Raw genomic sequence first — 288,358 nt, 5'->3', positions numbered from 1 at the left:
CTAGTTTGACCTCCTCCCTTAGCTTCTTTTTGGTTTCTTCTAATGGGAACGGCAGAACCCCTCGTATTATTTTTAGTTTTCTTTTCCATTAGATCTACCCTAGGTTTTAGGGTAGTTTCAACTGGGGAACGGCGACCTAGGCCTTCACACATTTATGTGAGGGCAGCTATCCCCAAAGGGAATATCAGGAAAATCTGTAGGTAAAGAACATCTCCCCATCTGCTGATTTTTCAGGAATTTCCACTTTCCGGGGATGGCTCCTGCCCATAATTCTGTTCTTTAAGGAGTGATTCACCTATGGGTATGCCCCTAATGTTAAGTAATAAACCTATTCTCCAATTGTTCACCAAATATATTTGTGTACAACTTCCATCAGCCTTACCCATGATATACAGTGGGTAGGACTGATGGGGGTTGTGGTCAGAAACCTCTCACTAGCCACATGTTGCAGACAATATTTCCCTGTTTTGGTATGCAAATGGCAGCATACAGTTGTAGAGGAGGAGCTAAAAGCCTCTACAGGAAGTCCCGCCGCTAAATTACCTATATGTTGGGAACCGGAAATAGTGATAAGCAAGACATCTGTAATGATGCCTATAACAGGAGCAGCCTTTGAAGCTAATTATCCACTGAGGAAACCATATTTTATGTATCCACTGAGAAATGACAGCCTCTTGGGAAAGATTCCACAAGAGCACATGAAAATAGACCCTATAGAACCTGATGACGAAGTAAGAATTTATTAAATGTTCATATATGGGATGATGATCACACGTGTAAAAAGCACGGAAGAAAAAGACAACCATTTTATAATTGTACAGATGCAGTAACGTAAGTAGACAAAGTAATCATAAACTGGTTATGTAGTGAATAGATTGCAGTAATGTGCCAAGGTATATATTTGCATAGGAATCTGGAAGTTCCACATCGTATTGGGTCAAACTGGACCATGTGAATAGAAGGGCTGGAGAAAGTGTGGCATAGCAAAATAAGTCTGGCTCCACATGGAAGAAGAATGAAGGAGGCCTGCCTGGCCCAGTGTCAAGGAATGAGGCAGGCAAGAAACAAGTTTATTATAATGAAAAGATACAATGGACGAGAAGACGAGAGCCAAGCTCCTATTAAGGTGTGGCGGTAAGACATTGAGTGCCAAGTTTTATTCATTTAACATGATTAATTACAACAAGGAAGCTCAAAGCATGGTCCCCAGTCACATGGTCAGATGGAAATAGACTTTGGGCAGGAGTCATCGAGACCAGAAGATAAAGTCATGCCCACACTCCCTTTTAATTCCCAGGAGCAGTGATACTTTGCAAGGTCGAGTTCAAAGACTATTCTTATGGCAGACAGCTTTAGTAATTATGGATGATGGGCTAATTGGGTGGAGAGGCCTGAACAGGCCGAAACCACCAGCACCTGGGGTACCAGCTTGTATGCTGCTAACGAGTCAAATAGTCCAGAATGGTACCGGTGTGCCAACCAGTTATAAAGGACCACGCAACAAAGAGCCCTATAGTTTAGAAGTCCAATGAGACGACATCTATTTTATGACGCTCATAATGACTTGCCACATAGTGTGATGTCAATGATGATGAGTTTTTACTATATAAGTGTATTTTGTATGTTTTGCGCTGAGATCTTGCTGTCAGACATCTGATGATGTCTGTTGTACTCCCTGTTTTAGATAATTGCCTATAATTGTCTTTTGCCAACTTCCTGAGTCAGTTTTATTATTGATGTTTCAGTAATTTCTCCATCCCCATCCACCCTGTAGAGTGTTACACATCATAAAGGGCCTAATGGATCACGTGGTAGCAGAAATGGGATGGTTATAAAGGCCCATCGATAAGTAGGTCTTTGGGGTAGTCGGAATATAAGACACCCTCCGCCATCCAGCCGGAGGAACGCATGGTTTCCTGTGGAGAACAGCCAATATAGTCATAGTCAACTTGCAAGTAAAGAAGACGCAGGTGGACAGCTCCCTCTTTCACAAACTCCCTCCTGGTTTCCACAGGCACTGAGTGGAACGTAGTTGACGGTGGCCGATTGGAGGAGGGGGCGTTCCCGAGAATCCAGAGCCGAAAGGCAAATGGTGAGTGGATTAAGGAAACTGGCAGTGTTGTGGTACCACATAAATAAGTAACAGAGGGTTGGTGGATATAAAGACAAGGAGCGTCTATAGGGGTTTTTGACAAGGAGGAGAAATCCAGAGTCCTAAATTCAAGGAATTAAAGGAGTTGTCTGAAAACCCAAGGGGGTAAAATAGGCTGCGCACAGATAGATCTGTGAGCGAAGACAATTCAAACTCCCATCTGAGTATTTTAGGGGCTAAGAGAGAAAGGAGTATATATTATGGTGTGCATGTAAAAGAGTTGACTCGTTTGTTTGTCTGTTTTTATATTTTTTGTCTTTAAAAGTGTCGAAAAGTGACAAAGATAGGCTGTGTTATATAGAGAAAAAAGGTCATTATTTATCATAGGTTATTGTCGGTACTGGCCTGAGGGCAGATTGAGATGATTGAGAAGTAGAGGTTTTGAGCAGCGATTGTTGGTTATTTTCCTGAAACGTATTCTGTGTAAAATCAATGGTTACATATAGACAGTCAAGTGAGACTTGTCACAATGGGAGAGGTTTCACCACTGATGTACATGGGCAAGACACTACCGAAACATATGCCCAAGATCAAACAGTACAGTGCAGAATGGGTAAAAGGCACAGCAGATAAAATATTTATGCTGTGGCCCCAAAGTGGATCATTAGCAAAGTCAGTGTTACAACACATGACCACATACTTGCACACAGCGTACACAGGAAAGAGATTGGAGAGGTTGGCTATTTTAGAGCTTTGGAAAATGTACCAGGAGGAGCAGGAAGATGTGCTCCCTGAGGAAGGGATTCTTAACCAGAGAAGGGAGGAAGGTGTTCAGCATTTTGCTCCCCTTTCTCCACCAGAAGTAATTGACGATAGTACAGAAGACACAGAACAGTATCCATTAAAGGAACTAAAAGCGGCGACTGGTTATAGCAACTCGATATATGAACTGCCTACTTATGATAGTGACGATAGTTAAGAAGACACTAAAAAAAAAGGAAGAGATTTTAAGGTCTTACAGGGCAAGGATGAGAAAGGTGACAATAAAATATATCTTTAGATATAGAACAAGACATTAAAAGATGGAAAGGAGGAAAAGACAAAGCTGACAAAATTACGCTTGTACAAAATGAATGGATAAGTGGACAGATATTATTAAAGCTTGATGGGAAAAGCTTTGAGGAGGTTAGGCAAGGGGAAGACCAAGACGAGCAAGATGAGAAATACAGTGAACGAGAAAGGAGATTAAAGGAAGATGAGAATAAGAGAAAGAATAGACAAAGACGAGAGCAGATGTATCAGGAGGAACAAGAAAGAAAGAAAGAAAGAAAGAAAGAAAGAAAGAAAGAAAGAAAGAAAGAAAGAAAGAAAGAAAGAAAGAAAGAAAGAAAGAAAGAAAGAGCAGAGGAACAAATAAAGTATGACAACAGGTAGAGAACACTAGAAGAACAAGATAGACTAGAAAAGAAGAGAGAAGAGGAAGACGCTCAGAAATTACAAGATAAAAGAATGCAAAGACAGAAAGAAGAGGAAGTGTATAGAGCTTACACAGAGGACTACACTAGGATATAAACCTCTGGCATATTATAGTGGGATTTTAGATCCAGTCATGAGAGAACACTTTCCTTTGCGAACAATCGCTGGGGCAGCCACGTCGACTATTGAGAAGTCTATGTGCATAGTGATGGGATGTTCCATGACATTATATGTTAAGCATGCTTTGTTTGCCATTTTGGAAAAACCTCAGGGTACGTTGACATCCCAGAGAGCATCTGCATACGAAGTTGTTAGATCTAATCTTGAGTTGCAGAATAGTGAACCCTGACAAATTTGTAGCTGAAACCATTGCAGAGGATGAACAGGTGCATGACTGCGCAAAGTATGAAGTCATATGAGGATAGAAAACACGCTGTCTGGAGGAGAGATTCTCTTCATTGATGGGTCATTGAAAATTGATCAAATGAATGGAGAAAGATTGACTGGGTCAGCTGTGGCAAGGCATAGAAAGAACACAGAATTTGAAATTATGGCAAGCATAAGGCTGCCATTTCATTTTTCGGCACAAGCTGCAGAATTGGTGGCGCTTATTATCGCTCTTCAGAAATATGAAGGCGAGAAAGTGACGGTGTACACTGACTCCACCTATGTGACTTCAACCGTGTGGACGGCACTCCTGTGCAACACGGACCATTATTGGACAGACCTATTAAGGCACTACAGCTCCATGCAGCCACAGCAATAGTTAAATGTGCAACACATACTAATAGATCTGATTTTATCTCACGCGGAAATGAAGCCACAGATGAAGAAGCCAAAAGGGTTGCAACTACTTTAGACATCTCGAGTTTCAATACTCCTTATATAAGAAAGGGGGAAATTATGGCGATGATGATGCAGGAAGGTTTTAATCATTTGCTGAAAACACAAAATGGAAATTCAAGGCAATACACCACAGGAAGAGCAAGAATTGTGGAAGCGGATGGGGTGTTCCTTATCCCCCTCTGAAGCATTGTGGCGACAGGACAGCACTGGGAAGCCAGTAATACATGTAGCCTCATTAAGGGTGGCATTAGAACAGCTAAACTACCCTGCGAATGTAACTAGGGAAAGCCTTGCAGCAGCTATTGTGGAGGACTGGTTCATACCGAACCTGTTTGAACACGTTGCATTTTATGTAGTGAATTGCATCATGTGTCAAAATGTTACTGCTGGTCACACATTGCAAACAATCAGGGGAGTGATCCCTCGACCGAATGGTCCTTTTCAGCATTTACATATCAATTAAGTTGATAGGCTGCAATTTTGTAGTAGATACAGGTATATGATATTGGTGGTGTGTCCCTTTTCGAGATGGATTGAAGCAGGTCCACGAAACACACCCTGATGCCACTTGTGCTGCAAAGTCTTTAGTGCGAGAAGTATTTCCCAGATGGGGAGTATGTGAGGTGCTGAGATCAGACAATGGCCCACATTTTGTAAATTAATTCTTTCATCAGATTAGCTTGTTATTGAACATAAAACACAAGATTTCTTCTGCTTATCACCAGCAAGTGAACGGGTTATGTGAGAGACTCAACAGTCTTTTCAATGGATCACTAAACTGAAATTGTCACTAAAAAGGGATGGCTCTATTGCCTGCACTTAGCATTATATGCATTAAGGAATCAGCCCGGGTCGGACCACCACCTCACACCCCATGAACTAGTAGCAGGGAGGTGAATGAGAATGCCTCTGACTCCTCCATCGAGGATTAGGAGTGATGCCCAGAAGACAGCTGAAATGTTAGGAAATTAGTTACTTGCTTAAATGACATGTATGACCACGAGTATCTCTGTCATTTCAGATCAGTTCAAGCACAAGGGTTGTCGGTCTCAGGACACCGATGAAGACCATTCAGCAACCGAACCAAAAGAACTTCTACAGGTACCAAGAACCTTTTAGGGAGACACCTTACTCATCTGTAATTTCACTAGGAAGTGGCATGAGCCCCGTTTCAGTTACCCCTACATTGTAGAAGACATTACTCCCTCAGCAGTAAAGGTCCAGTAATGACGTGCATGGATTCACCTCGGCAAAGTCAAGCCATATGCTGGTGAGACCAGAACACCCCCACCTCATTCGGAAGCAAGGCAACATAAAGTAGTTCAGCACATGCAGACTTGATCGATGACAAGGAAAAAGGACGCTGAAACTACTGGTTGAATTACTGCAAATGTGCATTTGGACTGTGGCTCCCATCGGACACTCCTTATAGATATTATAGCAGGAAGTGCGAAAGCAAACCTGTTCTTGAGCCACAGGAATCTTTTGGAAAAATGAACTTTAGAACATTGGGGACACATCATGATTATGCCTAAACGACAACATTTGGTTAACAATTGGAAGAAGGAGCAGTATCCCGACTCTTTTCTTACTGAATTTCCCTTTGGACACCCAAATGGTCCTATCTGATGTCGACAATCACCAGCTCTTGCTTACTGTTTTTATTTTTATTCTTCGGGCATATCCTGCACTTGTGGGTAGAAGTACTGACATTCTGGTTTTCTTGTACGATCCTAAGGATGGTCCAATTATAAGGAGATTGCTCTCAGAGATTATTGAACAGATCCTGCAACTACCTGAGCATTTAACACATTTGCCTATTTAAAAAGGTTTTTTTCTTCCTTACAAAATAGTACACAGGCATAATGTGGAACCCTGAAAATGATGCAGTGGAGGGAAATGAGCAAGCTCAACGACGTATGGGAAATCATCACTGGTGGGGTATAATGTATTTGTGTTTGATATATGCCTGCACAGTATCTATTATTGTTTTTCTATTCCTATTGATGCATGCTGCTTACCTTGCTGGTCCAAAGAAGGCAACAACCCCTCTGATTCATCCCACACCAGTGACCCTTACAGACATAACAGTTGCACGAAGGCCAAGGCCTTATGTGATTAACCCTACACCTGTGACACATGTAAGGTCACCTATTTCACCTACAAATATTCCTATGATTCTCCCTGAAAGAAGATCAATTTTTGGTATATTACATAATCATTATGTACAGACTCACTTGGCCAGAAAGAAGCCTGAGAGAAGTGCAAGAGGGGATGATTATGAGTTAAATAATTATCTAGACAGTACAGCACACTTGGGGAACAACATGTGGTACCAGCACATGAGAGAAGTGGGAGAAAATAACTGCTGAGGAGAGCTGCTATGTTTGTGCTCTCCTACCCTATGCATTGGGAATTCTAAAATATTCACAGCTATATAAATAGATATCCAAACTGCTCATTGCCTGACACACTTTCCACTCTGCCATCCGCAAGGTCAATTCCAGGGCCGAGCGGCATACTTGGTATGCGTGACAGAATGTCAGCACCAGAAGAAGACGATTATGTTCAAGAATTGAAGACAAGAGCAAGATCACACACCAGATATCATGTGATAAGATACGAACATCCTGGAATGAAAGGAGCAGGAATTAGATGGGAGATAAACAGAAAGCTCAATTGCCAATGAAAGACTGATGAAGAAATACAAATATGCAAGGAGAGAGGTCAAATGCAGTTTTGGGGAACAGTACTTTTACCAGATGGCTGGGAAGAAGGCATAGTCGTATGCAAAGCAGTGGCAGTAACAGGACATCACAAACCAGTTATTGAGCTTGTGGAGAAGGGATGCAAACATCTATGGCCAAAGCTTGCCAAGCTGCTGACATGGGTTGAAGATACAGGAGGCCCAGTACAGATAGTGCCTATGGCAAGTGCAGAAATATGCTTTAGGAACAGTGGCACAAGAAAAGTTGGAGAAAACCAACAATGTGGTTGAATCTTTGATGTACTAGGAATGAAAGATGGGACATTAGTGATAATGTACCCCTATCGGGCCTGTGGACCCAGAGCTTATGTGAAGTTGCTAAGATACTGGGGAGGATTGCGCTCCATAGTGATTATTCATGTTCCAGCATTAGTGATTCCTAAAAGTGACTTGAACATTGGAGAATTTCCAAAGGCTGATGCTCATCTAAGAAAGAAAAGATCACTTGAGACTTTCAAGAGAACAAAAAGGGAAAACTATTTCTCAGCTAAATCGATAGAAGCTTTTGATGCTTTACCATATGAACACTAATTGTTCAACCAGACTTCAGCAATATTCACGACAATCTTTATGCCCAGGATCCAGTTAATGACGAATTCCAAATGGTTACAGATAACCAGATGGGAGCTCCTGCAGACGATCAACATGACCATAAAGGGATTCAATGCTATGAAAGAAGAGCGGAGAGCCATAAGACTGATGACACTCCAGAATAGATATTTATTTAATATTATAAAATACAACAAGGAAGCTCAAAGCTTGGTCTCCAGTCACATGGTCAGATGGAAATAGACTTTGGGCAGGAGTCATCGAGACCAGAAGATAATGTCAGGCCCACACTCACTTTTTATTCCCAGGAACAGTGATACTTTGCAAGGTCGAGTTCAAGGACTATTCTTATGGCAGACAGCTTGAGTGATGATGGATGATGGACTAATTGGATGGGGAGGCATGACGAGGCCGAAACCACCAGCACCAGGGGTACCAGATTGCATGCCGCTAAAAAGTGGAATATTCCAGAATGGTACCAGTGTGCCAACCAATTATAAAGGGCCAAGTACCAAAGAACACCATAGTTTAGAAGTCCAATGAGACGCTGTGTATTTTATGATGCTCACAATGACTTGCAATGACTTGCACTAGTGGTGGGAAGAATTGCCCACCTGACAGTAGAGACCCAATCACAACACCAACCCTCATAGAAAGTATATCTAGAGGCCTCCCATGACCCAATCACAGACTCACATAAGTTTGCTTAGTTTGCCACCTAGTGTGACATCAATGATGATGAGTTTTTAGTATATAAGTGTATTTTTTATGTTTTGCAATGAGATCTTGCTGTCAGACATCCGACAATGTCTGTTGTACTCCCTGTTTTAGATAATTTCTATTAAAACAGACCATGTCTTTTGCCAACTTCCTGAGTCGGTTTTATTATGGATGTTTGAGTAGTTCCTCCATCCCCATCCACCATGTAGAGTGTTACCTCGTCTTAAAGGGCCTAAGAGTTCACAGTCGTAATATTGGGTGACTGATGTGAAGTAATGTTTAGGAATTACAATTAATGTGACCTTTTAGATTTCCTGACTGCCCCTGAGCTGCAAACATTCAGTTCATCTCTGTCCTTCTTCTGTAACTGCACCAACCTATTTTTAAAACAACTCCCATCAGCCCTTCCCAGATTTTTCCTTGGAGAGGGACAATGGTAGTTATGTGTATGCCAGTATACACTGGTAATGTACTGTGTCCTTGATGTTTAGTAATGTTTAGTTATATTAATTGACATGACCTTTTTTCATTTCCATCAACTCACAAACTAAACCCCTGTTCTTTAACTGCCTTACCTATGATATGAAATGAGGATGGCTGATGGGAGCCATAGACAAGACATTTGCTTCCCTAACCTTTCCTCCAAATGTGTCAAGAACAAATCAGGAGCTGGTAGTTTCTTTACAAGCAATGTTTTATTTTGTAAATGTCAATGAAAGATTCCCAGAAAGGGCGTTTGATTGGGAAATTAATGGTCCAAAACTCTCTTCTTTCAGACTGTCTTTCTTTTCAAATGTTATAAAGTCAAACTGTAAGAAAGGTTCTTACTCTACTATATCTAGAAGTACTCAGCTGGACCATAAGCTCGTACTCAGCTAGACCATAAAGCTCAGATAAAGTGACTAATTGAATGAAGTCCTCTTTGGTGATGAAAACTCAAGGCCACAATATAATGCATCTGTAGCAGAGCCCCCAGATAATCTCCTGATCACCCAGAATATGTGTCAGCTGCTTCTGAAGCCTAGTGAGGCAATGCTTGCATGGAAGTGGAAGATGCTGTGGCAGAAACCATACCCGGACTCTCAGGGTCACAACCTGAACAACCCAGACAATCAGTGCCCTGATTTCGAATGAGGCTTTGTGAGCCACAGCTCAGGGGGGGGTGGAATGTAAAAATGCTGGAGCATGTTTCCCTTCCACTCTGGATGGTGTTTGGTACATCTCCCCTTTTGCCTCTGGAGAGAGGTGCTGAATGTTGCATTTAAAGCAATGGAGTGGGTCTCTTCTAGATAGTTGTGGTATGGTGATGTGGGTTTACCTGCCACCTGGCTGGGTCTTGGTCAGTCCTGGAAAGGTTCCAGAAGGACATCCTGATATAACACACTCATTTGGGCTAGAAGGATAGCTCAGGGGCAACATGCTTGCCATGAGAACAAGATGATACCATATAACAGCGGTTCAACCTTTCAAGTTTTGCACGATAAAGAGAAGATAGTAGAGGCACCCGGGGCTGTGTTCAATGGTTCTGTGGCATTTACGAGAGTACAGATGCCCGAGACACTACAACCCCCAGCATCCCTAGTGCTGTATTGCATCATGGTGTGGGCCACAGTGGTGACACAGCCACCAGGAAGTAGAAATGGAGAGCTGACTGCTGGTCCCCAATTCACAACCAGTGTATCATGCATTGTTTGTGCTACTCCATTACTTGGCCTCATTCTGACCTGTCTTGCTCCTGCTGTTGCTTCCTATCTTCTGTTTGCCTCCGCTCACCCCCCTACATTTGCTTGTTCCCTCTGGGCTGATCACCTCAACATCTTGGCTCATTGGATCGCCCTGAATAGCATTTTAAACCTGATCTCTGTGGTAACAATGTTTGGCCTTCAATTTCGATGTGGCATAGGATTTGGATTTCAGTTTTGGTTTTTAGGTGTGGACCAGCACATTCAGACCTTGCGCAGGCTTGATTTTGGATTGCAGATGTTGCTTTAGATATGGTGCTGTTCCTATGGAAGTGAGTTGTCCCCTTTGCAGTTTGATGCCTTTAGTTTAGCTATAGTGTTAAGCACTACATCTTGGGTGACTGGTGAGAAGTGGAAGGCTGGTATGTTGCATACTACAGGGCTGGAGTTAGATTCCGCCAAGGTGTGTTTCTCTGCTAGTGTTTTCCTTTTGGTGGTGATTTTGTTTTGTAGTAGTTGTATATTAGCTGCGAGAGCGTCTTGAATGGTGTTACACCATTCTTTACTAGATTGAACAGGGTTAATGACTGGCATAGGGTTTTCTAACTCTTTGAGAATTTTGAATAGTTCTCTAGAATCTGAGGATGCATTGCTGATCCTGGTATTGAGCGTGTTTGCTTTATGTGCAATGATGGCTGCTTTATAGATTTTATTTGCATGGTTAAAGGCGTCTGTTGTTTCAAGGGAAGGAGATTTCTTAAATCGGTGTTCACAAGAGCGTTTAATTCGTCTACATGTTACTAGTTCCTCGTTAAACCAGAATGAGGTTTTTTTGTCTGATCGTCCAGATTTAGTGATACAGGGTGCTAAGGATTCTATTGTTTTTGTGAGGCAGTTACAGTATGAGTCTGGGAGGGTGCATGGATTATCGCTTGTGATAATTTTGTCTATGAGCGTAGACTTTAGAATTGGATTAAGGTTTTCAGATGATAGATTACAAATATTTTTAGTTTTGTAGGAGTCCAATTTGGTGGGTTTGAGTGGATCAGGTTCAATGCATGAAATAGAGCAGTTAATGCTGTGGTGATCTGTCCACGGTAATGTGGTGATCGTTTCTATGGATACAGGGGTATTGAGGGTTAATACCCAGTCCAACATCCTACCTTTGTTATGGGTAGGTACATTCACCAGTTGCGTGAATGCCATGTCTTTAAGAGCGGTGTGTAAGGCTTCTGCTTTGTGATCTAGGCTATCATTGACACCGAGGTTCAAATCGCCAAGGATGATAAATTTTGTTTTTGGCTTGATCAATGGGGTTAGTAGTAGAGGTATGTCTACTTCTGGTTGAGAGTTGTTATTCGGTGCTCTGTATATAGCTACTAAATTGATAGTAGTTTTATGGTTAGTAGCAAGTTTAGTGAGTAGGATTTTGTATCCTTCTAGATTATCTATGGGGCAGGCTCTTAATTTGAGGTGGGTTTTAAAGATGATGGCTACTCCCCCCCCCTACTGATTTCGTTCTATCCATTCTAAGGATAGTATCATTTGGTGGGATGGCAATGGTAAGAGTAGGTCTGGAGGCTTGGTAGAGCCAAGTTTCTGTCACTATGAGCATGTCAAGTCCCTGATCGATTATATAGCCATGTATTTCTGGGGCATGGGCAGCTATGGATCGTGCATTGATGAGCGCTGATTTCAGTTTAGGAATGGATTGGGTCTGTGGTACATGTATCATAATATTGGGGATGCCTACTTTATTTGGGGTGCTCTGAAGCTTACTGGTATTACAGATAGGCTTTTTTAGATAAGTAGGTAGGTGCTCTATTATGGTGGTGGTGGAAGTAGTCTTGATTTTGGTGTGAGCAGCAGAGGTTGGGCAGTTGAAGGTTTGCGAGCTAAGTCGTTGCTTTCTGCTATTGAGTTGTGCTGGAATCAGTTTGCAATGTTTATTGTTTGGGTGTTCTATCCTTTGATGAGGAGGGAGAATGTGCGTCCGTGCTCTAAGTCAGTGGAATCTCAGTGTACCTGACCTTGGGTAGGAGCTCCTTATGAACCTATTGTTTGTGGTATTGGTATATGGGGTGGGAGTGAGACTAGATGTTTGTTTACTATTCCATGCTATGGGAAGATGATTGTAGTCCTTGTGGGAGAGGAAGGGGCTTGTCTTCGGCAGGAATGGGGTGGGACAGGGGATGTGGTGATGTCTAGGGCACGCTGGTCTGCTGAGACCATTTGCATGGACCAAGAAGTGAGATCCTGAGCAAGCTAAGCCGATGGGTACAATGCAAAATGGAAACATGGTGAGTATTAGCCAGGTTGTCATTACTGCTTATATGTGGTGGGCAGGCGGTTTAACAGTTGTGATTTGCTAATGCATTTGTTCTAGGTAGTTCGTTCTGTATCAAGTTAGTTCACATCTGTTATACGAAGTGATGTAGGTTGCTTAGCTGCATATATAACTACCTAAAGATATGTTTATACAGTTTCTACCTGGGGTTCTAGGAGCATAGCATGATCAAACCTTTGCTAGGCGATATTTAGCAATTATAAAGAGTACATTAGGTTTTAGAACCAATACATGGATGTCAGGATACAAAGTGATAACTATGAGGACATTGAGAATATGACAATGCAAGTATGGTATATGTGAGATAAAGTAGAGCTGGGTAATCTAATGAGAATCATCAAAACAAGCAATGTAAGTTTTTACGGTTGCTACTAATACAGACAAGTGAATGCAACCAACGGGACAGCTATATGACGTTCACTAGAGCTTCTGATGGTGAGTACAGGCTATCTATCTGAGGGCACAACGTGAGAATTGGACCATAATAATAATAGAGGAGGGTATGTGCAGATGGAGAGAAGGGGAAGTTGCGAGGTCAATATGCGTGAAGTTTCCACTTACAGACTTGCACAGTCACTCACTGCGATAAGCTGGATAATACCACGGGATGTCACGGCATCGGGTGGGATCGAGTGTTTAAGCGCTTGGTTATATGTGGAAACAGGGGAAGGGGGTAGGGTACAAACAGACACTCGAGAATGGTTAGGAGAGCGGCTAAACATCTGATATGGACACCGCCGTTCGCACTCAGAACATTACAGTGTTGCGCATTTGAAGAGCAGCTGGTTTATCGAGTACTAGGCAACTAAGTCATACTCAGCATATGCACAATGGGGCTAATTAATATACAAGGCATATTACAATACACAGGCACAGAGAGAGGGCGAGTACGCAACAATGTTGAGAAGAAAGTGGCGAGTATGTGCACAATTATAAATTACCGTTTCTAATGGTCGCGAGCCTAATTCGGAAGTTCGTGATAGCGACTATAGATAGAAGTCATTTGCGGTGGTAGCGATCTATAGTTTACCATGTAGATACTGTGAACAGGAGGGAGAGTCGGCGTTGAATGCTGGCAGAACGGTTGGGCAGAGTTCCCGGCTTGTGCTTTGACGACTCTAGACAGGCTCCAGACAGGAGGCTGCCTTGTTGTGTGGCCTTAGTGGGTGTGCCGGCTTTCACTTGCCGGCGATGGGATTGGTGTAAAGTAGATTTAAGTAACCAATCACAGCTGGCTCAGCCTGCAAGGGGCAGGGGAGGCAACATCGAAATTACGGTCTAATTGGCTCCTTTTCCATTGGTTTCCTAATTGGGTCATCATCTGTCCACTCGTTCACAGCAGGTTTGCTTATTTTAGGAAACTCAGGGTGTAGGTTCCAAAGCAGTAAATCCCTATGGAAGAGGTATGGGTTATCTGTGAGCCGCCGTATTTTATCCCATGCAAGTGCCGTGGTGGACAGTGGGCTGGCCAACCCAGGATCATTCCATAGTGAGGGTAGCACCAAGGAGCAGACGTCCCAGACCTTGGCGGCATGTTTCTTGATCTTTACATGTGGGAGTCGTGAGCCCTCAGTAAACCAGTGGACTGCATATTGAGCCTATTCCGCTAGCGAGTACTTCTCGAAGTCTGGGGCGGTGAGCCCTCCCCGATTGTATGGTCTTGTGCGCATGGCCCACTTAAGTCTTACCGCCCCAGCATGACAGAGGGACCCATTTACAGGGACCTTCAGTGCCTCGAACAGTGCTGTCCCGGCCCATATCCAGACATTCAGAAACCGGTACAGTAATTGCAGCAATACAATAATCTTAAGGAGTGACACACGTCCAGCAAGCGTTATAGGCAGTTTTGCCCAGGTATGCAGTTTTACAGAGAGTTGTTGCAGGTAGGACCCGAAGTTTTGGTCATACAGCGAGGTTTGGTGCCTCATAATTGTGTCCCTAAGATACTTAATCTCAGTTGGAGACCAAGCAAACCCCATAAGGCCGTGTGGGGCAGAAGTGGCATCTGTTAAAGGAAATAATTTGGACTTGGCACAATTGACTTGGAGTCCAGATAGGAGCCCAAAGCGGAGGACAACTCACATGATGGGAGAGATTCTCATCAGGATCTCTGACATACAGAAATGCAACATCTGCATACAGCAATATGATTTCGGGAGAGCCCGATAGCCTGACACCCCTATGCGCATGCTTTTGGCGCATCATGTCGGCCAGAGGCTCCATAACTACCACAAAGATTAGTGCGGAAAGTGGGAAGCCCTGATTTTAAATGGGGACGAGAACAGGCTGTTGGTGCAAACTCTGACCGCTGGCAGTGTATAAAGAAGCTGTATCCACGAGATGAATCGGGGGCTGAAATTGCACTTTTCGAGTACAGTTCAGAGGAACCACCAGGACACTGAATCAAAGGCCTTCTGAGCGTCCAGTGTCGCCGCTACCACTCCCCCCTGGATCCACTCGGGCTAGGGTGTTAAATAGATGCCTCATGTGGGAGGCGGTAGATCGGCTGGGCACGAATCCAGACTGGTCTGGGTGTACAAGATATGGCATATGGGGGCCGAGTCGGAGGGGCAATACCTTCGCAAATATTTTAACATCACTATTGATGAGTGAAAGTAAGTGGGCCGTATGAGCCACAGTGTGTAGCAGGTTTACTGGGATTGAGGAGCACAGTTATCACAGCCTCTCTGAGTGTGGGGGGTAACTCCCTTCTCGCACAGCATTCATCCCATAGAGCAGACAAGTAGGGCATCAGGAGGGACCTATAGCATTTATAAAAGTCCATGTGATACCATCTGGATCATGAGCCTTACCAGCTGGCACAGCCTCGATGGCTAGCGAGATCTCCCTGACACTCATCGGGCCATTAAGAGCACATCTAGCCCCGCCAGAGAGTACAGAGAGCGGAAGGCCATATAGGAATGCGTCTATGTCTGCGCCGGGTGCCACATCATTATTGGCATAATGTACTGCATAAAAGGATCACAACATCTCATTTACATCAGGGACAGTGTGGACCAGTTCCCCAGCAGCGTCTTCGATGAGTGGGATGTGGCCATCACCCTCCCCCGCTGCATGACTCTGGCTAGCATTCTGCCATTGTGCTCCCCTTCACCATGTTGCCTTGCTATTCCTGGGCTATCCAGGAACTTCTGTTCCCTGTCAGCGTGGCATCTGAATCTGTCCAGTGCATCTTTTATGTCACCTAGAGTGGTGGCAGCTGGGTTCGCCACATATTGTGTTTCAAGTAACTTGAGGGCAGCTTCGCTGTCTCGGATTCTTCGGGGGATGACATTAATAATCACTGATTTTTGACCAGGGCAATGCCACAGATATAGGCATTAAAGGCATCCCAATGAATAGTATGGGAATCTACAGTGCCCACGTTTATTTTGAAATAGACATCAACACAATCCCCAAGCTCGTCCTTGAATACCGGATCTAGTAACGCATGAGGCTTAAGCGTCCAGAGGCGTCGAGTGACATGCACCCCCCAAGCCAGAGTCAGGGTGACCGGGGAGTGGTCCGAGTATGTCCTAGGCATTATATCTGCTCCCACTGTCCAGTTAATTAGTGTCCCAGATACCAGCCATCAGGCAATCCTGGAGTGCGAATCATGCACTGTTGAATAAAAGGAAAACCTGCATGTCTGTGGATGCAGCAGTCTCCAGGCATCTTTGACCCCTAGCCTAGTTTGTCCCTCAAGAATGGCCCCGGCAGCCCAGGATAACTGCCAGGATCTGCTCCCGGATCTGTCCAGGCTGAGGTCGGCAATGGTGTTAAAGTCCCCGCCCCACAGGATGGGAACAAGCGGATCCGTTGCCAGTAGGTCTATTATTTGAGAGTAAAAGTTGGGGTCACCAACGTTGGGGCCATGTATGTTCATCATTACAACCTATAGAACAAGTAGTGTACTGTGTACCAGAACATAGTTCCCAAGGGCATCAACGTGAGTGACCTTTTGCACATACTGTAGTGATTTGTGAATAAGGATCATGACACAGCGGCTTTGAGTGGAATAATGTGTGTAAAAGGGATGTTTACCCCAACTTTTGCACCACCCAGAGTGTTCAACCCTGAGTTTAGCTGGAAACAGCATAGCGTACTTAACCCCAAGGACGCGGAGCCTTCTCTTTACTGCCAAGACGTACTTCTGTTCCTGCTGCAGGGTTATGGAAAAATCAGGATAAAGATGGATTCTGTTAGAACCAAGCAGTAACTCCCCTTTAGCCTTGGCAGCCTGCAGTAGTGTGTTCCTGTTGCGTTAATTCAGGTCTCGGGCAATTATAAGGCGAGGAGCAGCTCCTGGTTTAGGCATTATGGTTAGTGAGCAGTGATCGCGTTCTATAGCAAACTGGGGTGACAGTTTGAGACAATCTAGTATGGAGAGAAGAGTACATTCAACAATGTCTTCCATGGGGCCCACTACGTTGTCCTCAGGAACACCGATTATGCGCAAGTTATTGCACCAGGACTCCAAATCTCATTTTTTCTTGTTGATGGCCTGCACCTGCATGCTGAATGAAGTTACATCAGCTCTGAGCACGATGATATCGTCCTCTGCCAACCCGATTCTGATCTCAGCCTCAGTGGTACATGTGTCGTTTTTTTCCAAGTGGGCCTTTATAGCACTAATTGCACCACTCATGTCATTGAGTTTTGTGTTGAGGATAGTGAACCCCTCCCGCATGAAGTCCATCATTTGCTGCATCTCAGTGAGTTCCCGGCAGCAGATGTGGAGGGACCCGCCCTGGCCTCCTCCACCTCCCCCTGTCCCTTGGAGGCACCCTTCGTATACATGTTGATGGAGCTTTGTTTTTCCCCCCGCCTTTGGTCATGGCTGCACCATGTGCAGAGATGACAGGTAAGTAGGCAAGGTGATTTCAGCGAGAGGCAGGGGAAAACAACAGATGTGGCGGGTGCTGTGGTCTGGATCAAAACCTCCAGTCGGGGTTTAGTCAGGATATATTGTAGTGTCTCGGCCCTAAATGGTGGTCATGACAATAGCGCAGGGGGACACCAAGAATCGGGCCCAGAACGTTTTGGTAGCGCTGTTGTGAGTGGGTGTCTTTGCTCCGCGGGCGGCAAAGTCCCAGCCAAGGTGGGGTATCCGCCTCAACTAGTCAGCCACCGCGAGCATTTAGCTCTGGAGGAGCGGCCAGGAGACGCAGTGAAAACAGCACCAGACGTCTAATGGTGCCTGGAGCGGGTGGCCACTCAGCGTGGAAGGCAGAGGAAAAGTAGATTAGGTCACCAGGATAGGTTTCAGGCAGACAAGGAGAGAGGGTGCCACCAGTGCGCGCGACTCAATGCATTGATGCCCACAGAGCGAGGCTGCCCCCCCTGCATAGCTCTGGGACCACGGGCGTAATCGGGGCCATGGGATTGAGGGCACACAGGCACCTGTAGAAGTTGGCAGGAGCAGACAGACCACAGCGGCTCACGCCTGTGCCACCTGCACAGACACTCGTGCAAGCAGGTGCTTCAGCCAGCCGGGTGCTCTGGCATAGGCGGGGAGAACAATGCAGTTGTAACACTGGGCAGCAGATGAAGCGCAGGCCAGTAGCATTGTGTGGGTGCCGATAGAACCCAAAGTCAGCCAGGGAGATGATATTACCCTCTGATCAATAACACTCAGATTTTGCTTCGATATATGCACAGGAAGGGTGTGAAATGCTGAGCGAAGGTCCCGAGCTGCTGGGCCACCAAATCAACTGGTCATCTTGCTTCACACGCAACAGCGCCTCCCCACCCCCCACATAAAATAATTTAAATCTCTGTGAACTCTGACAAAAACATTATTTTGGGGATACATTGACATATCCCATATGTTTTACCAAAGAGGTGTAATGTAAGGGTAACTCTGAAACAAAAGATGAGGCTTCTTTTAATGTTAAATATATATTGGAACACTGTTACTCGGAACAACATTATGCGGTGGCTATCTTGGCCCTGTACCCACATAGCTGAGCTAAAATATGTCCCACTGCCAAACTTGTTAGAAATGGACTCGAGAAATTAAGTATATAACATTGAAAAAAACGTTTATTCGAAAAAATGCATTTCTCGACTTCAGTACCTCAGGGTGATGTATTATATACATTTGAAAACGCGTATGCCTTCATTCCAGGCTTCTCTCTAAAAGTATTTTTTTTTTTTTTATTATTTTTTTTATTTGAACTTTACTCGGTAAAAACCAAGTTTTGTCAAAAATCGACAGTAGTATGTGGTGCAAATGTCCCTTGATAGCAATGGAAATGCGGTGTTGCTGCTTTGCATCCCCCACCTAGCCAGGACACATTGAGCAGGGCTCCTCCACTGGTCACAAGCCTGCTACTGTGGCAGGCCATCTTTGAGGACTTGCTGTCTAATTTGGTCGAACACCAGGTCGATGAGTTTAGCTAAGGCTTGCGACCACTTGTTGTTTTCACCGGAGATCAGTCTATTCCACAGATCGTCTGTTTGGAATATCCATAGATTGTCGTCAAGCGCAGGGAGGTACAGATTTCTAGATTCCTTCGTGTTCACGCATTCCATCACCAAATGTTTCAGTGTTTCCGTGGAATCGTTCTTTTTACATAGTCTACAATGTTTATCCCCTCCGCCTCCTCTAATGGTTATGATCTCTCTGGTGGGCAGCAGGTTGAGCCTTGCTCTCATAATCACCATTCTCAGTCCTTTTTCGGGGAACTTGGCGCAGTACTGTAATGGTTTTTTTGCCTTGTTGAAAGTAGGCGGAAGGTGGTTTAGCAGTTTGCTCCCGGTAGCATTTTCTATGGTCGTGATCCAATCCAGGTCTTCTATTTTCTTTTTAATTCTGTCGGGGTTTTCTTTTAGCTCTTTATCTGAGCATTCAATTTTTGCCAGATCGTCCCTTCTCCTTTAGGCCCAGTTTTTCAAAGCCGTGCACTTCCCAGTTTCGATTTCCTCACGTATGGATGCCACAATGGGTAGCGCATCGGCCATGATGATGTTTCTATATAGGCGCATCGCACTTTGGTCAACCATGGAAGCCAAGGAAAGCAGCCCTAGTTCTCTCCTGATCGCCGGCATGGAGGTGGATTTTGGGAGCCCTAGTACTGCTTTCCACACATGTCCTTCCAGCTTGGCCCACGTATTCCGTGGGAGGTGTAACGAGGTCTCTGCTCCGTAGATTAACGTCAGCACCACCTTGGCTTTATAGAAAGTTATCGCCGGGAGCAGGGAGAATTTACCATATTTGCGGTCAATCGCTCTTGTTTGGGCTGTGAGATGTTTGACTTTCTCCCATAGTTGGCTTTGTAAGCTCTTTTCCGTTTTTGAGCTGTCCAAGTTGATCCCCAGGTATTTGAAAGACTTTACAATTTCAAGTTTGGTTTTTTCAAGGTATATGTTTAACGTGGCTGTTCCTTTGTTGATCACTTTCTCCATTACCATGATTTTGGTCTTTGTCTTATTAATCGCCAAAGTGGTTTTTCTCGATATACTTTTCGAGGTTATGTAATTTTCTTTGCAATCCCACTTTGGTCTGGTCGATGAGAATAACGTCATCTGCGTACATTAGGCGAGGGATCTCCATTTTCCCTATCTTCGGGGGAAACGCACAAATTTTCGCTTGAGCTTCTTGATAGTCTCCTAAGAAAGCTATGAACAAAGCAGGGGCGAGTGGACATCCCTGTTTGACACCTCGTCTCACCAGAATTTCCCCTGAGAGGGCGCCTTGATGGTTCAGTTTTACTCGCATTTTTGTGTCTGTATTTAATGCCATCATGGGTTCCAAGATGTTTGCTGGACACTTCCAACCTTGAAGCTTTGACCATAGAGTGGGCCTATCGACCATGTCAAAGGCCTTTGAGAGATCGACAAAAGCCAAGTAGACCTTCGGTGCTCCTTCTTTAATTCTGGCTTTGAGAATATTTAACACCATTAGATTGATGGTAGTTGAACCCTTTTTTTGAAATCCTGATTGGAGTGGGTCCTTAGCCGGACTTTTGTTCTCCCAGTCTCGAAAGTGGTCCAAGAGGCGGGAGGCATATAATTTGCCCAGGATATCCAACAACGCTATTGGCCTATAGCTTGCTGGTTCTTGCCTTGGGCCCTTCTTGTAAATTGGAACGATCACAGCCCTTAGCCAAGATTCTGGGAACATCTTTGTTCTGGCACATTGGGAAAATATTTTACTGATCCAATCGGCCCATTCCACAGGAGATGATTTAAGGTCTGCGTTGGTTAACCCATCCGGTCCAGGAGCTCTCGATGTTTTCAGCTTCCGTATTGCGATTTCAATATCTTCAGTATTGGACAGGTCTACCCATGGTATTTCATGGTCAGATGTCATTTCTTCCATGCTACCTGGGAGTCCCTCAAATTCGGCCGTGAAATAATGGACCCACCTTTCTTCAGCTACCGCATTTGCAGTGATAGTCCTTTGGTCCGCATTCTTATCCTTTATAAGGGTCCAAAATTCACTAGCTTTTTTTGCGGACAGTTTAGACATCATCTCCTCTGCGTCTCTTTGGTATTGCCTGGCTCTCTGCTGTCTGAGCCAATTTTTATATTTTTGTTGTTCTAGACCCCAGCTCTTCCAATCTTCTATTGTATTGGATTTCTTTGCTATTCTTAGCAATCTGCGGACCACTTTTCTTTTAATCACCAGATCCTTATCATACTGGCGGGCCGTGAAGATTCTTTCATTTTTCTTCCTTGAACCCTTGACTTGGTAGGGCAATAACAGGGGCAAGTAATTTGGTCGTTGATTGGTGTCCCACTTGGGATCGCAGCCCCATTTCAGATCCCAAGCTCGTTTAATTTTTTCAATGTCTTGTTCCTTCAAACGAAGTCTGGTTTGTTGTGGATTGACCTCGGTCGCCCAGTCGTAGATGTTTGGTTGTTTCTTAGACGTCTGCCATGAGCATTTCAATAGGTTGTGATCACTATTGGCAGTTTGTTAGACCATAAAACTTGTCAAATCCCTGATGAGACCGTTGGACACAAAAATGTGATCTAAGGTTGCTTTAGAATCATTACGTTCCCACGTTGGAAGATTCGTTTGATTGGGGAACAGTGTGGCCACGTTTTGGATGCTTCTCGAGCTCAAGATGTTATTCCAGGCCTTTCCTCTCTTTACGGTAGGGTCGACTAATCCCCGGGAATCAGTGGGGCATTTGATGTTTGCCATGGGTTCAATGCATTTGGCATTGAAATCCCCGCAGATAATCAGTTAAATTTTCTCAAATTCTTCATAAAGCTGGTCAATCAGAGCACTCATGTTGTCACAGAAGACTTTCGTGGATGTGCGCTGAGGATTCCAATAACAATTAACAATAGCCACCATTTTTTGCAGAGTATTTACAGACTTTGGATTTTTTTCCTCCTGTGTGGTTAGGATTACGAGTGTTTCATATGACTGTTTCCACAGCGTTGGTTCCGTTAGGCCTGAGCCTGATTTTATCGCTATGAGCAAACCAGATGATGGTCTTCCCATCGGGCCTTTTACTGCCGGTGCGATCACCAAGGAAAACCCATCTAGGGCTGGTTGTTTCATCAGCCAGGTTTCCTGCAGGCATAAGATGTCAAACTGGCTTAGGCCAACGTCTCCTGGTGTCGTGAGATGCATATGGCCTCTCGTATTCCAGGATCCGAGAGTGATAGTATCCTTGCAGGGGTGTTCGCTTATTCTCTCCTTGCAGTTGTCATCGGTGCAAACCGCCCCCGGTCGTTGCTATTTAGCCTGGTTTTTCTTCCAGGTCATCGTTAGCCATTTCCATGGTCCCATTGGTTGGTTCTTGATGTTATCCCTTTTTTCTTTGGGACTATCCCAGACCATCCTCCTGTGATGTCGTTGCTCTTGATCGGATTTGCCAGGCGGGCCCCTTAGTCTCTGATCTTCTCTGTATCTTCTTGAAGAATACCACGTCTGCTCCTGCTTGTTTTTTGTGCTATGATATAGTGGTAACTTTGAATCATCCCTCTCCCCTACTTCAGTTCCACGCTTTTCACCCTTCTCTTGGTACTCTTGTCTGTGGTGCTCTTGTCTCTGTTGTGGGTTGGTGTATCGATTATCTCGGTATAGTTCTTCCGTTCTTGATCTAAAATGTTAATGTGTTTTATGCCTCTCCACCTTTCCCTCATCCAGGTCTTGAGTGCCCTTCCTGCTCTTTAGTTCCGTCAGGCGGAGACCCATTTGATCCAGTTCTTGATATACCGAGTCATTAATATCTTTAATGGCCGCTTCTTTCAGATGGAGAATCGCTTTCGCCCTCTTCTCCCTATGATAGGGTTCCACCAGCACCAGATCTTTCGTTGAGATATTTTTCAAGATTTTTACTTTCTTTGTAATTTGTAGAACAGTCGGTCTGTTTAGGATGATAAAGTTTTTATCTGATGCCATTTGTTCAAGTTTAAATATTCTGATCTCATTTCGACCTTTTCTTCTCTTTTCAGGATCGTCTTTAGCTAGGCGCTCTTTTCGTGGACTGTTCCGCCAATCTTTTATTCCCTTAGTTGCTGGGGATGTGGGTGGTGTAGTTCTTTTTTTCTTATCCCCACTTTGGGAATTGTCCTCCTTTACTCTTTGCTCTGTTCTACTTTTGGAACTGAGTTCTTCCGATCTGATTTGTCCCTCATTCTCTTTGTTAATTGATGGGGTCGAGGTTTCTTTTCCTCCTAAGGCTTCTTTTTTTTTTTTTTTCAGGCAGTCCATCAGTTGGCTCGAAAATCTCAACGACCTCGTTTTCCGAATAGGTGGATGTATTCATTAGATCCGAGCATTCTAAGAATTCCTCCACTGTTTTCGGTGATTTGGGCTGGTTGACTTCTTTTAATTTGTATTGCATCCTCTTCATCTACCGCCCTCAGGGCTGGATCGGCTGTCTGCTTCGTGGGCTTCTTCAAGTTAATTCTTGTTTCCGTTTGGATCCTTACTGGTGTTTTAAGCTTCTGTGGCATCAGCCGCTGGCTCTCTTCCCGTTTCCCTTGATTTAAGACAAGCAGAATGTTCTCTTTTCTCTGAGGGCGAGACCCCTCCTCACTCCCTTGAGCCACCCTTGAAGGTGGTTTTGCTTGCACTTCGTTGTTCCACTTTTCCATCTCCTCGATTTTCTTTTCCAGTACTTCGATTTTTTTTTCCCACAGTGTCTTGTAAATGGGTTGAAACTGCGGTGTCCCTGGTCCTGTGAGTCCTGGTATTGCTTGTCCGAGCTGTAGGGCCATGGTCCCAATTTTTTTTTCAACGGCGTCTGATTTTGTTGCCCAGTGGTTATGTTGTTTGAGCATTTTTTCACTGGTTTCTCGGAAAAAGGTTTCCATATGGGCCAATTTCTCCATCGTATTAGATAGGATTGCCGAATTGTCTTGTACATTCCCCTTGATTGTCTCGTATAATTTACAGAATGGCGCTAATACGACGGTCATCGCTGACATGATAGCGATCATGTCTGGTTTCTTGTTGGATGATTCGTTCTGTAATGACACTGCAATCTCACTAAGTCTTCTCTGTTTCGGGGGAGTAGGCATTTTCTCCGATCATCTCGCTTGGGCTACTGAATCAAAGGTGGCCCCTTCTCCTGATAATCCTTGGTCTCTGTCAGTGATTCTCCCCGTTCTGGGGGAACCACCACGCCTCCCAGCCGTATCTTTGTTCGATTTAGGGAGCGCCTCTTTCATTCTTGGCATAGCATTTTGTTGGCCAATGCTTAGGTGGGGCTTCGTCCACGCCCAAAGCTCCTCTTTGTTCTTATTGGTCTGTGAAGTTTGATCCGTGATCCTGTCAGTCTCTATCTCTATTCGACTCTCTTCTTCTTTGTCATCGTCCTCGATCACTATCTCCTCTCTTGATGTTGTGCCTGCGTCGCAGAGGCTTTCCATTTGTATGTTCTCGGGGTTACTCATGAACTGACCCTGTGGGTCCATTTGTCTGCCCTCGGGAACCTCAGACTCTTTGGTTTTTTCTGCTTCCTTGGGTAAATTGTTTGTTAGATTGTTGGTCATTTCATTCCGGGACCTGTTTGGAGACCCTGTTTTTTTTATTAATCCAATCGATGGCTCTGTACACTTCTGTTTTTGGGCGGGCTGAGGTTCGGTTACTAGTTCCAGCATCTCCGCGTCTGATATTTGAGTGTCGACGCTCTGTTTTCTTTTATGTTGCTGGGTAAAGAAGGATTTGAGCGAGCGGAACATCAAGTGGTTGGGAAGCCCTTTAGGAATAGGGGCTCCTCTATTGGGACCTTTTGTTGGATTTTGTGCCACCGGTCCCGTGTGTTTTCTAGATCTCATGGATGCTCTCTTCTTTGCTCCTTGGGATCTCACAATAGATGGAATAGTGGTTTTGTTTCTCTTCTTCTTTGAGACCCCCGCTCCCGCCTTCAATTGTTCTCCGTCCGTTTCTTTATTGGAGTCATCCAGTTCTCTCTCCGTTTGGTCGTCACTATCTGTGGCATCTACTTCTAGCTCTGACTCACTCTCCGGGTTCGATCCTTTCCCTTTGTCTCCGGGGACTTTTGTCAGGCTAGACATCTTTGGCCTGGTCTTTTCCTCATCTAGGTGGCTGGTCTCTGCCTCCCCGTTGGTTTCGTGGAGCATCACCTCAATTTGAAGTGGGTTTGATGTCTGGTCATATTTGTCCCTTTCGGTAATGCTCTTAGTGGCCACTTTGTCTTTTTCCCTCCTGGGATTTGACTTGGCTCCAAATGTCGAGCTGTGTGGTGAAAGTTCCCTTTGTTCACTTATTACCGTAATTTCTTTTAGTTTTAGTATTTCCGCTGTCTCTTTTCCTTCCCATAACCCTCCGGTTGATATGACGCAATTGGGAGCTGCGCTCCTCCGGGCTTCTGGGTTTATGCCTGGTCTCTTAGGAGACTGCTGTATCCTCGCGTTCATTGTTCGTTCTTTTTCCGGGTTTGTATTCCGCGTCGCTTCTTTCGCCTCTTTCCCCTCACACAAACGCAGGCTAGTGTCGGGCGCTCCAGAGCCCCTCCCCGATTCTCGTCGCCAAGCCCAACCATTCCCTTCGTCCATTGGGTCAGCGCTAATCGAACCTGATCCTTGGCGGCTCATGGTCGGTTTGCGCGGACCTGGAGGAGGTCCACCTATCCGCTGGTCCAAAGTCACCTGGACCCGGCCTTCCTCTCGTTGCTCCTCCCCTGGGTGCTCCGGGTCCAAGGGCCTGGGCTCGGCCCGTTCCTGCCCATCCAACATCACCCCCGTTTCCAGCGGGTCCGCTGAGCTGCCTGTGCCGTCCAGTGTGCCGCGAGGCTCGGGTAGGTTGTCTTCATTCTTGTCAGAAATGTCGGCGATATTTTCGCCCAAACCGTATGGGGTCCGTTTGAATGTTTTGACGTTTGGAGTTGTTGCTAGAGGCTCCAAAGTTGACAGGGTCGTGGGCAGTCTGTATGCCGAGTCTGACTTGCTCCTCCTTCTGCCCGGGCTCGTATCTTTCCCACGCCCAGACTTCGCTGTCTTCGCCGGGCATCGATCTTTTAGGGTAGGTTTGACAGCCCTCGGGTCCTGGATACCAACGGGGGGACGTACCTCGGGTTCCATTCGGGAGCGGCTCCGTGTCTGCAGCGGACTGCTGCAGACTGGCTCACACCTCAGCCTCACAAATCCGCTTCACCGCTCCGCGGTGTCAGGTAGAGGAAATAGCACCTTCCGGACAAAACGATGTGGTCAGACTCATTTAATAATTGAAGTCAGTGAAAATCTATGCGTAAATGCGAACGACCTGCTACTGCTCCGGCAAAAGCATTTGATATATTAAATCATAAAGGGCCTCGCAGGCGACTGTTCCCAGCTATTGGAAAGATACATCAAGTGTGCATATTGACACATGTTAAGGTGTGATTGATCAAAAATAGATGGAGAGGTTTAATGTAGAAAAGGAAGACCTGTGTGAAAGTCGACGATGAGATACATATTTTATACGCAATGTTTAAGAGGCAGAAGAAGTATTTATCTATGGTCTCAATGTAATACCAGTTTATATATGTTCACACAGTGTTGAATTATCCACCATCAGTCTGTTCAAAGTGGTTGGTTTCGTTGAACATTCAATTACGCACGTTTCTTCAATATCTGCTCAAAATCATGCCTAACTGACCCTTTACTTATCTTTGCTCGTGATTTTCTTTTTAAATACTAATTATCACAATAAAATAAATGTGATACTGTAGTACATTTGTAATACATATACACAAGGTTCTTAATATAAGCAAGTTGTGACATCACATGTTTCTTAGTAAGCCAGTAAATAACTCTTAAAGTAGCAGGATTCATATCTGAAGTTCAGATCATATGAAGGTTCCAGAACTGCTGCAATTTTCTTCGCTTTTATTAATCTCATCCACCCCAGAGCACACTGCCATACCGAGGGATCAAAAGACAAGTCAATACCCAAAGAATACAGTTTAAACTGGTTTATTTTACAAAGTTAATGTGACAGTGGGCATATTAGATTATTTCTAAGGATGTGGGCTAGACAATAAAATGTACATGGAGCAATTACAGCCTACCTAAGTGCCGTAGTCCATAACTACATTCCTCTGTCTCCTTTGGTTCAGCGCTCTGGCAGTCAAATGAAAGTCACCCACAGTATTTGTGGTGCAAGCACCCCAACGCGTCTTTCTTCATTTGGCTGAATGTTTCTTTTTTCATGATTGTCAGGATGTCGTCTTCCCTGGGGGTAAGCTCCACCACTTAGGGCTGCGTGGAGCCCTTGCATCATGGGTCAAAGCGCCACTCTAGTAGGCTGTGAGTCAGTGGATAACAAGGCACAGGCCCTAGTGAAATGCATCTAAACCAATGCAAACTGTATGTTTCCATGTATCGCAAACTATTTTGTAAAACTTTGGTTTACATGTTGATTTACAAACGTGCAAACCATGAAGTTCTGCAAGCTCATTTGGGCTTCAAGTTCCAGAATTTTATAAAAATTACGTTTACCTGGTTTACAAAATAGAAGAGATTTGCAGACTTGTTTCAGTAGTGAGGAGAGAGAATTAGTGGGGTGAAGGAGGGAGTAGTAGTGTGGAGGAGGGAGCAATAACATGGAGGAAGGAGAAATCACATCAAACGGTGGAGGCATGACCTAAGCAGAGTGAGAACATGGAAGGGACATAAGATTGGTGGGAGGAGGGAGCTGGAGTAAAGAAGCAGTACCAGACACACCTCCTTCTTGGTCACTGTCTAAAATGAGAGGTGGCACAGTACATGGGATAGACACTAGGTTCCTCCAAGCACCACTTAAACAAATGACAGCAGGGAATGAGGAAGAGGGGCAGCAACCAGCACAACCTCATTACTGTACATGTTCCATGGATACCAGGTGACATGCAAAACTTGGCAAAGGAATTCACAAATATTTGGGGAGAACGACAGCGATTCATAGAAAAGATGCTCACAGTGCTACAAACGTACATGGGCAGATATGAATCAGTTTATGAGGGGGGTGATGGCACCTGAAGTGAGACAGTTGCTTACTGAACATAGGATCATTATCCCGATGTTCAAGCTTGAGAAAGAATAATGACGAACATGCCTGAAATTTTCACACAAAATAATGATTGAGCCAAGATGTGAAACTGCAAACAAAATAAGGGAGAATCACCAGGAGACCACTTAGACCGACTAAAAGTAGTATTCACCCAGCATTCAATTATTACAAAGCTAGATGATGATGCACAGGAGGCTTTAGCAAACTCCTTTGTAACTGGTCTCCTGCCCAATGTGTGAGCACAGTTAAAGAATGTGTGCATCGGGTAGCAGGCTAAACACCTAGTGGAGCTCGCAGTGGTTGCAAATCACTGTGTAGTGTGCAAGGAGCAAAAGAAAAAGACCTTTGAGAGTAAGGTAATGACCCTCCAAATGCAGAATATGAAGGGAAAGGTGCCGGGACAGTGCAAACTCACTTCTGCATCAAGAGTGGGGCGGACCATGGAATAGGGGAAGAGGAGGTCCATACCCCTGGGCAAATGGGACCCAGGAGACAGGCAGAAAGATACTTGGGTCAACAAGACCCACGGAGGGGCCCAAAGGAACAATAAATACAGTGGGCCCAGCACGATCAGTGGAAACAATTAGGAACCCCAGGGAATACAGAGACTATCAACAAACATGTTAGTATAGTAATTACTGTAAATTGATAGATAGGGCATGGGAAGAATGAGTGCCCATATATACCAGACATAAATTAATTTCAAGGTAACCATGGGCACAATAAGACCCAAATCCCACCTATAGACACGTCTGCCCTCTTTCAAGATGCAAACCAGAGAGCCCGAACCCTTTCCCAGATCTAAACATCCCACCCTTTGCCCCATGACCTCCCATCATCCCTCAGAGTGACACAGATACCTTCCAACTAAAGCAAGACAGTGAGTTCCTGATGGTTCCTCTAATGATATGATATGATATGATATGTTATCCCATTAGCTTGCACCGTCTGTGCAATGTAGTGTGGAAGGAATATTGGTACCTTGCCTACTGTATACAGAGTCCAGTAAGTCAGCTTTAGGTATGGACATTTTCCCAGATGTGCCTATGTCCACTGATACTGTGAAAGCAGTCGGGATCTCCAATACCCCAGTCATTCTCTCAGTTACCGAGCCCTTTACAATCACACTCAGACCTATCACTAATACCTTCATCACCAGTCGATCTGCTATGCAGAGACCTGTGCAAACTCAGATGCACTATATACTGCACTCTGATGGGGTATTCGTAAATGTTCCCCATGCACAGAAGATTTCCTTATGACTCTCCACATAGACCAAGAGGATGTGCTGCCAAGTGAGGGAGAATGGTCAGATTATTTGAAGGCATTACTGATTTCCATGGCTGTTTCATAGTGGTCATCCCAAGATAATGAGGTTCATTACATTCACATGACTGAAACCCATGAGATTAAAGGTAGACCCTTTTAAGAAACCCTCATTCATCCCCCAGTGCACATTAAAACCTGAGGCAGAGCAAGGAATCACGCTGTCATCAAATTCCTCCTGAACAAGGGTATACATGTCCAAACAAATAATCCCTGCAACACGTTGATATTGTCTGTCAAAAGGCCTGGGAAGATAACTTATACTTCTGTCCAAGAACTGACAACTGTAACTGCTGCGGTAGTTCCTTAATGCAGGGTCTTGCCAATCCCAGGAACAATATTGTCACGTATCCCTCCCGAGGCAAGCCATTTTACAAAAGTAGGCTGTGCTCAAAATTCTTCTCTGTCCTCCACATAAAGATAGCCAGTATGTATTGGCATTCTCAGATAGAGGAATTCAGTATATTTGGACCAGATTGCCCTAGTGGTGCACAGAGTCCCCTACCATTTTCTCTCAACAACTGAAGCAAGACAGAGACAATGTAACATGTACTGTCAAATTGGTTTTAGTCCACTATATTGATGACTTATTGATCGCTTCACCCTATCATGAAGCATGTAAGTAGGACAAGGCAGTCTTGCTGACAGGCCTTTCAGAGAAAGGACATAAGGCTTTGAAGCAAAAATTACAATTATGCAGGCAGAGAGTTCATTATTTTGCGGCATGACACTACTAAATGTTTCTGGTTAATAGCCCCTCCTAAAAATAAGCAGTGCACACAATACCAAAACCCCAAACTATCACACACATGAGAGCATTTATGGGAAAAGTCGGGTATTGCCGTCAATGGACCCTAGTATAAGCCGCAATTGTCAAACTCCTAAAACAGTACACATGAGTTAGCACCACAGAGCCCATACAAACTGTAGAAACCTTTACCAAGATAAAGAACAGTCTAGCCAGTGCACCTGCATTAGGATATCCCAGTTTTAAGGAAGTGTTTACCCTATACTGTCATGAGAGAATGGCATTTGCACTAACAGTGGAACAATGTGCTAGGGCCTCTTCTGGAGGATGCAGTACCACACCAAGTTGTCTCCAGCAAATATGATATCCTTCTTTTGAACTCCTACAAATCTACCCTAACCAGGTGCTAAGTACTGAATCCAGCATCTTTACCTCTCACCCCCAAACCCCCAGGATACAATACTGAAATACATGATTGTGTAACTATTTAGCTGTTACAGATTTTTTATTGACAGAACTAACTGATTTACCTGATGTACGCCTCCTTGAGGCAACTCTGGTTGACCTTGTTCATGGGTCATGTTACTGAGACCAGAATAGGAACATTAAGACAGGCTAGGGGTCGTGAGTAACCAGTGCGCTAGTTGATACCAGAATTAGCTAAAGTATGATGGCCTGCTGCTCTGGTAGCCTTCCACTGATGTCCCCTAACAAACACCAGCACAGGTATACATGAGATGGAGAACGGAAGGTAAAATCAGTGCACAGATCCCAAAGTTCTTGTTGAAAAGTCCATAAAACAAAGTGCAGATTTGGCTTCAAGTCCAATTTATTGGTAACTAAGCAGCCGAAACGTGTTTTGACCTATCTGGTCATTCTCAAGGCTGTCAATTGATCCACAAATAATATATTCATACATTAAGGTAACAGACAATAAACAATAATTGCAAGCAAGGTGAAACAAATAACAAAATAAAATAACATACCAGTGTTTCAATGTATGGTTGTAGCCAATGGAAAAACAAAATAGTGATCCAAGATGAAACAAAAAGAAATAAAAATTAGGATAAGCTAATATACCATGTGAAAAACAGTATTGCACTTCAATAAATAATATGCATGTGGGAAGTTGCAACATACAGTGATTCCAAGGACGTAATGAGCAAAGTGGTATGTCAAGCAACACAGTTGCTGCCTAAAGTAATGATAAAGTCACCCTTTAAGAAGAAATCTCTACTGATAGTAGAATAGCAATGCATGAGTACCATGTGGAGGCAAAAATGCCTATTAAATGAGTAAGGCAAAAATAACTTACCCTCCAATGGGTATGTATCTTTCTGCTAGTACGAATTATCTAAAAATAAAATGACTCCATATGTAAAGACTGGTAAATATAACAATTCAATCTATAACAACCAAATGGCCCCAAAATTAAGCTGTACCTGGTGCAGGTAGCTCCAAGGTGATACTGGGGTCAAATCCCCATCTCCAAGTAGAGTCTGGGCGAATCAACACTGGCGCCGTGCGGCAAGCTCAGTGTGAAATGGCAGAAATCAAGCGAAATTGCGGCTGAACGCGTGACGTCATGCGCACGGTTTGCGGGTGACGTTACGCGCGCACGCAACCGCACTGACATCATTCGGCGTCATCAAGTACGGCCCGGATCTTTCTTCTACCACATAAGCATGTGTAGTACTGAATTAAGTGAGGGGCACTCATATTCACGTTGTGCAAACCACATCAATGATGGTATATTGTATGTGTCAAAGTAATGTGGATGATTAAACCTTAAAAGTGAAAAAGCACTCGTAATAGACAGAGTGTTGTAACATTGTCTTTTAGTACACGCATTGTGTAAATATCTTTACCCATATGAACTGGGCTCATATTGGTGGCTTATCATGTTGTAATGTTGCTAATTATAATCAAAATGGTTGGTATCCTTATAATTAGATCAAGAGTGAATGGCATATTCTACAAGGTTGAAGTGCAAGTTCCCACCGCACATTATAAGTTGCTAAGTTAATAGTCAAACCGCAGTAACACAAATAAATTTGCAGTGAGGTGAGAAGGGGTTGCTAAGGCATTTCTTTGAACCTCAAAATGATAGCTCATTTACAATAAGTAGCTAGTGTTGGATGCTAATGCTAAACATTGTAAAAATCTACATAGTATGCAAAGAAGGAATTGTAATAATAGTTGTTCACATTATCAAACTTCACTGTACTCGGTACTGGTATCCAAAAATACAGATATGTATCTAAGAGTAACAAAATTGAAAAGCAAAATATAAATAAATGAATTACAAAAAATGATGATAGTCAAAGAATACAGCATCTGTTGCCAGGGCAAACAAACAAAATATACAAAGGGCTAGCCTCAATACAATAACATCAGATAAATCTTCATAAAAAGACATGCATTTCATGGTCTGAATTCAATCCAACTGTAGTGCATCTAAAATGACAAATGAGTTTACATTCAAGTCTCCTTAATTTCAAGCAAAGATCGCCACCACGTTTACGAGTGGATGCCCTTGCCAGACCAAAAAACCGTATATCTGATTTATTGGCTAACAGATGTTCTGTTTGCCAATGCAAAGCTAATGGCAAGTTAGCACCAGTTTTATTAAGGCTAGACAGATGTTCCCTTATATGGATTCTCAATTGCCTAATAGTACTTCCTATACAAAGCTTATCACAGACACATATAATTGCATAGACCACACATTTGGTTTTACAATTGATGAAATCTCTAATTTCAGTTCGAATACCATAACACCATAACGATCTATAAAAATCTGGCAACTCTGATGTGCATATTGACACTGATTACAATTTCCACATTTGAAAAAACCTTTTTTGTTCTGCAACCATGTTGTTTGTCTTTCAATATCAGGTGGATCAAGAAAGGAAGGACTGAGTCCCACTGATGTCCCCTAACAAACACCAGTACAGGTAAACATGAGATACAGAACGGAAGGTAAAATCAGTGCGCAGATCCCAAAGTTCGTATTGAAAAGTCCATAAAACAAAGTGCAGATTTGGCTTCAAGTCCAATTTATTGGTAACTAAGCAGCCGACACATATTTCAACCTATCAGGTCGCTCTCAAAGCTGCGAATTGATCCACAAATAATGTATTCATACATTAAGGTAACAGACCATAAACAATAATTCCAAGCAAGGTGAAACAAATAACAAAATAAAATAACATACCAGTGTTTCAATGTATGGTTGTAGCCAATGGAAAAACAAAATAGTTATCCAAGATGAAAAAAAAGAAATAAAAATGAGGATAAGCTAATATAGCATGTGAAAAACAGTATTGCAATTAAATAAATAATATGCATGTGGGAAGTTGCAACATACCGTGATTCCAATGACATAATGAGCAAAGTGGTATGTCAAGCAACACAGTTGCTGCCTTAAGTAATGATAAAGTCACCCTTTAAGAATAAATCTCTACTGATAGTAGAATAGCAATGCATGAGTATCATGTGGAGGCAAAAATGCCTATTAAATGAGTAAGGCAAAAATAACGTACCCTCCAATGGGTATGTATCTTTGTGCTCGTACGAATTATCTAAAAATAAAATGACTCCATATGTAAAGACTGGTAAATATAACAATTCGATCTATAACAACCAAATGGCCCCAAAATTAAGCTGTACCTGGTGCAGGTAGCTCCAAGGTGATACTGGGGTCAAATCCCCATCTCCAAGTAGAGTTTGAGGGAATGAACACTTGCGCCGTGCGGCAAGCTCAGTGTGAAATGGCAGAAACCAAGCGAAATTGTGGCTGTGCGCGTGACGTCATGCGCACGTTTTGCGGGTGATGTCACGCACGCACGCAACCGCACTGACGTCATTCGGCGTCATCTAGTACGGCCCGATCTTTCTTCTAGCACATAAGCATGTGTAGTACTGAATTAAGTGAGGGGCACTCATATTCACGTTGTGCAAACCACATCAGTGATGGTATATTGTATGTGCCAAACTAATGTGAATTATTAAACCTTAAAAGTGAAAAAGCACTCATAATAGACAGTGTTGTAACATTGTCATTTAGTATGCGCATTGTGTAAATATCTTTACCCATATGAACTGGGCTCATATTGGTGGCTTATCATGTTGTAATGTTGCTAATTATAATCAAAATGGTTGGTATCCTTATAATTAGATCAAGAGTGAATGGCATGTTCTACAAGGTTGAAGTGCAAGTTCCCACCGCACATTATAAGTTGCTAAGTAAATAGTCAAACCGCAATAACACAAATACATTTGCAGTGAGGTGAGCAGGGGTTGCTAAGGCATTTCTTTGAACCTCAAAATGATAGCTCATTTACAATAAGTAGCTAGTGTTGGATGCTAATGCTAAACATTGTAAAAATCTACATAGTATGCAAAGAAGGAATTGTAATAATAGTTGTTCACATTATCAAACTTCACTATACTCGGTAATAGTATCCAAAAATACAGATATGTATCTAAGAGTAACAAAATTCAAAAGAAAAATATTAATAAATGAATTACAAAAAATGATGATAGTCAAAGAATACAGCATCTGTTGGCAAGGCAAACAAACAAAATATACAAAGGGCTAGCCTCAATACAATAACATCCGATAAATCTTTATAAAAAGACATAGCACCAATTTTATTATGGCTAGACAGATGTTCCCTTATACAGATTCTCAATTGCCTAATAGCACTTCCTATATAAAGCTTATCACAGACACATATAATTGCATAGACCACAAATTTGGTTTTACAATTGATGAAATCTCTAATTTCAGTTTGAATACCATTACGATCTATAAAAATCTGGCAACTCTGATGTGCATATTGACACTGATTACAATTTCCACATTTGAAAAAACCTTTTTTGTTCTGCAACCATGTTGTTTGTCTTTCAATATCAGGTGGATCAAGAAAGGAAGGACTGAGACTTTTTCGCTTGGTTTCTGCCATTTCACACTGAGCTTGCCGCACAGCGCCAGTGTTAATTCGCTCAAACTCTACCTGGAGATGGGGATTTGACCCCAGTATCACCTTGGAGCTACCTGCACCAGGTACAGCTTAATTTTGGGGCCATTTGGTTGTTATAGATCGAATTGTTATATTTACCAGTCTTTACATATGGAGTCATTTTATTTTTAGATAATTCGTACTGGCACAAAGATACATACCCATTGGAGGGTAAGTTATTTTTCCCTTACTCATTTAATTGGCATTTTTGCCTCCACATGATACTCATGCATTGCTATTCTACTATCAGTAGAGATTTCTTCTTAAAGGGTGACTTTATCATTACTTTAGGCAGCAACTGTGTGGCTTGACATTCCACTTCGCTCATTATGTCATTGGAATCACAGTATGTTGCAACTTCCCACATTCATATTATTTATTTAAGTGCAATACTGTTTTTCACATGCTATATTAGCTTATCCTAATTTTTATTTCTTTTTTTTTCATCATGGATCACTATTTTGTTTTTCCATTGCCAACAACCATACATTGAAACACTGGTATGTTATTTTATTTTGTTATTTGTTTCACCTTGCTTGGAATTATTGTTTATGGTCTGTTACCTTAATGTATGAATATATTTTTTGTGGATCAATTCACAGCCTTGAGAACGACCTGATAGGTGAAACACATGTCGGCTGCTTAGTTACCAATAAATTGGACTTGAAGCCAAATCTGCACTTTGTTTTATGGACTTTTCAATAAGAACTTTGGGATCTGCGCACTGATTTTACCTTCCGTTCTGTATCTCAGAATGGGAACATGGTTGCAGAGTATGTAGTGTGTGTGCCTGGGTAGGTGTTGGAAAGTGGGACAATACCTCAGGTCATTTATGCGCAGGTTGCAGAGTGGATAGCACTCACAAGGGTGTGCGATCTAGCAGCCCAGTAATCTTTTAACATCTATACCAAATCCCAATATGCCTTTGCTCTAGTCCCTGACTTTAGTCACCTCTGGAAGCAGAGCTGATTCCTCACATTCACAAAATCCCCCAATAAAGATAGTCAATATGTGGATGCTCTCCTAGATGCCATCATGTTACCTGAAAGGATAGCTATCATCAAGTGTGCTGCTCATCTGTCCTTAGATGATAAAATCAATTCTGGCAATGATTTTGCTGACAGCAAAGCTAGCTGCTGTATTAGATTTAGAAATTCAACATATTATCAAGTACTATGTCATGCTTGTGCTGTTTACCTTTTCCTCTGGTAACAGTTCTCTAGAATCCTTCTGCCTCTGCCGTCATCAGGATTACACTAAGAGGCATCCCACAAAGACTCCAGGATGAGTGAACACTTGGGATCATCCTAGAACCCCTCCCAGTATCATGTTCTGACTTCCCCCGATTAATGTAGCACTTGGACAGTGTAAAACATTGACAGGGGAGCCAATAAGTTGCTATACATTGTTAAATGAAGGTGGCAAAGACTGGCTGGCACTTCCAACAAACATCTGGATGGTAAACAAGGCTGGCAGCAGAATCCAATGGGACAGCAGGCAGCAGGCTGGCAGAATCAGAACAAAGCAGATGACTGGCAGGAGGGCAGGCAACAAGCAGGTAACAAGCAGAAGGGGGCTAGGGGAAGGGCAGGGAGAAGAAGGATAACAGAAAGGGAAGGCAGGAAAAGACCAAGCAATGGACAAGGAGGAAGCAGGACCAGGGAGAGAAACAAGGAGAGACCAAGGCTAAGAACAAAGATGCTAGGCAGAATGTTGGAACCACAGGAGGCACAACATTCAGAGCATTGAGATGCACCCAAATCGATTAACAGCCAGGTTTGGTGGTTTCAAGCATGCCGTGGAGAGGACGTGCAACCACAAAAAGTGTCTGGCCAATGTTGTGCGCACATTATCAGGGGGTAGGCCAAACCCTGACATGCTCATACAAACACAGTGGCTGCTGCTCATCTGGTAGCACTGCTGTCGGCATCCTGCTGCTGAGTCAGTGTGGTCCTGTGTGTCCCCAACATCCTTCAGTGAGGCGCCAGAGAGGATACAGGTGCACCCAGCAGCAGGTAAGCAGACCATGACACATATTCTCCCTGATAAAACTAGTCCTGACCCATCTCCATATAAGACCCTAGAAGATGTGATTTACATGCAAGAAAGTTCCCCTCCAGTGAGAAAGGTAACTGGATAAGAAAGGGTTGTTGGTTACATGAGGAATCTCTGTGGTGAGATGACCAAGGTTGATTAGTGGCACCAAAGATATAATATGCACACCCTGTCAGACTCTATCATGGCTTAGCTCTTGTGGGAATCGAAGGGAGGATTATCTCGCTGAGTAAGCCACTCTCTGCAACCAGGAGATTATGATGTTATGAAGATACATAAGTCGGCTGAGGTCCCACTTGTAAAGGACCTTTGCAGGTTCTATTGGTATCAAACTCAGCTGTTAAATTGCAGCTGACATCGCTCCATGTGACCCACTACAAGTGGGCTGCAGCACCTGTGCATTGAAAAAAAAGTAGAGATATCTGTTTCCTGTATGCTTGGTTCCTAATTCTCTCTGCTGGTTTTCAATGTTTCTTATGCCTCTTCTTCTGATTTAATGCAGACCCATAACCTCTCTAACATATCCACCACCTCAGAAAGAGAGACATGGACAAGGTACCAGGGAAGGTACATAATTCACTGGTGGGGGGACCTGTGGGTTTATTGGAAGGTGGGAGCATGAGGTGGATCAGTTACTAGGATTTCTCCCAAAACTTGCTAATCATCCCTATGGTATCCTACCCTATCCCTTTTAGTCCCTCCCAATTGGCTCTCCAATAGGGATTAGCTCTGTGCCTTAAAAAAATATTCACAGTCCTCAAAACGAGCCCCCACTCCCAGAGTGTTGTTAAAGAATGAGACCAATGTTACTAAACCACCGCGAGCTCCTGAAATATACAGTGCATGTTCCATATTTCAAATCAAACATGCTGTTGTAACTCTGTTTTACACTCTAGGCTGGGAAGGAAAGAAATCCTGGAAAATGTCTACTAGTACCGATACTTGATGAACACAACAGTGGTAGTAAGAGAAAGGGCGAAAAGCTGAAATGAGATCAGGGACACTGACATAGTGCCCCTGCCGAGAGATTGCTATCATGTGGTTGTGCCGGTAGAGTGCAGTATCAAAGATCAGAGTGTTGTGTTATGATGATGATGTATAATAATTCCATGGAACTATACTGTTATTTACAAACTACTTTGAACCGCAGAAATAGTACTAAAGTGTTAAGGGTGTGTTTGAATACAACTCATGCTTCATGCCAATATAATTCAAACTTAGATAATAGAACATGCACTTTTATACAGTATTTTGTCTCACCTACTTTTGAGGTTACTGAGTTCATGAAGAACACGCAGACCCATGAAGTGCGTGTCAGTTGAGGCTTTCGCCGCCGCTGTCTGTTCCCCCGTCCCCCTTTGGCTGACTAACACCCTGATACAGCCATTTCCATGCTCCACTCTGCTATCTCTGAAACTCTAGACGTTCTTGCCCCTGTCCTGAGGATCCGCCTGAAGCCCAAAGCCAAGTGCAACTCCTGGTACGATTCAGACCTCATCACCCTTAAACACAAGTGCAGGGTGGCTGAGAGGAAATGGCGTGCTTCATGTACATCCTCTGACAAACTGGCCTGCCACCTGCTCCAAAGGCAATACCAGCTCTCTGTCCGCACCAAAAAGAGAGCTCACATCCAAGCCTGCATGTCTGTGGCACCTAACAACTCGGCTGAAATCTTTAAAATCTGCAAGGAACTGGTCAATCCTGCTGCGGTCTCTACCTCTCCTGTCCCTTCCCAGGCCCTCTGGACGGCACTAGCTTCTCATTTCCTCTCTAAAACTCAGGACATCTTGTCCATGTTCTCCTCCTCTCCCTTTATTCTCTGCTCTTCCTTTGGCCCTTCCTCGGCCACCTCTCCTCCCACGTTGTCTGCCTTTCCCCTTTTCTCAACAGACAAGGTTTCTAGACAAGTCAGATCTATGAAAGTCTCGTCAAAACAGGTCATACCTGTTCCTCCAAAACCATTAAGGACCACATTGACTGCCTGGCTCCTACTCTGGTTAACTTCTGCAACCACTCCTTCACCACTGGAGTCTTCCCTTCTCCCCAGAAGCACTGCCTCGTGCACCCTCTTCTCATGAAACCCTCTGCCGACCCTTACTGCCCGGCTAACTATCACCCACTCTCCATCACTCCTTTCCTGGGCAAACTCTTGGAAAAGCTGGCCATCTCCCAGCTTAATCTTCACATTGAATCTGTTGGTTGTCTCCATGATCATCAGTCTGGCTTAAGAGCTGCCAGAAGCACGGGAACTGCTCTCCTAAACATCCGTGAAGACCTGCTCTCCAACCTTGATTCCAACACCTCATCTGTCCTCATCCTACTTCATCTCTCTTTTGCCTTCGACACAGTCAACCATGCCATCCTGCTCAACTGTCTCTGTGATAACCTGGCTATCACCAGTCAGGCCCTGGCATGGCTGACTTCTTTCCTCGCTGATCGACCCTCCCAGGTTCAACTTGGGTCCTTCCTCTCCTCTATCTCTATCGCTACCTGTGGTGTTCCCCAGGGGTCTAATCTCTCTCGCTGGCTGTTCAACCAATACCTGGCTCTTCTTGCGCACTGCATTGCCACACTCTGCCCCAACTTCCAGTGCTATGCGGATGACACCCAGCTCATCTTCAGGCTACCCTCTGCCACTTCTTTCCCCTTTCACATCTCTGACTGTCTGTCCGCCATCCAGGAGTAGTGTGCCGCCAATGATCTCTGCCTTAATGCCATATAAGACTGAGATTCTCCTCATCGGCACACCTGCTCCCTCCTTTCGTGTCACTCTCTCGCTGGCTTTCTTGGTCCTCCTCCTGCTCCTACCTGTGAGGCTAAAAACCTCATACCTGTGAGGCTTAAAACCTCAGGGTCATCTTTGACTCCACACTCTCCTTCTCTCCTCACATCTCTGACATCTCTAAGAAGTCACACTACCAGCTGCACCTCCTCAGAGGTATTCTTCCCTTCCTCTCCTTCCACCAGAAGCTCACTGTCTCAAGAGATCTGGTTCTCTCTAGGCTGGACTACTGCAACATCCTCTTTCTAATTCTACCTGCCTCTACTCTCCGCCCTCTGAAACTTATCCAAAACAGGACTGCGAGACTTGTCCTTGGCATCAAGCCCAGCGATCGTATCTCTTCAGGACTGAAATCCCTGCACTGGCTCCCAGTGGCTGTGAGGATTACGTTTAAAAGCATTGTCCACAAAGCTTTCTGTGGTATGGGGCCTCATTACCTTCAACTCTCTCTTCCTAAATATCTTCCTTCTCATGTCCTTCGTCCAAACGCCTCCAACTCCCTCAGGGTCAGTCGTTTCTCCAAGCAACGAGTTGGTGGTCGATTTCTTTCCTCTGCTAGGGTCTCCCTCTGGAACAGCCTCCCTGCCTCCCTGAAACTCAAGGAGAATCATCTCCGGTTCCGAAGACACCTCAAAACCTTTCTCTTTGCTTCTGCTTTTTCTCCTTCTCTCCCATGCTGACTTCCTGGTTGAATCTGACACTGCACTGGTTACCTGGCCCCCTTCTGATCTATGGACCAGGTCCCCTCCCTGCCAGTTGCACACCTGCACTGCCTTCCTGGAAACCCCCACACTTTGGGACTGTTTCTGTATCCCGACAAGTCCCACTACCAGCACTTGACACCTGATGTCTGCACTTACTCTTGCACTTGCCACCTGCTGACTGTACTTTTACTTATTGTTATTTATTTATCCCATGTACTGCATTGTCCCCCTTCCCTGCACTTTCCCACTCCCCCCTCTCACGCACTTGTGCGATCTGAATGACACTTGGCCTAGAAGGATCGTTGTCTGTCTTCTCTCTGTTCCATCTCCCTTGCCTTGTCGCACCATGAAACACTTGTGTATAGGAGCGTTACAAATGCCATATTATATCATATCAGATGCATAGTCGGTCCCTCCTGTATAATATAGTAAGTAAGATGGATAGATCAGTGTATGTTATTCTGACCACCATATTGCCAGACTTCATTTTTACCATCACTGGTCTCCATTCTGGGTCATGACTCAGTTTCCCAACTGTTCAGATGGGGCTGCTATCACCCTTCCGCAGCAGACTGAGGAGTTGAGGACGAAAGACAAGTCAAGTGGCTGATCTCACTTGGGATAGGCCTTATACAGCCCTTGCAGCTTGGGGTGTATGTAAGGGGCAAAAGTTAGATGGTGGATTTGGCCACTTAGAACACACACTTAATACAAGCAATTGGGGCATGTCTCACCAACACTAACATTGGGAAGCTGCCCACAATGGGCACTCTCAGCAAGCTAATGAGAGATTCCGTAATAAAGCTGTACATGGAATAATGTCATTTGTGATGTCATCAGTGTGCGTAGGGGCTGCGCAATGGGGCCACATAGTTATGGTGGTGTAGCGTCCAATACCTGATGAATTTCAGTGGTTTTGTTGCCTTGAATCAGCACTTTAACATCACTTCAAGTAAGGTTTTTCACTGAATTTCAAGGGTTTTGTTATGTTATACTTCCCACCACCTGCATTTCTGTCTTTTTTCCTGATAACATAACTGATGTCATATCATTTGTTATCAATGTCTGTTCTTCAGCTACACAACATCTGGCTTATCAAGGATTTCATCTTTTATCACATCCACTAGATAATAATGGATTACTAATGTTGTACTGGGATGGGGAAGAGGGGTGTAATGGTTATGCTAGTAATTACTATTGGGGTTCTCTGAGGAGGAAGAGTGAAGTGTGTGTAGTGGGAGACTGGGACAAGGAAGAGTGAGGTGGAGTAGTGGGAGTCTGTGATGAGGAAGAGCAAGGTGGTTTTAGTAGAGGACCGTGACGAGGGACAGTGAAGTTGGGTAGTTGGGGACTGCGACGAGGAAGAGTGACATGGAGGTAGGGGGGAACTGTGATGAGGAAGAGGGATGTGAGGGTAAAAGTAGAATTAATAATTAGTTACAGGGAAGAGGGATGTAGGGCTAATGCTAGTGATTACCTTTGGACTGTAATGATGAACAGTAAGGTGTGTATAATGGAAGAAAGTGACGAGGAAGAGTGAGGTGGGTGGCATAGTGAGGACATATGATAGGGAGGAGGGTGGTGGAATAAGTAGTGGACCGTACTGAGGAAGAGTGAGGTGGGTAGTGAGGGAATCTGATGAGGAAGAGGGAGGTGGGGGTATTGGGGGACTGTGATGAGGAAGAGTGGGGTGGGGTTGTGGGGTAATGTGGCAAGGAAGAGGGAGGAGGGGCGATGGGGAAATGTGATGAGGAATAATGTGGTGAGGTTAGTGGGGACTGTGAAGAGGAAGAGTGAGGTGGATATAGTGGGAGGCTGACAAGGAAAAGTGATGTGGGGGTCATGGGGGATTGTGAAAATGAACAATGCAGTCTGCTTAATAGTGGACTATGGGGTGGGAGAGGGAGATGGGGTAGTCCGGGACTGTGATGAGGAAGAGTGAAGTGGGGTAGTGGGGGACCGTGATGAGGAAGAGGATGGTAGTATAGTGGGAGACTGTCAAGGAAGAGTGAGGTGAGGGTAGTGGGGGACTGTGCCTAGGAAGAGCGAGCTGGGGATAGTGGGAGACTGAAGAGAAAAAGTGAGGTGGGGTGGGGGGACTGTTAAGAGGCAGAGTGTGGTTGGTTTAGCATGGGAATGTGAGGAGTAAGAGTGATGTGATGGTAGCAGGTACTATGACGAGGATGAGTGAGGTGGGGTAGTGCTTGACTGTGACAAGCAAGAATGAGATGGGTATAGTGGGGAAATGTGACCAGGAAGAGTGAGGTGGGCTAGTGGGGGACTGTGACGAGCGAGAGTGAGGCTGGGTTAGTGGGGGAATGTGGTGAGGAAGAGGGAGGTTGGGTAGTTGGGGACTGTGACGAGGAAGAGAGATGTGTGGGTAAAGGTAAGATTACCATTGGGTACTGGGACGTGGAAGAGTGAAGTGGGGGGTACAGATAAGATTACATTTCAGTACTGGGGCAACAAAGAGGGATGCTGGAGATCAGGTAGGATTACAAATTATATACTGTGAAGAGGAAGAGGGGACTGGTGGTATAGGTAAGATCACTATTGTGAAGGGCCATAAATGTGAGGCAGACAACTTTGTAAAGAGTTTTCAGAATTCACCATTATATTTAAAAGAAAAAAGGTTAGATACATGCTTCACTATCCCTATCCTGGTGAGGATTTCCCTGTCTAAAGTAAACTAAAGGATACACTATAACAAAGGACTTCTGTCCCTCACACTTATACATTCAATACATCAATAAAGAAATGCATGGGGGGCGTGGCCAGCATAGGAACGCGAAGGACGTGAGTCCCTAGTGCTCCTCAAGCCGCCGACTTAATCATGGTTAATAATCCTCTTTCGACGGTGCATATCCATTGACAGCCTCATCCACGGCTGGGGGAACCCATGCAAGACCTCCTTGGCAAATTGCAGCCTTTGTATCAGCCCACGGCTGAAGCTATCCGGTGACATCTTTGCCATTGATCGAGGGCGGGGAAGCTCTCAAAAGATGGCCGCCGGACCCGCCGAAGCGAGTGGGTGGGACCGGTAGGAACCACGGTGTTGCAGGAGTATTGTGGATGCCCCGCATTAGCATTATTGAGGTGCAGGAGCCCTGACAGCTATTTCCGAGCCCCGGAGATGGAGAGGGACCCCGCACCGCGCTGGGTCCCAGGGCGCCAAAGTGGAAGGGACGGGAGAGATCTGCACTACGATCCTGGTTGCAGTGCAGCCCGGCCCGCCGCCACCCCGGAGGATCTGTCTTCCATGAACTGGGCTCATGCTGGAGAAGACCGCTGAGTAAGGCCCCCCTGGCTGGAACTGGTGGAAGGTGTGTGACAGCAGCGTGGGCTGGACCTGCACCTCAGAGCCCCTGCGCGCTGGATCTGGACGCATAGTCAGAGGAACTCTGGCCATCGCGGCTGCGGCACCCTGGTTCCCCCCCGGCCCGATGCGGTTCGGCCATGGGACTGATCCGGGAAGTGGGGCGGATGACACGGCCCCCCGCTGCACAAACAGGTGGATAGGAGACTTATTCCCGGGCACCAGGGGAGGCCATGGCCACTGTCTCTGTGGACTGGGGGTGACAGACAGAGGGGAGATACACTCCAGACACCCCGCATAGCACCAGGGAGCATCAAATAGATATTTAATTGCTGCCCACAGTGAAACGGCCGGTGATCACTCCAGTACGACCAGGGGAGTGCGAGGAACTCACGGCGGAGGCCGATATCCACACCTTCGGTCTCCCGAGACCCCCAGCTGATAAGGAGCACAAGCTTGGGGAAACACCACTATCCCATTGACTCCTTAATACTTGAACCTGCTCTTCCGGAGGATACTCATTTGTCGCTGTTCACTACAATCTGCAAACAGCTCTAACGGCCTGATCTACACCTGGAGCTCCCCCTCTCTTTTGCTCTACTCCCCGGTCAGATACAGGCGGACCTTCCGTAAGTGAGAGCATTTTTCTCGCGGCACTTGGACGCACCTGTGCTGACGCTGTGTTGGAAGATCCGGCTCTGAGCTCCAGTCTGAGGCCCAAGCTGATGAACTCCTGATTTTTCAGAGAAAACAGCTAGGGACACACAGTGCACACCAACTACAACATGCTGTGGATACTCGCCGGACCCTCCCGGGTGGCTTTCGGAGGGGAGGGGGAAGTATAGACACTCAAGGGCTTCACCTTAAAACAAAATCAGCAGATTGGGCCACCATCAGGGTGGGAACACCCCCATACCTCCTGCCCAAGATTTAGCCACAAGAGCAACGGAATTAACAACTTCTTCTACATCCATCCACAGCGACTCGAGTCACATTTATAACAACATGGGCAAAGACAAGACCAAGAAATCGTCCACACAGAGCACTATGGACCAATATGAGACAATCTCCTCCATCGTGACTCCAGCAGTGGAAGAGCAGGCGGCCTCGACTTCCTCAGATGACTCACTGATGCTAAAGGACGTAATGGCAGCTATTGCTAACTTCCGCTCCTCGATGGAGAAAAAAATTGATGGTATCTCGGCAGAGGTTCCTTCCTCCAGCATGACCTCAAGAAACTGTCTGCACGCACCGGAGAGGTGCAGCATTGTGTATCTGGGGTGGAGGATGACCTTGGTGGGGTGCGCCATCAGTTGTCGCAAGCATTGACCCGCCTGAAAACATTAGAAGCGCGTGCGGACGAGGGTGCGAGCAGATCACGCAGAAACAATATTTGCATACTGGGCCTTCCAGAAAGTACAGAAGGACCCAGTATGGAACTCTTTTTGGACCAATGGCTGGCGGAGCTCTTCACACCCAAATCCTTCTCAAAATTCTTCACAATAGAACGGGCCCATCGAATGCCAGCAGGCAGACCAATTCCTGATGCATCCCCGAGAACAGTCATTGCTAAATTATTAAACTATCGCGACAGAGATGCTATACTACAAATGGCCCGGACACTTACATATAATGGTAACAAAATTGCTTTCTTCCCAGACTATACCCGGGAGGTCCAAAAGGCTAGACAGTCATTTGAACATTTGAAGAGGAGACTCCATTCCATGAATGTAAAATATGGACTGCTTTTTCGGGCTCAGCTGAGGATACAGCATAACGGCATGTGTGAGTTAAATTGCTCACATAGATTACACAGGTAAGCTGCGTTTGTTCGCTACAGGAACTACGCTGATTCCTACTGTATTTCCATATTAGGGACACTGATGCACACATATTCTATCATTTGTTGCAGATAGCGGAAACAGGATAATTCTACCGTTACAGTAGAATTTACTTATTGACCAGTTGGTCAAGATATTAAGGTACCCTTCCAGACTTTCACCATAATGACCTTTATTTTACATTCATTTATATCTTATTTGTTGCACGCAATGACATCAGTGATAGAATGTTTTGTTTTTGTTTTCTTCTCTTTCCTTCAACTTGACATTACTTTGAATTGAAAATGGGGTATGTACATGATGCGGACCTATTCTTATATCTCTTTAATTGCATTTGTTGCTAACGCACATCGCCTTGATTTGCTTCTATTGAATGACATATATTATTATTATGGTACTTTATTTACTTGAAACTTTATGTATTTACAAATAAAGCTCAGCCATGACGAAGGATCTATAGGTTTCGAAATGCATTGGCATATGAGCCTAAAATATGCAGTGAACAAATTGATGCTGTGGCTTGGTTGGTATTGTTTAAGGTGACAAGATTATGCAACAGCAAAATAGGAATAAAAAGATGAGAGATAAAAATATTCTTTTCCTTTGTACTTTCTGATGTGTCGCGTCTCACGGAATTGTGGTTTAAAAAGCCACTCAAAACCACTTGAATTGGTAAACAGTATGAAGATTACTCAGAAACGAGACGGCGCCAAATTAGTAGTTGAAAAACCAGTTGTTGGTTTTATTTAAACGATTGCCCTTTCCTTGGCAAAGGAAACAACAGTGCGCGATTGAACGCATTTACTATAGAACGAAGGGATTGAACCCATCAACTGTTTGAAACTCACCTGAATCTCCCTAATAGGGAACAGGAATCTATTAAGTGACAACAATGCCCTGATTTGAGAAAGGCTGGTTCTTAAGCCGAAACACGTGTCATAAGCAAGGGCAATCATTTAAATAAAACCAACAACTGGTTTTTCAACTACTAATTTGGCGCAGTCTCGTTTCTGAGTAATGTTCATACTAAAATATGCAGTGGCCTGTTTTATCCTCCTCTTCTATTAAGATTAAAACACCATTTTTTTGTTTACTATCTATGACTTGCTGCTTATTTGGAAGGACAATATCAGTTCCAACAGAGTAAATACAATTCTTTAAATGATTATACTCTTATACAGTTTAACGGTAATCCCTCTTGGGGTACAGTAAGTAAGCGACTGTCTAACTGAGTATTCTCCACTCAGTTTTTTTCGTGTGACAGTTTTTGATCCAGGTGTCTCTGGACTTTTTACCGTCTGCTCCTATTAAATCGGACTACAAAGCTTACCACTGCCCATTGACTACAATTTAAATTGGACCGTGAATATAGTGGTGCCCACCATGTTCCCTTTTGTTAAATTCTCAAAGTCATACATTTCTATTAAACAGAAATGGGTTGGGAAACCGCTGCTCTCTAACCCTATCCCAAAGAAGAATTTCCCTACCTAGAAAACTAAAACTAAGGATCAGTCTATGTCAAGTAGTTAGTAATTTAAGAGCCGCCCTTGTGTCCAAAATATTCTAATCTGACCCTTAGAGTAGAAACAAAGCAACAAACGGTGCAAGTGAATGTCTTTGACATGATGTTCTCAAAAAGTGTTCCTAATCAAAATTATACGGATACATCCAACAAAAAGTGTTTTCCAAGGAGAACCCCTTGTATCCGGAAGGTGGTTCCCTTCCTTTGGATTTTTATGTAGGATGGCAAAAGAGTTTATTTTCAACAACAATTCCTTTGTGTCACAAAAGTGTCTCTTTATCCAACAGTTCCTTTGTGTCATTCTCTTGGATTCCCAAAGTTCTTGTTCAAACAATACATTCCATATGAGTCTTTCTATAGCTGCTCTGTAACTTTGGCTGATTCACTGGTGTACTCCTCTGCCAGGAATCCTCTTATGGGCTTTTCAGATCTCTCGGTATACTCCCCTGACAGGTATCTTTAGAGTCTTTATATAACAAAGCGCCTGGTGTATCTGCCTACCAGGACTTATTTTGTGTACTTCTCATAACCCTTGGTTATGCTTTCCTGCCAGGTATCTTACCACAATGCTACATTCTGTATACAACTTTGGCAGATTGTCTGGTGCACTCCTCTGTCAGGAATCCTCTTATAGGCCTTTCACATTTCCTGGTATACTACCCTGCCAGGTATCTTGCTACAATTTTAGAGACTTTCTACAACTTTGGCGGATTGCTTGGCATTCTCCCCTGCCAGGAATCCTTCTATGGGGGTTTTCAGATCCCCTGGTATAGTCTCCTGCCAGGTATCCCCCCTCCAAATGTCAGCTGACTGGTGACCTATTCTTGCCGGGACTTCTTATTGGTTTCATTGTTTTCATTGTTATTCCTCAGTAACATTTACTTTGATGTGTTTTATACATTTGATTATGGTAACAGTTGCTTCAGCTTTCCCTCAACTTGACATCTCATGCATATGTATTTACTTGGGGTGTCTTGCTGTACTATGTCTTGTCGGTATTCAAATATTCTTCTTATTGCGTATTGAATTGGTATTGTTTTTTGTCTGCCTTTAACCTGTTTTTGAGCATTGTCCATATAAGCAATCTCATACAGTTCATTCACTTGGTTGCATGTGGGTTGGTATGCCCTGTGTCCACAACGACTTCTTGCAGACTCACTGGTAGTTCACAGCATCTCCAACTCTTGGCGTGCCTCTGGATGAAGCTTTCTCCCTGGGTCAGGTTCTTACAGAATGTTGACGTTGCCCCAGAGATTCCTGAAGCTCTATATTCACTTGCCGGCTTTCATCTGTGGCCCGGACTGGAGAACGCTGTCTCTCGGCACGGCCGTACATCCAGGAGCTCTGCTGTGGCTCCCAGGGCCTCCACGGTCCTTCCGGTGTGCATGTTGCACTTCTCCTTCCTTCACGCCATGCTGGTATGTGTGGCTTGCATTCACGAGCTGCCACATGGATTTTCACATCTTCTTTCATTCTGCCTTCTCCTGCACGGTTTTCTCCCGGACTGCCTGTCTTATTATTGCAGATGCCATTTTTAAATGCCCAGCGCAGTTTAGGTCCAACAAAACAACTAGCCTGCATGTTAGGCTACAAGCTTCTCTTAGTTTTAATAAACTTCTTCCTCCTCCTCTTCATCTCAGTACCTGAGGATTTATGGGAGTATAAATTCATGGATGTTATTGGATTTCTTGAATGATGTTATTCAAAGGTTTCATCTAAAGAAACATCAGCAACAGGAGATGGTATGTGTGTTGTAAATGTTTGAATCATAAATGGAATTTTGTCTAGGATTTCTGCACTCTTAGTCCCAAGGTGGCTAGAGGCAGCTCATTCTATCCCAAGGCTGATAATAAACGCCACACATTCCATGCGACTTCATGCACTCACTCATGCACTCAGACGTTCCCACACAGACACAGAGGGATGGAACAGGACACCGCAGTTGAGGTATATTTAAAGCATTTCGATTGGCTGTCTCACGCTGAACATTCCCTTTCATGTGCTTATTGTTGAGATAGGCTTCTCATCTTCAGGCCCTACATGTTATTTAGCTTGTATCCGCGGTTTTTATATGTTCATGGCTCCCTCTGTCATGCACAGTAAATTTTGCGGCCGGGTGTCAGCACATATGACGCGCACACATAATGTGAGCATAAAGCGACCCATAATGATGCAACACGTCCGTAGTGATCATTTTGTGTGTTCACTGGATGGGAGGTTGCAGGACATAACATTAGTATTTAATGCGATGAATCCAGGCCCATAATGGAACGAAGCTTGAGCCTTTGTAAATAAATTGAACTGCATGTCAAGAATGGTCATGTCATTATTATTTTAAAGAGCATTTAAAACAAAACTGAATGTTGCATTGCCTGAATCAGACAACTGCCGTTGAACTAATTAGCAGAACATGATAGATTTCCATAATAGAAATATACAATATACTGCTTGAAAAAATGCTATGCACACATTAGCCTGCTGCTGTTCATTTAATCTCTGTGACAAAATGAGGCTTCGGGCCTTTTTCTGGCATCCTACAGTAAATCAGTGAATCTAATTACCTATCTTGTTGCTTTTCACTTGGGTATTTATTTGCATGGCACACACTCGAGCTGTGCCGCCTCTGCCAAAGCTGGCTAATACGCTTGTAGATCGGATGTATTATCTGTTCAAATGTAATCTTTCAGACATCAATTTGCGGCTGTAGAAATGGCAGGCAAATGTTGTTGTGTGCAAGGTGCTTCTGTGACCTGATGGCTGCAAATTAGAACAATTGTGTTAGGTCATTCCTCCCCAGTAAATGATTAGGGTTTTGACAGGAAAATGAAATGTGCAGTGCACTACTCGACAATAAAGATGAACAGGCTACTTCCATCATCCTTACACAATCCGGCCTGGCAGCTCAGAGAGTTAAGCAATCTCTAGGTAGGTCCAAGTGTAACTTAAGGTCAAAAGTGCTGAGAGGCTGATGTAGACTCCCCCACTAGCAAGTGACATCTTTATGGGAGGGCAAACGGGGCTCGTGCCCCGGGCCCCCATCCTGGGATACTTTGACGGGGGGCCGCCACCACTTCACGTATAGAATGTCATGATAAACCAATGTTTTAAGAGTTGCACTTTTTCGTAAAATGTTGCAGTGTTGGTAGCACAAAGCCATGGCAACACATGGTACACGCAGTTTTAAAGCACTTTTTCCAAGGAAAGGCAGTTATTGTACATCCATATGTACCAGGGACCACAGACTGTCATAAGCAGACGCCCTCCTGGGCCTCAGTTACACGGGTGCATGTGTAATTGCCATCAGCTTTGAAAAGGGGCTTTAAAAAAACCTCACAAAACCTGACGGCATCGCACTGTTACTAAAATAAAAGCAACTTTAAAGCAACATCTGGTTATCATGACACGCTTTGTATAAACTATGGGCCTCATTACACGGACGGCGGTGGACCAAGGTGCTATTAGCACCTTGGTCCATGCCGGTAAAATACCGGCACCGCCTTGTGGAAAGGGGAATTACCGCCCTATTCCAAGGTTGGTGGGGCGGTAATTCCCCCTTCCCCCATTGCCCTTCCCCATTCCCATTTTTGCCCCATAGGGCATAATGGGAATGGGGAAGGTGCTAATTACGGCACCGCAAATTGCGGTACCGTAATTAGCTCTCTGGTCCCTTTGCGGGTTGGTTTTTAACACCTGCAAAAAGCAGGCGTTAAATTCTCCAACCCGCAAAGGGACCCCGTAGTAAGGCGGTAAGGGTTTACCGGTACCGGTAAAATACCGGTAAACCCTTACCGCCTACCGTGTAATGCGGCTCTATGACTCACAAGGCATGTTTACATATTCTGGTCGAAACCTGCCACCCTAAGCCACTGAAACCTTTCCACTACCAATCCTGTAGCTATCGGTCATCGCCAGTAAAGTAACTGTGCTGAAAATGTTGGGGGGGACATGACAATTTAAGGAAAGGGGTGGCGTGGAGGAAGGGCGGATGCTGTCTCTGAGGGATCATTTCAGCCAAATTGTTAAAATAAAATTGGTTGAATGGTAGATTTGACCAAATTCGGTCACCCCCCTTAGTTTGAAACCGAAGATACTGAACATGAAGAGCAGTTATTGCAGGGGTGGCCCCCTCAGCACATGTTCGCTATTTATGCCTTTGGCGGTTGCGAGGGTGTACCCCGCTTCCTCCGCATTGATGGCACAGAACCCAACAAAAAAAAAGAAGGGATGCTGCAGCGTTAAATCTGACAAGGCCGAAACATGTCTGGGGTTGCTTGGTTTTCTGTGCAGAGGGGACCTGGCCTGGCAGTTCGGGCTGGGCTGCTTCCTTCGGTGGCGGCAGCTGCTGACTGATTTGCACATGGCTGGTCCCCTTTTGCAATGGCGCAGACGGGCTAAAAAACGGTGGTGTGGAAGGTTGCCCAGAGCAATTGCCAGTGGTTTTGATTCATTTGAAACCTTCCACCCATCACTTTTGTGGGCAGCGTTAAATCTGACCAGCGTTAAAGGGATGGGTCTGATGCTGCAGGTTACAGGTGAAGCAGCGGATGGAGAAAAGGTAAGTGGGGGTTTATGGGTGTACTGGCTGTTTGAGGGGATACGGGTTTGTTGTTTTGGACCAAAGTAAAAACGTATTTGCAGCGAAAATGACCACGGAGGGATAATACTAAACTACTACACCTCAAGAGTCCTTTGCTCACGCTCTGTTATAACTTTCACAAGACTGGTGGCGTATCTTTAAAATTCAATTAGGCCCCCACACATCTTCAGCCGGCCTTCCATGCACCCAGTGACACAACTTAACATTCACAAACTTAATTCCACTAGAACATACAAAAAATGCGTTATTTTTCATTCATTCAGACACAAAAGTCAACACACATATGCTTGCACACGCTCTTACACACAGATGCACCCAGCACCTCCACTGACATACACTATGTGCACACAAAATGTATATGTACATTTACAATAACACATGGAAACAGTGGTGCAACGTCCGTTGAGCACACCAGACATTATCACCCTGTGATACCTGAAATGTTGGGGTACGTTGACTTGACCTAGCTGAACTATAAAGCCATGGTGGAAAGGACCAGATTCACTGGAATGTCAGCAATTTGCCTGATTTTTCCTTTCATTCAAAGGCAAAAACCATTGATTAATGCAGTGCAGTAGGTGACCAAGTATAATTGGTATAGATTTTTAAATGCCATATATCTCCACACTTGGGTTCTGCAAAGCACCTTATATGTCTACTTGCTGATAGAATTATTGTCTTCATGATTCTGACTGATTAAAATGAAGGTATGTTTTCCTGTGTTCAAATGGCTCCAAGCAGTGGAGTACCGAGTGGGAGAGTCGGAAGCGGGTGGTCAAGCTGCCCCCGTAGCTCTTTTAAGAGCCAGACCAGGACATTTGTCATGGAGACACCTAACCCATTCGGCACCTCAAAGAGGGTGCCCAACGGCAAAAGTGTCCCGCTGACAGGACAATGTGTGCTGAGCAATTCCTGCTCAGCACGCTCATTTTCCTGGCAGCAGGACACCTTACCCGTTCTGAATGGTAGAGGTGTCCCACTGCCAGGACAATGTCCCAAGGAGCTCCGGGCAGCAGAGGGTCCTCAAGTTACTCCGTATCAACAGAGTATTACAATGTGAGCCATTGGGCACTGACAGGAGGGAGCGGGGTACTATTAGCAGGGACTTTTGTCCCTTTAGAAATGGGAATGGGAGGGAGTGATCAGAAGTGGGAAGGGTGCATAATGTTGCATGCTTTATGAAATAATGACTGTGGGCCTCATTACACGGTAGGCGGTGGACCAAGGTGCTAATAGCACCTTGGTCCATGCCGGTAAAATACCAGCACCGCCTTGGTGGAAAGGGGAATTACCGCCCCATTCCAAGGTTGGTGGGGCGGTAATTCCCCCTTCCACTATTGCCCTTCCCCATTCCCATTTTTGCCCCATAGGGCTCTATGGGAATGGGGAAGGCGCTAATTACGGTACCGCAAATTGCGGTACCGTAATTAGCTCCACTGGTCCCTTTGCGGGTTGGTTTTTAACGCCTGCAAAAAGCAGGCGTTAAATTCCCCAACCCGCAAAGGGACCTCGTAGTAAGGCGGTAAGGATTTACTGGTACCAGTAAAATACCGGTACCGGTAAACCCTTACCGCCTACCGTGTAATGAGGCCCTATGGCTTTAAAACACAAGGAGGATGTGTTAGGCTCACATTAATCTGCATGATGCTATTGTGACTTTGCATGCAGAATGGGAAGAATGAAACTAAAGCCATACTCCCATTGTTCAGCATATTTCTATGACAATGGTATGGTTAGTTTACTATGAAAGGCAAGTTTATTATGTAATGTGGTTTGCTTCCAAGGCTTTGCTATACATAATTGTATGTTATATGTATTATATAAATAATAGGCACATGAAATGTAAAGCAAAACCTTAATAAATGTCTATATCAGCTAAGCCTGGAAAGATGGGCACAGTTGCTTAAATTGTCCACATCCCAGTTTCACCATTTAACTAAGTGTGTCATCCTGAGCAAATTATTTAATCATATTGTACCTTATCTGCATCTCTGTAAATGATTCTGATTCACTTCAAAGCTTATGTTAATGTATCATGCTATTATAATCGAAAGGCCTAATGACTGAGTTGCTCCACATATAACAATAGTGCAAATTAGGTATTTTGCACCACAAAGTTATTTGTCACTTGGCTTATTTATGGCAACTTATTCTAAAGTCACTTCCACAGTTCGTCCAAGTATCAAAGACTGATGATGTACCTCGCAATGTCCTTTTCTGTGAAGTCACTTCTGTTGGTGCAATCCATATGCTAATTGGGAAGTTTGCATGTATTTTGCCTCAGAGGGCTTGGACAGAGCTCCCCAACAAACATACACAGACACAATGAAATATATATATATATTTTTAAACATACCTCTGCTCTGCTTTCAAATGCCGCCCGGGCGACATCTCACGTTACACCGTCCTGACCTCTTCGCACTCACGCGCCTCCAGACAGACACCAGGAAGCTGAATGAGCTTCCTAGTTCCTGTCTGTGTGTCACGCGAACACGAAGCTGGAAAGCGAAGCTCTGTGCCGCTGGCCCCCGGAAGTGCTGCTGCTAGCATGACAGCACAGGCCCAGGCCCTGCAACACCCAGTTCAGCACCCTGGTTGCTGACTTTGAGTCAGGCCAGCCAGGTTGAGCGACTGAGCCACGTAGGGCATCCCAGCCCTGAATGTGTTGCAGCGCGGCTGCCAGGCATCTTTGCATTGTGTAATGAGACAGCGCAAGCCTTTCTGAGCACCCCAGCTGGGCTTGCGCTGTCTAATTACATAATTGATGATTGCGGCCCCCCTGCCCTCCCTCCAAAAGATGGGGGGGAAAAAAAGGCATGCCACAGAAGTTGGGGGGGACAAAACCCCCTGTCCCCCTATAATTGTGCCCATCATCTCCACAGCATCGAAGCTTGATTTGATCATTGCATCAAATTGTAATTGAGTTATTTATAATGCACTTAATACCCAGTGGTTGCTTAATACCCAGAGGTTTCTAAGCGCGGACTCAGGGATTGAACTTGTGTTGCTCTGCGTCGTCCTGCTTCCAAGACTAGCGCATTGCCCCTGAGCTATCCTCCCGAGACCATGAAATTCTGCCTTGTTTCAGGATGGCCTATGCCCGGGCTTCCTTTCAGGGCGGCCAAATGAGATGCACACTCTGACTGTTGACATATATGCATATTGCATACGCTGATAGCATATTGTGAAATCTGTGGGCAGCAACAGGTTTTGGCTACAGATGGGCAACTCCTTGACGAGGACTGGAGAGGAACGGGTGGGGGATGATTGTGACCTCATGTGAATGGGGGAAGGCCCAGACTAATTAAAAAGATGAGATCCAACACAGGATGGAAATGGGCATAGCACACTGTGGGTCACCTTATTAATGTCTTGAGGAAGACACCTGTCAAATGAGGCATGAGGCTCAGGGCTGGGGTGTGGACAGTCCACTCAGAGCTCTGATAGACTGGAGCTGAACAGGAGCCTTGCTCGTGGGAGATAATGAGATAAGGTGTCAGCAGACTGTCCACACTGGTAATCATCGTGGGGTGGTAAACTCATCCAGAGAGTCCCTCACATGAGGTGGGCAGGCAGGTCGTTAGTTTGTTCTACATGTGCATGAATGAATGGCACTGAAGAATGTATTTTATTAGCAACTAGATAATCCATTTACAGTTTAGATGACTATCTGTTGAATTTGACTCAAGGTATGTAATCCCTTCATTGTTCAGATTGGGAGGGGAGCATGGATTTCGGGGGTGGTGGCAACATGGATTTCGAGGGGGGTAGGAGCAGGACATGGGTTTTGAAGGGGGCCCAAAGACTGCCTAAGCCTCCGGCCCCAGAAACTGTTAAGATGGCCCTGCCACTAGCGTGGTTGGCAACATGAATAGCATTAAATTGACCCTGTCATTTGCTAGCACGCGTTATGTACATCGCTACAAAACGGCCTGTCATGTTTGAGAAGTCTGCTGAGAGCCACACATATTTTGAGATTTAGTCGTCACCCAAAGACGTATACGAATTCTAACATGACCGACTTGTATTTGAGTTCAGCCAGTACAGTTTGAAGGAGACCTATCGTGGTTTGCACTGCTGCAGGTGCGTGTTCTTTGTGTGATGTCCAGGCGTGGACTGGCCCATTGGGCAAACGAGAATTGCTGAAATGCTTATCCACCTGACTAGTGTGGCCCACTATTGTGGGACAAGGCGGGCCAGCTTGATGAGTTATTTTACCGTGCAGATGGTAGTATCAGCAATATTATTGGGAAATGAAATGCGCTGTTTGCCACACATTTTATGTGCCTCCGTGTACTAATCAGTTGGTAGCAAAGGTATTGTAAAGTAATTTGACATTGTGGGACACTTTTTTGTTACTGTCGATCTGTTTTTGTCCCAGTCCGACCATGGTGGTGTCTTCCGTTTTATACTATGGTAGTATGTATTTTGTGTGTCATTTTGAGTGGTTTGTGTTTGTGTCCCTCTTGCTACGTGTTGGGGTCACTTGAAGCTTTAGCTATCTTTCCTTTGAGCAGGTCACACTTGGTATTCGTTGGTATGGGGAGATACAGCATTTGCATCCGGGGAAGGGCACACAGCCAATTAGGTGGCTGGAACAGCAGGTGAGAACACACTTTGTACTGCACGCTGTTTTCAGCCACCCGAGGCCCTTCCACGGGTGGCACCATCTTTATTGTGGGGAGGCAACAGTTGGCTTTTCCATTAATGCATAATGCAGTAAAGCCACTGTAGGAAAAGATGTAAATGCTGGCTAAGTGTGTACCAGTATACCCACATAAGAGCACATTCATGGTGGCTTTGTCCATAATACTCAATGCCAGTGTAAATACATGCAATGATGGGTAAGCCATTATACGCTATTATCTCCATCTAAGGACACACTCATTTTCTCCTGTCCCATAATAAATAATATTGCCCATGCAATAACACATGTCTAGGCTTTCTGCACTGATATATGCAAGTATTCCCAGGACATACTCGTGTTCACTTTCTCAATAACACTAGTGTAAGAAAACGTGTGCACAGTGGCTGCACACATATATGCCAGTACCCCACATAAGAAAACACTCATGTAAGTTTTGTCCATAATGCAATAATAAGGTCAATGTAATAAAACATGTCCCAGATTGAAGTACTAGTGTATGCCAGTAGTCCCAGGACCCACTCAATCTTATGCCACACTACTAAGAAGACATATTACTGCTGTTTGTGCCAATATCTGTCAGTTATCACACATAAGAACAACACTCTCATGTCAGCTCATTCTCATTAGAGGGGTTCCCACACTCCTTTGTAACTTTGTAAAAACTTGGGGTTTCACCCTAATGAACCCAGTGTAATTCAGGCGAGGATCCCTTGCTTACTGTGTTTTAGAGAGGCTCAGCTTCTCCTCACTGATGAGGCCCGACTGGGCTGAAACATGTGTCTGGGGTTGCTGATGTCTCTTGTTCAGAGGAGTTTTGCCTAGCATTTTGGTGCTGGACTACCCTTGTGGGTGGGACAAAGACTGGTATGCAAATGGATATTCATCCTCTGTGAAGTATGCAGTAAGCTAACACGTGGTTGTCGACCCGTATGAGTGAAAGAAATTCCATAAAACATGCTATCTGGCCCATGTTTGTTCTCAGCAGTTGGGGCCCCAACACTCCTTTGTAACTTTGTAAAACTTGTGGTTTCACCCTAAGTAACCCAGGGTAATACAGACGTGGACCCCTTGCTCACTGAGTATTAGAGAGGCTCAGCTTCACCTCACTGACGTTGCCCGACTAGGCTGATACACATGTATGGGGTTGCTGATGGTACTCCTGTTCAGAGGAGATTTGCCTAGCATTTCCATGGGGGACTGCCCTTGTGAGTGGGACAAAGACTGACATACAACTGGATACAACTGGATATTCCTCCTCTGTGAAGGGTGCAGTGAGCTAAAATGTGGTTTTAGATCCCCCTGCATGGAAGAAATTCCATAGATCCGATTATTTGACCTATGTTCGCTCTAAGTAGAGGGGCTACCACACTCCTTTGTAACATGATAGAGGAAGTGAAAAAGGTGGAGGAAAACCAAAGGTTGGAAAGGAGACCAAGTGGAATAAAGGAAGAGTGGGTGATCCCTTAGGAAAATAGATGGTAAAAGTTAGCCTAGAAGCGTCCAGAGGTGATTGTGTTCAACCTTAGTCTTAGAGAGGGGAAATGAGGAGTGCAATATGAATGAGCACACAGTGAGGTGTCCTGGAGGTGAGAGGAAAGAAGAATATAGGGCAGAGGCAAGGAGCTAACTCATGAACACAATTGTAGTGAGCGGTTAAATGGTAGAGGAAGGCTCGATTCTAGATATTGGGAATTAGAAACAGGCCCCCAGTCAGTAGAAAAACAAAGAAAAGTGGGCAGGCCCTTCATGGAGATGTTTGGGCTTCACCTGGCATCACTCCATCCGACCTCTTTTCGCTGCACAGGCCTAAAAATGCAGGCACATTCAGGTTTGGTGGCACATGAGGAAGAGACTGCAGAGAACAAACCAACGAGGATAAAAATACGCTAACAGCATCCAAAGAAACAAGAACCAAGAAAGAACCCCAGATTTTAAAGTACTGAAAAACCATGAGGATGTAACCCTGTATTGAAAGACATTGGGCCTCATTACAACAGTGGCAGCCACGGTATGAACAGTGCCACTAAGGCACTGGCACCGTTCATACCGGGCCACCACATTATGAGTTCTGCTTGCGGGTGCCGCTCTGCACGCCTGGTCAGACCAGGCATGCAGAGCGGCACCCATGAGCAGAACAGGATGGTAGCAACGGTGCCATTATGAACGGTACCGCTGCTACCATCCTCCCCATTCCCATTGAACCCTATGGGGGCTCAAATGAAAATGGGGACGTACCGGCTCTGGGAGCTGCGAAAGGGAATTACCGGGCCCACCGAGGTCGGAATGGCCTGGTAAGTCCACTTTTGCAGGACCCGGAGCCGGACCCGATTTCGGGGGTAACCATGCCCTTATTAAGGGCATTGCTATCTCCAAACTCGTAATGAGGCCCATTGTTTCAACATAATAATGTTCTGCATCCATAGTCTTTTTACCATAGTGAAAACACCAGTGTTTAGTTTTTCCTTTCTTTATTTTGCCCAAGCATTGTATTGATATGCAAGAAATACACTTTGTCAACCCAGAACCTTTGGTGTCCATCACACACTGATTACGCTCAGCTTTGTGATAGTATCCCACTATAACTATGCCCTGCTGTGATATTGCCCCATGGGCCTCACTTAAATTCTGCTTCCAGGTATCCCTATATGTATTTTACCCTGAAGATTTTATTTGGTACTCACTGCCTGCTCCCATATGTCTTACCCCGTCACTGTACAGTGTGACTATGCACCATGAACTGCTTGCTGTCCACTGATAGGAGCACCAGCCATTCCAGGCTGCCATAGGACTTCCTCTCATACACAGATCTTTGACACACCCACAATGGATGGAAGTTCCAAAGGTCCAATGATGTCTCCACTTACCTTTCCCCACATGAACATGCTCATATGCTATGCATCATCACACAGTGTGAATACCAACTATGCCACTCACGCATGGCAATGGAGCACTCCTCCCAAAAGGCATCAAACATCAGATTGCTGAAACTCTCCAAACAACTTATATATCACAGTCCCAATGAATGCATCCCCTGCGGAGACATATATCTCAGATGATCTCAACACAAAGCACCTAGAAAAAGACCCACACACAGCACCCAGGAACTTCAGAACCATCCACTTCAATGCAACGGCAAAGTATCACACATGTTCTTCTTTCACAACTAACCTCAAACTTATTATCTGTGTAAATTATCTCCTGGATTCACTGAAGCAAATAGTTCGCACTCAGGCAGCAGCAGCAGCTGTGCAACAGTATATCAGCACAGCCCTCACGGGTAGTGGCACCTCGGTTCCCTGCATCATGTATTTCTGATCATGGAGACATCGCAGTTCAACATTATTTAGTTTAGTTTAGTTTAGTTTATTGTTTGATAATGCGCACAAAACCCAGGGGTAGCCAGGCGCAGCAGTTATAAGAATACTTAAGCTTAGGTTACATACATAGGATAAAATGCAGCACATGGGTTATTGATGAGTTTGCAAAAAAAAACAGGTATACATACATAGGATACATACGGAAAGTACAGTGCGTATATTATTGATAGATTTACAAAGACTGGTATACAGAGAGTGCAGACTATGACTGCACGGTCCAAGCAGTGCGGGTCCCTTACATGAGATGGTCTGATGTTGGGTATCAGAGGTATCAGGTAGTTAAGTATGATAAACAATCCAGGCCTAGAGCAGTTGTAGGTCATCATTGGTCCAGAGCCAAATTTTCTCGTTACGTCTAAATCTGGTGTAGGGTAGGTTAGCTCTCAGTGCTGTGGGGAGTGCATTCCAGGCCTGGGCAGCTCTGACAGGGAAGCTTGTCCCACTGGCTTTGGATAGTCTGAATCTGGGCGTTTCAAGAAGGAGGTGGTTAGAGGCTCTAGTGTGGTGAGTGGGGGATTTTCTAATCAGTCTAGCAGAGATGTAGGGGGGCGCAGTATTGTTCAGGCCTTTATGGGTGAGGGATAGCGTCTTGACAAGAACTCTGTCACTAATTTTTAACCAGTGATGGTCTTTCCTGATGTTAGAAATGTGTGCTCTGCGGGGTATGTCCAGCACTGCTCTAAGAGCATTGTTCTGCAATATTTGCATTTTGTTTATGACAGTTTTGCTGGCGCCTGCATAGAGGGCATTACAATAGTCCAGTTTAGACATTACTAAGGCATTTGCTACTGTAATGCAGATAGTTTTGGAAAGGTAGGGTCTACAGGCCCTGATTAATTTGCAGGTGTAAGCTGTAGAGGACGCTAGGGAAATGACTTGTTTTTTGAAGATAATGTGGAGTCGAGGTAGAAACCTAATGTTTTTACATCGGCTGCCACTTTAATTATGTTGCCGTCTATGTTGAAGGCACAGTAATCTGGGATGAGTTTTTTGAGGTTGGAGTCGGAGCCGAGGATCAGTAGTGTGGCTCTTGCGTTCCTCGCTAACAAGGGTATTCCTCTGAAAGGACTCCTCTGATTCTATAGAGATGGAAACAGCATTAAACCACCCGTTTTCTGAGTTGATCTGCTTCAATGTATTCTTCTTAAAAAATAAGTTATTTGTTTCTATGCCAATGGTTTTGTCATGATGCCTACCCCCGCGCATCCGGATCGAGTCCATCAGCCCTGGGAGCAGGCATCCAGATACTCATTAAAACCCAAACAGCCCCGGCTGGGGGCTCTTTGGATTCAGTCCTGGTGCCTTAGGCAGCATGTTCATCATAGAAATCAGTCCTGGCGCCATAGGTGCCAGGCTCATAGACTTTACTTACCTTATGCAGACCATGCTGCAAATGAGTCCAAGCCAATGTGAGGCCTGGATGGGACTATTTTATTACAGGGACTATTTTTCACTCGGGTGTGGGTGTGGGGAACTTCTTACCTGGGACTACTTTGCAGGCTATTTAAACCACGCCCGAACAGCAGCCCATGCTTCGCGTTATTCTGCATCCAGCAGCGTGACGCTCACCGTCTCTGCAAGTCAGCATCCAGTCTTCTGCCACTCCCGCCTCGAATCCGGAGCTCCTAGACAAAAGGAAAAGAAAGGAGAAGAGGTTAGATCACGGACATTATTTGATTCCTTGCCTGATTCCAGACCCAGCACATCTCCGAGCCTGGAAAGGACATTATTTCAGCACGCGTCGCTTCGCCAGCAGCAACGCCGCGTTATACTCACCAGTCCACCGAATCTTTCGACTCGGCGCTGCCTCCATCATTTTCTTCGTCGAAATCCAGCACCTGGGGGGAAAACAAAAGGAATAACAAGGTGAGCCGAGAAAACCGACAAAGACAATCTCTTTGCCACCATAGGCTTACCTGCTTTACCACCGGAGGTATTATTCTTTAATTCGCCACATCTTCCTATGCCGCACCTATAAAGGGAGAGAAAACAGCAAGTTAAACTCATGCAACTTTCACTGGACAGTGTTTGGTAATACAGACTCTTACCTGAACGCCATCAGCTGCCTCCAGGCAATATTCTTTTGGACCCAGCTGAAACCTAACGAGGGAATGGAACAAGAGTGAACATCGGACATATTGAACTCTTTGAACTTTATAGACACTGGAGTCAATATTCCTCTGGAACTCCTCCAGTACCTTCAACCCAGTGAAGTAACTGGTATCAACACGCCCCTGCATGCCATGCAGGATGGAGAGCTCATCATTTAAAAACATAAGGTGAGGTTACCAAAAGGGGATATCGGAGGTGATTAGTGGGGAGAACGAGAACTGTTGGGGGGCCATCACTAAAGTCCACGGGTGGCTAAATCCCTTTCTCCACTTGCAGGAGAATACTTCTACGAGTCCAGCAGACAAGATTAGGCGGGCCAGTCCAGACTGTCATCTCTTCACTACGCATCAAGTTGGTGGAGACCGCAGCTGTCCGGGTCCGATCGACGCCCCTGTGGGAACCAGGTGAGCATAACAGAATGCAAAGCCTATCTACAAATCCCCACCTGGGCGTAATGGAGACCTCAGAAACCGACCGACTAGTCCAATTGTTAGGAGAACTTAGGGCAGAAGTGCACTCCGCGCGCCAAGAAACTAATGCCCTCAGGAGAGAACTGATTGTGTCAAAGGAGCGCACTGATGATCTTGCCAGACAACTGCTGCAAAACCAAGCCGGGCAAACACCACTACCTGGACTTGGGGGGAATTCAACCCACGTTTCATCGAGCAGCCCTGTGCAAGTAGTTCTAGCTGGGAGCATTCCTTTAGCTCCACCCGAACGCTTTGCTGGGGACCCGAAAAGGTTCGCCGTGTTCATGAACCAATGCCGCTTGCGCTTTTTATGCAGACCAGGAGCTTTTCCAAACGACCAAACCAAAGTAGCCTTTGTACTGTCATACCTTAGTGGCAGCGCAGCGGATTGGTCAATTCCATTAGTCAACCAGGATGACCCTCTTCTTCGGGATTTTCAGGGTTTTCAATTGAGCATGGAAAGATTATTCGCCAGACATTCACAGGGACAGGCCCTGGATAACAAACTTCTATCCCTACGACAAGGAAACCAGGACCTGCTAACTTATATTGCAACCTTCAATAGGTTGGTGGTGGAAACTGGATGGCCAGAGGTAAAGCGAATTACATTATTTCATCGAGGACTTCGGGGTGAACTCAAAGATGTTTTGGCCCATGTTGTGAACCCACCTCAGGATTGCGCAGAATATATAGACTTAGCGGTCCAGCTAGACCACCGACTTCAGAATAGAAAAGCTGATCGAGCTAAGTTCGAGAATCGGGTATTGGTTAAACCCAATGTTACTCCCAAAGGAACAAATGCATCAGAACCAATGCAGATCGGGGAGGTTAAGGGACCCTTAACTCAAAAAGAAAGAGAAAGGAGACGACAGATGCAGTTGTGTCTATACTGTGGGGCCTCAGGACATTTTCTACGGGATTGCGCTATAAAACTATCCAAGAAAGTAGTCGGAGTTGCTGATAGAAATCAAACAGAACCTGATTTGGGAAACGACCACGCCCGACAAGCGTAGAGGTCCGCTTGCCGAGCTTAAAGAAGGACACTCAGACCTCGCACCAAATCATACCAATGGTCCTTATTGATCCAAGGCAGCCATCACGTATGTACGCAGTTAGGGCATACATTGAAAGCGGGGCCGTAGGAAACTATGTGGACCACGAATTGGCTTCTGGGATGAATCTGCCTCTCTGCAAAAAGACCACTTCGGATGTTATCACCACAGTCGATGGAACTGAAATTGCCTCTGGGCCTGTAACTCATTCCACCACAAAGATGACACTGTTGGGTCAAGATGCGCATCGAGAGACTATTGTGTTTGACTTAATCAAAACCCCGCAGTTCCAAATAATACTGGGGATACCTTGGTTGGAAACACATAATCCTTGTATTGATTTGCGAGAGAAGAGAGTAACCTTCCCGGAGTGTGCACACACCTGTTATCGGAAAAAACCTTGAACAAAAGCCTGGCCACAGTCGCTATTCCAGTCATGCAGTTACCTAAGAAATATCAAGAATTCCAGGATGTTTTCCAAAAAGAACAGGCAAACACCTTACCACCTCATAGATCATACGATTGTCAAATTGACCTCATACCCGGTGCTCAACCTCCATGCAGTAGAATCTACGCCCTTAAGGAACCCGAAAACTGTCACCTACGACAATACTTGGACCAATACCTTACTAATGGCTTCATTCATCCATCTAAGTCCTCTGCATCTTCAGCTTTATTCTTCATGCCCAAAAAGGAAGGTGACCTCAGAACGTGCATAGACTACCTCGCATTAAACCAGATCACGGTGAAGAACCGATATCCATTGCCTCTGATCCCAGAACTACTAGACCAAGTAAAGAATGCTTGCATCTACACTAAATTAGATCTCCGAGGGGCATATAATCTGGTACGTGTAAAGAAGGGCGACGAATGGAAGACCGCTTTTCGCACCAAGTACGGATTATTCGAATATCAGGTGATGCCCTTCCAGTTGTGCAATGCACCAGCAGCCTTCCAGTATTTTATGAACAATGTCCTTTGTGAACTCATTGACGTCTGTGTTGTCGTATACATAGACGATATTCTAGTGTACTCCTCCTCAGAATCAGACCATGTTACGCACGTTCGTGCAGTCCTTGAGAAACTACGCCAGTATAAGTTATATGCAAAATTGGAAAAATGTGTTTTTCATGCTACAGAAGTTGAATTCCTTGGATTTATCCTGACTCCAAAAGGAGTCCGAATGGACTCTCAAAAGGTGGATGCAATTCTCAAGTGGCCATCACCCAGTTCAGTTAAAGCATGCTTGGGTTTGCTAATTTCTACCGCAGATTTATTCCTGACTTCTCATATGTTGTACACCCCATCACAGCACTTTTGCGAAAAAACAAATGCTTCTTGTGGACCGAAGAGGCTGAAAAAGCCTTCCAAGAACTGAAATGAAATTCACATCGGCACCTGTTTTAAAGCATCCACGCCCCGAGCTCCCATACATAGTTGAAACCGATGCATCCAGTTTAGCCATGGGGGCTGTCCTGTCCCAGAAGGATCCAGAAACCGGTCAACTTCATCCAGTAGCATTTTGGTCCAGAAAATTCTCGTCCCCCGAATTAAACTATGCGGTTTCCGATAAAGAGTTGTTAGCCATCAAATCCGCCTTCAAGGCTTGGCGGCATTATCTTCTCGGTATCAGGCATACCATTACTGTAATCACCGATCACAGGAACTTGCAGTATTTAAAAACAGCCAAGGCCCAATCATCGCGTCAACTTCGATGGGCCTTATTCCTTGCCGAATTCATTTTCGTGATCACTTGTTGACCAGGTTGTAAGAATGGTAAGGCAGACGCTTTGTCACGAATCAGGATGGGAGAAGCTTATTCGAACCCGGAAACGGTGCCTATAATTCCTGAACAAAGAATTGTTGGGATAACTACTCTACAGACCTTAGAAGATATTCATTTAAAGATCCAACAACTTTTCGATTCAGCAGCCCTGCAGGACTGGGTTAAAAAGGGCCAAGATTATTCAGTTGTCAATGACCTACCTTACTATCAAGGGCGTCTATTTCTACCACACAAGGAACTACAAGAACAAGTCATCTCCAATTACCATGAAGCTCTGATGGAAGGGCACCCAGGTATTGCAAAAACTGAAGCTAAAATTAAAAGACAATTCTGGTGGCCCAATAAAAGTTAAAAGAAGAAACCTGCTGGTCTTTTACAACCTTTAGATATTCCACCCACACCATGGCACACTTTCAGGGTAATTCATAGAATTTCGCAGAAAAGTGTCGCAAGCGGCTGGCGCAGAGTGTCCGCGTGCGATTGTCTGCGCCAGGCACGTGCGCTATAACCGATTTCCGCGCACAGCGTATTCATGGATTTTAGGCTCCCAAACCAGCTGTGGCGCAGAGTATCGCAGCGACCCTGCAGCAGCGCCAGTAACGCCCCCAAGAACGCCCTCGCGCAAGGAAAAGCCATCAAAATCGCTAAATCATCGCAAAGGGCTGCGCTAACCCTGGACCAGTTTACAGGGCTGCCAAACAAGGAACGCAAAGCGGGTAACGTGCATATCAGGGGTACGCGTGAAGTTATACACGCGATTAGCCAGGGTGCCAGGGTACGTGTATTTCAGGGGTGCGCGGGAAGTTCCACACGCGAATAGCCTGGGCGCGTGTATTTCAGGGGTGCGCGGGAAGTTTTACACGCAATTTCAGCAGGGTACGTGTATTTCAGGGGTGCGCGGGAAGTTCCACACGCGAATAGCCTGGGCGTGTGTATTTCAGGGGTGCGCGGGAAGTTTTACACGCGATTTCAGCAGGGTACGTGTATTTCAGGGGTGCGCGGGAAGTTCCACACGCGATTAGGCTGGGTGGGTCCTCACAGGTGTTCCCTGTACACCCTCGACGGCCCCTGCAGGCAGCCCGCAAAACAGGGGACTACCCTGCACACCTGCTCATGTCCCCCTGCACCCCCACCCCCCAGCAGTGCAGGGGCAGCCTCCACCAGGCCCCCAGCCATGTCTCCCACCACCCCCACCCCCCAGCATCCAGGGGCACCCTCCACCAGGCCCCCACTCATGTCTCCCACCACCCCCACCCCCCAGCAGTGCAGGGGCACCCTCCACCAGGCCCACACCCATGTCTCCCACCACCCCCACCCCCCAGCAGTGCAGGGGCAGCCTCCACCAGGCCCCCACCCATGTCTCCCACCACCCCCACCCCCCAGCAGTGCAGGGGCACCCTCCACCAGGCCCCCATCCATGTCTCACACCACCCCCACCCCCCAGCAGTGCAGGGGCACCCTCCACCAGGCCCCCACTCATGTCTCCCACCACCCCAACCCTCCAGCAGTGCAGGGGCACCCTCCACCAGGCCCCCACCCATGTCTCCCACCACCCCCACCCCCCAGCAGTGCAGGGGCAGCCTCCACCAGGCCCCCACCCATGTCTCCCACCACCCCCACCCCCCAGCATCCAGGGGCACCCTCCACCAGGCCCCCACTCATGTCTCCCACCACCCCCATCCCCCAGCAGTGCAGGGGCACCCTCCACCAGGCCCCCACCCATGTCTCCCACCACCCCCACCCCCCAGCAGTGCAGGGGCAGCCTCCACCAGGCCCCCACCCATGTCTCCCACCACCCCCACCCCCACCCCCCAGCACTGTGGGGCACCTGCCAGCAGGCCCCCACCCATGTCCAACTCATGTCCCCCACCACCCCCACCCCCCAGCACTGTGGGGCACCTGCCAGCAGGCCCCCACCCATGTCCAACTCATGTCCCCACCACCCCCACCCCCCAGCACTGTGGGGCACCAGCCAGCAGGCCCCCACCCATGTCCAACTCATGTCCCCCACCACCCCCACCCCCCAGCACTGTGGGGCACCTGCCAGCAGGCCCCCACCCATGTCCAACTCATGTCCCCCACCACCCCCACCCCCCAGCACTGTGGGGCACCTGCCAGCAGGCCCCCACCCATGTCCAACTCATGTCCCCCACCACCCCCACCCCCCAGCACTGTGGGGCACCTGCCAGCTGGCCCCCACCCATGTCCAACTCATGTCCCCACCACCCCCACCCCCCAGCACTGTGGGGCACCTGCCAGCAGGCCCCCACCCATGTCCAACTCATGTCCCCCACCACCCCCACTCCCCAGCACTGTGGGGAACCTGCCAGCAGGCCCTCGCCCATGTCCCATCCATGCCCCCCTGCACCTGGGTCCCAACAATCCACAATCATGTCCGTAATGGCCATCCTCCCCTGCCAAAAGGCCCAACCAACTATCACATCCACCCACATATCAAAGGCAATTACATGTTACACACCCAATGTAAATAATGCAAATGAACACGTCTGTCACACACAATGGCTGCAAGTGAATGTTAAAACACCCAACATGACATGCATGAAAGCAATGAGATGATACAACACATTGAAGGATGAAAATAAAAATGTATTGAAAATCAACTTGAATGGAAATGAAATTAGAAAAACCACAAAGCAAAACAACAAAAAGAAGATGAATGTCCATGAAAAAAATCCAAGAAATCAAAAAATCCATAGAATAACTATTTACAAGACAATCCCGGGTCCATGAGCCCAACCAAATGAAACCTAACTATGTCAACTAACTAAAAACTGAACTATATACAAAAAAGTGGCGCATTGTCCAATCGCAACCAAATAAAAAAAAATAAAATTTAAAGGAAACCTACCACTAACTATATAACTATATACAATGGCAGCGGGCAAGTCCTGCGGCTCACTCTGTGATGTTGCGGGCCAGGGCATCATCGAACTCCATGTCTATGTCCTGGAGGCGGGACTCTGTCCTGGCCCCGAGGTCTCGCAGGGATAACCCCATGTTCACCTCAATCTCCCTGCGAGCTTCCTCGAGGCACTCAGCCCGCCTCAACGCCCGACGCATGGAGAACTCCGCCCTGACCATGGTGAGCCGCTCCTCTTCCGCCCGCTGCCGCTCCGCACCTATCCGCTGGACCAACTGCTCCCACACGGAAGACACTACCATCCCAGGGTTCTCCTGCCCTCCGGCCGATGCCTGCCCCTCTGATCTTGATGGCCCCGAGCCATGATGCCTCCCACGTTGAGCCTGCTGCTGCCTCCGACGCCACTGCCTCTGCCAGCACGACGGCATCCAGGATGATGGAAACCACCGACGCCGTCGTGCACGTGCCCTGCCCGATGATGCCGTCACATCCTCCATCTGCTGGGGTCCAGTTGCTGTGTTGTCCACCCCTGCTGGACCTCTGACTCCCGACTGTGGCAGGGATGGGATCCCCACCGAGCTGGCTGCATTGGTCAGGGCAGGTCCACAGGGGGCCCTGGTGGCATCTGGGTCGGAAGACGGCAAGGAGAACGACTGGCGTATAGTCTCCACAGAGGAGGAGAGGGCCGCCAGATTGGCCGACACATGCAGGAAACCCCCGAACATGGCCGATCCCAATTGGGCCACGTCAGCACGGTGCTCTTCGTGATGACGTGCGTGCTCCTCCTGGGAAGCACGCACGGCATCACGAATCACAGCCGTGCGCATCGCGACCCCAATCAGGACCTTCTCCACACGGCCAGGGGTCCCCTCGTCCGCAGGTGGAGGGGAGTCAGATGACATGGACATCCCCTCTACCTGCGGACGGGCCTGGGACGGGGCATCCCTGCTGGTGCAAGGTGGTGCATCCACAGGTTCAGGGACAGCGACATGCACAGGCCCCTCCACGGTGACCTGTGCTGCCTCCTGCCCCTGCCCCTGGACTGCACCACTTGCACCAGCAGGGATGCCCCCACCAGGCCCCATGTGCGCCTCACTGGCGGCCTCCTCCTCCTCTGTGGAAACCACCAACCTGGATGGCTCCTCGCCGTCTACCGCCGTAGCAGGCCCCTGTGGGGGCTCACCCACCCCTTCCGCTGCAGCCGTGGGGGCCTCCCCGCCGCCTTGCTCCACAGCGCCGTCTCCGCCCTCTCCTTCACTAGCCGCTGCGTAGAGGGAGACATAGAACACAAGCATCAGGGTACTGTACAATGGTCCCCTAGACAGGAAGCAACAGCAGATGAGTGCCACTGTCAAAGTACGCTTCCATCATGTCACACCACAACACATGTGTCAGTCCAGGCAAAACACACACAGTGACAGTCATGGTGCGTGCCATGGACATTTCAATGCATGTCCAATGGACTCTCGAATCATACAATGTAATGGGACTCCCATGCATCATGGGTCATGCCTATCACATGCACACACTTCTCCTCAGTCAAATCCATCTGGCCCCGTACACCCCAATCACAGTGCATACAAGGATGACTAGGCTGCATCAGTGAATCTGTACATTGTCACAGACATGTGTCATGCATCCATGGCACTCACAAGTCACAGACACGCAGGTCAGGCACACAGACATGGATACCACATATGTATCTGGCATCAGCACCCATCCCTCGCCCCCACCCATGTCCAGGAACAGGGACTGCCATGCTCTCATGTGTGCAATCTGCACAGGGCTCCCCATGTCACATTCAAACACATGCAACAACCGTGCGGTTCACACATTACAGGTCGCACATGCATTCCCATGATGTCCCTGTACACATACATGCGTACATGGCCTATGTCCCACATGCAGGCAAGTATCAGACAACCAGCACACTGCAACATGCCCTGTCTCACACAGCAATGCTTGGCCACTTACCGCTCAACTCTAGACGGGTCTCCCTCTCAAGGACCTGGGCGTGGAGCGCTGGGTGTGCGCGTTCCAGGACCCTCAACTGGATGGAACTCATGCGGCCCCGGCCCCCCTCCACGAGGCGCCGGGCCTTCATGAGGGTCCTGGACCTCAAGTCTTCCCAGCGCTTCTTGACCTTCTGGATGGTGCGGGTTGCCACCCCCTCCGCATTGATGGCAACCACACAGTCGGCCCAGATCCTCTCCCGTCCTTCCTTGTTGGCGCGGGACGATCCGAAGAGGGCATCATACTGCCCCAGGACTTGCTCCACCAGGACACCAACTTCGGTGGCAGTGAAGCTGGTGCCCCTCTGCCCCTCTGGCTGAGGGTTGCCACTGGTGCCAGATGTTGATGTGCCCGACATGGCAACCCCAGGGGCAGGAGTGGGTGGGCAACTGGGTCCTGGGGCTGGGCTGTGGAGCGATGTTATCCGAGTCGGGAGTCTTCTGTTCCAGCAGGGGTGGACACAGCAACTGGACACCTGCAGATGGCTGATGTGCAGGCACCAAATGGCAGGGCACGGTGGCAGCAGGCATGCAGGCAGGCAGGCAGCAGCAGATGGCACGTGGGAGGCTGCTCGGGGCACTGGGGGGCAGTAATTCGGCCTTCTGGGCAGGAGCATGGTCTTCCGTGTGTTTTCGCGTGGCCAGCTTGATACGGAGTGATTTGGCACGTGAAAATCCTGCACGTCAGCGTGAAAATCGAGGAAAGGCCCTTAGCGTGTAATCGCGTCAGCACGCGTACGCGATTTCATTGGACCAAAGGCCCTTATAGCGTAAGCGCGTCTGTGACGTTTTGCGCACGGGCGTTGCCCGTACGCCATTTCATTGGACCAAAGGCCCTTACAGCGTAAGCGAGTCCGTGACGTTTTGCACACGGGCGTTGCCCTGGCAGGGCTTGGTGATCCCGCGTGCCTTTATGTTCTGTACGTGCTTTTCGTGCGGTGCGTGTGTTTTCCATCCGTTGGGGTTCACATGCTATTACTTCACAGCGGGTGTTGGCTACGCGTCCTTCTACATGCAAGGCAGACGGTGAGTGGTACACGCGCCCAGGCTATTTGCGTGTGGAACTTCCCGCGCACCCCTGAAATACACGTAGCATGCTGGGAGATATGAGTGGGGGCCTGGTGGAGGGTGCCCCTGGATGCTGGGGGGTGGGGGTGGTGGGAGACATGAGTGGGGGCCTGGTGGAGGGTGCCCCTGCACTGCTGAGGGGTGGGGGTGGTGGGAGACATGGGTGGGGGCCTGGTGGAGGCTGCCCCTGGATGCTGGGGGGTGGGGTGGTGGGAGACATGAGTGGGGGCCTGGTGGAGGCTACCCCTGAGATACACGTAGCCCGCTCCCCGAGGCCCGATCGCGTGAAAAACTTCACGCGAACCCCTGTGATACACGTAGCCCGCTCCCCCAGGCCCGATCGTGTGAAAAACTTCACGCGAACCCCTGAAATACACGTAGCCCGCTCCCCCAGGCCCGATCGCGTGAAAAACTTCACGCGAACCCCTGTAATACACGTAGCCCGCTCCCCCAGGCCCGATCGCGTGAGAAACTTCACACGAACCCCTGTAATACACGAAGCCCGCTCCCCCAGGCCCGATCGCGTGAAAAACTTCACGCGAACCCCTGTAATACACGTATCCCGCTCCCCCAGGCCCGATCGCGTGAAAAACTTCATGCGAACCCCTGTAATACATGTACCCTGCTGAAATCGCGTGTGAGACTTCCCGCGCACCCCGGTATACACGCACACGTATTTTTTGTCAGCGGGTGTCCGTGTTTGTGGGTACCCCTTTGCACGTCATTTGTCCTGGAGGGCCACAGTATAGGACATTCATCATGGCAGTATATAGGTGCTATTTGTTGGCGCACCTTTTGGCGCACATTTCTTACAGCCGCAGAGACGCTACCGCCTGCTTTCTTGTGGCGGTCGTGTTTGTGCTTGTGCACTGGTTTGAGCGTGCGCTTTTTTGCCCTATTCTATTCCATGAATTCGTGTTGTAGGCGAGCGTGTGGGCGTTCCGCGCACTTGTGCCCTGTACTTCCCCCGTGACGCTCACGTTTTTGCAAGTTGTTCCCCATTCCGAGTGTTACGCCCGTGATCCGCCTAATTTTGTTGCGTGCGCCACGCACCCCTGAAATACACGCGCCCAGGATATTCGCGTGTGGAACTTCCCATGCACCCCTGAAATACACGCGCCCAGGATATTCGCGTGTGGAACTTCCCACGCACCCCTGAAATACACGTGCCCAGGCTATTCACGTGTGGAAATTCCCACGCACCCCTGAAATACAAGCGCCCAGGATATTCGCGTGTGGAACTTCCCGCGCACCCCTGAAATACACGTACCCTGGCTAATCGCATGAGATACACGTAGCCCGCTCCCCCAGGCCCGATTGCGTGAAAAACTTCACGCGAACCCCTGAGATACACGTAGCCCGCTCCCCGAGGCCCGATCGCGTGAAAAACTTCACGCGAACCCCTGTGATACACGTAGCCCGCTCCCCCAGGCCCGATCATGTGAAAAACTTCACGCGAACCCCTGAAATACACGTAGCCCGCTCCCCCAGGCCCGATCGCGTGAAAAACTTCACGCGAACCCCTGTAATACACGTAGCCCGCTCCCCCAGGCCCGATCGCGTGAGAAACTTCACACGAACCCCTGTAATACACGTAGCCCGCTCCCCCAGGCCCGATCGCGTGAAAAACTTCACGCGAACCCCTGTAATACACGTAGCCCGCTCCCCCAGGCCCGATCGCGTGAAAAACTTCACGCGAACCCCTGTAATACATGTACCCTGCTGAAATCGCGTGTGAGACTTCCTGCGCACCCCGGTATACACGCACACATATTTTTTGTCAGCGGGTGTCCGTGTTTGTGGGTACCCCTTTGCACGTCATTTGTCCTGGAGGGCCACAGTATAGGACATTCATCATGGCAGTATATAGGTGCTATTTGTTGGCGCACCTTTTGGCGCACATTTCTTACAGCCGCAGAGACGCTACCGCCTGCTTTCTTGTGGCGGTCGTGTTTGTGCCTGTGCGCTGGTTTGAGCGTGTGCTTTTTTGCCCTATTCTATTCCATGAATACGTGTTGTAGGCGAGCGTGTGGGCGTTCTGCGCACTTGTGCCCTGTACTTCCCCCGTGACGCTCACGTTTTTGCAAGTTGTTCCCCATTCCGAGTGTTACGCCCGTGATCCGCCTACTTTTGTTGCGTGCGCCGCGCTATGTGCGAATTTCGCTGTGGCCTGTGCGATTTTCGCTGTGACCTGGCGCACGCTGTTAGATGGCCTGTGCGCCAACGTGCGCGGTGCACTTTTTTATCGCACATCCGCTGGTTTTCTCGCGCACGGACTTCCATGAATCGACGTGCGCTGCTTTTCGTGCGATTTTCGCACTTGCACTGCGATTTTCGCTATTCCACTGCGATTCGCACGTTTTTGCCCACTTGCGCCGCGCTAATTATTCCATGAATCGGCCTGTTTGTCTTTAGACTTTATTACAGATCTACCGCCATGTAATGGATTCAACACCATTCTAGTTATTGTGGATCTTTTTTCCAAGATGGCCCACTTCATTCCTTTAAAAGGATTACCTTCTGCTTCAATCTTGGCCAAGGAATTTCTCGAAAATATTGTTCGAATACATGGTTTTCCTTCCGTACTGATCTCTGACCGAGGTAGTCAGTTCATTTCGAAATTTTGGCAGAAGTGTTGTCAATTGGCACAAATCGACTTAAGATTATCAACCAGTCACCATCCCCAAACCGATGGTCAGACGGAGAGAACCAACCAGACTCTTGAACAATACCTATGTTGTATGCTCCACCAAACTGAAAGTAATTGGAAGGACATTTTATGGATTTCTGAATACGCATACAATAACTCTGTACATTCAGGAACCGGACAAAGCCCCTTTTATACCATATATGGACATCATCCTCGAACCTCAGAACTCGATTCGCCCCAGCATTTAGAAATGCCGGCAGTAACTCATCTGCATTCTACTATTACACAAGCCTTTAAAGAGGCAACAAAACATTTGAAACAAGCAAAAAGAGAAATACAAGAAAAATGCTGATCAACATAGAAGTGAGACCCCACCATATCGAATCGGAGACCAAGTTTGGCTGGCTACAAGACATATACCTCTGAAAGGAACTCAGACTTTTAATCCTAGATATTTGAGACCTTACACCATTAAGGCCATTATCAACCCGGTGGCCGCTAAATTAGAATTACCCTCTAATATGCGGATTCATCCTGTCTTTCATGTTTCACTTCTAAAACCAGTTCAACCCGGGACACGATTAACCAAACCACCTGACCCCATCCTAATAGATGGAGAACCTGAATTCATGGTAAAAAACATCCTGGACTCTAAAATGGTTAAATCAAGACTTTTTTATTTAATCGACTGGAAGGGTTATGGACCACAAGAAAGGTCATGGGAACCTAGTGAACACATTCATGCTCCTCGATTGGTGAAAAAATTCCATCGGTACTTCCCAGACAAGCCAGGGCCAAGGGGAAGAACACCTTTACGAGGGGCCTTGGGGGGGAATGCGGTCATGATGCCTATCCCCGGGCATCCGGATCGAGTCCATCAGCCCCGGGAGCAGGCATCTAGATACTCATTAAAACCCCAACAGCCCCGGCTGTTTGGATTCAGTCCTGGCGCCTTAGGCAGCAGCCTCATCATAGAAATCAGTCCTGGTGCCATAGGCACTAGGCTCATAGACTTTACTTACCTTATGCAGACCATGCTGCAAATGAGTCCAAGCCAACGTGAGGTCTGAATGGGACTATTTTATTACAGGGACTATTTTTCACTCGGGTGTGGTTCTGGGGAACTTCTTACCTGGGACTACTTTGCAGGCTATTTAAACCACGCCCGAACAGCAGCCCATGCTTTGCGTTATTCTGCATCCAGCAGCGTGATGCTCACTGTGTCTGCAAGTCAGCATCCAGTCTTCTGCCACTCCCGCCTCGAATCCGAAGCTCCTAGACAAAAGGAAAAGAAAGGAGAAGAAATTAGATAATGGACATTATTTGATTCCTTACCTGATTCCAGACCCAGCACATCTCCGAGCCTGGACAGGACATTATTTCAGCACGCGTCGTTTCGCCAGCAGCAGCGCCGCGTTACACTCACCAGTCCACCGCATCTTTCGACTCGGCACTGCCTCCATCATTTTCTTCGTCGAAATCCAGCACCTGGGGGGAAAACAAAAGGAATAACAAGGTGAGCCGAAAAAACCGACAAAGACAATCTCTTTGCCACCATAGGCTTACCTGCTTTACCACCGGAGGTATTATTCTTTAATTCGCCGCATCTTCCTATGCCGCACCTATAAAGGGAGAGATAACAGCAAGTTAAACTCATGCAACTTTCACCGGACAGTGTTTGGTAATACAGACTCTTACCTGAACGCCATCAGCTGCCTCCAGGCAATATTCTTTTGGACCCAGCTGCAACCTAACGAGAGAATGGAACAAGAGTGAACATCGGAAATATTGAACTCTTTGAACTTTATAGACTCTGGAGTCAATTTTCCTCCGGAACTCCTCCAGTACCTTCAACCCAATGAAGTAACTGGTATCTACGCGCCCCTGCATGCCATGCAGGATGGAGACCTCATCATTTAAGAACGTAAGGTGAGGTTACCAAAAGGGGATATTGGAGGTGATTAGTGGGGAGAACGAGAACTGTTGGGGGGACATCACTAAAGTCCACGGGTGGCTAAATCCCTTTCTTCACTTGCAGGAGTATACTTCTACGAGTCCAGCAGACAGGATTAGGCGGGCCAGTCCAGACTGTCATCTCTTCACTACGCATCACGTTGGTGGAGACCACAGGTGTCCGGGTCCAATCGACGCCCCTGTGGGAAAAAGGTGAGCGTAACAGGTTTTAGGTATGGCTAAAACTTCACCTGGCTCCCTAACAGCCTTCTCTCAATGTAAATAGGAATATTCCATGGGTTTTGTAGTTGATACTCCTTGTGAGTGTCTCCAGCATCATTCAAGAGGGGACATAGGCTGGACCAGGGACTCCTAGGCCCATTGACCACCCTATTGTCAGTCCCCAAAGTCAGACACAGGACTTCATTACAAAACTCAGTTGTGCAGGTTTGGCATGGGGTCTTGGGATTCATAATTCCCTCGGTGTGCATGGGCCTGTAGTGTCTTCTGGAACACAGCTTATAAAACAGTGTCTACCTTCTTGGAGTTCTCAACTCCCCATGCCCCCTTAGGTCTCTGGAATAGGGACTCGCTGTCGAGAACATTACTCTATCTCTCACTTGAAGGGGGTCTGTAATGATGCAGCTTGTCACTGTCCTCTATCTTGTTATGGGGACCAGGGGTGGATGCCAAGGGAATCATCCCCCTACCACTCCTGTCGGCCCTTCCCTTGAGGTTCCCAGGATCAGACAGGGCCATCGAAATGTGAAAATCGTGGCCACCCTGAAAGAAATAACGAATACCAACCATGCTCGAGTATTGGGAAAGATGCACAGCACATCATCCCTCTGGTTAAATGATCCTTGTGAGAGCCCTATCTCGGGTGTATGTTTATCTCTCACAATCAATCTGTCATCAGCAACTAGACACCATGTAAATGCAAACACTGCACTTTACACATGATATAAAGCATAATATGTAATATACTTTTGTTACTTCAAAAAGTTGGCCACTTACTTTGTTGATGTACGTGTGTTTGTGTTTAGTTGATAGCCCAGTCTCCAACCCAAGAGTGCAGGAGGGGTTTCCAGAAACATGGGGGTATAAGAACTGATGCTAGAATACAGACGAAGAGGGTCATTGCACGTTTGCGGGTCTTGTAATGAAGTGCCAGTAATAATATTTACCGCCACTTTTACTAGATGGTAGGGATGGAGGTGTTACCTCCAGCTAAGAGCTAGAGGTAAATCCAACCCCTACTGGCAAAAAGCTGCAAGTGTAACGGTATTACTGTTTGCTGGTATCCTGGTTATTCCTCATGACTGGCCATCACAGATGGAGAGATCATCATGCACTATTGCCTCAACAGGGAGACGATTCCTGAAATACTCACCCTAAACAAGACTCACACCCATGCACTTCTGTGTCACTTGCACATTTTCAGGGAGGTTTGGGAGCACACAGGCAACATCCATGTCATATTTTCCTACCCACACACATTCCCGGGCATGATCCTTATACCCACATCATGTCACATTCACCACACCTTCAGCCATCGCAGTGTGCTCCAATTACAAGCTTTGCCTTGTGGGCTTATACACAAAATGGATATGATGGAATCACAGGACCCAGAACGCATAGGGAAGAACGTCGAAATCCATTTAAGGCTTCAAATCAACCACACCATTGGCAGACACTCAGGTGAATAAGAGTATACTCACCATAATTCTGTATTGCTATTGTTGTCTGCTATATTAAAATATTGAGTCTCAAAACGGTTACTAATATTATCCCTATAGAAAAATGACCTGAACCAAATTAGCACAGGTGTGTAGAAGCATGTTAGTAATGAAGCCAGGTGTTTCAAGTATTGGGCAGGTGGTAAATTATAGAGGAGGGTTCTTATTGGGGGACCCAACCCATGTACCTGATCAGGATAAACAATACATAGACAATTTGAAAGCACACTAGTTGTAGTGCTGCCAATGTTAAGTTAGCCATATTTACATTTACCAATATAAAACCAATGTATATTGTTGTTATAATGGCCTTATCATATAATGCAACTGAGGTCGTACCATTTAAGTTCTTCTGTTGGTGACTCTGGATAAGGATATCCATATATACCATAGCTCATGAAGCCAGTATGGAACCCTTGGACACCAAAAGACATGGCCTACAATGAGGAAAACATGTGCAACTTGGTCTCCATCGAAAGGCATTTGGCCTATTCAAGGCAAGGTTCTGGTTGTGAAGGAGGATGGCCCCTAGTGAGAGGGGCTTTGTACTGTGACAGCATCATAAAGGCCTAGCGTGTTATGTAGTCTTAATATGTGGATAAAGGAAAATATGGGGAGGAGTAATCCGAGATATCTGAATACCTGATTTGCCACTCACTTCATATAGCCAGAGCGCTTATTATATAACTTTTAAATCCTAGCGATCATTGTTCAGGGAAATCACTATCTATTGGCTTCTGGTAATGCTTGTCCTAAAGCACTCTCCAAAGGGACATGTGCTGTAGGATTGCTGAGGCAGCACTTTCAGAGGCTCTCTGGGTAACTAGGTGAAGGACACCAAGGCGCCATCTTCGAATCAGACCACCCGGTACCAGTCAGAACAATAGAACCTTGATCCTCACGGGAATCACATCAGGGTGCGGTGGCCCTACGCACCTCACTTGAGGTGGTGAATGCTGATATTGTCAGGTCAGGGCACCGACCTACAAGCAGGAGACCACATGACAACTGATGACAACTGATGACGAGAAGGAAATAGAAGATGATTCTGGAAATTTACAAGGAATGGCAATGTTGTGTTTTGGGGGCGGGAATGGTTGCACAGAAGTGACATATATTCCAAGGGGCATAACCATGAGGGAATGAAAGGGGTAGATGAATTAGAGGCAGGGTGGGTTGGTCTGAGTGGTGGGCTTGAAGAGATACTGTCTGTTTATTGTCTTGCAAGTCTGTAATAAATGAAACTCCAATTTGTCCATTCCCAGTGAGACTCCTTAGTCATTTTTTTGGTTTTTACTTCGATAGATGGTGTCTATGACTCAGACCTGTCATGCAATGGTGCGAGCAACATGATCCCGAAGGCCTCCTCCCAGACACCCCCATGAGGACTCAAGAGAAGAAGGTAGGAGACCTATGTCTAAAAATTCCCAAAGGGGGTTACTGGAGGAGGATGCCAGGGCTGGTGAGACTGTATGCAGGGCCAGGCAGGGAACCAAGTGTCCCCTGTTTGGGACTAGGGTATGGACAACTCAGTGTGGTTTGTTTTATGGGATACCCCAAATGGGATGGAGAAGAATTTTTGGATGAATATATACTGGTTGTAGTATTTAGCTGTTTTGTAACTGTGATCCTTTAAGTGTTGCCTTTTGTTTATCCAGAAATTAATTGGAATAATAACAGGGGTAAGGACAGGGCCATTGGGAATGATACTCGATAGAGTATGAGGCCTAGAATGCAAACAACGTGTGTATACTGGCTAGAGTAATAATCTCGGGGTAGGTTGAATTCCAAAAATAAATGGGGAGAGATAAGTGATTTTATGGGGAGAGTCCTTATCCTTGTCAGTACCACTCCATGGTGTCCCTACCCTCTCAGGACCACGAAGGAATAGAGTCAATAGGGGCGCATGGGTAACGGGGCAAGTGGTGTGAGTGAAGGAGAGTTAAATAAGGAAAGAAAAACTGGCACATAGCAACAGAAACAGGCAGAGGTACCCCCAAAGGGGTCTCCCACCCACTATGGCCCTTATTCACAGAGCGTTTTCCAATGGGGTTTTGCCATTATAAAATGCTTCTGTGACTTAGGTCCTCTATGTTTAGGCAGTTTAGTAGTTTTTATCGTGTGACTTTTATAGTCATGGCATTACATGACTCAGACTGAATTCCCGATCGAAGGGACATTTAATTTGGACAAACTAGCAGTCCTTCGGAGGGCTTTGGAAGGAGAAGGTACAAAGATATCCACTCTGCAGTGGGAGCATTTGCCACATGGTTGGAAGAAGCACAGCTAAGAGGAATTGTGAGAAGATTAGAGGGAGATCAACAATCGACTGAGGGGATAAATATAATTTCTAAGAGGGTAGAGGGGGACGGATGGAGTCTGTATGTGCCCCCAGCTAATTCAAGAGGAGGAGGCGAAAAAGATAAGGGAGGGGAGATTGAGAAGATCAGGATAGTGAGACATCAGAAGACACACTTGAACTGTTCACTAGTATGAGGACAACCACAGAAGCACGGCATGAGGAGGCACACCAAGAGGCACCATTGGCAGCGATGTCACCTGGTGCTCTGCCCCAAAGGCACCAGGTGTGCAGAGGCCCACTAAGGCCCACGCATCCATGGGGCCACCTCCCTCATATGCCCACTCTGTGATGAGGGGAAGTAAAGTGTACTAAAGAGATCCACAGCATTTCCATGCTCCCCTCACACAGGTGCCATCTGGTCATGAGGATGGAGAACAATATCAGGCTCCTGTCATGGTCCATGTCCCTAGGGCACATGGGGACATTAGGACATTTGCAAAAGAGTTCCCTAATATCAGTAGGAGCACCAATGATTTGTGGAAGAACTGCAGACAGGCATGCTATGTTACAACCCATTGTAGGCTGATATGAACCAACGTATGAGAATAGTGATTCCAACAGATGTGATACAGTGATGAGTAGAGCTGATGATGTAGCCAGTCGCAGATCCAGGAACAGCAGATGCCCTGAAGTAGGCAAGGGAGAGCAAAGTGTGAATCTCCTGCCGATTACTTAGACAGATTGAAGGTGGAATTCACTCAGCGCTCCTGCATTACAAACCAGAGGAGACAGCACATGAAGCCATAGGAGACTAATTTGTTTTTGGCCTCTTACCAAAGGTTCAGGTGCACCTTAAGCACGTGTGCATAGGCTGGCATACCAAGCCGTTAGCTGAGTTGGTGGTGGTAGCAAATCATTGCGTCACTTGCCAGGAATAGATGAAGGAAATGTTCTAAAACAAACTCATGACCTTACAGATGCAGAGCCTTCTGTGATATGTGCAGGGACAGCGTCAAGGAATCAAACAACACCCTGGGAATCAGAGGCCAACAGAGAGGCAGGGCAGTGGTGAAAGCCAAGGGGGCCAGCAGGTATATTAAAACCAACAAGGAGAGTATATGAGACAGCCACAGCAATAACAACAATGGGGGCAGTTTTATCAACAACCGAAGGCTGTGAGAGCCATGGTGCCAAATCCTGTAACCTGTAATTATTGTAATCAGGGGGACCACTGGTAGAACAAGTGTCCATGTAGGCCACACAGACCATATCCACAAGGCAACCTGATCCCCAATAATGCCCAGATACAACAGCAGTGAGGACAGGTTCCAATGCAGGCAGCCCCTCTAGGGACTATGCCTTCATTTCTGAATTCAAATTTTATTAACCCTTTCATCCCAGCAGACACAAGCGGCCCAAGGGACGATTCAAATGGGTCATGACAACCAGAGGGGGAATGGGCTCTAGAAGCTCTTGTGATTCCAGTCGATCAGGAAAGTCTGTATGTCCAATGCCAGGTGCAAGGGACACCAGTGCCATGTCTGGTGGATATCGGGGAAAATAAATGAGCTCTGTGAATTAATATCTTTCCACATGTTCCAATATCCAGAGAGACAGGGAAGGCAGTAGGAATATCTGGCACTACTATTACCCATCAGGTGACTTAGTCACTTAAAGGTATGCTTGGCCCCATTAAGGAGCAGCATGTGTCTCGGCTATGTCCCACATCAACTGTACATTTGTTGGGGAGAGATTTGTTGTGTAAGATGAGGTGCACTATCTATTGCACCCCAGATTGGGTGTTTTGAGAGTACCCTCTGATAATGATCTAGCAGTAATGTCAACCTTAAGGGAAGAACAAGAAGGGAAAGATGGAGAGAAAGACAAGTAATGACCAGAAGACTTAAACAAACAAATTGATTCTGTAACAGATTGTTTGTGGGCCACTCATGATAATGAGGTGGAATATATATACACACTGCAGACCCTGTACGGACAAAGGTAGACCCTTTGAAGAGGTTGCCCTGCTTGCCGAAATATCCTCTGAAGCCAGAGACAGGTATCAACTGAGTCATTGAATGATTGCAGAGCCATGGGATTATAATCTTGACCAGTAGCCCATGTAATACTCTGATTTCTCCAGTGAAATATCAAGGAAAAGTGGTTTATCGTTTTGTTCTGGCTTAAGGGCTGTCAATGCCGTGATGATACCTTCTTGACCCATAGTGCCAAACCCAGCCACCATATTAACCTCTATTCTGCCAGAAGCCACACACTTCACAGTTGTCGATCTGTACTCAGCTTCTTTCTCAGTCCCTATACACACAGACTGTCATTATCTCTTTGCATTTTCTAATCAGGGCCAAATATGCATGGATCAATTTGCTGAAAAGGTATACAGAGTTTCAAACCCTCATCTCACTTTCAAAACAGCTAAAGAAAGATCCTCATGATATCAAGTTGCAAAGCTAATCAGTACTGGCCCAATATGTTGATGATCTGTTGCTTGCTCCAACTTCATATAAGGCTTGTAAGGAAGTCACCAAGGTACTGTTTAAAGCATTGGCAGAGAAAGGGCACAAGGCTTTGAAAAAGAAGCTACAGTTATGTGCCCACAGGGTATATTCTTTGTGCCTGATATTATGGATTGATATTGTCTGATACCTGCTCCATGGAAAGAGACAGTTTACAAGATCCCCAAGCCCCAGACAGTGATACAAATGCAAGCTTTCCTGGGGACAATTGGTTACTGCTGGCATTGGATCACAGGATATGCAGAAATACTTAAACCACTTCAGGTATACACACGGTTGAATACTGTAGAATGATTGCAATTGACGTCAGAGGCAGAAAAAGCTTTCACTAAGGTTAAGCAACAATTGGCTAAAGCACCTTCTTTAGGACTGCCAGATTATAAGAAAGGATTCACTTTGTGACTGTCCTTATCCAGAAACACAGGAGTCATCATCGGCCCATAGCTTATTATCGTAAGGAATTGAATCCATTTGCAGCCGGAATGCCACCCTTTTTTAGGGTTGGTGGAGGCTGCTGAATCGGCAGTGTAACAGAGTGAGAATATCGTACTGGGGTCGCTCTGGGAGGTGGCTATTCCACCTGCCGTAGTATCACTATAAGTGAAGACACAGCACATGTCTATATCAAAAGCTAATAAATTGCAGATGCTTTTATAGAACTTGTCAAACATCACTCTGACTAAATATTCTGTTTTGAATCTGGCATCCCTGTTGCCTACCCCACAGGAGGGGGAGCCACATGACTCGACCCCCTCATGATTGTGTGCCAGTAATGGTCTCTCTGGTAATGCCCTTATCATTAAGTCGGTCGTAAACAATTGTTATTGTAAAGAAGTTGCCAGCATTAACCTGTCTTGGATGCAACAGCTTGCAGAATGTGAGAATTTCCCTAGGACCCCTGCCCCCTCCGGTCCCGTAAAACTACAGAGCCATGGTGGGCAAGACTCCTGGGAAAACCCTCTGTCGAAAGAAAAACCCTGCTGGTCAGGAAATCTTCGGTCGGGTACTGAGTCTGTGTCAGCTCTGGGTGACCTGGGTTGGAACGTCTGCTTCTGCTCAGGATGATAAGGTGTGCAGTGCCCATTGCTTCGGAAAACATAGGCCCAAGGTGAACTGCCGAAATCTCAGCCGCTCTGCAGGAGGATAGAAGAAGAGGTGAGCAATTGCGATCGTGTATGTAAAGTGTGTGGTATGAAGAGTAGAAACGTACCGGGAGGCTCAGAGGCTCTGATTTTAGCCGTGCACGGTATGCAGAGGGGCGGGGCTTGTCGGTCAGGCAGAAGAATTCAGCAGTGTAAGAAAAATTTGGGAAAGAGGGAAGAACAAAGATTGCAGGAAGGAACTTCCAACTACAGTGAAAACAGGAACTGAGTCGACTGGAAATGTTGGTTACTATGTGCCTTAAAGGCAGAAGCACGAAGCTGAACAGGAGAAGCAGAATTGTATGAATGAGAACCAGGGAGGAATATATGTTGATGGTGGTACAAGTGATCTTCCACCTACCAGAGCAGGCGAAACCTGGAATGAAGGTAAGAAAGTGGGAGCGAGAAAGAACAAAGGTTGTGGTTCCATTCGACTCTGTGTAAGCAGAATAGAAGAAACAATGTTAGGAAATGCGCGGGCATAGACGTGAATATTTCAAAGCTAGAGTACGAACTCATGGAGCGGGTAGCTAAGAAAGTAGCAACGTGCCGAGTCCTTGCTGACGCTGCTCATATCCTCTGCTGGGCTCTGGCATAGGCGGAGACAGGAAGGAGATGGAAGAGGGACCAAGAGCTAGCATGTTGTATGGAACTTTAGGTGCCATCTTGGAAATGGTCTGAATGATCAGGCTAACATGCTTCCATATCTTCCATATTGACCAATGTTAAGTGAAAGGTGTGACAGCCCTGCACAGATCTCTGACATGCCACTGACTGAGTCAGACCTTGAATAGTTTGAGGATGGGTCGTGGTTTAGAAATCAAAGTGGGCAGGTGGTTGCAGGGTATGCAGTATGTGCCCCCAGGGAGGTGGCAGAGAGTGCCCAAAACTACCCCAAGTGAATGAAATGGGGGCCCTCACGAGGGTTTGCCATTTGGCAGCTCAGCACTCAGTTAATATTTACACAGATTTTCAATACACATTTTGCATAGCCCACAACCTTGTTCATCTCTGAAAACAGTGAGGCTTCTTTACACCAATCAAAAACAGTCAATATGTATTAGCACTTTGGATGCTATAATGTTGCCTGAATGGATCGTGATTGTCAAATGAGCAGCACATCAGGCATTGGATGACCCCATTGGCTGTGGAAATGATTTGCTGGATTTCTGGGATTTTATTTTTTATTATTTTAAAAGGCAGGAGTGTGTGCCTTTTTTTCCCACTCTTCCATGCATTTTGTGTGTGTTTTACTGTTGTGTTCTTTGGTTATGGAGTTTTTAAAGAAACTCCAGTGGCATCATCGTTTCCTACGTGCCACACAGCACCTTCAGTGCAGTGGCACAGGGGTGTCCCTCAGACTCCCCAAGGTTTAAATACCTTCCCTGAGACTGACTACTGTCTCCCAGGGTATGTAAAGTTAAATTGACTTCACTAGTCTCTTTAAATTTACTGACCCAGCACACCCTATCTTACTATAGAGTGCTGGAGGGGTTGCTTAGCTTCCCCTGAGTCAAAACACTCATGTAACAGTAAAATGTTACCTTTTCCTAGTTTAAATGGCTGGTGGCTGTGGTTTAGATCAACTACTGTGATTTTTTGTGACTGCCAACAACGGCAGCTCAAAATCAGGGGTTGCCATTTTTTCAATATGGCGCCCCAGTCCTATCTGTAAAAATAGGCTCCGGTCATATTATTTCACCATTTCTTTAAGGAAAAGTCCTTCTTGTGTGTAACTCTGCACTCTAAACCAGGTTTGGTCCCTTTGTTTGTGCCATTTGGCGGGCTTCTGTGCTGAAGCCCTCATCTGGTGCCAGAGTGTCTGGGGTGGACAGGATGTGAGAGAGGTGCCCAAAACTCCCTGTGCTTAGTCTCCTAGGAGACTGAATGCACTCTGATGTGATTGGCTTGCTGACTGTCCGGCAAGGACAGCCACCATGCTGGGTGAGTGACAGCCAGGCTGAATGAATAGGGGCGGGGGGCTATTTAAAAGCAGGTCTCTGGGACTTGGAAAGCAGAGTCCACAACTGGAACGAAAGAACCGAAGAGGAGAGGATTGAAGAGGACTGCTGCAACTCCTGGATGATCGGTGAAGCCCTGCTGAAGGTCCGAATTGCCTGTGAGGGGTTGCAGCCTGGCTAGAGAACTGTGTCTCCAGGGAGCGTTAGCGAGGCAGCGTGTATCCTGCCAGCGGTGTTCAGCGAAATGCTTGTTCCCCTTAGGACGTGGGCCGGTTCCAAGGTTGTCTGAGGGGCAGGTGGTGAGACCCTGACCTCAACCCAAACCCATTTGACCTGCTCGCCAGCAATGTACTACTGTTGGTGAGTCTCATGAGAAAGAGAGAAACTCAGTAGCGTGCGGGTGGCTGGAGCAGGAGCAGGAGCATTGTTGAAAGAAGAGCCCGGTGAGCAAAAGCAGAATGAAAGCAAGCGAAAGCTGGAAAGCGGTGAAAGAAAGCAAAGGGAAGCAAGAGAAAGGTAAAAGCAAATTGAAGAAAGCGAAACTTGGAAAGCGATGAAAGAAAGCAACCCGGAATGACAGAAAAGGTTTGCTAGTGTCACGGGAGTAATGTAAGACAGCAAAGTGCGCTGGTGGCACAGAAACAGCCAAGAGTGGGAATGAGAGAGACCCAAAAGTAAGGAGAGGGGTGCAAGCGAGCCAAACCTGAGAGAAACATCAAAGAGATAGTGAGAAGGGAAACAGACAGTCAAGAGAGTGTGCAAGCAACCCGGAACTGAGAAAGAGGGTGCAAGCGACCCCAAAGAAATTCAGAGAGTCCAAGAAGCACATTAAAGTGCAAATAAAGGTGCAAGAGAGCACAGTGAAGTGTGCAAGGGTCGTAGAAAGGTAGAAAGAAGGTGCAAGTGTGCCTGACAGAAAAAGAACGTGTGCAGGAAGCACAGTAAAGTGGAAAAGGGCAGAGTGAAAGAGGGACAGAAGAAAAAAAGGGTGCCAGAGAATAAGGAGTGGGGTTAGAGGTCAGAGTCATCACGCTTGGGAGGAGCAAAGAGCCTGGCGTTCTCGAAAATCTCTGATACTACCCCCAAGAAAGAACTGTACATGTAACAGTGCATGCTGACAAGAGGAACGTTTTGTTTGTTTGTTGAACTTCGTAAAGAGGGGCCTAGGCTTGGGGAAGCAAACCCTAAGAGGCCCACTAAAGACATTGTTGAACTTTGTAAAGAAGGGCCTAGGTTTAGGGAAGGAAATCCTAAGAGGCCCACTAAAGATATTGTTGAACTTGGTGAAGAGAGGCCTAGACTTGGGGCAAGGGAACCCTGAGAGGCCCAACAGGAACTGTGTCTTTTTTTGTTTGAAAATGGAAGGATCAAAGCTTGGCAAAGGGAACCGCAAGAAACCCAGAAACATTATGAACTCTATTGACTTTGGGCAGAGCCCTGCATGGAAGGTACCAAGGGTAACCCTTTTGAGGTGAACTATTTTGAACTGGCAGGACTACACCTATTGGTAAGACTACCTGAAACCAGCTGTGGTTTACATTTCTATTCTTTTTTTGAGTCACCATTTTTCCTTTAAGAAAATCCCCTATCACATTTGGTGTAAGAGTGAGGGCAAGCATAGGCTTAGACACAGATTAATTTTGGTTTTGGAATTACAGACATAGGCATCCCTTAGATGAATCAGTTGAGGGAATAATCTCCTTAGAGTTAAGGCCAGGTAGGCATTAAACCAGCCCTGCACATTTTGATAATTAAGGGTTTCAAACTGTTGTGTTTGAGTCTGTGTCTCTCTTGATACCATGCCTGTCTCACATTTTGCTTTCAAAGACCAGCATATGCTTCCCACTACACTCTCCTGCTACAATACTCAGTCTCTGTTATAGTTCTTTCACACAAGCCACAATAGGCTTCCCAGTACACTCTCCTGCCAGCATTTTTTCACCTCTTTTGACCAATACCTCTTGCACCCTTTGCCAGGTTTATAACTGAATGATTTTAGAAATGCCTACTTGACAATGTTTAGTACAACCATCAATTTCTTTCAACAATAGCTTGCTTCTTTGATAATGCTCACTTGACTCTTGCCTCTTTAACAGTTCCTGGTCCCCTGTCCTCAGACATTTAACTGCTACAAATGTTCTTAGCTTCTGCTGTGCATTTGACACGCTTGGGGTCCCCCAGCCTTCTGGGCAGACTCACTGGTTTCCAGTTGTGTGTCTGTCGACTTCTCTATGGTGCTGGAAAACCTCCTTTGATTCTAGCTGCCTTGCGCCACCTTTCTGTGGCCTCAGTCTCCTTTATAAAGGACTTCGCTTCAGCCCAGTGCCTTCCCTGTAGCAACGGTAAAAACTGGCCTTGCAGCCCTGCATCTGAGAACACCCAGGGAGTTCTGTCTGCTCTCAGCGTCTCTACAGCATTCCACAAAGCTGGTTCCACTTCTCCCGGCTTGCTCACGAGGTTCAGCCCGGCTTCTCTCTGGTTCCCGCTCCTCTGCTGTTGAAGCCTCTCCAGGTCTCCACTTCTCGTCCTGTGTCCTATGTCCTGTGGTGTTTTCACAGGGAAATAGAAGTCCCTCTCTTGCCATCGTGTTCTTGATTTAAAGTTCCCGCCATCAATTAAGATGTCAGAAAGACTAGACTGCTTATTGTCAAACCAAGAGTCTTTCTTCAGTGTTTGATGCCTCTTCCTCGTCTGAGTACCAAAGTGATGTTTGTGTGTATAGGAGTCATTAAAGAGAGGATGTATGGCTGTATTGTGTCTCTTCCTCATCCCAGTACTTGACTGATGTCTACTGGGAAATTAGGTCTACTGGGAACGATAGGGAAGGGGCTGATAGTAACCTACAAAGGTGTGGGTATTATTAGGCTCATTGGAAAAGGGAAATGCAGGATACCATGTCTCACCAAGGGTGCCTCATCCCGACTCCTAAAGTCTCTTTCACCCAGGTGATCCTCCTTTGCATATTCACCGCCAAGGCCAGTATCCAATAGTGACTGCCTTTCCCTTGCCACCTGGGAGGAGGACATATTGGTGAAAGAAGTGAGGAGCCCTTAGATTACTCACAACATGGGAATGCCCTGTCCATGGACAATTGGATTAAGAAGAGTTGCTGGTTGCATGAGGATTCTATGTGGTGAGATGAGCAGAGACAGTTAGTGGCTCCAAAAATAATAGTGTCCCACGATGTCAGGATGTATCATAGGCAGGCACATGTAGGAAGAGATGGGATGGCTATGCTAGTGGAACGTGTGTGGTCTGCACAGAAATGTACCACTATGGCCCAGAAATACTGTCAAAAGTGTGTTATCTGCTTACAGAATAATGTGGGGAAAAGTGTGCCAATAAGACGCGGGGCACACCAACCTATGGCCCATTTGTTGGGTTGCAAATCAGTTTTCTACAATTGCCAAAGTATAATCAGTGGCAGTATCTACTGGATGTATTTTCTGGGTGGGTGGAAGCAGTTGCAAAAATATGAATCTGTGAGTTTGTACCAAGGTGTGGGATACCTGTGTGTATTAACAGTGATCAAGGCACACATTTTGTTAATAAAATCATCAAAACACTGTTGTCCACATTGAAAATCCAGCATAATTTGCATTGCCCACACCATCCCCATTTGGCATGGGCAGTAGAGACACAAAATGGGGTCCTGAGGAAGTAATTAGCCAAATTATGCCAGGAACCTGGGTTAAAATGACCAGAAGCCCTTTCTTTGGTTTTGTTTAGTATGAGCAGTACAATGAACAGGAAAACTGGGCCTAGCCCTTATGAGGCCCTCTATGGATGATCCCTGAGATTTCCTGTATCCACACCATTGAAAAGTGTACCTAATAAGTTACAGCTGTCGGATGACTGTTTACTGGAATATGTGAAGACATTAAGGTCTTCTGTCCATCTAGTTCAAAATCAGTTTCAAGCTGTTCTGCCATGGGAACCAGACACTCCAGGTCATTTGTTGCAGGCCGACAACAGTGTCCTGTTAATGGTCCCTAAAAGAAAAACAGCCTTAGCCCCCAGGTCGAAAGGATCATATCATATCTGATGATGTTAACCTATAACTCAGCAGTAAATGATCAGGGGCACCCGGCATGGGTGCATGTGAGTCACTGCAAGTGGGTGGTAGTGCCTGCAGTGTAGTTTATGTCCCTTTTCTGGTTTGTCTATTTGTGCTGGCATACACTAATGTAGTTATAGGAGAACATGACTCTGTTGCACAAACTATTTTAGCTATCAACTTGACTAACATTGTGAAGTTGGCTGGTGTCAGGGGCTGGCCAGGGTATAAGAAGCAGTATAAGAAGCGGCATAAGAAGCGGTGGATAGTACACTGGCAAGGTGGACTTGTGATCTCAATGGAGCCTGGGAATGTGGGGTGAATATTTGGTTGTTTGGTTGGGGCTTAAACCAGGGCCAGCAAAGTGTCCACTGCAGGTAGTTCCATATCCCTTTTAGGCCACAGTGATGTCCGAAACCTAGAGATAGAGATTTGAATGCCACTACTAACATGCCTACTACCACTGAAAAGGTGATTGTTTTGTACAAAAAGCAATCACATATTTTTGATCTGATATTTTAATGTTGTTCTGTCCTTTGCATCTAGAGAAGGAACACAATGCTTTTCAAACTCATTTATTGGTATTATTGGTATAAGCAATGGACGGGGACCACAGTGGTGACTGCCTGTGGAGGACCTAGTGGTAATGAGGTATCAAACCTGGAAATATGCCCGTGGTTGTGCACCGGTGGTGGTAGGAGGGTATTGCGAATTAGAGGACCTTAGTGCTATAGTAGGTAGAGGAAGGGAACAAACTGTACCTTTAAACAATTGTAGATGGAAGGAATGTTAACAGCTTTTGAAAGGAGGAATGCAATCAGAGGAAATATTTCGACAACAAGATCAAGTGTAAGAGGGGTAGAAGGGGGACAGGATCAAAACAAAAACCCCACAAAAATAGGAGTACAAGCCAGATCACAGACGCCCGTACCCCAAGGCAAGACCTAGTTATCAACCTAACTAAGACCGACCTTTCACCACATCTAGGAAAACCACTACACAAAGGATTGAAATTTTGCCCCATCAACAACTATGACTATTTCTCAACCACAGTAGACCTATTTCATTTCTGCAGACAACTTAAACTAAACATATTATTTGCCCAAACAGACATGAAGAAACGTCCAACCACAAGCCATGTACCTTCAGACCTAACAGTGGAACATGTTGAACAAACTGTCCAATTACTCACCATACTGGACCCAAATGAATGATATACATTGGAATCATTTGCATTTGCACTAGATATTAGTATGGGTCTTTCGGTTGAAACCATTATTAAACCTAAATCAGCATTTCAACCCATACTTGCACCAGATAATGCAATAGACACCTTCTTCAATGTCACACAGCAGGATCTAAGGAAGATCCATTTGAAGGGCACCAAACCACCAACACATCACAATCTAAGACAACTGGAAACCAAAGCATTGAAGGAACTTCAGAACAACCCACACATTATTGTCAAAATCGCGGACAAGCGGGGCAATATAGTATTGCTCAAAATGGAAGATTACATAAGGATAGCCATGGTACACCTTGAGGACAACGAAATGTTATGAGAAATTCCCCACAAATCCCCTGCCAAAATTGCATGAAGATTGGAAACGAATGAGTCAGAGCTGGTGAGATTCCAGCATCATTAGAGATGAAGAATATCATTATATGAATATATCTTTTCCAATCACCTCCACAGTGTACTTTTTACCAAAAATACACAAGCCCTCCACCAATCTATCATCTACTCGACCGATTACCAATAGCATAGGATCACTCACAGAACACATTTTAAAATACATTAATCACCTTTAGCAACCTCATTATCTTCACATGTCTGCGATACCAAACACATCATTCAAGAATTAGAAAATCTACATTGGGAACCGGAATTCAGGCTTGTCACTATGGACGTGTCTTCACTATACACAAGCATACTTCACAAAAAAAGTTTACACACAGAGTACTTTCTCAAAATCAGATTTATCTCCGACAATGACCAGAATAACATGATACTAGAAATGCTGCAATTTACCCTCAACAATAATATTTTCACCTTCAACAAACAGCTGTTTAGACAAATTCAAGGGACCGCCATGGGTGCCAAGTTCACCCATCATATGCCAACTTACACATGGGGCACTATGAGCTTGAACATGGCGGCACCCATCATTCACGGACAACAACAACATCATTTTTTGGGCAAGATATATTGATGATATCATCCTAATCTGGAATGAAAATCAGCAACAATTAGACACCTACTTCAACTCGTACAACTCACAATGCAAAGTAGCCAAACCTCAATCAACTTTTTGGACATCAACCTATACATACAGTACAATATGATTCTCACCACTCTGTATGTAAAACCAACAGCAGTCAACAGCACTTTGTGCGTGTCAAGTAACCACCCAAAACACGTAATCAACAACATCCTGTTTGGCAAAATTCTTAGAATAGAATAAAACAAACATGCTCTACACAAGGTGATTTTGAGAAACATGTAAAAGTCATGATGAACAACTTTTCACAAAGAGGATACAACAAATCTTTTATCAACAAAAGCCATCAAAAAACCTTTGGAAGAACTAGAGAACAATTAATTCAAGAAAAAAGACATCAGCTCACCACAACAAATAAAAACAAGACCAGATTCATTTCCACCTACAGTACAAACAATCATGTTATCAAAACAATCTTATCCAAGAATTGGAACATTTTACATATTGATCAAGATCTACAAACAGTATTGAATGAACACACGATTATAACCTTACACGAATCAAAAAGCCTTAGAGACAAACTAAGTCCATCCCACTTTCAAGACAAACCGGCTAAACCTACCAATTGAGACACAATGTGGCTACAGACACCTCCTAAAGGAAATTTTAAATGTGGCCAATGCCAATTATGCAAATACTCAGAAAAAGCTAAGAAAAACATCCAATTTCCCAATGGCAAAACGACAGACATTCAACAACTCATCAACTGTAACAGCACCTATGTAGTTTATGCAATTATCTGTGTGTGTAAACGCTTATACATTGGAAGCACAATTAGGCAACTTAAGACAAAAATCGGAGAACACATCAGAGCCATCAAAAATGAAGATATAAGATTACCACTTGCAATGCATTTTCTTTCAAACCATATCCAAAACGACCTTGCAGCACTTAGATTTTTTGGCATTGAAAAAAACAGAACTCCACCAAGAGGAGGCAATATGGACAAAATATTAAGGAAACATGAAGCGAAATGGATTCGTGATATGGACACATGCCATACAGGTTTAAATTCTGACCAGGAACTCTATAATGTTTTAATGATACAGAAACAGAAGACAGACTCTGGGCATTTTCAAGGAATTACATTGTCATGTTTTGGAGTTGGAAAAGGTTGAACGGTAGTGACACGCATTGCAATGGGCCCAACCATAAGGGAATAAAAGGGGTAAGTGAATTGGAGGTGGGTCTGGTTTTTTTTTGGGTGATAGGCTTGAGGAGATACTGTCCATGTATTGGCTTGCAAATATATAATAAATTGAACTATGAATTGTCCATTCTCAATGAAACTCTTTAGCCTTCTTTGTTCGTGTTTACTTCAATATGGTGCCAACAAAGAACAGGGGGTAACCTCACATGCAACACACGAAAATATATGGAAGATTGTACTTGCTTATCGCATGCTGCAAAACATGTGCATCCAAAGGCGTCTTTCTAATCTCCAAACTGAGACATACCACTCTGTAATGTTGAGGTGGAGGAAAATGGAAATGGACACCAGGTACCACCATGAAGCAGAAATGCTGAAGCATGCAATAGGTTATTAAATGTGAAGAACTTATAGAAAACATCTTTTATATGCATTTGTACCCATATTACAGACCTTTATCTCATCAAGAAATAGTTATGACACTACAAATACCATGATTAGTTTGTTTTCATTGAAATTACTATTTATTAACACCTCAATGTTCTTGTCCTCCAACAACCAATGCCCTCCCACTTTCTCAGGACCCATATTGAGCCACACGCCATCACCAACACCTATGCTCACCCACCTCCCATTTCTCCCCTAGCCATCCATATCTACTCACCTCCACCTCCACAACAACCACCTGTCTTCTCCCTAACAACCATGAACACCCACCTCCCTAACGCCCATGAACAACCTCTTCCCCCTGCTCAACACCCAGAAACACCCATCTCAATCATCCCTCATCCTAATGTAGCCAAACTGTCCATTATCCATTGTGTCAACCCATAAGAAGGCCTTTGACTACTATGTGCCATGTTAAGGGTTTTTAATTTAAAATAAAAAAGAAAATGCCTATCTAGCTCTACTGCTATGAGCGAAATCCCCTCCCTAATGAAACTAAAAGTAACAGTGCTCATCAATGTCTAGAAATAAATAGTCCTGAATCCGAATCCTAAAAGCTAACTGGCTTTACCACCAAGAAGAAAAACAACTAAAAGAAGGAGACTGGAGAAATGGCCTCTGTCTTTGACTTCTGCCTAATTCAATCCCTAGGATCTCTTTTCCTCATGTACAAAGTTCATCAATATCCCAAAACATAGTTCAAAGTTCGGCAGTGTCCATGTTCCAAAACACAATTCAAAAATTGGCAATGTCAATGTACCAAAACACAGTTCACAACCTCTCTGTAGGTTCTGTTGTCAAAGGTTAATATCTTTCGTACAATTTCCTCTTCCTCAGGAAAGTTAGGGTTATTCTCATACAATTTCCTCCAGGTTCCCTTTCTCTATAGTTATTAAATTGTATGGTTCTCATTCTCTTCAAAGTCCCCATGTCCTCTGACAGGTTTACTTTCTTTCTGTCTCGATGGGGCCTCAGCCCATTTGGGTTTGCTTGGTTCTCACAACTGTGCTGGATCTCCCAGCTTCAAATGTTAGTCTGTGTTCCTCAGGACTCCCCAAAGTCCTCTGGTCATCTACTAGCATTGTTGCAATATGATTTCAATAGGGCATCTGCCACTTGGGTTTATCAGGCTCCCGTAACCTTGCCTGTGTCCTCAACCTTGACAGTCTCTTAGTTTCTGGGGGCTATCCAAAGACCTATGGCCCTCTGATAGGTTTGCTTTCTATCTGTTCAGGTTAACCTCATCGGCCTCCCCAGCCTTCATTATCAATCTTCGTACCTCTCAATTGCGTTCTCTCACCTGGAGCGTTTGCTTCCCTTCTGTTGCTCATTTTAGCTTCAAAGGCACACTCGTGCTGAGCTCGGGAATCCAAGCTCCTCTCAGCAGTCTGGTCTCAGAATTGGTTACCATTTCCCACTTTCTTTCGTGGCCCACTCCAGGTAATTCAAATTAAGGCTGCCAGACTTATCATTGGCCTAAAGAACCAGGGACCATATTATTGATCCTTGGTCTTCAACCTTTACTTGGCACCTGTAGTGCACCTAATGTCGACATTGTTATCTAACTTTAAGTCTTACATGGATAACAAGCTTCAAGCTGTGTGCTGCATCCGATTCTGTCCTATCTTGCTTATTGCCGACTGTGTATGTGCAAATTAGAAATATTGGGCATCCAAACATGTGTACCTTAATGCCAGTAAGGCTGAAATCATTTTTATTAGACCCCTGTTACTGTTTTCTATATTTCACTTCGGCTGTCCTCATTGGGTCTTGTGCCTTTTGAGAAAAAAAAAAAAAACCTTGGGTTCTCTTTCACTCCACCCTCTCCGTAAGTCCTCATATTATGGACGTGTTGAATAAGTTACACTACCAGCTGTAGCCACTAAGAGGTATTGTTGCATTTGTCACTTTGCCCCAGAACCTCACTGTCGCAAGAGCTATAGTTTTGTCTAGGCTGGACAAGTGTAACAACCTTATTGTAACTCTCACTGCCTCTACACTTCGACCTCTGCAACTTATCCAGACAGCACTGCAAGACTTGTGCTTGGCCTTAACTGAAGGGATGATATACATCACGTCCTGAAATGTTTACACTGGCGGCAATTGGTAGCTGCAAGGATCATTTTCAAGACCATTTGTACTGTTTACAAAGCTTTTGGGGGCTCGGGAACACACTACTTGGAAGTTTATCTTCTTAAGCATTTTTGTTGTTCAGCTGTTTACTCCTGCACCTCCAACTCTTTTAGGGTTAGGCACTTCTGTAGGTAGTGTGGGATGGTAGATTTCTCTACTTGGGTGGTGAATTGCTCTGGAACAGATTCCTTGCCTCTCTGAAACTAGAGCAGTAACACCTCAGGGTCTGAAAGTAATTGAAGACTTTCCTTTATTCTTCTACTTTCTCTGTGTCTCTCCCCTGCTGAAGTTTTTGTTCTGCTGCACTAACTGGTTATCTGGCCACCCGGTAAACCTTTTGGGACTAGGTTGCCTTATCACCAGTAGCTCCATGCACTGTGTCTGCGCCCACCACACACTTTGGACTGTATCTGCAAACACATGGTGTTTGGGCACGCTGGAAAGTTCATACTATGCTAAGTGGTTGCAGATTGCAATAGACGAAGCGTGTATGTGCCACAGCATTAGACAAAATTGAAGTAACGGGCAAAGAAATTTGTATTGCCAATGTGCATTATGAACATGTGACTGTGGTCTTTTCACATTTACATCCTACTGCACAGGACAATGAGGGGCACGTGCATGAATGCAGCAATGTATGATTGCAGGAATATATCTATACAGAAGCTAGTAAGATTGTACTGCACTATTTGTGTTTTTACACTTTTACGTGATGACTGCAGTTGTGTTTTTGTCACTCTTATCCCTTGAAATTCCAGAAATTAGGCTGGACAATGTGTGTGGCTCTGCTCGTTGTTTTAAGGATGAAATTGAAGATTATTGTATTATCGACAAGGTTGTCCAGCCCGTGGAAACACACTACCTCATTTCTTTCTGACAAACTACATTTCTTCACGATACATTCGATGTTGCCACTACAACTGTGTGCTAGGGAAATACTTTTTATAGCTCAGAGCACGGGGCACATTACTATTGACATATAGGGAAATACGTGCCTGTGTGCACTGCGCATAAATTCATTTTTGAAAGAAAATATAAATGTATTGTAAACAGGTGCGTTGGTACCAGTAAAATGGAAGTAAACATTGTGATATGTTGTTCACTTGAAATACTTGGTTGTTTTTGTACTGCACTGTTTGAATTTTGAAAGTGTGCCAAATAGCATCACTGTGGTATAGTTGAATCTAAGTGTGCCTAATAGCATCACTGTGCCAAAGTTTGAACTTAGAAAGTGTGCCTAATAGCGTACCTGTGGTATAGTTGAATTTAGAAAGTGTGCCTTATTAGCTTCACTGTGCCAAAGACTGAATTTAGAAAGTGTGCCTAATAGCGTCACTGTGCCAAAAGTTCGAACTTAGAAAGTGTGCCTAATAGCGTAACTGTGGTATAGTTGAATTTAGAGAGTGTACCTGATTAGCGTCACTGTGCCAAGTTTGAACTTAGAAAGTGTTCCTAATAACGTCACTGTGCTGGGGTTGAATCTAAAAAGTGTGCCTAATACCGTCACTGTGGTATAGTTGAATTTAGAAAGTGTGCCTAATAGCGTCACTGTAGTATAGTTGAATTTAGAAAGTGTGCCTAATATCATCACTGTGCTAAAGTTTAGTAGATGGAGTGGACATATCTCTGTATATCTCTGTATCTCCTATCTATTCTATGGATATGCTTTGTACCTGTATCCCCATGTTATCTGTATCACATGTTTACCCTATCCATTCTGTCGCTTTATATACGTATGCCGCTATGTACGCCCCTGTCCTGCTCTCGTGCTCGGTCGCAAGCACTTTACTGATAATCACCATATCACACTACTACGCTTACTCTCTGGTATACACCATCATTCAACTAGAACACAGCTATGCTATGACACATTCAGCTTAGCTGTTCTCATACTAACATGACCCGACAAACACCACCTAATCATCATAATAAAACACAGCTAGCTGAGCACATACCGGCTAGCTTAGGCGTCTCCTCAGGCCTAACGCAGCCATAACTCAGTCTGGGTGTCCACCCTCCAGACTGAAGATATGCAATTGATTTCCTCAGCACTACACCTACTGCTAAGAAGTGGCTATCATGCAACAACCACACCAGCTGCACTCATATCCGGTGCGCCCACGCACCATACAACTCACTCTCTCTCTACTGACTTAAACTGCTGTTCCCGAGGACGTTCAATGTACCAGTGCTTTGAGATCATACCAATGATACATAAGGTGCTATATAAATGCCAAGTAACATAACATAACAGTAATAGTGTTAATTGTTGTGGCATGTGTTTCCAGAAACCAAACTCAGCACGCTGTGAATGCTTCATGAAGAGTGGCATTGTTATGTGTCCTTCAAAACAGTGGACTAAGAATTTGTGGGAGTAAATGTGTCGACAATCCGCAAAGAAAGTATAAGATTCACTGTATTAACAGCAGACATCGGAAAGTACAGTTTCTATTTCAGAAAACTGTGTTGTGAACCGGTTGTCCTCTACAACAACAGAAAAATGGATTTGCAAAACGCAATGGAAGCAATATTTTAAGTGAAAGCTATTGAAGTGTGGAAAGTGTGCTGTCTGCCATATGATAAACGCTGTGATGGATGAATGTTAAATATGCTGCAAAGAGTAGACGTTGCACATGTTATGTGAAACTTTAATTTGTAGCCACATTAAGAATGCATTTGTATATTTAATTGTAAAGTGCTTACTGAAATATGTTTTTCTGTTATCCATTTTACATAGTCATATACTCCCACTCTGTACGTGTCATAGGTTCAGTCTACTGGCCGACAGCTTCTTCGACAGTGTTTGGACATTAATTATCAACAGCGGATATGTTATAACAATTTTGTGGGATGATCGCGAGACAACAATTTGTCCTTTTGCGGTTGCAGCAACAAGAAGCAACATGTAATTTCTCCTGCGTCATGGAGTGCCATGTGCACATATTATTTGTCGCTTATGGAAAATAATTTTTGGTGGAGAATGCAAAGACTTGCATTGATGAATAAATGATCGGATTTGGCAGTAGAAGGTTACATTTAACCGTTTCAGTGAAAATGTGAATTTAGCGACGTTCGGTAGCTATGAACTGTGTTCAAAAAAGTTAACAAAGGTTTTGTGGACATCATTGTGTCAAAATGGAAAGTATTTCTTATGGTCCCCACTATTGCTGTTTTCTTCAAAATAAAATGTTTCTATAATTTCTGTAAAGAAATGTAACTCACTGACTGGAATCATCAAGGAGCCGAATAGAAGTGCAGCTGGTTACAGGTCGGGTCAGCTTGATTGAAGAGCGTGGGTTATTCCTTAACCCAGGCCGCCTCACCTAAGGGAGCTCTTTCTCTGGATACACCTCTTTGCTGATAGCAGAATTAACCAGGCAGAGAAGCGGATCGAGTGAAAGAGCGGGAGAACACACCGCTATTAGCCCAATCTGAAAAGGAAATAGACAGTGATTAATGAGAGTCAATTTATCAGTAATGGTTCACCAAGAGCCTCTCTAATTACCCTGATCGGAAGGACTCAGGATTCAATACCGGAGGACCACCTGGTCTGGAGTGGAGACCTTGAAAGAACAAGATCTAATCAATATATGAAGGCTGTGGCTGCTCCTCCTCCCCTCTCAGAAGGAATAGATATTAATAGTCCTTACAGCATAGAATTCAACACTGACTGGATAGGAGGATCAGGAGGGAGGTTCAAGAGCAAACAAAAGTGTAAAACAAATAATAGGGAAAGTTAGTAGGGAAGGCTCACCCGATTGGCACGAGAGTCGCTCTGGTGTTGGGATGGTGCACCATGATGAAACAGCAGGGGGTCCAGGAAGCGCACTTTGATGCGGTTCGTAACGAGAAGCAGTCGTAAGCAGAAACGGGTTGTTCCACAGCAAAGGCAGGTGAGAACAAGGCAACAGTCAGAGGCAATCCAGGAAACAGGCAGATATCGGAACAGAGAAAGGCAGAAATAAGCACAAAACCGTAAGAAGTGGCAATCCGGGAAGAAGACAGAGGTTGGTAACAACAGGATCAGTCAGAATCAACGATGAGCAAAAGGAGTTCCGTGAAGAGTAATGTTGGTCAGGAATGGAAGAGCAAGGGTCAGGAAGTAAGCTTGTCGGAAAGAGCAAAGTCAATCGGAAGCAGCGTTCATACGTCAAAGGCTACTTTTTATACATACGCTGGGCACATTGGGGGGGGTGACATTCCAGACCCAACTGCTGACACCACCACATGACCTCTCTGGGAAATGCAGCGTGGAGGCCTACAGCAATGCCTCCCAATGGACACAGAGGCTGAAGCTTGCTTCCAGGGCCCACCAATGCCAAAAAAAATGGGCAGCCGAATTAAAGAGGTAAGCGCAAAGGGAACCCTATATGAAGTCAGCTGAGGCGGAGGGGGACGAGGAGCAGGAACGTAATATTAACCAACCCCAAAAGCAGTAGCACCCCATAGAGGCATGAAAGGCATGTAAGAGAACCGGGACATGTACGTTGGCCAAAGGTTCCCAGGACCGTAGCCCTTCCAATCAACCAGGTAATACGGCACCCCTTTCTGATATTGCAAGTACAAAATCACTTCCACTTCATACTCCTTAGTACCGTCCACCAAAACAGGGGTCGGACAAGGAGACAGGCGCATGCCAGGCAGGCAAGATTGGAGCACTGAAACATGAAAGACCGGGTGCACCCGCCATGAGAAGGGAAGGGACAACTGGACGGCCACGGGGTTGATGAAAGAGGTGATGATATAGGGTACCCCATAGCATGGAAGGAGAGATTTTTTTACCCGGATTCTTGAGATTATGTGTAGACAGCCACATGCGCAGTCCAATCTGATAGTCAGGCTCAGGCAAATGGTGTGAGTCCGTGAAGTGCTTGGCCTTTTCTTGAGCTTGAAGTAGGTGACCCCGGATGCTTTTGTGCAAGGCAGACCGATCGCGGACACAGGCCAATGCGGCAGGATCGTCTGTGGGCAGTGCAGGGTCCAGAGGTAGCGAGCGCAAGTGAAAGACATAGAGAGTAAAGAACGGAGAAACCCCTGTGGCTGAGTGCATCAAGTCATTGTATGCAAATTCAGCTGATTTCAGAACAGACAGCCATGATTTCTGATACTGGAGGCATAGACACCACAGATATTGTTCTAATGTGGCATTCAACCACTCAGTCTGCCCATCAGTCTGTGGGTGGTGAGCGGTAGAATACTGGTCTTCAATGGAAAAAGAAGTACTCAGTGTCTGCCAGAAATTAGAGGTAAATTGGGTACCTCTGTCGGTGATTATTACCGAAGGCAGGCCATGAAATCGATAGATATGTTTCAAGAACAGTCTGGCCAGATCCAGGGCCGAAGGTAGGCGGTGCAAGGGATGAATAATGCCTGTTTAGTAAAATAGTCAATCACCACCAATATGGTGTCAAAACTATTGATGCAAGGTAGCTCCACTATAAAATCCATGGACAACATGTCTGAGGGTTTATGCTTGTTTGTTTATTTATTTATATTGCGCGCTGGACCCAGACGTATCAGGGCGCACAGGTTACAAGAAGACTCAAGGCTTAGGTTACAAAAGGCATAAATACAAATAGCAGCACAGAACAAAATCAACAGAGTTACCGACAATTAGAGGTACAATTACGTAATAACACAAATGTGAGTGTCATCTAGAGCAGCATGCTGTGCAGGTAGTTAGATAGTAGTACTCAGGAATCTGGTACAATACAGAAAGTGTGGCAGAAATACAGAAATTTTGTTCTGTGCTGCTATTTGTATTTATGCCTTGTGTAACCTAAGCCTTGAGTCTTCTTGTAACCTGTGCGCCCTGGTACGTCTGGGTCCGGCGCGCAATATAAATAAATAAACAAACAAACAAGCATAAACCCTCGGACATGTTGTCCATGGATTTTATAGTGGAGCTACCTTGCATCAATGGTTTTGACACCATATTGGTGGTGATTGACTATTTTACTAAACAGGCCTTATTCATCCCTTGGTTATGTTCCAGGTATTTCTGAATTGGTAGGTAGGCGACCTCGTCTATTATTTTGAGGAGAAATGGCACTGTGGTAATAGGCCAGTAGTTGGTAGGAATGGATGGGTCTAGAGCCTTTTTTTTCAAAAGTGGGAGTACCCATGACTCTTTAAGGTTGCTTGGAATGTAACCCGAGGTGAAGGAGGCATTGATGAGCTTTGATATGAAGGGTGCCAGATCCCTCACTGCATCCTTAATGAGTTGGGCAGGGCATTGGTCACCCTGACAATTCGATGGTTTAAGTGACAATATAACTTTTTCAGTCTCAAGAATGGAAATTTTAGAAAAGCTAAAGCGGGTTAAGTGGTTCTGAAGGGGTGCTGGTGTGGAATTAGGAAGAGTCAAGAAGGATAGAGAGGTTTTTTTTTGCAATTTTATCCTGAAGGGTGGTGACTTTATTAGCTAGAGCATGCTGAATATTAGTGCACCAAGTTGTGTCTTTTGTGCTGATACTGATGATGTATGGGCAGGGTTTGTTACAAACCCACTGGTCTAGCGTGTGCAGATTTACTCTGAGCGCAAAATGCGCAGGATGAGATATGATCAATAACATCCCTAGACATCGTAGACCACCAAGACCAACGGCGCACAAGCTCCAATGTCTTCGATTGGCCTGGATGCTCAGCGATCAGTGAATCGTGTGACCAAAGTAAGGCACATGTCTCGCTTCCCTGGGTGGTATGTACCCTGATTATAAGGAAGACCTTGGATAGTAATAATAATTTAGCATTTATATAGCGCTACGAACCATCAAGCATCTGAGAGCTGCTTATAATTACCCACCATGTGTAGTGCTTATTTATCGACCTCAGAAGGATGAAAGGCTGAGTTTGGCACTGCCGAGATTCAAACCTGCTTCAGCAGGCTCTGCACAGATGTCAAAGCCAGCGCTCTACTCGCTGTGCTATCAGACCGACATCTAGTTTTATACTGGACACCTCCTCGGGGTTATTGGAAACCCATGCCTGAATCAGATGCCTACGAGGAGGTTGTGTAGTGCAACCACAAGCAAAAGCCGTCTTCCCTTTGTCCCCGTCCTTAATGCGCATTAGATTGTAAGCATCCCTCAAATTGAGTTCAGTATAGGTGGCACATGAACCCAACTGCTCAAGGAGAACCAAGATGAGAGGAAGAGGGTACTGATTCCAGATCGTGATCCTCTGCTTGAAACCAATAGCTATGTACTTTATGACTGTGATGCCCTGATCACTGAGATGGACAGGGTATTCGACACCCGGTATAAAACACAGGCCACAGACCTGGAATTGTTAAGCCTGTGACAGGGCAACAACACCGCTTCTGGGGTACTTAGCAAAATGTAACCAATTGGCAGCAGAAACAAATTGGCCAGAGATTTGCCCATGTGGCGGCAGTGACTCCCATGTAAGAGAGGACAAATGTGGCTTTGGTTGTGGAGGTAGGGAACGAGGACGGGCGACAAAGGAAGTACAACTTGCACTGGTTAATGATTGTCCGGAGGTTTTTTGATCCCCTAAAAAGCACTGTGGGGGGGCCAAGGGGAATTGGGTATACCTGAATGAGCACTGGGGTGGGTTCCTTCTTGGATAGAGGTTAACTCGAACCCAAAGCCAAAGCACCAGTGAGCCCTTCAGTTCTAGACTGGGTCAAGTCCTGCAGGGCGTCGATCCGTTGCCGTAAGGCATCATGGGTTTCAGACATATCGTAACGAAGGTCCGTAATCAACTGCATAAGGGTAGCAAGAGTGTCTGTTTCCATGGCTTCCGATTCTGTCACTCACCGACTGGAATCATCAAGGAGCCGAATGGAAGTACAGCTGAGTACAGTTCTGTTCATCTTGATTGAAGAGCCTGGGTTATTACTTACCACAGGCCTACTCACCTGAGGGAGCTTGGTCTCTGGATACACCTCTCTGCTGATATCAGAATCAACCAGACAGAGAAGCGGATCAAGCAAACTAGCGGGAGAACATACTGCTATTAGCGCAATCTGAAAATGAAATAGACAGTTATTAATGAGAGTAAATTTCTCAGTAATGGTTCCCCAACAGCCTCTATAATTACTCTCATCAGAAGGACTCTGGATTCAATACAGGAGGACCACCTGGTCTGGAGCGGAGACCTTGAAAGAACAAGATCTAATCAATATATGAAGGCTCTGGCTGCTCCCGCTCCCCTCTCAGAAGGAAGAGATATTAATAGTCCTTACCACGTAGAATTCAACACTGACTGGATAGGAGGATGCGGAGGGAGGTTCAAGAACAAAAACAAAAGTGTAAAACAAATAATAAAGAAAGTTAGTATGGAAGGCTCAACCAATCAGCACAAGGGTCGCTGTAGTGTCGGGATGATGCGCCACAGAAGAAACAGCAGGGCAACCAGGAAGTATACGTTGATGCGGTTCATAACGAGAAGCAGTCTTTAAGCAGAAAAGGGTCGATACACAGCAAAAGCATGTGAGTACAAGGTAGCAGATAGAGGCAGTCCAGGAAACAGGCAGATGTCGGAACACAGTGAGACAGAAATAAGCACAAAACAGTAAGAAGTGGCAATCCGTGAAGCAGATAGAGGTTGGTAACAACAGGATCAATCAGAATCAACGATGAGCAAAAGGAGCTCTGTGAAGAGTAACGTTGGTCAGGAATGGAAGAGCAAGGGTCAGGAAGTAAGCTTGTTGGAAAGAGCAAAGTCAATTGGAAGCAGCTTCCATACTGAAAAGGCTACTTTTTATACGTACGCTGGGCACGTTGGGGGTGTGACCTTCCAGACCCAACTGCTGACACCACCACATGACCGCTCCAGGCAACACGGCATGGATGCCTATAGCAATGCCTCCCAATGGATGTGGCGGCCAAAGCTCATCTCCAGGGCAACCGCCTACGCCAAAAGAATGGAGCAGCTGAATTAAAGCAGTAAGTAGCATTGGGAACCCCAGATGAAGTCCGCAGAGGCCGTGGAAGGGGATGAGGAGTGGGAACATAACAAAAAAAGTCTAAAAAAGCTTTGCATTTGTTGTGGATGTTTGTGTTTAAGTTCCTTGTTCTGCATAACATAACCTATATCGTTGGTGATGATGGTGTACATTTGGCTACACTGCCCACTAACGTAATTGAAATAGGTCAAGCTCATTCTGAACGTATAGTGATGTTAGCGTTAGGGGTATGCAAATGTGATCAGTGCCCTGCGGTACTTTGAAGTTTGGCTGATAGAATCTTATTGAGTTTATCTACTTTATCGAACATGCAAAGTAGATGGATTCCATAAGATTACTTTTTTTGTTCTATTTTTGAACTTTGAGTGGTGGTTTCTAAAGGAACCTTTTTTTGTTGTTTTTTTTTTTTATGTGCAGGAAAGGTCACAATGTAAAGTGGGGCAGAAAATGAGGTTATAAGCACCGAGCAGTAATATGGAGGGTAAGGTGGACAGGCAAAGATGTTGCACTTACTTACAACTAAGTTAGGAGGCTGTGGTTTTCATGCTCTTTGATTACAGCTTCAAAAGCACTTTGAAATTTCTCCCCCCTGCAGAGTGGTGTGTTGCAGTATACACAGAGGACTCTCTTCTTCAAAAGATATGGATGAACAGCTTCTTTTATTGCTTGCAAGGTAGGTGGTGGGATTTTGTGCCGAATAAAATTAGCTTGTGTGGTTTTGGTACTGGTTGTGCGATATGAGGTCGAGGAAGATAGCCTAGTGTTTGCTAAGAGAGGAGCAGCCTTTCTGAGAGCATTGCAGTGGTTTTATTTGGTGTGGCAGCACATGTATGTGGTCCTGTAGGAGTACTGTCCAGGTAAACCGACTCAGGGTATTTCACTTTCATAGTTTTAGCCTTTGGTACATTCCCAACAGTGGTAAAGAACTGCCGCACCCATTATTCTCTCTTGGTGCTAGAGTGCTTCTTCCTCTACCTCCTTTTCTTGGTCCTCTTCATTATCTTATATCTTTAAAACCTTTTGTTGGCGATTACATAACATTCCTTTACAACAGGTAGCCAGCTATAAGTACTTGGGCACTCTCATAGTGGATACTTTACCAAGTCTTGACCCTGACACAGAGATCCATGGCAAACTACAGTCTTTAATAGCGCAAGCAAAGATCCTTATGGGCAAATTTGGCAAATTTATGTGTAAGCACATTCTCACCTTCTTCCTTCAGAAGGTGTTGCCAATTTTGACATATGGGTCTGAGGCTCGCAATCCTAAACCCGTGGAGTGGTGGGATAGAATAGAATCTCTGTTTTGGAAACAAGTTTTGCATTTAGCAGCTTGCACACCTCTACCTTTGATTCGATTTGAGTTGGGTTCACTCTCAATGTTTTCCTTTGTAATTTGGAAATATTGTGCCTTTTTCGGTAAATGTCTCTTGTCTTTAGAACAATCAGATATTTTGGGAAAGGTGGCCTTTCACCTTATAAAACAAAATCAGGCTTTTTCGAAACAATGGTGTGCCTTCACTATGAATGCACTGTCTGATGCTTCAGTTGACTAAGAGTTACTTTTAAACAATGAAGCTTGTGCAAAAATGAAAGTCCTGCAATATGATTGGATTATGACTCAAAACAAATGCCTCAACTATAAGGACTTTGATCGAGCATTGTTTGGACACAAGCGATGTAGAATAATGTCTGATTATTTGGCCAAATTTCCATGTTCAAGGGCTCGCCAGAAGTTTCTCTGTTTTCAGTTGAACCTTTGTCCGACCCTAGATGTTCAGGCTCGCAGAAAACAAATTAGGCAAATAGAAAATGTGTGTCGATTTTGTAAGAATGTTGACAAAAAAGAAACGTTGGAACATTGTTTAGTTCATTGTCCAAATCTAGCCACTATTCGGAAAAAATGCTCTGGAAGTTTTTTTGAAGACCAAAATGCACATATCCAAAAGAATTTGTGGTATTGCATTTTCTCATCCACTACCCTAAGAACCAAAATAGCAACTGTACGCTTTTTGGATGAAATATTTTCTGATCATATTCATAATCATTCCAATTGAGCCAAATTATCTTCAAATTTTACTAGTGGCTAATGCATAAACTGTATCTTCTTTTTTCTCATTTATGACACTGTGATACTTGTTGATATTTGAAAGGTTGATTTTATTAACCATATAAATTAATTAAAAAAAAAAAGATTATCTTTGGAAGTGCTGCACTTTTTTTGTTGTGTTCATCCTGCAGCTGGTAGTGGTGTGGTGGCTCTTAGGGAGGAGGGATGGCAGTAGATGATGCCATTTTCAAGGTAAATAGCAGTTTTGCTAATATTCTTCCAAGTATGTCAGTGATGTGATCAATGACATTTGTGATGCCATCTTTGATGTCCTGGGTGTTAGTCTTGGGAGTGCAAGGAGGTGCTGCGAGTTATGGTTGCTTAGCTTACCATAACTGGCAAATTTCTGAGGTTTTTCAGTTTTACTTGTAATTATAACATCCCTTTAACAGAGGTTTTCACTGAATTTCATTCGTTTTTATTAGTAGAACTTAACCATAACGTCCCCTTAACAAAGTTTTTTCACTGAATTGCATAGGTTTTTTTTGTTAGTGCAACTTAATCATAACGTCCCTTTAACAATGTTTTCTCACTGCAGATATGTATATACAAACAGGGGGTAATTTACTTATTGCTAATTTTAAAGAGAAATAAAATAAATAATTGCGGTGTTGTGAAATGATGAAAATGTCTTGTGTTATAATAGTATGTTGTTGTTGTTTTTGTCAATCCTCTGCAAATATTTCGGGGGAAATATGTTGTGTACAAAGTACTGAACATCTTTTTTTTCTAGTTGCTAAATAGCTTACTTCACTTCCAGCCTGGAGGCAAGCAGGGAGTCCAGGGGAGACCACAGAGACCTTAGAACGAAGGGCAAAAGGGGGTGCCGTGCCAACCCAAAGACAGAAGGCGAGGCTGGAGTGCCCTCTCCCTCGTGAAGGAAATTGAACCGGACAGGCTCCAACCGAACAAAAAATATGAAAAAAAAGAAAAGGGTCTTCGGATGAAAACCCCATTCTGCCCTGCTCTTCCCCGTGAGAGAATCTTGCAAGAACAGTGGGCGGCATGTGGAGTGTTATCAAAGGCCCCAATCCAATGGAACTGAAAGGCCCACTGAAAAAAATGACCTGCCAGCATTTATAATAAAACCTTCACACTGAAAATAGGATTATGAAGACAGACTATGGGGTTTCTGCAAGTAACACACGGAAGTGCCATATGAGAAAGGCCTACCTGTCATTACAAAAGGAAGAGCAGCATTTTAATTGAAAGTGGCTGAAGAAATGCAAAGGCCCCTTTCACGTGGCAAGCAGGATTTTCAAATACTGACACCAAAATAACTTTGAATAGGTGTTTGCAGTTTAAAGCAGGACAGGAGAAAAATGTACAGTTGCTAATATAAATATGTCAGGGAAAAGACATGGTGTGCGTTGACAAAAAGTTATGTATATTATGCTTCATATGCAAAATACTGGCAATCATTTGAAAAGAAAAACCCACTTTGTTTCCAGGAAACTTTCTGTAGGCCCGAGACAAACCATTTGGCTGGTTGTGGGGAACATTTCACAAAGGACTCCCTAACTGAAAGCCTGGCTTGCATCCCAGCTATTCACAACTGCAATAAAGTGGCGCCACTACGGGTGTTGAAAGCAAACTTCCAGACTGGGAGTCTCTGAAAGTTAATTTCTGTGCAGAGCAGATGACCTAGCCGGTGCATGACCAGAATGTAGGGGGAGGTGTGAAAGCAGGGGCCGCAATCAAGGCTGAACTCTGAAAAGAGGAATACAGGAAAATAGAATCTTTCTAGATCAAAATGGGGTTCTCCTTCTGATAAGAGGACAGGATGCCAGATGTCTGCAGTGGGGAATGTCTTTGTCGGCGGGTGCATCCCAGGTATTTACGATCTTCAGCCTACACCTCAAACAACAAAGAGCCTAATAAAAAAAAATCTCTGGTCACAGGCTGGCACAGAGTGGCAAATGGCCTGGAGACCAGAGAGCTACAATTTGCATAACATGAAGATTTGCTATTGATATAAAATGACAATTATCATTTAGGCATTTTTCTCAGAAATCATAAGTCGTACTGCCTTTACTTTCATGTCATTTTTCAGGTACTTTCCAGGCAATTTTGTTAAATAAAATCCATCCACCTGCAACTTAAGGAATTTGAATGGCCAGCTAAAAGGTGTTCGTGCCTGCTCTGAACATGTTCCGAATTTGAGTGTTTGTGAACTGGTGAAGAGTACAATTAGGAATATGGGGAGTGAATTACATGTTCCTAATCTATTATGCTTTTTGTAAAAACGGCAGAAAATTGACAAACACCCACGCAACATGGTGTGGATCCAGCTTCATTTTATTTAATTCCCCATGATATATGCATTATGGCAGTGTGAGAAACCTATCTATCTATCTATCTATCTATCTATCTATCTATCTATCTATCTATCTATCTATCTATCTATCTATCTATCTATCTATAATATTTTTTATATCATGCCATATCGCCCTGAGGCCTCAAGGTGCTCACACAGACACAGACAGACATTTAAAAAGTAGAACCAGAATAACCAGGAAGGGAGTGTCCAGTGTGATTCAGACAGTCAATTAAGTGAGAAGGAAATTAGGTTGTCTCTTCATCAAATAAAAGTATCTTTAGTTGTTTTCTAAAAATAGTGATTGATGTACAGTTCTTCAGGTCCAAAGGGAGAGGGTTCCAAATAGTGGGGAGTTGAAACTGATACTACCAATCCTTTTGAGGGAGACCCGCGGTTGGACCAGTAGCTGATTATTGTTGCAACGCAGGGTCCTTCTCATCTTTGCTCATTTAATCCTGCTGGCAAGGTAGCAAGGTTCTTTGCCCAGAAGGCATTTGTACACCAGAACTAGCCCTTTAAATTTTATCGACTGTTGAACGGGAAGCCAATGTAGCTTCCTTCTGGCCATTGAGATCTTTGAGAATCGACTCAGTCCGTGCACTGCTTCAACTGTACCATTTTGAATTATCTGCATTTTATTTATGTTTGCTTTGGCGGTACCCAACAAAAGGCTGTTGCAGTAATCCAATTTTGTATTAATGATTGCACCAGCAATCATAGCTCCATTAGATTCGGGCAGATATGGACCAGAGTATGTTATTGTAGAAAGCGCATGTTGATTTCAAATAAGAGGTATGCCTTTTAAAAGATAAATGTGAGTCAAGAAAGACTCCAAGGGCTTTTATACGTTCAGACATCCTTATGTCGTTCCCATGTATCCTAAAACATCCATACTGGTCGTCCAACTTTTTAAATTTCTGTTGTATACCAACTATCAACAACTCATTCTTTTCCTCATTAAGAGCTAGAGAATTCACAGCCATCCATGTTCATATAGCATTAAAAAACCTAATTGACTTTAGATACATAGGGCCTCATTCCGAGTATGGCGGTAGGGGGTTAACAGCACCGGTAAGGATGCCGGTGCCGTTAACCCCCTACCGCCACATTCCGAGGTCTCTTAGCAGGTCCCACCAAGAATGGCTGGTCTAACCAGCCATTCTTAGCGGGACCCGTTACAGGCCCGTTATTTGCTCCTTCCCCATTCCCATTGAGCCCTATGGGGGCTCGAATGGGAATGGGGAATGGTTTTCTGAATGGGGATTTGCCGGGTCCTCCAAGGTTGGAATGACCCGGTAAGTCCCCATTCAGAGAACCCGGACCCAGATCCGGGTTTAGAGGCAGCCATGGTGCTAATAGCACCATGGATACTTCCAAACTCTGAATGACCCCCCATAGTCCTTATATACCCCAGATAGTTCGAGGACGGGTATCATTGGCATAATTAGTAAACCAAACACCCATGTTTATAAGCATATCACATAAGGGTTTAGAGAAAATGTATTTTAAAAAGTAGAGGGGACAGGCAAGAGCCCTGTGGTATTCCACAAAGCAACAGTGAGCATTCTGAGAAGGCAGTTCCCTTAGCCACTACAGCCATTCCTGGATGCAGAAATGACTCCCTGACTAGTCCCCGGGATCTGTCATCTAGGTGGACAGTACACAGCCATTGTTATTGGATTCAGTTCCTGGGGGTGGACCAGTGAGGGAGGATCACCTGTTTGGGGGGGGGTCCTCGGGGAGTGAAAGCGGGAAACCAACGGGTAAAATGCGGTATCCCCCTTCTTCCAATACCCTTTCCCCAACCTACCATGTAAGATACTGAAACACACTACCCCACCCCTTTTCCAACACAAATACTTTCATACACCACAAAATATGACAGACTAACACCAGAGCCTTTTACCTGACATGTCCCAACACAAGGGTCAGGCAAAGTCAGGCAATTCACCAGGATCACACACACCTGACAGCCCTTTCCCTTCCCCACATAGATAAAAGGTGGAGCACGAGAGTACAATATGAGCAAGGCAGACCACATGACGATACAGCTATCCAAGCATGGCAGTTCAAGAGTAGGAGAAAGATGGCGAGAACCAAAAGGGTGACAAGGAGAGAAGCAACTTTGCCCTTTCCAACCCAGACCTTTGAAACCTCCACAGAAGGAATTGTAAGACCGTGAACAATAGCCAGCGTGTGTTACAGCAGATGTCAATGGTACACAGGGCTCTGATAACTAAGCCGGGGAGCGACGCTTGCCACCGTGGTACCATCCTTGATTCCAGAGAGAAAAAAAGCCAAGCGCTTCATCACAGCCAGTAAGTCGAGGGGAGAGCCGATAAGAAAAGAAATTGTGTTGATCAAAAGTAACAAACGACTAATTGAAGAAACTACAAAGAACTGTTGATATGAGAGGGGAAAACCAGCTTCAGAGGAGTCAGGCACCACATGGATGCTCATCAGGAAATTCTGGCCAATTATCCTATTGTTGAAACTACGGCTACAACAAGGCCTTGGGAAAGGCACGAGAAAGGAGTCAAAGTGGACATACAGGGGTTTAGCAAAATCCTCTGTACAGTCAAAGGTCTTTGACCGGCAGATGATTGTAAAGCTAAGGGAAGTGAAGTCTGCATCAAAAGAAAGTAGAAGGAATTGCATGATTGGCAAAAGTTGGCAAGAGTGAACCCGACAGAGGGATGCTGATGAAAAGGGGCAAAACCTAAAAGTCCTGATGAACAGTGTGTTGACAAAAGTGAACCCGACGGAGGGGTGTCCACCGTGAACTGTTTAAAAAGACATTAAGATTTGTGAATGCCATAAGCGAAGTTGATTTGAGGAAAGCCGTAGTGAACCCAATGGTGGGAGGCAAACATTCGAGAAGGGTCTGAGCCCGGAAGAGGAACTTTTGTTTATTATTTTGGAAAACATAAACAAGAGACTTTTTGTAGAAAACAGACTTAACCACCAAGGTCCTGATATCTAAGAAGTTGAACTGTTGTCTTGTGCTGGGGAAGCTTGAGCTTGTGCTGTGCTCAGGAGTCCCGCCTGGTCCTGTGCTCAATCCCTTGGCTACCACATCCTGACTTATCATTTGTGAACACTTATTTCTTTATTGTGAATATTATTTCACACTCTTTTGTATTTAGTTGTAAGGATTGGCAATAGGTTTTTCTTAGTATAGGCCCTTTTATTTGACAAGATGCCACTAGGACTGCCTTATTATTATTTGATGGTCATAGCTTGCTCCCATCTTAGATTTAGGTATAGATTAGGCATTTTTCCAGTTATACAGTTTAATAAATACCCTTGAACTGTGATCACTTAGTCTGTCTTTACTGTTCCACCGAAGTGCCTTACATATGGTGTCAGTTGTGGGATGTGACTCAATTGAAACTAATTTGGGCACCCTACAATTTCACTAATGTAGTCAGAGAACCTCTAGCCCTTCCATCACCACCAAGGACTCAATAGGGTTTGATATCTGCAGTAGTAGGGAAGCTATTATCCCCCCTCTGGGAAAAGAGGCATGATTCCTACAGACTTGGTTTTGATAACCCCTCTGGGGTGTTACATGCGATTGGCCCCAAAATCTCACCTGGCTTGAAAGTTCAGGATAGACATCTTTGCAGACGTTATTGATCCCAGTTCCGGGGAGATGTGAAGGTTCTCTTACAGAATCATGGTGAGATCCCTTGTGAAGTATGTTGTGGAGATCAAATTGCCCAGAACATTTTGGAAAGAGCTCTATTTCCTCAGTTTAAAGAAAGTGAACCAGATAAAACAGGAAGAGGTAACTTAGGCCTTGGGGAAGCTGATAAACCCATAACATGAAGAAAGAACAGGAGAAGAGCCCACCATTTATCCCGACCTAGCCTTCGCAGAGGGAAATGATCCAGCTCTCGTTGAAGCTTTTCTACAAGCAATTCCGGAAGCAGAAGTCTTAGAAAAGGGAAGTCCCTTTTTCTCCTTAAAACAAGGATTGCTTTATAGAAGAGAGACATTGACAGAAGGTTTAATAAAGACGCCGTTGGTAATACCCAAGAGGCACCGAACGGTTGTACTGGAGATCAGGCATTCCCATCTTACCGGGGGGCATTCAGGACAATCTAAAAGCCAGGAGCATATTAGTGGGAAGTTTTACTGGTCAGGTTTCTACGCCGATATAAAAAAACGTCAACCAAACTTGCAAAATATGTCAAAAGACCAGCACACACATACCATTACCAGCCCCTCTAAACCCATTGACAATCATACAAGTCCCCTTTTAAAGAATTGGTGTGGCTGTAATTGGACCTCTAGAGACATGCAGGTTAGGCAATAAATATGCCCTTGTGATTTTAGAATATGCGATCCAATATCCTAAAACATTCCCAATGTGAAATAATACAACACAGCAGATCCTTAAAAACCTTCTATCACATTTCTCCAGGGTTGGCTTTCCAATTAAATAGTAACAGATCAGGGTTAAAATTGTATGAGTAAGCTCATTGTCGAAGTCAAAGAGCTACTCCACATTACCACCTTGCAAATTTCTGTGTACCATCCCCAAACCGATGGCTTTTTAGAAAGATTTTTTTTTAAACTGAAACTAATTTTATGAAAATTGTTAGACAAGGACAGGAAAGACTGGGACTGAATGATCCTGTGGGCACTATTTACAGTGAGAAAAGCCCACAAGGCTTCCACAGGTTTCTCCCCTTTCAAATTGCTCTGTGGCAGAGAGCCCAGAGATGTCCTGCTCCAGAAAACCTTGAAAGAACGAGAGGAGGCCTCATTCCCATCTCCCAAACCACCACCAGAATGCAAGAACATATGAAATTGGATACAGACTAAGTTTGTATGCATATTGAAAAGGTGAAGAGCCATCAAAAATCCTCTTATGTCTAAACAGTGAATTTAAGATCATTCTCCATAGGACAAAAAGTACTTGTCCTATTAGCCACCTCAGAAAAGAATGTGTCTCCAAATGGCACATATCTTATGAGATAGTAGAATGGGTGGGAACCTGCATCTATAAAGTAGCCCAACCGGACAGAAAGCAGAAGGTCCATTTGTATCATGTAAATCTCTTGAATGAGTAGAAAGAGAACCGGTCAGCCACCCATGCCAACATATTAGCCTATCTGGTTTCCCGAAGAGATAGATAATTTGGAATTAATTCCTACTGACCTATCTATCCAGCAACAAGAAGATTTAAAAGATGTAGTGGTCTCATTTCGCGATGTATGTATTTTCAGAAAAACCAGGAGGATTAAAAGGAACATACCACTATATTAGAACACCTAAAGGTAAAGGGGTTCATTTAAAACCGTATCGACTCCCAAATGCCTGTAGACAGATAGTTATTGAGGAAGTCAACAAAATGTTGAAAGCCAATATTATTGAGCCATCTTGAAGCCCATGTCCCTTTCTTATCATTTTGGTCACTAAACCTGACCATTCTCGGAGATTCTGCATAGATTTCTGTCCAGTTAATGCCATCTCAGATCTTGATGCCTATCCCATGCCACGCATCGATGACCTAATTGAAAAACTTGGAGCAGCCACCTTTCTATATACCCTAGATTTAACCCAAGGGTATTGGCAAGTTCCTGTATATCAGCCAGCTAAGGAATAAAAGATGTTTTCAACACCGCTAGGACTATTTCAATTTAAAGTCTTGCCTTTTAGTTTACACAGGGCACCAGCCCGTTTCCAATGCCTCATGGAGCAAATCTTACAACCCTATTCCAATTTCTGCGGATATTGTATTGATGATATCGTCATTTATAGTAAAATGTGGGAGGACCATCTCTTCCATCTTCATACCATCATGAAAATCCTCAGAAATGCTGGCCTAAATGCTAATTCAGCTAAGTGCTGACTGGCCCATTCAGCCATAAAATACCTTGGCTTCTTCATAGGGAATGGGAATGTACAGCCCCAACATGAGAAGGTAAAAGCTGTCTTAGATACACCAATCCTAAGACCAATAGAGATCTTAGAGGATAAAAGGATATTACTGTAGGTGTATCCCCATCTTTTCAAAACAGCCTGGCTGACAGATAAAATTAAGAATGCTGAACTCCAGAAACGTCATTGGATTGTCGACTTCTCTAAAGAGTTTGTATTACAGATGGATTCCTCCCTTACAGGGTTAGGAGCCGTCTTGTCCTAGGTTTGCAATGGATTAGAACACCCCATATTATTCACTAGTCACATGCTGCTCCCACGTGAAAATAATTACTCTGTGTTGGAATTAGAGGCCCTGACCATCAAATAGGCCATTATCCATCTTCGATATTACCTATTGGGATGAAAATGTAAACTTGTTATAGATCACCCACCTCCAGTTTACATCAGCCAACACAAAGACTACAACCTTCGGGGCATGCAATGGTTTCAAGACCTACAACCCTATTGTTTAACTAAGGAACACCAAAAGGAAAAGACCAGGGAAATGTAGATTTTCTTTCCTGGATCCCCTGTGAAACAAATGCGGCTAAATCGTATGGAGTAAGGGTATGTGAGAAACCTGAAGGTGTCTCCTTGACTAATCCCCGGGGATCTATCATCCAGGTGGCCACGACACAGCCATCGCTATTGGATCCACTTCCTGGGGGTGGACCAGTAAGGGAGGATCACCAGGATGGGGGGTCTTCCGGAGTGGAAGTGGGACACCGACAGGTGAGACGCGGTATCCCCCTTCTTCCAATACCTTTTCTCCAACCTACCATGTAGAATACTCAAACACTCCACCCCCCCTTTTCTGACACAAACACTTTCGTACACCATCAAGATGACCGTATAACACCAGATCCATTTACATGACATGTCCCAACACAAGGAACAGGCAAAGTCAGGCAAATTACCAGAATCACACACAGCTGACAGCCCTTTCCCTTCCCAACAGGAAAAAATGTTGGAGCACGAGAGCACAATGCGAGCAAGGCAGACCACACGATAACACAGCTATCCAAGCATGACAGTTCAAGAGGAGAAAGACTGTGAGAACCGAAAGGGTGACAAGGAAAAGACGTGACCTCGCCCTTTTCGACCCAGACCCGGGAAACCTCCAGAGAAGGAATCGTAAGGCCACGAACAATAGTCAGCGTGTGTTGCAGCAGATGTCAATGGTACACAGGGCCCTCCTCTGCTGATAAGCAAGCCAGAGAGAGAAACTTGCCATCGTAGTGCCATCTTTGCCTCCAGAGAAAAGAAAAGCCAAGTGGTTCATCACAGCTGGAGAGTCGAGGGCAGAGCTGATAAGAAACCAAACTGATATGAAAAAAAATAGCAAACAGCTAACCGAACAAAGTTCAAAGAACTATTGATACGAGAGGGGAGTACCAGCTACAGAGGGGTCAGGCACCACGTTAATGCTCAATCTGGAGCGATTACCCTATTGTTGAAACTACCATTACCAGAAGGCCTTGGGAAAGGCACCAGAAAGGGGTCAAAGTGGTCATACAGGGGACTAGCAAAATCCTTTGTACGGTGAAAGTCTTTGACCGGCAGATGATTGTAAAGCTAAGCAAAGTGAATCCTGCATTGTAAGAAAGTAGAAGGAATTATGTGATTGGCCAAAGTTGGCAAGAGTGAACCTGACAGAGGGATGCCGATGAAAAGTCTGGGTGAATAATGTGTTGACAAAAGTGAACCTGACAGAGGGATGTCCATAGTGAACTGTTTAAAAAGACATTAAGATTTGTGATTGCAATAAGTGAAGTTGATTTGAGGAAAGTGGGAGCGAACCTGATGGAGGTAGGCGAACATTCGAGAAGTGTCTGAGCCTGGAAGAGGGGGCTCCAGGGATGAAAAGGCATCAACCCAACGTACAAGCAGGAAGGAACTTTTGTTTATTATTTTGGAAAACATCCGGTCTTCAGAGGCAAGAGGCTTTTTGTAAAAAAGAGACTTAACCACTGAAGGTCCTGATATCTGAGAAGCTGAATTGTCGTCTCGTGCTGGGGAAGCCCAAGCATGTGCTGTGTTCAGGAGTCTGCCTTGTCCCGTGCTTAAAACGTGGGCAGAGAGATCCCTGGCAACCAAATCCTGACATATCATTTGTGAACACTTCTTTCTTTCTTGAGAATTTTGTCCTACAATCTTTTGTATTTAGTTGTAAGGATTGGCAATAGGTTTTTCTTAGTATAGGCACTTTATTTGACAAGATGCCACTAGGACTGCCTTATTATTATTTGATGGTCATAGCTTGCTCCCATCTTAGATTTAGGTTTAGATGATCCTGTGGCCACTATTTGCAGTGAGGAAAACCCACCAGGCTTCTGCAGGTTTATCCCCTTTCAAATTGCTCTGTGGCAGAGAGCCCAGAGATGTCCTGGACATGCTGCAGAAAACCTGGAAAGAATGGGAGGAGCGCTCCATTCCCATCTCGTAAACCGCCACCAGAAAGCAAGAGCATATGAAATTGGTTCCAGACTTAGTTTGTACGCATATGGAAAAGGCGAAGAGCCAACAAAAATCCTCTTATGTCTAAAAAGTGAATTTTAGATCATTCTCCATAGGACAAAAAGTACTGGTCGTATTAGTCACCTCAGAAAACAAACTTGTCTCCAAATGGCACAAACCTTATGAGATAGTAGAACGAGTGGGAACCTGCACCAATAAAGCAGCCCAACCGGACAGAAAGCAGAAGGTCCATTTGTATTATGTAAATCTCTTGAATGAGTGGAAGGAGAACCCGTCAAGCACCCATGCCAAAATATTAGCCTATCAGATGCATTTTTCCAACCTGCATATACAGTTTAATAAACACCCTTGAACTTCATCACTTGTGTCTGACTTTACTGTTGCCAACATGAGTTCCTTACAGCAGTTGCTGAAAGCAATACTTAAATTAAACAAATCAACTCCCACCCCTTCCGAGCCAGCCATTATCTTGCACACCAGCCAACAAACTCAACAATGGACCAACTGTGACGAGCAAGCATCTAAACCCAAAGGCCTCTGCCCTCACTCCTTTGACCCCTTGGAGGAACTCTCACCTGACTTGCAGAATCCCCCCAACTCTTGCTCCACTTCCAACCACCACCTTAATAGACCAATAGCCAAGAACGCCAAAGCAAGCCAATCTAAAGCCTCTAACTCTCTAACATATACACGCTCAACTTTATGCAGGTCATTTGACAAAGCAAACCCTGGCAAAACTCACCTCCCCCACAAACTCAGAACACGGACACCACCCACCCCTCCTCTGCAAACAACAAAGTGAAAGTCACCACTTTCCTAGGTGCCCTCATCAATGATAGATCACCCCAAGCCCATGCCATAGATATTGCAGACCTGATTATATCTAATGCCCTTGACCTTTTAGTTGTCACTGAAACCTGGCTCCACGCAGCCGCAGGCCCGGCACTCTCCCTTGCTATTCCCGAAAACTATTCCATCTTCAGGACTGACAGACCTAATAGTAAAGGCGGGGAGTAGCCATCATTGCAAAGAACTCCATCAACATTTAGGAAACACCTAATCCTATCTTCCCCGCAGGCAAACTAATGTCTATCAAAATGAATAGCTCACATAAACCATTCTGAATATTCACCTCATCTACAGACCACCTGGCCATATATCATCATTCGAGGACGACAAAGCACAACTGCTCCCCACCAACACCAAAACCAATAGCCACACCTTTCTGCTTGGAGACTTTAATCTGGGCTGCAATGACCCCAACGACAACCACGCCCTGGCCTTAGCAAACACCATTGCAGCCCTAGGCTACACGCAACGCATACATAATGCCACCCATACACAATGCTGCATCCTTCACTGGTTAGTGGACCTCAACTGCAATGCCAATATCACCTCCAACTCCCACTGCCCCTGGCCTGATCATCACATAATCACATTCAATATCGACAATAACCCAGAAGCGGATACCACCCCACCCCAAGCACCTGCGGCACTATCTAGAAACTCATGCAGCATCACAATCGCCAACGTCCTACCCCTGCTACATCCGATCACAGCCTTTCATGAGCAGCAAACCAAAGACCTCACAGACTTTGTAGACTTGTATAATCAAACCCTTCAATCAGCCATAGAAAAAGTAGCGCCTCTTGCCCTACGCAAAAACCAAACTACTAGTCGACCTCAATACCTGGTTTACACCTGATCTTAAAGACCTTTGCAATCTGAAAGGAGTAGCAGAATCCATTTGGAACAATGTCACAACACTACAGAACAAAGAAATCTTCTCTGCTGCTGCAAAAAAATACAAACAGTCAATACTTCATACTAAAAGTACCACGTACAATGATAGAATCTATAATGCCAAATCTGAATCCAAGGAACTCTTCGCTATCCTGAGAGAAATTGAGTCGTCAATCGCACCTAAAGAAAGTTGTATCAAAGATGAGAATGATGCTCAGCCATTCAAAAAGCCCTCATGGACAAAATCTCTCTCGTACAAACCAAAATCGAAAACCAAATAAATCAGCCTCAAACCCCCTCAACCAATACCCAGCCCATTCACTCACAAATCTGATCTGCTCTTCGAATTCTCATAGGTCTTGAACAATGATACTGAAAAAATCTTCTCCAGTCTCAAACCATTAAGATGCCAAGGTGAAACATGTCAGCCCTCTCTTATCAAAGACTTTTCACACAAATTGACCCCATTCATCACGAGAGTAATTAATGCATCCTTCGAAAGCGGCTCAGTCCGTTCTAATATCAAAGATGCCTGGGTTCACTCGCTGTTAAAAAAAAAAAACAAGTCTAGACCCTAAACCGACCAACTACAGACTGATTACCACAGTACCTTTCCTCTTAAAAATTCTGGATGGGGCAGACTACCTACAGATTCAAAACCATCTAGAAACCAACAATCTTCTTGTTACTTGACAATCGGACTACCGTCCAAGAAACAGGACGGAAACAGCTCTGCTAGACCTTAAAACAAAAATGGACAAGTTCAAAAGATAACCTAGCTCTCCTCATCCTGTTGGACCTCTCTAAAGCGTTCGATTTAGTTGATCATAATATCCTGTGCAATCACCTAGCCGCCGCAGCCCACTTCTCACCCAAAGCAATCCAATGGACTAAATCCTTCCTCTCAGACAGAAGTACGAGAGTATTCTCACCGCTCTCAGAGCTGCACCTGCACTGGTCACCTGCATAGTACGCCTAGGCCCCTGCATCTCCCCGACCTTGTACAATATATTTACGAAGCCCTTTTTGATAAATTGGGTAGTGAACTGGAGACTTCCTGCCTTTTAAGAGGAGTAGCAATACCCTTGAGATGGATGGGGATGAAGATTTTAATCAAACATCAATAATTCAGATGACACAAATAGCTTGGCAAAACGTTTGTCTGTTTTATTATAAGTAAGTAAAACAGGGAGTACAACGAACATCAGCAATTGCTCAATACTCAACTCTCAAAGCATTTAGGAAAAACTGTATTTTTATAAGCAAAATGTTTATAAGCAAAATGTGTCATCAATGACGTCCGGGACGCGGGATTGGCTCTAAGTGAACTACTAAGTATAGGTGTAATATATGTATAGATTGACAGAGAGAAATAATTGGATAGTCAACAACAGATGGGACAACTAAGCCCTCCCTTCAAAATGGCCACTATGAACATCACTAAATGTACAACGTCCGATTGGCTACACAACTATAGGACCTCCAACTACGTGGTCCTCTACAATTGGATGATTACTAACCCCCGTCAGTAACTTTCCACCTATGTGAGCAGCATGCAGAATGAACAACCAGGGGCGGGTGAGCTTGTCTCGATACCAGCTTCCGACCAATTAAAAGAACACTCCATCATAACCTCAAAGTTTCAGAGGCAATCAGTGTCTGAAGCTGGCCTTCAGTTTGTACTGTTCTCCGGGATTTTTTAAGGAGTATGGGTACTGTCTGGCTTCCATGCATAGGTGTGATCTCCTCATGCGTCCAACTTACATCCATCATGTGACTGGACACCATGAATTGAGCCTTTCTCGTGTATTTAACTGTATTTTTCAATAGTCATCTGACGTCTTTGTTTATACTTGACCTTCTTGAACAGGAGCTTCTATTCTTTCACGTTAATTGTATCCAATGTCAGCCAATTTTAGTTCTGATAAGACCTTGGCTCTTTGGCTCATCCAACTCCTTAGCTGAAATATATTCTTTTCAATTCTATTGATTTGTAACTGTGACATTGAATTCGAGGACTTCCTCATTGTACAAGACTGCTATATACGTAGTGGAACCTTCATTCTGTATTCAATCCATATGTCTCTATGAGGTATATATGTATATGTTGGTTCTTGCCGCAATCTATTTACTATAAGCATTTGGCTAGCTTCACAATTGCTTTGCTGCTTGCGTTTCATTGCATCTGTAAACGTTTAAACAAAGTTTCTTCATCAGGTTTGTGGTATAAGTTTCTTCAACTTGATCCCAAAATGTCACTTATCCTTAGTACTTCGTAATTTTTCATAAATCGTCTGCCTCACAGGTCTGATTATCTTCTATCTCTGGAATCGATTCAGTTTCGTATGACATCACCATTCATCCTGGTCATTCAATTTCTTTGTTTCATCATGAATCGTATTCAAATGATCATCCTATTGTCTTGAATGTAAGTACGGTTTCCTTAATGGATACTTTACTTCCCATATTCTCTTAGGTATAGGCATTTATGGGTATTGCACAGAGCCATTGCTCTTCTTCTTGCCTTCTGATTGGTGTAGTATATGTAACATACTTTGGTGGAGCAGGGGTACTTGGCTCCTCCTCTACACTCACCCCTCTGGGCAATTTATTTACCACTTTCACATATTCTTCCATATCCAGACAACCTAGTCTGAAAAAGTGCCTCTTAGGAAGTCATATTTTTATGACTCCTATCAGGCATCCAGCTGACCTCACAAGCTCATCTTTGTTCCATGTCATGAGCGTGCACTGTCCAGTTGGACTGCAGTAGATCCATCTTTCCACATACTTCCTGTGTTCCTTTGAATACAGGAACTTGGTTCCCTCAGGTGCATGGATGCTAGACTTCACAAAGTCTCTGATTTCTTCATCCGTCAAGTCTTTAGGTTTCCATCCTGGTTCAACATCGATCATGATCTTCATTTCTATTGCTTTCTTTGCTGTCTTCTTGCATTGTGAGATTATTATCTTGATCACACAGAATCCAAGCATCACTAACAATAGCAATGATCCAAGAAATTTGAACATATCTGCCATCCACTGTGGAACCCATGAGAAGACATTACCAAACCAGCTGTCATCAGCAATATCTTCTACTACTTCTATCATCTGGCCATGGAGTTTTGTCAGCATATTTATGGCCTATGTCAAAGTTCCATTCTAGTCATTGTCAGAAGGAATAAATGTGCTCCATGATTCTCAAATTTTGGCACAAACACCTCCATCCATGGCTGTAATCATATCCAGAACATATCTGTTCTGGACAGCCATAAGTCTCACAGCTCTCAGTTCTTCTCTGATTACCTTAAATCCTTTTATAGTTGTGTTAATTGTCTGCAGAAATTCCCATCTGGGGATTTGTAACCACTCAGTATTTGCTCCAATCTGGATTCTTGGCATAGAGATCATAGTGAACACTGATGAGCTCTGGCTGAACAGCCTGTGTTCATATGGAATAGCATCAAAGGCTTCTATTGATTTAGCAGAGAAGTAGTTCTCTCTCTTTATTCATTTTATCTGCTCCACAGATCTCTTCTTCCTCAGGTGGGCATCTGCTTTTGGAAAACTATCAATGTTCAGGTCATCTTTAGGAATCACCAATGCAGGAACATGGATATTCACCAATGTGCAAATTCCTCCCCAATCTTTAGGCAGACTGATGTAGGCTTTGGATCCACAAGCCCAATAGTGATCCATAATCACTGCTGTTCCATGCATCATTCACAGTTCTGATTTTCTCCCATTTTTCTTGTACCATTGTTCCTGAAGCATAACTTAGAACTGTCCAATGGCACTATCTCAAGGGACCTCCTCTGTCTTCGACCCATGTCAGTAGTTTAGCAAGTAATAATAATTTGGCATTTATATAGCGCTACGAACCCTCAGGTATGTGAGCACTGCTTATTATTACCCTCGGTGTGTGGTGCTCATTTATCAACCTCGGAAGGATGAAAGGCTGAGTTTGGCCCTGCAGGGATTCGAACCTGCATTTGCAAGCTCTGCATGGATGTCAAAGTGAGCGCTCTACTCGCTGTGCCACTTGACCAGAACAGTCTTGCCAAAATGGCTTGCATAACATTTGTGCATTCTCAATTGTTTCTTTATAGTATCCAATGATAATCCATGCTCTGCAGATCACCACTCCTTTGTCCCATCCGTCTGGTGACAATACTGTTCCCCAAATTTGCATTTGAACTCTGTTCTTCCATCTTCAAGTGTCTTCCGCAGCTTTTCCTTTGACATCAAGTTTTTTGTTTGCTTCCCATCTAATACCAGCTCCTTTCACTCCAGGCTTCTCATATCTGATCACGTGATTTCTCAACTGGGCTTTGTTTCTTGTCTTTATGTCTTGAATGTAGTCATCTTCATCTGGGATTGTCTTTTCAGTTGTCCATTTAAGAGAAGCATCGCTTCCCATAAACTGACCTCTTGTCTTACAAAGTGCTATGTGCGACAGGCAATGCAGTGACTTGACATCAATTTCAATTGTTATGAAGATTTTTGACTTCCCCATGTTGTATGGTAGGAGTGATTACTAATAACATCCATTTCAATCTCAGATAGCTGTCCATTTTTTCTAGGGATGGGAATCACTACAAATGGCCTGGGCTGTTTTGTAGATGCCACATTAACTTTTTCCTTCTCCTCAGACACATATATAGGAACGTTTGCATCATTTGCTCCTATATAGAAAGCAGTTCTAATTGTCAGTGAAAGCAGTATTGGTATGAATACAATACATGTGTAAATTATACAATAATAGGTGAGTCAACAGCACCTGCTTCTAGGGCAGTATGACCGTCGATCCTCTTGCGGCAGCACGGAATTGCTGCTCTGGTTCACCATCTCGATCATATGATGCTAAGGAAGTAAAAATATTTTTACTGGCACAGCATTTTAGATTTGTTTCTTTAGACTTGTTGTCTTTTACAGCATTCGTGCTCTATCAGCTTAGCTGTTCTCTGGAACCAATCTTTCCCCACCAATCGTGGTGCAAATATTCTTTCATCGTGAAAAAAGATGATTTCTGTGAGCGGTGATGAATTCTGCTTCATTAACTAGTTCCCAGTCGATACCTTGAATCTGCTTCAGACAAGATGACATTGCAGCTTCCCTGTCAGCATGAACAAAGTTTTAAGTTTTTTGACCAAATGACATTGTACCTTCCATGTCAGCATGAACAAAGTTTTAAATTCTTTTACTTTCTTGATCTGTCCCTTGGAGGAAAAGTTTCTATACAGCTCTGTGGTTTCTTTCAGAATAGATTGCCACCTGGATTATTATACCTTCCAGGATCAAATTCAGATTTGTAGTATTTCTTGGGTCCCTTAGAAATGACACCACATCTGTGTGCCTTCCAACGAGATGCGGGTAGTCTTCAATTAAACGAAAGAACACCACACTGACCACTTTATGTGCTGCCTCGGGTAATAGGGGCATTTGTGTTTTCTTCACTGCATTCAGGTAACAGTAAGAATTGTGCAGACATGACAATAAGTAGTCGCCTCATAATGTTTTCATTGTCAGTATTGCCAAGAAAATCTGGTATGCGACTGGTTCTCCTCACTAGTCGCTGATAAGCACACAATACCAACATAAAGTAAGTAAGTATGTGCCTAGAAAGTTCATCACTGGGTAACACCATGAGTAACTCCGAACAAGAGCTCTGTGTGGAATGAGTCTGGATACCGTACTATCTTCCAATTGCTGTGTCCACGATCAAAGTTTGGCATATCCTTAATTTTATCAATGTTTAAGTGTGCCTCAGTCCAAGGTTAATAATCTTTTTCACTTTTCTTATCAAGGCTTTAAGCATGCCTCAGTCCAAAGTTAATAACCTACTGTGGCTTTCACAAATACAAATCTTCCTTTACCCTGCAACTAGGATGCACAGAGTATTTGAATGTGTCCTTTTACCCTTTTATTTATAGCTACAAAGGGAATGTCAAATTAAGCCACAGCCCAACTAAAAGTCTTTCTTTCCACTTGACAGGTTATGCGTCCTTCTTCCTCATCATGGATCTCGTCTGCACATGCTGTGGTTCTTCCCCGATGATTGTAGGTTCTTCCCGGTGGGGTGTAAGCAGATGTGTCTTTCCAGCGTATATCTTTGTGTCGCCCAGGAAGATCCAAGCTCGCCTACCCTGCACTTTGACAGCAGATGGCATGACGACCTCGAAAATGGGAGGACCATGAAAGCAGGGCTCGTCCCACTTTTTTACCTTGTATGGTTACAAATCAGGATCTTGCCCCCTGGGTAAATATGCTTGGGTATACAAATTCGGGAGTTTATTATCCAATCTCATTCTGTACTGCTGTACACCCTTGTCTCTGCAACTGTCCTGAAATTACAGAAAAACTAGATTTTAAACAGTTCAAGTAGTTTTGCATTTCAAGACCTAACACTTCTGATATTGGCTGAGCATCACTTCTAACTCGGGATGAAGGCATTAAAGGAGTTCACATCCTCCTGCGAGTCATAATCTTGTGTGGCATAAGATGGTGGTCAGAACCTGGTTGGTTCCTTAATGCATAAGTGCCAGTGGTAGGTAGTGCAACCACCCTTTTTTTAAAGTTAACTTCAAATAGCTATTCTTTCCTTTAACACGTAATTGAGTTTTGCATAGATACCATTTCCTTGCGGATGATAAGCTGAAGAAAATGTATGTTTTATTCCCAGCAGCGAAGTAATCTGCTCGAAAACTGCATTAACAAAATGCGGTCCATTATCCAATCTCATTACTTCACACATCTGGGAAACACTTCCCGCACCAAAAACTTGGCTGCACAGGTAGAGTCTGGGTGCACACATGGGCGTGCCTATATCCATCTAGAGAAAGGACATACTACAACTAAACGGTATCTGTATCTATTACAAACTTGCATCATATTGACATAGTCGATATGCAAGTGCTGGAAAGGGTTATTTCGTCTTGGGATCACCCCCTCACTATGCGTAGTGTATGCCCAGCCGTGAACTGCTGGCAAATAATCCAATTTACCATAGAAAATGCAACATATTCCATTAGGTTTGGTACAAACCAATCCTCAGCAATAATTACAGCAAGATTCTCTTTAGTCGTATGTGCTGGATAGTGTAATTGTTCTAACGCTATCTTTAATAAGGTTATATGCATTACTGGTTTACCAGTGCTGCTTGTCACCATAGTGCTTCAGAGGGGTTTAAAGAACACCCTCTTTGCTGCCATAAGTTCTTTTCTTCTTGCAGTGCCTCACCTTGGAGTTCTACTATCTGTGTTTTAGGCATCTGATTGTATCCCTCGTCCATGTTTAATATTACAGTCATTCTTTCATTTACTTCATTTCTATATCTGTATTTGCTACGTGCTTGGCTTCTACATCTGCTGCTTGATTTCCGCACAAGATAAAATCTGTCCCTTTCATGTGAGCTGCGCATTAAACGACTGCTATGCCCACTGGGAGTTGTAGTGCCTTAATGAGCTATCCAATTAGGCTGCGTGCTGCACTGGCATGCCGTCCACTCAGAGGTAGCCCCTCCTTTTCCAGCGTGCTAATCTTGCATGGACTGCCGACGTCACAGTGGTGGAGCCACTGTACACTGTTACTTCCTGGTCTGCGTGATTCTTGACTGTGAGTATTAGTGCCAATAATTCTGCAGCTTGCGCTGAATAATGCGATGGCAATCGGGTACTTACGAGCACTCGAAATTCTACATTTGCCAAATGTTTCACTACCGATGCACCTGAATATCTTTGCCCATCATTTTGATGAATTCTGGAAGAACCGTCAATGAAAACAATCTCTCCTCCTGCGAGTGCATTCTCCATTACTCTAGGGAGCTCATCATAGAACTCTTCATAGTTTGCACAATCGTGTATAGGCTCTCCTTCTGTGATTGGCTCAGCTATAAACATAGATGGATTCACTCTTTTACATCACACTGTTTTAATTGCTGGAGTCAATATGATTACAGCTGTAAGGGATTTCAATCAGGCACACACCCAGTTCTCCCCTAGCAATGTAGTGCGCAAATGAAACCCTTATTTTATTTTTGTCTATAAGTTCAATATTCTGAATGATATACCACTCATATCACACCCTTCTCAAGATACCCCACAGGTCACACTGAACCAGGAATCAGGCTAGTTTGTAAAGGTAAAGATGTATTTATTTATTTAGTATTCAATCACAGATAGGTTTAATATAGACATATATGGGGCAGCAATCACCCAAAGGGTGACAATGCAATTCAGAAAGATAAGCAAAGCAATTGAATTCACCTATAAGGAGGCAACATCAAAAACATAGGGAAAATGAGCAGTTTGTTTTGCACACAAATAGCGTTAGGTTAACGTTCCCCCTGCAAAGTTTTGTTTAAATACAAAAGAGCAATCCTACACCAATGTGAGTAATCAGCCGGTTTTCAGGAATGCAATCCAATATCGAGAGTTATAGGCAATCCTCCCTCCCAAACAAGAGAGAAAACCTTATTTTGGCAAATGATACTTTTAAAAAGACAGGTGAAAATGGCTTTGTGAAATACTGCAAAAGGTGTACAAATGCGTAAATGGAGACAAATTCTAATTAAAGCAAAACTAATCAAGTCCTAACACACATAAACTATAACATAAACAACAGCACACACTTTAGATCGGTATGGGATGGAAAAAGCACTTTGAAATGGGGAACTGACACGTTTAAACTTGGAAATGTTGCTAATTCATGGCAAACTTTTACTATGCGATATTAAAGAAAAACGGGTCAAATACACTGTTCTGTGACGCGGTTGTTAGTTGTGGACGTAGCTAAGGATGTTAGGTATTTCGTTTCTATCTTTAAAACTGAAGGATTTATAGAGGTGTTAGTGAGAGGCGTTTTTGCAAAATAAGCACGAAATTGGAAACAGAAATGCGCTTTCGAAAATGACAGATGGGTTTGATTACACTATATTATGACTATGAAAAAGAGAATGCCACAGATGGATCTTACAGTCACGTGATCAGCATAACTAGTCCTGTTGTGGATACTCTATTTCTTCCTGGGATTTACTTTAGTTACTCAGAATCACTATGAAGTTATGGTTTTGTAACACAGGTAAGACAATCAGCGCAAGATGGATTCTAACACTACTGGAGTTCAATTTTAAAAATGGGATGGGTTGAGATAGGGATAATACAATGCAGATATACTAAGGGTCACTGTTCTTCCTGTTAATACTTACAGAAGAAGTTATTAAATTGGACCATCAGCTCTGCTCAACAAATTGGATCTGGTCTACCGGCAGCAAGGCACCTCTAGCCGGATTGGATCAGCAAGGCAGTTCTGGTCAACTGGACTGCACCTCAACCTGGATTTGGAAGGGCCTCTTCTGGTTACTGGACACGGTAGATAGAAGGATGCAAGTTTTCAGCGGGCAAGCCTTAGTGGTAGCAAGCCAAGCTGAATCAGAATTAAATCCCTTCAAGTATGGCATGTTCGCAATTGGGTCAGGCTAGCAATAATTTTGCAATGCTACAGTCTGGATTCTGCAAAGAAATCTGGATCTTTCAATAATTCTGGAGTCAGCTACAAGTTGAAGAGTTCTGGAATAAGGTGCTGCGCGGACATCTGGAAGGGTTCTGGAATCAGTATGTTCTGGAAGAAGTCTCCTTTTGTGTAGTGAAATGTCTATATTTATACATTACAACTGAAATCCCCCAGTTTATGTTGTGGGCAAAACCTCAAAACACACCCCATGTCTGTGAGTGGCTATTGGCGTGTGCTTTGTCCTAGTTGGCAGTCTAAACAGAGCTGTCATTTTATGACAGGATTTAGGAACTCCCACCTGGTTTTTTACCCAAAACATACTTTTGCACAAATGTACATTTCTACCATTATGTACCCTCATAAAATTGTACACATATACTTTATACTCGATTATCTACATTTACATCCCCTTCCCATCTTTGTGAGCACTGTATTGGTCATTCTATGGATTTTTATCAATTTTACCCATAACACTTTGGATTAATCATTTCTAATTTGATACATCTCTGGGTGCTGATCAGGGGATCATGTACATACAATTTTAAGCTGGCAACATTTATAGTTTTGACACAATCAGTGTTTTAGTGTATCTTTGGTTCTTTATGTAGTACAAACTCCTACCACATCTTCAACTGTCTAGCATGAGTTAAGGTTTATAAGTTTGTATTTTTCACTTGTCTACTTATTTTGGCTGTCCTGTTAAATGTCATAAAGTTCTGAAGCAAAAACAAGTAACTTCCATTCAAAATCCAGTCCAGGTTTTTTTTCTTACTTTCAAAGTGAGCAAATGGCTAGTCCTTTGAAGTTCACAGAGAAACCTCCTCCACATCCGGCCCCTCCTTTAGGAAGATGAGTGTCCAAGCCTTCCATGGTAGACTGGGCCCTTTGACATTAAAGTTTTTTCATTTCCCATATAAAATATAAGCACATTTTATAAAGGATTTAAAAAATTTAAAAGAATTAGCCCTTCACCAACATGCTTGAAATAGTGGATTTTGCAATTTTTCAGGACCAAAAAAATGCATTTAAACTGGGTTTGACAGCCAATTTCCGGATGCAGCTGTCAGTCAGTGAGGCCTGGGTTCCCCTAACTGCCTGGAGAATCCATTATTTCAGCACACTTTCCTTTGATATGATATGATATGATATGATATGGCATTTGAAGTGTTTCAAGGCGCGGCGAGGCAGGGAGGGGGAACAAGGGGAAGACAGACAACGATCCTACTAGGCCAGGTGTCATTTAGATCGCACAAGTGCAGGGGTAAGGGGAAGGGAAAAAGTGCAAGGGGAAGGGGAGGGGGGAAGTGCAGTACAATGTAAGCAGTATAAAATAAATAAAATAGGGCCAGCTGGTGGCAAGTGCAAGGTAAGTGCAGACTAGTGCTGGGAGGGGGGGGCTGTAGGGATAAGAGACAGTCCCGCAGTGCAGGGGTTGCCAGGGAGGCAGTGCAAGTGGAGAGTGGCTGGGCCCAGTACCGAGGTCGGTGAGAGTGGCCCAGTTTCAGATTCAGTGCAGTTTAGTGAAGAATTTAGCAGGGGAGAGGGAGAGAGAAAGCAGAAGCAAAGAGGAAGGTTTTGAGATGGTTCTCCTCAAGTTTCAGGGAGGCAGGAAGGCTGTTCCAGAGGGAGGCCCCTGCCGCAGAGAGTGATCTACCCCCAGCTCGTTACTTTGAGAAGCGGCTGACCCTGAGGGAGTTGGAGACGGATGAGCGAAGGGCTCAGGAAGGAAGATATTTAGGAAGAGAGAGTTGAAGGTATTCAGGCCCCAGGCCCCAGCAGGCCTTGTGGACAATGCAGAAGGTTTTGAACTTAATCCTCGCAGCCACTGGGAGCCAGTGTAGAGATTTCAGTCCTGGAGAGATACGGTCCCGGGGCTTGAGGCCAAGGACAAGTCTCGCAGTCCTGTTCTGGATGAGTTGCAGAGGGCGTAGAGTGGATGCAGGCAGATTGAGATAATGGCTGTTACAGTAGTCCAGCTTTGAGAGAACCAGAACTCGGGAGACAGTGAGCTTCTGGGGGAAGGAGAGGAAGGGAAGAATACCTCTGAGGAGGTGCAGTTGGTAGTGTGACTTCTTAGAGACGTCAGATATATGAGGAGAGAAGGAGAGTGTGGAGTTGAAGATGGCCCGAGGTTTTTTGCCTTGCAGGTAGGAGCAGGAAGAGGGCCAAGAGAGGCTGGCCAGAGAGCTGCAGGGAAGGAGGGAGTGGGTGAGCCGATGAGTAGAATCTCAGTCTTACTGGCATTAAGGCAGAAGTCTTTGGCGGCACACCATTCCTGGATAGCAGACAGACAGAGATGAGGGAAGGAGAGGAGGAGGCCGAGGGTAGCCTGAAAATGAGCTGGGTATCGTCCGCATAGCACTGAAAGTTGGGGCAGAGAGCGGCGATGCGGTGGGCAAGGGGTGCCAGATACTGGTTGAACAGCCAGGGAGAGAGATTAGATCCCTGGGGGACACCACAGGTGGAAAAAAAGATGTCAGAGAAGAAGGACCCCAGTTGGACCTGGGAGGGTCAATTGGAAAGGAAAGAGGTCAGCCACGCCAGAGCCTGACCAGTGATACCCAGGTTATCACGGAGACGATTGAGCAGGATGGCATGGTTGACCGTGTCAAAGGCAGAAGAGAGATCGAGCAGAATGAGAACACACGGAGTGTTGGAGTCGAGATTCAAGAGCAGGTCCTCACGGATGTTCAGGAGAGCAGCTTTCGTGCTTCTGGCAGCTCTGAAGCCAGATTGATGTTCATGAAGACTACCAACATATTCAGCATGGAGGTTAAGCTGGGAGAGCCAGTTTCTCCAGGAGCTTGCCCAGGAAGAGAGTGATGGAGATTGGGCAATAGTTAGCCGGGCAGGAGGGGTCGGAAGAGGGTTTCTTAAGAAGAGGGTGCACAAGGGAGTGCTTAAGGGGGGATGGGAAGACTCCAGAGGCGAAGGAGTGGTTGCAAAAGTCAGCCAGGGGAGGTGCCAGGGAGTCGATGTGGTCCTTGATAGTTTTGGAGGAACAGGGGTGAACCTGTTTAGACAAGACTTTCATAGATCGGACTTGTCTGGAAACCTCGTCAGCAGAGAAAAGGGGAAAGGCAGAGAAGGAGGGAGGGGGGTGGCTGCAGAAGGGCCAGAGGAAGAGCAGGGAAGAGAGGGAGGAAGGTGATAGGAGGAGAGTGAGGACAGGATGTCCTGAGTTTTAGAGATGAAGTGAGAGGCCAGTGCAGTGCAGAGGGCCTGGGAGGGGACAGGAGAGGTAGAGACTGCTGCAGGGTTGGCAAGCTCCTTGCAGATTTTAAAGAGTTCGGCCGAGTTGTTAGATGCCGCAGAGATGCGGGCTTGGATAAGGGCTCTCTTCTTGGTGAGAACGGAGAGAGGTATTGCCTTTGGAGCAGGCGGCAGGCCAGTTTGTCAGTGGATGAACATGAAGCACGCCATTTCCTCTCTGCCACCCTGCACTTGCGTTTTAGGGTGACGAGATCCGAGTCATACCAGGAGTTGCATTTGGCTTTGGGCTTCAGGAGGATTCTCATGACGGGGGCAAGGATATCAAGAGTATCAGATATAGCAAGGTGGAGCATGGAGAGGGCTGTGTCAGGGTGGGAGTCAGCCGAAGGGGAAGAGGGGGCGAGAAGGTGGCAGCGAAAGCCTCAACTGACACGCGTTTCATGGGTCGGATGACCGAGAAGGTGGGTGGCAGTGATGAGGGAGGCTTTGCCTGTGTGGTAGGGAGGGTGAGGTGGGAGGATAGGAGAAAGTGATCACTCCAGGAGAGAAGAGTGGAGAGAGGGACGGAGAGGGGAAGGGCAGAAGAGATCAGAGCATCAAGAGTGTGCCCTGCAGAATGAGTAGGCCCAGACGGGAGAATAGAGAGTGAGAGAGAGTCACAGAGGTCACGAAAGAGTCTGGAGGGGGGACAGGAGGCATCCAGGTGGATGTTGAAGTCACCAAGAAAGAGAAGTTGAGTGGTAGAGGACAGGAGTGAGGAGGAGAGGTCAGCCCACTCAGAGAGGAAGGAGGAAATTTGACCAGGTGGACGATAGATAGTAGTCACGGTAAGGGAATGGCTAGGAGAGAGAGAGAGTCGGCAGACAAGACATTCAAAAGAGGAGTAGGTCTGCGTAGGAGTGATAGTGGCAGGAATCCACTCAGGGAAGATAAGGGCTACACCCCCCTGCACGGTTGGGCCTGGGCACGGCGAGGATCTTGTAACCGTCAGGTAGGAGTGTGTCAAAGCTGGTGACAGAGCTGGCCGTGAACCATGTCTCTGTGAGACTGAGGACGTCAAGGTCCAGTTCCTCAAGAAGGCGACAGATATCAGAGGAATGTTTGATGGCAGAGCGAGAGTTAAGAGTGGCAATGTGGAGAAGGTTGCCATCCTTGAAGGACTTCCGGTGAGGGGTACAGATCAGAGGTACGCCCTGCGGAGGTGAAGAAGAAGGATGTGTAGAAGGCGCACGAGAGGGGGCAGGGAGGGAGGGTAGAGGCAAGGTAGCCGAGGACAGAGGAGGAGGGGGGACAGCAGGAGAGGAAAGGAAGTTGATGAGGTGTGGGAAGCGTCTATCAAAGAGGTGAAGGTTGGTCTGATGGCCTTGGACCAAGATGGTCCCATTAGCGTAGAAATTAATGATGGCCTTAGAGGAGTGGAAGGGGGCCAAGAGGACATCCCAACGGGTGCCACCATTAATGGGAGAAGAGGAGAAAGGAGAGAGCACAGAGACCATATGAAGGGTCCATAGGTCAGGCGAAGGGACGAAAAAGAGGATGTCAGTGAGAGTTTCCTTAGAGGAGGCACTAGTGTAGGTGTCAGCGATAGGGAGGCCTGGGTTGGAGACCAGGATGTCCTTTTTAAACTTTTTCCTACCAGATTTAGTGAGGAGAGCAGGATAGTCAATAGAGAAGCAGTTAGAGAAGATAGGCGAGATAGAGAGCACCATGGAGTAGGAGGGAGTGGGGGGGAAGACAGACGAGGTGAGAGCATGCAGACAGGAAGTGAGCGGCAAGCTCAAGTTTTCCACATTCCAGAAAAACAACAGTAAATGCGTATTAGGTACACAGTGGAGAGGCCACCTAAGTTTGAGAGTCCTGCGAGGGGAGAAAAACCCTAGTTTACCACATTTCAGAAACAACAGTAATGCGTATTAGGTACAGAGGCCACCTAAGTTTGGGGAAAATGACTGAATTTTGTGCCAAAACAGCACTCTGAAGATTACCATTGATGAGGAAACTGTATTTAATGGAATTTTCGGATTTTAGCCCTTCTGTGGCCTTGTTTCAAGTGACAGTGACAGATGACAGATGACAGCAGCGATTCCTGTTTTTACACCAACTTTTCCTGTGTGTGTGGTAGGGCGTGCAGCTCTTTTGGTGGCTTTATGCACCATGCACAATTTTTCAGATTTGGCGCACACAGGGTTATTTCCTCAATTTTTGACAGTTTTCTTTCCCCCTTGGCAAAGCGGTGCAGTGTGGTGCAGTGGTGTGGATAAAAATACTCCACATTTTATAAGCAAAAGCCCTTTGAGTAGTCTACATGCCTTTGGTTTTTCTAAAATTACGAATAATGCATGTTCAACAAATAACGTCATGGAACATCCCATCACTATGTTTGTTGCCTTATCTATGGCGAACACGGCAACTGCTAAACTTTGTTCACATGGAAAGTGACCTCTCATTACTAGGTCCAAAATTCCACGGTAATATGCAAAGGGTTTGTACCCCAATGTAGTTCTCTGTGTAAGTACTGCTGTCATAAAAGTACCATGTGTGTGGGAGAATAAAAATAATTCCTCTGCATAATTGGGAATCCCTAAAACTGGAGCAGTGCAAATGGCTTTTTTCAGTTCATCAAATCCTTCTTGCATTGCCTCAGTCCACACAATTATTTCTTTTGTAGTCTGTACTTTCTTTAATGCCTGCAAAAGCGGCCTTATGTATGAGCTGTAGTCAAAGACCCGTGCTCTGACATAATTACATAGTCCTAGAAAACTCTGCATCTGTCTTATTGTGTGTGGCTTAGCTGTTTTTAAAATGGCCTCTGCCCTTTCAGGAGTAACTTTCTTTCCCTCATGTGAAATCAATTGGCCTATGTACAACACTTCTTGTTGACAATATTGTAATTTTTCCTTGTCAACCTTATATCCTTTGTCAGCAAATTTAATCATCAGCTGAACAGAATCTTGTCTGCACTCTTCTTCTGTGGTGCTGAAAACTAAAATGTCATCTACGTATTGCAGCACAACGCTTTCTAAAGGAATATTGCTCAAGTTCATCTGGAGGACTGTTAAAAGTTGATGGGGCACCCTTGTGCTTTTTAATCACACTTGTCTAAAAGTGAACAATGTTAAATCTTGTGAGTCCTTATGCAATGGGATTGAGAAAAATGCTTTTTTAAAGTCAATCAACGTGAAATATTGTGCATCAACAGGTATATTACATAGAATCGTCGACGGGTTAGGGACTAGAGGGAACTCGGCCTCTGCAAACTTGTTTATTGGCCTTAAATCTTGTATTAAATGCCACAACCCACCCTTTGATTTCTTAATAGGATAAACTGATGTATTACATGGTGACTCTGACGTCACTAAGATACCTTGTCCATCATGGCGGAAATTGTCTTGAAAATTCCTTCATCTGCCTCTCGAGAAATGTGATATTGTCATGCTCGAGGTAAAATTGCTCCTGGTTTCAAAGTAATCTTCACTTCCCCAACTCCCTCCAGCAAGCCTACGTCATAGGGGCATGTAGACCACAATGAGATTGGCACTTCTGCCATATCTTCATCAAAATATTCAGGACACTTCTTTAAAAGCATCATTCTCTGTGGGACCTCTCTCTTAATTGCTTTGACCCAATAAGTAATGCACATTTCAAATATCACAAAATCATATGATTAGTCATCTCAAACAAATCTTCATCAGTGACATCAGTCACTCTGCGGCCTTCCTCGATGGCAATCACTGTGCACCAGCGTCTACCTTTGTCATCAGTTGCATCAAGCAAAGCCATATTTCCTCAGACTATAGCAGCTTCTATGTATCAGGGGAAAATGTCCCCCTCTTTTTCATCCATAGGTATCTGTGGTCTAAATAGAAACTCATCTGGTATTCTCATGGTTCTGCCTACTATACCTGGCAGCCGTGTTAACAAAATGCATATCCCAGAAGGGAACACTTCGGGTTCCAATGGTATTGCTCTAGGTGCTATTTATCTTGTGAACTCTGATCATTTTGCACATGTTTAAATAATGCATTCTCGGTGTTGAGCAAACTATGCCATTGTCTGTAAATGAAATGGTCATATTAATTTTTGTTTTTAAATCTCGTCCTACTATGTTGACAGGAGTTTGCCTCGAATAAAGCAGTGGCACCTTCATATCACACTTTCCTATAGAGACTGGTAATTCTTCTGTAAAAGCAGACATTAAAAATGTGCCCTCACGTATACACGAGCGGGTTGCACCCGTGTCTACTACAAAGGAGTAAGCTTTGCCGACTATAATTACATCTATCCTTGGCTCCTCACGAGGATTCGGTGTAGTAGATAGTACTGAACACGTCAAGTCCCCAAGTGAGCTGTCCTAAGGTGGCTACAGCCTCACTCCATCACTTGTGAATGGATTTCCTCCATCAACAGTGACACCCCCCATTCTATGCGTCATAGGCAGCTCTGTGTTTGTGTTTTGCTGAAGTTGCATAGGAGATTGCTGCAATTGTCCTTGCGAGTGATTACCTGTCACTTGCTGTGGTTGCAAGCCTTGCTGCACTCTCGGCGTTTGCTGCTGCACTGTTTGATCTTGTGCAACTCCAATTCCGATCTGCTGCGAATATGCAGGTGGATTCGGCATACCCTGTCTTGTAAACTGAGCATTCTGTACCATCCCTTAGCTTCTACACATACGAGCTATGTACCATGCTATTCCACAAGTCCAACACACAAGCGGTTGTCTTCCCATTTGGCCATTTTGCATGCTCTGATTACCGTTTTCAAAATTCTGAAACCCTTGTTGGTTGTTTTGAAAACGTCCTCGATTATTCTGCCAATATCCTTATTACCTTGCCATCCTCTCCCTTGATATCCCCTTCCTCTTGGTGCATATATATTATTTGTCTGATCAAACTGTCTTTGGTTATTTATTTGTGTCATAGGTACTGTTTGCTGTGGGTTTGATCTGCTCACGTTAGTTAACATTGCCCCTTCAATAGCATATTTGGATAACTTTTTCTGCACTAACTTTGCTTCTTCACCTTTTCGTGCATCTTCTTTTTTGCGATTCTTATCCTGCAGGAGTCTGCAATAATGTGCGATGGTCAACTGAATTTCTGAGTATGGTTTTGCTTCTATCCCAACTAGTTTCTTGATCTGCTTCTGCACTTGCTCTGGCAGCCCTTGACATAACATATGGTAAAATACAGGTATAGACTTCCCCCAAGCCTCTCGTGTTTAAAGCGCCCATGCGTCTTGAAAACTTTGAATATAAAGCAATGGATCCTCTCCTTCTTTCATCTTTCTTGTCATTATAGCTTCCATATTGGACGTGTCCGATTATAGCACTCAAATTGCTTTCCAAATCACTGCTGTGCAGTTATTAAACGGCGCTCCATCATGCGTGGTGTTGACTGTATCACACCAGGGTAACCTGCTCGCGTCCATACGTCATCAGCTCTTTCACCAAGTATGGAGATTAGAAGACATTTAATATCTCCTATAGCTAATGTATTCCCTCCCGTCATTTTTTCTAACTCATGTATCAATTTTCCAGCACTGGAAGTGAAAATTGGGAGTTTACATTTTAAGTTTTCCCTGTCCATTTGTGGCCATGGTATATACTGTGGTCTAGCTCCTCCTTTTTCTAACAGAGGGAACTGTGATGCTCTAAATTCATTCTCATTTCTCATCATTTCTCTATCTACTGCTGGAGTAATATTCCCACATCGCCGTCTACCTGGCAATGGCCTTAGCCTGCTTACATAGGGCGGGGACTCCCCCCTCTCACCATGGGGTCGCCCCTTACGTCGGTCTGACTTTGTCAGTGGCTCTGATGCCTTAGACATAGGAGGTGATTTTAAATTCGACCGTCTTACTACTTTATCCAACGGCAGATGTTCTTCTAGCTCGTTTATAAAACTCCTAACTTCCCTCAAGTAGGTTTCCCTTTCTTCATCTGATACTTCTTATGCCCAACCTCTCCTCACATCGTTATCTCTATTTATTTTTAACCTGTCTAAAGACAGCTCCTTTTGTCTCGTGCTGTAGGAGGCTTCTTCCGTGTCATACAACTGCATACTCTCAAGACGCTCATTTTTTCCCTTCCTTTGTTCTTCTTTCTGAGTTTGCATTTCATGATATACTTTATCGATCGTTTCCCCAATGCTTTGCAAATCAAATTCATCTTCCAGATTTACTCCAGAAGTGCTTGGAAATGGCTCAGACTCGGGAAAGAATTCCATCTACCCGTGGATTGGGATCTCTTACTTCCCTTTCCAAATATTCAAGATCTCGTGCTCTATGTCTTCTTTTGCGTTCCATGTTATCATCAACTTCCCTGCGCTTTCTCGCCTCTTCTCTTATTTGATCTTCTTCTTTCCTTCTCATATGCCTTTGTTCATTTGCCCTTCGCCTGTCCTAATCTCTTTCCCTTTTTATTCTTTTCTCTCTTTATGTTCATCGGCTTCTATTTTTTTTCTTTCATTCTTTCTTTTTCCTCAGCTGTTCTTCTTTAATTATCACACTTTCTTTGTTCTTCTGCTCTCTCTTGTTTTTTAGCTTGCTCATCTTGATGTAACTGCTCTCGTCTTTGTCTATTTTTTCTTCTTGCTCCTTTATCTCTCAATTGTTCCTCCCATTCTTTGTCTCTCCTGTCTTGTTCATCTTGATCTACGCTTTGTCTTACACCTTCAATGCCTTTACCATCGAGTTTAAGTAGAATCTGACCTCCCGACCATTTGTTCTGTACGAGCGCTATCTCATCAGTTTTATCTTTATCTCCCTTCCATTTCTTTGTTTCTCTCCCTTTGTTTAGAGATGTACTTGCTTGGTCACTTCTTTCCTTATCGCATCTCTCTTTGTCCCTTGGACTTTGGAGGTGATATCTTTGTCTGTGACTTTCTCTGGGTCCTCATCACTGCTTTGCGTAGGTGACTCGCATGACGTATTGCTAAATCCCCTTGCTGCTTTAAGTTCTCTTAATGGGTATAACCCTTCATCTTTCTTAGTCTCGTCTTTTATTTCAGACTGGGTGGGAGCAGCAGAAGGCTCTTCACCCCCCTCTTGGCATATGTTGAGTATCCAATCTAAAGGAGGCTCCTCCTCCTTCTCATGTTCATACATTTTCCAAAGCTCTAGACTCGCTAGGCGCTTTTCTAACTTTTTCCCTGTGTACACAGCATGCAAATATGTTGTTTTATGCTGTAGAACTGTTCTCGATAATGAGCCTCCTTGTGGCCATGGCAACATTTGGACTGTGGGCCCTGCAACCCATTCTGCACTGTACTGTTTAAGTTTAAGCGCGTGCTTTAGTAGCTGTTTGCAAAGATGCACTAATGGCATTACTTCTTCCATTCTAACTTTTACTTCTCCTTTTATTATTACTTCACTTATGTTCAATTTACAGTTTTCAATCAACATACACTTATGAGCGAGCACCAATCGTCGCAATCTCCAATCCCGTTCATAATACAATTTCTTTTTTTTTTACTTTCATCTTGCTTAAAATCAACCATCAAAGTTTATTCTTAAAACAACCACCTTTTGCGTCTTACTTGCACATTTCCTTATTACTTAAACATTTCTTTTTCTCACCAGTTACGTCACCACACCTTTCAACCACATAAAACAAGACAGACGGACTTGACCAGTCACATATACATGCACCCTACGATCCTTTCCTTAGGACTTGTCTTACTCTGTACAATTCTTGTTCTGACTGGAACTTAAGCCAATTCCCTTAAGAAAGTCTTTAAACTTATCTCGTCTCCTATATGTCCCTCACAAAGTGGGCTCTGAAATAAGGCTTCTGCTAGCACTCTTCACAGTCTAGGAACACTGCGTATCCTTATAGCGTGACTACACCTCACGACTATTTCCTCATATATTACTTGGCAACACCCAAGTCAATATCTTTCCCCATATACATATATTTTTATGCTCTTAGTCTTGCATTATATTTTATCCCGCCTCCCTCTGTTGATCTCTGTTATTTACTGTGCATGCATCCCCTTTTGCTAATCTCTTTGGTCTTATTCACTCACCGTTTGCATGTTTTCATCTTCGGACCCTCGGGATCATCGCCTTCATTACCGTCTCTTCGAGCTGATTTTCTATCCGCTTTTGGTTGATTTGGAAGGGGTTTCTATTCAAACTAGGGGTCCTGTCACACCCAACTTGCAAGTTTTGGGGTCCTATTTCTAACCACGATCTACGGGGAGCTTCACGTCTTGTCAGCCGAATGGCAAAGGTCGTGAGATATTGCAGAGACACTAAAGTTACTTGTGTCGACAGCAGATGGTATCTCATCTAACCATCCTCTGCTACCAAGTGAACTGGGGACTTCCAGCCCTTTAAGATGAGTAGCAATACCCTTGAGATGGATGGGGACACAAATAGCTTGGCAAAAAGTTTGTCTGTTTTAATATAAGTAAGTAAAACAGGGGGTACAACGAACATCAGCAATCGCCCAACCTCAACTCTCGAAGCATTTAAGATAAACTGTATTTTTATAAGCAAAATGTGTCATCAATGACGTCTAACCTACATGTTACCGACATCATCCTGCGTGGCAAACTTCAACAAACGGGACGTGGGATTGGTTCTAAGTGAACTACTAAGTATAGGTGTAATATCTGTATAGAGTGACAGAGAGAAATAATTGGATATTCAACAACAGGTGGGACAACTAAGCCCTCCCTTCAAAATGGCCACTATGAACGTCACTAACTGTAAAATGTCCCATTGGCTACACAACTATAGGACCGCCAACTAGATAGTCCTCTACAATTGGTTGATTACTAACCCCTGTCGATAACTTTCCACCTATGTGAGCAGCATGCAGACTGACTCCATCATCAGCTAAAAGTTTCAGTGTCAATTAGTGTCTGAAGTTGGCCTTGTTTCGTACTGTTCTCTGGGATTTTTTAAGGAGTATGGGTATTGTCTGGCTTCCGTGCATAGGTGTGATCTCCTCATGCATCCAACTTTCTTAAATCACGTGACTGGACACCATGAATTGAGCCTTTCTCGTGTGTTTAACTGTATTTTTCAATAGTCCTCTGACGTCTTTGTTTATACTTGACCTTCTTGAACAGGAGATTCTGTTCTTTCATGTTAACTGTATATAATGTCAGCCAATTTTAGTTCTGATAAGACCTTGGCTCTTTGCTCATCCAACTCCTTAGCTGAAATATATTCTGTTTAATTCTATTGCTTTTGTAACTGTGACACTGAATTCGAGGACTTCCTCGTTGTTCAAGACTTATGTAGTGGAGCCTTCATTCTGTATTCAGTCCAAATGTATCTATGAGGTATATATGTATATGTTGGCGCTTGCCACAATCTATTTACTATAAGCATTTGGCTAGCTTCACAGTTGCTTTGCTGCTTGCGTTTCATTGCATCTGTAAACATTTAAACATTTAAACTTACTAAGTTTCTTCATCAGGTTTGTGGCATAAGTTTCTTCATCTTGATCCCAAAATGTCACTTATCCTTAGTACTTCGTAATTCTTCATAAATCGTCTGCCTCACAGGTCTGATTATCTTCTATCTCTGGAATCGATTCAGTTTTGTATGACATCTCCATTCAACCTGGTCATTCAATTTCTTTGTTTCATCATGAATCGTATTCAAATGACCATCATATTGTCTTGGATGTAAGTATGGTTTCCTTAATGGATAGTTTACTTCCCATATTCTTTTAGGTATAGGCATTTGGTTCATACTTCTCAGGTAATGTAGGCGGGGCTGGTGAAGTAGGGGTACTTGGCTCCCCCTCTACACTGTCACCTACACTAACTATGTAGATGACACCCACATTCTTATACCTATCACCGGCCCAACAATATCGACTTTGAAGCACTCAACAAAATCTACCAAACCATCCAGGCTTGGATGGCCCTACATGGGCTTTGCCTAATTGACGACAGGTTGGAACCCCTCCTTATTGACTCCCAATCCTAACTTAACAAAGTACCCAACTCCTTCGACTCATTTAATATTGATGGCAACATCATCAAGGTATACAAGGAGGTCAAAACCCTCGGCTTCTATTTAGACTCATCCTGAACCCTTGCACGACAAGTCAATGCCACTGCATCTTCCGTTGCTTACACGTTGAAGCTCATTGCTGCCTGCAAGCCATTCTTGTCACCTGAGAGCTGCATCACTCTAGGGAGAGCCCTCATATTAACTAGATTGGATTACTGCAATTCGTTGTATGCTGACACCAAAACACAGAATATCAACAAACTGCAAGTAATCCAAAGTAACACGCTAAGAGCAGCTCTGAACATTCCTAAAAAAATCCCACATCTCAGCAACCAGAAGGAAGACCCATTGGCTACCCATCCTTGAGCGCATCCAATTCAAAACGATTGCCACTACAGAGAAATGCATGCACAAGCTAGCACCCAAATACCTCTCAGGCAAATTCACAACCAAGCTCTCCAGCTCTCCACCAGACCCACACGTTCTTCCTGCACACACCGCCTTGCCACACCACGATTTAAGCACCAGAATGCTGGTGGCAACAGATTCCCAATCTTGGCTGCAAAACAGTGGAACAACCTGTCAGCTGCCTTAAGATCTGAAAGCCCCTACTCGGACTTCCACAAACACCTTAAAACCCTGCTCTTCACCCAGGAATTATCTAAATAACCACCTTTCCCACCCCTCGCACCCCTACTTCATCCTAGATCTCCATCAGCCACTCCCAACACCATCATGTATCATACCATGTCAATGACAGAACATTTTGCGCTGTCTGTACTATCTATGACCTGCAATTGTACACACTATTTTGACAAATTAATGTACTCTAATTGTTTATGATCAATCTAAAAAATATTCATGTAACTGTGTAACTATGGCATCATGCACCGCCTGTTGTCTGTCAAGAAAAGCGCTTAGATGCCTTTGGGCTTGGAGAACTATATAAATGTCTAAATAAATAAATAAATACCAACTCCCTCTGACCCATTCCAGTAACTCAGAGGAAACTAAAGAATTACAGAAACATGAAATAAATAAGGCATACAATTGTTTATGTATGACAAGACTGTAGCCCACCCAAGACACTGTGAGGAATCTAAACTTACAATAGATTCTGACTGGGTAAAAGACTTGCCCAATGACAATCATTTTGGGGCTTTTGGTTAGGGAATCCTACCATGCAACTAACATAGACAAAATAAGGAAAGACTAGGTAAGGGGAGTGTCCCGCTGGCATAGTAGTCCCTAATGCCCCACTACGTGGGAAAAGACCATGGAAGGGGAATGTCCCTCTGGCATAGTGGGCTCAAAAAGCCCCGCTATGTGGGAAAAAAACAGGGAAGCGGGGTGTCACCCTGGCAAATAATGTCTACCTTAAGAACAGTAGGCATAAGAGCATCACACAGCTGCACGAAGACAGACAAATATTGTTTATTTTCCGAGGTGTTAGTTTTGTGGTATAATAAGTGAGAGGGACAGAGTAGGTTTTTTCGACACAGGACTGTGAACATTTTATTTTGGATATCCTGCCAAAGACTGGTCTGTTATTTAGTTGTGTTGGGGTAGGGAACCCCCTCTTTTGAAATGAGGGCCAATGAGTTCCCCCCTTTTATTTAACATAAAAAGCATTGTGAAGCACACTACTGTGTCTGTGTTCTGTTACTCTGGAATCTCACACTGTCCAATCCTGGTTGCGAGAACTCTTGCAGGGCACGGCCAAAAATTGAAATCCTGATGGTGTCATCACTGATATATAAAGTGGATGCACTGTGAGAGAAGGGGGAGAGCTGTTCAAAATAACGATCTGACAGCCGCAAGGAAACACAAGTGAAGATTGCTGAGCTTGGATCTCGGTGGAGCTGTCTTTTGCTGGGTAGGCCTAAAAGGTTGACTGGGCCCTGTGGTGAAGAGCTGGGGACCATACTTGAGAGTGGGGTGACCAGACCCCTACCCTGCTCTTCAAGATGGTCCTGAAAGGCAGCTGGCTTTCCTGAACTCTAAACAGAGGCTTTCAATATAAGTAGAATTGAGCCAATTGAAACCAAAGGTGAGTGAATGTGCTTGCCTTAAATCCTTTCCCTTTATAGTGTGTGGGGGGGGGGGGCAAAACTGGGTAGATCCTTAGCCTATTTGACTTCGCAGAACACCATGGAGCAATTTCTGTTGAAATTCGAAATTAACAAAGCTCCTTTCCTGTGTGTGCTGAAAATTATAGACTGTTATTTAATTGGGTAATCCTATGGGTTCAGCTTCCCCAACACAGGCCTTTAAATGGAGGGGGGGCTGGCAATCCAAAATGCTTAAACCATCCCAATGTTCACTGTCCAACTTCCCCAACACAGACTTTTAAGTAAGGAGGGTCTGAAAACAAACTGCTAATGTGGGTGAAATCATAATTGCCATATGCATTTGTACCAATCTGTAAACCACACTGCTATCCTTTTAAGTGTGCACGAAAATCGTAATTGCACAGCATTAGATATGTAAATTGCATTTGTTCATTGACCAGTGTTGATTATTTCTGAAGTGAAACCCGTACAAAGTAAAGTATTGTGATTTATGTTTGTCCCAACCAACTTGTGTGATTTATTTGTGTAACAAGACGTTTAATTGTGAGCCACAAAGGAGGTGGCAGTGTCGTTTTAGTGTGATCTCCCTTGTTTATCATTTAAATAGATACACTATATATTTCCTATACCCTGGCCTGGTTCTTGGCTCGTTTTGGGCACGGGGGGAATTCTGTAACTCTATATGAGTCTTCAGTAATGCCAGCGCTAAAAAACGTAAGCAAGTATTGCAGGGCTCATTGATTGTGGTTGGGACGGAACTTTCCAGGTTAAGGGTATTCTCAATAAAACACAACACTTTACAGAGCTAAGCTTTAGTTCAATGGCGCAAGAAGAACGTCCGGGCGCATTTTCTTTCTCCCAAGCTTAATATAGAATCGACTGGGATCGTACATTCAAGCACTGCCAATTTCCCAAGTCATGGACAGGCATAGACACACACACACAAACACAAACACAATGTCCATCCGTGACTCTGCAGCCTGAGCACCTTAAACTCCTATCAAACATGCTTTTATCAGCAGCAGAGGCTTTCATATGCATGATGGAACATTTCCAACTGAAAGACCTGTCAAAGCACCAGTTACTTTACAAATCTATGATAGTTAAAGTTAGCAACACAAAGGACCCTTTGTAGGATCTGTATACATCCATGATGTCTGCTAGCTTAACATGTAAAGAAAAGTAAGTTGTTTTATGTCTCTAATCAAATGTTCTCAACATCATGAATAACAATGAGCTGGAGGTTTGTGACAAAGAATCTCCATATGTATCTGAGTTTAATACACAACTACATTTATTGTGTGTCTTAAATCACTGAAAGTACAGTGGAGTTAAATAGATGGTTCAGATTTGCATTATCTTGCATTCTGGGACTTGTAGTTTACCATTCAGGATGTGAAAATTAATTAAAGCCACAATGATATTCTTTTGGCTTAACATGTTGCTATAAGGATATAATGGTTGTTAGTGGCTTTACAATGCAATGTGTGTGTTTTGTAAGTACACTCAATAAGACAGTAATATTTTAGGCCTTGAAATCCCAAACTTAAATATTTGCACCAAGTAAAGCTTGGAAGGCATGTGGTCAAATGTGTAAAGTGGGTAAAACTCCCTCCTTCACTAGTTAGCCAAAGTGTGTGATCCAGTGGAATTTTGTAATCACACTCTGACTAAACTGCAAACACTGGAGTCCTTATTTAAAAAAGTGTGAACTTAATCACACTATTTGAAGAAACAACACCCTTGCAATGGGACATATTTATTCAGTGGGAAGAAAATAGTGTATGCTCATGCTCCTATGTTAGTGGCCCCTAAAGTCATCACCTAGAATTTCACTATTAGTCTCAGCAGCCAGTCAGTCTGAATATTTGGTACACTAACTGTGGCAGAGCCAACATAAATGTCCTCCACTATTGCTGCCAGTCACAGGAGTTACTTGGGCCATGCAGAGTACTACCCCCAGGAGAATGAGTGAACTCTTTGCTATGTCCTGTTATGCTACATTATTGCATCTTTTAAAGCACACATGCTACCATTTTCTATGAGCTTCAGATCTGCAAGCAGTGGGGCAGGGACTAATACAATAGCAGGGAAACAGGATTGCTTTGTTACAATGTTGATGCGTGCCAATGTGACAATGTGGTTCTATGCAGTGTACATTTTAGATACTTTGTCAGCTGTCTTGTGCAAAAGTTAATGTGCACTCGAGGTTACTAAGATACTTGTTTGTGTGGTTGTCGGTGGCTCTATCAGAGCGGTGCTTATGGAGTGTGGGGAGTTGTGTTGGTGTATCTGTGGTGGGTTAGTTTGGTGTTTGTAAAATTAATGCATATACGTGCATCCAGATGATTTATGTTCCATTTTGCAAGCTGTGTTTTGTCAGTGTATAGCTTAAGTGCCACAATGTATTTTCAGTTAGGCTAGAAGGTAGAGCAATTGTGAAGGGACTAGTGCTACCATATCATTCTCAAATCAGTGGCAAACCTGATTGCATTGAAACACCATGCAAGAGTGGGAATTTGAGGATTTCAAAGTGTGCTATAAACAGAAACAGCGAATGTGGGTGGCCTAGAGGAGCAGCTCCCAAGGGAGCAAAGGACCAGAAGAAAGTGACTCACCAGAACAGCCACCAGAACAGATAAGGAACAGAGGGGCGATATGATATGATATGATATGAAATGATATGGCATTTATAACATGCCCATTCACAAGTGTTTCAGGACGCGATGAGGCAAGGGTGGGGAAACAGTGGGAAGAAAGAGACCGATCCTACTAGGCCAGGTGTCATTCAGATTGCGCAAGTGCATGGGTAGGGAAAAGGGCCAGTGCCTGGGGGAAGGGAGAGGGGAAAAGTGGAGTGCAAGGGATAGACGAATAAATAAGATCAATAAAAGCGGCCAGATGGTGGCAAGTGCAGAGTAAGAGCAGAAATAAGTGCTGGTAGAGGGACTGTAGGGATACAGAAAAAAAGTCCCCAGGTGCGGGGGGGTTGCCAGAGGGGCAGGGCAGGTGCAGGGCCTGGACCCAAGATCAGAAAGGGTGGCCAGGTACCCAGTGCAGTTCCAGCCAGGAATTTCAGCAGGGGAGAGAGGCAGAGAAAACAGAAGCAAAGAGGAAGGTTTTGAGGTGTTTCCGGAACCAGAGATGGTTCTCTTCAAGTTTCAGGGAGGCAGGAAGGCTGTCCAGAGGGAGGCCCCTGCTGAAGAGAGAGCTCGTCCACCCACTCGTTGCTTGGAGAAGCAACTGACCCCGAGGGAGTTGGAGGCAGATGAGCGAAGAGCCCAAGAAGGAAGGTATTTAGGAAGAGAGAGTTGAAGGTATTGCGGCCTCAAGCCGCAGAAGATCTTGTGGACAATACAGAGGGTTTTGAACATAATCCTTGCAGCCACTGGGAGCCAGTGCAGAGATTTCAGTCCTGGAGAGATACGATCCCTGAGCTTGAGGCCAAGGACAAGTCTCGCAGTCCTGTTTTGGAGAAGTTGCAGAGGGTGGAGAGTAGAGGCAGGCAGATTAAGATAGAGACTGTTGCAATAGTCCAGCATAGAGAGAACCAGGGCTCTGGAGATGGTGAGCTTCTGGGGGAAGGAGAGGAAAGGAAGAATACCTCTGAGGACGTGCAGCTGGTAGTGTGATTTCTTAGAGACATCTGAGATGTGAGGAGAGAAGGAGAGCGTGGAGTCGAAGATGACCCTGAGGTTTTTAGCCTTGCAGGTGGGAGCAGGAAGAGGGCCAAGAGAGGCCGGCCAGAGAGCTGCAGGGAAGGAGGGAGTGGGTGTGCCGATGAGTAGAATCTCAGTCTTACTGGCATTAAGGCAGAGGTAATTGGCGGCACACCACTCCTGGATAGCAGACAGACAGAGATGAGGGAAGGAGAGGAGGAGGCCGAGGGTAGCCTGAAAATGAGTTAGGTATCATCCGCATAGCACTGATAGTTGGGGCAAAGAGCGGCGATGCGATGGGCAAGGAGTGCCAAGTATTGGTTGAACAGCCAGGGAGAGAGGTTAGATCCCTGGCGGACACCACAGGTAGAGAAAAAGATATCGGAGAAGAAGGACACCTAAACACAGCTTGTACTATAGTTTTACATCAGTCCATTTTTAGTATTGGCTATTAGGTGGTGCTTATAAGCTGAAAGTATTACGCTCGACTAAAGCTAGGAAGTAGAGGACACACGAGAAGGGACACCCAATTTGAAGGTGGGGTTTAATTATTTACCAACCCATTGGCTGCCCAGGGCCATTTTGGTGCCCATTGTCCTTCCAATCCAGTACCGGCTCCTCCTTCGGCACTCACAACACATATTTCTAGGATGTCGTTGAGCTAGCTCTATCAAGCAAATCAAAATTTGGCCTTTCAGTGTTATTTCTATGTAGACGGCTGAGAGTTAAGAGTCAATGGGCCTCATTACAAGTTTGCCAGTCTTGGAACTACGGTACCGGTAAGCTTGCTGGTACCGTAGTTGCTGGACCAGAAAACTATAAGTTGGCTCACAGATGCCTTTCTGCCTGCCAGGTTTGACCTGGCGGGCAGAGCGGCACCCGCGAGCACAGCATGTCGGATGCACCGGCACCATTCTGAATGGTGCTGGTGCATCTGACCTCCCCATTCCCATTGGGCCCTATGGGGCTCAAATGGGAATGGGTAGTATTTTTTTCTGGCACCACAAGTGGGCAAATAGCGGGCCGGCGGCATTGGAATGCCGCAGTATTTGCCCATTCGTGGGTGCCGTAAAAATCACAAGTTTGGCAGCAGCCTGACGGTTTTACCAGCAAGACTATCGCCAAACTTGTAATGAAGATCTATGTGTAATTGCAACTTCAAAAGTGCTGCAGGTTTTTAATACAAATGCTTAAAAAAGTGTGCCTTCCACCACTTTATTTATATATGTTCCTTGCACTGAGGTCCTATACAAACAAATACTGACAAAGTCAACAGTTTTGGCTTGTATGCAGGTATTCGATAGGCGTATGTCAGACAATCATATGCCTAGATAATCAAACCATGTTTGAGCTGTTGCAACTTATGATCTGGTAGTACCATTATGACAGTGCCTGGGAAATGCCTATCCCATGCTTACACACAAGCCAAATCGGTTGTCTCGCTAATGTTTGGATTCAGTTGCAGTGACTGCAGCCAGATGATTGCTGGCAACTATAAAGTTTAGTTTGAGGTCCAGGTATTGTGAAACCTGATAGTATGCAGAAGCCTGGTTTGTTATCATTACAGAATCATTACCCATTATTACAGAATCATTACCCATTGTTAGAGAATATATTTGAAGTGCCATGTAGAGACACGTTATATTTGTAGAGATATGTTGTTATGTATTATGTATGCACTTAGAGAGACACGCATTGAGTGTGCACTTACAATATGCATTGAGCTTTGAGTATAGTCCTTGGTATGAATGAATGTGTTAGGCACTACATTTGAGAATAGAGAAAGCATGAAGCCATTCCACTGAATGAGACACACAGAAGCGCAGTGGAGTGCGGAGAGATTGTTATGAGTTAGTGTACAAGGAATGCGTAAACAGTTTTGTTGATAAGAGGTTGCCTTTGCCTTAGTAGAGACACAGCGAAGGAGGCTTTATGAGCCTGGCTGGTGCTTTGCAGACAGAGAGAAGGTGGGGGTAGGCAGCGCCATGAAGGGAGAGGAGCTTTGGCTCACAGAGACATGCACAAGGAGAGAGGGATTTGAATGGAGAAATATGAGGAGATGGTAAAATGGTGACCACAGACAGAAGGAGATATGGCATAGATATGATGGCAAATGTCATAATGACCACAACACGCAATGATTGAAAAGTACAAGACATGCATCACAGATATTTCGGCACTGCTCACATTTAGAAATGCTGACAGAGAGGCATTTTAGCATAGAGAGAGACATGTAACCATGGATATGTATACGTCATTGAACAGTATAATGAGAGGTGAGGCTTTGGTAGTTTCTAGTTGTTGCAGATGGAGTTTTGGATGGAGCTGTTCTCTGAGATTTGAGTGGCTGCTCTCTGCTGGTCTGCTCTCTGAGGAGAGAGGGAGTTGGTAGTTTGAGATGCTTGTTGGAGTTGGAGATGGCACATTGACATTCTGAGCTGAGCTGATGAGATCGACCTGGCAGGGATCTGGCAGAGAGAGGCCTGGCCTGATTGACTGGCTGGTTGCAGAATTAGCGGTGGAGGAGAGACAGATCAACCAACGCACAGAGAAAAAGGGGAGTATTGCTGAATAAGATACGTGCATGGGGAATTAAAACAGACTCTCACACAGAGCTTTGGCTGATATGATAGATGGGGTAATCAGACAGGATTTGTCTTAGAGAGAGAGTGTGAAGTATGATGTGGATTGGAGAGGAATGGAGAGGAGTGATTAGATTGCCTGCATTAGAAGCCTGTAAGGCTTATAGTTATTGTATTGCTGATAGATTTGCACCAAAAGCATAAAAGGTGCAAATTCGAGATTTGCATTATAGTAGTGTTTGCATCATGCATTGCCATGTATGAATAAAAGTGTTTCTATTGTTGAATCAATTCATGTGTTTTCTTTGTGTCTTATGTTAGTGTGTCCAAAGGAGTGATCTAGGAGTAACACAGTGCACAAAGGCCCTGAGATACAAAAGCAGGGGGGGCATAGTGATCCACACTCCCTAGGAGATTGTCTAAGACTGATACATGGTCGCCAACTAGGGACTATGCCAGAGGTAGATTTGTGTTAGTTTCTCACAGTATGGGCTTGCTTAAAGTACTGAATTTCTCTTTTGCTCAAATGCTGTTACTTATTCATTAAGAGAAAATATACAGTAATTATAAATGAACATTAAACAGTGCTGGTCATAGATAGATTAACTTCCTGTTGTGTTCTTGTAGGATTTTCCTTTTTTTACCTTCTGTCAATGTATTGCCCTTTACACAGTTACCATTTTATTGCCAATCAAAATGTGTTTAAACTATATTTTTAATTATGTGTTTTAGTGTAAATAATGATTCACAAATAACAATAATAAACATGTTCGAAAGAGAGGTGTGTCAAATATTATCTTATTTAATGTGCATGCAGCGTTCTATCAAATATTTCTATTTATTAATATATTTTGATATTTCTGTGACAGAGGATTCCAGTGTGTTTTTATTATTGCAGATAATGTCTTCTCTGGCCACTATGTAAAAAGAGTCATTGAACATTGCAAACCAAACGTCATAGCCAGATATGCCCCGCCTGTGACCCTCTCCCAAAGCATCTGCTTGTCTTTCCTTCACATTCCCTCCATTTGGGATGCACCCCGAGTACCAGTAGTGCCTTTTTTCCACTTCCACCACTGATCAGACCTCCAGCCTGTGATACAGGCCAGCCCTTTGCACCATGACCTTGCTCGGGTAAACCTGCTCTCTGTACTTCGACTTGGCCTTGGTGCTCTACTTTGCTTTTGCCTGTGTACCAAATAATTGCTTGTATTTGGGCAGGTGTTCCTTTCAACCGATTTTACTTTTTGGCAGACTTTGTACACTCCTACTTTCCACACCATCCTGTACACTGCTCCCCCTGTTTAGAGTCCTGTGTTCTCTGCACTTTGCCAGTCTATGGACATAGCCCCTGAACTGGTCCCTTGTATACTCTGCTTGTGCCTGGAATTGAGCTGCTGAAACCCTGAATCCTGTTATTGCATATCTATTTTCCTTTTTACATCCGCCAGCATTGCCATCCCATTCAGCCCCTGCTGATGTTGGAACTGCCATCCACTGGGTTCTCCTTTCTATTAGTGTCCATCTGCATGGTGACCAGTTAGGCCCCATTATGGATCCTTTTTGTGTTTTATCCCATCACTAGCATAGTGTTGTGGGGCCCACCTCTTGTCTATGAACTCTTTCCCAGGAAAGTCTAATGTCACGTGTTTAGGTGTCCAGGAAAAATGTATGACTTCTCAGCTAATGATTTTTATGTACCTTCTATTCTACATACCGCACATACCTGAAAAGGTGTTACTCATTAGTTTTGTTTTTCTTTTCTTGAAGCTGGGAATGCTGCTGTGGCAGATCATTTCCGCCTTTAGGCTTAGTCCTTCATTGAGATCAGAAGTCTGCAACCTTGTCTTGGACTACAAAACCCATCTGCCATAGACAGCAAAGTCTATGGTGAGGGATCTTAGTCCAAAACATCTGAAGAGTCACAGGTTGCAGGCTCCTGATTTAGATGAAGACAATACTTCCAGACATTCCTGGTAACTTTGTGCTCATGGGTTCATCCATTCAAATTCCTCACAGTGCCAGTCACCCAGTTTTCCCGACTGACATGCTCTCGGATAGTAAGTTTGTGTTTTCCAGACATTCAAAAAAGTACTTCTCTGACTTCAATTCCTCTCCAAGGTTGGTGACTGAGTAAGCAGGCAAGACTAGCCTCAGTACTCACTTCATGCATAGTGCACCAAATCAAAGGAGGCCAACCAAGATAAACATTGGAACCTACAACATACACCCCAACCAAATTCTTTGGCCGTGAGTCTCTTCCATTAACGGTCCTTTCTGTAGTTCCCAGTTTGTTTACATTTGTCATCTCAAGTTCAATGTTCTTGAACACTGTCTGATGAAGCAGTCCTTTTTATTTCAGCTAGGTGGTGCATAATCTTGCCCTCCATACGAACAGATCTGCAGCCAGCTTGCACTCATCTAAAGACATGTTGCTTCTTTCCAGATTTTGAAAGGCTTCTGTTCTGTTAGCAGTGCCCGCTGGATGGCCATTCTCAATCCCTTTATTTATTTGATTTGATTTAAAACATGCTTGTGCACATCTAGATTTATATGAGCTTTTCACGCTGATTTTTACAAGCCTACAATATATCAAATTAAAATCAGAACTGGATAACATCTACGGGGTTAAAAAAAAGAAGAAAGATACTAAACGTATTTAGCGTAATAGAAAAAGCAGTCTTCTAAATTGATGGCTCAATTGGAGCTGTCCACACGCTACTGGTGTAATAAAGATGCCTGTACCAGGTCTGCCTCCAGCCACTCGATTTATAAGAATTATGTGTTTCCTTCACTGACGTCCTGTTAAAAATAAGCATTGGGAAAGCCAACAGTTTGGGCTTGTTTATCAGTATGAGGCATGTGCCCAGCACTGCTATTAGGTGCCCAGGTGTTCGTACCATTTTTCACCTGCTTCCATCAATGGCTACTTCATATCACTAGAGCAGTGCCTGGAAAGTGCCTTTATCATGCCTACACAAAAGCCCAGACCGTTGCCATTGCCAATGCGTGTTTACATTATCCATGTCTCTTACAAATATACCCAGAAACAATTGTCTTAACCTTTTAACTGCCATGCCCCCCCCCTAGTGGCAAGGCCTTTTTTGGTGATATCAGTATTTCACCATGCAAAGCCTTCTAACATTTTCTCCTTCATTAGCCCCTTAAGTGCCAAGGACGAGCTATCTCGTCCTTGGCACTGGGGAGGTAATCCCAAGGACGAGATACCTCGTCCTTGGCACTTAATTAAGTTCTATATCCCATTACATTTCATGAGTAAACGATTGAAGGTTTCAATCACTTTCGATGGTCTACGCTGGCTATATGTTGTCCGTTTTCTTGGGATACCTTTCGTTGCTTCCCTTCACATGTCTAATCAATTAAAACGGGGTAACATATTCCCTCCACTTGCTTTTGGTGGGGAAACAAATATATTAAATATTTGGGGGTTACGTTCAAATACAACTTCTTTGTTTCCATGTATTCCAAGATGTTTACCAATCATTCAAGTTTTCTTCTTACATGTATTCATTATGGCATCTCAATCAACCATGCTTCGTTTTGGTCTTTTCATTTGTGTGGTTAATTGTTTGCACCTTTGCGTAGTACCTAGTGAAACATGTTAAGCATTGAGTTCGGGGACGGGGGTGGCTTTTTAAATGTGGCATATCACCTTATATTCCTAATCTTTAAAATACTTGCCAGGGAACACAGGGATAGTTCAAGTCTTGTAAGGTCAGTAGGTACCCTTGAAGGTAAGTTCAGCACACTGTGCCATAATTTACCCTCTAAGCATTCCAGCTAATTGGTAGCAAAATTGAGGTACATTCTAGACCATAAAGGATCTAGGGGAGCTGCGGAGGGTTGTGGGTGGGATGGGGGTGGCATTTCTACAAACCTTCACTAGGGGACACAATGACAATTCTTATCAAAGTATTTACAGGCCACCATTATTTGTACAGCTCTTGTTTCCTTGATCTTATGTCAGAATAAAAAGAATGTCAACTTTGAAGCTACTTGCCAACCATATAATTCACTCGCCCTTCTCGATGAATGAAGGGCAGTTCATGACACGAGTGAACATACCAAACTTCAACAATCTAGAGGTTTAGATGCCTTGCACCAGCTGCTACCAACAATATTTTAACCACACTCACCTTTTCAATCACTGCACAGTGGCCGAAAAAAGAAACAAAATGAAACATGGGTTTAAATATTGGCTTCCCCACCAGACTAATGTATAGGGTCGGACTGGGGCATAACATTGGCTTGGTCCACAGTTTCAAAGGGCAATTCATTTCTTTGGTGACAGACTGTTTGAATATTACACGAGGGGGAATTTGTGGATAAAATCTAATGCACATTGTGCAATTTAAAGAATATTTATTCAGCAACAGTGGTCATAACTACTAGCCGCATAGTGACATAACTAATCAAAGTGGCCCTCGTTGTCCCAAATGTGGCCCGCCGTGAACAAAAAAACTGGCCCACACTAGCATTTTTCATTTTTGTTTCGGCATTGCCCTATTGCCCTATAGGCCAGTGGCAGCCTCCCCATTTGTGTGTCTCTGTTTCACTGTGCCTTATTTTAGCTTAATGCTAAAAGTGTGATCAAAACCAAGATTTCTTTTCCACTGTTGACCTATGTTTAAGTCTCCCGAATTACATCCAGGGCATGTTTAAGGACAACCCACACCTGCACACACCTTTTTCCTCCCACTTAAATCACTTCTAAGGCAAATAAAATAAACGATTATATACTATGGCATTGCATAGTATAGGGGGTAACTCTGACAGGAAATACATACATATAAGTCTTACAATTTTCTGTTTATTAAAAGGGATTTGTTCCAGTTTTAGATTGTGACACAAAGCTGCTGTGTGGAAATTATGTTGTGAACATATTGTACCGTTCCATGTCCTTTCACGTTTGATTTATAATGCAGAAATATGAAACAAGCGCGCGTATTTTCTGATTTGATGTTTGCTTGGTAATTGCACATTCGCTCCCCTACGTAATCAAGAGTGGTTATTGTGTAGCTAGACGTGGCAGTGAAGATTTCTAAAAATAATTCCCAGTGGAATTGTTAAAATAAATACGTGTGCCTTTTAATGAAGGTACCAAGAGCTGCCAGCAAGAGCCTGCAGTCCCCGAGATTTGTGACACACTGCAAACTGCAATCATTCTATTTCCTCCACCATTGCTCCTCCCCAGTCTCCTTCTATTCAACCCTTTGAGGCTCCCGCGTTTGCTGTCGCCAAACCTGTATTCTGCCATTTCTGTTTGGCATATGCTTTACATTAAAATAAGTCTGCGTTTCCTTTTTTAAGTTTCTTTTAGCAAAGGTTACACATAGAATGTTTTATGAAATGATGTGGAGTTTGGGGTAACTAATATCCACGTGCGGCCTGTTGCCTTGCGGCGTGTTTGCTCTTAATTCCAGTCAGCCCTGTGCGTTGGGTTTGCATGCTGCCACGTCTAAGCTCTTTACGCAGACATTCCCAGGTACAGTTCTTGAGGGATTCGATAAGAAGCACAATGCACTGAAAAGCGCACTCAGTGAGCGTGGTCTCCTTAGGGAGGTTGTCAGAAAAATGAGTAAGAAAGAGGGTTAGGTGATGCTAAGGGAGGGGGCTGAAAAGGTGGACAAAGGCTAAGGGCTGATGGAAAGGAAAGAATGGGAGGGCTAAAGGGAAGGCAAGAGAGGTGTACAAGCAAACTCATCAAGGGGGAGGGGAGAGAAATGTGTCCGACTCTATTCCATGTGCTCAAAAATCACCATCAGCGACACAGCCTTCCATCTGCCTGAGACTGAGAAGCACCTGCGTCACGTACGCTTGTGGTGCGTATTGCATTTGCAGTGCAAAGAAATGGCAACCCTGTGTTACCAAGCACTATATCAAATCGTACGGAGTAGAGGTCATCCGCAGTGCTAAAAGTGTAGGCAGTTGTACATTATTTAAAAACAAAGACAAGCATGTCGTGAAGTAGTATCTTAGACCAAACAAAGCATTTTTTTTTTTTTAAAAAAACCTCATAGCACACACACTTGGTATCTCGCACACTGCTGGTTCCAGTGTGGAAGGATTTTTCCTTCTTTGAAAAGAATGCACAAGGGGAAACGTCCCTTGTAAAGAAAACCAAACAGATTTACAGGCCGATTCATGTAATTCCTCACAAAAGTGTCACACGCGGCTGGCGCACAGCGTGCCCGTGCGAATGTCTGCGCCAGCCGCGTGCGATAAAATCAATTTCCGCGCAAAGCGTATTCATGGATTCTCGCCTCCAAAAGCAGACGTAGCGCAGAGTGGCGCAGCGACCCTGCAGCAGCGCCAGTTACGCCCCCAAGAACGCCCTCGCGCAAGGAAAAGCCATCAAGATCGCAAAACCATCCCAAAGGGCTGCGCCAACCTTGTACCAGTTTACTGGACTGGCAAACAGCAAACGCAAAGCGGGGAACGAGTATTACGGGTGTCGGGAACACGCGTGCGCGAGAAGTTTCACACGCGATCTGGCCTGGGGGAGCGTGTGCGTGTATTCCAGGAGTGCGCGAGGAGTATTACACGCGAATGGCCTGGGTGCGTGTATTTCAGGGGTGCGCGAGAAGTTCCACACGCGAATGGCCTGGGCGCTTGTATTTCAGGGGTGCGCGAGAAGTTCCACACGCGATTTGCCTGGGCGTGTGTATCTCAGGGGTGCGCGAGAAGTTCCACACGCGATTTGCCTGGGCGCGTGTATCTCAGGGGTGCGCGAGAAGTTCCACACGCGATTGGCCTGGGCGCGTGTATCTCAGGGGTGCGCGAGAAGTTCCACACGTGATTGGCCTGGGCACGTGTATTTCAGAGGTGCGCGAGAAGTTCCACACGCGATTGGCCTGGGGGAGCGTGTGCGTGTATTTCAGAGGTGCGCGAGAAGTTCCACACGCGATCTGGCCTGGGGGAGTGTGTGCGTGTATATCAGAGGTGAGCGAGAAGTTTCACACGCGATTGGCCTGGGCGCGTGTATTTCAGGGGTGCGCGAGAAGTTCCACACGCGATTGGCCTGGGCGCGTGTATTTCAGAGGTGCGCGAGAAGTTCCACACGCGATTGGCCTGGGGGAGCGTGTGCGTGTATTTCAGAGGTGCGCGAGAAGTTCCACACGCGAATGGCCTGGGCGCGTGTATTTCAGAGGTGCGCAAGAAGTTCCACACGCGATTGGCCTGGGGGAGCGTGTGCGTGTATTTCAGAGGTGCGCGAGAAGTTCCACACGTGAATGGCCTGGGCGCGTGTATCTCAGGGGTGCGCGAGAAGTTCCACACGTGATTGGCCTGGGCACGTGTATTTCAGAGGTGCGCGAGAAGTTCCACACGCGATTGGCCTGGGGGAGCGTGTGTGTGTATTTCAGAGGTGCGCGAGAAGTTCCACACGCGATCTGGCCTGGGGGAGCGTGTGCGTGTATATCAGAGGTGAGCGAGAAGTTTCACACGCGATTGGCCTGGGCGCGTGTATTTCAGGGGTGCGCGAGAAATTCCACACGCGATTGGCCTGGGCGCGTGTATTTCAGAGGTGTGCGAGAAGTTCCACACGCGATTGGCCTGGGGGAGCGTGTGCGTGTATTTCAGAGGTGCGCGAGAAGTTCCACACGCGAATGGCCTGGGCGCGTGTATTTCAGGGGTGCGCGAGAAGTACTACACGCGATCGTGAAGTTCCACACGCGATCTGGCCTGGGGGAGCGTGTGCGTGTATTTCAGGGGTGCGCGAGAAGTCTCACACGCGATCGGGCCTGGGGGAGCGTGTGCATGTATTTCAGGGGTGCGCGAGAAGTTCCACACGCGATTGCCCTGGGCGCGTGTATTCCAGAGGTGCGCGAGAAGTCTCACACGCGATCAGGCCTGGGGGAGCGTGTGCGTGTATTTCAGGGGTGCGCGAGAAGTGCTACACGCGAATGGCCTTGGTGCATGTATTTCAGGGGTGCGCGAGAATTTTCACACGCGATTTCAGCAGGGTACGTGTATTTCAGGGGTTCCGGGGAGTCCTACATGTGATTTGGCAGTGTGGGTCCTCCCAGGTGTCCCCTGTACACCCTCCACGGCCCCTGCAGGCAGCCTACACCACAGGGGACTACCCTGCATCCCTGGTCATGTCCCGCAGGCAGCCCACCCAACATGGGCATGCCCCCCAGCAAAGGCACATGTCTCCTTGCACTACTGATCACCAACTCATGTCCCCTTGCACCCCCACCCCCAGCATTGCGGTGCACCTGCCAGCAGGCCCCCACTCATGTCCCACTCATGTCCCCCTGCACCCCCACCCCCCAGCTTTGTGGTGCACCTGCCAGCAGGCCCCCACTCATGTCCCACTCATGTCCCCCTGAACCCCCACCCCCCAGCATTGCGGGGCACCTGCCAGCAGGCCCCTACTCATGTCCCACTCATGTCCCCCTGCACCCCGACCCCCAGCATTGCGGGGCACCTGCCAGCAGGCCCCCACTCATGTCCCACTCATGTCCCCCTGCACCCCCACCCCCCAGCATTGCGGTGCACCTGCCAGCAGGCCCCCACTCATGTCCCACTCATGTCCCCCTGCACCCCCACCCCCCAGCATTGCGGGGCACCTGCCAGCAGGCCCCCACTCATGTCCCACTCATGTCCCCCTGCACACCCACCCCCCAGCATTGCGGGGCACCTGCCAGCAGGCCCCCACACATGTCCCCCAGCCAACATGTCATCACAATCTAGATCCCTGGCCCTTATGGCCAGCCTCCAAATGCAAAACACCCACTCGAGTATTGCATCCACCCACTTAGAAATGGCAATGACATGATAGAACCCCAATAGCAAGTTTGGAAATGAACACATGGCCCTCACATACACCCAATGGGTGTCAGTGAATCTCAAAACCCATATCATGATATGCATGATACCAATGAGATACTACACATTGAAGTTTGATGAAAAAAATGTATTAAAAACAGCATAAATGGAATTAAAAATAAACAAATGACAATGGGAATCAAAAACCAAAAGCAGCATGTCCATAAAATAATGAAAAACGACAAATCATAATCCAAAGGAAAGGTGTCTGAAGTCACAGTTCAAGAAAGTAAATCCAAGGTAAAAACAAAACCGAAAACCATTGCTCCATGGGTAAATCCCAAAAAAAATTCAAAAATCCAACAGTCAACTATATACAGATAAACAAACCAGGGTCCATGATCCCAACTGAAGAAATGAAACCTGCATAAAAATACTACCTAATAAAATAAAACTATATACAAAAATGTGGCCCATTGTCCAAAAGGTCCAAATTAAATAAAAAAGCAAAGGAAACCTAACACTAACTATATAACTATTTACAAGGGCAGCGGGCTAGTCCGACGGCTCACTGGTTGTTGTCATGGGCCAGGGCATCATTGAACTCCTGTTCAATGGCTTGGAGGCGGGCATGTTCCCTGGCCCCGAGGTCCCGCAGGGATAATGCAGTGTCCAGCTCCAACTCCCTGCGAAGACCCTCGAGGCACTCAGCCCGCCTCAGCGCCCTCCGCATGAAGTTCTCCGCCCTGACCATTGTGAGCCGTTCCTCCTCTGCCCGCTGCCGCTCTGCACCTATCTGCTGGCCCAACCGCTCCCACACGGAAGCCACTCCCATTCCAGGGTTCTCCTGCCCTCCGGCCGATGCCTGCACCCCTGATGTTGATGGCCCCGAGCCATGATGCCTCCCACGTCGAGCCTGCCGCTGCCTCCGACGCAACTGCCTGTGCCAGCACGACGGCATCCAGGCTGATGGAAACCACCGACGCCGTCGTGCACGTGCCCTGCCCGATGATGCCGTCACATCCTCCATCTGCTGGGGTCCAGTTGCTGGTGTGTCCACCCCTGCTGGACCTCCGACTCCCGACTGTGGCAGGGATGGGATCCCCACCGAGGTGGCTGCATTGGTCGGGGCAGGTCCACAGGGGGCCCTGGTGGCATCTGGGCCGGAAGACGGCATGGAGTACGACTGGCGCATAGCCTCCACAGAGGAGGAGAGGGTCGCCAGAGTGCCCGACACATGTACGAGACCCCCGACCATGACCGCTCCCAACTGGGCCACGTTGGCACGGTGCTCTTCGTGATGGCGTGCGTGCTCCCCCCGGGAAGCACGCACCTCATCACGAATGACAGCCGTGCGCAACGCGACACCAATCAGGACCTTCCCCATACGGCCAGGGGTCCCCTCGTCTGCAGGTGGAGGGGAGTCAGATGACATGGACATCCCCCCTACCTGCGGACGGGCCTGGGATGGGGCATCCCTGCTGGTGCATGGTGGTGCATGTCACAGTGTCAGGGACAGTGACATGCACAGGCACCTCCACGGCGACCTGTGCTGCCTCCTGCCCCTGCCCCTGGACTGCACCACTTGCACCAGCAGGGATGCCCCCACCAGGCCCCATGTGCGGCTCAGTAGCGGCCTCCTCCTCCTCTGTGGAAACCACCAACCTGGATGGCTCCACAACGTCTTCCGCCGTTGCAAGCCCCTGTGGGGGCTCACCCACCCCTTCCGCTGCAGCCGTGGGGGCATCCCCGCCGCTAAGCTCCAAAGCGCCGTCTCCGCCCTCTTCTTCACTTTGGCTGTGTAGAGGGAGACATAGAACACAAGCATCAGGGTACTGTACAATGGTCCCCTAGACAGGAAGCAATAGCAGATGAGTGGCACTGTCAAAGATCACTTCCATCATGTCCCTCCACAACACATGGGTCAGTGCAGGCAAAACACATGCAGTAACAGGCATGGCGCATGCTATGGACATAAGCAAACATGTCCAAGGGACTCTTGAAGCATACAATGTTGTTTTTGGACGCACATCTATCATGGGTCATGCCTATCACATGCACACACTTCAACGTACTTTCATCCATCTGGACTCGTACTCCCCAGACACAGTGGATGCAAGGATAACTAGGCTGCATCAGTGAATCTGAACATTGTCACAGACATGTGTCATGCATCCATGGCATCCACAAGTCACAGACACGCAGGTCAGAAACACAGACATGGACACCATACATGTACATGGCATCAGCACCCATCCCTCACCCACACCCATGTCCAGGAACAGAGACTGGCATGCTCTCATGTGTCGTTTCCGCATAGGGCTCCCCATGTTACATTTAAACACATACACCAACTGTGTGCTTCACACATTACTGGTCTCACAATCATGACCATGATGTCCCTGCACACACACACGCATACATGGCCTATGTCACACATACAGGCAAGTATCAGACAACCAGCACGCTGCAACATGCCCTGTCTCACACAGCAATGCTTGGCCACTTACCGCTCGACTCCAGACGGGTCTGCCTCTCAAGGATCTGGGCATGGAGCGCTGGGCGTACGCGTTCCAGGACCTTCAGCTGGATGGTACTCATGCTGCCCCGGCCCCCCTCCACGAGGCGCCGGGCATTTATGAGGGTCCTGGACCTGAAGTCCTCCCAGCGCTTCTTGACTTGCTTGATGTTGCGGGTTGCCACCCCCTCCGCGTTGATGGCAACCACAAAGTCGTCCCAGATCCTGTCCCGTCCTTCCTTGTCGGTGCGTGGTGATCCGAAGAGGGCATCATAATGCCCCAGGACAAGCTCCACCAGGACACCAACTTCCTTCTGACTGAAGCTGGTGGCCCTCTGCCCCTCTGGCTGGGGGTCGCCAGTGGTCTCGGATGGTGTTTGCCCCGACATGGCGACCCCCGAGGCAGGCGTGGGTGGGCAACTGGGTCCTGGGGCTGGGCTGTGGAGCGATGGTATCTCAGTCGGGAGTGTACTGTTCCAGCAGGGGTGGACACAGCAACTGGACCCCTGCAGATGGCTGATGTGCAGGCACCAAATGGCAGGGCACGGTGGCAGCGGGCAGGCAGGCAGCAGCAGATGGCTCGTGGGAGGCTGCTTGGGGCTCTGGGGGGCAGTAATTCGGCCTTTTGGGCAGGAGCATTGTCTTCCGTGTGCTTATGCGTGGCCAGCTTGATACGGAGTGATTTGGCACGTGAAAATTCTGCACGTCAGCGTGTGAATCGAGGCAAAGGCCCTTAGCGCGTGAGCGCATCAGCACGCATACGCGATTCCATTGGACCAATGGCCCTTAGCGCGTATGCGTGTCTGTGACGTATCGCGCACGGGCGTTGCTTTTCATGGGGTGCGGTGCGTGTGTTTTGCAGGCGTTCGGGTTCACACGCTACTACTTCACAGTGGGTGGGTGTTGGCTACACGTTCTTCTACACGCAAGGCAGACGGTGAGTGGTACCCTGCTCCGTCAGGCCTGATCACGTGTAAAACCACCCGCGAGCCCCTGAAATACACGTACCCCGCTCCCGCAGGCCCGATTGCGTGTAAAAACACCCGCAAGCCCCTGAAATACACGTATCCCGCTCCCCCAGGCCCGATCGCGTGTGTAAACACCCGCGAACCCCTGAAATACACGTACCCCACTCCCCCAGGCCCGATCGCGTGTGTAAACACCCGCGAGCCCCTGAAATACACGCGCCCAGGCCAATCGCGTGTGGAACTTCTCGCGCACCCCTGAAATACAAGCGCACAGGCCAATCGCGTGTGAAACTTCTCGCGCACCTCTGGAATACACGCGCTCAGGCCAATCGCATGTGGAACTTCTTGCGCACCTCTGAAATACACGCGCCCAGGCCAATCGCGTGTGGAACTTCTAGCGCACCCCTGAAATACACGCGCCCAGGCCAATCACGTGTGGAACTTCTCGCGCACCTCTGAAATACACGCGCCCAGGCCAATCGCGTGTGGAACTTCTCGCGCACCCCTGAAATACACGCGCCCAGACCAATCGCGTGTGGAACTTCTCGTGCACTTCTGAAATACACGCGCCCAGGCCAATCGCGTGTGGAACTTCTCGCGCACCACTGAAATACACGCGCCCAGGCCAATCGCGTGTGGGACTTCTCGCGCACACCTGAAATACACGCTCCCAGGCCAATCGCGTGTGAGAAACTTCTCGCGCACCTCTGGAATACACGCACACGCTCCCCCAGGCCCGATCGCGTGTGGAACTTCTCGCGCACCTCTGAAATACACGCACACGCTCCCCCAGGCCCTATCGCGTGTGAAACTTCTCGCGCACCTCTGAAATACACGCACACGCTCCCCCAGGCCCGATCGCGTGTGAAACTTCTCGCGCACCTCTGTAATACATGCACACGCTCCCCCAGGCCCGATCACGTGTGGGCATTCTCGCGCGTTTAGGACTTTGGCGCACATTTTTTTCCTGCGCAGGGACGCTACCGCCTGCTTTCTTGTAGCGGACATGTATGGGCCTGTGCGCGTCTTTGGCCGTGCGCTGTTTTTCCCTATTCGATTCCATGAATACGTGTTGTAGGCGAGCGTGTGGGCGTTCTGCGCACTTGCCTTCTGTACTTCCCCCATGACACCCACATTTTCACGAGCTGTTCCCCATTCTGCGTGTGACGCCCCATGTTACGCCTACTTTTGTTATGTGCACCGCGCTATGTGCGAATTCGCTGTGGCCTTATCGCACGGCGTTCGAAGACCGGTGCGCCAGCGTGCGCCAGCGTGCGCCTCACACTTTTTCAGCGCACATCCCACATTTTGCGCGTGCACGGACTTCCATGAATTGATGTGCGATGTTTTCTGTGCGATAATCGCACTTGCAGTGCGATTTTCGCTATTTCACTGCGAATCGCACGTTTTCGCACGCGTGCGCTGTTTTTTCGGCGCACATTAATTCCATAAATTGGCCTGTTAAGCTTGAAAGTGTGCAGTGTATTATCGCTGATGTAGTTCCCTTTTTGCTTTTCACTTCAGACATGTACGTGAGGCATGGGGGCACTAATCAATATGCTTTTGTCCAGGGAGCACCGTGCAGGCAATACGTTGGCGCCTCGCCGCCCCACAACTGCTTAACATCAACAAAACCATAGGCAGTCCATGCCTTAGCAGAGCTATGCAGGCACAGCGGTGCGGTCTCTCAGCAACTGCATGGGGAGGAACGGAATACATTACATTCTCAAGTGCAATGAAGACAGAAAGCTCAGCACCCGTATCCTCGCCCCCCTTCCTGCTCAGCAGGAGCCCTTTCTGTTGAATCACATAATCAGGTCCCACAGAGCTAGGTGACTGATGCCTCTGTGCTTGCCTTAACTGCCTCCTGCTAGGGACTCTGTCATCAAATATTCCAGTGCTATACAGTTGCTCCAGCAACAAAATACTCAAGGGAGTAAGCCCACAGGTTCCTGTGAGCTACTGTACAACTCAATCCAGCCCCCATCTTAGTAACCAGCAGTCACACAAACAGAAGGGGGGATCACACAGATGACATTTGGGAGGCCAGTTCTTCACATTCTACAAACATACTATTCCTTACTTATCCTATTGAAATTGCTCCTCACCAATCAGCAGTGAACATTGTGCAGCCTGTTTATATGCAAATACAGATTTCAAAGAATACTCAACAGCTAAACCCATGTAACAGAATGTGTCACAGTCTCAATAGGGCTCTCCCTCACATAGAATACCTTTTTGTGGTCTGAATGGAACTGCATTGCGTTTACATTGCAATCCCTTTGTTGTAGACCCTCCATTTTAGATGATAGCAGGAAGCTGTTGGTCACAGATGCTGTTGCAGTAAGCATTGCAGAGATGTTGCAGAGGAAGAGCCATCTGATGTGTAAGTGCTTTCCTGAACTGATTCTTTAGGAGCTCTATGATGTTCTCAGTACAAGACAGAAGCATGTCTGTCAACAGGACTGCCTCTTGCGCCAAGTGAAAAGAGCAGATTTGGACAGAAAGGATGGACCACTGTGTAACACCAGAGAGTGTGGGAAAATATCAAAATGAGGGGACGACAAACCAACGCCATCTTGTGCCCCCATTTCCTCAAGCATGCAATGGCAACTACAGCAGCATTTTAAATGTTAGACTCATTAAATGTTAGAGCTAGAACGCTATCTAGAGGACAATGCTACTATTTAGGATGCTCTGAAAGAAACTTAATTCAATGTATAAAAGTACAGGTAATCACTAACAAGCCACCTGTTGGCTTCACCTTTCCATCCACCAGTGTATGTATTTGTCCGTTTATCCTAGCCCAGAGAAGTACAACAGGCAAATGCTTTGAGATGCACTCTGCCCAAACTTGCACCAAGCTTTCGCTCAGTGTCTTCCCAAACATCAGTCAGCAGTCAAGGGCTAATTAAAAAAAAGACACCATAGCCATGTCGACTCGGCATCTTGTCACTTGTACCAGGAAACAGAGACTGACAAAGAGTTTTGCTTTAAATGTTTGTTTACAAATGTGCATAAAATATACACTGCCAGGATGCCTCACACCTCTAATACTAAAGTGCCAGAATAACAGTGAAAAAATAAAATACTAGCTTGTGTCATGATGATAAAGGGATTCAACGTAAATGTATTAATTATACTTGAAAAGTCTGTCCCTAATATGAGCATTTGGGACACAGGGTCTATTAATCAAAGTATCCAAAACAATAGGCCTCTCCCTCTTATGATAACAAGGTTTATTAACGGCAATGTCCAGTGTTCCCAAAAGTCCAACAACTTTCCCCAATTGTAGTAACCAAAATCCTCAAAGTTCAACAGAAGTGTTTCCAGTGACCAAACCAAAGTACCTTATGTAAAGTCTTTCAAGGAGTCCATCTCCTCTTGATTGAGCAAGAGGGTGGCTTTTTCCTCCCATTCTCTCCTTTTCCTGTGAATAGTCCTCTGCTGCGATTGCAGGGATTTCTGGGCAGAGATGCTTTTCGATTGTTTGTCAGACTTTTGCCTCTTATTTTTCTTTCTCTGCCTTATTTTAGGGTTGAGCTTGTAGGGAGGTCTCGCTGGCCATAGTCAGGTTTGATTGAGAGGCATTTGTCACGGTTTATTACACGGCACACGCCAGCCAGGGAACTCCTTGAATGTTGCGCACAATAAAACGCTTTTTATTTTTAATATGCTGCGGATTCTTTTGACTAGGCCTCCAACCCGTCTCTCACCCAACCTTCACAAACACCCTGTGTCACAATGGACTAGAAACCAGGCCGGTGTGTATTAATAAGATATTGTATTAATTTATTATTCAATGTTAATGAGGATAATCAAAATACAAAAGCCACCAACATTGTGGCAACACAAATGCAATATCCTATCTAGAGTGACCAAGTGGAAATGGGATGTTACACTTGCTTTTGTTATAATTATAATGACAAACAGTAAAATACAATTAGGTTGAAATAGACTGTTGCACTCTCTTTTGTTTTAATGACAAAACAGGAAAATAACAATTCCACACAAAGTGATAGCACCAACCGTTGAGCACTCCCCTCTGCAAGACCCCCAAACATCAATCAAACTTGATTCTTTTGAATGGAAGGCAGTGACAAGGAGTAGGAATATAGGGAGGAAATCGGATTTGGGGTGAAGCCCACCACCACAGGATGGGAAGCTAGCAAAGAAAGGGAAAACCTGTTTTTGGAGCAATATGGCAGAATGGGATTTTTATTATTACTCACAACTGCTAGGGGACAGAATAGTATTGCTTACACTTAGGAGATAGGCAAAGTTTTAGATAATACTAATCAGCACACCAGGGCAAAATAGACGTGAAGTAGGAAAATCGGTTCTTGGGAGAAAGCAAATGAAAAGGGGTAATACAGTGGCACATGGAAATCCGTTTATACTACAGCTTACAATGACAGGCAGCTCAGGGAAGGGCTTTACCTTACAATAGGAAAATAGTTTTTCAGTGACAGAGGCTCATAAAAGACTTGGATGCAAAAGGGATTGCTCACAATGGGAACTACGGTTTGGGTTTAATAGAACAGATGCAACTAGGAATTTGTTTGGTAATGCACAAAATACATGGACAAATTCGTTTTTTAGTTACAAGGAGAATAATTCTTTTGAGGTAACACTTTACTGACTATAACAATTAAATAGAAAAACACCAGGAACAAGATGGTAGATTTGGAATTGCAAAAATCTTGTACCGTGAAGTTCGATGGGGGAATTAATGGATTTATTGAAAAAATACTAAGGATTTACACAGACAACTGAGAGGTTTTTCAAAGGAGATATCCTAACATACACAGGCAAACAAGAGATTCTTCTATGGGGAGATGACTGAATTACACTGGCAATTTGGGGTTTTCAATGGGATATTGGATGCACGGCTACACAAATGAAGGGTTTATGCAATTTAAGACTGGGGTTATATGCTACTTACATAGCAAGCCTTGGTTTGGGATTCAGGAAAGCCTCCTGGATCTCAGGACACTCTGGACAGGTAGGGCAAGGGATCTGGTCACTGCACTCTCTAGGATGTTAAACTTCGGCAGCAATCTTTTAAAGATTTCAATCAGGCAATACACCCGGGTCTCGCCTAGCATGTAATGTACAAATGACATACTTATTTACTGTGTGTATAGGTTCAATATTCTGAGTGATATACCACTCATATCACACATTTCTAAAAAAAACAGGTCACACTTTTAAAATAACATTTGAAAATGGCTTAGAAAATGGCTTAGAAAAACAATGAAAAGTATGCACAATCCTTAAATTGATATAAATTCTTATGTGAGCAACACTAAACAGGTCCTAACAAACATAAGATACAATCTGAGCAACAGAACACACTTTAAATCAGAATGGGAGTATGGAAATACTTTGAATGGGAAAATACACGTGTAAATCTTTTGCAAAATTGCGAATTCCTGCCTAAATTTCACTATGCAATTTTTAATAAAAATGGGTCAAAGACACTGTCTTACCGTTGTTCACGCACACTTGGGCGAGAACAGCGTCCTTCCCCTCATTTAACTGAATAGGGATAAACAACTGTTCTCTAATCTTCTGAATGTCAGCTAAACCTTGAGCTGGTTTCTCATAATTTTGGACTGTGGAAGTGGGATTTTCAGATTGTGGATTGGTATAGAATTTCAGAGTATTTCCTTCCAGTGCGGAATGCCACTTGAAACTGGAAGGAAGGTTGATTTTCAGAAATAGAGAGGAATTCCCATCACCAGGTTTTTGGTTGTTTTGAAAATGGAACTCAATGTTATCCTGTTTTTGTTCAACCATGTGGCATGTGCCATTTAAACTAACGTGATTGACACTATGTTTTAATTTTATTGGTCGGCTAGTCTGGGTCCAGAGGACCTTGTTTACACAGTCTATTAGGGGAGACAATCTGCGCAGGATGTCATTCCCCAGTAAACATTTCTATACTTGCCTGCTAATAAAATCGGACACATGCATTACATATTTTATGGGTTAGATTTACATCCAACTCCCATGTCAATGAGAGCTGGCTTTGTCTTTCTGTGGAATTCTGCCAATTTTAATCAGAAAGGTTTGGCCTAACAATTCCTAATTTGGTACATATCTGTGCAATCACCCCTAGAACATGGGTATACAATATTAGATTCACAGCATTAATAGTATTGGCGCAATTAGTGTTTCTCTATAACTTTTGTTCAGTATGCAGTACCAGGTTTTATGCAGTACCATGTTCCGTCTCGTCGTCAAAGAAAGGGCATACATTAGATTTACAACTGCCAAATTTTAGATTTATCCTCCTTCATGTGGCAAAATTAAAGGTGTTTAAAGCTTAATTACAAATAGGCATTTAACCACCAAAAGTTCTTAGCAGTTTTCTTTTACTTTTCCTTCAACTGCCAACAGCTGTCAAATTCCTTTGATCAAGGTGGGGGTTCTCTTCCTTGAGAGGGAAGTTCCCTGCCCCTCCCCTGTGGGGATGAGTGTCTGAGCCTGCCATTGTCTTTGGCTGGGGCCACAGACGAAGGTCTGATGAGGTCCTTTGTTCTGAGTATGCAAAACCTCCCCACAGCAATTAAGCCTTCCTTCCAGCAGTGAGGTGTCAACCATTCCCAGGCTGAGGCTGTCAGATCAGAATTAAATAGTTAATTAACTCAGGACTGGGTTTTAACTTTAAGTTACCTACATCTTTCATTAAAACATATAAAATGGCACAGTTTATAGGTGGCTTTTGACATTAGCAATCCTTTGACATTTCTTACAAAATTAGGCCTATCAACAAAAACATGCTTTAAAAACAGGCAATTTTGCACTTTGTTCATTAAAAAGCATCTTAAACTGAGTACCTTTAAATTCAATTTTCTTATGCAGTACATACACATTTAATTCAGCCTTAGGTCTTCCCTTGAGTGCTGGGATTTGTTTGCAGTCTGGATGTATGTATCCAGCCTTTGCTTGGAGTTCTCTCTGCACAGCTGAAATTGTTACATGTTGCCATTTTAGCTGCATTTATCCTGTGGAACTGAAAACAAATGTTGTTGGGCTGGTTTTTCATGAGATACATTTCTTAGCTGCTGTCAGTCAATGAGGCCCAGCCCATCTGAGCCACCTCGATGATCTGTAATTTCAGTACCCTTTTAATTTCAATGATTCACTGGAAAATAAAATGGATCTAGCGCCAAAACAGCACTTTGAATGTTGCAAAGCTAGCATTTTAAAAACAATATCGGTTTTCAGCCCTCTTCTGCTGTTTTGCTCCATGTTGAATGTGGCAAAGCCCACTGGCATGCTCCTGCAGTGATAATTCTGGTTCCCCCCCTTGACTGTGTGTGGCAGGGGCACAGCCTTTCCTTGGTTGTGACCCAAATGTGGTTTTGGAGATTGTGGCATGAAAAGGGGTCAGCACATCCATTTTAGGCAGTTTATTTCACCATTTGTGAAGTGATGTAGTGGGGCTCACTGGGATGTGTCAAAATATCCCACACTTCTCTCATCCCCCTTCTCCTGTCTGCCCGGTTTTTGTGTGTGTCTCAAGTCCCAGTACAGTCCCCCTTACATGGCAGAAATGACATCACTAATTTTACAATCTAGGGGGAGTACCCTGTAATTATCCCTGCAGCCAGGATTGTGCAGTTTCTCTCTCTCTTCTCCGCCCCCAGTCAGGACTGGATCAGGGAGTTTGGAGCACAATCTGTGTTTCCCCTTTATTACCCTGCTTTGTTCTCAGCTAGACGTTTTGGCAAAAACTAGTTATGTATCATTACTTCATAATTGTACTAGAAACTAGCACATGCAACATATATTCTGCAACATATATTCTGTTTGAGTTGGTCATGGGGAATTAGATAAGCCAATCACCAAATCCGTACGATGTTGCATGGCCATGTTGAACATTTTTGTCATTTTCATAGAATGTACAACAGTTATGAATATGTAAATCATCAAGCATATTCCTAATTTCAATTTCCACCTTTTCATCAAATCTCATAATTGTCACATGTTCAGATCAGCCAGAAACCTAATCTAACTGGCAATTACAGTTCCCAAAGTCCCAGGTAAATGCAATTTATATCCTTAAAACCGCCTGGAAATTACATGAAAAATAGAATAAAATTGGAATAAATCCTTAGTCTGATGGCTGTGCAAAATGCCTAAAACTAAATAGTCTTTTAATATTAATTGGGAGTGTCTTGTTCAAAATATGGGAGGGTCGCTTCATCCCCCACAGACATCTTTTCCCCTGGGCCAGCCTGTGACCAGAGGATATTTTTTGAGACCCTTTGAAATTGGCAGTTTGCTCTTTGAAGTGGGTGCTACAATGACTCACACCTTTTCATCATGCTTTAGCCACATTCTGCCTTCTTTGAACTCCCTGCATTCCTGCCATCATGTCTGCAGAACAGGGAATTATGACGCCTCCCGCAGCATCACATTTTATTGCAGTGTCGTTCTCGGAGAGGTGTGATATCCAGCTGGAGGTGAAGCTTGTCATTGTGAAGTTCCTGCCTCAGTCAAAACAGGCTTTACCTGAAGTAGTGTCTCTTCACCGGTTACAGGAGTTTTGTGGGTGAAACCTAATATACATTTTCTTTGGTCACGCCCCACATCATGTTTCCCTGACATTTTTCTGTGAGCAGTGGTATCTTTTTGCATTGTGGCTTTTTAAAGCTATTTTTATTTGCAACACATGTGCAGACTGTTTTTGGTTGCAGTGTATAACTTCTTGCCATTCATCTGACAGGGAAAGCAAAATAGGGCTGTTTTTGGTTGCAGTGTTTAAATTCTTGCGACTCATGTGAAATAAAAGCAAAGCAGGGACGTTTTTGGTTACAGTGTTTAAATGCTGCTGTTCGGGTGAAAGAGAAAGCAAAAGTCAAACCGTTTTTGTTGCAATGTTGAAATTCTTGCCACTCATGTGAAATAAAAGTAAAGCAAGGCCGTTTTTGGTTGCAGTGTTTAAAAGCTGCTGTTTAGGTGAAAGAGACCTCTGTTTGGGGCCTTTAAATGCACCCCACAAATCCCCCTGCTTTTCCATGACTCATTGTTGGGGAAGAGCAGGGAAGAGTGGGGTTTCCTTCAGTGTAATTTTCCTTCATCAGGGAGTGAGCACTCCGGTATCCTCTTCCATCGTTGGGTTGTAGGGTGTGGCATGGCACCCCCTTCTTCCTTCCCTTCCAGGTCCCTGGGGTTCTCCTCTCCAGGCTGTAATTTAAGGACGTTAGTTCTCTAACAAAAGATTTAAAAAAAACAAGTTTCAGTACTATATACGCACATTTTTCCCAGAAGATTTCCAAAGAATTTAGACGACAAGAACCTACAGTTACAATACCTTCCAAATATTTCCATCTGATTTTTCCTCCTTCCTTTTCATTCTTCAGATGGTCCCTCTGCTCGACTTTCATTTGGCTCATCAATCAGTCACAAAGCATCTCTGAGATGAAAGCTTTTCAACTGATTGATGTGGACCAATTTTTCTTCTGTATGTTCTACCTTAGAAATGAGGATCTTATAGGTGACAGGTGAGATTTTGTCTACAATTTCAAAGAGGCCGCGCCAAGTGGGAAGGAATTTCCGCTCCTTGGTCTGGTACCTCTGAAAATTGTACAAGTAGACAGTGTAGCCTACTTGATATTCTTTTTTACTGGTCTTTTAATCGTGGTGGCTTTTCATCCCCCTGGCTGTTTTTTTCCAGATTCCGCTGTGCGTACGCAAAAGCATGCTGAAGGTGTTTTCTCAGATTCTCAATATGTTCATGTGTTGTAGACGCATTAATCAGTGTCTGCTGTTGTGTTCTGTAGAGCAGATGCTGGGGTAGAACCACTTTTCATCCAGTCATTAGCTTGAATGGAAACATTTTGGTTGCAGAAGATTGTGTAGACCTGATGGCCATCAGGACAAGCTGTAGTCGGATGTCCCAACTAAGCCCAGAGCCAACGACAAACTTCTTAAGAATGCTCAAAATAATTTTATTGTACCTCTCAACTCCCCCACTAGAGGCTGAGTGGAAGGCAATATGGAGCTCACTCTACAAACCTAAATGGTTTGATTTTGACTGCTCTTCAAACTTCAACATGGAGTAAATATGGGGGAACTCTCTATGTCGCCTCTATTGACCTGTCAACTGCATTTGACTTGGTCATTAGAGGCTGACTTTGGGCCAAATTAAAAAAGTAGGGCATTCCAGAAGGCCTCTTGAAATTGATAATGGCTATGTACGAGAACTCAGGGATTCATGTCTGGCTCAATATGGGGAGGGAACCTATCCAGAAGAAATAAAACTTGGATTGGGGTCTGACAGGGTTGCTCTTTGGCACCCTGCACCGTCAAGGATAAACTACCCTCTCATCAATCGAGTGGGCCCAAACCTCTCCCCCGTATCATCACAACAACACAATATAGCCACAACATAGCATCCAACAACAGCCAGCATGGACCCCCTACCAGTCCTACTCATCAAGACAACTACCTGAAGTTGGACACTCCCACAAGCCTGCCTTCATTGTGACAACTCTCCAACGATTACACTCCAAGAATCAATGCATGCAGTCCGACATGGGCAAAACGGACAAGTCCCCGCAGAAGTTAGGTACAACAGCCAAATCTTCCAAATCAAGTGACCAGCCAGAGTCCCCTTCAGCCCAAGCAGAATATGAAGAAGAGCTGTCCCAAACCACAGACATATGAAAGCAGGCATCGGCAACCTTGACAGTAAGCTAGTCACGTTATCATCCAAAGTCGACCAACTGCAGGATCGCTTAGATAAGCACGGAGACAGCCTAGACACAGTAGAGCAACGGGTCTCGGATCTCAATGACAACTCAGCATCACTCACAGCAAGAGTGATGGCATTAGAGGGGTAGATGAAGGCGGTCAATGCCAAAAACGAAGACCTTGAAGGATGCTCACGCCGCAACATCAGGCTGGTTGGGGTCAGGGAACAACAAAACCCGAAAAGGATGGAGGACCTCGTAGAAAGTATCTGCAAGGAACTATTCGGAGCATCAGCTTTGTCACAGCTGTTTGTAGTCGAGAGAGCCCACAAAATCCCAACCAACCGGCACATACAGGAGCCGCACAGAGACCGATCATTGAAGACTCCTTAATTTCAAGGACCGCAACACCATCTTAAACCTAGCCAGGGATAAAGGTGCACTCCAATAAGACTGTGACAACATTCAGCTTTACCCCAACTTCACCCCTGCGGTACAAGCCCAAAGAAGATCCTTTTCAGGGGTGAAACACAGGCTGATAGACAATCAAATGCTTTACTCCATGCTGTTCCCAGCAAAGCTACGCATTCAGCACAACGGGAAAGCGCAATTATTTAACACACTGGAGGAGGCGAACTCCTTTCTAGATGGGATTGGGTGCAGGCCAGCAGATAACGACCCAGGGCCACCCAGAAGAGATAGCGCAAAAAGGAATCCACCATGATAACATGCTGTACCCGGGCTCATTGAGCCGTTCCAGATCCAGCGTCACACATTGGAACTACAAATCAAGACATTTGTAAAGGGAGCTTCAGCGCTTGGGAGGTCACTAGCGCCCCAAGCGCAGCAATGTTAATGACACTGTTTCAAGGGAGGGTTTCAACTACGGGCGAGTTGGGGTTTGCCTGTGAAAGGGAGGGGAAGAATGGGGGCAAGTTGGGGGATGCCCAGTTGAAGGAGAGGAGAGGCTTACTGTTTTTGAAATGCACCGGTTATAGACCCACCACCCGCCATCCAACTCAGCGACCACTTAGCAAATTCGACTCAAAGATGTCCAAATATCAGTCATCAGACGCAGACGACTCAGCGATACAACAATGCCAACCATAACCGCAAAGAACGCCGACCAAATCCAACACAGGAATAATCACTGAACGTCTCGTTCAATCTAGCAAGCTGGAACATTAGAGGCGGCAATCAACCCACCAAAACACAGAAATTAGCCCAATACCTAAGCAGGCACAAGATTGATATAGCCCTTATCCAGGAGACACACCTTGTCCCGAAAACTGCTGGGCCCGCGGCTGGGGCTGCCACAGATATTTCTCTTCCTACTCCTCTTACGCCAGAGGGGTTGCGATCCTGATAGACAAGAAGCTAAAGTTTAGATTAATATCAACCGAGAAGGATGCAGAAGGTAGAGCGCTCCTGGTGCGGGGAGTCCTGCAGGGGAGGGAAATCATCCTGGTAAATTCCTATGGCCCAAACACTGATGACGCAAACAACTTTGGGTACTAACACGTCTAGAGACCGCGGGATCAGCCATGATTATCTGGGGGGGAGACTTGAATACACCATTGGATCCACAAAAACACAAACCCACGCGCTGTTGACCCCCCACCAAAGTGAGTCTCCAGATCCTCGAAATTTGCAATGCCTATAATCTCATAGACATCTGGATGCATATCCACTGGGAGGACCGGGAGTATTCTTTCCACTCCTGGGTCCACAACATGAGCTTGCGCCTTGACTACCTGTTAGTATCATCCCAAAGTTATCTACAATGGGGTCGCATCCAAATTCTCCCAAGAACCCTATCTGAGCACTCCACAGTTACTCTCGAATGCTTGGCAGTGAACAACACGAAAGGAAGAGATTCAAGCCTGGATCCTTAAAAGACCAAGTCTTCACAAATGAACTTCAAGCAGAGATTAATTATTTGCTCGAACTGAACCAGGGCTCGGTATCGTCAGCAGGAACCCTCTGGGAAGCACTAAAATGCTATGTTCGAGGTGTATGTATAGCGAAAGAAAATGGGATATTGAAACTAATTAGGTCTGAGCTAACCGCTAGCGAGAACCGCCTGATTGAGCTTGAACACAGGTGTACCAGATCCGACGGCCCCCACCCCCTCGCAGCCCTCAAAGAAGAACTCGACAAGTTGAGGTCCACGGCCGAAAGAGAAATACAATTTCTAATGCGTGGCCACAAACTTTGTAAATACGGCAAAGGCCAAAAACCTGGTGCCCTCCTCGCGTGATTACTAGAAGCAGAGAGAAAACCAACCCTAGTAGAAAGGATCCGAGACCAACAGGGCACCCTGATGCATACCGAAGAAGAAATCACCGAAACCTTCCACGCTTTTTATCAGGATCTCTATAACACCAGATATACTGTCGATCCCAAGGCTCTGTCCCAATATCTCGAAAAGATAGAGCTGTACTGGGTGAACAACGAACTGTGGGAACCACTGAACAACCCCATCACTTTAGAGGAAATCCTTTGTACAATCAGAGAACTTCCTAACACAATGGCCCCAGGCCCTGATGGCTTGATAGGCAAATTCTATAAAACCTTTGCTCATCTACTAGCCCCCCTCCTGTTGCAGGTCTACGAGGAAGCGATGAAGACGGGAGTTCTGCTGCTGACCCTTCGCGAAGCAAACATAATACTGCTACACAAACCTGGGAAACCCCAGGAAGAATGTGCCTCATACAGGCCAATTTCATTAATAAACCTTGACCACAAGATCCTTCGCAAAGGTCCTCACATCAAGGCTACTCCCTCTAATGCCCGGACTGGTACTTGCTGACCAAGCAGGCTTCATCCCCGGCCGCAACACAACATTTGGCATAAGATGGATGTTTGGAGTTATGGAAGCGCTCAACCCTGCACACCAGGCTGTAGCAGTCCTGCTCGATGCCAAAAAGGCCTTCGACTCCATTCAATGGCCTTACCTCTTTGTCGTACTGAGACGCATGGGCCTTGGCAATCACTTTCTAAATATGATCTCTCTCCTATACAAAGATCCCTTATCCTCCATAATCCTAGGGAACACTAAATCGTCCACCATAGAGCTACAGAGGGGGACCAGACAGGGATGCCCCATGTCGACTATGCTGTTTGCACTAATGATGGAACCCTTAGCTTCCGATCTCTGCTCTCACCATCTAGACAAGGGCCTCACACTTGGACCCTACAAGCTCATAATCTCTCTATACGCAGACAATATAGCTCTTTATATTCACAACCCAATAGAGAACCTGAACCCAATCATGTGAGAAGTGATCACATTCAGCCATTTCTCAGGCCTGAGAATCAACCACTCAAAATCAGTCATATTCCCCCTGACGTCATGCACCAAGGAATTTGTCGATGACTACGGATTCAGCTGGCAACACTCGAAGGTGAAATACCTGCGTATCCTGCTGTCCAGAGCTTAGCAAGACAACCTGCAAGATAACTACGAAAAAGTGGTGGAGTCGCTTCGAAACAAGATAAACAGATGGAAACTTCTCCCACTCACGCTCTGGGGGCGAGTCTCCCTGGTCAAAATGGTGATACTTACAAAGTTTCTCTACCTTTTCATCAATATCCCACTGTTCCTGACTCAAAAGTAGGGCTGTACCAAATAGCATATTTAGTATTCGGCCGAATAACGAATAGTTTGTCAACTATTCCGCCGAAGTCAAACATGAAGCCTAATAGTTGCCTTATTTAGTAAATCATGTTCCAAAATTCAAAACAAAAACACTCATTAAAAAACAAATAAAGCACCATTTTAAATGCATTCTATACTTTTATTTCTCTTCATTGTAATTAATGTAGCATCTTTATTTTTAAAGTATAACAGCCAGAAATAAGGCAAATCTAACCAAAATGAAGGGACCACATATACAGAAGATTGTTGCATATTCAGTGCTAGTTAAAGTAGGTGGCTTCAAAAATGCAAAAGGACTGCCTCTGTGATTCAGATGTATTGCATTCTCTATCCAGCTGCAAAGTCGATGTGGTTGAGTTTAGAAACTTCTTTGCAGCTCACATAGAAATGTATAAAATGGTTCATGTCGGCCCATGCAGGACACAAGTCACGAGGAAATCTGAGATGCGTGAACTCCATCTCACAACTATTCACCCCACTCAAACAAATGCTGCTCACTTTTCACTTTTCCTAGCCACTCTTTCTCACCAATACACAAACATATGCAATTTATAATTTCCTGATAAAATATCAGATAATGTTAAACTCAGGACTCAAGTCCTTAAAAAAACAAAAGGAGGGGGGGACTATGAAGTACGCAATGAAAAGGTAAATGACAGGAACTGAAAGTATCTATGCACATTTCTTTCAGTTTGTTTTTTCCATCTGAAAAAAGTGCACATTGCAAATAAACATTCACAAAAAGAAAAGATGTTCTTGTATTGTTGCAAGCTAAGTATAAAAGATGAGCACCTTTTTTGTGTAAGAATCTGTAACAAAACGTGCCCCAAAGAGCAGATTACAATATAAGATATTTTTCTGCTGTGTGATAGCAATTTGTCTGGCCTAATTCTATTTAGTTTTGCAAACTGAAGTCTATATTTGGCTTTCTGAGTTCATGTTGCATTGTATTCATATGAGAATGTCAAAGTATTCGGCAAGAGCCGAATAGCAAGAAACTATTCGGCCGGAGCCGAATAGCTTTTTTTCAGCGGAATTTGGCTGAATACTTACTCGAAAGCCGAAGTTCGGTACACCCCTATTCAAATGTTTCTCTGCCGTATGTGGAGCCTAATACTAGATCTACTATGGGCAGGCAAGGTGGCAAGAGTGGCATATACCACACTCATTCAACCCATGGCGAATGGTGGCCTCACACTTCTGGACCTAGAACGCTACTATTGGGCCACGCAAGCCCAATTCCTCAGCCCTGGTATTCTACATACCTTGTCAGACCCCACGTCCAAATTGAACGGGCCCTCGCAGACCCAAACCTACAGAGAGAAACTATCATAAACTAACTGCAAGTACCCCATACAACACTAAATATCGTGCTCACCATCTATGCTATATGGAAGAAAATTGCACAAAGAAGCGACGTCCAGATTAGGTTCTCTCCTTTGATCCCTGCAAAGTTCATACCTCGAATCCCCTTGACCAACGAAACAGTGTATTTACGATGGGCTGATAAACTACGAATCAACACACTGAGTGACCTCTTTATTGAAGTCATATTTCTAACACCACAACAAGCCCACGACAAAGGAAGCATCACCGCTTTAGATACATTTATCTACTTTCGGCTCCGCCATGCAATTCAAACGATTCTTAGCACACTGCTGCAACAGCCACCCATGTGGCAACTTCTACACAGGGTTATACAGTCTCAAGGTGAGGGCAGGCTGGTCTCCACCGTCTATAAGTCACTCCTGGTTGATATGATCCCCCCACTCATGTCCCCCAAAAAGAGATGGGAGAGAGCCTTGGGGACCGGGATACCAGATGAAGACTGGACATATATTCTATGCCAAACCCAGAAAGTATCAGTCAACACACGCTACAAGCAAATAACTCCACCAGGTATACCAAACCCCAGTAAAGCTGCACTCACAATGCCCAACAATCTCAGCCGCATGTGAACGCTGCAGTGCCCCCAAAACAGACTTCATCCACCTGGCCTGGTCCTGCCCTCATATCTCCCAATTCTGGAACCTAGTGCTCGAAAAATATCAGCCATCATCGGAACACGGCTGGAACCCAACCATACATTCACACTCCTTGGCTTAACCCAACACTTGCCACCCTCAGGACATAAACTAGCAGGACTACTGTTAGTGTTGGCACGCAGAAGGATTACAATCGCATGGGGGCGCGGTCCCACACCCACTCTGAAAAAATTGCTAAATGATGTGGCATATTTCCAGGAAGTGGAAACAGACTTTATTAAAACCCTACAGCTCCATGCCCGACCTCCAGACATCTGGGGTCCCTACTTCTCATACCAGATTTCCACCCCGGAATCATCCCCGAGGGCGGCACCTCAGGGACTTAGTCCTCAGGAGAATGCGGTATGCAATACATAAACTGCACAAACTGGAGTCTACGCATTAACTGTGTCAAGAGGAGCGGGAGGCGGGTGGGTGGGTCTCATGCTAAAGCATGTGCATTGTTTCTATGTTCTCTCTGCTTGAAAATAAAAATAAAGTTCTAAAAAAATAAAATAAAAAAATGCAACATTTACAGGGACAAATACAAAGCAGACACAATATCCTTTACCTGCGAACTCCACTTACTTCCCAAGGTGACCAAGACCTTCTCTGAGAGAAAGGAGGTGATGTCCCAATAGATTCCCTAAATCCAATATATCAGGATGGCCAATATGTGCAATCGAGTATTGTAGGAATCTGTATACCTTGCTTAGTATACACAGAGGCAAGTAGGCAAGTACTTCCCTGATGTCCCCAGGTCTACATAGACCATCAAAGCTGTGGGCATATACAATATCTCAGTCATGCACTCAGTTAAACCCCTTACAATCTCACCAAGACCCATCATTGACACACACGCGTTCCTGTTGAGCCTCTTAGCACCAGCTAATCTGTTAGGCACATAGCTATTATACAAACTCAAGTGCACAATCTATTGTACCCCAAATGGGATATTCCTAAGCGTTCCCCACCTGACGCTGACGCAGTCCACACAACAGTCTAGATAGACCAAGAGGAAGAACCACCAAGTGAGTGAGAATGGTCAGAAGACTAAAAAGCACTAATCAAACCCATACCTCCCTCTTTGTGGTTGACCCATGATAATGAACTGGGGTGAAGCCACATTTCCAAACTCATTAGGAACAAGTTAGACCCTTTGAAGAAAATATCAGGCATTTCTCAGTACACTCTCAATCCCGATACCGAGCTAGAAATCATTCCGGTTATAGAATCACTCCTGAATCAGGGTATAATTGTCCCAACAACCAGTCCATACAGCATTCCGATTCTTCCCATAAAAAAGTCTGGAAAGAACACTTACTTATGTGTCCTAAAACTAAGAGCTGTGAACATTATAGCAGTCCCCTCATTCCCATTTGTGCCAAACCCAGCTACAATTCTGACTTAAATCCCTTGTGAGGCTGCCCATTTCACAGTAGGAGACCTGTGCTCAGCATTGTTCTGTCCCCATATATAAAGACAGCCCTTAGTATTTCAATAAACCTGGAACCGCTTACCCCATTAATTTGTACAAACCCCTGCACTGTTCTACCTGCAGCTAAGAAGGTTTTAGATGACATAGCATTTCCAGGAACATCCGTTTTTGTGCAACATGTAGATGATTTTTTAATAGCCTCACCATCATATGAGGCATGCAAAAAGGAGAAAGTTTGTGTAAAACTGCTCTTGCAGAAAAAGAACACCAGGCAGCTAAGACATAATGGCATTTATGTAGGCAAATAGCCCATTATTTGGTACATGACATTCAAGAAGGTCTGCGATTAATCACACCCTCCTGAAAGGAATGTGATGAATCCAGTGAGATCATCAGTAGAAATCCGGTTTGGGCCTCCTCTCTTGTGGCAAGAGAAAGGCAGCTGCTGCCTAATCCTGACCCTGAGGGTGGTTTCATGTGGGAGGGTTAAGTGAAAGGTGACTCATGCCGGGGGACAATGGAGATCTCCTTATCTCACAATTCCCCTATAATTCCTGAACTGACAATGGCTTATTGTAAAATAGAACAAACTAATATCCCACAATCTTCTATCAACTTCAGTTCCCATAATGCTAAAAGTTCTGGGATGAGGAAGAGGAGTTCAGCAGAAACTCAGAACTCTGAATATTCAAAGGTGTGGTCTAGTTGTTGCCAATTAAAGCACATGAGTGGAATATTTAAAACCCAAGATGAGGCCCAGCTGAGAGATGAAGGTAATGAAGGAGAAGTAGAGGAAGCAAGCCAAGGAGCATTGAAGGGCCATGTGGGAGGCATAGCTAAGGAAGCTATAACTCTCTCAGGTGCAAGAGCAGCCATGGAAAGGAGCTTGCCAGTTCACCACGAAGGGAGAAATTAAGCAGAACTGCAGAGTATGAGCAGCAGAAATTAGCATGCTAAAAGGTAGCCCAGCTGATGAGGAAACATGCTTCCAGAGCAGTTTATGTCAGACCGGTGAAGCCACGGTAGATCAACAGTACTGTCATTGCGCCCAAAGACCGACACATAATTTACTCAAGGCTCACAAGTAGTAGGAGAGCAAGCCTATTGAATGCTAAAGGACCACTGCGTAGCCTGATTGCAATAGGGAGTTGCCACAGAGAACAGGTGAGTTGACAGAGTGTGAATGCTGACCCTAGGGTGCTCCTTATGCGAAAGCTGTTATGATGATATAATTTTGAATACCAAACAATAGATTAAACAAAGCAGACCGCATTTTCTGAAAGCCGAATATTTAAAGAAAATTAAGCTAAACTGCAAAGAAGAAAGTTCCCTTATAAGGGACTACAAGAGGGGGATGTTAATAACTAGTACTACCCATAGCCAAGATTCTGTCAAAAAACTATTAGTGGCGAAAACTTCTAACCAATACATCCTACAGCCAAGAGGCTATGAGAAAACTATATCATGACCTTCACCGGGAAAACCTCAAAACCAGCATTACCATTAGCCAAGAAGTTGTGAGAAAATTCTAATAAAGCAACCAAAGAATAAACACCCTCTTGGGAAAGTTTATATCTCACATTGCCAACAGCCAAAAGACTGTGAAACCATACCGAATGACTGGTGTCGAGAATCTTGGAATTAATATTGCCATCAAGTTTGAAGTTAGTTTTAGAAGTTTTCTTCCTGGTAGGTGAGTATACCAGGAAAGTGCTTATAGTGGTTAGTCCTGGCAGTCGAGTGGACCAGGAAAGAAGTTGGTGGTTTTATATATTTGTAGCAGAAAGTTGTTTAACAAGCAGTAGCATTACTGAGACAAGGTGCTTTTTGCTATCCTGACAAAAGGCTTTTATTTTATGAAGAAGCATTGAGAAAGATTGAAGTGCTATCTCGACAATAAGTAGTTCCTTTGAAGAAAGTGTTACATCATAACAGAACACTTGTACTTGGATTTGAACCTATGTTTTGGGGAGAAAATCAATCACAATTTCAAGAGGGATATTGTGGAAGACATTGATTTGTTTTGAATTATCAGCCAACTCTGGTGAAAAGGGCATTGTTTGTTTCTCCAAGAAAGATACAATGATTGAAAAAGAGTTTTCTATTAGCTTGGACAGAACTGTGTTGTATCGGAACTGGAATCTAAGTATTGCTGAATTGATCCATGGGGAGGGAATACAACCTTGGTTGTAAGGAGCACTTTCAAGAACATTTGAGTTTGAATTACACAACTGTTTTGTTGAACTAAAATTTAGCCATACAGTCTAGGATACAATGCGATTGTTAAACCCTCACAACAATAAATCTGAGTGAACACATATAACATTTACAGTGTTTTCTAGAATCTGAAGAAACCCTCATTAAGATAAAGAATAGTCTGACTAGTGCATCTGCACTAGGAATTTTCAATTATAAGAAAGGGTTCACCAAATACTGACATGAGAGAAATGGCTTTGCCCCAGCCGTCCTTACCCAGAAACATGACATTCACCATAAACCAGTTGCTTACTATAGCAGAGAACTAAATCCTGTTGATGTAGGATTGCTGCCTTGCTTAACATCAGTGAATGAAGCCGCGCTAGTGGTGGAACAGTGTGAGAATATTGTTTTAGGATCCCCTTTGGAGGTTTCACCACACTCACAACAACTTTCTCTCTGTTGTTAAAAACTAAAAGCCATGACATGTCCATGTCACGAGCTAGTGAATATGATATTCTCGTTTTTGAACTATTCCAATGTCACTTTGATTAGGTGCTCAGTACTGAACCCAGCATCTTTACTCCCCACTTTCCATGAAGGGGAACGGCATGACTCAGAACCCCAGGATTGTGTAGTAATTACTGATTGCTTATGGACACCCCAAAAATACAACATATGTACCCCTTCCCGAGGCATACCCGATTTACTCTGTTGATGGGTCTTGTTACCGAGATCAGAATGGGAACTTAGTTGAGAGGTACACAGTGCATGAGCCTGGTAAGGTGCTGGAAAGCTGGAAGCTACCCCAATTTACATCCACACAGGTTGCAGGACTGGCGGCCCTCACGTGAATGGCTGTTGTAGCTTCTCAGCAATCTATTAACATTTATAGCAATTCCCAATACATCTTTGGGCAGCCCATGACCTTGGTCAACTCTCAAAAGAGAGAGGGTTCCTAACATTGACAGTATTTCCTGTAAAAAGCAGTCAACATGTAACCTGAAAAAGATACCATCATGTTACCTGAAAGAAATTCACATTATCAAATGTGCCACAGACCAGTCCCTAGACGATTAGATTAATTGAGAAACTATCAGTGGCCTCCAACTCAGAAGATGAATACATTTGCTGTGTCAACGTTAGGCCTGTCCCCTGTCCTTATAAGATCCTGGAAGATTTGCCTTTAATGCAAGAAAATGCCCCCTGCAGTAAGAAAGACAATTGGATAAGGAAGAATTGTCGATTACACAATGATGCTCTGTGGCAAGATGACCAAAATCAATTAGAGGCACCAATGAAACTGTTATCACACCTTGTTAAGATATAACATGGACAAGACCATGTGTGAAGAGAAGGGATGGTGATTTCCCTGAATAAGTCATGGTTTTCCTCCCAATTCTCTAAAAGATCTTAAGAGTACTGTAGACGCTGCACCATCTGCCTCCAGAATAATGTGGGGAAAACGTGACTTACCACCCAGAGAGCATACCATCCTATCTATGGCCCCTTTGTAGGCCTTCAGAATGCCTTTCTCCAAGTTCCTCATTGCAGTGATTCCTCATTGTTAACCTGGATGTGTTATCTGGGTGGCTGGAGCCATATTCCTGCCGGAGAGCAGATGCAGTGACAGTCTATAAAATACTTGTTGGAGATTTTGTAGCCAGGTTTGGAGTGCCTGTTAGCATCAACAGTGGACAGGGCTCCCATTTTGTCAACAATGTGGTGAAGGCCCTTGTATCCTATTTAAACGTGCAACATAATTTACATTGCCCACACCATCCCTAATCAGCAGGTTGTGAAAAACCAGAGGGTGTTTCACTGCCTAGACCCCAGGGATCCCTTACGCAGGTAATGAGGGCATGGCCATCACATTTGGATCCAGACCCTGGGGGTTGTCAAGTGCGGGAGGTTCACCTGGGTGAGGGGTCCATGAGGAGTGGGGTAGGAACGCTTGATAGCGAGACATGGTATTCCCCCTTTCCAAATACCCCTGTCCCATCCTATTTTCTAGGATATTCCAACTGCCCAGATCCCCCCTTTCCTACACAGACACTAAGCTGAGGAAGAGGAGGTCTGAGGATAAAAGGAGTACCACCCATGCAATACTTTGGACATGTCCCACTAGTAAGATCAGGCAGGGTCAAGCACTTGAACTTAATTACATACACCTGGTACATATTAGCTCTTCCCACATGGTTAAAAGGTGGAACACTGAACACTGAGACACACTCGAAGCAAGGTGAGCAAGGTGATGCACGAGAAGTAGCAGTTTTTCCAGGATGACTGTGAACCAGGTGGAGCAGAGGGACAGGTAGAGGGACAGAAACCGAGGACTTGGACACCCTAGCGAGATATTGTTACCTCCAAAGGGCCTTGAAGGTTGTGCATAGAAGCCCAAATAGAGAGAAGAGACAAATCTCTGTTGTGTTTCAAGGATACCAGCCACCCTCCTGGGTGAACAGCAGAGATGGGGAGGTACAGCAGCAGTTGTGGTATCAGCCTTGACTTCAGGATCAAAGCCGTGAAAGACAAAAATTAATTAACACAGCCGGTGAGTTGATGAAAGCAATGAAATTCTGGTCTGTGTTAAATGAAACGTGATGGCAACAGTATCTGACGAAGGAAGGTTGCATGTGTGCCGATAAGACGTGAGAGAAAGCAAAGCATTGTAAAGAACTGTAAATTAAAGATACAAAGTAAGAGAGTGGTCCAGAAAAAGAAGATTGTCCAATCGAAGGTCTCAGTGAAATGTCTGATGCCGTAGAAGTGGTGGGAAGAGAAAGAAACTGGGATACACGATTTGAACTGTTGTTAGGTTTCATCCCAACAGAGGGAAACCTGGATGTGAGAGATATCTTTGAACTTTGAAATAAGTACTGTGCTCGAAACTACACTTACCAAGAGGCCTTGGTGTAGGAGAGAAAAACTGACATTTGAGGAAAGAAGGTCTAAGTGGTCATGCTGAGGTAAGAGCAAAAGCCTCGTAGTTTTGAAAGTCTTCGACAGCGGAAGGAAAGTGAAAGGAGGCTTGAGCCCGATGAAGGGAAGCCTTTGAAAGTGTGATGGAAGCTTGGGGAAGGGAATCCTACAAATTGTGATTGAAAGGTTTTAGCCCAGCGGAGGGAAGCCTGTACTGAATTGTGGTAACCAGAAGGAAACACACCTTTGTTGAATTGTATTACAACTTAAAAGGTGGCCTGGGCTGAAGTGAGAGAAAGCTGAGAGGTACAGCAGATAACTAGTGACTTTTCATGGAAGGCCAAGTGGGCCCTGGTCCACGAAATGAACTGCATCTTTGTGTCCGAAGCCAGAGTGTGTTGCAAGTTCCAAGTGTGCCACCTTTCCCCGTGGTAAAAAACATGGGGAAGGGAGTTTACTCAACCACACTGACATTTCTTTTGAACACTGATTTTCCTTTTTGCATTACACTTTCCATTTACGCATTTATTGTATTAGAAAGAGGACAGGCATTAGGTTTATTAGTATAGGTCATTTTAGCTTTGACTAAGGACTGACTAAGACTGTATTTCCTTTTAAGTTGATGGTCGAGAAAACTCTAATCTTAGTTACAGTGCAAGCTAGGAGATTTCCAACCCATTTTAAACCATCAATAATGGTTTTGAAACATGCAGCTCTTGTGTCAGTGTCTACTTGTGATACCATGCCTCCCTCACAAGGTGCAGTAGAGAGACATAATGGACACATTAAGAACAAGTTGGCCAAACTCTGTCAAGAAACAATCTAAATTGCACAAATACCTTCCCCTTGTGTTTTGTGTTTTTCAGTATGTAAATGACCCTTAGCAGGAAACCAGGGGTCACTCTCAAATATTGCATGGTCAACCTATGTGATTGCCTTCATCTCCACCTGTTAAGCTGTTGATGATAATATGCATTTAACTGATGAAACATTACTGGGATATGTAAAGTCCTTAATCTCTTCTGCTAGTTTATTTTCACAACCAGGTTAAGGCAGCTCCACTTTTTCCAAACCACACTCTGCAACCAGCAATAATGTCCTACTGAAGATACATCAGAGGACGTCAGCTTGGTTAGAAGGGGCCTTTACACATTCCATTAGTATCCAATTCAGCTGTTGAATTCCAAGCCCACCCGCAGTGGGTCCATGGGACCCATTATAAACAGGCTGCACCACCTGTGAATTGAATAAGGAACATGGCTAGTATATGTGCTCTTTTGCTGCCTTAGTATCTCTTCTGGCTTGTAGTGTCTCTTGTATTTCCATGGAATTAAAGCAGAGTTACCTTTTTTCTAGCATATTGACTACCTCGGATATCCAGGCTTGGCCCTGATATGAAAAGAAATTTGTAGAAAACTGGCAGGGAGAAATTATGATATGAATGGAGCCTGGAAATCTCGAGTATAGATGTGGTTGGTGTTCCTCCAAAGACCTGCTCTGTGTCCCCCAGGTGTTGTTACTTATCCATGTAAGGCACTCCCCAATTGTTTGATGATGACTATCTCCGAGACTTGAATGCCGAGTCACAGTCCTTGAACTTCCACACTAAATGTGTTTTTGGATAACGTAACCTATTACTAAACCTACGCTAGGTCCTGAAATATTCCCTGAACCATCCCATATGTGCAACCTAAGCCATTGTCATTCTATTTTGCACTGTAGGCAGGGAAGAAACAAAGTCCTTAAGTTAAATATTGGTAGCCGTACCTATCGAAAATGATGGTGGTGGTGGCAGAAAGGTATCAGAGTGGTAATGGCAGCAATGCCACTGATCTAGTGCCCCTCCCACAGCGATTTCACAATGTGGTCGTACTGGGGGAGTGCAACATAGAGGGCCAGAGTAAAAGGATTATAATATTTATATGGCTATATACTGTTCACCCTGAGGCCCAGAAATAGTATGTAGTTGACAGGTTTGTTTTAAGCATCACACATACTTTATGCCAATACAATAAGGACATAGATCATAGAATGTGCACACTGATACAGTGTATAGTGTCTCCAAACTTTGATGTTACCAAGTTCCTGAGAAATACACAGACACATAGTCAGTCTCTGGTATGACACAGTTAACACGATAGACAAGTCTGAATTTCGGTATGTTATTTTGAATACCATGTTAATTAATTTAATATCTACCACCCACTTGTCGATACAATCATTGTTAGAGATTTTGTAGCCAAGTTTGGAATGCCTTTAGCATCAACAGTGATCCGGGCTCCCATTTTGTGAATAGTGCAGTGAAGGCCCTTGTGTATTTGAATGTGCAACACAATTTACTTTGCTCACACGATCCCCAATTAGCAGGTGCAGTAGACAGACATACATGCCACTCATTTCCCAACTGCTCAGATGGGGCTGGCATCTGCCTTCAGCAACAGAATGGGGAATTGCACAGAGGAAGACAAAAAAGAAAAGTAGCTGGATGAATTTGGGATGGGACCAACACAGCATGTGCGGGTGGGGTGGGCCACAATTTAGATGGCCATTTAGGCTGCCTAGAATGAGCTATAGGTCTTCGTTCTGGGGCACAACTCACCAATACAAATACTAACATTGGGCAGCTTCATATAATTGTGAGTCTCAGCAAACTTACAGGAGACACATGCAAGGAATGCATGGTATCAAACAGTGAAGCCAGACACAAGTGATCACAGTTCAAGGGTGTTTATTGAACTTCAATGGGTTGGTTAAATGCCTATCTAATCCTAAATCTAAGGATGGGAGCAAGCAATGACCATCAAATAATAAATAATGCTGTCCTAATGGAGTCTGTGCCAAAATAAAAGGACCTATACTAATAAACCTATTGCCAATCCTTACTTCTAAATACAAATGGTGTGGGGCAACAATGTATGCAAAAAGAAAAGTGTTCAAGAAAGAATATGTCAGGTTAGTTGAGCAGTTGGCTTCCCTTCCCCACGTTTTCAGCACGGGACAAGGCAGCATGTTCGAGCTTCGCACACACTCTGGCTTCCCTGCCACGAGGATACAGTTCAAAGCATGGATATCAGGGCCTTCTGTACCAAAGTCTCTTTACCATTCAAAGGTCCTCATTACGAGTTGGGCTGTATTCCAGCGTATTTTCCTTCGAGCGCTATTTGCGCTGACGCCACAATGTCTGGTGGATACAACACCAGATCATGAGTTGGTGTGCACACGCACACGGCCATGGCGTTAACACAAATAGCTCCCAGCGTAAAAAGTGGCGATTAACCCATAAATCCAGCACACATTGCGCTACCCCCGAGCCACGGTGCTAGCAGCATGCACTATTAGCACCGCGGGAAGTTCGTCACGGGAAATAAAGTGGTGGCCATCTTGAAAATCACAATCCGCCAAAAATCACAGCACCTGTAAGCCACCCACTCCTCCAAAGCTTGGAAAATGGCAAAGGAACGTACCAGGGGCAAGTCAGCCTTGGACAGGGTGTGAAAACACAAGTTCACAGACCACGAGCTTGCCATACTTGTTGAGGAGGTTTTGGGGCACCAAGAATTACTATATGGCCCCCAGCAGCACAAGTCAAGTGCGCAGTGGCGAGCACAGGTCTGGAGACAAGTGAGCCAGAAGGTGTTTAACAATGGGCTGTGTGCCGAGGGATGGGGCGGATTGCCGCAAGCTGCTAAATGACTTGTGGGTCTGTGTCCGTGGTCTCCTGGCCCAGCATAGGAGCGAGAGCATGGAGACTGGAGGAGGACCAGCACCACCACCACTCGAGTTGACATCCTGGGAGAAGCAGATGACCACCCTGATTCACATGGGCACAATTGAGGAAGCCGGCGGGGCAGAGGCAGTCACCCGTACCCAGGAGGCTGCAGGTGAGTACAGTCTAACTCGGATGAGGGCCACACAACCACTGCGTTACGACACACTGCACTGATGTCCTCACCCAGCCACAGTGCCGCACATGAGAAAACACACACAAAGTGAGCCCGGAGCAGGTGTCAGTGGAAGCACACACTCCCCATGTTCTTGTGCGTGTATGTCATGCCCGCATACCCGTGCCTGATGTGGACACACCTTCCTATGGTTCCCCTGAAGGCACACCCTCCAACCGCAGTAGCCCCATCATAGATGACACCATGTCCCCCAGCAGCTCCCCTGCTGCCCCGCACAGACCTGTAAGTCCACTCAACAGCACACCTGACAGACCCATCATCACAGGACCTGCTGTAATGGGCCGGCTGGATGTGACAGAGGCTCAACAGCTGAGAATTGAGGCCATATCGGTTGTGCACAACCCCCACATCAAGGCAACAAGCTTTGCCATACCCAATACTGGCAAGAGCATGTCACGTGATAATGCACACACCCATAGAGTGGTGGAGGGCTGTAAAGCGGCCCTGATAGGATTTGGACAAAGAGTATGCAAGCTGTGTGAGGGCCAATCGGCACATGCTGGGCAGATGCAGGAGGCAAACAATCTGCTCCGCCAGCAGCTGCAGTTATCAGGAGCCATTCCATCTACCTCTACAACACCCACAGAGGGATCCCTGGAAGCTTCGCCCAGGCGCCGTTCCCTGTGCAATCTCCCACGTCAATCACCAGAGGGACCCAGATGTGGGAAGCCCCCATGACCATCCTAGATGGACATAGCACAGTTGTGTCGGGCGCTGGGCACATGGACCCACTTGCACTGTTTTGGGGAGTTCTGAGGGGGAGGGGGGATTGTGTGCTGGGGAATTCGCCAGGGGGAGGGGGGTTTGTGTGCTGGAGAGTTCACAGGGGAGAGGGGGGATTGTGTACTGGGGAGTTCACAGGGGAGAGGGGGGAATGTGTGCTGGGGAGTTCACAAGGGGGAGGGGATGTTGTTCAACTAATAATAAATCCCGTTCATAATGCATACAAAGCATGGACATTCATGATTGTGTGAAAGTGCTCTTTATTTTACAAGTAATCTGTGTTACATATACCCATCAACCGGATCAAAAATAATTGTCAATCAAGGCCTGTCTGGCCAACCTCCCCTCCCTCACCCCATCCCTGTGTACATTTGCCCTGGCTTCGGCACATTTTCATCATCACTTCCATCCCCAGGAGGCTGCCCATCAGCATTGGGGGGCAGTGGCACATGCCTGCAATAGCAATGTTGTGCAGCATGGCACAGGTAAGTACGATTTTGCCAACTTTCTCTGGTGCATGCATCAGTAGTGCCTCCCGTACGGTATATGCACCGGAAGCATGCCTTCAGCAGTCCAAATGCCCTTTCCACACAGATGCGTGTGCGCCCATGGGAAATGTTGCATACCAGCTCAACTGGAGTGTGTGGTTGATGCACAGGGGTCATGAACCATGTGTACTGTGGGTATCCAGAATCACCTGCAGGGGATAGAATGCAGACATTAGGGCAAGGTTGGTTCAGTGGGTGTACTAGGCTCATTCATCAGTGACATTGGTAGCAGAATCAAGTATGTGTTGAAATGTTTCATGCTGTCTCAGTGCAATGTTGGCATACATCCTTCACCTTCTGGGACATACATGGGCTGAGGTTTACATGCAGCAGTGTATCAATTAATATGTAAATGCTTATGTGTGTCACACTTATGTAGTAAACGTACGCTATTTTTTAATAGTTACTTTCATTGTGGTGTGTGCTGTGCAAGGTGCAGGGTGCAGGATTCAATCAATGGACTACTTACTGCATGCACCACTCCTGTGTCTAAATGCCACAGTACTCTGTCCCTATTTACTGGATGAGGGTACCCTTATATCTGCATGTTCAGGCGACATGTTGTTAGGCCATGTGTCGTGGCATTCACTATGGCTGGTGTTGTGTTTGCTACTTGCCACACACATGTACATTTGGACAGGCATTTGTCAAGGTGAGGAGCAGCACTGCGACACACACAAGATGCTTTGTGGTAGTTGGGCTTCCATATGTGACTGTGTTTTCACAAGTGTGTGCCATTCAGACTGGGCGTGCTCTGCTGTGTTGAACATGTGCAAGCTTTCACATGCGAGGCATGTGCATGGACATGTTGCAGTGCTAGTGCTACCTGTGTCTGCAGGGATTCCTCTGTGTATGCTCCCCCCAACAGATGTAATTTAGCATGCATTTTAGGCTAGATTTGTACTCACCCAACATCCATGTCTTTTGGCCACAGTGCCTCTCCATGTAGGCTGGCAGGGTACTGTTTCACAGGACCATGGAGTCGTGGGTGGATCCTGGGTAGCATGCACAGCAGTGGGTGAAGGTTAGGTCAGGGCTATACGTTATTTGCTCATTCATGGAATGGTCATTCTTAAGATTACTGTAGGCTACCTCATGTTCCCGGGGTGCTACTAGTGCTACATGTGTGCAGTCCAGGGCTACTATGATGTTCGGGACTTGGGCAATGGCATGGAACTGGGCCTTGAGCTGGTTGACTTGTGCCTGTGTGGCTGGCAATGCAATGTGCTAATTGACATGGAGCCGCAGTGCATCCAGCGCCTGTCCCAGCACGCGCTGAAGGTGGACTGGGCCATGCCATGCATTATGGCAATGGTGTGTTGGTAGCTGCCAGTCCCGAGGTACTGCAGAACGGACAAGAGATTCACAAGTGGGGGCACAGCAGTGCTGATGGCTATAAGCTGCCTATGTCAGCCTGGATTGTGTCCAGCAACTGGGTGATGGTTGCCCTGTCCAGCCTGTACCCGGTCACCAGCTGCCCATCAGTCAGGGCCCAGGGTGTTGCGCTGACCCTGGGGATGGCTGGCCTCCTTGCTTATGCTGGTCCCCTCCTCCTTCTCCTCATCCCCACCACCCTCTGTGCTCCCAGTGCCCTGGGCTGTTTGGCAGGCCTCTTTATCTCCAGGCGTAGCAAGTAGATGTCCACATCAATGCTCCCGGCACCAAATGGCAGCATGTTATTGAGAAGGGTGTGTTGTGCATGGGTGGTTCCTTTGTTGGCCTCTGGTGTGCATTGTTTTCACCTGGGCCCTTATTGGTGTCACCTCCCTGCTCTTGATGGTGAAATGGTGTTGGGTGGGTGTGTTTTGCATGGATGGGTCCTTTGTAGGCCTCTGGTGTGCATTGTTTTCACCCGGGCCCTTATTGCTGTCTCATGTGTTCTTTTACCTACAGCATTTGGCCAGGGGTATTTTTAGCGGTTTTACTTCCTGTTTTTTGGCGCTAATAGCGCCAACGCAGGACTTGTGATTGCTCGGTAATAGTGCGTTTGTGTGCCGGTGCTATAACAGCCGGCGCTATTACAGCCGGCTGTACTACCGCCGGCTGTAATAGCGGCGGCAGGATTTACAATCGTGATCCGGCGGAGCGGTATTGGTGGCGCTAATACCGTTTCTGCCGGATTTAACCAGCCCAACTGGTTATGAGGCCCAAAGTATTTTTTCCTGTACTGTAATTTTCCTCAACATAGCCAAATGTGCTTACTTTCCCAATACCAGAAATATAAATATTCTTGCCAACAAGTGCTGATTTCCAATGGGCTTCATCTGGAGTTATTATAGTGCTGGATTAATTTACTGGTCTACATGCAGGGTGATCGATAAATGAGTACCAACACAGGTTGGGTGTTATTGTATGCATATTTGTTCTATAAAAACGAGATTAAGCATAAGTGCTATACAATAACATATTATCATTAGGCCTTGGACGTCTGCTTGGATTCACAGTAATTTAGTGTACTTAGGAACAGTGCTATTTGATGCCACTTCCTGTTTTGTCAAGGGGTAAAAGGTTGTGTTTTATCGCTTCCCGGGATGTCACTTTGGGGTGGGGTCAAATGACATCACTACCAGTGATGTCATCAGATGTCAAGGGTCTTGAGACGAGGGGTGGGCCACCTTTTTGAGGTGAGGTGTGGGACACTGTTTTTTGGGTGATCGGGCCTATTTCCCAGTCCGACCCTGCTCTCTCGTAAGCAGGACACTCAAAAAATGTGCCTGTCCAGTCTTTGGAAAGTGAGTGCTCATGCACCCACTCGTGAAACAAATGGTAAATCTTTCAAATACGATGGTAGCATCAGAGTTCTTCTTTGAAAATATGGCTTAATGGTCACTGACACAGAGAGACTATTAGCGATCTGAAAAGATTCAGTACTTTTCACAATGCAAGCAAGGGTAATGGGATAACTTTCTAGGACCAGCTCTGGCCATTGTTGAATTTGGTTTCTGGGCTGACAATCTTGAAAGGCACACTGCTTGCTTTTGAATTAGTTGAATTATAATCAGTTAAATCCAAACAAAGAGAAGCACCACAGAACCATCAAACACAGATCATGCTACCGGTTGTTGGGAACCAAATTGCCTTCATAGTACACTCCCGAATGATACACCACCGGCATGAGTGGACAAGTGTATACGGCAAAACATCTACGAATGCCTCAAAAACAAACTAGTGACAACCTTATTTGAGAATCTTGTCCATTCAAAATGTCGTCCTATCTTCAATCTTATGCAATACAGAAGACCCCACCCAAATCGGTAAACAATGACTCTGAAAAGTATCAACTTCACTTTGGGAATGAAGGAGAGGAGAATAGAAAGAGGGTAGGGGGATATCAGACAATCACCTTGGAAAGACTGTATTCCATTAACTGGTCCAAATGAAAATCACCAGAGGGACGGCATATTTGGTAATTCACTTTGCCATATCCCATTGGTTGGTTGCAAGGCTAAACATCTGAATGGGGGCTTAATCAAAAGAGCCACTCCAACCCTTCCGTGCATTTTCCCAAGATGGTACCCACTGTAACCTCAATGTGTGTTTCAATCTCATCAGGCACAAAAGCAAAGAGACATCTCTTATTTATCTGAACAACCAGAAAGCTATCTGACCCGGTTTGGAGTAAGGTTATAAAGTCTATTGTTATTGTATTCTAAAAATCAAATCACCATCAGACCCTGCCCAAATGCCCCTTCGCGTGATCTTTCACACTCGCATGTGTCTAGAGGCAAACCAGTAAAATCAATTTCTAAAAAAATTATCTGACAAGGTGCAGCTTTTTCATAGCTGGTGCACGCTCACCAATTTTTGTTATACATGAACATCTTCACAAAGCTATTAAGATGTATTTTCAATTGTTTAATTGACATAGTTAATACTCTTCTAATTCTTCAAATGAACAGGCCAAACATCAAACATGACATATTTGAGGCTAAAACCTTGTCCAAGTGCTGAAGAGCTATTCAAAGAAACGGTCCATAGTACTGCCCTTCATCTGGTTTATGTAAACAAGATTATAATATGTATGTCTACCTACCTTACAAATTCATGTGTATTAGAAGAAACTAGTTGCCAACCTATGTTAGATTGTGCAACATATTTAGGTTAAATCTAAAACCACTTATGCTTGACAGGCACATTGTATATATTCAGGACTATGTTCCTAGAGAAAACTGTAATTTATACGTGAAATCACGTGCATACCAGTAGCAGCATGCTGCCTAAATCTGTCCCTCCGTCATGAATTCTGGTGGCAGTCAGATGCTGCAAATAGAAGTCTACACATTTGAGAGTGAGGCAGCTTGTGCCCACGTTTAATTCTCGTTCCCACGTTAAATGGGTGGATGTTTTCATGTGGAAAGAATGGCGCCAGAAAATCGCTGCGGATCAAACTTGCTGGTGCTGCATAAGCGAAATAGCCTGCTGATGGAGTGTTGACTAAATCACATGGTCAGGTGTCAAATGTAATGACGTCATCTGGTTAATGTATGTTGGCATAGAGCGTGTCTGTCGAGAATTTGTAATTTGGGCTGATTTTTGGAAGGCACGTAAAAAAGACTTTTATATTGATGAAAAATACTTTGTAATATATTTAAAATAAAACCAATCAATACAGTAAACTAACAAAAATGAATAATACCTATTGAGTTGTCAAAAAGAGTAATTATTGCAAAGAATGGAAACAAATTGAACCCCTTGTCAAATCTAAATACATTATTTCAAAATGGTTAAAAAAAGTAGCGACAAATTAATGTTCTTAGTGACATCTGATGGTAGGGATGTGTCTCTACTGTAAGACTTGGTCACATCTCCCAGGGCATGGTAATATCTTTTCTAAGTCAAAGAATCTCGATTAGTTTCAAATGTTACTTCCAAAAGTCATATTGTTTCGAAGTGATCTTCTAGTTGTAGGCTGTGCTCCAGGGAAGATGGCTCTTAGCTCACCCTTCACAGATTTAGTGACCAGCCCACTCTCCAGGAACACACTGCTATGCCCACCACACAGGGAGATAGTTATCAACATACTGTTCAGCAGCCCCTGTCCTTCGAGAGGTTTCATATTTTTCCAGCCGTGCATGCCGCTCAGCTCTTTCCGGACCAAAAGATGTGTAAGGTTTGCAATCATTTTCATAATGCTCATCTGCTTCAGATTTGCTACCTAGGATAGTCGATTCGTGATTTTGATCAATCTTCACTTTCCTTGATTCTGGCTGCCCTGCTTACTGTAATGCTCCCTACTTCTCTACATGCAGCACCCCCCCCCCTTCCTGATCTGGATCCGGCCTTATGTAGGTCTCTCCTCTTAACTGATCTCCTTAATTGGTTATTTTTCAGTTTCATTTTTACGGAGCCGCCAGATAAACTATGTGCCTTGATTCAATCTTTTGGCACAACAGTTTTGGGTTAACAGATTTCTGGTGGCCATCTTTAGTTCAGATGGTAGTCTCACCTTCTTTACTTCATTTGCTATGTCTGCTTGAAGCTATTTGAGATTCTCATGGGCTTTAGCAGCACTAGTGTTACCTGTGCTATAGATATTGCCTTCAGGTTTGTGGGTGCCAGTAGGAATCCCTGCTCAGAACCATGATCCCATAGACTTGATTCACCGGTGTGCACATCTGTTCTACATTTCTCTACAAGGGTCCCTTCTGGGGTATGGTCACACTGTAGCACCCTCCACAGGGTAACTTCTCTTAACTGACTAATTTCTGTGTTTGGGTTTCTGTGAGGGACTCTATTGGCATATGGGACCCATTGAAGGGTTGGAAAATGTTCATAATATGGATTATGTTGTCCTGCCCAGGTATCTGACTCGTCTTCCATTAGAGAGATCATATTAGGATTAGAATTCCTTTCCTCTGGCCTGCCCTACACTGAGACATTGGTCTTAAGGAGAGGTCAAATCCACCTCCCAAATGTAGATCTTCACCAGGCTCAGAGCGCATAGAGTTGGTGGGGGGCTATAAAATGTCCATATTGCACCATCTCCCCATGTCTCAAGGCTCTGACAGAGAGCCCCTGGAAGGCCAGCTTTCTAGGGACACAAAGTCCCTCCATGTCTTGTGTGATGAACGCAAGTTTTCTCCTTGACTAACACACCTAACATACCTATGAATCCCTGTGGCGGCGAAGTGGGAGACTGGCAGTGGCCGAACTAAGCACTGTGGACGAGCCGAGCATCTGGTCAAGCCAGCAACATGCAGTGAGATGTGCAATCTGTATGGAGAGAAAAAGACACTTTTCAGCTGCAGGGAAAAGGCTTCAGCCTCCCTTACAACTTAGTAGCAGCACAGCTTAAATAGCACACTGGTAATATTCTTACCTCTGATTAAAAAAGATCTGAGTACAATTCCCCATTAAGGATCTCGGGAAGCGTAATTTGAAATTCATGAAAATAAAACTACAAAACCACAAGTACATGGCAAAATAAAATAAATGCTTATTTAACAGAGCAAGAAGAACACAGAGAGACATACCTTCCACCTACTCAGGAGGAACAAACCAGAAAAACAGTTGAAGAGCTGTTAAAAAGTTAATTGGAACTCTTAAAGGACTCCACCGATATTCAAACTGAGCAGTGAGGGGATTAACTACTGTGGGAGGCAACTGATTTAAGCACTGCTTCCACCAAAGGGGAAGCCTGACAGTTCAGCCAATGAGGAGTTTACTATTGGTAAAAGGACTGTATAAAGGGAGGTTCTGTTCCCCATCTCACTGGTTTTGGAAAACAGTGGAGATCAAGCCGAGGCAGGAGAAGGAAGTCTGCCATGTGCCTGGTAGCTTATCCTGCAGTGCTGAAGTAGAGAGGAAGCCTAAAGCACGGGGAGGAAGGCTGCCTTGTACCCATTGGCTACCCTGTAGGCTGAAGAGTGACACCTGAGGAAGCCCAACTGAAGCCAGAGGGGAGAAGAGGCCCATACCAGCTTATGGAATGGGCTAGGCAACCTAAAGTTCCTCACTGAAGAAAGGACTGTGGGAGCCTGACTACTCCTGGAGGGAAAGAAGTGAGAAGAGTTGAGCCCAGTTTGAAGGAGTTGCATAAGAGACTCACCCCATTGCTCCGAGTTCAACTTACCCCAAGTGAGGGGGTGGGATTGAAAATACCCCAACAGAGGGGGGGCAAGAGTGAAGAGACCCCAGGAGAGGGAGTGACAGAGAAGATTCAATTGAGGGGGGATACAAGAGAGAAATACTCAGAGTGTAGCGAGATATTGTGAAGTCCTACAGTGGAAAAGAAAATCCCAGAGTGGGGTAAATAAGTGAAAAAAGCACCCAGAGACGGAAGAAATGGAGACTGAAATAAGAAAGTAAGACTTTCTTTGAAATTATGTTTGGAACATTTGGCCGTCATACCGACTCCTTAAGAACTTTCTATCCAGAGAACCAGAGAGGGGAAAAATCCTGGATGAGAAGCAGACAACCATATTTTTAGTTGTGAAACCCTTTAGCACTGTGTGTTAGATCATCTATGAAAGTAGTAGGTTAGAATAGTATTTGGGCTTGGGACTTTGTTTTCAATCTTCCTGACACGAATTCCTTTGCTTGAACATTTCAGTTTTAGAATAACGAACATATTTAGTTTGTTTATTTTAGTTTATTTCCTTTGAAGCTGGCCAGAAGATCAGACTATCCATAAGAACAAAAAAATCAAGATCCTTGACAATTATGTCCCAGATTCCTAATTCTGGCTTACCACGCTTGTGGCTTGGTCAGGCCTCTACATTGGTCACCATGGTACTGTATTCAAATATTGTGGTTCATGTGTGGGAGTGAGGGGTCGTTTAGGCCCCCCTCACACATTCAGCACAGAATGATCCACTTGCTCGCGCATTAGCGAGGGATGCCTCCATTGCCCGTATGCTAACATTAGCATAAGTGGGGCTATTGCGGGATACACTTGGCTTCCATTTTGTGTGCCTTTGACTCCATCTTTGGACTAGGCCTCACTTCGATAATACGAAAAGTCTTCTCTCCCCTCTGCAGCGTCGCGCACAGTGCGCTCATGGACCCCACCTTTTCCTCTCTGTCTGAAAGATTCACAACTCCCTTTCTCACGGATGCACCAGGGATAATTGAAACAAATAACATAATGTATCATCTCACTCTTCCTCTGTGATCACTGTCCTGTGTGTGAACCGGCTCGAACCATGCTTTGTAGCTCATCCATCTCCACAAACCTGCCCCTACCCGCATGGCCCACTGTTGGAAAATGACTTCCAATGTTACCCTGTGCCCTCCTAAGGTATTCTCTTGATGTACCAGACGTGTGACCCTGCTGTGCAGCCCACCCCAAAGTGCCCCCAATAAACCCAGCCTCTGTCGCAGTTTATTGTGCCCTAAAACTAACATATGACATTTTGCTCCCCACTTGCCTTGATGTACTAAAAGCCCCCAATCGCCCAGATTATCACAGAGGACAAGCCCTCTATGCCTTGTACCCCATAAAAGTCCCAATGAAAGATGGTGTAATCGCATGCATGCAATTTATAAGTTTTCTAGATTTATTCAAAGGTATACTAATGGTTGTTGTTTATTATATATTGAATGGTAGTTTCTCCTGCCAGCTTAGTTAGTGTCAACTCTATCTCGCCGTGACCTAACCCTCACCCCTCCCAGACATATGCAGCTGGACCTCGTGACGCTTGTGACGCTCACCCTCCCACCATCCGGGGAACCAATCCAGAAGAAACAGTGCCTACACCGATATATGTGTCTTTGCCTTCCAGCCAATCCAGCACTGTTGTAGCACCTATGTTAGTTGCGTCATCTATGACGCTGTTTTCCTTTATAATTCTCTTCTCTTCTCTGGATGCCAACTTTATATAAACTTATCTAATCTTGCAACCTGTCCTCCTAGTCTCATTCCCCACTGGGGTGTGTTATATTTTATTTATATTTTTATGAATATGCATGTGTTAGTTGGGGAGTGAGCCTTTACATTTGGTGAACCCCGCAACATGAGCGAGACAGGTGCACCGAGATAGGCCCCCCGTTCCGTGTAGCGAGATCCGGGACGCCCCCAGCAAAACCATCACCTCCACGGTTGACCAGTGTGCGCACAAAAAAGAAACTTTCCAAGGGTCCCCGTCATTTTTGCAAATACCCAACTAACTGCTCGCTGAGGCGGGTCACGGCTTGGTTGGGGTGCAGCCCCGATTGTGGATAGACCATGAACGGAGGCTCTCGGACCACCCTGCTGAACACGTGGGTACTGGTTGCAAGATTCCCAAGGGAGGGAAAAAAATTGAGAGATAACAGTGTAAAAGATAAGGGTAATGGAATAGTGGGAATCAGAAGTTAAGTTTAGGGTCTGTGTGAATGAAACTGTGAGGCTTTTCTTATCTATCCTTTATATGGCCATAAGGTTGTTGTGGATAAAGAAATAAAGGGGAATATGGGATCCTAGCTCCAAAGGGGGGGTAGAAGGCAGCACTGCATAGCATGGTCTTGACCAGTGCAGGGAATAAGTAGAGATAAAGAGAATAAAACGTAGGAGTCTCATATATTTAGTAGGCTCGGAGTAGCTATTTAGAACATTCTGTTTCCATGTGAGTAGAATTCTGAAAAGAGGCAGCCTAAGGGGGCTCAGAGATGGGGAGTGAATGAAAAGTGATAGCAATAAGAGAAAAGGATAATAGAGGTATAATAAAAGGGTAATTAATATTGGAACATAGTACATGTTATATGTTTTATTTTGTTAAAGTCACTTGTTTCTCTGTCTGTTGATAAAATATGTGCATATTATGATGTCCATAGAATCAGCTTGTTGAAAAATGTGTTATGTGATAGCAGAAATCAAGGTATATGTAAATAAAGTTGTTGATGTTTAACATGACGTGGGTTAACAGATATTGATAATAACATTAGAAAGTTTTTTTTCTGATTATATTGTGTACTACCCCTAGTATAAGAGTAAGACATAAAAAGAAGTGAGGAAAGACATCATGGGGGGGGGGGGGCACACCACTAGCGCATATCTGTCAACACCTCCCTTTGTACAGTGAAAAAATACAAAAATATCACGTGCAATGCCTTACAGAAATAAAAGGAGAGGGTTAATCCCTAATATGGCCAGAAGTTGGGTCCTTTGAGAAAGGAGTGTTAGATCTTGTAGAAGCCCATTTGCTAGCAAAGTATTGAGCTAAGCAATTACAAAACAGATGCAAAGTACTAGATTTGTGGAGAATGTTCGAGGAAACAGTCCCAAGCCGTCTGACACAAACAAGGAAAGGCCCTCAGATGGGCAGGCAGCCCGGACGGAGGGAGGGGCAGGAACGGTGGAGGAATGTTCAGTAAAAACAGGGGGAAATGATCTCTCTAAAATCTATCCATTATTATCGAGGCCCGCACTAGGTTACAGTGAGCCCAGGTATGTGCCCACGCCGAGTACCCCGGCAGCCGCCGTTGCACAGCCCCGCCAGCGTATGAAACAAGAGGATTGTATGGACCAACTAGTGGCCCTCCAGTGGATCTAGCGCGAATACCTGGGGATTTAGATAGACAGCTCGTTCATGCCCAAATGGAAATAACATGACTAAGAGCCCTGTGAGATAGGGGACAGATGTTGCCAGGGGGAGGAGAAGTACCACCAAGCCTAGCAAGTTATTTGACACCTCCACCAAGTGTAGCAGTGGGGTGCACACCATCTCCGCCGCCACAGGGCAATGTGCCAAAGGGTCAGGAAAACGAGTGGCAATCAGGGGAATTTTTTCTTCCATTTAAATAACAAACCAATAAAAATAATACGAGCAGAAGCAGCCAATGAACCAGGAGGAGAGGGCAGGAAGAAAGAGAGTCAGAGGAGGAAATAGATGAAGTATGGAGTGATCTGGATGAGTACGAAGAGGGGGTGGCAGTGGCAGGATTTCCGCTCCCATTAGCAATGGACCCAGAAGATGGGGGAGGGCTCTCAATGTGGCAAGAGAGGTTGAGGCAAAGAGTAGGGAACATGCTGGTAAGTAAAACAAAGAAGGGAACGGTAAGTAAAAAAGGAATTAAAGCCAAATTGCAGATGCCTCTGATACATAAGGGAGAAGGGAGACCACACTACATACCCTGGGCACAGATGGACAAAAATAACCTGTTGAAACTCCTCCCTCCACTTTAGGGTGGGTCAGGGAAGTGGATACATGCATTCAAAAAGAACACAGCAAGGGTACCATTGGCCATAGGAGATGTGAAAAGTTTACTAGTGTCTGCTGTTGGTGATCAAGCAGACGAAGTGTGGGTGAAGGCCGGTTTCCCAGGAGTAACAATGAACTGCGACCGCCATGACGGGTCATCATTTAACATTATAAGAGCACAAGTACGGGATGCATTGCGGAGAACCTTCCCACATACCCCGGACTTACATTTAGTAATGAAGTGCACTATGGGAGAAGAGGAAAAGCCTACGCAATTCATTCTTCGGTTTCAAGACCTGTGGAGAACAGAAACGGGCACGGCATGGGACCAATCCACAACCTTGATTTACTTCATAATTAAAAAAGGGCTCCTGAAGGAGGTACAGAAGGCCTTGGATAAAATAGCTGGGATAGAAGCCAAAGGCTGTCCAGAGATTCAGAGCATAATTGTACACCATTGTAGGAAGTTCAATGAAAGGGAAATGGAGATAGCACAGAGAAGGTTGGCAGACAAAGCAAAATTGGTTCAAAATAAATTAGTGAAGGTCGCAGCAATGAATTCAGCACAACCCACTGACAGGAAGGGGGAAGGAGAGGAGGGGTCAGGAAATACACCAGCGAGGATGGCAGCAGCGTGGTCTGCAAACGGACAAGAGCAATGGGCAGGAGAGGAGCAATATGAAGGGCCCCAGTGGCAGGGCAGACCTGCAAGAGGACGAGGTGGGTATAGGGAACAGAGAGGAGGATTTGGGGGGATTGGAAATGGAGGATTCGGAGGGCAAGGAATGAGTTCTGGACCTTTAAAATGACAAGAATTCAATTGCAATTTTCTGTCTTCTTCTGTGCTCCTTGAAAAGGCGCCAAATCCACAGAACCACATTTAGCCATGAGAGGAATCTTGTCTAGAGCCTTCTTCATCGATCCCTGCTGCAAAGTCCCTTCTGAGGTCTTGTGCTCAGTCTCCATTACAAGGATTCCACTGACCGGGTATTTGACTGCAGTCCCTCAAGTTCTCCTGCTGCAATTTCTTCTTCATTGCTGAGGTACTGTGTTGGCTTGGGTATACAATTATCTTAAGCCTTTTGGGATTTCTGTGTAGTCCTGGGGTGATTTCTGTGATTGGGAGGTCCCTCGTCCAGTGCACCCAGTCCCACTGCTAGAATCCTGCCGGGGTGTCTTCTGTGAAGCCCCTGGACCCTCTTCTAACTCTAAACTAAAGTACTCACCTGTTGGCCAGTTTTCTTAAGGAAGCTTTGACTTTTGCTACTAAAGAACTTATTCTAACACTGCCTGTTGGTCACTAGTCCTAGTGACCCCCCTTCTGCCACTGAGAACACTCATGCTCCAAGAATAAGGGAAAGGCTTTGAAGGGATTGGGACCTCTGCCTAGAAAAGAAATCAAGTGTTTTGCTTACTTGTAAAGAGTTGGTTGGTAACTGTAATTCTAAGAGTGAACAGTTACAAACGTTCTTACTGATCTTGAATGTGTGATGCACTATTCTTAAAAGTATGGTTAACATCTTTTCTTCCTTAGCCACTGTTTTGCCAGTCTAATAGAACGTAGATGTGAAGGTATTTTACTCTCCTGTGATTAGGTTATGCCTCTTTACAAAAGTACTTTGTTGGTTTCACCAGATTATTCCTGTAGGGTAATTGTATGAGTGTCCTCCAACTGTTGGTATCACCAGGTTAGTCCTGTTAGGATAACTGTATGAGTGTCCCCCAACTGGGTCTTGCTTCCCCTGACTTGCTGCTAGCCTGTCCTTAATAAGTCTACATTAGGTTGTTGCCTACCTAGACTAACTATACAGTAAAGTGTGACTTCATTGTGAAGTTAAAGTATGAGGGTTTTACTTACCTTGTGATAGCTGTGTGCCATCCAAAATAAGTTACCAGAGTTATTGCTTACCTCAATCTGGGGTTCCCTGATTTCAAAAGCATCTGTAATTCTATATTACACCCTTAGGTTTTTCTCACCTGGTATAAATGTGTGTTATAACAAAAGTAGTTATAGGCTTTTACTGCACCTAGGATACGTGTTTCACTATTCATCAAAAATATATTGTCCATTTCACTGTTTATTTGATTTGTTCCCTTGTATTACTGAATGTAATCTGAATGTAATCTGAAAGTAACCATTGGTCTTTTTACTCCCAAAGAATAGGCTTGACCTATAAATGTGTATAACAAGGTTTTGAATTCCCTAGAAATACTGTTAGGTGTTCCAAATAAGGTTTATACTTGGGTCTGTGGATTTCAAGTAAAGTGTGTTTTTATATTGTTATTTTATATAATGTGTTCATACTTACTTAACCCCTAGATTTATCTGGGCCTACCTGTATTTAAATAAATTCTTTATCTTTACAATACATAGTGTTTCAGTGTTTCTTTGGATCATTTGTATTACAATTTCACTTGTACTGTGTCTACTGCCCTCTCTCCCTCCTAAAATAAGCCTGGCTTCTCTGCCTACGCTGCCATGCACTCAGGTGGTACAGTTTTATACTAAGAGTGGAGGCTTGTACTGCCTCAGTTGAATGGTTTTGAAGAAGTTGGTAGAACTTCACAAAAACTGTCCTAACACTGTTGGCATGCTCTGGGATAAAGGTGGATTGCATTACAGTGATTATTGATATACTTTGTGTCCAAAGGAAAAGATCCAGTAGGTTTGGTTTAGCCAAGGTAAAGTGTACTTATTGTATTTAACACAAGGACCATCACCATGGCCTGCTTTAGGCCTGAGGACTACTCTTATGCTGCAATGGAAAATGTGGTCACATTGTGTATAGAGTCTGGGCCTCAATTGTGAAGGAAGTAAGCTTGACTTATTACAAAGGTTATGCGACCATATGCTTGGTTTCAGTGAACCTGTGTCCATTTCTAACAATATTGCTGGGAGTGAGGATGATGAGGGTTCAGACAGCTGTCCAAACTCCACAGGAGGAATTTGAGGGTTCTGATGAGGAGGATGTTAGTTCACCCCCTCTCCTTCTCTTGCCTCTACCTTACTGCCTACCATGTGCTCTGAACTATCTAAGGAACTGGATATAAGAAAATACCTGTGGAAAAACAATTTGGAAATGTGGGAATATGGGAAAGAATATAACAGGTCTGTAGAAGACAGTGTTCTGCACCCCTTTTCTTTTTCCAGGTCTTCTGTGTCTGCAGCTTCCAGGTTCCCAGAATTCGTGAGTCAGTATGATATGAAGTATGACATTGTTGTATGGCTGAAAACTTTTGACCTCACTTGTAAAAGGTTTGGTCTGTGTGAGAGTGATAGAATACCCTGGGTTCATTTTAGACTTCCCAAGAGAGACTACCAAATGCTCTTGGATTTACATGAAGTAGAAAGAGGTAACTGGGATAGGGTAAAAAAAGCTCTCATAGATAGATATAGGAAGAAAGCTTCTCCATGTCTAATTCTCTTAAGGGACTCTGAGAATAGAGGTAGGTCAAAAAGTGCTGTTTCCTCATCCCTTAAGAAATCTGTCAATACTAAGTATAGCAGAAAAGCTGTGGTCTTAGACTCAACTGAGCCCCCTTGTAAAAAGGCTGAGGCTCTTAACCTTGAAGTAAGAGAGGTCCCCTTAGGAGACCCCTCCTTAGAGATAAAATCCATTAACTGCCACTATGAAGGGCACTTGAGTGTAGCACCCATAACTTCAAATAGGAACCAAGCCCCTAGGCCCACAAAGCTAGAGGTCACTCCTGTGACCCCACCTTTAGCTGCTGCTAAGTTGATAGAGCCTCTTGAAAAACCACATGTAGTGGAAGTGGTTCAACTAGTTACCAGAAACTTAAAAACGTCTGTCCTAGTACCAATATGGTGTAATACCATTAACCAGGTCACTATTGTGACCCCACCTTCAGTTAACACTGAGTTGAAAGAACCTCTTTAAAACCCACCTAAAGTGGAAGTGGTTCACCCTGTGGATAGAAACTTATATATTCCTGTCCAATCTATAACAATGCGTAAAAACTTTGTTGAAACTGACAAGAACCTTAGTGTTCATGTCACACACCCTGTGTGGTGTATGTCCTTTAGAATAAAGGCCCCTTCAGTTAAACCTGTAGTGGCTGAACCATTTGAAAACCCAATTACAGTGGAGGTGGTTCCAAAAACTCTAAACATGGATACACCTCAAAACCCACTTACAGTGAAGGTGATCCGGATGGATGTACAAAGCTTAGGTGTTTTTAACAACCCTAAGAGGGCAAGGAGTTTCCTTGACCCCAAGGTAGGAATTGAGTTTGCTCCTTTAGTTCAGAGTGCCCAGAATGTAAATTCCAGGCCTGAAAAACTGAAAACCAAAACGAGTTATAAGAAACCTAAGAATAGCTTTCTTACTAGGCCTTCTAATAAAAAGCCTGTGACTCCAACTACTCCTACAGGTGAGATGGATAGGTGTTCTGACAAGGCTAGGGTCTCTGTTTCAAGAGACCACTCTAAACCTGTTGGATCCTCTATAGAGAATCCTACTGAAAGTCCTAATGTTAGAAGGGAAACCTCTAACAAAGGCAAATCAAAATATAGAATATTAGGGAAATGGGAGCCTTAACCATCCTCTACCATTTCCGTTCCAATTCTAAAGTCTGTGACCCACACTGCTTCTGAGGAAGGGGTAGATAGACAAGTTGGAAACCTAACTAGGCCTTTGAAAACTTGTAAACCTCAAAGCTGGTGGAAATCCAGAAAAGATATGTCTAAGGCTCAATCCCTTGACATTGTGGGCTCTTCTGCTGAAGACCCCCTTGTAAATCCTAGTGTTGCAAGGGAAAACCCTAACCAAGTTAAAAACTGATTTAAGAGGAAATGGAAGCATGTACAATGCTTTGCCACAACCCCTCCAACTAGGATACCTGAGACCCAACCTGCTCATGTGATAGAGGTGGTGAAAAATCATGGAGACCCCTCTAGGTCTAAGGGATTTCTTAATAAGAACCCTTTTAAAAAACCTATTGTTGGTTCAGAGGTTGTCACAACTTCTGAGGGACTGTTTAATCAGATCCCCTATACCTTAGACAAGAGTAAAGTGCCCAACACTATTTGTAGGTCATATAGTTTGCAAATGATAACTAATATGAGCAAAAGTATCACAGCAAGGGTTACAAAAAGATTGCTAGTTGACTCAGCAAACAGTTTAACCAATTTGAAATTAGATCCATCCAGGTGAGGATTAGCTTCTCCTGTTCCTTAGACAGGGGGGACGAGTTTTAGGTAAGATTTCCACAGAGCTGGTAAATCTTCCTTTCCTGGTTCAACCCAGGAACATTTTGCTTTTCTAGTGGGATATTTTTCACTAATACCTCAGTGAGTGGGAACCTTTTTCCACACTCACCTAATCTTTAACTCTTTTTATGGGCGTCATTTTTAAGACTCTCCATAGTGTCTTTTTAAAGTTATCATGTTTAACAACTTATTGGCAATAAGTGCCTTTTGTTGCTGGGTTGCCCTAGGGGCTCCCCATTTAACTTTCTTGTGCTAACCTTGAGTGAACTACAGTTCCCGGGGGTAGAAAGGATCTTTGGATCCCTTTTACATTTTGTTCTGTGAAACCAGCACACCCCACCTTAAGTGGAGTGCTGGGGAGATACAATGTATCCTTTTTCACACTAAAACTGTAACAATTCTCTTACAGTGACAAGCTTACCTTTAATGGCTGGTGGCAGTGATACCTTTTACTAATTTGGTGCACCTTTACCGCGGGCTATGATCACAGCTGCAGAAAAGGCATCTAATGGGTGTTCATTTTACCAAAATGGCCCCTGTCTTCTTTTTTTGCAATTTTAGTGTTCCTTCGCGTTTCATGTTCCTTCCCCTGACATCCAGGGTGGGAAATTCCTTTGTGTAAGTTTTGTCTTTGACAGGAGTCCCATGTAGACACCACACCCAGGCTCCAGTCACTCTGTAAGCACAGGAAGAGGGGGAGGAGTCCAAAACATCCCCATCCTTTGTCTTACGCCTTGCTTCAACTGGGACAAATCCCAGTGGGGGGCTGGCTGTCCTGATTGGACAACCAGACACCCCTTTCTTGTAAAATGCAGGGAGAGAATGCAGAGGTTGTGCTGTAGTTCCTGAAAAATACTGGAAACCTGGAAGCTGAAGTCATGTCAACCACTGGAACATGAAACCAAAGAGGATGATGAAGGAAAAGTGGCAGAGATTATTTTCAGCGACCGGAGAGCATGCTGTGTAACCCAAGCCTGCTGGCGTCCTTCCTTCCAATAGACCTGAGGACTCCGAAAATGATGACCCGAACCCAGAGCCTGGTTAGACCAACTAGACTCAAGAAGGCCTGCATTTTGAACCACCCCACGGTTGCTGCAACCTTGTGTTCTTGCAATACCCCAATACCGTGGGACCTGCTGCCACTGTGAGGAGCACGGTCTTCCAAATTCCAAATCTCACAAACTTCGTGGGCATCTTGATGTATCTCCAGTGACACAAATCAAGTCCAAAAAGTCCCCTCACCAGAGTGCTGGACTTTTAAAACGACGAGAATTCAACCATGATTTTCTGTCTTCATCTGTGCTCCTTGAAAATGTGCCTAATCTGCAGAACCGCATTCACCCATGAGAGAAATCTTGCCTAAAGCCTTCTTCATCGATCCCTGATGCAAAGTCCCTTCTGAGGTCTTGTGTTCCGTCTCCATGACAAGGAATCCACTGACTGGGTATTTGGCTGCAGTCCCTGAAGTTCTCCTGCTGCAATCTCTTCTCCATTGCTGAGGTACTGTGTTGGCTTGGGTATATACTTACCTTAAGCCTTTTGGGAATTCTGTGTAGTCCTGGGGTGTTTTCTGTGATTGGGAGGTCCCTCGTCCAGTGCACCCGGTCCCACTGCTAGAATACTGCTGGGGTGTCTTCTGTGAAGCCCCTCAACCCTCTTCTAACTGTAAAGTAAAGCACTCATCTGTTTGCCAGTTTTCCTAAGGAAACTCTGACTTTTGCTACTAAAGAACTTATTTTAACACTGCCTGTTGGTCACTTGTCCTAGTGACCCCGCCTTCTGCCACTGAGAACCCTCATGCTCCAAGATTAAGGGAAATACTTTGAAGGCATTGGAACTTCTGCCTAGAAAAGAAATCAAGTGTTTTACTTACGTGCAAAGAGTTGGTTGGTAACTGTAATTCTAAGAGTGAACATTTACAAAAGTTCTTACTGATCTTGAATGTGTGATGCACTATTCTTAAAAGTATGGTTAACGTATTTTCTTCCTTAGTCACTGTTTGCCAGTCTAATGGAAAGTAGATGTGAAGGTATTTTACTCTCCTGCGATTAGATTGTGCCTCTTTACAAAAATAATGTGTTGGTTTTTTTGAGTGTCCTCCAACTGTTGGTATCACCAGGTTAGTCCTGTTAGGATAACTGTATGAGTGTCCCCCAACTGGGTCTTGCTTCCCCTGACTTGCTAGCCTGTCCTTAATAAGTCTACATTAGGTTGTTGCCTACCTAGAATAACTATACAGTAAAGTGTGACATTGGGTTTTACTTTCCCTTTCATTGTGAAGTTAAAGTACGTGGGTTTTACTTACCTTGTGTTAGCTGTCTGCCATCCAAAATAAGTTACCAGAGTTATTGCTTACCTCAATCTGGGGTCCCCTGAGTTCAAAAGCATCTGTAATTGGATATTACACCCTTAGGTTTTACTCACTTGGTATAACTGTGTTATGACAAAAGTAGATATAGGTTTTTACTGCACCTAGGATAAATGTTTCACTATTCATCAAAAGTATATTGTCCAGTTGACTGTTTATTTGATTTGTTCCAAGAGTCACTGTACAACTGGAAGGGCCCACGGCCCTTGTATTACTGAATGTAATCTGAAAGTAACCATTGGTCTTTTTACCCCCAAAGAATAGGCTTGACCTATACTAAATGTGTATAACAAGGTTTTGACTTCCCTAGAACTACTGTTAGGTGTTCCAAATAAGGTTTATACTTGGGTCAGTGGATTTCAAGTTGGGTTTTTATATTGTGATTTTATATAATGTGTTAGTACTTACTTAACCCCTAGATTCATCTGGGCCTACCTGTGTTTAAATAAATCCTTTATTTTTCCAATACATAGTGGGCCTCATTACGAGGTTGGTGAAATGGGTTTACCGGCACCGGTAATGGTGCCGGTAAACCCATTCCGCCCTATTATGAGGTTCCTTTGCGGGACCCGCTCAGAACGTCTGGTCAGACCAGACGTCCTTTGCGGGACCCGCAAGGGTACCAGGGAGCTAATAACAGGCCCGTTATTAACGGGCCCATTATTAGCTCCATCCCCATTCCCATTGAGCCCTATGGGGGCTCGAATGGAAATGGGGATGGGTTTTTTGAATTACCCGGTAATTCCTCATTCAAGGAACCCAGACACGATTTTGGAGGCAGCCATGGCGCTAATACCACCATGGCTACCTCCAAACTCGTAATGAGGCCCATTGTTTTAGTGTTTCTTTGGATCATTTGTATTACAATTTCACTTAAACTGTATGTACAGCCCTCTCTCCCTCCTTAGATAAGCCTGGCTGCTCTGCCTATGCTGCTATGTACTCAGGTGGTACAGTCTTATACTAAGAGTGGAGTCTTGTACTGCCTCAGTTGAATGGTTTTGAAGAAATTGGTAGCACTTCAGAAAAACTGTCCTAACATTGATTTGGAAGCAGTGCAAGTTTCAAGCAAACATATTGCATTAATAGGACTGGACAAGCATGGATTTGAGTGGAGAACAGTGCTGTGCATAGACCCAAATGTGACATTGCGTGATTTGACTGATGAGGAATTGTTCACTGACAATGATACTGATGAGGAAATTATAATGGAAATAAGTGTACCTTGTGACATAATGATCCAGCATAGAGAAATACATAACCCTCTCATGGCTAGCATTGGTGCACCACCCACTATATTTGATGAGGATATGGAAAAGGTACTGCCAGAATTATGGACTACCAGCCCAGATGACGTAGGGCTATTACAAGAGGTCACGCCCATAGAAATAAAATTGAAACCTGGTGCAATTCCGCCTAGAGTAAAACAGTACCCATTGTCAAGAGATGCAGAGGCAGGAATAAAGTAAACTATAACTGCATTATTACAACAAGGTATAATAGTGCCATCCAATTTGCCTTGTAACACAGCGATTTACCCGATTAAAAAAACATGGGGTGGGGCATGGGGAATGATACAGGACCTATGCCCACTTAATGATGCCATAAAGAAAGAGTTCCCATTAGTACCTAATCCTGCATCAATTTTGTGTAGCATACCTAAAGAAGCCACTTGTTTCACGGTAGTGGATTTAAAGAACACCTTCTTCTCAGTGCCACTTGACCCAATCTGTCGGTATCTCACAGCATTTACATTGGGAGGCAACAGATACGAACATTGTAGATTGCCACAGGGTTACTGTGAGAGCCCCAGCATCTTCAAAAGAATTTTGCACGAAGACCTTGGTAATGTGGATGTAGAGAGCACAATAATTCAATATGTGGATGACCTCCTCATCTGCAGTAAAAATGAAGAACAGTGCAGACAGGACTCAATTTCATTACTAAATTTACTGGCCACGAAAGGACACAAGGTGGACAAGGGCAAGCTTCAATACTGCCTAGCGGAAATGTACTTGGGACAGTTAATTTCAAAAGATGGGAAAAGAATAATACCTGACAGAGCGGCAGCAATACGTCATACAATGATGCCAAAAACAGTAAACAGCTTCCAAAAGTTTCTCGACATATTTAACTATTGCTGTGCATGGATTTTGGACTATGCAGCATATACCTGCCCATTATTGCAAGAATTAAAAGAAGCACAAAAGAGCAGCGCCCCAATAAAATGGACACAGGAAATGATGACACAATACTTCAAATTGAAAGATCTCATCACACACGCCCCAGTATTATCAAACCCCGATTATGACCGGGAATTCTACCTCTTTTCACATTGCAATGGAATAGTGATGACAGCAGTGCTAACACAAAAAAACATTGCTAGGTCAGAAGCCATTGGCCTACTACAACGGTATATTAGATTCAGTGATGCAGGGCCACTTCGCCTGCGAACAAGCTCTTGCAGCAGTGACCTTCGCAATAGAAAAAAGTGCCACAATTGTAATGGAATGCTCAGTAACTTTGTATGCAGAGCATTCATTATTTGCCATTTTAGAAAGAACAAACTCAACGCTCACAACACAGAGAGCAACAGTTTATGAAATAATAATATTCAGCCCAAACGTCCATGTAGTTAGATGTAAAAGTGTAAACCCCTCTACCTTCATTACTGTGCCCTGTACTGTAGAAGATATGCAAGAACATGATTGTGCAACATACGAGGGGGAGGGAGATGATATTCCAAAATCGATCGAAAATGCACTGTAGGAAGGCGAAACATACTTCGCGGATGGGTCAGCATCAATTGATAGTGAGACAGGAGAAAAACATGGAGGAGCAGCAGTGGTAAGAATAGAAGGAGATGAGTAAGAACTTATAGTGCAAAAACGCCTCCCATCACACTACTCAGCAGAAGCAGCAGAATTGATTGCACTAATTGAAGCACTACATAGAGCCAAGGGATGCGCAGTGACAATATATTCTGACTCGGCATCTGTGACAACGACAGTGCATTCAGGGTTGTCACGATGGCGACGAAGAGGGTTCAGGAGGGCAGATGGTTCGCCAGTACAGCATGCAGCACTATTAAATGACTTAATTGAACCATTAGCAGAACCATCAGTGGTAGCATTGGTAAAATGCCAGGCACACACCAATAACACGGACGTGATCTCGCTCGGTAATGCGGCAGCGGACGCTGCTGCAAAAGAAGCAGCATACTTCAATGTTCCCCAACAACTAGAGTGCATTGTAAAAACAACAAAGTTCAGAAGTACAGGAGGAAGGATACAACTGCACACCCATCCTACAGGTTATAGAGTTACAAAAACGTGCACCATTAGAAGAACAGGAATTATGGGAAAAAGAGGTTGTAAACGATCACCAACAGATTTAATATGGGGACAGGAAATGACAGGAAAGGTAGTGATGCCGGAGGAATTATTGCAAATAGCATTTCAACAGCTACATTTTCCAACACATGTGACAAAGCAACACATTGCAGCAGACATTCAGGAGGAGTGGTTCATCCCAAATTTACAGGAACATCTATCGAAATTAACAATTGAATGCACTACATGCCAAACATATAATTCAGGAATGACTCTCAGAACACTCCTAGGAACACTGCCACGCCCTGTGGGGCCTTTTAGAGATCTCCATATAGACTATGCAGACATGGGAGAAAGGTGTAATGGGGCAAGCTATCTCATTGTGATAGTTTGTCCCTTCTCATGGTGGGTGGAAGCTGGGCCATGTCAAAGCGAAGTACGCAGCAAAGTTTTTGGGGTGAGAGGTTTTCTCGAGGTGGGGTATATGCGATGTGATCAGATCAGACATTGGGACGCATTTTGTGAATGACCTCTTCAAGGAGTTGACAACCTTGTTAGGTGTAAAGCACACATTATGCTCAATTTATCACCTGCAGGCTAACGGACTGGTAGAAAAAATGAACGGCCTGCTCAAAATCAAATTGTCTAAGTTATGTAACACACTCAAAAAGAACTAGGTATATTGCTTGCCCCTAGCACTGTTCCAACTCAGAACACAACCAAGTAAGGACCAACATTTGAGCCCGCACAAAATAGTGACGGGATGGCACATTCGTACGCCATTATCACCGGTAAGAAGAGCATCAGACACTCACAGAGCTGCCACAGTGCTGGCGGATGAATGTAAGGAGTATCTTACCCAACTGACATGTGCGGTACGAAGTATAGCAATACAAATAGCACCTGCATTCACACGGAATAATGAACCAGATACATCAACACCAGCACAAGACAGCCCCACAGGATAGTTAATGCCAGGAGAACATGTATATGTGCGTAGTTTTGTGCAGAGATAGAACTCCCCATGATTGCATGGCCCCTACGAAGTGATTTACTGCACACCCACTGCAGTAAAGGTCAAGGAGTTGAAGTATTGGGTGCATCTATCAGATGTGAGAAGAGCATACAAGAGGACAACTCCTCAGAATGAGCAACAACAGAGCCAAGAAGTTGCAAGTGGTTAAAATAGAGATCTAAAACATGGAATAAAATAAGGAGAGAATTTTAAAAAGTATGAAACAAAGAAAATTGTGTGATAAAGAAACATGTGTAAAGGATTGCGTTAAAAGTTTACAGTATCTCTCTCTCTCTCTCTCTCTCTCTCTCTCTCTCTCTCTACACCCTTCTGTCACTTACTACTTTCTCATGTTTTCCAACTAAGATCATCTTTTTAAAAGAACATTTATGAAATTTAATAGAAACATAAGAGTTAGAGGTAGAAAAAATGAATAGCAGAGAAATGAGGTATTAATGCAGTAATGTTTGAAAAGGAAATGTGTATAGCAGTATGCAAAGTTTGTGCAACATACTTAACCCTTTTATATCACTCCTTCAGGTGGAAATATGATGAAGTGGAAAGGAGGGCCCTCACTAAAGACGATTGAAATGTAGATGGTGATAGAGTAGATAATAGAGTAAATAAGTACTATAACTACAAATGTGGATTAGCATTTGCAGCAATAGTATTTTCTGTAATGTTATTTTTTGCTGGCTTGTACTGGACATTTACTTTCATAATTGGGGAGATGAAAGAGGGGGGAGGGGGTTAAACCTAATATGGGAAGGCTCAAGCCTCATATCGGCTGGAGTTACGACAATTTGGAAACAAAATGGCTCTGTAAATGATAATCTCACCACGCTGCATAAAAACCGAACTGTCAAAACCCCCGTTTTTTCACTTGCTGCTATGGGTTTCGACAAAGATAATGAGGCTAACAAATACGATGGTGATTATTCCTGGTTCAGTGAGCCTGACCTGACATATACCAATGCACATGCAACCACAGAACCTACCTCAGAAGGTACTGTAACGCACTTTAACCCTGATACTCCAACTACCCAAGACCCTCGGTACCACAGTCTTGGCAAGCTGCTAGTCAACTAAGCGATGCCACGTGGGCAGATGTCTTTCCCATTAAGTACAGGAGAGTGGAAATGATAGATAATAGTGAAGGGGGGAGGAGGAGGTGGAAAAGGGGGGATCGTAGGGAAAAACTATGATGCATACCATGGCCTGGGATTAGATGAGATTGAAGACCCCCGCCACCCAGATCAATCAAACAAATGGTACTCAAGTATGAGTGCAACAGCCAAACAAGCAACAAATGAGAGCTGTTATGTCTGCTCTCTCATTCCACATGCCTCCGGCACACCCAAAGTCCTGTCAGAATAGATATTACAGGGTCATGTATGTTATGAGAAATAATCTATCACTGTGCTCCGCTGACAAAATATTTCTGCATTAAGACTTACACTTTGAATTTAAGCTGATGCTGTCCGTGTGGAATACCAGAACAAAATCCAGACTAGATGATTGGATGTTGGAATGCTGCGAATTTGGCTAGTCAGAAATTGGAGACGGACTAGAGGACATTGTTGAACAATGTACTTTATTATTTTTATTTTATTGTTTAGCATGCGGACCAAGCTCATGAGCAGCACAGCGTTGTCCAAAGTCAGGGTAGCCAGCACTTGGGTGGGTGCCTTTTAACAGTACCACAGTACTGTAAATTGAGGTCTGCATGTGTATCCATCCGAATTAGTGCTTGGGCAGATGTTTAAAAAGCCATGTTTTGAGGAATTTGTGAAATAGGAGAATTGTGGGGGCTTTCTGAGCTGACTCGGTGATAGAGTTGTAAAGGGTGGGGGTGTGACAAGATAAGGTTAATTTGCAGGTCCTCTCTTTGTGGCGAGTTGTGATTCAAGCCAGTTGGTCGATTTGCTTTGTGAGGAGCGTGTGTCACCAGATATGTGAATCATGTCACGTAAGCTGGTGTGCTACATGTGACTGCTTTGTAGTTCATACATGCAATCTTGAACAGTATCCTGGCCTGAAGAGGAAGTCCATGTAGTTTGCATCGGACGGGGGTGATCCAGTCAAATTTCAGTGCATCCGTAACAAGTCTTACTGCAGCGTGGTGGACTGCTTTTAGGAGAGCCAAATGAGCAGCTGGGAGTACCATTAGGAGGGCATCCTCCGTTATGATGTGCAACATGATTGGCTAGGTGTTTCTTGATGGTGAAGCCCAAGGATTTCACTGAGAGTTGTGGATCTCATTAAGTCATTATTGGACAAGTTGCTGTTTAGTGGGCAGACAAATTCAGTCTTGGAGGGTTTAGTGAGGTAGACAGTCCTGAGTGCTATTTAATTTCATGAACAACTGAGTATTGTCTGTGCATTGGTAGATGGTGTGACGAATCGCAGTAATACATCCCTTCTCCCCAAGGGGGAGTCCCTTCCTGAGGCTAGAGAGGTGAGCCCTCTGCACAATACCCTCCCTAGGAGTAGAGGCAAGTGGGAAATCTGCAGGAGAGACTCCCCTTCTGAGGCCAAGGTCTCCTGTTCCCAGGAGGAACTCCATAGAGGACCTTCTAAAATAACATCTTTTAACCTTTCCAATGACAATATCAGTGAGGAGAAAACCAAAGTGTTTTGCTGCACCATGAAATGGAAAACATCCTTGTAAGCTCTCATTCCACCGGGACGAAGAACGGGACATATGGAGGAGAAGAGAACCTACCAAAGAAAGAGAAAGAGGACCAAAAACAGATGAAGGGAAAGCCCCATGGATATGTCGGTCCATTAAGGGGTATGTCTGGCTTTGTGGTGAACAAAGGGTCCCTCAACAATGTTGATACAATTCTGCCAAAGTAGACTCGGGACAAGCCAGTACATGAGCTACCGGATAGCCATCCAAGTCGAACTGAGGAAGGAGAATCTGCTGGCAAAACGACACAAGATGCCAGATTAGAAGAAGAAGGAGCTGATTCCCAATGAAGGAAAACCCTGGTGACATTAACCATAAGAATGGAAGGTAATGGGGATAACGGGAGACCCGTGGAGTGACTGAGAACCATTATTGGAATGCTCATCTTTGTCAGTCAAGAAAATATAACAATGAATGAGAAATATTACTGGAATGCTCATACTCATCATAGTCAAGAGAGAGAAAATGAAGAGAGTGAGTGAGAATTATTATTGGAATGGCCGTACTCGTCTCACTCAAGAGGGAAATATTGTGAAGTCAGTACAAAGAAAAGTGCATGAGAAAAATTCTGGGAGTGACCCAATTCGTAGCAATGCATACCAAGAAGGCCTGAGACAAATAGAAGGTCAGATTAGAAAAGAAAAATCTGAGAACAAGCGATACATTATAGAAATATATCTAGAAAAAGAACAAATGGAAATCAAAGACTATGAACTATTCATCAATTTTAGACATAGGGCCTCATTGCGACTTTGGGGCTGGGTTCCCCGAATGGGGAATTACCGGGCCATTCCGAGTTCGGAGGGCCTGGTAATTCCTCCCTCCAGGAACCCGCGCCCGCACCTTCCCCATTCCCATTTGAGCCTCCATAGGGCTCAATGGGAATGGGAGAGGGAGCGAACAATGGGCCGATTTCGAGTGGCCTGTTGTTTGCTCCCTCTTCCCCTCGAGGGACTCGGTAAGGACATCTGGTTTGACCAGGCGTTACTTACCGGGTCCCGCGAGGGGAGCTTGTAATGAGGTGGAACGGGTTTAACGGGTCCGCCTCCTTTAGCGGAGCCTGTTAATCCATTCCGCCTCAGTCGTAATGAGGCCATAGTCCAGAAGGAAAAGATACTTGTTGGATAAGTTTGCCAGAGGAGGAGAAAAGGTTTTATTAGGGGGGGCCCTTTTAAAAAATGTGACAGTTTTGACAGGTAGGAGCGCCCCCTGGTTGTCCTTATCCCCACCCCCTTTTGATATGGGTTTCATTTCTTTTTGATATGGAATTTGATATCAATAACTTTTTTTATATCCAAATGTTTCGATATCAAATATATCGATTTGATATCCATTTCATAAAATCGGATATATAAAGTGTGTCTGTGTACTTTGATACAGTTTGATATAAAGTTTATATCAAAATGATATAAAGTATATATCAAAATGTTTTTAATATGGGAGAGCATGTGTGTGCTGTTGCTTGGTCAAGGGCAAAGTGAGTTGTGAGGAGTTAGACGGCAAGTGTTAGGGTTTGGTGACGCGGCGATGACGCAGGAGTGGGTTGGACCTTACTGATATCATTTTATATAGATTTGATATAATTTTACAACACATTTTAGATGTTTTCTTATACTGGATTTTTTTAAATATTTTTTTTACATCAAATTATTCTCGGTCATTTTTATATCGCAATACATTTTTTGATATCAACAGTTTACATAAACTTTATATTATGTTAATATAAGATTTGATTGTAAGGGGCAGCCGAAAGCTATGAAGGCGGCCAGGGGGTTGGTCGGACAATCCAGATATAATACCTCTCAGCGATGGGCTGGAAAACAAAGTGCTTTTTGAGCTTTTCAGGGACAATTCCGGAAACAGCTATTATGAACAGGAACAGTGACGATGAGGGAAAAACACCTCCAGGAAGTCCCGATGGTTCTCAGAATAGTAAAAACCCCATATTGTTTTATGGATAATGATGATCTGGAGATTGTTCAGGACCTGTTGGCGGATCATGAGAACGGGTATCTCTGCAATGACATTGCTAAACTCGCTGTTGACATCAATCCGGCTCTTACCGTCATGGCTGTGGGGGTTGCTGTTGGAGATTGTAATCAAAACATTAGGGACCTATGCCAGTAACAATTGCTAATCTGTGAATGGTAAGATGGAATGGTGATGACATGATCATGGAGCAACCGGCCACAGTGGATATGAATATATGGTTCCGCAGACAGACGTGGGATCGATGCTGGAGCCGGATCACACCTCATTGCCACGGCATAGAAACCGGAGGGCCAGCCACCCCGGGTATCGAGCAACCTGATATCTGGTAGGTATATTCTAAAGCAGGCATGTGTATTTTATAAAGTATTTGTCACAAGTCTCTCCCCTTCTCACCTGTTTTTCCTGTTTGCTTGCGACCTTCTTAGATGATTTCTTTCGTACGGTCCGGGATTTGTATAAACCTGTGTGCTGGTCCTCGGTTTCCAGCGTGAGTATAGTAATCCAACTCCAGGATAGGTTCAGATGTCCAGGACGGGAACCAGGAAGGAACAATGTCCGAGCTCGGAGGCGCAGAACACCGTGACCCGAGTGCAGGCGAAGATGCAGGAAGAAACTCAAAGGTAAGTTTGGGGGAAGGAAAGGAAAGGATTCTAGGAACCGGGAAACAGGATTCGGAAGAAAGCCCCGAGCAAACTCTGGCAACACACGTCCAACTACAGCGAGCGGTAGCATTGAGACGTGCAGTGCCGCGGGGGCATGTCTGTTTAGTAGAACATTGAGCGTGGCTCGCAAAGACTGGCAAGCTGTGTTCCATATCAAGCGGCCATGCTGGGAGGATCACGGCATTCAGTCCTCTTTGGGTCAGGAGCCACGAAGTCCAGAATGGTCGCAGGCGACGGTTCATGACAGTATGCCTCCTCTGAAGCCCAGCTCCTCCGGGTTTGCCTGGATGGATAAGATGGTATCTTTGAATCAGCCTGGGGGCATTCATGTTTGACACAGGTTCCCAGGTGCACTCACTGGGAGGATACCCTTTCCACTTGACCAAATATTGTAGTTGACCACGTCGGTACCTAGAGTCACAAATTCTGGAGATCTTGTATTCGAGTTGGTCATTGACAATCACTGGGGTAGATCTTGGAGCAGTTCGAGAGGGCTGAACATATGGTTTTATCAGAGAAGTGTGGAAGACTGGATGAATCCTTTTCCATGACTCTGGTAGTCGGAGTCGATAGGCCACTGGATTGATGATTCCTTTTATAGAAAAGGGCCCGTAATACCTGGGAGCCAATTTGTTTGGTCGTATGTGACGAGGAAGGAGTTTCGAGGATAACCAGACCTTATCACCTCTTGAATAGGAAGGCCCAGGCCTTCTTTTGGAGTCAGCATAATGTTTAACGTCCCTTCAGTCCTTTTCTAGGTGTTCCTTTGCTGCTTTGTGCACATTGATTAGTGTTTCAATCCAGGAATCAACCGCAGGAACTAGGGTAGGATGTGGAAGAATGGACGGTAGGACTGAAGGATGAAATCCTTGATTGACTACAGAAGAAGGGACTGGTCTTGATAGCAGAATGATCCGAATTGTTGTATGCAAATTGGGCCACAGGTATTAAGAGTGACCAATCATCCTGGACTTTTGTGGCGAAGCAACTAAGATATTGTTCCAGGGTTTGGTTTACTCGTCCGGTAGCTCCATTGGTCCGTGGGTGAAAACCCAAAGACAATGCACGTTGGATTACCAGTATACAACATAGCTGTTTCCAGAACTGGGATATGTACTGGGGTCCTCGGTCAGAAATGATTTTGGAAGGTAGCCCATGAAGCCGGAATATGTGTTCTAGGAAAATCCCAGCAAGTTCGGATGAGGATGGTAGTTTGTATAGAGGCATAAAATGAGCCATATGAGTGAACAAATCAATGGTAACCATTATAGTTGTGTAGCCCCTGGAAGAAGGTAGTTCCACAATAGAATGTGTGGCAATGATTTCCCAGGGTCTTGTTGGTACTGCTGGTTAGAGCAGGAGACCTGCTGGTCTTTTATTGTCATGTTTGTTCTGATTGCAGACTGCACAAGTCTGGACATGGGTCTTGATATCATCCTTCATCCTTGGCCACCAAAACTGTCTTTGTATTAGATGGAGGGTGTTGGTGATGCCACGGTTTCCTGAATGGAAAGTATCATTACATAGGCTTGGGATCTTTTGTCTCAGTCCACCGATTATCCTTGAATAGATATTTGTCTTTTGTTTTGAGATTCCATCGATTATTTTTCTTAAACTCCTTCCAAGGTTCAGAGGACTGAGTTTGGATTCGAATATCCTCCAGGAGAGTAAATGCTTGAGCAACAAATATTGTGTTGGGAAACATCTTAGGAAAGGTCCGCTCCTCAAGGGGTTTGTAATCAGGACGTCTGGATAAGGCATCGGCTATAATGTTATGTGTTCCAGGGAAATGATGGATTTGAAATTGCTATTGGGCAAAAAGGAAGGCCCAACGGGCTTGGCAACTGTTTCTACATTCTAGGGATTGTAGGACTTGAAGATTCTGATGGTCCGTGCGGACTGGTACTGGGTGTTTGGCTCCCAGAAGGAGATGACGCCAATCAGTGAAGGCTTGACGAATGGCTAACAATTCCTTCTCCAGGACGGAATAATGAGTTTCACTGGGAGTCAAGGTGCGGGAGAGATAGGCGATGGGGTGTTCTAACTTGTCGCCAAGTTCCTGTTTCAGGACTGCCCCAATGGCATAGTTAGAGGCATCAGTTTCAACAAGAAAAGGTCAATCAATGTCGGGATGAGCTAGGATGGGAGCTTGTGTGAACTCCGACTTCAACCGTTGAAATGCCGAATCTTGGGCTGAGGTCCACTGAAAGGGGGTGTCTTTCTTTAATAATGTGATGATAGGGTGCACGATCTCAGAAAATGCTGGTATAAATTTCCTGTAGAAGTTAGCAAGCCCCAGGAAGGCTTGAATTTGCTTTACAGTCGTTGGAACAGGCCAAGATAGAATGGAGTCAACCTTGGAAGAGTCCATTCCAATCCCCTTTGGGCTAAGAACGAATCCGAGATAGTGAACAGTAGATACATGGAAAAGACACTTTTGGGTTTGGCCAGGAGCTTATGTTCACGTAGACGTTGTAAGACTGCCCTTACGTGCTCTTCATGTTTCAAATGGTCCTTGGAGTAGATCAGTATGTCGTCTAGATATACTATGACGAAGAGGAACAGCATATCAGAAAAAAACACCCGATCCATAAAATGTTGGAAGATTGCTGGGGCATTAGCAAGTCCAAAGGGCATGACCAAGTATTCAAAATGGCCGAAGGGTGTTCTAAAGGCTGTTTTCCATTCGTCACCTTCTTTTATGCGAATAGGATGGTAGGCACCCCTGAGATCTAGTTTTGTGAAGATGACTGCACCTCTGACTGCTTCCAGGATGTCCAAGATGAGAGGCAAAGGGTAACAGTCCTTGAGAGTGCATTGGTTAAGTCCACGGTAATCCAGACATGGCCCAAGCTCCTTGGAATCTTTCTTGGGGACGAAAAAAATGGGAAGCGCCTGCCGGGGACTTGGATGGTTGAATAGTTCAATTTTCCAAGTTGGTATCCAGGTATTCCCAGAGGGCCCTTTTTTCAGGTTCTGACATAATAAACATTCTTCCGAAAGGAATTACGGCTGAAGGTTCAGTGTCGATGGCACAATCCTCAGGTCTGTGGGGTGGTAGAGCTTGAACAATGGCTGTTGAGAATACATCTGTGTAAGCTTGGTAGGCCCTGGGAATCAGGATGATGTTAAAGACGGTGACTGGATTTTGCTGAGTTTCTTGAGAGTCTTCAGAGGACTTTGGTAAGGTGTCTAGGGACAAACAGTGGGACATACAATGTTCTGAACCAGGAAACAAAGAGCCTGCTTCACAATTGATGTAGGGGTTATGCTTCTGTAACCAGGGCATGCCTAGAACCATTGGATAGTGGGCAGATCTTATAATATCAAATTTAATCCTCTCTTGGTTGTGGTTTATAGAAAGAATAATATCTTTGGTTTGAAGGGATATGGCTCCTGAAGACAGGTGTCTCCCATCAATAGCTTCAACAGGTTGGTAGTCTCTCGTGTTTCATGTGGAATGTTGTGAGTAGTTACCCACTCATGATCTATGAATATACCCTTGGCTCCGCAATCCACTAATGCCAGGATGGGGTAAGATTCTTTCTTGGAAGGCGATAGGAATGCCTGTAGAATCACAAGATTATTTTGTCCAGGAGAGTTCAAGGAAGGAATTGATGTGGAGCAGATACCTTTCTCCTGAAACTGTGCCCCATCTAGGATCGGGAGCTGGCGTTTCCCGAACGCCATGGAGGAGCAATAGGGCACTCTCTCAAGAAGGTGTTTATCGGAGGCGCAGTACATGCACAGACCAGTGTGAATCCGGCATATCCTTTCTTGTGGGGTAATGGGTCCATGCAAGGCCCCCAGTTGCATGGGTTCTGGATCCAAGGTCAGAGAAGTTGCAGGCTCTGGTCTGTATTGATGGTCTGTGGCAGCCTTTTGGAACATTGACTTAGACTTCTTTTTCTCCGCTTTTCCTTCCTGGATTCGAAAGTTGATTTGTAGGGAAAGGTCCATGAGGGCCTGGAAGGAGCTTGGGCGAGCTACCCTGGCTAACTCGTCCTTTATTTCTTCATTCAGGCCTCTTCGAAAGAGGGTGAAGCTAACTTCTTGACACCAATCAGCTTCCTTCACAAGTTGTTTAAAGCGGGTCACATAGGTAAGCACATCCTAGGATTCTTGTTGAAATTCAAGTAGTCGTCCTTGAGCACTGTAAACCTGCTCTGGACGATCAAACATAGATTTTAGGGCTTCCACGAACCCATCATAATCATCCAGGTGGGCGTCGCCCGAATTGACTAGGGGGGTTGACCAGCTGAAGGCGTTACCAGTAAGGTGTGAGATCATAAACCCCACCTTTGCTCTAGGGGTGGAAAAGTAGTAGGGCTTGAAGGTGAAGTGCACCAAACATGAGTCAAGGAAGGTTCTTTAAAGAGCCATCATATTTGTCCACTACTCCTCCCAATAACACACTTTCCTTAGTTGCAGAGTCACGAGACAAGACTAGCTGCTTTAAAGCACCATTCTCTGCCTTAAGGTTCTGGATTTCGGTGGTTAGTTCCTGCATACCTCGCATGAGGTCTTGAACTGCGGCTTCCAGCTCTGTATCTGTATCATTTTTTAGGTGTCTCAATCTGTCACAAGTCTCTCCCCTTCTCACCTGTTTTTCCTGTTTGCTTGCAACCTTCTTAGATGATTTCTTTCGCACGGTCCGGGATTTGTATAAACCCGTGTGCTGGTCCTCGGTTTCCAGCGTGAGGATAGTAATCCAACTCCAGGATATACGTTCAGATGTCCAGGACGGGAACCAGGAAGGAACAATGTCCGAGCTCGGAGGCACGGAATGTCATGACCCGAGTGCAGGCGAAGATCCAGGAAGAAACTCGAAGATAAGTTTGGGGGAAGGAAAGGAAAGGAAAGGATTCAAGGAACCAGGAAACAGGAATCGGAAGAAAGCCCCGGGTGAACTCTGGCAACACACATCCAACTACAGCAAGCGGTAGCGTTGAGATACGCAGAGCCGAGGGGGCGTGTCTGTTTAGTAGAACGTTGAGTGTGGTGCGCAAAGACTGGCAAGTTGCGTTCCGTAGTAAGTGGCCATGTTAGGAGGATCACGGCATTCAGTCCTCTATGGGTCGGGGACCACGAAGTCCAGAATGGACGCAGGCGACGGTTCATGACAGCACACATGACGGTTCATGACAGCATTAGAAGTAGCCATAGTTTAAAATTTAAATGTCTGGCTCATCTCCGAGAGACAAACATGCCGCCAAGCATGGCAGGAAGTAGTTCCAATTCATTGACACTTGCTCCGCATGTTGCTATTTTGGGCATGGGAGGTGGAAGGGCATGTTTGGGATGGGGCGGGGGATCCATAGTTGGGATAGATAGTTGGGGCCTGGGAGGTGACACAGTATGTTTGGGAGGGTGGTCTATAGTTGGGATAGATAGTTGGGGCCTGGGACGTGGGCGGGTACGTTTGGGAGGGTATTGTTGTTGCACCTGTTTTCATTTGTCTTGATCATAATACACTGGGTTGAGCATCTGAATCACTGTGGACATTCTTCTTCTGTGTGTGTATTAATTATTTAATGAAAGTGTTACAAATTACGTGTGTGAAATTGTGCTCCCTGTGCTTGTGAGGATTCCTCCAAAAACATTGTGAATCAGTGAATCCCATGCATGTTGACTATCCATGGCATCCCGTCGAGTCGCACTGCCATCCCATCATCGTCGTCATCCCCATCCTCCTCATCTGCCGGGTCCATGTCCGGGGGCAGTGCAATGTTCTGTTGAATACACATATTGTGCAGAATGGCACATGCCAGGACAATTTTGACATCCTTAATGAGGCTATACATTAGTACAATAGAAAAGGGAACAGATCTCAATCTGGCCCTAGGTGTGATCTCCCCAGCTCTCCCGTTGGAGTTGCTCAAATTCTAAGTAAGTGTCATAATGTTTATTGCATAATCATCACTCAGTACTCATGTAAAATTATGAAGAATCTTTTCTTCCATTTTATTGTTGAGGCTTAGACGTCCTATATTGATATAGTGCCTGTTCATGTACTGTGCCAATGCATTTCGGACTGTTGTCCGTCATCAGGGCTCTAGGTGCTACCGCCATCATTTTACATTGTCAAATAAAGTAGTCACCACAGCAATATCATTCAAAATAAAATAGAAATAAATGCCAATATATCCCCAATTAGGTTTAATAGTTATGTAAAGCAAAGATCAATTCAAAATTATCCATATCATTTTGTTGATATTCATGTACATGAAAAGACACATGCACCCATTTTTAAAGTTCAAATCACATTCAAAACAAAACAGTTCAAAAAAACCATATAAGCACATACCATTCCCGTAGATATCCAGTTAATTCAGATTCCAGGATGAGAATCACCATAAATAAACAAAAGTGAATAAAGGTGAGCTTAATGGTAAAATCGCTTATCTGTAATGTTCAAATGCAGTTCATGGAAGCTGTGTACCTGTTGTCAAAAGTGGCACTATTTGTATTCCGTTCTGTGTCACTCCACTGAGCGTCAACCTTACGATCTCAATGTTAACCTGTGGAGAATTAAACCAACGTAATTAAGTTTATCTATCTCCCATATTCTCAAAACTACTACCTTTCCTGTTCCTTACAGCCCGCTTAGCTGGGTTATCCATTAGCTGCTCGTGGCACTCCTCGTTGCGAAAAGCCGCGTCCTTGTCAGATGCTGGTTTTCTAAGTTTACCTATCGTTGCTAAGCTACCCGCACATGCGCAGGTCTGCAAAGGAAAGTTACTTTCACTTTCTAGCAGACGCTGCGCTCTTGCACAGACGCTGACTGCAATGGCACTTCAAGTGACAACAGTACATTTGTATTGGTATGTAGCTCATTGCTAAGTGGTGGGTGGATGTGAATACATTTAAATAAAAGTAAACTCAACATAAAACGAATTACCATTCCGGTAAAGTTCTAGTGGGCATATCGCTACCCATTCACCTAATCCCATGGATTGTGTGGAGTATTACTCCCTCCATGTATATTAACCTAGGTGTTATCCAGCTTGTGATTTCTACATTATGACATTTTCCGAAAACATCCAACCAAGGAGGATAGAATCTGAAATAAATAAATGAATTAAATGAACCTACGGAGTGAGCTATGGCAAGGGTAGATACAGACCAGATAAGCAACCAGAACGAAACATAGCTGTGCCCACCCCTCCCAATCTAACTGATTCCCTTGTGGCACACACACAGGGTGGAGGCACGCCAGAGAAATGTCTTTTGAAGATATAGAAACATTAAGGGATGTGAGAGCTGAAACTTTAGGTTTCACAGTTGATGAGGCAGAAGCATTCCTGACGAAAATAAGAGATGCTTCATGGTCAAATAAGAAGGATAACGCTAGTGATCCGGTGAAGAAAATAAAACATTTGGAATACCTAATTCGTAAGGAAATAAACCGCAAACTACATGCGGTAACACTGGGACGTTATTACAAGAACCAGAGGATCCCATGTGGATTAAGAATAAATTTAAGACCAACGTTATGCAAAGAAAACAAAGATTTTATCCTGAAATGGGAGGCAATCCTGAATAGATGCTCGCATGATCTAATTCTATTAACGATACAGGAATTAACGAAGAATGTAACAACTCTGAATGCATAGATAGAGGAAATTGAGAATGAATTGAGTATAATGTTGGGCAAAGAAGAGCTGGATGAAACTGTTAAGGACATCAATGAGAAACTTGAAACATACAAAGCGGAGATAGAAGGAAAGAAAGTGAGGAAATTTAGACGAGATACATATGACTACATGAATGGGGAAGTCTACACGTGGATGGATAGATATACAGCACCACCACAGAGGAAGCCCAATAGAGGCAGTACAGACAACTCCTCTAGTACCGACTCAGAAGACGGAGAAAATCATTGAAGAACACCAGAAGAGGGGACAGTAACTTCAGAAGGGGATAACCTTTCCACACCACAAGGGCAACAACATCAACACAACCTTTTTTAGGATGACACAGACAAAGAGAAAGAAAAAAAAACAAGACAAGGGAAAAGGCGACACAAGAGTGGAAATAAGAGCAGCATGCCTACAACAGAAGAAGACCTAGTAATAAACCTATCATCCAGAACATTGAATCAAATGGAGAAGAAGGTATTACAAAAAGGTTTGAGACTAAAATAGATCTGTTTAAACTGGTGAGGACATTGAAGCTTAAGGTTTTCTTTGAAGAGCTGGAACCACTAACGGGCAGAGGCCCAAACGAAGAGGTACTACAAGAATTCAGAACTAAAAGCAACATAATGCCACCAATCAACACGCCTTCTATTGACATTTTTCAGAAGCAAACTCTTAATGATCTCAAACAGATTTCTCACAAACGCCCAAAATACAGTAATTTAAAACCAAATGAGTTGGACATACTCAGAGATCTATTTGCAGATGACAAAATCACCATTAGACCAGCAGACAAAGGCGGTGCCCTGGTTATTATGAATAGTACTGACTATGACATTGAATGCAATAGACAATTGAGAGACATGAATACCTACACCATACTAGAGGGGGATCCAACTACAGACATTATGCGACAGTTGGAGGAATTATTGGACAAAGCAGAGCAATTGGAGTGGATCAATGACAAAACCAAAGCTTTTCTACTGAACAGGCACCCACGAGTACCGAATTTCTATACACTTCCAAAGGTACACAAACACACGATGATGCCACCTGGCAGACCCATAGTGTCTGGAATAGACAGCTTACTACAACCACTGGGTCAATACATTGACTTCTTCCTTCAACCGCTAGTACAGAAAACATGCACTTATACTAAAGACACCGCACACTTTTTGGACCGCCTAAAGGACACAGGCTATAAAAAGATTTGATCATGTTTACAATTGACGTCAAGAGTCTCTATACGTCAATACCTCACGACATGGCACAAGAAGCCATAAAGTGGTTCCTTGTGAATGAAGAAGGAGACATTAAAGCAGTGAAGGAGTTTATCATGGTTCTACTGGAGTTCATTGCAGAGAATTCCTACTTCCAATATAAGAATACTTTTTTCCTCCAAACTTCAGGAACATCAATGGGGGTGATGATGGCCCCCTCTTATGCAAATTGTTTTATGTATAAGTTTGAACAGGAACATATTCTATCTCAAGTGGTGTGGAAGAAAAATAAAGCACTATGGACAAAGTACATAGATGAAATTTTCCGGATATGGATAGGGTTATCCGATACATTACAACAATTCTTCACATATCTGAACATCATAGACTCAAGGATACAATTCACTTACGAGAGCTCCTCAACAGACATTCATTTTCTGGATGTGGCCATACATGTTAAGGAAGGGAGATACGAGACGAACATCTATCGCAAAGAAACAGATCGCAACAACCTGTTACATTGACTTAGCTTCCACCATCCCAGTCTACTTAAGAACTTGCCATATAGCCAAATGAGAAGAGTAAAAAGAATCGTTAACAATCCCATAATGTGTGACAAAGAAATTGAAATAATGGGAAAGAAATTTGAAGCCAGGGGGTATAAACAAACAGAAATCACAGCAGCAAAAGAAAGACTATCACTAGAGACAACAGAATCACAAGGAAGAGTGAAACCAAAGAAATCGGACAACCCTTTGTTGTTTGTATCATGCTATTCTTTACAGAGTAGTCGTATTAAAGCAGCCTTACTAAAGAATTGGCAAATACTGAGGAATGACACGAGAGTAGAACATCTATTCAAGGACAATCCCATTTTGCATATGAGAGGAGCAGGAATCTGAGAGACAGACTGGCCAAAACAAGACCCATGATGCAACAACCGATAACTCAAAGAACAGGCACATACCCGTGCCTACACTGAGTAACTACAATTTCATCATTAAGGGGAACACCATCAATCACCCACACACAGAAGAAAAGATTCAGCTGAGGAGTTTTGCAACATGTGATACCATCAACATTATTTATGCAATAAAATGCCCATGCGGCAATTATTACGTTGGTCAATCAACGAGATCAGGCTGAATTTGATGGAATGAACACAGATCTTGTATACGTACCAACAAGAAGAACTCTGCAGTAGCGAGGCATTGGGATATGAAGAAACATAACATCAACCAAATCAGGATACAGGTCCTGGAAGTGGTGAAATTGAGAGGTAAACATGAGTACATCACCAAGAGACTGAATCAACGAAAGACCTATTGGATAGATAGGTTGGACTCATTAAAGCCAGGCGGAATAAATGAAGAGATAAATTGTGTATGCTTTTTATAACATGTAACAAATGTGGAGCAAGGAACATATAAGGTTAATGGATCCTGAGAACTGACTGATGAATTCAATGGCTCTGTACATATGCTAAATATGGTATATCCGAATGTTGAAGGTTTAAATGTTTATTTCCGAATTTTTCCATGGGGTGATACTCCCGTTTGGGACTTGTGTCCAAGCGGGACCCAAGGCAGGGACAGCGTCCCCTGCAATAGCTGACCCCTTAGGTTCATTTAATTCATTTATTTAATTCAGATTCTATCCTCCTTGGTTGGATGATTTCGGAAAATTTCACAATGTAGCAATCACAAGCTGGATAACACCTAGGTTAATATACATGGAGGGTATCAGGTATTAATATCACCACATATATGGTCGCTGTAAATAATATCGTTGGGAAAATGTCGTGGCGATATTATTTGGGTGACCATATATGTGGCGATAGGGGCAAAAAAAAAAATTCACAAATAAAATGAAAAATAATTTAAAAATTGGGGGGTTGCAGGGGTGTCCCCCGCATGTTCCATGCAATAATGTCGCCACAAAAAACGACCCTTTATCGACAATATTTTTGTATGGCGATATTTTTGTGGCAACATCATTACATGGAACCACATGGAGGGAGTAATACTCCACACAATCCACGGATTAGGTGAATGGGTAGCGATATGCCAACTAGAACTTTACCAGAATGGTAATTCGTCTTATGTTGAGTTTACTTTTATTGAAATTTATTCACATCCACCCACCACTTAGCTACATACCAACACAAATGTACTGTTGTCACTTTAAGTGCCATTGCAGTCAGCATCTGTGCGAGAGCGCAGCGTCTGCTAGAAAGTGAAAGTAACTTTCCTTTGCAGACCTGCGAATGCGCGGGTCGCTTAGCAATGATAGGTAAACTTAGATGACCAGCGTCTGACAAGGACACAACTTTTCTCCACGAGGAGTGCCGCGAGCAGCTAATGGATAACCCAGGTAAGCGGGGTCTAAGGAACAAGAAAGATAGTAGTTTTGGGAATATGGGAGATTGATAAACATAATTACGTTGGTGTAATTCTCCACAGGTTAACATTGAGATTGTAAGGTTGATGCTCAGCGGAGTGACACAGAACGGAATACAAATAGTGCCACTTTTGAGAACAGGTACACAGCTTCCATGAACTGCATTTGAACATTACAGATAAGCGATTTTACCATTAGCTCACCTTTATTCAATTTTGTTTATTTATGGTGACTCTCATCCTGGAATCTGAATTAACTGGATTCTACGGGAATGGTATGTGCTTATATTGTTTTTCTGAATTGTTTTGTTTTGAATGTGATTTGAACTTTAAAAATGGGCGCATGTATCTTTTCATGTGCATGAATATGAACAAAATGATGTGAATAATTTTGAATTGATCTTTGCTTTACATAACTATTATACCTGATTGGGGATATATTGGCATTTATTTCTATTTTTATTTTGAATGATATTGCTATGGTGACAACTTTATTTGACAATGTAAAATGATGGCGGTAGCGCCTAGAGCCCTGATGATGGACAACAGTCTGCAATGCATTGGCACAATACATGAACAGGCGCTATATCAATATAGGACACCTAAGCCTCAAGAATAAAATGGAAGAAAAGATTCTTCATAATTTTACCAATGATACTGAGTGATGATTATGCAATAAACATTACGACACTTACTTAGAATTTGAGCAACTCCGATGGGAGAGCTGGGTAGAGCACAACTAGGGCCAGATTGAGTTCTGTTCCCTTTTCTATTGTTCATATTAAAACCTTGTGCGATGGTTTCAAGGTGTGCCCCAAATATACTAAAGGATATAGATACAGACCAAATAGGCAACCAGAAGGAAACGTAGCTGCGCCCACCCCTCCCAATCTAGCTATACATTAGTGGCCCACCGGATCTGCTGAGGCAGCGGAACCTGGCCTTTAGCAGTCCAAAAGTCCATTGTATGATGCCACATGTACGGATGTGTGTCCGGTTGTAGGCCTCCTCCTCATGCCTGTTCCGTGGTCGTCTAATGGGTGTCATCAGCTATGGCGTGAGGTTGTATCCGGCATCACATGCATGGGAGTGACAGAAAGGTGATTGTATGTTTGTGGTGGAAATGTGTTATCGGTGATGATAGCATGTATATGTGTTCAGGATTTTGATAGCACACAACATAGTACATGCCACAGATGACCCAAAGCATTTTGCAAAATTTGAATGTCACGACTTTTCTATATTCAAATATTTGGTCACTCATTCCTATTGAGACTGTTTGGCCTGCTCACTGTCTGCAGTCATGATATGGCCTTCAATGCTCCGACATTTCTTATTCTTTTCAATGTACACAATGGTGTGTGTCTGCCTACTAGGAGCCTCAGGTCTTGTATGGTGCCACAAATCTGTGTTCTGCACCAGCAGTGCACAAGAGGCAAGGCACTGCTGTGCACAGCGGGATCAATAGGCATTGTGCAAACTGGAGCACCTACTACTTTCTCACCAGTGGCAATACTCCCATGTACATGTAACCATTGCATAGTCTGACACTCCATGGTTAGGGGGAATTTCACATTGCCAGAACATGTATTCCTGTGATATGGAAATCTGCCATGGACCTCATGTAGCGGTAAGCCAGGTGCACTCTGGTGAGTGTCTATTTACCCCCCCCCCCCACTACACAGAGTCAAGCATTGGTCATTCTACTCTCCCAACAATTTACCCCCCTGTATACACAGAGGTCAAGCATCGGGCATTCTACACACCCAACAGCCAGGTGCACTCTGGTGATTGCCTATTTACCCCCGACTACACAGAGGTAAAGCATTGGTCATTCTGCTCTCCCAACAGCCAGGTGCTCGCTCTGACGTTCTATCAGAAGATAGGAGAATATTCTTGGGTTTTATATTTTAGGTCACTTTTATATGGCTGATATGTTTTTTTATCATTCGATTTATACCCAAGTATTTATATCCATTAATTATTTCTAGTTTTTGTTTTCCTATCTTCCAATTAAAGGATGAGACTCTATTTAGTTTAATATTTGGCATCAATCTCAAGATGTTTGATTTACTTATATTTAGAACGAGCATATTTTCTGCAGCAAATTGTTTTAAACCCTGTAGTTGTCTTTGGAGACCCACCTGCATTTGGTCGATTATAACTAGGTCATCAGCATACAATAGATACGAGATTGGATAGCTACCAATTTCCGTGGAAAGGCCCTGATAGTTTGGAGATAATTATACATATCTTTGATATAAAAATTGAAGAGCCTTGCGGCAAGAATGCAACCCTGTTTCAAACCTCTGAATGTAGACATAGGCTTAGGTTAATTTGACCTTAACAAATGTATTGGAATATAATTGTTGTAATGCCTGCCAGGAGATAGTTTGGGCATCTTACCAATTTTTGCCACAGAAGTTCCCTAGGTATGGAGTGGAAAACCTGTTGGAAAGCAAAGAACGCTAGATATACTGGTTGCTTAGATCTCCATACTTGATTTTTTCAGGGCTGTTAAAGTTAGTAGGTTGACTGCAGTACCCAACCCGGCGACAAAGCCCAATTTGCGAGTGACCACAAATTTTGCCCCTTTAAGCCATATGTTTAGTTCTTTCAATATTAATCTTGCCAAAAATGTTCCAGGTATATCAAGGAAGGCAATCAGGCGGTAATTAGATGGTACACTCCAGTTTCCGTTCTTAAATATTGGTTTCAATATAGAAGTGTCTGGGATACATCTGGTGCTTTTCACCTGTTGGAATATTACATAAAGAATATTAGCCCATGCTTTTGGGTGGGTGTTTAAGATCGAATTTGACAGGTCATCTGGTTCCGGGCTCATGATAGGCTCAATCTTTTAATTAGTATCAGGACATCTGTGATGTCAAATTGGAGTGGAGAGAAATCATTTGTTTGGGTATTCTTCATGCTCAAATTCGCTGCTGGATCCGCAAAGAGGTTTGGAAAAGTGGGCTACCCATATGGCTTCTGAAATTATATTAATAAGAAGTGATGCTGTACCAGTGTTAGTTCCTTCATTAAGAAGTTACCATATTTTTGCAGTGGATTTAGATGCTATCGCTGATAGCATATGCCCATATGCTTCTTGTATTTTCAGTACTTTATGATGTTTTATGACGTTTTTATACATGGTACACATCTTTGAGGCTTTCTCTTTACATTCCTTTGAATTTGTGGCTCTTATAGCTTTTGTTTCCACCCTCATTTTTGCTTTGGTGGATCTAATGATAGGGGTATTTATGTCAGAAGACCGGCCGGAGATGGACAAATCTTCTCTCTTCAAAAATCATGAGAGTCTGAGTATACACTGGTTTGGTGGCTAGAGTTATATCATGGTTTCTCATTTGGAGATTTGCAAATACTTGTTTTAGTTTAGGCACCATCTATTTAATTTTATTGCAGCCTTCTATCAGCTGATATTGTGGGGTGTAATATTGTCTCATGGGCAATGGAGTATATGCCCATGTAATTTCTTGAATGTTATTATCGCTATAGGGTATGAGGACAGTTTTAAAGTATTTCACCATCGTTATCACTTGCGATGAAACAAAAGCATAGTCTAGAATTGCTGCTGATTGGTCTCTTTTCCAAGTTGGTTTGTGAAGGATGTTCTCCCTGTATTGTTCCATGGAGGATAGCAAAGTCCCTTTGCTGCATTAAGTCTAACCATCTCCTTGCCTTTGGTTTTAATGCAATACCATTTTTGGGGATGCATCGTATATTCATATTGCCTACAAATAGAGCTTAGTTTCATTAGCAATTAGATCAAGCATTTGATTCATAAAGTCAAAGAATTCATCATCCTTAAGTAAGACAGGGTTCCAGTATATATTTAAGATAGCTATATGAGATGTTTTGGGGACCAATGGGTTTGCAAATATCAGTTTTGCAAATTGAATGCATCGATGTGGGCATGCCCACGCAGTCAGGGTTGCGTTTATGTCTTTTTCCATGCCAATCAGCAGGTCCGCCATCGGTCTACCTTTTGCATTTTTAATGGCTGCGATAAAGACAAGAGAGTAGTTTTGGCAGATTGGTGGATTTATAAACCAGGTTTCCTGGAATATAATGATATCATAAGGTGACATATGTTGGTTAATATTGGCATTCCTTAGATGTTTAAACCCTCCAGTATTCCATATAGCTGTGTTAACACTTTGTTGAATTGGTGAGGGTTGGCATTAATAATTTGTGTTATGTTTGGTACCTTTTATCGCTGCTTTGAGCCAGTTCCATGTTGTTTTATGCTCTGAATGTGTAGGTTTATCAATGTAGACAGCTCGAGTTAGGTTACCTCGAGTATCTATGTAGTTTATAATCAAGGGTTCAGGATTTTATGTACAAGCTCGGCTTTCTCTCCGAATTGTCAAAGGGGTGGTTTCTCTCTCATATTTCTCTTGACTGGTTGAGCCTCTCTAACTGTTTTATTAATCGATAATGTAAAACCTAACTTTGTGAGTGCAACCTTTTCCAAATTGCTTGTTTAACAATTTGTGATGGAATGGTTAGTCTTCCTGTATCCATTTTACAGTTTTTTTCAAGATAGACCACTTGGATATCATGTGAATCAATTAGTTGTACGTTTGCTATGTTCAAGAATACAGTTAAGAGTTGCTCGATTTTGGTATGGATCTCCTCTTTGTGTGTCATTCATTATTATATTTAATGTATCCTGTGGACATAAAATGTTTCCCCATCTTACTGTGCTCTGTAGTCGGAGTATTAATGACTTCAATCTTTGGAGCAATGGCTCCTACATGTGCACTTCTTTTTAGATTTTTATTATCATCTACTCTCTCATTTGGTGGCCAATCCAGCTCTCTCAAATAAGTACCAGATTTCTTTATGGTGTCAAAAAATACTTTGGTTTGTATCTGTTTTTCTATTCACTGTTGATTGTTATTTCGTGAGATCATTTTATCTCTTTTTTTGGTCTGAGGTGGTAAAGGTATCATTCTCTGGCAAGCCCCTTTGATGGAGATTTAAGTGTTCTATCTGGTGACTTCTAAAGAGTCTAAACATTCTCACACCCATTGCTTGAAAGAAAATACACAGTATTTGGTTAGTGGTTGGTAATTAACAAACACGCGCTGTGTGCCATTTCACAATGTCTCCGAAACTTTTTAAAACTGTCCTAAAACAAGAAAAAATGCATCTTGCAAAAATACAGACTGGCAGTCAATATTGAGAATAAGCATATTTTGTTTTAAAATAGCTGTTTGCTGCCATTGAATAAAAATACATAGTACTAGATTCTAGAACAAACTTTAAATAAACTGACTTACATATGGTCCCGTCCATAGAAAAACGCCTGCATTTAAATAGCTGGTCTAAAAACACTTGGAATGCAACAAAAATAAAATGCATATTGCAAAAATACGGGCTACCAGTTAATATTGAGAATATGCATGTTTTGTTTTCAAATAACTGTTTGCCGCCATTCAATAAAAATACATAGTGCTAGATTCTAGAACAAACATTAAATAAACTAACTTACATATTGCCCTGCCTACAGAAACATACTTATATTTTGCTTATCCTGCATATTAAATGTATTAAATAGCTGGTAAAAACACTTGGCTTATCTGCATATTAAATATGTGATCGAAAAACACTGCCTGCCTGGTCAGAAAAACAGTTATTTTGTAACAAGCCTTTACATAAAGATTAAGCACTTTTTGTTTTAAAATGTATGTTTGCCCCATTTTTAAATATAATTGACTCACTTTTTTAAAGTGGAATTGCCTCTTTCGTGACATGACTTTAGATGTCCTGGGGTCTTCAGTTCCAGCCGTGGCTTGCAATTGTCCCGAAATCTGCAGGCATTGAGTTCTGGCAGGTTTCCAGAGAATGGGTTTTAAAGACATCTAATATCCTCTTATCAGAATAGCCCCCATCCTACCTATGACAATATTCCACATGCAGGCTGCTTGGCCCTTTGAAAGGCCCATTAGTCACAGATAATTTACCATGAATGGCCTAAATGATTACACCCTCATGATAGGTTGCTCTTGATTACAATAGCCTTGGAGTCCTGTGATTTTACAATGAATGGTGCCATGCAAATATAATTTAGTCACACTGGGCACATGGCAGCGCATGATTACAATAGCCTTGGAAGGTTGGATCATTCTGATGTGGCTTCATATCATTTGTAATAAACAGAGAAATCAAAATAGTTGAGTCAGAGCTCCGACCTCATGTTTGAGTGTCATCATCTGTGAATTCTCTGCACTGGTGACTTATGCAGCTTCAGAAAGCCACATTGCGGCTGTGTTGCTGTAACATTGCTTTTTGCACAACAGGGAGAATGTTAGAATCCAGTGTCCCTGCATGTCGCATGGGTTTGCCTGTGTTTTTTTTTTGTAGCCCTGGAATTAGATTTTTACATTTCATTTTGTTATACATTATAAAACTATATTTTCACAAATTTCACAAATTAAAAAAATAGATTGCAGCTTTTGGCATATGTTCACAACGCTTGCATGTCAGGGCATGACTGGGCATGCCCGCCAATATAATTTGTGATATCACGTTTTTTAATTTTGAGATCAAAATGTGTTGATCAAGAAATGTGATTTTGATATACAAAATGTAAAAATATGTTTATATAAAAATGTTATAACATTTTTATATACAAATTGCTTTTCATTTTGATGTCACATTTTTGATTTATATCACATTTTGATATACAAAATTAATATATTAAATCATTTTGATATCAACATTATTTTGATATAAAAAAGATATTGATATAAAAATGAATTGCGATACAAATAGTGAGCTATCATTTTGATATCAAAACATTTTGATATCAAAAAAACTTTGATATAAAAAAAGATATAAAAAATGACCAATATCATTATAATAGACTTTTTTGTTTTTGATATGTAAAAATAATATAAAGTTCATATAAAATATGTTGTACAATTATATCAAATATATATAAAATAATGACGTCAGTAAGGTCCAAAACTCTCCCGCATCATTGCCGCGTCACCAAACCCTAACACTCGCTGTGTAACTCCTCACAACTCACTTTGCCCTCGACCAAGCAACAGTGCACATAGACTCTCCCATATTAAATACATTTTGATATACACTTTATATTATTTTGATATACACTTTATATCAAACCATATCAAAGTACACAAACACACTTTATATATCCGTTTATATAAAACGAATATCAAATCGATATAACATTTGATATGGAAACATTTTGATATGCAAAATATATTGATATTAAATTCCATATGAAAAGAAATCAAACCCATATCAAAAGGGGGCAGGGATAAGGACAACCACGAGGTGTTCCCACCTGTCAATAATTTTACATTGCAAAAAAGTCCACCCATAACTACTAATAATGAATTAACTGATAAAAGTGGTCACCATGGGAGGGTCTGGCAACATTTAGCGTGAGGGAAAGTTAGATTTTCAGGCCCATTGTACAATGGTCCAAGCCCACAGTGCAGTGGCCCCAACTTCCAGAGCAAGTCAACTAAATACCCCCCCCACATTCTCAAGTATAAAGAGTAGACATTATTGAAATTACTTTCCTTTAATGCAACATAGTTCTCACTTATGTTTGTGGTTTCTTAGAGACCCGAAGCCCTCGAAATTCTCCCACTGACCAATCATTATTTCACCAGGATACTATAATTGGTGAAATGGCAAAGCTGGGTTTGAGCTGAGTTTTCTGTGTGTTACAGTTGCGATTTGACAGCAGGCTACATCTCCTCCCATCCCATCTTGAGTTTTAGAACAATGTAAAGAGTTGGCAAAGCAAGAGAATTCATTGAAAGAACAGAGCCATTGCTGAACCAGGGTTCTGGGTTTGCTCTCAAAGCCAAACATGAGCTAGAATGGCAAAATACCCATACCTTGCTTCCTGCCTCCCCAACCCACAACACAAAACCCATACTTGCCCTCTGTGTACCCACCCCAACAACATAAGACCCTCACTTTTCAATCTGCCTCCTCACCGGTATGCACAAGATAAATTGTTAATTCTAAGTACTTATAGGGTAACATTATAGATTATAAACCCATATGAGTGTGGCATTCGCTAAAGATAGTCGGGAAAGATGATTTGCTCAGGATCACATCATTTATAAAGTGTGGAAGGTGGGAATTTGAGCCCTGTCTTCCTAGTTCTACAGTTTACAATTCAGAAAGCAAGTGAGACTTGGTCTTCTCCTATTACATCTTCAATATTAGAAACAATATCTGCAAAGATGTTATTCAAGGGCTAAACTACTACACTGTTGAAAAGATCTGGGTTTCAAAACACCAATGTTTCTACAACGGCATATCCTATTAATTGTCTGTATCCTCAGGCAAATACATCTGAGAAACAGACTAAGATTATAATTATAATGAAAACATACTATAATTAAGATCTTAGTCCATACGATTGGGTGTACTTTCAAAGCACCAAGCCTCATGATGAAAAAACCTGAAAAAGTATAAGAGAAGTAGTAATTGACACATATCTTCATGAAACAAGTATGTATCACTTAGTCAGAAAAAAAGAAAACCGTCATGCCAGGCCAACAATCTGGTGCAGTGGCATGCAGATCAGACGTAGATCTCAGCAACAGTCAACCTGCTGACCTTCTAGTTTTAGATGTGTACCTCTGTCTCATTTACCCTATTTTCCTTACCCATCATCCTCCTGTGACATTCCCTTGCACACCATTCTCAATGCCCCCTGTTTCCTACAATTAGACTTTAAACATCTGTTCCCCTTTTGCTCCATTCTTGAACTATTAACTCAATCCCCTTCCCTTGCCCACACAGCTCAGTCACCAATTCCTTGCCACTCAATTCCTTTAATTGCTCATCACACCAAGCCCATTCCATGCCCATTATGACCTTCCATTGCCCTGGTTTACAGTTGGACAGTAGACCACACTGATTTGCCAGTCAGCCTATCCCAGACACGACATGAAGATGTGGTTGGGGTATTACTGGTAGTTGTTGCAGTTGGGGCTGCATTTGGACAATGCAGAGTGAAAGACGATGAAGGGACGTCTTCTTTTTTTGTGCTCACAAGTTGCACTTTCTTGGAGAAAGTCAGCTGCATATTTCAACTTTTGGAAATGGAGAGAACTGCAAGGGGAATGTGCATTGGAACAGGCCATGCAGAAGGAACACGTGCAACCTATTATATTTATGTGTGTTTTCAAAAAAGGTACACTGTGTTTGTGTTTCAGTTTCTGTGACTGGGGTAATGTGTTTGATTTGTCAGAGTCTAAAGTATAGGTGAAAGGATGTGTCTGTGTTCATGTGACTTTGTATCTATATATCTGAATCTGGTGTTGATTTGATTGTGTGCCTTGTTGGTCACATAAGAGAAAAGTGTTCTGTACTAGACTATGAAAATCAATCACAGATTTAGGGGATCATTCACAGTTTGGTGGTAACAATAAAATTGTCAGATTTTGGCAAATACTGTTGATTTTAATGTCCAACCAATTCAGGGTTTGATCAACTACCATCAGTGGTATTCCATGGGAATACCAACAGTGGTACTCTAGGCAGTCTTTGTGCAGAAAATCCACCTAGTATGTACCACCACCTTGAAGGTGGAGGTACAAATTGCAATCTGGCCCCAAATTTGTATACTGTACAGAACCGAAGCACAGTTGTTGCCTTTCAGTAGAGTGAAAACACGTTATTACAAAGGGCCATGATGACGGGGGTCAAATTTTGTGCATCTCCGACAGCCACCCTTCGCCACCTTAACCATATAATGCTTAAACTGACCAGAATTTACCCTTTTGTGCATACAAAATTAAAAGTGGTGATATGGGCCACTACCGTACTGTACGTAATCCGTTCCTCCATTCAAATTGATGCTGAAAATGGCTGAAAAGAAAGCACCCGCCTCTGCAGCCCGCCTCATTGCAGGTACCCACAAATTCGACCGTATCTCTCCAGCATTGTGCGTACTTCACTGGCTCCTCTGCCTGCCAGAATCATATTCAAAACTGCATGTATTACCTACAAAGCAGTCTCAAAAGAGACACAAATATACATACTAGACAGCTACACTGTATACTTCCTGGAGGCTCTTGTACCTCACGTAGTAAAACTATCAAAATGTTAGATTCCAAGCTATCCCACAAACAGAAGACGTGCATGCAGTCCCTCTCATGCCACGCCCTAACCATCTTGAATTCAAGCCCAGTAGATGCTCAAAATCGCCTTACCATCTTCCAGTTCCTCAAAACACTAAAGATTTGGCTCTTTCAGCAATACCTGTCAGATAAATAAAAATCACTCTCCCCCTATTCAGCCAGTACTGCATTAGTGTATGAAATCCAAAGCCCAATTGTTGTACAATTCTCTTTAAAGCGCTCTGCTGCTTTTCAGCTATGTTTGTGCTTTAAACAGCAATACAATAAATAAATGCCCATCATTAATTTGTACCCTTCTAATAATGAATACCTGAATATTAACAGGCCGATTCATGGAATAATTAGCGCGGCGCAAGTGGGCGAAAACGTGCGAATCGCAGTGGGATAGCGAAAATCGCAGTGCAAGTGCGAAAATCGCACGAAAAGCAGCGCACGTCGATTCATGGAAGTCCGTGCGCGAGAAAACCAGCGGATGTGCGATAAAAAAGTGCGCCGCGCACGTTGGCGCACAGGCCATCTAACAGCGTGCGCCAGGTCACAGCGAAAATCGCACAGGCCACAGCGAAATTCGCACATAGCGCGGCGCACGCAACAAAAGTAGGCGGAACACGGGCGTAACACTCGGAATGGGGAACAACTTGCAAAAACGTGGGCGTCACGGGGGAAGTACAGGGCACAAGTGCGCGGAACGCCCACACGGTCGCCTACAACACGTATTCATGGAATAGAATAGGGCAAAAAAGCGCACGCTCAAACCAGCGCACAGGCACAAACACGACCGCCACAAGAAAGCAGGCGGTAGCGTCTCTGCGGCTGTAAGAAATGTGTGCCAAAAGGTGCGCCAACAAATAGCACCTATATACTGCCATGATGAATGTCCTATACTGTGGCCCTCCAGGACAAATGACGTGCAAAGGGGTATCCACAAACACGGACACCCGCTGACAAAAAATACGTGTGCGTGTATACCGGGGTGCGCGGGAAGTCTCACACGCGATTTCAGCAGGCTACGTGTATTACAGGGGTTCGCGTGAAGTTTTTCACGCGATCGGGCCTGGGGGAGCGGGCTACGTGTATTACAGGGGTTCGCGTGAAGTTATACACGCGATTAGCCAGGGTACGTGTATTTCAGGGGTGCGCGGGAAGTTCCACACGCGAATAGCCTGGGCGCGTGTATTTCAGGGGTGCGCGGGAAGTTCCACACGCGATTAGGCTGGGTGGGTCACAGGTGTTCCCTGTACACCCTCGACGGCCCCTGCAGGCAGCCCACAAAACAGGGGACGACCCTGCACACCTGCTCATGTCCCCCTGCACCCCCACCCCCCAGCAGTGCAGGGGCAGCCTCCACCAGGCCCCCACTCATGTCTCCCACCACCCCCACCCCCCACCATCCAGGGGCACCCTCCACCAGGCCCCCACTCATGTCTCCCACCACCCCCACCCCCCAGCAGTGCAGGGGCACCCTCCACCAGGTCCCCACCCATGTCTCCCACCACCCCCACCCCCCAGCCACCAGGGGCAGCCTCCACCAGGCCCCCACTCATGTCTCCCACCACCCCCACCCCCCAGCAGTGCAGGGGCACCCTCCACCAGGCACCTACCCATGTCTCCCATCACCCCCACCCCCCAGGCACCAGGGGCAGCCTCCACCAGGCCCCCACTCATGTCTCCCACCACCCCACCCCCAGCATCCAGGGGCACTCTCCACCAGGCCCCCACTCATGTCTCCCACCACCCCCACCCCCCAGCAGTGTAGGGGCACCCTCCACCAGGCCCCCACCCATGTCTATCACCACCCCCACCCCCCAGCCACCAGGGGCAGCCTCCAGCAGGCCCACACTGATGTCTCCCACCACCCCCACCCCCCAGCAGTGCAGGGGCACCCTCCACCAGGCCCCACCCATGTCTCCCACCACCCCCACCCCCCAGCCACCAGGGGCAGCCTCCACCAGGCCCCCACTCATGTCTCCCACCACCCCCACCCCCCAGCAGTGCAGGGGCACCCTCCACCAGGCCCCCACCCATGTCTCCCACCACCCCCACCCCCCAGCCACCAGGGGCAGCCTCCACCAGGCCCCCACTCATGTCTCCCACCACCCCCACCCCCCACCATCCAGGGGCACCCTCCACCAGGCCCCCACTCATGTCTCCCAGCGTGCTACGTGTATTTCAGGGGTGCGTGGGAAGTTTTACACGCGATTTCAGCAGGGTACGTGTATTTCAGGGGTGCGTGGGAAGTTCCACACGCGAATAGCCTGGGCGCGTGTATTTCAGGGGTGCGCGGGAAGTTCCACATGCGAATAGCCTGGGCGCGTGTATTTCAGGGGTGCGTGGGAAGTTCCACACGGGAATAGCCTGGGCGCGTGTATTTCAGGGGTGCGCAGGAAGTTTTACACGCGATTTCAGCAGGGTACGTGTATTTCAGGGGTGCGTGGGAAGTTCCACACGCGAATAGCCTGGGTGCGTGTATTTCAGGGGTGCGCGGGAAGTTTTACACACGATTTCAGCAGGGTACGTGTATTTCAGGGGTGCGTGGGAAGTTCCACACGCGAATAGCCTGGGCGCGTGTATTTCAGGGGTTCACGTGAAGTTATTCACGCGATCGGGCCTGGGGGAGCGGGGTACCACTCACCGTCTCCTTGCGTGTAGAAGAACGCGTAGCCAACACCCGCTGTGAAGTAATAGCGTGTGAACCCCAAAGGATGGAAAACACACGCACCGCACGAAAAGCACGCACAGAACATAAAGGCACGCGGGATCACCAAGCCCTGCCAGGGCAACGCCCGTGCGCAAAACGTCACGGACGCGCTTACGCTGTAAGGGCCTTTGGTCCAATGAAATCGCGTACGGGCAACGCCCGTGCGCAAAACGTCACAGACGCGCTTACGCTGTAAGGGCCTTTGGTCGAATGAAATCGCGTACGCGTGCTGACGCGCTTACGCGCTAAGGGCCTTTCCTCGATTTTCACGCTGACATGCAGGATTTTCACGTGCCAAATCACTCCGTATCAAGCTGGCCACGCGAAAACACACGGAAGACCACGCTCCTGCCCAGAAGGCCGAATTACTGCCCTCCAGTGCCCCGAGCAGCCTCCCACGTGCCATCTGCTGCTGCCTGCCTGCCTGCCTGCCTGCTGCCACCGTGCCCTGCCATTTGGTGCCTGCACATCAGCCATCTGCAGGTGTCCAGTTGCAGTGTCCACCCCTGCTGGAACAGAAGACTCCCGACTCGGATAACATCGCTCCACAGCCCAGCCTCAGGACCCAGTTGCCCACCCACTCCTGCCCCTGGGGTTGCCATGTCGGGCACATCAACATCTGGCACCAGTGGCAACCCCCAGCCAGAGGGGCAGAGGGGCACCAGCTTCACTGCCACCGAAGTTGGTGTCCTGGTGGAGCAAGTCCTGGGGCAGTATGATGCCCTCTTCGGATCGTCCCGCGCCAACAAGGAAGGACGGGACAGGATCTGGGCCGACTGTGTGGTTGCCATCAACGCGGAGGGGGTGGCAACCCGCACCATCCAGAAGGTCAAGAAGCGCTGGGAAGACTTGAGGTCCAGGACCCTCATGAAGGCCCGGCGCCTCGTGGAGGGGGGCCGGGGCCGCATGAGTTCCATCCAGTTGAGGGTCCTGGAACGCGCACACCCAGCGCTCCACGCCCAGGTCCTTGAGAGGGAGACCCGTCTGGAGTTGAGCGGTAAGTGGCCAAGCATTGCTGTGTGAGACAGGGCATGTTGCAGTGTGCTGGTTGTCTGATACTTGCCTGCATGTGTGACATAGGCCATGTACGCATGTATGTGTGCAGGGACATCATGGGAATGCATGTGCGACCTGTAATGTGTGAACCGCACGGTTGTTGCATGTGTTTGAATGCGACATGGGGAGCCCTGTGCAGATTGCACACATGAGAGCATGGCAGTCTCTGTTCCTGGACATGGGTGGGGGCGAGGGATGGATGCTGATGCCAGATACATTTGTGGTATCCATGTCTGTGTGCCTGACCTGCGTGTCTGTGACTTGTGAGTGCCATGGATGCATGACACATGTCTGTGACAATGTACAGATTCACTGATGCAGCCTAGTCATCCTTGTATGCACTGTGATTGGGGTGTACGGGGCCAGATGGATGTGACTGAGGTGAAGTGTGTGCATGTGATAGGCATGACCCATGATGCATGTGAGTCCCATTACATTGTATGATTCGAGAGTCCATTGGACATGCATTGAAATGTCCATAGCATGCACCATGACTGTCACTGTGTGTGTTTTGCCTGGACTGACACATGTGTTGTGGTGTGACATGATGGAAGTGTACTTAACAGTGGCACTCATCTGCTATTGCTTCCTGTCTAGGGGACCATTGTACAGTACCCTGATGCTTGTGTTCTATGTCTCCCTCTACGCAGCGGCTAGTGAAGGAGAGGGCGGAGACGGCGCTGTGGAGCAAGGCGGCGGGGATGCCCCCACGGCTGCAGCGGAAGGGGTGGGTGAGCCCCCACAGGGGCCTGCTACGGCGGTAGACGGCGAGGAGCCATCCAGGTTGGTGGTTTCCACAGAGGAGGAGGAGGCCGCCACAAAGGCGCACATGGGGCCTGGTGGGGGCATCCCTGCTGGTGCAAGTGGTGCAGTCCAGGGGCAGGGGCAGGAGGCAGCACAGGTCACCGTGGAGGGGCCTGTGCATGTCGCTGTCCCTGAACCTGTGGGTGCACCACCTTGCACCAGCAGGGATGCCCCGTCCCAGGCCCGTCCGCAGGTAGAGGGGACGTCCATGTCATCTGACTCCCCTCCACCTGCGGACAAGGGGACCCCTGGCCGTGTGGAGAAGGTCCTGATTGGGGTTGCGATGCGCACGGCTGTGATTCGTGATGCCGTGCGTGCTTCCCAGGAGGAGCACGCACGTCAGCACGAAGAGCACCGTGCCGACGTAGCCCAATTGGGATCGGCCATGTTCGGGGGTTTCCTGCATGTGTCGGCCAATCTGGCGGCCCTCTCCTCCTCTGTGGAGACTATACGCCAGTCGTTCTCCTTGCCGTCTTCCGGCCCAGATGCCACCAGGGCCCCCTGTGGACCTGCCCTGACCAATGCAGCCAGCTCGGTGGGGATCCCATCCCTGCCACAGTCGGGAGTCAGAGGTCCAGCAGGGGTGGACAACACAGCAACTGGACCCCAGCAGATGGAGGATGTGACGGCATCATCGGGTAGGGCACGTGCACAACGGCGTCGGTGGTTTCCATCATCCTGGATGCCGTCGTGCTGGCAGAGGCAGTGGCGTCGGAGGCAGCAGCAGGCTCGACGTGGGAGGCATCATGGCTCTGGGACATCAAGATCAGAGGGGCAGGCATCGGCCGGAGGGCAGGAGAACCCTGGGATGGTAGTGTCTTCCGTGTGGGAGCAGTTGGTCCAGCGGATAGGTGCGGAGCGGCAGCGGGCGGAAGAGGAGCGGCTCACCATGGTCAGGGCGGAGTTCTCCATGCGTCGGGCGTTTAGGCGGGCTGAGTGCCTCGAGGAAGCTCGCAGGGAGTTTGAGGTCAACATGGGGTTATCCCTGCGAGACCTCGGGACCAGGACAGAGTCCCGCCTCCAGGACATCGACATGGAGTTCGATGATGCCCTGGCCCGCAACATCACAGAGTGAGCCGCAGGACTTGCCCGCTGCCATTGTGTATAGTTATATAGTTAGTGGTAGGTTTCCTTTAATTTTTTTTTTTTTTATTTGGTTGCGATTGGACAATGCGCCACTTTTTTGTATAATGTTCAGTTTTTAGTTAGTTGACATAGTTAGGTTTCATTTGGTTGGGCTCATGGACCCGGGATTGTCTTGTAAATAGTTATTCTATGGATTTTTTGATTTCTTGGATATTTTTTCATGGACATTCATCTTCTTTCTGTTGTTTTGCTTTGTGGTTTTTCTAATTTCATTTCCATTCAAGTTGATTTTCAATACATTTTTATTTTCATCCTTCAATGTGTCGTATCATCTCATTGCTTTCATGCATGTCATGTTGGGTGTTTTAACATTCACTTGCAGCCATTGTGTGTGACAGACATGTGTTCATTTGCATTATTTACATTGGGTGTGTAACATGTAATTGCCTTTGATATGTGGGTGGATGTGATAGTTGGTTGGGCATTTTGGCAGGGGAGGATGGCCATTACGGACATGATTGGGGATTGTTGGGACCCAGGTGCAGGGGGGCATGGATGGGACATGGGTGGGGGCCTGCTGGCAGGTGCCCCACAGTGCTGGGGGTCGGGGGTGGTGGGAGACATTAGTGGGGGCCTGGTGGGGGCTGCCCATGGTGGCAGGGGGGTGGGGGTGGTGGGAGACATGAGTGGGGGCCTGGTGGAGGCTGCCCCTGGTGGCTGGGGGGTGGGGGTGGTGGGAGACATGGGTGGGGGCCTGGTGGAGGGTGCCCCTGCACTGCTGGGGGGTGGGGGTGCAGGGGGACATGAGCAGGTGTGCAGGGTAGTCCCCTGTTTTGTGGGCTGCCTGCAGGGGCCGTCGAGGGTGTACAGGGAACACCTGTGAGGACCCACCCAGCCTAATCGCGTGTGGAACTTCCCATGCACCCCTGAAATACATGTACCCTGCTGAAATCGTGTGTAAAACTTCCTGCGCACCCCTGAAATACACGCGCCCAGGCTATTCGCGTGTGGCACTTCCCGCGCACCCCTGAAATACACGTACCCTGCTGAAATCGCGTGTAAAACTTCCCGCGCACCCCTGAAATACACGCGCCCAGGCTATTCGCGTGTGGAACTTCCCGCGCACCCCTGAAATACACGTACCCTGGCTAATCGCGTGTATAACTTCACGCGTACCCCTGATATGCACGTTACCCGCTTTGCGTTCCTTGTTTGGCAGCCCTGTAAACTGGTCCAGGGTTAGCGCAGCCCTTTGCGATGATTTAGCGATTTTGATGGCTTTTCATTGCGCGAGGGCGTTCTTGGGGGCGTTACTGGCGCTGCTGCAGGGTCGCTGCGATACTCTGCGCCACGGCTGGTTTGGGAGCCCAAAATCCATGAATACGCTGTGCGCGGAAATCCGTTTTAGCGCACGTGCCTGGCGCAGACAATCGCACGCGAACACTCTGCGCCAGCCGCTTGCGACACTTTTCTGCGAAATTCTATGAATTACCCTGTAAGTCTTTCTATGTGTGCTTTTCAACTCGGTCCAAATATAGGTACCACACATAGTCCCAGCAGACATTTCTATAACCACTATGTAAGCAACACCCATAGGTGCTATTCAGGGTGCTAGTAAATGCTTTTTGTATGAACATACTGTTGATTAAGAAATGCACCAGAGCACAGGGGAAGCATTTGTACAGAATCAAACTGAGGGAAAACTCTAATAAGATATAGATGCTTACTTCCTTTACAAGTAGGCATTTTTATAAGCTGCTTTGGATTGTAAAAGACCAATGGTGACTCTGGAGCAGTGGGGCCAACATTGCCATCCAGGTTACAGAATTGGTTATTTCAATGCATACATTGCAATGGGGCGGTATGAACATGCCCCTGCAGTTAGACTCCTCTCCCTGTCACTCAATGTGGAGGACCATGTGTTGGGGCCACTGAAGAACATCGACAACATTGATGAAATCAAGACGAATGCTTCATCCGATTTACACAGAACCTAAGCAGCTTTGGAGCACTCAGTTCCTTTGTGGCAGGCTAGAGTCTGAAGGATTTTGTCTTTTTTAATTATTTGTTTTCTATTTTGGAGCTCTAATTATAGAGTGCAACTGTCTCACAACCCATACAGCGTTCCCCAAAATATTGTCCTATTTAGCATAGTGCCAGTCAAGTCTCTGATAAAAAAGGTTTCAAACTCATCCATCCTTATACAAGAGAATACATTACCTCCACTTGAATGAAAAAGGGAGAATTCGGCTGTAGCAGTGATTACTTTAGTTCTATTTATCTTAGCTAAATAGATGCAGGCTACATATCTCCATGAATATAAAAGGTTCCCAAAGGAAAAGGTTTAAGAGCCTAAGAGTTGTTCTTTAATAGCATTCTTGGCAACATATGCGTTACATAAGAAAGAGACTGGCAGAAACAAATCTAGGCATAGCACCATCTGCTGCTCGGTAAAATGAAAAGAATGGTCTAATTGTGTGAACTGTGTTCATTCAAGCTATTTTCAACACCATATGCCTTTATTGATTTACCAAGTGTTCTTGTTTTGATAAAATGTTAATTTTTAGCAGAACAAGTCTGTCCCTTAGTTATTTTGGATGTATTAAATTCACAGAAAAAACAATTAAAAGTGTTAGTGAGCACAATAGAATCCAGGTCCCGCACCATGGCCCTCATTACAAGTCAGGCGGTGAACCATGGTGCTATTAGCACCATGGTACATGCCGGATTCCGCCATGGTGGATGGCGGAATTACCGCCCCATTCCAAGGTGAGTGGGGTGGTAATTCCCCATTCACCATTTGCCCTTCCCCATTTCCATTTTCGACCCATAGGGCATAATGGGGATGCGGAAGGCGCTAATTACGTAAATTACGGTGCCGTAATTAGCACCAAGGTCGCTTAGCGCCTTGGACTTTAACGCCTGCAAAAAGCAGGCGTTAAAGTGTGAATCAGGCGTTAAGGGTTGACGGCGCTGTTAAACCCTTAACGCCTGACTTGTAATGAGGGCCCATGTGTGATTTTACAATGTGGACAGAGGTTGGCAAATACTACGTTTGACAATGTGACCCATCACTTTGACATTTACTGTTCTGTTTCTTCAGCCAAAGTTACTTCATGATCCTGTATGTATGATGACCACATCATTTAGAGACTGTCTTAATTTGGATTCCTCCCTCACACAGGGATATGCCACCTTTCACCAGTTTTAGTTACAATCACTCTCTCTCATTCGATATATATATTTAAGGAAAACAACTTTAGTTGCAGGGACGTTAAGGTGAGAACTTAACATAACAAAACCCCTGAAATTCATCTAAAGCCACCTTAACTTCGTGCCCCCTGATGCGCAGCCTACGATCACCCATCAAAGGTCGTGCAACCAGGGACCCTAGGCTCTTCAGCCCATACAGGTTCTTCTGTATTTACCCCTGTGTCTGCATTCAGTTTCACTGTGTTTCTCTTTGAGAGCTTCTTGGCTTTATCATTATGTATTACGCACCTCTTTGCCAGTCTTGGACAGTCCAGCCCAAAATGCTAGGTCACCTCGAGTGGGATGGGTATGCCCAGGCATCGGTCCCTTGCCTGCTGGGCCTAGAGACCTAAGCTACTCCTCTCTAATGAGGCCCAATAAGGCTGACACATGTTTGGGGATGCTTGTGGTCTTGCGCAGAAGGGATGTGACCTAGCAGTTCGGGCTGTACTGCCCATTTTGGGATGGGATCAATCCTGATTTGCATACAGTCTTTCCCCTTCTGTAATGGCTTGGCAGGCAAAGAACAATGGTCTGGAGGGTTGCCCAGAGCAATGCCAGAGGTTAAGATTCATTCTAAACCTTCCAGCCATCATCTCTTTGTTTTTGATTTGTCACCCCGAGTGGGACTGGTATGCCTAGACGTGGGTCCCGTGCCTGCTGGGCCTAGAGACCCAAGCTACTCCTCACTGATGAGGCCCAACAAGGCTTAAACATGTTTGGGGATGCTTGTGGTCTCGTGCAGGAGGGATGTAACCTAGCAGTTTGGGCTGGACTGCCCTTTTTGGGGTGGGACCAAGCCTGATTTGCATATGGTCTTTCTCCTTCTGTAATGACTTGGCAGACAAATAACGATGGTCTGGAGGTTAAGATTCATTCTAAACATTCCAGCCATCACCTCTTTGTTTTTGCTTTCCCTTTATACACCTGCAACCACTTGGCAGGTGGTGGACTCATAATTAGATTTGCCTGATCATAGTTGAAGGGTCATGCCTGACCCTCACATCTCTCTACAGACATCTTCCTCATCCCAGTACAAAAGTGGTGAAATGGAGTTTCAGTGTTCATTACTCTCAGTCGCCTCTTCGCCTCTTCCTCTTCCTAATACTTCCAGATGTTAAATGTGGGGAAATGAGGGGAGCTGTTTTATAGTAGCCTATAGATGCCGGAGAAGGGGTAAGCTGGTCATCAATAGGGGAGTGGGGATACCATATTTTGCCCCTCTTACCCTTATCCCTTTTCCTTTTCATCGTCTTTCTGGACTGTCATGTTCTTAGTCAATGGGACCTGGATAATAATACCCAATAACTGCCTCTGGGATATAGGATTCTTCATGAAAGGGAAACGGGGAATACCGCTTCTCACCTGGGGATGTCTCGATCCCAATCCCCAAGTACCCTCCACCCAAGTGATCCTCCCTCACTTCTCCACCCCCAGAGTCAGGATCCAAAAGAGATGGCCTTTCCCTGACCACCTGAGCAGAGGATCCAAGGGGAGTAGATGTGAGGACGCCCTCAGGTTTCTCACACAATCCACTGGCCATGGGCAGTCTTTTTCACCCCGGTGTCACTTTAGCTGTAAAAATGTCGCATTTTTTAGAAACATGTTTTGTATACCGGCACTGGTACAGAACTACAGATACCCTCTTCTAACTGTAGTCATATTATATCTGTGAAAATCAGAAAGACGGCTGGGAAAAAATGCTTTCCTGCCCCCATAGGCTCTCACCAAGGGTCCTCCTCATCTGTGCCTCCTCCCCACACACTCATGATGGTCTCCTCACCTCCCTTGCCCTCTCTCATCCCCCCACAACACATGCTGTTTCTGTGATGCAGTTTGTTTTCAAATGTCGGCTCTTCACAGCTTTTCTGTCCATAGCCGAGGCTAGAGAAAAGCTTAGCGTTTCAAACTCAGTCCCTAGACCCCCTCCAATTCCAACATTTCATGAGGTGTCCTCTTACATCTCCCCCACCTCTAGACTGTTGGCATTTTCATGATGTTTGACCAGCAAATGGCTTTTTTCCTGAGTTGCATTTTCCGATACCCCCACAAAGATGATGGCTGTTTCATTTCTAAAAACATTTACCAAAAATATAGCTATCTATTTTGGAGAAGGGGCCTCCTTCTTCCCCATCACATATTTAAAAAACTACTGCACAGAATAACCCCAACCCACACAAAGGCCTCAAGTCAATGCTTTGTGCCCAAGTTGTTTCGGACCTAATCCAAATCCATCCAGCGGTTTGGGCTGTGTAGTCCGACAAAAATTGACCTTTTATGTCTATGGGAAAATAAATGGAAAGTAGGCCGCAACTTTTGTTTTTTTGTTTTTATTTTGTTTCAGGAATTGGGTGCCGGCCCATTCCTAATTGACTTCAAAATGTTGGCCAAATCCATCACATGAGTCAAACGCTATCAGCAATGAATGTTTTCGGGCTTCCTATGGGAGTCTGAATCACCTTAACTATAGGGCAGTGACCATTAACCTATATTATTTATATCTGCGTCCAGTACTTTCTTTCATCAGTGGTTTTAGAGGTGAGAGTCTTATTCCATGGATAACCAAATCTTTCTCCAAATGAAATCTCCATCCAACATCTCAAAAGATATGTACAGGAAATGCATGAGTGGATGCAGTTGAGCATGCAGCCACTAAATGCTAAGAAGCATGGGGGCCCCTTCGATATGATATGGCATTTATAACGCACCTATACACAAGTGTTTCGTGACTTCTCCAGTTATAGGACACACTGGAGTGTTCACTTTCAATCATTATTGTGCCCTAGCATGTCTTCGAGCAATACGATCAGAACATTTTGAAAAATAGTTTCAGAAAATATATCAGCAACATTCCTACATCTATGATGTAACCAAGAGTGACTTTTTGTAAAACTATAGAATTAATGAGACCTTCTATTTAACTTTAAATCCCTTCATAAACCTGTGTTTAGAACTGCTGTCAACTCACTTCTAGCCCGCATCAGCTAGTGCTACCTAGGTCCTCCCACAGAAGGCAATACAAAGTTGCAAAGAACTTTAAATCAAGATTTATCCCTACTGCTACCTGATCCTGCCCCTGGGGGTGGCTATATGAGGGAGTATCTCATGAGAGGAGACAGCCTCCGGAGGATGTCATGGCTCAATTGTATGAGGCATGGTATCCCCAATTTGCCCAAGAAGAAAACCCCTTGATCCCCAATACCCTAATGGCCTATTGGCATAAATCTATACTCCCCTCTAGGGAAAATGTAGAAACCTTTTCCCCAAATCCTGTAAGCCAAACTTGCTTCCCTGGTCTAAAATGTAAAAGCTCCAAGACCACATTTTCCAGTTCTGTTTATTCATCATACAGAACTGGCTCATGATTCAGAACCGTTGAAAGTGATTTTGCAAATAACCTATATCAATCAATATCAATGGACTCCTTTTCCCACAATCACTCAAATACTGGCACGAGAAAGAACAAAGAAACAATGCAGAGCAGATGGAGCCGCAAGCTTAATGAGCATTCTAATTGTTTTCGGAATGCACCTGTGTGCAGGACATTTAAAGATTGAAGACAAACTCTAAAAGGCTGCTGTTTGGGAGAAAACATTGCAAATCTCTGCAAGGCTTGTGGAGTTTGGAAAGCAGGAATCAGTGTGGCGGAGCCGAATGGCTGGGCAGCGAGGAAGCAGCGAAACACTGTGATGAGAGGAGGTGCTACAGACATGCCAGGAGCAAGTGGAAGACTCCTGGGTATTCGGCAAATGAAGAAAGCATTGTTTCACCTATTGGGACCTGGAGCAGGACAGGTGTGCAGAAGCAAAGCTGTGAGAGAGACCAGAACCAAGCAAGAGCAGTTTGGAGCAGAACAGGGTGTTAGAAATGTGCTGCTTAAGCATGAACGGGACGAAGATTCCACCTAGGGTCAGTGAGTCAACCCAGGCATGTAGTCAACCCAGGGGTGTTTCGGTAACCGTGCCAAGTACAAAATATAACAAGTAAAGCCGCAGAAAGTGAGGCAATAAAGAGACCGATTGAAAACCAAGAAAGCATATGGAACTCATATATGAGTGCATGGAAAGCAAATATGGGGAGAACCTGAAATTAATGTTGTCGCAAGGAGATTTAAGATACAAAAAGAGGTATATGCAATTGTAAAAGTGAAAGATGAACCACATGTGAAATTAAGAAGTCCTGGAAGGCGAGTAAGAAAGGCAGTTGCAAATCTACTGGAAGTCACAAGAAAGGATAAAAACTGTGTGTGCTATACAAGAAGTAGTATATACACAGTCCTGGCAAGGGAGTATACCAGGCAGTTGCAAATCTACAAGAAAATATATATATCTGTGTTGGTTAAACAAGAAGGATTTTTTTAAAGAAGTGGAGTTAACAGGCTAAGCAGCTTTGTAATAACAGTATTGTTGTGAGCCACGGAAGACAAAAAGAACTGTTAAATCAAAAACAATCTGCATTGAGACAGAACCCAGGAGAGATCCCTCTGGAATCAAGGCTCGACCTTGGAGAACATTTATTTTGGAGCTGTTCAATTTTCCTTCATAAACTCTTTTTGGAATCAACTCAGGTTGAAGACATTTCCCTGTTCACCTTATAGTTTGGTCTATAATGTGAGGGTCAGAATAGAACTTTTGGGCGCAAGGACATTTTTCATTTTTACATCTTGAGACAGACAGATCCTTAGTTTCTGGCATTCAATAGGGAATTCCTCATAGAGCAGGGTCTTTTCAATAAAAGTGTTTAACCAAAGACATGGCAACCTTGTGTCCTGGTTTCATTTCTGACTCTTCACAAGGACGTTGCCTCATCCACATACTGCTAGAATCCAAAATCTCTAAACCTTCAGATCCAACAAGAGGTCTGCCTGGATCCTTCCCCTGTTCAAACATGATTCCAAAAGATGATTCAACAAATGGGTGGGAGAAATAAAAACATATATAGTCATAACCTAACCCGGAATTGCTCCCGTTTCATGCCTTCTGTTCAGGGTCATTCCATGCCTATTACAGACTTTTCATTCTTTGCTGCATCATACCCAGAACCTCAATTTGCAGAGGTCAGAGGAGTTTAGAAGAAGTGATGTCCATCAGATCCAAGATGCCCAAGGACTTCTTTCTGTAGATTTCTGACCTGTTGCCTTCCCTGGATCTCCCCTCTTCTCTGTTTGTCCCATATTAAACAGACTCTATGTTAATGATATCCTTTAGTTATTATCCATTTGCCCTGCAGCCTTGCTTGAAGGACCTGGTACCAGCTCTAACCCCTCAGGAAGCCAGTCTCACCTTCTTGGAGGGGTGTCTGAATCCACACAAGGAGCAAACTGTTACCTATGTGTAGCCGCTTCCATGACGTGTGTGAACAGCTTCAATGCCAGACAAGTACAGCAGAGGTGTGATATTAAAGTAAGAAAAAATGAAAAGCAACAGTGGGGGGATGAATGCCAAAAGATTTGACTCTGGTTATTTAATACGATCCCTTCATGAGTCTGTATAAGTTTGAATGAAATGTAGTTATATATTTACTTTAGCACTGTTGCTAAAGTTAGAAAAGGATGGTAGCCCTGCCACCATATTCATGAAGTTCACATTTACAATTAAAGCCTGTTTGTTTACCGGCATACGTATTGCCATTTTTATTAGAAAAAATGTTCGTGCTACACAGCCACCATTCAGCAGAATGCCCAGGCCCAACGGACCCTCCCCCGGTAATGACATAGGACCTCAACTAAGGGCAAGTTAGAACTGTCCTTTATTTTTCATAACAGACAGGGATCATACAATAAAACAAATTTCCAGCAATCACAGCTCCTGAGCCCATGCCAGGAAATTTTGTTACCAAAAGTCGTCACAACTTAGAACCATTCCCCAAAAACCTATTATCCCAAACTATTGGGTGGCTGGGGTGGTAGTGCCTATAGAAGGCACCTATAGGTGTTAGCTAACTGGTCCTTGCATGTTAGGTGGCCTTGCCTGAGACCTCCCCAAAAACTATCTATTACATTGGTGCACGGTCGCAAGACTTCCATTGGCCCTTTCCCCTTACCCTCCAACTTAGGATTTGTGTTTGCTGATTGGCTGGAGTCGGTCTCTTCAGGCTGGGACCCCCCTCTGTTCTTGGCGCTTAATGTACCTTCTCAAGGTGGTTAGAAAGACTGTGTGTTCCCATTGTTACAACTGGTATATCCACCTAGCCTGAGAGAGGTTAGGCAACACATGTATTAGTTCTTGTCTGCTTCCATGGGAACTGCTTCTCTTCCCACCGCGGGTAAATGGCTATTGTTGGGCTTGGCTGCATCCTGTGGGTGATGACCACACAACTGAGCTTTTTGGTCGACAATTAGTGTGGATTTATTCTGTTATTTTGCAGGTGGCTCCCTGTCCCCGGAGTATCACCTTTTCCACCCGCCTTTGTACTTGGCTGCGAGCACTGGCTCCTTGCTTCATGCTGCAGAGTCTGCATGTCTTTTTTCCTTGTTCTGAGGCGTGTGGCTTTGTGCACATTCAGGACAGTTGTTCTGTGGTTTCTCTATGTTTATATATGCTATTGTATTGCTTTCTCTTTGTCTCGGAGGCGGCCTCTTACGACGCACAGTTCCTGCGTATGTTGTGTAGAGGTGCGGCTTGAGACGGCTGGGTTCTTTCCTCGAACTGTGCGAACTGTGCCATCGGTAGGCTCGGGCGGACTGGCTCTAGTGCTGGGAACGGAGCGGAGTCGGGAGTACGGAGGAGTACGGAGGACGGTTATTGGAGGCTATTGGAGCACACGCCGTAAGGAGAGCCGCCAGGGGTGACTGGTTGTGCACACCCGGTCCGTCGCCCGCCGCCCGATAGCACAGCCCTACACGGAACGCAGAGGGCGCACTGGGTGCACTGTGATCCGGCACCGGCGACGAGTCGAGCGAGATCTCCCCCCCGGAGGTAACTGGCCTTACGGCAAGAGGTACGGGGAGGGGTGCTGGCGCCTGCGGGTGTTGCGCTGACCTGTGGGGCGGCTCGATTACAGCCTGGTGCCCGTTGCATCTTGGGGCGCTGTGCGTTATGGAGGTATACAATGGAGCCCATTGTAGTTGACAAGATCCCCGGGGATTACCGATGACCGAAACCCACATAAGGGTTTAGGTCCTACTGGTAAACGGAGGTCACTACTAAGGAGTGACCTGTATATCTGGATATTTTTTTGTATGCGAGAATAACTGCTGGGCGCACTTGCACAGGCCTGACTAGGTCATTGGCTGAATAAGGTGCCCCCTCAAACTGCGCATCGAGGCTATCTCCCTATTGTAAGAATTTGTGAGTGGGGTGACAGTTCCTCTACAGTGATAACCCTGAGCACGTGGATACTTTCCCTGGCGCGATTATCATTGTATCTGCGTTCCTCTGTTGATAAAGATTAGTGGCATCAGAAGTTGAGCCTGGTAGAATTCCAACTTAACAGGAGACTGTGGGGATCTTCCCTTTGATCCTGTAATTGGCCAATTCTACCTACTGGTGCCAGGTAGCCTACTTATCCCAGAGTGGATGGCTCCCCATAAAAAACCTGCACCTTCCAAATATAATCTAAGGAAAAAGACACATGAACCAGACTTGGGTCCTATAATGGAAGAGTCTAAAGGCAGGAGAAATAAAGCCAAGAAAGGAACCCCCGTAGATCAAGGCAAGATAACGGGTTTTTTCCCCATAAACATACCGGCTGAAAATAATTCTACAACCCTTGAGACGCCTATGAATCAAGTGACCAATACCTCCAATTTGGGCAGCTCACTAAATTTTGAGGATATTGACAACAACTCCTTATTGGATTTATGCCTGTCTATACAGAGAGGCATGACACCTCAGATAGTGGTGCACTCGGAGGATATGGAGTCTTTCACACCGGAGAACCAGAGTGAAAATCATGGCAAACGACTCTCTCAAGCTGTAACAATGGAGAGGCTATCTACATCACCTAACCTAGTTATTGATACTTCATCTGATAATGGAAGAGAGACAGTCAGTAATATTCATCCGGTAGCCCAGGAAATTGCCGAATTACAAGCTTCCGTGGCTTCCTTACAGTTTGCCTTAAAAATACTGCTGAAGATGGCGGGTCGCATATTGGCAAACACAAACACATTGATGAGTGACACTGAGCAAAGACGGAAGGCGGCCGAGGACGCGGAAGACAATCTATCTGAAGCTATTATAATAGCAAACGAGATGCACGAACAACAGCTCCCTGGCCCCCATACTGACATAACAGCTCAACCAGATATACCAATGACCCGTAAGCAGCGGAGGTTGGCCAAGTCAGCGCTAGATAGGGCCAGAGTGAATACTCAAGAGCTCTTACCTTTTGAACTAGAGAAGCCTATTCCTCGCTCAAAAAAAGGGAAAAAAAGAGCAGCTCGAGCAAAGAAGCGAAGGGCTGCAGGAGATGGTTGTCTAACTAGTTGGTTGATCGCGGAGACCACTGAAGCCCCAGATGGGGCCGAGGAACTCGAAAACTCAACAATTGAATCTATACTTGAAGATGATGGCACTCTAGAAAGGCCCCCGAAGACAGCGCATGAGCTTGATTGTCTCCATAATACAGCTCATAACTCTACAGATTTGGTAAAAGAGTGTGACTTGAAGTGGGGGAATCGCACCTGTATTATTAGAAATTTATATCAATCTGGCACAAGCGCTTGGCTTTCTCGCTCCGAATTTTTAAAGAGATTATTTTCGGTACCTCAACTGAGAGTTTTGCAATCTGAAGACTTTCAATTTCTTGAGCCCTTGTCAGGATCCCATCCCAAGGTATCAGCCCTGCATTGCAAATTTATATCGACTGCCCAACTATTAAGGACCTATAAAACAGAGCTGAAAACTGTTGACATTGAGATAGATGCTGAAGTAAACTATAATGAGCCTAGCAGCTCTGAAACCGAAAATGCTATAGATGGGCCCGTGGACGCTTGCCCTATTTTGCCATCAGGAACCAAGATGGACAAAAATGATGTACAATCCGTCCTGAAATGGTTGACGGAGGCATTGTCTAAGGTGGTAGAGAATCATTGAAAATTATCGTTGGCTTCTTGGAATTGTAGGGGTTTTGCCCACCTTTTAAACAAGACAGGCCCTATAGCTCAATTATCTCATTACAACTGTATCTGCTTGCAAGAAACCTTTGCAATGAATCCCCTATTTTTAGATGGATATAAGGGTCACCAGGTATTTGCCAAACGAGGCGAAAGAGGTAGACCCTTTGGGGGGTTATGGATTGGGGTATCCAATAGACTAAGTTCAAGGAGGATTCTCGGGAGCCAAAATGACCAACTATTCGCTGTTGAAATAATATACAATATTAAGAAGACCACCGAGAAAGTCTTGGTGGTGTGCTTATATAATCCTCCGGGCGCTATGTGTAGAGAATCAATACAAGAAGGGTTACATGAGCTATTGGCCAGTTGGTTAAATATTGAAGGAAATACTAATGTTTGTGTGGCTGGAGATTTTAATACCCATATGCTTGGGGGAGAGAGGAGCTTTGCTAATCCTAAGCTCCGTCCCAGATGTGTTATGGAGCATGATAAATTAGAGGATGAAGGACTTGATTGGGTACACTTCTTTTGTAAGTGGGAATTTGAGATGTTAAATGGGCGCACCAAAAGTGATCATCCAGGTAAACATACTTGGAACAATGGAACTGTGATCAGTACCCTAGATTATATTTTCGTGTCCCCAAGTCTGTTGCTACTGATTGATGATATGATGGTAATATCAAACATATGGAGTGATCATGCTATTTTGGCGTGCTCATTTGACATCCTGGAAACTCATGATCGAGTGTGCACTATGGGAGATCTGAAAATCAACCATGCAGGGACATGTATCCGCTGGTCGGATAAGAATATCTCTCGCGCTGAGGAAGCCCTACATAAGTATGGCTATCTCAGTGTCGAAGACTTTAAGAAAATGACCATAGATGGAGTCGAGGACTGGATATACCTGTTCTCTGAACAATATGCCGCAACCTCGGTTGGGACTATGCTCGGTGAGCAGGAGAAATGTCCTACCTACGACAGATTTATTCGAGATACTAAAAGAACTCTGAGGGCGGAACTAAGAAGAGCAAAGAAAACGAGTACGACTTGGGATATATATAACACTGTGTCCAAGGAAATAAAGATGAGATATAGGAGGGTGATTAAAGCAAAAAGAAGCTCTGATAGAAATAGAGCTTGGCAAAAGCTAATACAGACTATTTGCTCCCGTAAAACTAGCAGTATATGGGCTCTCCTTAATGAAGCAAGAGGGAATAGGACACGGCAATTAGTTAATCCTATTTCCAGTGTGGAATGGACTGCGTTTCTGGAAAAACGCAACATAGCGATCAGAGTCGAGGAGATAATCCCCTTGGGTAATATACCAACGGACCCTGATATTGACATTTCCCATGACTCCATCCTCTCTATGATTAAACTGTTGAAGTCATTTAGGGCACCTGGTCCCGATGGGCTCCCTAATATTGTAATAAAAAGTAGTCCAATTTTTTGGGCCACCCTAATGAATGTACTGTTCTCCAAGATTTTGAGGGCAGGGGTACTCCCGAGCTCATGGCAATCAGCCATACTAATACCAATATTTAAAAAAGGTAATCGATTAGACCCTAATAACTATAGATTACTTTCCATGTTAGACAGTACAAGCAAAATATTTGCGTCACTCCTGCTGAAAAAACTACAGATATGGGTTGACCGGGCTAAAATCTTAAGTAAATTTCAATGTGGCTTTAGGCAAGACTACTCAACTAGCCATAACATTTTTGTTATGGACTATTTACGAACTAGAGCCTTGCAAAGCGGACAACCACCCCTCTATGCACTTTACATAGATTTTAAAGCGGCCTTTGATTCTATCCCCCGAGAAAAACTATGGCTGAAGTTACAAAAGCTTGGCTGTCCAGCTGATCTACTATACTACCTAAGATTACTACATCAGAATACCAAGGTTAAATTGAAATTAGATCGAGCAGGTCATATGACGGGGGAAGCCATACAAAATAGAGGAGTTAAACAAGGTTGTGTGACCGCTCCCCTAGTATACAATCTGTATGTGCATGACATACCGTCATCTTTAGCCTTGGCAAAAAACTGTCCTCCCAATATTGGTAAAACTCCATGTTTGGTACTCGCATATGCAGATGACTTAGTGATCTTCGACCACACAATCAGTGGTATACGTCGTTCAGCCATAGCTCTCTGGGGATATTCTGAACAAAATGGGCTTACAATTAATGTTGAAAAAACACATGTGATGAGATACACATGTAAAAGGTCCGCTCGTGTCTCTTTATGCATTGATAGAGTTGTAATTTCTTATGTCCCTGAATATAAATACCTCGGGATTGAATTTGAACCCAGAGGTGACTACACGAATTGTAAACGCAATCGGAAAATAAGAGCTGCCCAAATTACTGCCCTATTTAAAAGCTTTACAATTAAACAGGGTGGTTACACATTATGGGGATCTAGACACCTCTATATACAGGTTCTAGCGCCCATGATGGTGTATGGATTGGAATCACTAATTAAGATGGATCTAAATTGGCTACAAATTATTGAGGGAAAATACTGGAGGAAGATACTAGGACTCCCGGTATGCATCCCTATGGCTCTCCTTAGACTCGAGCTGGATCTGATATCATTAAAAGCACAGATATTAAAGAAAAGAGCCGGATTCTACTTAAAAATGGTGAATGGCGCGGGTAATGCTCTGCTAACGACATTTGCCCTGAATAATAACAATGAAAACACCCTCAGTGAATTCAAAAAACAAATGGAACAATTGCTCAAAGAAATTTGCTGGAATCATTGTGTAGGGACTTATACGGAGGCTATGCAATCCTGTATGGGGAGACGAGTTGAGTTATGGGATTGGCTAGAGAATTACGAACATCTGCGCAAATTAAAAAGGTATAGGTTCTTGGAAACTAGATTATATACTTTCAAGAAACCACAGAAATACCTGATGCTATGCCCGTCCCCAAGATTAAGGAGGTTCATACTTCTATTAAGAATGGAATATCTTCCCATTAAGATGACCACTGGTATTATGGAAAAGATACCCAGAGAACAACGCTATTGTCGCCTGTGTAAGAATCAGGAAGCTCTAGAGACAGCTAAACATGTACTAACCGAATGCCAGGGTATGATGGTTGACATAAAATTACACTTAAGTATGTTTGTGCATAATTGGGAGACTACTGGAGACATGCTGTTCTGGAATCATTGTGTAAACACCAACAGTATGCGTCTGTTAACTGCACTCTATTCCATTTGGTTAAGAGTGGAAGATGAGCTGGGTATATCCATATGAGGAGAGCTAGCCATCGTACTGGATAGAACTATGGGATAATACAGACCAGTATATGTATTTTAACTGCCGACATGATAAGAAATAATCAAAACTATGCCCATGTGTAACTATGGTGTGCTATTTCACGAAGAATTTTCATTTAATTTTAATTTTATGTTTATGGTGCTTTGAATTTTGTACTGAAAGTAATTAAGATGTATATGTGTAAAGTTTGAATTTTTAAACTATATCACATTAAAGATATTATTATTATTGCTTTCTCTTGAGGTTAGTAGTATTAGGTTCTTCGAGGTTCCTTATGTGTCCCTAAAGTTCCATTTGCTTAGTTGCAATAAGCGGTTGGTCACTTTTGGATAATGAAACAAAATAAGGAAGGCTTTCAACATTATGTGCACGTGTCTGTCCTCTAGAGCTGTGCATGCATGTTCGTCGTGTGTGTCCATGTAATTTTTTGCAGGCATGAGAGTTTGCTTCATGGTTAACGTTACTATGTCATGTTGTCTCTAATGACGTCGGCACAGCTGGATGCTCATCGTTAGTCAACCTGGTACAGTGTTGAGGCACCTGTATCCGTAAAGACGTGAGCTGGATAGGGTTTGAATGGTTGTATAAGATAATATCTGCTCACACATGTAGAGTTTACTGGCCCTCCTGTGGTCTGGATAAACAGTGACTGGCATCTCTCGTTTCTTAGTTTTCAGGCTGTCCTGCATATAGAGTCCCAAGAGGCATTCCAGGGACCCTCTCTTCAGACATCAATATGTTATGAAAGTCTTTACTTATTGGCAATTTGGCTTTTAAAAAGAAACCCACATGTGTTGCTACTCAGCTCCATCATGTGCACATTTGAAGTACATTATACATTATCCAAAAGGTGGTGAACTTACATGTCCACTGTAGAGATGTTGGAGACTGTGCACCACAGAATTATTCATGTGTCAACTACATGACTGTCAGTTACACACTGCCTGTAATAGAATTCCAGAAGGGCAGGTAGGCAATCCCAAGTGTTTGATATTTTTTGAAACACACATGATGCTGATAATTCTGCCTCAGAAAGTGAGCTCTGCTACCACCTTCCATAATGCTCCATGCTGGAACGTAAAGTACACACCTGTAACTCTTCCGGCAACCCCAATAGCTGCCCTATACTTTGGTAACATAGCAGTTACAGAGTACCATCTGCATTCATGAATACAACCTCCTCAAACCTAAAGTTCCAAATGCCAGGTGATAACCTTAACCATGGGCAAACCCTTCTCCAAATTATATACTTTTACATCCCCAAGGACTGGTGGCGGGATAGTACCAAAATATAACCCATATCTGGTTTGAAAGTGGTCTATGGGAAAATAAAGTTGTATTGCCAAAACCCACTTGTTATCTTCATGGTTTCTTTTGACACAATAGACTGTAAGATACTTGTGTACCTCTATCTTGGCCTGAGTTTCACCCCAAACAGCCACTTGGTCCAGCCACAGAAGCTTAATTTTGATTTCTCTGGGAAAGCATGCCACCCTCCCAAGATGAAAGAATATACTGCCCAGGCGGTTAGCTGTGAACCATTGCTTCAAAGGCAAACCCTTCTAGGACAATGGAGAGATCACATCAGGTTAGTAATTACAAGACATTATTGATGTATGGAGGACGGGGGAGATGAAGGAGTTAGTTTAACCCATGAGAGAAGGTATAAGCAAGAGGGGATTCCACCATCTTGGGATTTCTTGGGATACACAGCTTATGTGCCCTCTCCAAACTTCCTGCAAGAAAAGCATTTTGGGTCTAACATCACCAGGCAAAGGCTGATGTCAAATCATCTAGGAGTGGACCTTTAAAGTAGGCTTGCAATAGACGACTCCACTTTGGCAAAATAATGATACAAGCAGCCAAATCCCCCCTCCCACTTAGTTGAGTTCTCTTTGGTTTCATTGGGAATCTTGTTGGGGTACAGTCTGCCCAAAGTTGTCTGCCATAGAGGTGAAGATGAACATTTCCAAGGAGGGAGCCAAAACCCCACCCCCTCATCAGCTTCAGAGGATCATTTGAAATGAGCTACTATGTGTACAAGTTCTGTCTGCTTCCGGAACACAGGTAAGCAGGATGCTGTTCAGTGGAGGTGGCGGGCCCTGCTAATGCTCTCTGGCAACCAACCTGGCTGGTAAGGGCAGTAGAAGTACTCCCATACAGCTGAATAGTTTGGACATAGTCCCACAGCAAGCGAGAAGCCAAGTAACAGCTCCAGAATCTTTTTTCCACCTCAAACTGCTTTCAAGCTAGCTCACCATTTTTGATTATTTTTTGAGCTGCTGCAGGAGCCCAGAGCTGACTTTGACACCCACCATTTTTTCAATTTTCAAACCACTTTGAGATGACGAGCCACTGACTCTACCAACACCTGTATGTGCTCCAGTTGTCTTTGAATCAGAACAGCATCACATCTTGCCAAACTGACTCGACCATCGCCTGTCTGTTCTTTAGTTGATTCAAGCCTGTCACTGCTGCATGACCGCACTGCATCGCTGATTCGTGTTGAACCAACAGTCTCAAACTGAAGTGAAAAATTGGAAGCCACCGACTCGACCCATTGGAAAGTGTTAACAAACCTGGCTCAGTGCTGTTAAGCCACTCAAATAAATAGTGGTATTCCAGTGGTATTCCGGTGGTTCTCTCCACCTGGACTGGCTTTTAGGGCACCAGTGACTATATAAGACCCCACACCATACCTTTTATAAAGAATGTCTGTGAATATAAATATTGCTGTAATAGCTATTGCCAGTCTACCTCACCCTTCAGACCCAGAGTTCGCCTTTCATCCAAAGTCTGTATCTTCTGTGTTTTCCTATATACGGTTGGGTTATTAGTGCTTTATTAGTGTGTGTTTGGTTTTAGTTTAAATAACTATGCCTATTTCTTTACAGAACCGTCATTGTACACTTCCTTTATTTTGGTATTCCAGGATTATTGTTGTTTGAATGCTTATGTGCTAGCTCATGCCCTTGCCTAATCCTGGCTAAAGTCTCTGCTCTGGTGGCCAGGGGAAGGCAGATGCTTCCTGACCCTAACCCTGGGGTTGGTATTAGCCAGGTGGATCATCTTCGAAGGATGAGATATCCAATTTGCCAGTATATCTAATGGTTTGTTGTCAGAATCAGACTCCCTATCCTAAAAGTACACAACATATTGGTAATGAAAGCCATTATGGCTGGTATAAGGATCAGAATATCTATACCCTCCCTTCTCAGAAATGTGATCTTTCCACTGGTTTAAACTGTGAAACCAAGAAACAAACAATATCTTAAAGTCCCTTATCTAGAGGTATGTTTTGTAGACTGAGTATGCTAGATAAAGTTAAAACTGAAATATGTGATGAAATGAAGAATGTGAATGTTGGGGACTTAAAGTCCCATAATGCCATAGGTACTGGGATGAGGAAGAGGAGTTTACAGGCACAGAACTGCAAGGTGCAGTCTAGTGTTCCTAACAATCTACTGGTTACTATAGAGAAAGGTAGGAGAAAGGTTTTGGTCAACATTTATACCCTATTACGACGAACTACATGCGTATTTCACATACATTTATTTATTTTAATAATTTCAGCATAAAATGTCTCATAAAATGGAGAAAAGTTCATTACATTCATCATCACACTCTAGAAATAGAATAGATTCTAACAAAGACAAAGCACATACATACAATAATTCTTAAAACACAGATAAACAGCAAATGTATATCTCTCATTGGTAAATGGATCGGTCTGTAGGACAAATCCTATTAGGACACAGTTTTAGATGATTTACAATCTCTAGGTAATTAAAAATAGTCTAGTATTAATTCTAGACTATAGACTCAACATCTTTCAGTCCTCTTGATGGTGGTGGGACTTTCTTCAGGAGTAATCAATAGTGAATTTCTAGAGTAAATGCATTGCTGTTATAAAAATCTTCTTTTAATGAGGCTTCATTGAATATTAAGAAGGGTAATTGTTGACAAAAAACCAAAAGGAACAAGAATCAGCACTTGTGTTCGTATTCTTTAAACACTATGAATGTGTATGGGCAAATTTCAGCGTTAAACCAAATTTACCTGAATTCCCATGTGTAGTAGAGCCCTCTAAGGAAGGAGAAATGCCCACAATAGTTGGATAGTTTTCTAATAAGAAGACAAATTCTTCTATGGGTTCTATGAAAAAATTAATAAAAATAGAAGGATCAGTGGAAACGGCCAGGTTATCCATATCAGTACTCAGGATATGCTCGATCATAGGTTCACAATTTCTGACCATATGTCAGATATATAAAGTGGCAGTTCTTTTTATGAAAAAACTTTTGCTAAACCGGTTTCTTTGTTGACTCTGCTAGATTGTTTGGAAACGTATTGTTTCTTTTTGGGGCTAGAATTTCTTACCTTCGTATGATGAGTCCGGTAAATCTGAGTCTCTTTTGTTCAGTTGGTTCAGGTATCTATACCCGTGGTCACAGGTATATTAGTGTAAATCTGTCAGTGAACAAATCATACATAGACTATGGTCAATTACCATTTTGTAGTTAAATAGTCCGGATGTATATATAATTCTACATCTCTATAGTTGTTTGGAATATTTTTTGTATGTTTTTGTCATCTCTCTTTGGCAATAATCTATGGCTTTTAAAAAACCTCTATCCGGCGTTTAGGTAAAGGCTCCCGCTTACCTATGGTTTCAGCGCAGTCTCTTTTGAGTGCTCGCGGCGATATAGTCTTGCTCGGTTGGTCTTGTTTCCCGTCTTGAGCTTTCTGTTAGTGGGGCTCCTTTAGTGTAACTGATTTCCGATTCAATGCCAGAAGACGCCGGTTATGCATTGTATAAGGGCGCCATCTTGGGAGGTTCTAGTTATCAGAGTTCTAGTCCTTTTTTAGTGTTTGTCGTTGCTTGCCCGAACTAACCATTTGATTAGTGTAGCGTAGATCTTTTGGGTGGAAAAACAGATTTTTCATCTCGACTCGGGTGTATTCAGTTTTTTTGGACTATAAAAGTTCATACTTAAGTTGTTTATTAAGCACCTGAGCGGTTATTGCCATTTTTTTGATTCTTAGTTCTGCGGACTTCAAATATTCTCTCATGGTTGAGTCTCTCACTGGGCATAGAACTCAGATTTGTAACCATTCTATAGATTCATTTAGCCCTTCTGTATCACTTTTTGTCATAAAGATTAATCTTTGTTCTTTTTCGAATAATATTTTGCTCTTAATGTTGTGGTTACTACCCTGTACTGCCAGGAGTACTGTCCATTTAAAACTTTCAAAATGATGTTTGTTTTCAATTAAATGTTTAACTAATGGAGCTGTTAGAACCTTGTTTTTTAAGCAACTCTTGTGTTCAAGCATTCTTACTTTTACCTTTCTGTTAATTTTTCCTATGTAGTATTTATTACATGGGCATGTGATCATGTAGATCACATATTCTGAGTTACAGTTTGTCATCTGTTTTTGTTGCCACAGTTTCGAAAGGCCTATGTTGACTTCTTTAGTTTTTTCTGTCAGTTTACATACTGAAGAGTGCCCACATGGATAGTGTCCATTTATTGGTGCAAGGCCCCAGGAGCGGGTCAGGCTGTTAGTAGTTGGTATTTTTTCTCTTAGTTTGCTACTGCTTACCTGACATTTTTTATTTTTTTTATTTTATTTTATTTGATATGGATAATATCATCATCCTTTCAAATTTATGTTCCTTTTGCTATGTACAAATGAAGCAATACAAAATTGTTTACAGTTTACCCAACAATACAATTTACAAAAATAATTAGAATACATATTTCACTAGGAGAGTTGGAACAAGATTGATAAAAGCTCAATAGCATATTAATAAAATCACTAAATGCAATGCACTGAAAAGTGATCAGCTTAAGATACATAAACTTAACCTTCAGAATAAATTCTGGGAAAGATGGCCTCTAAGTAATGAATCATCGCCACTCTCATTCCCAAGTCTGGGTTATTGGTTATATAGGACCAAATGGTGTCCATTGACATAAAATTATATTTACTCAAGCTGCATTTTGTGAAGTGGGTTATCCTTTCGCTAGTTAGCATTGGACAAAATAAAATGCAATGTTCCAGGGTCTCTCTTTGTGATTTGTCTAGGCAAAAGCGACAATGAGCCTGATCTTTTGGAATCAGATTTCTTTTTGCCAACAAATCTGCGGTTGGCCACAGGTTTAAACGAAATATGAGAAACTGTTATCTAATGTGGGAACTCTGATATTTCAGAAGATAAAGTTCCGTTGTGTGCAAAGCTTTAATAGCAAAGACACGAGTGTCAAAATCCTTTTACTTCAAACATAGACTGCGAGTTTTTATCCAGTCATATAAAAAGATTTTTTTTTAGCTCGGCTCAGATTCTGTATAATTAAGTCTAGAGTAATGGAAGCGTCGGCTAGAAAATGGAAAACACTATTACACCAACTCTTGGTGAAGGCATGATTCTGAGCTAGAAGATGTTGTGCTAGAATGCCGAGAAGTCCGTCAGATGTGAGACCTAATATGCATTTTCTAAATAAAGCACACATCCTCCATTCATTGTGTGATTTCAGGGAGGGAATTCCTAATTCGTGCCGTATCAGCGGTAGGGGCGTACACTTTGGCAACTGAAGAATCTGTTTCCAAAAGCGTGCCTCTAGAATTTGCCACCAGCTAGGTTTCATAAGCAGCATGGTTTCGCAACCATAGCACAAGGTGGGAATTACCTTTTGTTGGTAAAAAAGAAGAATATGTTTGAGCGTGAATTTACCATATTTCTTCTTTAAAACATTTGCCTGGGTAATTAACATACAGAGTTTCAATTGTATGTCCTCTTCCCACTCCTGTGAGGGGTGAGGAGGCCTGGATGATGACCCCAAGATATTTGTAGAAAGAAACAAATCTGACAGAGGGGCGTTGTGTAGGTGCCAACAGTGGCGCTTTGCCTTTGATTTACCATGGGGCTTGCATATCATGGTTTGTGTTTTATGGGTGTTGATTGTGAGATTGTTGATTGAGACATATGTGGCCAAGCAATCCAATAACTTTTGTAGCCCGGAGGGCGTCTGTGAAATGAGGATCAGATCATCCGCATAAACCAAATGAGTTATGGTGTGGGACCCAAATTTGGGGGAGTCACTATTAGTGGCTCGTAGACTAATTCCAAGATCGAACAGAAAAAAATTGAATATGGAGGACGCAAGAATGCATCCCTGCTTGAGACCTCTCTCAGTCGTAATAATGGATGAGAGTTTTCCTGCCATGGATAAACTGATCTGTACCGTTGTGTTGGTATGGAGCAGCATTACTAGAGTTAGAAGTGCGTTGGGACACTTATGGAAAATACGTTTTTGTTGTAAGATTACTCTATCGATTGAATCAAATGCTGCTTTGAAGTCTATGTATGCTAGGTATAACACTTGGTTCTTGTCCGCATATTTGGATCTAAGAGTGTTAAGAGTTAGAAGATTGGGACAAGTTCCAAGGCCGGTAACAAAACCTGTCTGAAAAGGGTCCCTTAGATTTTTACGAAGGGTCCAGGAATTGAAGTCCCTAAGAACAATTCTAGCAAATATTTTACCGGGTGCGTCTAATAACGCTATGGGCCTATAGCTGGCCGGAACAGAGCGGTCCCCTTTTTTATAAATAGGGACTATTATTGAGTGTGTCCAGGAGGGAGGTAACGATTGTGTGATGTTGATGGTGGTGAAGATCTTGTGAAGAATCATGGCCCATTGTTCAGGATGCACCGGAGTTGCTAATTTTTTAAATAAAAAATGTAATATCATCTAGGTCGAAAATTAGATGAAAAGAGCTCCGTGTATCCAATGCCACCAAGCTAGGGGAATGAAACGGACATGCATACAAAGCTGTGAAATGCTTAATCCACTCTAATTCAGATACCAGATTGGATTGCAAAACAACTTGTGGAGGACAAGTAGATTTATTTAGTATGGACCACACACCAATAGCAGATTTTGTTTGGAAGGAAGAAAGCATAGCTTCCCCGTCATGTTGGTACATCTGGATTTTCAGAGCTTTAATGGCATTTTTGTGCCTCGTCTTAATGGATCTTAAGATAGATGCATGGTCAGCTGCGGGAGCATACATGGCCTGACGTTTCAAGGCCCTTGCGTGAGCTTTTAGTAGTTGTACTTGAGAATTGAAAACGTGAAGTCTAGGGCCTGGAATCATTAAAGCCCCCTAGGGTTTAAAAATTTTGGATTGCTGGAAATATTGTAACAAATTGGAATAGTGAATGACATCACACTCGTTCCTAGTTTCCAGGACTCTATTTAGCTCACACAAGGAACTTGGGAACCATCAGAGGCGATTTCCTCCATTGTTGAGTGTCAAATTTCGATGAGCAAGATTTTCATCGAGTTTGGTACATGAGGACTGAATCGTCCATTTTACAACTAATTGGTTGTGATCACTGTTCTGATTTGGGATCACTTGAAAGTGATCCATGCTGGAAAACATTGAAGCGTTCACAAAAATGTAGCCAATTATGGACATACTACATCCTCTCTTCCAAGTGAATTTAGGAGGTGTATCGGTTGGAAAAGCTCCATTGAGCATAATTAGATCATAATTATCAACCAGAGCCATCCATTTGGATAATCTAAGTTTGCTGGAGGCACGCAGGGTGAAACAATCTAAATTTAGATCCCCTGCAACGATTATATTGGATACTAGGGGATCGAGGGCCACCAAATTAAGAAGATCTATAAAAGCCTTGAAAAAACAACCATCCGATACACCAGCCACGTTCCAATATACATTGATCAAAGCATAGTGATTTGTGTAACAGGAGAGTCTAATCATTTGAAGATACTGATTTGGGCAGCACCATTCTTGAGCGGCCATACCAAATCCCATCTTGATTACTGTTAGAAGGCCAGAAGTTGGTCTTCCAGAAATCCCACGTTGAGCTGGATTTAAGAAAACTTGATGGTTGTCCCACAATGGCACTGAAGCCATCCACGTTTCTTGAAGTAGAAGTATATGATGAGACATGAGGTTGTTGTTATTGTTATTGATCAAGTGTGAAAAGCCTCTATTGTTCCAACTAACAAGCGATATGATCTGTCCGTTGGTTTCAGAGGCTAGCTAATGTGAATGCAGGCCTAAAGAATGATGAGAAGCACTTGGAGTAAAGGCCTGATTAGTTGGATGCCCATAAGGGGCATGCTGAAAGTTGGCTGGTGAGTGAATGGTTTGGTTCAGAGCTAACGTATTGAGGGTGTCGATTGAGCGGACAAAACCCAAAGAAAGTAATTCAGCTCTGGCCATCCAAATTAAATTCTGGATGGCTCGCGAGTGAATCCACATTCTAACAGAGTTGGTGTTTTGCTGAGGTGCCAATTCTACCAATGTGATGTAAGATGAACCAATACCTTCGAGTGAACGAATGTCCGAAAATATGGCCAAAAGGGAACCTCGGTTCAAGATGTATTGTGGAGAAGGACTGGGTTTGCATGCCAGTAATAGCGAGTAATTGGCTGGGGGTTTGCCAACGGGTTTTCGAGGTAAAGGTTTTGAGTGGGAAGGGGGAATATTGGCTGGTTTCACACGAGAAGCAACAGTTGTTTGTCTCGATTTGGTAAGCGACTGTAGCATGCCAATCATTTTCGGGGCCATTTTCACCAGCTGCGCATATGGGTCTGGGGTGACAGCCGGATCAGAATGAACAAAAAGGGGATGGGACACATTGTTTATGGGTCTTTGGGATGAGGCATCAGGGAGACTGTTGTGCATCATTTGAGGCATATTTGAAGGTGAAGCACTACTAGCAGTTTTGGGAACGTTTGGCCCATATGATATGGAGGACATGTAGACGTCAACTGCTTTCTTAATCTCGTCCCGATGTACTACATCAAGGTTTGAATTTGGATCAGAACTGGTTCTGTCTCTTGGGGCCTCTATTGTTACAACTTTTGCAGTGGGGGATTTATTGAATGTGGGCTCAAGTTGCTGTATGGCAATCTCTACTAGTTGATCTAAAGGAGCATAGGATGTAGGAGGTTGAGACAAAACTGTCTCAGTACTTAACGCTTTTGCTTGTTTCATTGCAAGATATTTGTTTGTGACAGATCGTGCAGTATTGCGTATGGTTTGTTTGGGCAAGTTCAAATTTTTGATGAAAGTTTTAGATTTGACAGTATGATTTTGTTCTTTCCGGAGACATTTTGCAGAAGTTTGACAGCACTGGGATGGTTTTCCTTATCTTTAGAAAAAATAGTGTAAGTTTCTTTCATGGGGGAAGTCTGCTGCACTTGGGGTTTAAGGAGACTTTGATTCTTTTGCAACACGTTTGGTACCAGGTCGGGTTTCAAATTGATTTTCGTTGGAAGACGTTTTTGCTTTTGTTTGGGAGGACAAGAGGGAATCTGGTCTGTTTGCGAGCAATTATTTTGAACAGAGATTGCGTTTGGATCGATGTTCAGACCCGTAGCAGGACACACAAACTCCACTGACGCTTCAAAAGGATGAATAATTTGTTCAATAAAGGGCAATGCCTGATCCGGTAGTTCATCCAGGGCATGAAGGGTAGGAACAGAAGAAATTAGTAAACATTCAAGATCTGGAGGGCAATCATCAAGTTTGGAATGTGAGTCAGAGCGAACATGGTCAGATCGAGGGGCCACAGAGTTTGAATTCAATGGATGTGGGTCAGGTGGAACTGTATAACGGAAGTGGGCAAAACTGATTTTGGATGCTCAAGAGACCACTCGGTTTGCCATGCATTTATCTTTTCCAGCAACACTGTGTGGGTTTGCAACTTTGCTTCCAAGGTGTCATAAAACTTGGTTAAAGTTGTAAGAGTGACATGGAGAGCATTTAGGGCAAACTGTGAGAGAGCCGAATTGCATTCAGTGTGGTTCGCTAGAGGGGGTACAATTTTAGGAGTTTGCTTTTTACACAAACATTCTGGATGTGAGATTTGAATACAACTGATGGCAGGTGATGTGCTCAAAATGGCATTGGCAATTTCAGTAGGGGCTGCTGGTCTTCGAGGAGTGGGGGCACAAATGGAAATCTTTGAAATGGAAGAGCCACAGGTCGAGAACATGATAGGAGATTTGGATAGATTGTCGGACATGAGTTGGGGAGAAAATGCGGAATTGGACGGATTGAGATCAATTATTGCAACGTCTGATGTATGTGACGCTGTGGGCAAAAGATTATGGAGAAGCTCGGCAGTGGGAGGCACGTTTTCAAGAATGCTACAGTCAGTAATGGCATTCTGATCAACCTGACATTTGACCGCTGAAGCGCCAAGAGGGAAATGCAAGTCACGGACCGTAACTGCAGAGATTTGGGCTTGTAGGATGGAAGGAGGACTCATAGGATGTGCAAGGGCTTGATGGGGCAAAATGTTCTTTTCTTTCAATAGTGCCTCACGAGAAATAGCATCAGACGCTAGCGTATGAACCTCAACTACGGAGGCCTCAAGAGTACAAGGTTGAGTTTCTTTACAAAACTTGCGTATGTCTGGAGAGCTCGGTTTCTCCAGGGTAAGATTGACAGCGCGCTTAAAGCGCAAGGTTTTTGGGGTTGAAGTGGAATTTGCAAGCGGTTTCTGTGAGTCCTTTGGTGTGGGGCCCCCAAAATCGATCAATAAACCCTTAGGCATGCCGGTTCTGAGTGTGGGAAGCATTCTGCAATTAATTTAAAAATAAAATAATAACCAAGCAAGTGCCCACGGGCCCCACGGTGCAGCGGCGAAGCGGCAAAGTGGGACTTCTGGGGACTTGCTGGGTGCGCGCGCGCGGTGCGCACGCAGCTTCTCTTAAATAGGTCCGCCTCTAATTCTGAACTGCAGAGCCTTCTGGACGTCGTAGTGCTTTCCAAAAGTTTTTCAAAATGGCAATGACGCAGAGTCTCCCGCGGCAAAGCGGGACTTCTGGGGACTTGCTGGGTGCGCGCCGATTTCCGATGGTGATGGATTTTTTATAAGCAAACATTGGTATAGGTACTTCTGAATTAGAATCTTGAAACATTTTCCAATGTTTTTTTACAATTTGGCTAATTCTCAGACTGAGGTTAGTAAATGTGTTCACACATACTAATTGATCTCTTTTAGGCTGTTTAGTTTTCTCTTCAGAAGTGCATCTCGATTATTATTCGCTGCCCTTTTTGCTGATTTTTTAATCAGTTTTTTTGGGTAGCCCCTTTCTTTTAATCTGGATGTTAAAATCTTTGCCTCTTCTTCAAATGCTGTTGTGCGACTGCTGTTTCTCTTAAGGCACAAAAATTGACCATAGGGTAAATTGTCTCTTAAATGTTTAACATGATGACTTTCATAGGAGAGAATTTTTTTCGGTTGTTTTATGGAATGGTTTCACTAGTAGCTTGCCATTCTCATGAAAAATAGTTAGATCTAGGAAATCAATTGACAGTTTTTGAATATTCATAGTGAATTGAAGATGTCGATTACAATTATTAAGCCAAATTAGGAAGTCTTGTGCTTTTTCTGCTGTGTCTGTCCATAACATTAAGACATCATCAATGCATCTCACCCACGATAATATGTTGGGCGAGAAAGGGTTCTGTATGTAAATACATTTTTTCTCAAAATATTCAACAAATAAATTTGCTAAACTGGGTGCCATAGTGGCTCCCATGGCTGTTCCTTCGATTTGTTGAAGGAATGTGCTTCAGAATTCAAAGTAATTTCGAGTCAGGGCTACTTCTATACACCACAGAATAAACGAGCTAGGAACTGGATCGTTGTCTAGTCAGGTGAGCAGTATTTCTTCGATAGTTTCCAAAGTCGCCTGTTGGGGAATGTTTGTATATAGGGAGACCATATGTAGGCCTATTAGATAGGAGCTCTCTGGATCGTAAGGTAAGTTTTCATACTTCTTTATCACTTCTTTTGTGTCTTTTAAATAGGATTTCATATTAACCACATAGCCTTTTAAATAATGGTCAGCAAATTTAGACAGGGGCTCAAGAATTGAGTTAATCCCTGAAACTATTGGTCTAGCTGGTGGTTTTACTAAGGACTTATGTATTTTCGGTAGACAATAGAATTTTGGAATAGTTGGTTCAGGGTAATTGAGAAAAAGCCATTCTTGTTTACTGATCCAGCATCTCTCATGAGCTTTAGTTGTTTTCAAGTCAATTAAACTTTTTAGTTCATTAGTTGGATCAGTTAATAGTTTAGTATAGTATTCTGTGTTATCAAGTTGTCTCTGGCATTCTTCTATGTAGTCTTTTTTATTGAGCATAACTATAACTCCCCCTTTATCCGCTCTTTTGATTATAATATCTTCATTCGATGCTAGTGACTCCATAGCTTCTTTTTCTAGTGTGGTTAGATTTTGGTACATTGGTATTTCTAGTTTTTCAAGTTTACTGACTTCTGTTAAAACTCTTTTCTCAAACAAGATTGACTCAGGCGAAAGAGCATAAGTTGGAGGACAGAAAGTAGAAGGATTCTTGAGTCCTGAGTGATTAGTCATACTCAAATTTGAATTTTCGGGTAAATTCGCGCAAAATTCTTTGAGTCAAATTTTTCTCATGAATTTAAAGAAGTCAGTTCGAAATACAAAAGGGTCATGTTTATTGGAGATAACATATCCTAGGCCTTTATTTAATAGTTGTTTTTCAATAGAAGTGGGTTCATAGGAAGATAGATTTACTAGAAGTGATTGCCGCTCCGTAGATATCTTTGGTCTCCGTTCTCTCGTCTATTTTGGCGTGTTTGTCCTTATGTTTTTCCCGTCAATGGTTTATAACCATCTTGTGTGTACAGATATGCCTTTTCATGAGAATATCTGCTTAGGTCTTTTTTTAATCTTTGTATTCTTTCTAGTGTGTTAGTTTGTTTAAAATCTTTCATTTCTTTTTCGATTTCTTCTAATCTTTTCTTGAGAACATCTAACACAATACGTTTTTTAATATCGTCCTCTAGCTTTTTTAAATCGATTTCTATTTTGGTTGCTGTTTCTTTTGCTAACAATCTACACCTGAGCTAAAATTTGGACTTTTTAAATCCCCCTCTCGTGCAGACTTGAGGAAGTGACAGCAGAAGCAGTTATTTGTGGCCATGTATGCAGCAGGGACAGAACGAAGATGCTGGGACCACCAATGTGCCTTTGGCAGTTAATGGTGCCGAGATATTAGTGAGCAGGAGAACCCTGAAATGCAGAGGTCGTACAGAGGAAAGCGCTGTTGTTGCAGGTTGTCTTATGGGAGAGAGGAGCTTTACGCACTGTGTCTGTCTCCGGTGGCTGCCGAGCACCAAGAAACCATAGGAGCAATGTGAGATCCTATTGGGGAAGGCACGAGTCACGAAACTGCAACCAGAGATGTCAGATGCTCTGAGTCTGGCAACGAAAGAAGAAGTGGCAGCAGTGGGAAACGTGGATGTGCTTTGAGAGACTGGTGAGTTGGCCTTGGACAGGTGACCATGATGCGCTTTGTCATAAATGGATAGCTGAAAATATACCTTTTGAATACTGAATTCATGATAGAAAGCGATTTTGGTGTAACACACATGCTGAGAGAAACCGAAATATGAACGTTTATAACTATCACTATCTGACTAAAGAAAAAATTATATTTAATGAAGGCAGTAATTACCATTACCCAAAGAAGGAGGCAGCAGTATTAAACCCACAGAGTGACCACCATTGGCAGAGTAAAGAAGATTCAGTATTAGAACAAAACTGTAACCAGTATTGCAAAAGCAAAGAGGAGGCAATAAGTGAATCAGATAACAAACGGCATTGCCTAAGCCAAGGAAAGGTCATTAGAAGGATAAGGGGAAGAGAGAGACTTGAATCAACAGTTACCTGATGTGATACTAGAAACCCAGAGTTGGCTGGAAAGTTACCCTCCTTGGGCAGAGTGTCAATGGGGAGAGGAACATAACCTGCATTGCATGGGGCCAATCAATCATTGGAATAAACCACATCAATGGGTGTTACATCCTTATGTAAGAAGTTGTGAATGTTACTGTTGTTGAATGTCAAAAACCTTATTGATGTTTTGAAGTGAACCACAGCACAGAGTACTTGCAGTAGTGTTAGGAGGTTCATCGTGGCAGTAAAGTACACCAGGAAAGGGACTGTTAGTGGTAGCCTGGCAGGCTAGTGAACCAGGAAGAAGACAATGAAGTACTGTATTGTGGGGAAAGATTGTGGTGGAAAGGAAGTGGCAATGCCACTAATGTGTTTGATGAACTGTGGTAAAAAACCATCCTGGTGAAAACATTGTTGTGTATAAAGAGGTAGTGTGTAGTAATTGTCTTCCTCGAGAGAACAGAACTCATTTTAAAATATTCTTTGGAAGAATGATGAACTTTGTTGGATTATAATACAATTATGACGCCAAGTGATACCCTCCAGAAGTAAAGGAACTTTGTGTTGGAAACAGAAGTTGGTTATTAGGAGAAACCTTTGTATGTTACCTTTTGAAGTAGAATCTGACTATTGGAGTGAACTTTATTAATTGGAACTTTTATTTGGAAATTCTGCTTTGATCCTGGGGATGGGATATGACCCTGGTTACAAGAATATTATTTATTTCTAATTATTATTTTGTTGAAATTGAACAGCCATACGAATACCTGAAATGATTTTGTGTTATGTATTAGTTTTAGGGACAGATATCCTTGTGTGTTAGAGTGTTTTCATTTAGTCTTAGTTTCATATGCAGGGAAACCCACGTTTGGTTAGGGAAGGTGAGGCATTTATCACATCCTTTTAAGTTAATAAAATGACTTCTTTTGAAAAACCTTTATCAAGTTTTTCAAAGTGTTTGAAGTGGGCAGGAGCGATTGGGAGCGTGATCCTCTATTTCTTTAATGAAGAGTTACAGTTCCTATACTTTGATTGTAAAATAAAAGCAATGGTTTTGTTTTAAAATAAAAGTGTAGGATTAATTTGAAACTTGCATTTATTTGTGGGGATTTCAACCTGGAGCCTGCTGGATCAGCTCCCACCTCACATCATAGTGAGCTGTAGTAGGACTGCTGGGTTACTGTTATTTTTTCAATGGCCTGCCTGGTACAAAGCCCATTCCCTAGCTCCATCATGGTCTTACTCCTGCAGTCATTCAAATATTTATTTAGCATTTAAGCAACTTAATGTGAAAATACTGCAGGCACAGCTGTACGTGCAGTTAATGGGTGTGTGAGAGGAGGGGGGGATTTAGCATGACCCTTAAGAGGTGTGAATGTTGGGGATTAGAAAGGGGAGGGTGAGAAAAGCTGCATGCTGTGGCGGACAATGAATAAAGGTAATCAGAGTAGTGTAAAATGCATTTTGCTTTTTCCTGCACTGTGTTTCTTTCAGCCTTTACACAGTGGTGGGGGTGAAATGGAGGAAAGGCAGGACCCAGCTATGGGGTTTGTACTGAGCATGGAAATAGGGTTTGTGGGGACCGAGGGCAGGGCAGCATGGGAATAATAGTTCCACTACATCTTTTCGTACACTTCAACTACTGGTTGCCACCTCGCATCTCTGATCCCTCACACTTCCTAAAGAGTATAGCCTCTCCTCGGAACAAATTACCATAAGGGGCAAAGGAGGTATACCTGTTGGTTTGCGCCTGTTTCACTGTTGATTGGTATCACTGCTGGTTTAGTAGTAGTGCAGTGCTTGGTAATAGTTTAGAAACCACTATTCATCCCTGCACTTATGCAGAGCAGTAGTCATCTTCTCACACATAAAGCATGAAACAAACTCATGTATGATCAGTTATATTTCTTTTTAGCAATAGAGCATATGTGTAAAGTGTTTCTGCTTAGCAGTGCCACTTTACTGTAGAGGAACCACATTCCCAAAGCTCAGGATTGTACAGCATTGCAGATGGCATGTGATCACAATGATTGTTTGCATTTAGGGGGTAATTCATAGAAATAGGCGCGCAAGTGGCGCACGCGGCTGGTGCACAGTGTGCGTGTGCGGCAGTCTGCGCCAGCCGCGTGCGCCAAAACCCATTTCAGCGCACAGCGTATTCATGGATTTTAACATCCATAACCAGCCGTGGTGCAGAGTGGTGCCGCGACCCTGCAGCAGCGCCAGTAACGCCCCCAATCCCACCCCAAGCACCAAAAACATTGCACAAATCTCCTACATGGCGCAAAGGCCAGGGGACCAGCATACAGCCCCCCAAGCACGAAAACACGTGTAAAAGTCCACACACACCCTCGGAATACATGTACCGCTCTGGCACTATTGAAAACACGTGGAAAACTCCCTGCGCACCCCGCACGTACCCCGCTCGCGCTATCAAAAACACGTGTAAAAGTCCATGCGCACCCCTCGGAATACACGTACCCCGCTCATGCTATCGAAAACACGTGTAAAAGTCCACACGCGCCCCTCAGAATACACGTATCCCACTCGTGCGTTAAACTCCCCACGTTACCCTGCCCGCTTCAGGTAAAATGCGTGTATAAATCCACGTCCACCCCTCGGAATATGCGCATGCAGCCCATCCTCCCTCCCCATGCCCCACAGGGAGCCCATCCGCCCTCCCCATCCCGTACAGGCAGCCCACACCACATGGGACTACCCTACACCCCTGACCATGCCCCGCAGACAGCCCACATTGCACCATGCACTTGTGAGACCAAACACATGTCCCCCAAACACCCACCCACCATTGACAGGCACCTGCCAGCAGGCCCCGACTCATGTCCGTCACCCACCAACCATTGATGGGCACCTGCCAGCAGGCCCCGACTCATGTCCCCCACCCACCCACCATTGACGGGCACCTGCCAGCAGGCCCCGACTCATGTCCCCCACCCACCCACCATTAACGGGCACCTGCCAACAGGCCCCGACTCATGTCCCACCACCCGACACGTCATCACACTCCAGACCCATGGCCCTTATGGCCACTCAAATCCCACCCCATGCCATCCCAGTCCAAACACCCAACCAAGCATTCCATCCACTCCACATTGAATTCCCAATGTCATGATAGAAAATAAAAAAACAGCATGCCCATGAATACATGTCCCTCAGACCCACACAATGGCGACAATGGCGACACATGACTGTGAAAAACCACATTGTGACATTGTGACATGCACAAAACAAATGAGATATAATTACACAAATGACGTATAGAAAAAAAGTGTATTGAAGAATGAACCAAATGAATAAAACAAAAGCATACAATAATAAAATAATAAATAGTCCGGAAGTTCAAAAAATGAAATAAAAAATAATGCTGTAACCAATAAAATCCAAAGTAAAATGGCTCCAATGAGTCTGTCCATCAAACAAAAGTTCCAAAAAGGAAAGTATTTCACCATGGGTCCAAGAAAATGAAATCCATGTCCAAAACTATTTACAAATGAACATCCAAGGGTCCAAGAGCCCAACAATCCAAAGGAAACCTAACCTAAATCCTACCTAATTAATAACTATATACAAAAAGGCGGGACATAGTCCATGCAACCCAAAGGAAATAAAAATAGAAAGGAAACTTACACCTACAGAACTATTTACAAAGGCAGCGGGCAAGTCCAACGGTTCACTTGTTGATGTCCCGGGCCAGGGAATCATCGAACTCCTGTTCAACGTCCTGGAGGTGGGCCTCTTCCCTGGTCCTGAGGTCTCGCAGGGATAAAGCCACATCCACCACCAACTCCCTACGAATTTCCTTGAGGCACTCAGCCCACCTCAACGCCCTGCACATGGAGTTCTCCGCCATGACCATAGTGAGCCGTGCCTCTTCCGCCCGCCGCCGCTCCGCATCTATTTGCCGGCCGAACCACTGCCACACGGTCCTCCTGCCCTCTGGCCGATGCCTGCCCCTGTGATGTTGATGACCCCGAGCCATCATCGCCCCCACCTTGAGCCTGCTGCTGCTGTGCATGTGCCCTGCTTGTCGATGCCTGCACGTCCTCCTGCTGGTGTCCAGTTGTTGGGGGGCCACCCCTGCTGGACCTCCGACTCCCGACTGTGGCAGGGATGTGTACTCCACCAGCATGGCCGCTGGGTCAGGTGCAGCTCCACAGGGTGGCCAGGTGATACTTGGCCAGGAAGATGGCACAGAGGACGACTGGCGCATAGGGGGTTCAGGTGAGGAGGGGTCGGTAGAAGGCCGGTAGAAGGTCCAGCATAAGGAGGAAACCAGCCCTGGTGACTTGTCCTAGTAGGGCGACGCAGTCAACGAGGCATCCGTAAAAACGTGCATTGTCCACACGGCAACCCTGCACGTCTTCACGAATGCCATGTTGGCGCAACGCCACCCCAGCCAGGACAGGCTCAACACGGTCCCGGATTACCACGTCTGCAGGGAGAGGAAGGCCAGTTGTTGTGCGCACATCCCCTCCCTGGGAACCCGTCTGGACGAAGGCATCCCTGCTGGTGCCGGATGATGCAGTCACAGGATTGGGGACAGGATTACACACAGCACCTCCGCGGCCACCTGTGCTGCCTCCTGTCCCTGCCCCTGGACTACACCACTCGCACCAGTGGAATCCCCCTTCCAGGCCCTGTGCGTGGGCCTTCCACGGCCTCCTCCTCAACCAAACCCTCCAACAACCTGGATGACTCTGTGCCATCTTCCTCCATAGGCCCCTGTGGGGTCTCAGCTGCCCCTTCTGCTGCCGAGGAGTCCACCTCCGACCTCTGCCTCTTGGACTTGGCAGCTGCGGCCGCGGGCGCGGCACTAGACTCCTCACTCCCCGAAGAGATGACAACATGGGAGGGGAGCTGGGCCTTGTGTCTCCACCTGGCAGTGGGATCCCTGCTGCTGTGCTCCACAGCACCGTCTCTGCCCTCTTCATCAGTTGACACTGCAGACAGGGAGAGACAGAACACAGGCATCAGGGTACTGTACAATGGTCTGATACACACATAACAGTTGCACATGAGTGGCAGTCTCGCACTTCACAGATGGCATCACACTCTGCAGCACACATATCATTTGTACCCACACACATGCACAAATAACAGGAATGATGCAGCAGGCAGCACCTTCCATACAAATACAATAGCATGAGCATCCAAAGGTCAGCCTGACATCACATGAAACACGGGGAGTGCTGAACACATGCACACACAGCACCAGACATACATGCATCTGTACATCTCCACCACCTGTCACAGTGAAATCATCAGCAACTATGTCACATCTGCCAATCAGCCTCCTACATGTCGGTGTCACGGGCATCCATGGTGTATCACAGTGGCACACATGTCAAATACACACACTCACATGTACACCGTGCATGTACATGAAGGTGGAACCAGCATCCATGTGTCACACCCCAACCATGCCATAGTACATACACAGAAATGTAAACATGTGTGTACCCACACATGCATTTGGCCAACATGCATTTGATCACATATACCATTGATGTGACTCACACATGACTGGACTCACATGCGGCATGCTCATGTCCCTGTACATACACATCCATACATGGCCCTTTCTAGACATATGTCCAACCGGCACACTCCTGGCACACCTCAACATGCACTGCATCGAATCAGTACGCATGGATACTTACCGGTCGACTCCGGACGGGTCGGCATCTGAAGGACCTGGAGGTGGAGCGCTGGGTGTATGCGTTCCAGGACCCTCATCTGGATGTTGGTGAGGCGGACCCGGCACCCCTCTGCATGCTTTGCCTTCAAGAGGCGCTGGGCCTTGCTGAGGGTCCTGGACCTGAAGTCCTCCCAGCGCTTCCGGACATGTGCCACGTCGCGGGCTGCCACCCCCTCCACGTTGATGGCAGCCATGATGTCCTTCCAGATCCTCTTCCGTCCTTCATTGTCGGCGCATGAACTTCCAAAGAGGGCATCATAATTCACCAGGACTTGCTCCACCACATACCAACATCTGTGGCACTGAAGCTGGTAGCCCTCTGCCTCTTTGGCTGGGGGTTGCCAGTGGTCTCCGATGGTGTTTCCCCTGACATGGCAACACCCGAGGCAGGTGTGGGTGGGCAACTGGGTCCTGGTGCTGGGCTGTGGAGCGTTGGAACTTCAGTCGGGAGTCTTCTGTTCCAGCAAGGGTGGTCACAGCAACAGGACCACTGCGGATGGCTGACGTGCAGGCACCAAATAGCAGGGAACATGGCCAGCAGGCAGGCAGGCAGCAGCAGATGGCAGGTAGGGAGCTGACTCTGGGTTCTGGGGGGCAGGAAAATGGCCTTCTGGGCAGGAGCGTGGTCTTCCGTGTGTTGTCGCGTGGCCAGCTTGATACAGAGTGAATTGGCATGTGAAAAATAGCACGTCAGCGTGTAATTTGAGGAAAGGCCCTTAGCGCGTAAGTGCGTCTGTGACGTGACACACGTGGGCGTTCCCCTGGCACGGGTTGAAGGTCCCACGTGGGTTTCCATCGCTCTGTACGTACTTTTTGTGGAAAGCGGTGCGTTTGTTTTCCAGGCATTGGGTTCTCACGCAATTACTTCACAGTGGGTGGGTGTTGGCTATGCGTTCTTCTTCTACACGCAAGGCAGACGGTGAGTCACACACACTATTTTTCCCACTGCGGGTGTCCCTGTTTGTCGCGTACCCCTTTTTTTATGGACATACTAGCCTGCATGTTGATCGCATATGTATTTTTTGTGCACCTGGCTGCCACAGCGTACTGCATGTGTTTTTTTACATGCACGTGGGCAACAGGGGTCGCTTATCTCTTTTTCTTGCTTTTATGGGATACCTGTGCGTTGCGTGACACGTCATTTCTCCTAGGGGGCAACAGAATGGGACATTCATCGTAGCTGTATATGTGTGTTTTTTGTTTGCGCACACTTTTGTAATGCGCAGGGACGCTACCGCCTGCCTTCGTGTGGCGGATGTGTTTAGGCCTGTGCATGTCTTTGGCTGTGTGCGAGTTTCCCCTATTCGGTTCCATGAATACGCGTGGTTCGCGTGCGTGTGGGCGTTCCGTGTACTTCCCAGCAGTACATCCCCAGTTACGCAGTTATTTTCACATGTTGTTTCCCATTCCACGTGTTACGCCCCATTTTCCACCCCCTTTGTGGAGTGTGCGCTAACGTTGTGCACTTTCGCCGTGCGCCTTGCGCTCGGCGTTCTGGATGTTGCAATGACGTGTGCAACTGTGTGTTCCACGCACAGATTTGGCGCACTTCCCGGGGCAAACACGCTTAGGGCCTTCCATGAATCGCACACGTGTGCGTGCGCTTGCTTTTTCACGCTTGCACCAGCTTGCTCCATGATTTTCGGTGCACATTTCTTCCATGAATCGGCCCCTTAATTGGGGAACCAGTGATGATTTGTCAAACAATTTTGTGCTTCAAATTTATGTTGAATCATTAATGCTCATAGGCACTGAATTGTCAAACAAATTGCATAGTACCTTAACAAGATTTCTTTAGCCGACCTTGGATGTGCAAACAAGGTCCCTTTTTAATATATTTCTGAAGTCATTGTGCAATTTAGTGAAATAAATGTTGCTTTTATTTTGGTACTAAGAACAGTTGTTCAAGCTCTGTAAATCTGATTTGACTAGAATAACCCAGAAATGTTGCCACCATTTGTAGGAAAACATTGGTTGCATCTCAACTTTTTAATTCTGAATTCAAATCTAAGTATTTCCAGTTGTTTAAAAATAAAACTTTGTATACTATGTGTCATTGAATTAAATGTCAAAGAAATATCTTTCTGATCTCATTGGGGTGTCCTTGTTATAGTTTTGACTTTGTTGAAGGAATTAGTTTTTGTTGTAGCCCCTGTTAGGAAATGTCTGTTGATTTGTGCACACTTCGATTGAAGTCCGAGAGACTTCTGCAAATCTTTTTAGTTATTAGGAATTGGGAGTATATTAGAGATTGAAAAACTCTTGTCTGATGATTATTTTATTTTCCTTTTGAACCACTGTGTCGAAAGGAAGTATTGTTTACTGTTGGTTTAACTGTACATTTAATGTCAGAATTTAGCTTAATCAAATTTTATATAAATAAATGTTTAGAGTTCTATTAGTGATCCAAACCAATTTAGAAAAAGGTCTGGTGAAGAAAAGTATGAGATGATATACATTGTAACCAAGAATTAAAAGCTGATGTGGCAGTTAGATATCACACATTTTTAAAAGTATATGGTGTTGCGTGTAAGGTGTTATCCATGTGTCAACGAATAGTTCTGCATCACTAAATGTGGCTCAAACATACCCTATCACTGCAATATGGTTGGACTTTCCCTGTGTTGAAATATGTGTATTTTAGGAAACAGTTAAAGGAGACAGGTGTTGCTTGAGAAGAGTCTTTTTTGGTTGATGCACCCCAGAGTTTCACCAGCACCTATCTGTGCATAAATTAATTTCAATGTTTTTACACACTGATAATTCTCCAATATAATTGAGGTTGTTTGTTTTGTTCAAAAGACGTTTCTATATCTTCCAAATGTTGATCACTGATTTGTCCTCTCATCTCCTGCTTTGATGTTTTAGAGGGTTTTCATGTAACTGATTAATCTGATGATGAATATTATTTTAAATGATTCCAATGTGCATTTGCAGTTAGTGTGAATAAAAACTACGTGTGGCTTACATTTCTAGAGATGTTGCTCTGAGGCCCCAGAAATTGCCATTATACTCTATTCCTCTAACAGGTGATGAAACTTGTAGTTCTGCAAGATTGATGTTATAAAATGACAATAAATGTTAAAAACACAACAAATAATTGTGTATCCCAGTGAAGTTCCAGGAAAGTGTACAATCTTTGCAGCAGAAGGAGGAGGCGGTTTCGTGCAGATTCTACAGCTTTTTCCTTCGTCGTTGGTAATCAGTTGCCTGGTCTTCTAGGACAGATTGAAATTAAACTGAGGAGCAATTCAGCATGCCTGTCCCAGTGAAGCTCCAGGGAAGTTTACATTTTTTGTAGCAGAAGGAGGTGGCCGTGTCATGCTGTGCAGAGTCCCCCTGCTTTTGCATGGGGTTGTCAGTGATGCTTTCCTGGTCTGCTCTGTGAGATTCAAATTCACCTGCACAGCGTGTCAGCTCACACGTCCCAGTGAAGTTCCAAGAAAGTTTACAGTCTTTCAGTCCTTGAAGGATGAAGCAACGAGGCAAGCTCTCCTGTCAGCCTCTGACTCTCGGTAAGTGAGAGCACTTCGATACTTATTAATTAATTTTGACGCCATATGCAGCCACTGTGCTTAAATCAATCGGGCAATAAAAGTGAAACTAAAGTTTAAAGGGGTGCTTATGCTTTGCATAGTAAACAGCCTTTGTCCAAAGCTTTCCCAAGCAGGGATACAACAGCTGACAATGTCATTATAGATGCCCCCGCTCAAGACAACACAGCTAAATGTGTACCTCCTGCAAACGATTCTACAGGGAAAAGAAAATCACTGCCTTTTTTGGACCTAATGGTAAACAAAATGGCAGAGAATAATTACTGGATATTACGCCGAAGGGAATAATGCATCCAACGCGGAGACAAGAATGGTTGACAATAATTCTTTATAGAATTTGTGTCTCTCACTTCAAAATAAAATTGGATGTGGCAGCCTGGCTTACGCAATAACCATTAACAGTGGAATTGAGCCTTCAGTTTAGTGGGAATTACTGAACGCTGTGGTTGCTAGGCAAGATGTGACCCAGAACTTAACAAATGACGAAACCAACTTGCATGTGGAGGTTGCTCATTTAGTTAATGCAATGGACAAACTAGTCGCCTTACCTAGACTATTAAGGAAAGGCAGTGAAGTGACTGATGAATCATCAGTACTGGAGAGCTCAAGAATTTCCATAACAACCTATGCTGCAATTTGCAGTCACAATATTGTTAAAATTCTCTAGGAAAATACAGGCTGATGTTCATGCCCAGGGCCAAGTCACTGCCCGTGTGTAGGACGTTTTTACCATACCGGTCAGGCCAATCCTGCAACAACACTGGAACTAATCATGTATCACAAAATGGCACAACTGAAAACGAGCAGCATAAGATGTCCACCAGTGAACTTGTAACTATTTCTACACTAAATAAATAAGATGCAGGCACTTAGGCTGATACAGAGATAGTGGTGGCTGTCACAAGTCATGGGTGGTATATAACCCGCAAGGTGAGACGGACACTGCACAAGATAAATGCACAAAAATCTAAATGGAACAATAAAAACACATCATCAGGTGCCAACCAAAATGTGCCGTTTGTAGTTGAAATTCCGGATATCAACAAGGTTCATACTAAAGCAGTGGGCGCCTCATTCAAGGAACATCAGAAAGGCTAAACGAAGATGTAAATGCCTGAGGGACTAAGAAGGAACTATAAGCAGCTGGTTGGTGAAACTTCCTCCTTTATAGGGATGTTTCCTCCATTCCTTATGCCTCAGTGTCATACTGTGGTAAATCACATGTACAGACCGCAAGGCCTATTGATGACATTCTACAAATGGAATACCTTTAAATGGAATGACAAGAACTGTTTTCCTATCCCATGTATGTGAAGACTTTGAAGGTACTGGGATGAGGAGGAGGAACAGAGTTGTAAAGATCATTAGAGCACTGACACCCACACCGTGCTCTAGTTGTTGGAAGGAGTGGCACCGTGGTGGAAGCTTTAAATCCCCAACAGCTGAGGAATCAGAGAGAGAAGTGGCTCATGTGGCAGAAGCAAAGGCTTAGCGAGAGCTCAGTTAACTACAAAATCTGCAGAGGTGAGAGGGGCATGTAGAGTACTGCACGACATGGAAGGTCTGTCAGTTCAGCCAAGGAGGTGAAGTGGGTGAACCAAAGACCTCACATCACATGAGCATTATCAGAGGGATGTTTCCTCTAGACTGCAGAAGGCAGGTGGAGAGCAAAGGAAGGATGAGATGCTTTCCCGACCAACCAAATGAATACACGATGGAAGAACACTAGGGATGCCAAAACGGCCGCATGTGACTGGTGAGTAACATTGGGGAATATGGGGTATTGGGGGCGCTTCACAGCAAGTGCTCCATAATGTTTTGTGGGGTAAAAATACAGCCCAGAGTGACAAAGATTGAGAGGCCATGCAAGGCCTCTAGATTGCTTACACCCCTTTTCGCAACGTCAATGCACGTCTCGTGTCAACGTTCTCAATGTGCAAGCTATTGACGTTTCTCCATGGAAATGCCAGGACACCTATTTCCTCAAGAAGTATAAACAGACCCTTTCTGAGCAGACAACATTGCAGTGGCTTTTTCAATCGTCTCACTGTATTTAGTTTCGATCGCCCGTGACTCGGTTCTGCTCTGTTCAGCTATCTTCCTAGTACGATGCCCCGCAAACAAGTATTTACACTAGCAGAACTGATTTAACTCAGTACTTGCATTTTATTTAAGTATTTATCAAAAAATGGATCAATGTCTTCACCAAACCGTAGATAATTTTGAAAAGTCATTTTGTGCTGATTGTACATCTATTTACTCTATGGGTATTGCAATGTATTTCCTTCTCATTTTCTACCAGTAGTTGCTATACCCAAACAAAAATGTTTTTACTTTTCTGACTGTGGATTTTGTACTTATTCAATTTTCAGGAACTATGGCAACAATACAGTCCTATCAGTACACGCCAGAATATTCCAAAGAGGAACTAATTGAAAGAGAAAGAGAAAGAAGTGGAAACGATGGGGAATCGTACAATAGTTGGGAAAATGAATCACTGGAGCATGAGCCTAGTCGCATGGAAGACGTTTTTACCTGGTGTACCTGCAATCATTGCAAAGTCATGCCAACCGAGCTGGAGAACTGCTGCTGCC

Source organism: Ambystoma mexicanum, chromosome 12 (assembly GCF_040938575.1).
Source record: "Ambystoma mexicanum isolate Mex_15411 chromosome 12, UKY_AmexF1_1, whole genome shotgun sequence".
Taxonomy (NCBI): Eukaryota; Metazoa; Chordata; class Amphibia; order Caudata; family Ambystomatidae; genus Ambystoma; species Ambystoma mexicanum.
This window is presented reverse-complemented; position numbering follows the sequence as displayed.